This window comes from Pimephales promelas, chromosome 1, assembly GCF_988280905.1.
Source record: "Pimephales promelas chromosome 1, fPimPro1.hap1.1, whole genome shotgun sequence".
NCBI lineage: Eukaryota > Metazoa > Chordata > Actinopteri > Cypriniformes > Leuciscidae > Pimephales > Pimephales promelas.
In genome coordinates this window covers 47,178,637-47,420,744 of record NC_142769.1, presented here as the reverse complement: position 1 = coordinate 47,420,744, position 242,108 = coordinate 47,178,637, and the positions used below count along the sequence as shown (strand labels likewise).

The 242,108-nt window shown below is 38.6% G+C and overlaps 13 protein-coding genes and 1 long non-coding RNA gene across 22 annotated transcripts; 5 read left to right on the top strand and 9 right to left on the bottom strand.

The window, feature by feature from the left end:
- The first annotated feature begins 10,215 nt into the window (after positions 1-10,215).
- On the top strand, positions 10,216-16,890 carry LOC120470163 (uncharacterized). The gene is made up of 3 exons (XM_039659617.2): positions 10,216-10,479; positions 13,196-13,882; positions 16,262-16,890. Exons 1-3 carry the CDS (start codon positions 10,437-10,439, stop codon positions 16,345-16,347), a joined length of 816 nt encoding a protein of 271 aa, XP_039515551.2. The 5' UTR covers positions 10,216-10,436; the 3' UTR covers positions 16,348-16,890.
- Positions 16,891-19,147: 2,257 nt separating this feature from the next.
- Positions 19,148-26,689, bottom strand: LOC120469340 (uncharacterized). Its single transcript, XM_039658273.2, has 8 exons — positions 26,406-26,689; positions 25,948-26,013; positions 24,735-24,806; positions 24,204-24,379; positions 24,063-24,120; positions 23,213-23,384; positions 20,353-20,550; positions 19,148-19,866 (listed from the first exon to the last, which is right to left on the bottom strand). The coding sequence occupies exons 1-8, from the start codon at positions 26,415-26,417 to the stop codon at positions 19,751-19,753; spliced, it is 870 nt and encodes a 289-aa protein (XP_039514207.2). The 5' UTR covers positions 26,418-26,689; the 3' UTR covers positions 19,148-19,750.
- Positions 26,690-30,393: 3,704 nt separating this feature from the next.
- zpax4 (zona pellucida protein AX 4) lies at positions 30,394-35,878 on the top strand. Its single transcript, XM_039659737.2, has 19 exons — positions 30,394-30,500; positions 30,583-30,665; positions 30,742-30,831; positions 30,936-31,063; positions 31,451-31,591; positions 31,662-31,718; positions 31,790-31,957; positions 32,408-32,504; positions 33,203-33,426; positions 33,499-33,634; positions 33,716-33,924; positions 34,172-34,289; positions 34,405-34,610; positions 34,694-34,811; positions 34,972-35,141; positions 35,210-35,307; positions 35,382-35,491; positions 35,574-35,715; positions 35,792-35,878. The coding sequence occupies exons 1-18, from the start codon at positions 30,478-30,480 to the stop codon at positions 35,696-35,698; spliced, it is 2,301 nt and encodes a 766-aa protein (XP_039515671.2). The 5' UTR covers positions 30,394-30,477; the 3' UTR covers positions 35,699-35,715; positions 35,792-35,878.
- Positions 35,879-35,934: 56 nt separating this feature from the next.
- Positions 35,935-54,309, bottom strand: LOC120470244 (uncharacterized). 3 transcript variants are annotated; one of them, XM_039659734.2, is made up of 12 exons: positions 54,033-54,309; positions 46,855-47,681; positions 46,652-46,773; positions 46,371-46,523; positions 45,120-45,343; positions 44,318-44,469; positions 44,133-44,236; positions 43,903-43,963; positions 39,566-39,654; positions 39,349-39,483; positions 36,542-36,642; positions 35,935-36,444 (listed from the first exon to the last, which is right to left on the bottom strand). In XM_039659734.2, the coding sequence occupies exons 2-12, from the start codon at positions 47,618-47,620 to the stop codon at positions 36,012-36,014; spliced, it is 2,340 nt and encodes a 779-aa protein (XP_039515668.2). In that variant the 5' UTR covers positions 47,621-47,681; positions 54,033-54,309; the 3' UTR covers positions 35,935-36,011. The 3 variants fall into 3 exon arrangements, with proteins under 3 accessions (XP_039515668.2, XP_039515670.2, XP_039515669.2); XM_039659736.2 differs by lacking the exon at positions 54,033-54,309 and adding an exon at positions 49,222-49,390; XM_039659735.2 differs by lacking the exon at positions 54,033-54,309 and adding an exon at positions 48,797-49,097.
- On the top strand, positions 45,275-54,109 carry LOC120470246 (uncharacterized). Its single transcript, XR_005620479.2, has 4 exons — positions 45,275-45,364; positions 50,382-50,511; positions 52,943-53,022; positions 54,016-54,109. It is a non-coding gene; the product is annotated as an uncharacterized LOC120470246 (long non-coding RNA).
- Positions 54,310-59,743: 5,434 nt separating the features above from the next.
- On the bottom strand, positions 59,744-149,269 carry LOC120470356 (amino acid transporter heavy chain SLC3A2). The gene is made up of 10 exons (XM_039659897.2): positions 149,179-149,269; positions 148,688-148,810; positions 148,215-148,398; positions 147,856-148,043; positions 63,043-63,216; positions 62,556-62,644; positions 62,232-62,362; positions 61,508-61,802; positions 60,942-61,004; positions 59,744-60,816 (listed from the first exon to the last, which is right to left on the bottom strand). The coding sequence occupies exons 3-10, from the start codon at positions 148,364-148,366 to the stop codon at positions 60,469-60,471; spliced, it is 1,440 nt and encodes a 479-aa protein (XP_039515831.2). The 5' UTR covers positions 148,367-148,398; positions 148,688-148,810; positions 149,179-149,269; the 3' UTR covers positions 59,744-60,468.
- A 1,281-nt stretch (positions 149,270-150,550) lies between these two features.
- Positions 150,551-157,244, bottom strand: slc3a2a (solute carrier family 3 member 2a). 2 transcript variants are annotated; one of them, XM_039659534.2, is made up of 9 exons: positions 157,119-157,244; positions 155,990-156,227; positions 155,699-155,886; positions 154,199-154,372; positions 153,000-153,088; positions 151,870-152,000; positions 151,393-151,687; positions 151,244-151,306; positions 150,551-151,159 (listed from the first exon to the last, which is right to left on the bottom strand). In XM_039659534.2, exons 2-9 carry the CDS (start codon positions 156,178-156,180, stop codon positions 150,812-150,814), a joined length of 1,479 nt encoding a protein of 492 aa, XP_039515468.2. In that variant the 5' UTR covers positions 156,181-156,227; positions 157,119-157,244; the 3' UTR covers positions 150,551-150,811. The 2 variants fall into 2 exon arrangements, with proteins under 2 accessions (XP_039515468.2, XP_039515469.2); XM_039659535.2 differs by having other exon boundaries at positions 155,990-156,224; positions 157,119-157,239.
- Positions 157,245-161,668: 4,424 nt separating this feature from the next.
- Positions 161,669-162,931, bottom strand: LOC120469674 (zgc:103586). Its single transcript, XM_039658803.2, has 5 exons — positions 162,790-162,931; positions 162,369-162,479; positions 162,129-162,240; positions 161,987-162,044; positions 161,669-161,885 (listed from the first exon to the last, which is right to left on the bottom strand). Exons 1-5 carry the CDS (start codon positions 162,794-162,796, stop codon positions 161,772-161,774), a joined length of 402 nt encoding a protein of 133 aa, XP_039514737.1. The 5' UTR covers positions 162,797-162,931; the 3' UTR covers positions 161,669-161,771.
- Positions 162,852-166,412, bottom strand: LOC148998517 (transmembrane protein 272). Its single transcript, XM_039658802.2, has 4 exons — positions 166,161-166,412; positions 166,026-166,076; positions 164,343-164,534; positions 162,852-164,245 (listed from the first exon to the last, which is right to left on the bottom strand). The coding sequence occupies exons 1-4, from the start codon at positions 166,198-166,200 to the stop codon at positions 164,043-164,045; spliced, it is 486 nt and encodes a 161-aa protein (XP_039514736.2). The 5' UTR covers positions 166,201-166,412; the 3' UTR covers positions 162,852-164,042.
- Positions 166,413-166,538: 126 nt separating this feature from the next.
- On the bottom strand, positions 166,539-168,870 carry LOC120469673 (transmembrane protein 272). 2 transcript variants are annotated; one of them, XM_089130708.1, is made up of 6 exons: positions 168,659-168,870; positions 168,496-168,577; positions 168,296-168,346; positions 167,911-168,123; positions 167,060-167,282; positions 166,539-166,596 (listed from the first exon to the last, which is right to left on the bottom strand). In XM_089130708.1, the coding sequence occupies exons 2-6, from the start codon at positions 168,536-168,538 to the stop codon at positions 166,545-166,547; spliced, it is 582 nt and encodes a 193-aa protein (XP_088986834.1). In that variant the 5' UTR covers positions 168,539-168,577; positions 168,659-168,870; the 3' UTR covers positions 166,539-166,544. The 2 variants fall into 2 exon arrangements, with proteins under 2 accessions (XP_088986834.1, XP_088986835.1); XM_089130709.1 differs by lacking the exon at positions 166,539-166,596 and having other exon boundaries at positions 166,608-167,282; positions 168,496-168,823.
- Positions 168,871-169,534: 664 nt separating this feature from the next.
- LOC120469677 (transmembrane protein 272) lies at positions 169,535-175,339 on the bottom strand. Of its 2 annotated transcripts, XM_039658811.2 has the most exons (5): positions 175,072-175,339; positions 174,785-174,853; positions 174,650-174,700; positions 174,355-174,561; positions 169,535-171,310 (listed from the first exon to the last, which is right to left on the bottom strand). In XM_039658811.2, the coding sequence occupies exons 2-5, from the start codon at positions 174,846-174,848 to the stop codon at positions 171,117-171,119; spliced, it is 516 nt and encodes a 171-aa protein (XP_039514745.2). In that variant the 5' UTR covers positions 174,849-174,853; positions 175,072-175,339; the 3' UTR covers positions 169,535-171,116. The 2 variants fall into 2 exon arrangements, with proteins under 2 accessions (XP_039514745.2, XP_088986836.1); XM_089130710.1 differs by lacking the exon at positions 175,072-175,339 and having other exon boundaries at positions 174,785-174,863.
- A 201-nt stretch (positions 175,340-175,540) lies between these two features.
- On the bottom strand, positions 175,541-231,653 carry LOC120469675 (calpain-5). Of its 4 annotated transcripts, XM_089130697.1 has the most exons (16): positions 198,283-198,602; positions 197,774-197,822; positions 197,392-197,675; positions 187,354-187,382; positions 187,217-187,275; positions 185,667-185,798; positions 185,130-185,341; positions 184,097-184,289; positions 183,741-183,934; positions 181,864-181,941; positions 181,067-181,526; positions 179,976-180,098; positions 178,105-178,301; positions 177,846-177,964; positions 176,333-176,469; positions 175,541-176,249 (listed from the first exon to the last, which is right to left on the bottom strand). In XM_089130697.1, exons 4-16 carry the CDS (start codon positions 187,379-187,381, stop codon positions 176,085-176,087), a joined length of 2,097 nt encoding a protein of 698 aa, XP_088986823.1. In that variant the 5' UTR covers position 187,382; positions 197,392-197,675; positions 197,774-197,822; positions 198,283-198,602; the 3' UTR covers positions 175,541-176,084. The 4 variants fall into 4 exon arrangements, with proteins under 4 accessions (XP_088986823.1, XP_039514739.2, XP_039514738.2 ...); XM_039658805.2 differs by having other exon boundaries at positions 187,217-187,382; XM_039658804.2 differs by lacking the exons at positions 197,392-197,675; positions 197,774-197,822; positions 198,283-198,602 and adding exons at positions 204,663-204,806; positions 231,519-231,653 and having other exon boundaries at positions 187,217-187,382.
- cnpy4 (canopy FGF signaling regulator 4) lies at positions 200,675-203,982 on the top strand. The gene is made up of 6 exons (XM_039659519.2): positions 200,675-200,875; positions 201,097-201,223; positions 202,007-202,103; positions 202,211-202,333; positions 202,864-202,981; positions 203,064-203,982. Exons 1-6 carry the CDS (start codon positions 200,791-200,793, stop codon positions 203,156-203,158), a joined length of 645 nt encoding a protein of 214 aa, XP_039515453.1. The 5' UTR covers positions 200,675-200,790; the 3' UTR covers positions 203,159-203,982.
- ntn5 (netrin 5) lies at positions 206,939-232,872 on the top strand. Its single transcript, XM_039659518.2, has 7 exons — positions 206,939-207,071; positions 217,045-218,384; positions 220,671-220,859; positions 222,847-222,996; positions 226,458-226,511; positions 229,634-229,714; positions 231,025-232,872. Exons 2-7 carry the CDS (start codon positions 217,058-217,060, stop codon positions 231,684-231,686), a joined length of 2,463 nt encoding a protein of 820 aa, XP_039515452.2. The 5' UTR covers positions 206,939-207,071; positions 217,045-217,057; the 3' UTR covers positions 231,687-232,872.
- The last annotated feature ends 9,236 nt before the right edge of the window (positions 232,873-242,108 follow it).

Genomic DNA, 242,108 nt, shown 5'->3' with positions numbered 1-242,108 from the left:
TTTCATTCATTATTGCATTAGCTCATTTATAAATGCAAGCCCTGCAATCAATAGGACCACAGATTCCACACCACAAAGTGGCTGTTCAACTCAGGGGTGTAAACTGTATTTTCAGAGTTTGTGCTGCTAAATATAGATTCGTTGGCGCAGGCATTACTGGACAGGGCGGGGATGCTTTCATTTGAACAGTTATATTCAGATTCCGCTCTCAGAAACTGGCCTCGTGCCACTCAAAACAGCTCCAGCGTTGAAGTAATGGGCGCTGCTGACTGAACCGTTGTCTGAGGCTGACTAACGCAGGCGAGGGGCAAAAGCTGTCGTTTTCCATCAGCGACTCATGATCTTCATGAGGATGACGTCTGTGAATGATCCAACCGCATGACCGCGCGCGCTCCTGTCCATTCGACGGGATGACGCGTGGGTTTCTGACGGAAACGGCTAGTATAAATTTATATAGAATTGAGTTGGCAATGCTGAATGGACCGGTGAGGACGAAAACATCTTATACCAGACAATAGCAACATCTTCAGACAAAATGGGTTACGTGTTATATCTTATTAAAGATAGATAACACATCGACACTTTAACGTAGGCTAACAGTTGAAGGTTCACCACAGTATTTAAATTTCTAACGTTTTGATAGATTTTGTTTTTAAATTACACAGTTAGGCTATATAATTGGCCACATGTTTTTTTAAACACAAGTTGCGAGTTGCTTTGTAAGGACTTCTACAATGTTGTCTGATTCGTCAACTCACATGGCGCGTTCAATCCCTCCTGGGAATTTCGTATTTACGAGTTGGGAAGTTCAGCTGGTCATGTAACTTCACCTTTATCACACACACACACACACACATATATATATATATATATACACTGTATATAGGGCCTAGCCTAAATATATTCTAAATGTGGTATAAATATGGTCACTGCTAAAATCCTATTATGGTATTCTGCCATGTTTCTCATGGACATGCCCCCAACTCCTAAAGATCAGGGATCAAAGGAAACCCTGAGCTTCCCACTAGTATTTACGACTTTGTGGTGGCATTCATGTGCGTTCAACTCGTAAATACAATCTTTCCGACATAACTTGAACACATCAACTTTCCTGTGTATAGTTGAAGTCTTTAGTACGGAGCCCCTAAAGAGACATTGTGAAGGCAAATCTTTTGCATTCCCCTGAGAAACTTTGCGCTCATTTGGAAAGAACACAAAAGTTTTGTGAGCAAACGCAAAAGCATTGACTTCGAAATGCATATTTGGGGTGTAACTATAATTAATAAACAAAACGTAAAACTCTTTTCAAGTAATGTTAACCGTCCACAGACCTATAATTTCCTCACAAATCCATACATTTCAGAAAGTTATGGTTAGGATTGAAAACCATGACTGGAAAAGGTTAATTCTCTTTTAGGGCTACACACTGAACATCTCAATTTGAGCGAAATGTCAAGGACAACACTGACGTAAAGAGGACCTGTGAGGGATCAAAAGATGTGTTAACAGAAGGTGTGGCAACATGGACATGAAAGAGCAAAAAAATAACTTTTTAAAACTTTTTTCTTAACGCAACATGGTGCCCCGGCATATAGACTCATTAGTACCAGTACAGCGCCAAGGACCATTATATAATTGACATTAACACTAAGAAAACTCATGCATTCATGGAAAAATAACGGCCCTGACGTCACACAGTAGCCTAAGTCCTTTTATACACACCTCATAAAGAGCACCAGATGGAAGAACAGAGGCCCAGTCACTCTTCACATGGGATGCGAGAACCATGCAGAATGTGATTGATCCAAACAGTGAAAGTAATTGATATTTAACAGTAATTGCAAACAATGTAAATTTACACTAAATGCAAATGTAAACAGTGCACAAATAACAACTGTCTACACCCAGAATAACATCATCTGCAGCCATATACTGTATACTATAATGCATTCTCCTCGTGTTGAGCAGGAAACCGTCTTCCTTTCCTGTTTAGTCTATGACGTGATGACATTCTTTTTCTGCTACTATAGTAGTATCTTTTTGGGGGTGCTTTCATTAGTTTAAATGTGGCATGATTCAACTTATTTAAAAAAATAATAATTAAAGCAAGAAATAATAATGAAATAATATTTTCAGAGTGGCACCCAAGGACCCCTCGAAGAAAAAGTGTAAAAACAGTATATTAAAAAATAATTATCATTCTAAATAAATAGCCTACTTAATTTGAATAAATTAAAAAAGGTTTTAAATATATATTAAATCAAATAACAGTACAGTAGGCCTACTACGAGTATAAAAAACATAGTAACTAACCTCAGAAACGTAATTATTAATTGTTTACAGTATAAACTGTGTCTTTATGAAAACATAGAATGGTCATATATGAATATTATACATATTAGGGCTGTATAATCTAAAACATTCAAAAACTCTGGCCTATAGAGGATATTCATGTACAATTACTACTATACCTAGATACTTTGCGTTTTTGTCAAACAAGCACAATAAACCAAGTTATTTAATAGCTTGATCACTACTGTTTGTTTTTATATAGATCAGATAAAAAAGGGAAATGAGCTCATAATCTAGCTGATGCAACTGAGCCGCAAGAGAATTCAAGAGTAACGAAAGAGGGGGGAATCTGTTATTCAGTGTACAGGACTAACGTCCCTCGTTCCCATATTAGGAGAAGAACAACTGTTTGTCATCGCTGCCGTATCTGAGTGAGGAAATAAACGTTGGCCGTCAGCGTCCAGACGCATTAATCATGTGACTCGTGCTGGTTGCGTCGGGCCGTCCAGCCATTAACCAGACATTAACCGTTTCAGTCAGTGAGTGAGCCATTCAGAAATGTTTGATTTTTCCTCATCTAAACCACATCTGCTATAGGTAAAACCTTATTTTATTGTGGACGCCACACTAAACTGACCTCTATGCAGTATTTTTGAGCAGAAATAGCTGCTCTTCTGGGTGTGTTTGCAGCCAAAACAAACATGTACATTTTCTAGTACATGTGTTATTTACACATCCAGAAGACTATGAGTAGAGGAACTCATGCACAGTGTGCACACACCTTCTCACGCCAACAAGAAAGAACATTGAGGGAATTATTTTGGATAGTGTGAGTGCTGTAGTGCTGTACTATACACATATTAAGAAATTTTCTGAAGAAAAAAAGGCCCATTATTTGCCTGATTGTTTCATATTGAAATTCAAGTTTATTGATCGTACTGTATTTTAACAGAATGACTTTGGGTAGACGACAACAATGTACTAAAAACGGAAATGGTTTTCCTTTGTGTTTTTTAAAAGTTTCGCTACAGTCGACAACTGTCGAAACGATCCCTGTTCACACGGAGCGACGAAAACAACAAAAAACGCTGAATTATTCATGCTCACGCCGGTAGTTGGCGATGTCATTGTAAAGAAACAAAACACGCTTATAGACTGAACACCTGATACACATGCGTATGATGTCACCATTTTCACAAACTCATTTTCAAAAGGCCCCCAAAAAAGCCGTTGTTGTGTAAATGAATGGCCAAAACAATGCGTCAAAATTATTCATTGAATTATATATCAGTCCCTCCAGAAAAACGCGATTATGCGATCGCTGAATTCAATGCAAAAGTCCGCATATTTATACGGGGGCCGCATTTTTTCAAATACGCCGCACTTTCGCCGCATAAATTGCCGATTTCCGTGCAAAATATGCGGGGTTTGCATAATTTCATAATCCTCGCATTTTCGTTGCAAAAAATAAGTCACATGTATCTTAGCAGAAAGCTGAAAAATGTTGCGTTTGCTTCACATAAGAGCAGCCATTTCCCCCTGTTTCCATGGGAACGTTATGAAGTGACGCAATTACGCGACGCCAGACAGACTCACGGAGGCGATTGACATCTCACAAATCGAACTCGTATAACTGTCTGTCGAACGTTCTACTGTCACATCGTTACTTAATAAACAACATAAGATAAAAGTAGTAGCATCAAACAGAAATTACCCGCACACATGGGGTGTTCGAGGCGCACATATAACACTGCAGACAGTTCAACAGGGAGCGCGCAGCTCTTAAAGGGGCCACACCTTATTTACACTCTTACAGTCTGAAATAAAACAAGATGAGAAATTAAATATTCCCAGCACTTTCTATGATGTAGTATGCTTGTTTATCAAAGGAAGTAATAAGAAATGACTCTTATATTAACAGGATGTTGGGGGAATCACTTTTTTCTCTTTTTCATCAAACCGCAATTTTTGCAAGTTCCCTCAATTTTTGCAAATTCCAGCAATTTCATCGCATAAAATTGCATAAATATCCCACATATTCCATCGCATTTTTAAAGAAAACTGGCCGCATAATCAATCAATTTTTGCCCGCAACAATCACAAAAAAAACTCCGCGTTTTCCTGGAAGGACTGAATACTATTATGGTAAATGTTACATTTTTGGAAATTACCACCACAAAATCAGTCATTTTGATCGCAAAAATCACAAAAAAAAATCGTGAAATCCTGGAGGGACTGATATATATTGAAACTACATTTTTAGTTGAAAAAATCGTGTCGTGTAAACGACCCCTAAAATCCCTGAGGTTTATATTAATGGGCGTTGGCAAAAAGATTTGGCATTATGTCGGTCATTTTTTGTCCTTTATCATTCCTTAAACATGTATTTAAGTATGGTAATAAATAAGCACTGTGAAACTCAAGACGTTCATGCAAAACAGGTTAAACCACTTCAACGTAAGCATAGCAAAACATGAAATATCATAAAACCCTTAAGCCCCGTTCACACCAAGACAACTATAATGTTAACGTTTCGGTTACAAACGTAACCTCGGTTTCTAGAGATAACTGGAACAAGAATTATAGGGAGACTGACTTTAAAGTATGTCCAGTAAGACGGGCTTGGTCTAGGGATGACGCCACCAGAAGTAAGACCCCAGAGTTAGGGGATTGGCTAGGCAGACAATATCCGTGCCTGAATAGCTGGAGAATTCAGGTGGTAAAACCTGGCAAAGTTTGATGGCAAGGACCAGCTAAACGTTGCATAGAAGTCAGCAAGTGACACACCGCTAGACCAAACCCAAGATGAGGCCATTCCCCTGATGGATTTGGCCCTTACTCCTATAGGGCACTGCAAACTCAAGGGCAGCCACTATCCATCGATTAAGCCTCTGCTTCGTGACTGGAAGCCCCTTCGAGCAGCCTCTGAAGCCCACAAATAGCTCCTCTGTACACCCTGGGGGCCTGAACCGGGCATGGGTGTGACGCATGCTCATCCTCAGTGGAAGGGAGAGCCGAAAACCCTATAAAGCCTCTTCTCAGTACAAGGACAACTTTAACTTTACTGTCATTAGGCCCAAACTTGAGGCAAGATGCGTCCACTGGCGAACTTGCTTGACCGAAGCCAAAGCTAGCATAAAGTTGGTCTTTAGCAAAAGAGGCAGAAGGTTGGTTGCTGTGAGCAGGGGCCACGAGTTGACTTCGGGACTGTGGACCAGTCCCAGGATTGAGCTGTGTGGGGGTGAGGCAGATTCAGCCTCCTGGCCCCTCTGAGAAACTTGACATCCAAGTCGTTTCTATAGTTATACGCTGATTTCACGCAGCTGCCATTTTGAAAACAAAAGCGAGGCTCTGGTGGGAAGAATCCGGAAGTACAAATAGACAACAATGTCTTGGACTACCAACCTGAAGCTGCTGGCGCGATTTAGACTATTAGATGTTAATATCCAATATAGGATATATACAATATAGTTCGTTCCTGCTTCTGAATATATATATTTAAAAAATGTATTTATAATTGTATAAATTTCACTGTATAAAGTCTAAACTATGAAAGAAATGTATGTACATTTTTAGAATAACAAATTTCTACATTACTCCTATGATTTAAAGCGACACTTCCGGTTTTCTTCCCACTGGAGCCATTTCAAAATGACGGCTGCGTGAAATCAGCGTATATAGTCTTATAACTACCATAGTTGGATGCATCGTTGAATAAAAATCAACTAGTCACAACTGTTTCCCGAAACCGTCCTGTCGCAAAATTGTCATCTAACCACATTGGTTAATGATGTGGCTGAGTCATTAACCAATGTGGCTACACAGTTAGCTGAGTAATTACTTATGCAGGTGGCTGAGTAATAACTTATTTTAATGAATATGTTTGAGATCGAATTAATGCCAGATTTTTTTGCTATAAATTATAGACATGGCTTTTTAGGACTAAATTTCATTTTCTCAGGTATTAAAGGAGTAGTTCACTTTAAAAAAAACTTTTGCTGATAATTTATTCACCCTCATGTCATCCAAGATATCCATGTCATTCTTTCTTCAGTTGAAAAGAAATTAAGGTTTTTGATGTAACCATTCAAGGATTTTTCTCCATATAATGGACTTCAATGGGAACCAAACGGTTCAAGGTCCAAAAGATCATTTCAGTGAAAACTGCAAACTGTTCAAAGGGCTTTAAACGATTAATAAAGTTTAAGTTTTATATGCTCACATGGTCACCTTGCTCTGTTCTGTGATGCACGTTCGTGACTCTCCTATTCGAACTCGTTCATCAAAATGAACAAATCTTTTCCCAAGTCAACTCGTTCATTTCGTTCGTTGAATGAACCAAATGACACGAAAAAAGATTTGTTCATTTGGTAAACAAGGTCGAATAGGAGAGTCACGAACGTGCATCACAGAACAGAGCAAGGCGAACATTTCTTTGGTTCCCATTGAAGTCCATTATATGGAGAAAAATTCTGGAATGTTTTCATCAAAAACCTTAATTTCTTTTCGACTGAAGAAAGAAAGACATGGACATCTTGGATGACATGGGGGTGAGTAAATTATCAGCAAAAGTTTTTTTTAAAGTGAACTACTCCTTTAAGCTTTATTTCCAGATTCAATTGTTCTGGGCTACTAGAGTACGTACACACATGCGTATACAATTCAAAAACAGCGCTTTAAATCGCTTTACAAACTAAAGAGACGTACATTACATTTTTACATATAGTCGAAATACTGTATATAATACTGTACTGAATGTCGGCAAGCTTATTTTGCTCTAATAAGGATTTATAAGTCCACATGTCATGCAACCAAGAAACTACTAACCACAATTCAAGAGTTGTCGTTCCAACCACACAACTTTGCGATGCTGTTTGCGAATGTTTATTGAAACACCGATGTTCAGACCCATTTCGGGAAACGCACCTAAAACATCTGCTAAATAGCTACCTGCTTAGAGAAAAGGCCTAAATCACATCATAGACAATTAAAAATGTCCCCTATAGAGCAGGCACTGTCTGCTGTTTGAGATTTTCTTGTTTTTGTTGGAAAAGCTTTAGTTGAGGTCTGTGAGATAAGATATGGAGGTTTTTAGAAAGAAGTGGGTGGTTGCTCTGATTGCTCAGATGTTGAGTTGAAGAAAGAAAACAGCAAACACTTTTCATGTTTTGCTTTCCTGAAGTTCTCAGGCTCCACAAATAGCAACCCCACCCCTAAAAATAACAACACAACTTGATGGACATTAGATTAAGATCAGAGATATAACCAAAAAGATCACGGATAAGATTTTTATCCAGAAATGGTTGTATTTCTTTTCATACAGCAGTGTTTATATTGCATTTAAATATGATGTACGTATGATGCCCTACTTGTTCATGCCAATTTGCCATTCTACTGGCAAAAACATGAAGTGGTTTACGTCAAAAGGTTTACCCGTGACAATTCTTCAGTCATTCCAGCTTTGGCACTGTGCAATGAACCTGGCACACTGTTTTTCATGTTGGGTTTACATTAAAGACAGTGTGTTTGTACTGAATGTGTTGGACTCATTATGCATTCGGTGTGTGTGTGTGTGTGTGTGTTGTTGGGGGGGTTGTGGCGTCATTGGCAGTTGTATAATAGCACTGCTGTGCTACCAAAGGTACTTTGGTGGGTGTGTCTCTCAAGCCTCCCATTTGCTGATTACACAGGGGCTCAGTGTTTCTTTCGGTGTTCAGACTAAACACATGGCATGAATTAACTCAATTCACATTCACCTACTCTACTGAAAAACCCAGAAAACTATTAAAACACATAAAAATGTTTAAATCTTAGACAATATAAGACATTTGATCTTCTTTATTTGTGGAAAAATCAGAGATTCACTAGCCTATTTAGGAGACAAGATTCCCAATTTCACTAAACCAGGCTGGTGGAAATTCAATAATGTGCATTAGAATAGAAAGAGATAAACAGATGAGAGCTCCAGAGAAATAAAACATAAATTGCAACCAAACAATAAAATTACATAAACACATCACTGACAGAGCAAATCATTACTAGCAGTGCAGTAGAGATGAGTACAAACAAATTACAGCCAATTTGCTAAATGGTGTGTAGCAGTTTGAGCGGGGCTACACAGTGTGAAGGCTTTGGTTGCAATAGGAAAGATGCTGTTAAAGGACGTACTGTATACTAGTCAGATAATTCCAGGAAAAGTTCACCCCGCTCTGAGATTAAGTGTCTTGCTCTGGCACAATCATGGCATATTCAATTCTGCAGATGATGCATCGTCTCTATTTGAGAAGCAACAGCAACCTTGGTATTGATGGCCCATGATCATTAACCTTTCAATTCCTCACCCCACCCCACTAATTAACACCTTCGAAGGTTTTTTTGTTATGCATTGGTCTTAATTTGCTACATTATTTTGAGTCTCATTTGATTTAAATGTCTATACTGTCACATTTTGTGCAGTCTTTGTGGGTCTTAAAAGTGAAACTAGGCGCCGTTTAGACGCCGCTTATGTTTTGGCCGTTCATTTATAAACAACTTTGGAAAGTCAGAGTGCAAGTTTTTGAATATGATACCATTATCGTCTCGGTGTAAACGACAAAAATGCTATTTGTGATGCAATTATGGCTACATGTCTTAAAGGAGTAGTTCATTTTTGAAAAAAACTTTTGGTGATGATTTACTCACCCCCATGTCATCCAAGATGTCCATGTATTTCGTTCTTCAGTCGAAAAGAAATTAAGGTTTTTGATGAAAACATTTCAGGATTTCTCCATATAATGCACTTCAATGGGAACCAAACAGTTCAAGGTCCAAAAGAGAGTTTCAGTGCAAACTGTTCAAAGGGCTTTAAACGATTCCAGACGATGAATAAGGGTCTTATCAAGCGAAACGATCACTCATTTAAAAAAAATAACAAAGTTTAAGTTTTATAAGCACAAATGGTCGTCTTGCTCTGTTCTGTGATGCGCTTTCGTGACTCTCTTATTCAAACTTGTTCAACAAAATGAACAAATCTTTTTTTCGTGTCATTTGGATGATTCAACAAACGAAATGAATGAATTGACTCGGAAAAAGATTCATTAATTTTGATGAACGAGCTCGAACAAGAGAGTCACGAACGCGCATCAGAACAGAGCAAGGCGAGCATTTGAGCTTATAAAACTTAATCTTTCTTATTTTTATTTTTTTTAATGAGCGATCATTTCGCTTGATAAGACCCTTATTCATTGTCTTGAATGGTGTAAAGCCCTTTTGAACCGTTTGAAGTTTGCACTGAAACTCTCATTTGGACCTTGAACCGTTTGGTTCCCATTGAAGTCCATTATATGGAGAAAAATCCTGGAATGTTTTCATCAAAAACCTTAATTTCTTTTCGACTGAAGAAAGAAAGACATGGACATCTTGGATGACATGGAAAAGTTTTTTTTAAAAAGTGAACTACTCCTTTAAATGTAAAAGATAATATTAACACACAGAATGTTTTTTTCATTAATTTATATGATATATAACGTTACACCTCTACCTACACTGTGCAGGTTAACACACACCAGTCAAAACGTGCACTAGTACTAAATTTAATCACACAAACACATACAAGTGTAGTGTTCCCTTATCAGCCTGTGTATTTAGAGCAAGTTCGTCATATTTAGATGTTATCTGTTCGTGAGCATTTACATAAATTTATTTTCTCACTCCACCAAACAAAAATTTAAAAGGTTGTTGTCCCTGGTGAATCTTATTTTTGGGTACATCGCTGACGCTTTCTTCAGGGCTCAACTTTGTCCACACTCCTCCTCCTCCTCATACACTTCTTCCAGCACTCGTTAACTCCCGTCTCCTCGTGGTTGCCATCTCTCCGCGGCGCGGAGGCGTTCCCACGCCGTTCAAATACAGCGCAGCGACGCGCGGCTGATTCACTTGGTTTGTCAGAGCGCGCAGAGTGAGGTAAGCAGAGCCCACGCCAGGAGAACATGCGTTTGCCTCGTTTCACATCCAATCCCGACATTGTAAAAGAGCGCGTTGGTTTCAGTCTATCCTGAAGCGTCCCTACCGCTACATTTTCAATTTTAGTGAAAAACGGTTTACGAAGTGACAAGAACTACGAGGTTTGGACTTCTACATGCCGTTCAGCTGTTTGTGGAGGACGCATGATTCATCTGTACCGGACCAAAAGCGAAGCGTGTATGAAAGGTGAGTCTTTTACGGATTTGTATTTGGAAATGAAGTTTGAACTTTATTTGTTCTGTTTGTTCTGTCATCGTTATAAAGACAACATTAGTTTAAGATGGTCTTTCAGCCTAAACCGATGTCTCATCTATTTTTTGTTTCTTTTGCTTTAGTTGACCATTTTTTATTTGTCTTTATGCAGTAACCTAATAGATATCTGTCAGACTCAATTCAACAATTATAAAATGTTTTTTTTTAATTATAAAAACCACTATAAAAATGTTTTTTTGACCTGATCAGAACTAAGTTAACCAGGCTGGAATAGCCTAAGTGTATTTTTTGCCATAGTTGGTAAGCAATATCATATCAGTATTGGCAGAAATGGCATCCGTTATTTAAAAAAAGAAAAGAAAAAGTGATTCATCCACTATGAAGTAATGCACCGATTTGTAATAATCAACTCTTCAAGGCTTGTGGATGACCACAGTGAATCTCTGACTAAAGTTCAATACAGGCTTTTAAAGCTGTTTTTTTCCCTCCAGCTTGACAACAGCATGTTTAAAAAAGTGTATCTCTATTATTAGCTGCAACTAGAGGATAACAATGACTTTACATATACGTCCAGTTGTATTTGACTATGAACGTCCTTATCAGGCGAGGACATCTGTCCTGACAACAAATTAGGCAGCATCACAGACAAATGTTATATAATTATTCAAATGTAGTGAACAAAAAAAAAAAGCCATTTCAGACATCTTTCACACATCTCATTCTGGGTCAGACTCAGATGTTTATGGTTGGCTGACTGACAGGTCATTTCCTTACAGGTGTGTGTACTGTATGTATCGTGTGTCTAGTTGCCTTTAGATCAAATCAGTCTAGGTTATTTTGTGTTGGCATTCCTTACATGACACGCTACACACCATTGTCTTTGGGAAAATAAATATTTTGAAGGTGGCGGGATGTCGTCTAAAGCTGTTTCCTGTAGAAAGTTTCTCTTCAATAGGCATCAGAGCTAAAAACAGTTGGATGTCTGAATGGTGACCAACATCAGAAGCCTCTGGGGATGCTCAAATAATGGGCCAGGAAAAAGACAGCAGGGGGAAAAAAAGTGCAGCACAATGGTATCGGCCACATGGCCAACACAATGTGGGAATAAAAGTGAGGCTTGTTTTCTGGAGCACAAGACCATGGAAAAAAAAAAACGGCTTCAAGTGTTACATAATTTGTGCAAGGTGGAACTTCAACACCCGTCCATGCATTTTGACTTGACCTAATGAGGCCCTTAAGGGCTTTGTGAAAGTACATGTTTGAAATGGGTGGTGTGCATGTTTCTGCATACTAAGTATATACTTGTGGGATATGCTTGTGCTTGGTCATCTGTTTCTTGGTCAGAAACTTGGGATGCATGATATATATTGGTACCAAATTGATTATCAGCCAGTATTAGAAATTTATTCAATAGTGTGTTTCGGACCGTAATTAGATGTTTAATTATGTGTATGCTCTTTTCCTCTATTTTTACATTTAGATTTCACATGCTGTGAATTAACTCTAAAATTTATCTTTAAAAACACAAATTTAATGACATTTAAATGTAATATTTATTGAACGTTCTGATGCCTAAACTAGGGCTGTCAAACGATTAATCGCATCCAAAATAAAAGTTTGTTTTTACATAATATATGTGGGTGCAATGTGTATAATTATTTTGTATGTATATGATATATATAATATGATATATATACACACACACACACACACACACACATGCTTGTATATATTTAAGAAATATTTTCATGTACATACTGTATATATAGATTATATATAATTATATAATTTTTGTTAAATATACAAGCATGTGTGTGTATTTTATACTCGCACAAAATAATTATACACAGTGCACACACATATATTATGTAAACACAAACTTTTATTTTGATGCGACAGCCCTAGCCTAAACTCCCTTTTAGTTTTTATTATTTATACATTTTAATGTTCGTCACTTTGCCGTATGTTGGTCATCAGCCATAAGGTTCAGCCATAAGGTCAATGTTGGTCATCAGCCATAAGGTTCAGCCATAAGGTCAATGTTGGTCATCAGCCATAAGGTAAAATAATTAGTGTCTTATCAGTTTTGGTCAGGTTGTCCATCCCATCTCATCTAAACATGAACAGAATCATATTAAGCCCCTTCAACATGGTGGGAAGCTGCTAAATTGAAGTGGAAAGTACTTCTCGATATGCCCCCCCCCCCCCCACACACACACACACACAGGTTCATTAACGTCCTCTTTCCAGCAAAGTGTCTCGGATGACTCACAGACGTTCTTCCACTCTTGCTAGACTCGAATGTGGCCTGTTTAATATTTGAAGCTCCTGTGCTGCATGCAGGAGGCCACAATGTACACGTGTGTGTTAATGCTTGACTGAAACCGATCCTATCCTGAGATCATTGGTGTGGGACTGTGGGTTCATTTGTGACCATTTTTCCATGAAAAGCTCACTTGATCGTTGCAGTCTGATTGCAGCATAAGTACATAATGTTCTGGGTCATTTTTATACTTAAACATGTAAATATTGTGGGGCTAAAAACATATATACTAATAAAAAGTAAAACTTAGGCCACACTTGAGTGAGAAGGGCTTTTTTTTTTTAACCCAAAATACAGTTTCAATCATACCTGGATTGTTTGATTTGATAAGTATGACAGTTTCTTTCTCTCCCTCTTCGGTTTCAGATCTCAAGGCTGTACTCTGCGCCACACTGGGAGGCTTACTGGATAAGCAGGAGAAAGATCCCTGTGACTCCAAAAAAGCTCCACTTGTATCATCTCCCACGATGGCTCTGGCCTCTTTCCATCTGATGCAAACTCTAAAGAACTCACCGGCGGCTCTACGCCGGCGATTCCGTCGGGACCGAACGGAGAGCCTCTCTCACGGCGACCCCCTTTTCAAAGTGCACTACCTCGGCACCAAAAAGATCTTCTCCCTGGACTTACAACAGGCGGAGGAAGCCATCGATCGACTGCTAGACGGGGCACCCGGGAAGCTTTCTAAAGACCACGCCCTGGTAGTGCGGCCCCGATACGTTGAAGTTAAAGAACTGAGCACCGGAAGGCAGCTCACTAAGACTTACTTGCAGGACATCGCGTACTGCGCCTCGCACACGGCCAGACCCAATGTGTTTCTGTACATCTGCAGGCAGCCCGGTCAGCAACTGCAATGCAGAGTGTTCTGGTGCAGTCGGGCAGAAAGGGCGAAGGACATGACCGCCTGCCTAGCGAGGTCGTTTCAGCGAGCGCTCAATGACTGGCAGGGCGGATGCGCCACCTTACCGCAGTGTGACGGGATCACTAAAGAGCCGGAGATGCCTGGTACGCCCACTGCACCCAGAGGGTCGACATTGCCAACCAGTTTGGGAAAAGGTGAGTTGAAGAGGGACAAAGTGAAGACTGATGAGTGTAAGATTCCTGTAGCTCACATGTGCCACTGTCCTGCAGAGTTGCATAGACGTATACACTAGACGTCACCTTGGGGTTCTAAGCATGCATCAAAACCGCCGCCATCTTGGAACAGGGGTCTTGTCATAGGAAGTAGCTAGGTAACGCTGCTATCTCTGCCTTTACTTCGAATTAATTGATGGTGGCGAACTTTTGTGCAGCGTATGATGTTCACCGATGAAATCTGAATTAGGAAGAATTTTTTATTTTTTTTAAATAAAAAATAAATAAATTCTGGAATCAATGATAAATACATGTCTGACCGTTAGAACGAACCAAAAAAACAAGAAAAATCGCATTTATGGTGATTTTTATTTCCGTTAGACCTGTCTACATTGACGCTGATGCCTGTTTCAAGATGGCGGCTCTATTGACGCATTTGTTCCAATGAACTTCCATAGCCGAGGTAACGTCTAGTGTATACATCTATGGCCGAGTTGTAGCTCCAAAACTCCTTCCTGGAAGTTTCTTACAATCCTAAAGATCTCGAATTGATGGTTCAAGAGTGTTTAATTTAGCCTGGTAATACCAAACTCTGCTACTTCGCTTTGCTTCGTAGACAGAGTCTGGAATGGCATAATTGAAAAGCGTTTTCTTTCTTGCGTTGGGGGCGCTTGTCTGAAGTTTAAAATCATTGGTTACCCGTAAGCCAATCACATAAGGCAGTCCCTTCTCTCTCCAACTTAAACATCACCTAGATTCAAAATGTTTAACAAACACTCTTGTTCGGGCTTGAGTTTGCAAATGCCGGGAATATCCTCCACAACAGAGTATCTCCATATCCGTGGTCGTTTTCGATTTCCCCAACCTAAAATACGATCTTAAAGGATTAGTTCACTTTTAAACGACACCAGACGATGAATAAGGGTCTTATCTAGCGAATCGATTGGTTATTTAAAAATAAATAAAGTCTAAGTTTTATAAGCATACATTCTCGCCTTGCTCTGTGATGAGCGTTCGTGACTCTCCTGTTCGAACTCATTTATCAAAATTAACTCATCTTTTTTTGTGTCATGACTCGAAGGGTGCTAGATAAGCCCCTTATTTATCGTCTGGTGTCGTTTAAAGCCCTTTGAAGCTGCACTGAAACTCTTTGGTTCCCAATGAAGTCCATTATATGGAGAAAATCCTGGAATGGTTTCATCAAAAACCTTAATTTCTTTTCGACTGAAGAAAGAAAGACGTGGACATCTTGGATGACATGGGGGTGAGTAAATTATCAGCAAAAGTTTTTTTTAAAGTGAACTACTCCTTTAAACTCTCAGCCTGCCCTCTGTTCGTTGATTGGCCGGCTGTTTTCAGGCCGGACGAAAACTGAGAGATGGGTACAAACTGAGTACAGAAGCGAACTGAAATTGAGCGGAAGTACGAAGTTTGACGTAGTCAGGCTATGCTTAATTAAGGTTGGAGCTAAACTCTGCAGGACCGTGGCTCTCCAGGAACCGAGTATGTAGCTCAAACAGCATGGTGCTAGCAATGCCAATGCCATGGGTTCAATTCCCAGGGAATGCGTGAACTGATCAAATGTGTACCTTGAATGCAATGCAAGTTGCTTGGGTTGGAAGCATCTGCCAAATGCATTGATGTTAATGAGTGCAATGAGGAATGCTAGCACTGGAACAGGGGTTCTCTTCTCATCTCTGGCCTTTGAAATCAATTTTCCAGAGTTTTTACTCTAACCCTGATCTAATGGCGCTTTTCCACTGCTGGTACGGCTCGGCTCGCTTCGGTTTTCCACTGCGTGACACGGCACGGCTCAGTTTGCTTTAGCTCGATTGCTTTTCCACTGCAGTTAGTACCGCTTTAAAGTGGGTGGGATTATAGACTGTTGGATAACAGCAGTGGGTGTTACTGGCTATTTAAATCTAGCGTTTTTGTTTCTCGTGTCTGTCTATTGGTCGCAAATACAATGACGCTGGTAGTGACGATTCTGTCTGACCAATCAGTGATCTGCAGTGTTTCACGTCACATTTTAGTACCGGTACGGTATGCTTGGAACCTCAACAGACCAGGTACCAGGTTAAAGCGAGCCATACCGTACCATGCAGTGGAAAAAACGCCAAAGCGTGCCATACCGAACCGAACCGTACCGTACCATGCAGTGCAAAAGTGCCATAACTCGCCTGCCTGTAGCTTGTAGCTTTCTAGAAATCCAGAAGAGCTTGATCCGCTTGTTCAGGTGTGTTTGGAGCAGGACAGTGGATCTCGAGAGCCAGAGTTGAGAACTTATCTAATCCTAATTTCCTCAATGTTCTTTTTGGTTTCCGTTTCAAAGTTGTAACTGTGTTTTGTTTTGTGTTGCAGTCCGTTGGAAGAAGAGGGGGTCGGTGTCCCACAGTCCTCTCCGTGCCATCAGCAGAAGAGGTTCTGCCAGCGACAACTGGCATTGAGTTTAATTTTGTGATGCTTGGGAATTTCCACAATTGAATGTGAGGAAAAGGACAACCACACCTACAACTGGTGGAACTTTTGAGCTTTGATAGAGTTTGCATTGCAACTCAAGCTTGTACCGAGAACAGCTAACACATTTGAGGTTATCAATTTACCAAAGTGATAAACTATAGGTTTCCAGCAGAGATAATTATTTGTGGTTTAGGAAGTTGATGGATTCAGTCATTTTATCTCTGTTTGCTTAAGGACTAAGAGACAACACCAAAGCTGTTCATCTGCACTGAACTGGTATCCAGTTTTAAAGCCGTGTGTGTGTATCACAGAGTTGAGTGTTTCTAGTCAGTCTCCTCCTCTGTGTACATGTCTGGGTAGTTTGTTAATGTGACTGATGAGCAAAGAGACCGTTTTTGTTTGTATTAGAGGTATGACGAGAGGATCCGTGTGGAAAGTGGGTGGATGCATGATGGTAAACAGTAGCACGATCAGAACATCAGCGTTACAGCATTTTAAGTGTTTCTATCCCAAATGCGCATTGGAAGTAATGCTTATGGCAAAGACGGACAACCAGCTTTTTATCCTACGTCACTGTATGCTTGCAAATGCCCTTATTCATATGGCCAAATCTCTACACATGATATGAATTCAATATCATTCATGGTCAGTTATTTTCTGCATTTTTTTCTTTGCATCAGGACTGGTTGTAATTTGGCATTTGAAAGGAGGAGGTACTGAGATTTTTGTTGTCTTATAGCCATGTCATGCTTTGCCGGGTTCTACCTCAGTTTGCCATTTTTATTCATTGCTTGAGAGTCATTCAAGCTTTGAACTTGAAGCGTGGTTTCTAATTCCCAACAGATAATGAAGTGTAGAAGTAATGGTATTACTCTGGAAATGAGAAGTATTCTCTATGCACCTGCATTCCAGCAGTTTTTGAGGCCATAATCCCCCCTTTTACCTATTTTATTTTTTCTGTAACTGCAAGTTTTTACAACATCAGCCCATTTTTGTTAAAAAAGAAAAAAGCCAACTGTCTCCAGGCAACCACTTATGACATCAGAATGCTGACTGATTCAAAGGTATGTTTGCATAGAGCGTCATGTCCTTGAAAAAGCAGCATCGATTCGTCGCACTGCAGTTGCATGTGGTTATAAAGCGCAAGGAAGCATTTTTAAGTGGCCTGGTTGCATAAGTCATTTAAAACAAGGACACTCTGCTTCGCATGACTGGAACAATCAAGTTTTCCTAGTGCAAAGATTGTCTAGCATTTTCCTTCACACTGTTACATATGCATCATATATCACAGTAGTATACAGTCAGTGCCTCATGGTATTAAACATTGTGCCTGATGCGTTAGGGCATTTACGTCAAAGGATTTTATCCTTATGGATTTTATTTAAAGTTGTATTAAACCATATCTGGCGCTACAAAGACTTCAGGTCTGTTGTTGGATCTGTTCTGTCTGCTTTATGAGGTGTTTAATGTTCTATGAATGTTCTTGTACCTTATTTTAAAACTATTTGCGTGTACCTATTTAAATATGAAATGTATTTTATGGAATATTAAACTTTTTATACATGAAACATTTGTGTCTTGTATTCTATTCACTCAATAAACAGACAAAAGACTCTAAAAATAAAGGTTGTTTAATCTTTAACATCCATGAAACCTTTTCATTGCACAGAAGGCTCTTAATAGTGGGAAAAAAGTGTGTAGAATTAAGAATTCTTTTTTTATTTTTATTTTTTTTAGATCTGTTCGCTAAAAGATTCTTCTGACGTCGCTGCGAAAGCCTTTATTTTTAACACTTCCCGCCAAGATTTTTTTAAAAAAAGTTTCCGGGTACCGCCAGCATTTTTGATAATACAGTGTCATTGCTCCCAGAATATTTTGTTGTATTAATATCTGAACATGCAATATATCAAAAAAAAAAAAAAAAAAAAAAGAATTGAGCCTCTGCTTTGAATGTGGAACTATACGTCTAGGTCGGATTCAGAACGTTGATCAAAACACAGATGAAGTAGCTGTAGATCGAGTCCGTCAACATCTCCAAAGCTTCATAGTCCAACAGTCCTGGGTCAACATTTTATTCGGTAACATTTACTTTTGATTACTATGCTGTTTAATGTTGTTGATCATGTTATTTTCAACTGCATCTGCTTACTTATAGAAGGGATAGAGTTAACAGTGAAGACATCAAGAACTTCTAAGGGTACGTTTACACATAAACACTGTACTAAAACCGTATTCTGGACAAATGTGGGCAAAATAGTTTTGATTTTTTTTTTTTTTAAATTAGTTCCCTTGTTCTGAGGGGTACAAGACTTGGCTACTTTACCTAAGTTTGCCTAAGTTTACAATGTTAAGTGGGTGTAAAAAAACTCCTTAATCTTGTATTTGGGTCAAAAATGGGCACCCATAGAAATGAATGGAAAAAATAAAATAAGACACTAGGTGACGGCAAAGTCGGTTCATCTTTAGGTTTTAGCTCTAAGAACGTATTGGAATGATATTTTAATGCAGTTAATAAAAAATTAAACAAAAAAAAAAACATTAAAATAATCATAATTTACATAGAAAAATTGGTACTTTTTGAAGTAAATAGATTCAAAAATACCCCCAAAATAAAAAAAACCCCACCATAAATGGATAGACAAAACTTTATCAAAGACATAACATTTATAATAAATAAAAATTAGGATCACACCTGAGTCCTCTGTGCCCACATTTGTCCACAATTACAGGATTAAGGGCTATAAAGTGAATATGGTTGAGGGCTACAACATGTGTTTTTTTTTTTTGTTTTTTTTTTTGCATACAGACAACGATGTTGTCAAAACGATCCCCGTTCACACATGTAAGGTCAGTAATTGGCAAGGTCACATTATAAAGAAGAAACACAACACACATATTCAGTGACTATAACAGTATTGTTTTCAAAAACTTGCACGCCTGTTTTTTAAAGTTTGCATTTTCCGGCCCCCAAAATGCTGTTGTCATCCAAAAGCATGAAAAGTTTTCCGTTTTTAGAAGAAAACTGTGTCGTGTAAACGCCAGTGTTTTCCTTGACTTTTTCCTTAGGTCATGGGGCGCAAATCTTTTAATGCGAGGGATTAAAATACTTCATATGTCATAACTTTTCAAAGACATATATGTGCTACAAAAAAATGCCATGGCTGACATTAAGGAGCTTAAAGCCATGGGGCTAAAGCTGTCATTATTAAACCTCTTAGTTTACACACAAATTAATAGTTCATAGTATCAAAATAAATAAAGAACAAAACATACTGTATTAGGTTAACTTGTAATCGTTCCAGATTGTGATGATTGGAGTTTTAGGCCAATTGTTAAAATCCTCTGGAGTTAAAAACCCTTCCATGTTGTTGTATTTTGAACCATCAGTTCTCATTCGTCGGATAAGTGACTTGAAGTCCTGTGAAACCGGTCACTGCCTTGAAACTTCCGGAACTCAGAGAGGCTTTGGAAATGAAGTCGTCTCAATGGCACCAACTCTGCCACAACTAAGAAACAGAGGATGATGGTAAAAATAGAAACTAGTCTAAGGCCTGTTTTAAAGCTGTGGCTCTAGCAGTGATTATACAAACATTAGTTATTATATACAACATTCACAGGATGTATTGTACGACTGGAGAAACTGGAAGAACTGGAAGAGAGACAGCAACTCTCTGAGAAAACAAAGGAATTAACATTTTAACTTTCTCTCCCATCCAAGACACATTCACACTCAGTATTGTATTAATTTGCAATCTCAGGCTAAGATCACCTGAAATTACCCAATGGTTTAATGTGAACAATCATCATACAGCACTATACATCATTGGGCAGGCCTTACAATAGTAGCCTATGAATCAAGACTTCCCTGTGTTTTGAGATTTTTTTTATTGTTTTTCTTAGGCCCCTTATCTTGTGAAAACAAGGACAAAAGAAATTCTGATCCTGATTTCCCGGACTCCAATCTTTCAAAGAAATTCAAGCTCCGTGCTCACCCAGATCATAGAACGGTTCCTCTCGGCTTCCCTGAACCACAATCATCTCCAGGAAATTCAGGAGGGCCCCGGTGGCCAGGAAGCGCTCTGGGAGGGACAGGCTTTGGAGGTAGCGTATGTCCAGAGAGAAGGGGTTGTCGGGAGGCGGCATGGTGCACAGTCCCACCAACTCACTCACTACGTCCCATACATGAGTTCCTGCAGGGCAGAGACATGTTTGGTGTGTTTAAGGCTCTTCTAAGTACTAAAAATTGTGTTTTACGTTTTTCGCGTACAGAAGACAATGTTGTTCACAATCTGATGACGGACTTGTTATGCACACACTGTTCGTTCGTTGGCCAGAGAACTGAGCCTGGTTTCTGCCAAGGTTTTTTCCTCCATTGTGTCACTGATAGAGTTTGGGTTTCCTGCCACTGTCGCCTCTGGCTTGCTTAGTCAGGGACACTTAATATTCAACAATAGTATTGATCTGACTGTACTGATGCGAACTGAACTGAGCTGGACAATGACAGCACTGTTTTCCATAGAACTGCTTTTTTAGATGAAATTAACTATTTAATAATTGATGAACGGAACTGATATAACACTGAATTGACTTCAGCTGAACAACTTTTAAGGGCCGTAAACATCGGGACGAATATGTTATTCGCCAGCGTTTTTAGTGTTCACACCCAAGCGATTTTCACTGACGATGAGCCGAGTGAACGTGCAAATTCGTTCCCTGAAATTTGATGGTGCCAATTTGCTCTGCAATCCCACTCCATGACAGTTCTCTTTTATCAAGATTTTTGTAGTCCATATCACGTTTGTCATGTAGTTCTTTATGTTCTAGCACCAACGAGAACAGCAGCTCTACATTCTTCTTGCCTTGCATCTTCCTCGTCTTATTTCTTCCTGGCAGTGTAGACAGCGACGCTACTTGGCGTAGATCTTCTTCTCCGTTATCTATGTGTGCTCGGCAAGACCGTTTTGTCTTTGAGCGCCCCCAAATTGGGTTTTACTGTAACTTCAGAAGCTCCAAACACCTGAGCAAAAGCGCCAATCTCATTGGTCGGATAGTTTTTGACGAAAACTATTTTAGTTTTTTTTTAAAAATGAGGCTTTTATGTGTGGCGTTTTAAGCACTGGTGTGCACACTCACATTGGCGCCCTTTGTTTAGTCACAAGGCGTTAAACGCAGAGATGTATAAAGTACTAGAAACCCGGACTTGAGTAAAAGTACAAATGCTCTATCAAAAAAGTGACTTGAGTAGAAGTTGAAGTGCCCTTTAAGCACCACACTTAAGTAGAAGTACTAAAGTATTCAACATTTTTTGTACTTAAGTATTGCAAGTAGTTTATTTTAAAATTCACTACTTAAGTACTAAAAGTAAAAGTACAAGTATTGTGTCATGTAATTATTAAAGAAAGCAGTCAAAAGTTTGAACTAGCAATCAAATAAGGCGCTTTGGTGGGATACAAATTTGCTTTGGCAGCCGCCAAAAAAATGTCATTGCAGGACAACCCCTGCATTAGTTGTCAATGTGTGTGTCAATGAATACCATTACCCTATACAACTGGCGTGTGATTTAGGCAGCATGAAAGCCAACTTGCAACGAATGATTCGTAAAATTTTTATAATTGTAATGAGTAACTAGCAGAACATTAAAAAAATATCGAAGTAAAAGTATTAAATTCACCGAAAATAGCTAACGAAGTAAAAGAAGCATGAGAACAAAACAATACTGTAGTAGAGTACAGATACAGCATTTTAGTACTTAAGTAGTTCTACTTCGTTACTATACATCTCTGCAACGTTGGCGAATTTCGTCGGTGTGAACAGGCCTTTAGAGCTGCTGTACAGCTTAAATGAATTGTTTTCATAATTGAATAATTTTTCTATTATCGCTGTAAAGCTGCTTTGAAACCATCTATATTGTATAAAGTGTTATGTGAATAAAGGTGACTTGACGTTCACAAGGAACTAAAACTGCTGTAATATTCATGCCAGGCCAGTAGTTGGCGATCTCACTTTGTAAAGAAACACTACACGCCTATAGACTGAAAACTTAATACTCACGCGAGTGTAACTGTTTTCACATATTCGCATTTTTGTGGTTTACATGGAGATGATAATGGTATCGTTTTCAAAAACTTGCACTTTTCGAAACTTATTTTTAAAAAACACTGTTGTAAAGTAAATGAACGGCCGAAACTCAAAACAGGCCAAAACATTTTTTTGTCGAAAATTAAAACTTCGTTATAACCAGGGGCCGTTTACACAACACCGTTTTCAACTAAAAACGTTTTATGCGTTTCAAAGTGCAAGTATTTGAATAATGGCTGAATTATCTAATTAAAATAATCTAATTGCGATTTTGTTTTTTTGTTTCTGTATTATTCAACAAAGACAAACAATAAATCATGCTATAGTAGTGGTTGTAATTTTTCGGCACCACACAATTCGATCCAATTCCGATTCTGGAGGTCATGATCCGATTCCAAAAGAATTCTTGATCTCCTTTTTATTATTATTCATAAATCTTATTAATAAAACGTAAAATATTTTTTATTCAATATTAATACAGCATTTTTAGTTAATGGATCCATGTGAACAGTGACCATTTTAACAACGTTGTCTTCGGTACACGAAAAAAACACAAAGAAAAAAAAAAGTTTCCGTGTTTGGTACATCGTAGTTGAGTAAACGTACAGCTTAGTTATTTGTATGTACAACCACCATAAGCCACTAAAATAAGGCAATAAGTGCATTCATACATAATCTTTAACCTTTTAAAAATTTCTAAACCTTGAGCCAGGAACATAAAGAAATGGTGTATATAATAAAATAGTGAAATTATGGCTAATAAAAATCTTAAACCTTGGGGTGTTGAAACCCAGTCTGTGACTGACTTAAGTTTCATTGGTGTGTCCTTGACTAGCGTATCAGTTCCTCCAACGTTTACTAGGCGCTCGTGATTGGACCTAATCCAGGCGTAAGGTTGCCCATACTTGGCATAGCCGGCTAACAGGAACAGGGTGCAGTTCATTTCCTGCAATGAGAGAAAAACTCTTTTTTTTAGACCCTTGACTACTGCTAAACAATCAGAAATGTTGTCTTGATATCTTGAAGAAAACTCAAAAGTCAATGAGAAAATACAAGGGTGCATATTGTATTTTATCTTTATGTCTTCTCTAATCAATTTCCCAGTGTATTTTAAGATTAGTAATGTTCTTAAAGGGATAGTTCACCCAAAAATGAAAATTCTGTCAGTAATTACTCACCCTCATGTTGTTCCAACCCCGTAAGACTTTCGACTTTCGTATATCTTCAGAACACAAATTAAGATATTTTTGATTATATCTGAGAGCTGGATCACTCTTCCATTTTGTGTGTCATGTTTTTTGCGCACAAAAAGTGTTCTCATCGCTTGATAAACTTAAGGTTGAGCCACTTTAGTCACTCTGACTATTTTAACTATGTCTTTAATAACTTTTCTGGGCCGGCAAGTTTTAATCCCCTAAGAAGCCTATGGAGGAGTGATCCAGCTCTCAGATTTAATCAAAAATATCTTAATTTCTGTCCTGAAAATGAACGAAAGTCTTACAGGGTTGGAACAACATGATGGGGAGTAATTACTGACAGATTTTTCATTTTTGGGTGAACTATCCCTTTAATCTGTGAATTTGACATTGGCCCTTTAAGTCTGTAAATCTGAAACGATACTCACAGGAACAGCGATCTCTTTCTCACTTGGTGAGGCTGGGAGAAGATGAGAATCAGCATCCCTTTAAGGGAATAATGAAAAGAATGGATTTACAGCACTTGGTTTATAATTGGTAGAGTGAGTGGAAGGATATTTCCTCTCCACCTGCTGGGAGTTTGTTGCGGTGTGGCCCCGGGTGTCTGGTGTTCGCGCTGTGGAAGGAGTTCTTCTCCTGCTAAAGGTGAGCTGGCGTAATCACTGTCCAGACTGTAACTGCTACTGCAGGTTGAGCTGGTGAAGGTGGAGGCCACAGACACAGCGAACCCAGGAGAACGCCATCTCTGAGAGCAAAGAAAGACGAAGCCGTCAGATGTAACAATCACTGAAGCTGCAGCAGTTCTTTCCAGAGATATACTAGTATGTGTTTATAGAAGTTTGTTCCTGAGCTAGAACTGATGACTTAAAGGGATAGTTCACCCCAAAAAAATTTAATTCTGTCATTTATTACTCGCCTCATGTTGTTCCAAACCCGTAAGACTTTTGCCTGGTTCAGATTACACGATTTTAGCCCGATTTTGGCATGATTTTAATTTTGTGGAGAACTATCCCTTTAATATCCCCAAACATCTTCAACTTTTAGATAAAAACTCTCTGAGAGAAAATAAAGAGAGATAAATAGATTAACGAAGACCCTACCGAGTCATCGTTGACTACGGTCAACAGAAGTTCCTCTCTCCCTCTTAGCCAGGGCTGAAAATAATGGAAGCCCTACAGACAGACATAAAAGACTGAAAACAGATTTTCATCTACTTCTTCTGAGACTAAATTTAAACAGTATCTCTTCCAAGAGATTTCAAATATTTTCTAACTGATCCAATTTATGATTTCCGTTAAACAGACGATCAAACTATGAAAAGTCCCAATGACTTTCAATAAGGGGGTCAAGACTTTTGCACAATAAGACTTGTACGCTGCATCTGAAATCACATACTTTCGTAGGTACCGCATTTGAATATGAGTTTAGTAATTTATAAAAGTATGCTCAATATAGTGTTATTGTGTGTAGTATGAATGTAATCTGGAGTTACAAAATCTGCCTTTTTGTCATTTTCATGTGACCTACCAGTTGCGTCACTTCACTGCCGTTCATAAATCCGTGGCCTCATGGGACAGTAAAGTGTGAAGAAGTAGTAAGTCATCAGGGGGGATTTTTTTTTACATACTGTTTTTCATATACAACTGATTCGGACATACTACTCTGTTGGCATACTGTTTTTTACTTGCTGTATAGTAGAGAAGTATTCGATTTTGGATGCAGGAAGTAATTAGGGTAGCAAATTATTGGACTACATGCTAAAACATGCTAGCAACATGCTTATTCATGCTAGCAATGTGCTACCATTCGTATAATAGTTATATGCAGTCCTTTGGCATCTACCTGTGGTATTTAGCAGCATGCTAACAACATGTTAAATAATGCTAGCAACATGCTAACAACATGTTAAATCATGCTTGGATGCTTGTAAACATGTTCATTTATGCTAGCCACATGGTAGTGACATGTTAATCATGTTAACAACATGCAAAGACATGTTAATGTGTTAAATCATTCTAGCAACATGCTAATCTAGCTAGCAACATGATACGTTAAATCATGTCAGCAAAAAATGCTGAATTATGTTAACAAACTGTTCAACCATGCTAGCAACGTACTAATTCATGCTAGGAACATGTTAATTCATGTTAGTGACAAACTAATCATGCTAGCAATATGTTGCTAGCAACACATGCAAGAATGTGCTATTTCAAACTTTCAGAAAAGGCTTTGTATGTTGAAAAACTCATATGTTGGCTTGCTTGACAAACTTCACTGATCTATGAAATGATAGTATACTCAGTACCAGCCCACCTGTAAAGAACCCAATATTGCAAGTTCGGACAGAAAGTGCTGGAGTCTCGTCCTGTGTTCTTGTTCCTGCATATGTCATAAAAGCAAACAGTTTATTTAATTAGTTGTTTTTATTGCACACAATGCACACTTATATAACAAATTGCTTTTAATCTTCTAATCTTGAATGAACAGGATTTGACGAGTCCCACATCTAACTAAGGGCTCGTTGCTCCGTTACTAGGCAACTGCAGCCAAGCCTGTCATTTCTTTTACTGTCTATGGTCATTGCCAGCGATGGGTTGAGAAGAAAATAAAACTCCCTTGTATTTAGTAGCCTATGTGTTTACAATATGTTTTCTCCTGAAACATCATTATAATACGACATTTGCAACACCGTTACTGTCAAACTATATCTTACGGAAAAAACGAGAGGTTTGAGCATGCATGCAATCACATTTTATGTATAGGCTACTTACACCAGAACTCATGTTTACATGCACGCCGATGGACAATCAAACCACTTGTAAATGTGATGCATTTACATTGGACAAATTACTGCAAGCACACTGCATGTCACGCCTATTTCCATATCCTCTTCTTTGTCTCCCCCTTTTAGACTACATTGTGTCACTGTCCTTGGAAATAATGCAAGCAATAATCTCTCATCACGTTTTTCATCCACGGGTTCAGGTGTATGGGAATTCAGAATTCAAATCTTATTTCGTATTTCTCGCGCTGATCTTTGTGCAGATGCTCATCCATCCAAGGGATCGTCTGCGTGTTGTGCTCTCAAAGAAAAACGTAAAATATCACATCGTTTAATTTTAAACGTGTTTTGTAACGTTTAAAATGAAATGATTAATTTGATGAATAAAATCAAATCCATCACAAATAGTCAGTGATTTGAAAGATTCGTGGTTACATCATGGTTACACAGAAATACGTTCAGGCAAAATCTGGAATGTATTATCCACGGGATTTAAAGCCAACTGCAGTTTTGAGTTCAGTTATAAGAATAAGGCCAATTAATGTTTGTAAATAGATGGATTAAATTTGCTCTGTGGTATGGCACTGTAATTTAGCCACTGATGTGTTATTATCATATATATATAGGCTAATCTCGGCAGTATTAATAGGCTACTTGATATGTGAAACCGTGGTTTGACTTAAATGGGTTAAAGGAAGGGATACTGTAAATATATTTAAGGGTACATCTTCAGAATACACATTAACTGTTCATCATATAAAGCTCTTCAGACTAAACGCTTAATATGGGTTAGTTTTACGATCTCTTTATGAACCTTTTGTAGCGTCAAAGTGATAGTTGTGTAGCTGTCAATGGAGGATTTCATTAAAAATATCTTAATTTGTGTTCATGAGGGTGAGAAATTAATGACTACATTTGTGTTGAAAATTTTTGGGTGAACTATCCCTTTAAGTTGGGGTTTAGATGGTTGGTCTGGTGGTCTCCAAGCCTGACCAGATCTAACAAATGCCCAAATAAACCGCTCTAAAACCAACAAACCAAGACAGCAGTCTCTCATGCACGGATGAAATTGCCTGTGCTAAATAAGTTAGTGATGGAACGTACATTTTCATGCTGTATTCATTCTGTTTAATCTGTCTATCATAATTTCAGCACATTAATCAATAATAGCCTTGGTTAATATGCTGAAAGGTCACATCTGTTCAATTCTGTGTTGACTTAAATTCAACAGTCGACAGGCAAATGACTCAGTGCACATATCAAGCACAATGATGTCAACTTGCTGCCCACAACAGGAAGTGAAGACAATAGCAGCCGCCCAAAGCTGCCAGAAGAGACCCAGTGGAATGTGTTTTGTCTACAAATATTCTACATTATACATTATGTACTTGTGTTTTGTTGTAAATCAGGGATTTGATTAATTGTTCTACTTTAATACCAAACACTGTACCAATGCATTGCACATCAAGAGTAGGCTATAGCTTAAACTGATTTGCGTCTCGGGTCCCTATAAAGGTTTTTCTAAATAAACAACAAATCAATAATGACTTAACTAATACCAGCAAGTCATTTAAACACATACAAATACAAACCTAAATAACTTGTACCTATATTTAAGGATGATGCCAACCCTGGCATGAATGTTATGTCCCCGTTTCACTTTTAGTCACTTCTTCTCATGACTAATGAAGAAGTACAATATAAGAAATATGACTTGTGATCATTGTTTCTCATTATAGTTTCTGATATTTTTTCTTCCTGTTTCTCATGAGGGGACTTTCCTAAATTACATAGTGTTATAGGGTCATTGACTGATTTCAACTTTGAAACTGACCTCACTTGTTGTCTGACAGAGGGGATGTGCTTTTTCTCTGTCATCAGGTAATATCATTAGGCCTATATAAGGAGATGCTGTGATGTTTTTACTAAAAAGGTGCAATAACCACCCACTGTTTATTTATTAATTAATATAATTCACTACAGGACATCTGACCATCTTTATAAGAGAGAAATACAATATTTATCTTTTCTGGTGCAGTGTTGGATGCTTATATATGTGACCCTGGACCACAAAACATGGGTAGATTGATTAAATTGAGATTTACACATCATGTAAAAGCTGAATAAATAAGCTTTACCTTGATGTATTTTGTTAGGATAGGACAATATTTGGCCGAGATATCTTAACTATTTAAAAATCTGAAATCGGAGGATGCAAAAAAATCAAAACATTGAGAAAATCGCCTTTAAAGTTGTGCATTTACAGTATGTTCACGATTGTGGTGCGTTCACTCACAAAAATTAATACAGTACACTCTAAAAAATGCTGGGTTGTTTTAACCCAATTTTGGGTAAAATATGGACAAACCCAGCCATTGGGTTACATTTTTAATTTACATTTTTTACCCAATGGCTGGGTTTGTCCATATTTTACCCAAAAATGGGTTAAAACAACCCAGCATTTTTTAGAGTGTACGTAATCAGATGACCTTTTCAAGTAATGCATAAGGCTACTTTTGAAATTACTACACAATAGTTACTTTTCAAATAAGTAATGCAAGTTACCTTTCCACATGTATTGACTGACACCTCTTCTGTCGCCATGTTGAGTAAAATCGTGAGTAAGTGCAGAGGCGTTGTGTGTGTGAACTTGATGGTTATTGTAGCTGTAGAGTAAATGTGAGCAGGCATACTCATCTCACTTGCACAAAAACAGAAACAGTATTACTCAAAATCAATAAAACAGTGAAATGCAAACTCAGAATACGACCCAAACCTGCAATAATCAGGTAAATGTTAAAAATACACATTAATGTATGAACCAATGATCAAATTGAGCTGCTCTATCATGATTGGTTCATTTTCATGATGTTTACAGTGACAAATCCTTATGCTTGGATTTGTGAAGCCTTATGAAGTCATTCATTCTCATTGCCATTTTTGTGGTTCATTCTCATTTTCAGGTTTATTTGTCCTTGTTATTGTGAAATGTATTATCTCCCTTTCATTTCTAATAAAAAATGATGGTGTTTCTGTGACTTTGTATATTCAGAGCTAATTAAAACTTACTATAATTAGGTTATATTTCAAGTAATTATGACAACTTGTATAGGAAAAAAACTCCATTTAACTTTATTGGTATCTTGACTTCATGTATTATATGTTTGTTTAGTACCTCATTTTATTATGCTATAACTTTTTGTTTCTATTTCTCTCAGGATCATCAGGTTCTGAGAATTTTGCAGTTGATGACACTCAAATCATATCTTGGCACATGTTTAAATATGCCTTTTCTTCCACCTTGTGGACAGGAACATTATTACACTGGTTCAATAGTTTTTCTTTAGACAGTTTGAGAACGTTTTTTTGTACTGCTGAAAAGGCACTGGCCTGAAACTTTCGAATTAGAATAACTTTGAGTGAAAGACTGAAAGATGTAAATTATTATAATTTATGAAATAATATTTGAGGTTTCATTTAAACACTGGGCGGTACATTTTATGTGTTTATATTTCCCCAATATTTATTTTCCAAAGAATTCTTGAAACATTGATTGATTAGTTCACATAAATAATTCCATAACTTCCCAGTGCACTTACTCATTTTAATCGATACTTTATTGATGGGGCTAGTATGTAGGTTTTATACAGGCCTTTATACATTAAATATCAGCCTGCAAAAAATGTTTCTGAAAATTGTTTATTTTGTACTGTTAAAATTGTTGAGGCAAAGGGGCAGCCTATCCAAGCTATTTCAAACGTTTAAACATTTTTTAGTGATAAAAGATGAGTTACTGACTGCAGAGTGAACATCTCGAAAATTAAACAAAATTGACTCTGGATGATGGGCGGAGCTTTACAGCCGATCAGGAAGTTCTGCAGCCGCTGTCTTGTTCAAATAACTCAACTGCCGTTGAATTAGCCAATCAACACATCTAGTTCCTAACAAGTCAATCAACATAATGTATTTAATCTGGCCAGCAATGTTGTTAATCGTAGCTGTGTTGTTCAGGATAGTGTTGTTGCAGTTTTGTTAGTGGTTTAAGATACCACACTTCAGTTATGGGTGTTGAATTTGTGTCAGGGTAATTGTTTTTTTTAACCCCCTTTTTTTCATTTGTATGGGAATGATTTTAATGGGACTTGGCGTTGTTTTTTCCTCTTTAGAGGGGTTCTTTTCCTCTGTGCTGTATCTTTTGCCCTACGTGACATCAAAAGCCCGTTCCAGCAGTCCCTCAGTCAACCACAAAGTAATGGCCTTCGTCTATCATTAAGGGTTAATGTCTGTTTGCTTGTTTTCTAACTTTTTGTCTTGTTCGCTCCTAGTTCCCATTGAGGTTGATTGCAAGCACCGATCCCTCTTCATCTCGGTAGATGTACCATCCTCTGGTGTTAACCCTCGCTTTGAGGCAGTTGGTGCGTTTGAGTTTTACACCCTTTTAGCATGTGCTTTTGTTATTATAAATGACAAAGCCTCAAGCCTATTATTCTAAATAAGTGTGTTTCTCTTTGTTTTTTAGATGCCACGGGTGTGTATCCTGTTACAGACCTTTATGGGGTTCAGTGTGGTTACACTTACTCTGTCGATCCCCAGTTGGGTCGTGTTGTTCTCAGAGCTTCATACTTCTCCTGTCACACAGACAATAAGGTACGAAACGACAGAGTAAAATTTCAGGATAATGCTCATTTAAGTGATTTGTAGTGATCAAATTAGGATAATCATGTGGTGATGATGGGTTATGGCTGCTGAGAATGTAGCTTTGCCAACAAAGGAATAATAAACTACACTGTAAATTATTCATGATTTATTGTATGTATCTTTTGTCAAATTAACTTTGATAACTAATATTTCAGATGACATAATAGTTTCTTTTTTACTAAATCTCCTTTGTATTAATTCAATATTAAGACAACCAGGTGTTAATTTTTTTTTTTTTTTAATATAACTTTCCAATTTTACTTGACCTCAGAAACGCGCTTGTTGGCCTCAAATTTTGAATGATAAAGTTAAACTTTTTTTTCCCTCCTCCCCCAGAATGATGAGGTCTTCACCTTCATGTTCGGTGTGATCATTACAGATGAGCGTGGTGGTGAATTTTTTTTCAATGTCTCCAAGACTTGCTCTGTTGCTCCTTTTCCTCCAAGAGAGATTACTTGTGAAGAGAACTACATGGAGGTATGAGTGAGACTTTCTTATGATTTGTTTATTTGATTATTTAATCTCTCTCCCCTTCCCCCCCCCCCAGGTGTCTGTGACAACTGATCTTTGCCCTACATCTGGCAGTATTAAATGTTTCTCTGTGGTAAGTGGCTAGCTGTGTATCTTAATGGTTCACTTTGAAACATGGTCTTGGCTACACTGTTTTTCTTCAAGCCACGGAGTTCAGTGGAGCCCTGGCAGGTGATGCTACAGCAAGATGGACGGCAGTCTGAACTCATGTCGCCTGACAATGCTGCTGCTCTGGGCTACTACTTCATGATCACACCTGGCAGACTTGTGTTTCGGACAACCTTTGGACAACCTTATGCTTCTGTCAAAATGGTATGCCACATAACCAAAATGGTTTGTCACTTCCCCCTTAAAGGGATACTCCACTTTTTTGGAAATAGGCGTATTTTACTACTCCCCCAGAGTGAAACAGTTGAGTTTTACCATTTCCGAATGCATTTAGCCGATTTTCTGATATTTAGAAGAATATCAGAAAACCGACAGTTTCTGGTCTTATTGACTTCCATAGTATATATTTTTTTCTACTATCAATGATACCAGAAACTGTCTGGTTACTGTTATTATTCTATATATCAGAAAATCGTCTGAATGGATTCGAAAACGGTAAAACTCAACTGTTAACTCTGGGGGAGTTGTAAAATGGGCCTATTTCCAAAAAAAGTGGAGCATCCCTTTAACCTAGAACAGGTACACATGACCTGATCTCTAGTGTTTGCATAGACAATTAGGACTGCCTTGTGATTCTGTTCAACTTTTTTTCAGGACCGTGGTGTTGCAGTTGAAGTGATCCAAGCCACTGTATTTTTTAAACAGAGCTGGATGGTTGTAATGGTGGAGCTGGTTGCTTCCTGCTCACTGGGTAAGAACCAAATATGTTAAGTTGCTTCCAATTCAATGATTGGATCATTGTTGCCGTGACTGTTTCTAGCATGTTGCGTTTGGGAACCGTTCTTCCAACCCCTATTGGGGATTAGCATTTAATTTCTTAAACTACCATGTAGGAAGATGCGTCAATCCAAGATGACAATGTCAAGATTCAGGCTCAAATTGTGACAGAATGGTTGGGGAGCATGGATCCCTTTTACACCTGAATTGGCTCCTGAGTTCCAACAAGTCTTCGGGATGCTGAAGGAGACTTTAGGGTACTAGACTCTTGCTTTGTCAGTACAAGATCTTGAACAAAAAGAAGTGGAAGTGTTCTTTTTAATTAAGATTGTATTGAGTCCATGCACTCTGTAAAGTCTCCAGCACATCCCAAAGACTTCCAATGAGTTCTAAGGCGCCTATCTTGACATTTTTGTCTCTTGAATCTTGACTTTGTCATTCTAGAAAATGGCCAGGATGCGTCTTTCTACATGGTTAAGATCTTCCAAGCCTAACTGGAGGGTGTAGCTTTTAATAACTATTGCTGAACATCTAACGTGCTAGAAACAACCACTGCAATTTTGGCAACTCTTAAGAACAGTGACTTATTTGGTATTGTGAAAAAGGGACACGTGCTATGCATCTGAACAATGTTGCAAGAGTTTTGTTTTCAGGTTCCATATTTGATTTCAGATAAAGGCTTTTTTGATGGCTACAGACCTCACGGGAGGACCCCTGAAGTAATGACTCCTGTGGCTGCTCCACCCTCTGAGTTGCGAAGCAAGTCAAAAGCTGTGGGAGTTAATGGCGAGCTCCTAGATAAACAGAAGTTGGTAGACCGAGGCTACTCTGGAAGATTCAATGAAGGGGCTGTTGTCAGTAGCGTCCCCTCTGCTTCTGTGGGAGGCACTAGAAAGGTATGGTCTGGAGTTCAATTCCTGTTTGATCCTGGATTAAGCATCTTATGTTAACTCTTAATTTGCCTGCAGAGCTTTGTGCTTGGCAGTAATGCCCCGCTGACCAACCAGCAAAAGTTTGTGGACCAGAATGCTGTGGATCCCAAGTACAATGCATTCCAGCAAATGGCCACTACAGCAATTTCTCATATTCCCTTTTCAATCAACCGTGAGTTAGGTTGGATGTTAAATGGTCATGTCATTGCTGCTCTGTGAGGATTAAGTTCACTACAACTATAGTTTCTTCCAGAAACGACACCTGGGGAACAAGTCTTCCAGGTCTACCTGGGTAATATACCTTCTAATGTTGAGCTGATGTCCCTGGAGCTGAACGGGCAGGAGTTCTCCGTGTCAACGGCCATGCAGATGGGAATTTCCATCACCAGAGTCCGACAAGACAATAGTACTTTTGCATATATCGTTAGAGTACCATTTGATGCCCAATTTGTCAAGAAGCAGGTTAGTTTCTTTCGTTAATCGCATTGTCCATTCTCTAGGTCAGGCTTTTTTTTAAATTTTTTTAAAATTATGGTTTTTCTACTTTAATATAAATGCGTACTCCTAGCTACCTTGACCCTTTTGAGGGTGTCCTAGGCATCAAAGATTGTGGAAAAACACTGCTCTATGCATTTTAAGACTAAGTGGAGCTGATTTTAGACCCATGGGTTTCCCCAAGTCTGGCATTTGAGTCTTTTGTCTCTTGCAGCATATTGCAGAGCACATTTGGGAGTACTCTTTGGAAATTAAGTGGACTTTGGCTATCCTTCCTCAAATGGAGCCCTATTTCTTTTTCTCCTCTCTGAGTGCTTCCGCTCATGATCTCGGTAAGGATCGTAGTATTTAGAGGTTTTGCATTTGTTAGAACTTTTAGACGCTAATCATTTGGCAAAAGTGAAAGGCATTGTCTGCCATTCACTGAGGTGTTCGATTTCTCAACAGTCCCACCCGTCTTTAACGTCAGGTGTGCTAGCAATGGCGTGCGCTTCATGAGAGCCTATCAGGAGTACGACTACTTGTGGGACATTGTCATCGGCAAGTACCCGCTGACCCAACAGCTGGTGTCTGAACGTGGCTACATCATGTCCAATGAAAGCAACACCTTCATTTTGGATGTCCCTCTATTTACAATTGGATACCACTATGAGGTTTGTTACCCGTTAGTAGGGCTTAACTGTTGAAAGCCATTGAGTTTCTTCAAATTACTGAAACTAACATCCCTCTGTTGTAGAATATCACGCTTCAGCAGTTCTACGGCACCTTTGAACTTCTCACCAGAAATGCTAAAACCCTGGAGATTGAACAGTCCTCGGGCAAATGCTGTCTCTTCCAAACCACTGAGCTCTTGGGTAATGCAGCGGTTCCCATTGGCTTCACCCAAATTTATGGCGTTGGCACCGGAAAGCACAATTCACATATGAACTGATTTAGGGACTTTCTAATCTACACAATAGTCTGGTTTACTTTCAATGGAGTGGTTTCCTATCTTCTATTTTTTTTTTTTTAAAGTGTGCTCTGCTGATGGAGTGATGACTGTAGTGAGTGACCTCACTAAAGCGGTACCTTTGGCAGACCCTACCCGAACTACACTATTGGATCCAAGCTGCAGCCCTCGAGAAACTGATGAGCGCAGAGTCCTGTTCTCCTTTGGACTTAACACCTGTGGCACTAGATTTCAGGTGCGTTTAAAAGGTTATCTTCCCCATGTATATGAAAGTTACTTGATTTAACTTTCTTTGATCTCCAGGTTGATCGGCAGTATGTGACTTATGAAAATGAGATCATATTTCATGAGTTGTATTCCACAGACAGCAGGCCAGTAATCACAAGAGATTCTGCATACAGGTAACTAAAGTGGCCTAGCAATTACCTAGTAGTGGCCAACTTCTTAACCACACAGCCATTCTACCCCCCCAAAGGATAACCGTGAGGTGCATTTATCCTGTACGTGGTACTGAAAGCCTCTTTGTGGACCGGCTGTTCAGAGCGGAGGCTCCTGGAATTGGACAAATCAAAGATCCTGTGATGGGCAAGTTGAATGGTTTAACTACCTTAGAGCCATTTGGTCTCCATGTAGGTCTAGAATAATCTTGAATGTCTTCTATTTTCAGTTCCTCCCCAAGTGTTTAAGCCCATGCAACTGAAGAAACAAACTTTTGTGAAGACTTATCAGGCACCCCCTGCAATGAGGCCAGCTGACTATGTGCGTTTGCGGCCCAATAGAGTTCGCCAGTAGACCGTGCTTGTCATTAGGTGAACTATTTAAATTTATTTTTGTGTAATATGCATGTTTATGTATATTTTAAACGCATGTTTAACTTTATTTCAGGGTCTAATGGAGGCTTTTAGTTTTGGAGTGATATGCATTGTCTTCTGATTGTGCAGTTTGTCAAAATAAACACTTTCCGATAAAGCCTTTTGATGTCCTTTTTCACATGATGGTAGTTTCTTAAATGTGAAGATGAGTCTGCCTTGAAACATGTAAGATCATTTAATGAAAGTTCTTATGGCATTGAAAGGGATAAACAACTGTACAGACATAATGTAAATTATTGGTTATCAGTCCATGGTTTACTTGCACTATCCTGTATGCTCAAATGGAGCCCATTTACCACAGAACCTCGGTTATAAAACAGGCCACCTGTTTCTACAGTGTGCAGGGCGCTCCATGTCTGCTGATGTCCAGTGTGGAGGGTTAAGGGGGGTGCTTTGGGCACGATCTGTGGGTTCTGGGTGGGAGCCATGCAACTGGCGCTACTGGTTGGGCATGTGCTCTGAGTCTTTGTGCTTTGAAGAAAAGCCAACTGGGAATGTGTTTGGACCAAATTCTGAATTAAACTTTGGGTCAGGATGTGATTCTGATGGTGTGTCTGATTTAGGATTTGCTGGTTTGGGTGTATCTGTAGTTTTTCTCTCCAGTCCTCTTGCTGCTGTCGATGGATCTTCATGTGAGCATTTCTACTTTTTATCTTGTAGAACATCCTGAAAGAACAATTTGCAAGGTCAAGGCTGGGCACATGGTGTTTGTTCCAATTGCATATATGAGGCCTAAATAGATAGGCAAAAATCATTCACTTACTTTCCACACTGTTTACAGGGAAAGCTTGTGGGAAGTAGCGGGGTATGGACCAGTCTTTCCATACTGCCTTGGTTAACTAGCGTCTTTGGGGCTGGAAGAACCTGTGGAACAGTTTCAGATTATTTTAAAACTTTCTTTTGTGTTTTTGTTTTTTTTGTTTCAAAAGTGGTATTCCGCATGCTTCCCGGTGTGTTTCTTCAAAGTATGTGCAAATCAAAAGCTGTGAACGTTTACAAATACATGTGCATTTAAATGTTGCATTAAAAATGGTCAAATGTAAATCTGAACTGAAGGATAATTTAAAATTATAAAGGAAAAACAAAACTGGGAAGAGTGAGTGAGTGCTCCACAAAAACAAATATTTATCCCATTGAAAATAGTTGCTTGTGTATTTGAACATTTCTTTCTTTAAATCCCATTGCATATTATAATAACAGTTTGACGCGCATGCGCGCGGTGAAGTTTGCCGTAGACTCGCGTGATGCGTCGGGTGCTGCAGAGTCATTTCGCCTTCCAAAAAGGATTCAATCGCATGAATTTCTCACATTTGCAGATGAGGATATAACGGCAAAAGGTAGTTATTCACTGTGGTGAAACATTTCTCAAACGTTAAACGCAACGGTGACACGGTGCCTCACTAAACTGCTTTTGATTTTATTATAAAACATTCTCGAGTTGTGCACAGCTTGTCGTGCTTATGCAGCCTTATGGGTAGTATTCATGTTTATTATTTTTTTTTTTTTTAAGAAGCGTTTTTCGGTTCAGTAAAAGTTAGATGTGAGAAACAGCTTTTCACTAACGTTAAATCTGAATTATTTTGCTTCGAGATTCATTGTTCCGAAGCGCTCGAAACACCGCAGCCTGGCGGTGCCTGCTGGTAAATGCAACGAAAAAAACCAACAACAATCCAAACACGTTGTCACACCTTTTTTTGCAAATGTTTTCATGAAAGTGTATTGAATGTAATATGAAAGTTCTATAAAATTTTTCTTTATTGTGTTATTAGACAGGGCATGGAAAACTAGGTCAATAAAAAGCAATTACCCTGATAGCACACGCACATTACGGACGTCTATTTGATGTTTGTGTTTACATCTGGAACCCAGATAGCACAAGTCTATTTGATGTGATGTTTACATCTGGAAGACGTATTTTTAAGAGTGTTTGCTCATCTGCAATATGTCTATTGGACGTTTCCTGTCAGATTTCAAATAGACGTTTAAAAGATGTCAGTTTAACATGCTTTCTAAATCATTACATCTTAAAGCCACATCTAAAACCCACATCTATGCCATCTATCGTTCAGAAGTCCGTGATAAGAACAAGCGAGGAGCTCCTCACTTAACTTTCAGACATAAAATCAGGAGCTATATTGACGAGTACAACAAAAGTCAAAAAGCCCAGAACCAAATAGCTCTCCCTGCAGCGAAGAGCAGTCAGTCACTCACCCATGTCGAAAGGGAAGAGGAAACTAAAGTGATCATCAATATCGCCAAGAATAGAGAATTGTGGAAACATTTTGTCGAGCTCCATACCAGGGGACCCGACCAATGATGATATCTTAAAAGACATCTTCTAAAAGTCAATTTGACATCTGACAGGAAACGTCCTATAGACATATTGCAGATGAGCAAACACTCTTAAAAATTCATCTTCCAGATCACATCAAATAGACTCATGCTATCTGGGAATACGTGTATAGGATGTTTCCTGTCAGATGTCAAATAGACGTTTAGAAGATGCCTTTAAGATGTAATGATTTCAAATATATGTTAAACTGACATGTTAAAGATGTCCATCACTGTAAAAAAAAATTGGAGTAGGATTTACTTGAAAAATACCTTGCTAAACAATCTCTCTCAGAAAATGCTAGTAAATTTACAAAGATTTGCCAAGTAAAAACCTAAACATATTTATCAGTAGCTTTAATTAGAAATCTTTAAGTTAAATTTACTTGGAATGTGGAATTAAGTAAACTTTACAAAAAATAAGTAATTTTAACTCGTCTTGTAAAAGGTTGATTAATACCGATTTCCTTTGCCTTTGTATTACACTTCACTAAAACAATTATCTTGAATTTTATTAGTCATTTATAGTATGTTCTTTACTTAGATCATTTAAGTAATTTATATATACATCATGTCAGACTTTAAGCCTTATGTGAATGCAAACACCTCAATACTTGGTAGACAATACACAATGGTGGTAACATTTGATGGATCGTTTTTGTGTTTGAATGTGTCGTTTAAGCAAAAAATTTACTCGAAATGTCACAAAATGGCAATTTACTAATACTGAAAACAAAAATCAATGATAAAACAGTGTAAATACAGCTGGAAACCAGTGAAAAATTAACCTCATTAATTATTCAAGGTCCAGTGCATGATGGGAACCCCAGTATCAGAAAAGTTGAGTAATTTTTACTTAATTTTATTGAGTTGATATTACACTTTCATTTATACTCGCTTGAAATAAGTACTGATATGGAATTTACTTAGTTTTTTGAATTCTTGCTTGAACTAACTTTTTCAAGTAAATTACATTGGGTTTTTTCACTAGTATTTACTTCACCAAAAAATCATTTTTTACAGATGCTTTCCAGATGAAGTGATCTTTAACAGACATCTTGCAGATGTACATGTGCTATCTGGGTATAGGCTATATAATTCTCCTTTTTGAATTAATGCTTGCCTTCACACACTATCAGCAGCAAATACAAACTCTCATCTGAGTTTGATATAAGTTATCTGAACTACTGATTTGAAACAAATGATTCTTAAATGTTTCAAAGCTTCACAAAGTCTTACCTGATTGATGACTGCTGCAAGTCTCTCTTCCTCCAAACTTTCTTTTTCTCTCTCCATCTGCTTCCTTTGTTTCTCTGAAAGCCTCTTGGAGTTGTAATAAAATTCAATACACTGTGACACCTGCTTTGTTCTCACCTGAAAGCATGAACATGTTGAATTGCAAATGCTGTGATCCGAAATATTTGTGGCTTAGATTTGCAAATGTTTGATATATTACCATTTTATGCACAAAGGAGAAATCTTTTCCATAAATTGCAAATGCCTTATGGAACAGTCTTTGTTCACTCAAAGTCCAGATATCCATTCCTAGATGCAAAGTGAAATTGGATCAGCCTCATTTTATATTTTGTTGATTAAACGTTTTTGAGAATAAAAGTTAGGGTAGGCAATTTTTTTTATGAATACTTTTTGTTATACTGGTTGAAACTCTCTTCACATCCTGATAGCAATCAATAATAGAAGTGGTCTAAATATTAAAACCTGTGTCTTCTGTGGAAGTCTCAGGAATAAAAGCTGTTTGTCCAATCATTGCATTCGGTCTGAACATCACACGTCATCAGCACGTTTCATGCTGTGCAGAGCTAGACAGACGTCAGTCATCGAGCGCCACAAACAAACGTCAGCCGCCTTTTACAGTTATGCCTGAACCAAAACTACGAGCTTATGCCGCGTTCACACCATGTCTTAACCGTAATGACGAGATGGCAACCCGTAACATTCTCAAACTATTTGGCCCCATTTACACTGCATGGTTCAAGTGATCCAAATCCAATTTTTCCTCTCATGTGGCACAGATCAGATATGTATGGAAGCTTGTATCCGCCAATGAATAAAAAAAGAAAAAAAAAATTGTGACTTTTTATCTCACAATTGCAAGATATGAAGTCAGAATTGCGAGATATAAAGTCGCAATTGCGAGATATAAAGTCAGAATTGCGTGAAATAAAGTCAGAATTCTTAGAAAATATGACAGAAGTGTGACTTTTTATCTCACAATTGCGAGTTTACATCTCACAATTCGGACTTTATAACAGATAATTGCGAGTTCATATGTCAAAATTCTGACATCTTTTATTTCAGAATTGTGAGCTATAAACTCGCAATTGCGAGTTATCAGGCCAATTCTAAGGGGAAAAAAAGACTAACTTTTTTCTTTTTTCCCCTCACACGCAATTTCGACTTTATATCATGCATTTCTGACTTTATAACATCCAATTGCGACTTTCTATCTTGCAATTCTGACTTTATATCTTGCAATTTCGACTTTATATCTCGCAATTTTGACTTTATATCTTGCAATTCTGACTATATCTCGAAATTTTGACTTTATAACACGCAATTGCGACTTTATATCTCGCAATTTTAACTTTATATCTCGCAATTCTGACTTTATATCTCGCAATTTCGACTTTATATCTCGCATTTCTGACTTTATAACATGCAATTGCGACTTTCTATCTTGCAATTCTGACTTTATATCTTGCAATTTCGACTTTATAACACGCAATTGCGACTTAATATCTTGCAATTTTGACTTTATATCTTGCAATTTCGACTTTATAACACGCAATTGCGACTTTATATCTTGCATTTCTGACTTTATATCTCGCATTTCTGACTTTATAACACGCAATTGCGACTTTATATCTTGCAATTTTGACTTTATATCTCGCAATTCTGACTTTATAACACGCAATTGCGACTTTATATCTCGCAATTTCGACTTTATATCTCGCAATTCTGACTTTATAACACGCAATTGCGACTTTATATCTCGCAATTTTGACTTTATATCTCGCAATTCTGACTTTATAACACGCAATTGCGACTTTATATCTCGCAATTTTGACTTTATATCTCGCAATTCTGATTTTATAACACGCAATTGCGACTTTCTATCTTGCAATTCTGACTTTATATCTTGCAATTTCGACTTTATAACATGCAATTGCGACTATATCTCGCAATTTTGACTATATCTCGCAATTCTGACTTTATAACACGCAATTGCGAATTTATATCTCGCAATTTCGACTTTATATCTCGCAATTCTGACTTTATAACACGCAATTGCGACTTTATATCTCGCAATTTCGACTTCATATCTTGCATTTCTGACTTTATAACATGCAATTGCGACTTTCTATCTTGCAATTCTGACTTTATATCTCGCATTTCTGACTTTATAACACGCAATTGCGACTTTATATCTCGCAATTTTGAATTTATATCTCGCAATTCTGACTTTATATCTCGCAATTTCGACTTTATATCTCGCATTTCTGACTTTATAACATGCAATTGCGACTTTCTATCTTGCAATTCTGACTTTATATCTTGCAATTTCGACTTTATAACACGCAATTGCGACTTAATATCTTGCAATTTTGACTTTATATCTTGCAATTTCGACTTTATAACACGCAATTGCGACTTTATATCTTGCATTTCTGACTTTATATCTCGCATTTCTGACTTTATAACACGCAATTGCGACTTTATATCTTGCAATTTTGACTTTATATCTCGCAATTCTGACTTTATAACACGCAATTGCGACTTTATATCTCGCAATTTCGACTTTATATCTCGCAATTCTGACTTTATAACACGCAATTGCGACTTTATATCTCGCAATTTTGACTTTATATCTCGCAATTCTGACTTTATAACACGCAATTGCGACTTTATATCTCGCAATTTTGACTTTATATCTCGCAATTCTGATTTTATAACACGCAATTGCGACTTTCTATCTTGCAATTCTGACTTTATATCTTGCAATTTCGACTTTATAACACGCAATTGCGACTATATCTCGCAATTTTGACTTTATATCTCGCAATTCTGACTTTATAACACGCAATTGCGACTTTATATCTCGCAATTTCGACTTCATATCTTGCATTTCTGACTTTATAACATGCAATTGCGACTTTCTATCTTGCAATTCTGACTTTATATCTCGCATTTCTGACTTTATAACACGCAATTGCGACTTTATATCTCGCAATTTTGAATTTATATCTCGCAATTCTGACTTTATATCTCGCAATTTCGACTTTATATCTCGCATTTCTGACTTTATAACATGCAATTGCGACTTTCTATCTTGCAATTCTGACTTTATATCTCGCAATTTTGACTTTATAACACGCAATTGCGACTTTATATCTCGCAATTTTGACTTTATATCTCGCAATTCTGATTTTATAACAAAATGCAAGATGTAAACTCGCAATTGTGAGAACGAAAGTCAGAATTGCGAGATAAAAAGTCACAATTACCTTATTTTACATTCTGTGGCGGAAACAGGGTTCCATAGGATATGACCGGTGAACGTTTAAGCAGGAAAAAAACGCATGGATTCCAATTTTTTTTTAGATCGGATTCAGGCCTCACTCATACGTGGTAATAAATCGGATATGAATCGGATACGTGCATTCGCGTGTGCCATGTAAGCAGACAAATCGGATATTCCCCAGTAAATGCGAGTCGTACGTCATTAAAAAAGTGATGTCAACTCAAGACATCACCATCTGAGATCACATGACTTATAGGTGCGATGGAGGATGAAGGATACACACAATGGAGCAATGCGAAGGTTTCATCTCTTTTGAGTGTTTGGGGCGAAGAGACGGTGAGGGTAAAAACGCAGGGTTGTTACAGAAATAAATCCGTGTTTGAAGACACGAGATATGGGGATATGTGCTCTCATCTTTGTTTGCTGATTTCTCAAAATATTGTGGAAAGCAAAACACTGGGTAATTTTATTCTCATCTGCATCCATTGCATTTCGTGCTGTTTTACTTCCTTTTCCGGTCAGAACGTCTACATTTGTTAGTTTCAGCAGTGTATCGTGTAAATGCTAAAATCGGATACGGGTCACTTTTAAAAGATGATGTAAGAAGGTTGTCAAAAAAATCAAAAAAAAATTCGGATTTGGGCATCAATTCAAGACCTGCAGTGTAAACCCAGACAGCAAACTGACATTGAAACAACATTGATCTGGCATTGTTTTGCTCATCGAATTAACGTTGAACCAACGTCAGACCATTCTTCAAAGCTAAATGAAAATCGAAAATTGGTTTGCTTTCATAACGTTGAAACAACGTTGATTTCAAGTTGATTTTCCGTTAGTTTTGAAAGAATGACGCGTCTGACGTTGGTTCAACGTTAATTCGATGAGCAAAACAATGTCAGATCAACGTTGTTTCGATGTCATGTTTCCACGTTGATTCAATGTCAGTTTGCTATCTGGGAATGCAGCCTTTGTGCGTTTCTTTGTCAACACTATTAACGACGAAATGAGTCAGGTGGTACAAGTTAAAGCTCTGCAAGTTGTATACGTTCATTATTATTGTAATGTTTTGTGATTTGAGACGAGGTAATTTAACGCCATATCTCTTGTGACGCTTTCTAGACTCTTCTGTGTGCGTTCATGTGTTTTGAACGGAGGCGTGGCTTTGAAGATGCTTTGAAGGGAGGTTGGGATCTCAGGCTTTCAAAATTCTCAGAAATTGCCTACCCTACCTTTAAAAAGTGTGAATTTACCAGAATAGTGATAGCTTCCTGATGGAGGGGAGTCTTTAAACAACAGCATCTCCAGCGCTGCCTGTTAGATAGGATTGGTAGAGAGGAAAAAGAAGGAAATTAAATACCACGCTGAATTAATTTGTGGAAGACAGCTTGTCATCAAGTAGTCATGACCATTTTGGAGAGGTAATCGTGAATAGAGTCTTGTGAATCTATAAACATGAGTTCATAATGAATATTGCACCTACTATTATGTTTCCCTTGCACCGAGACAGGCTATGAAGGGCAAGCTCCAGGTTGGCGCCACCTCCTGGTAGAACACTGGAGGCACTCAGGTCAAGAAGACTCTCAACTGAGGTTTGAAATCACACTCATGAATAATGTTTCAAAAAAACACTTGCTTTATGATCATTTGAATATTTTTTTTTATTACCGTGCTGTAAAAGGGTGTCATTTTCTTCTAGCTCTGCCCAAGGTTTCCATAACAGCTCCTCCCTGACCGCTTCCTCTGGACGTTCATCATGCTCTCTTCCTACGATCAGATCTGGCAGCTCAGCTTGGAAATCAGGGCCTATATTTATGCACCTTGAATGTGATAGAAAGTTGAATGACTTTTTTTATATTTATATAGCGCTTTTCTAGGTACTCAAATCGCTTTACATATGGAAGGGGGAATCTCTTCAACCACCACCAATTAAAACGAGATCAAATCAAGACATCAAAAACTTGACACCAATTTTATAATTATTATTGTTGTCAAATAAGCAATCTAGGGCTGTGAAACGATTAATCGCGATCCAAAATAAAAGTTTGTGTTTACATAATATATGTGTGTGTAGTGTGTATAAAAAATTTGTATATATAAATACACACACATGCATGTATATATTTAAGAAATATTTGCATGTTCATACTTTATATATATTTCTACAAAATTTATATTATAATAAATAAAAATATTTGATATATTAACACATTTTTCTTAAATATATACATGCATATGTGTGTATATATGTACAAAATAATTATACACACTACACACATGTATTATGCAAACACAAACTTTTATTTTGGATGCGATTAATCGCGATTAATCGTTTCACAGCCCTAAAGCAGTCATGTTTTTCTGTTGTTCAGGCATGCTCTTAATAAAACAGCATTTGCTTGAGGGGAAAATCATTCTCATGACATCGACGAACGACTGAGAAGAAACAAACAAACATCTGAATGCTCACCTTTGTGAGTCATCCTCTTTCCTCTCGTCTGTCCACAGCGCTCTGTTTTCCACAGCAAGGGAAGAAAGCAGGTTGCAGAAGAGCCCCGTTCCACTACGTGTCGGGTTCAGCATCGGAGGTGGTGTAAAGTGAGATGCCGTTCCTTCCCAGCTCTCCATAAAGTCTCTACTCAGCTGGATCACACTGTTGAATGGGACTCCAGTATATCCGGAACTGGGAACATTCTACATGGACAAAAGTTGCATGTGAGTTATGCAACGTAAAATGTCGCCATAGAGCCAATCACAGCTTATAACAGTCAAAGGCTTATGGTTTTAACCTAGCACTCGTAACTGTACGTTCAAACAATATGTGAAGGTTTTTATATTTTATATATTTTATGTTTTTATTGTATATACACTACCATTCAAAAGGTTGGGGATCAGAATGGTTTTGATAGAAGTCTCTCGTGCCTGCCAACTGCTTGTCGTTGATCAAAAATCAGTAATATTGTGAAATATTATTACAGAATATGTATTATTACAATCTATATTATTTTAATACATGTTTTTAATACATTTTAAAATGTAATTTTTTCCTGTGATCACTCCAGTCTTCTAAAAAACGCTCTAATATTCTGATTTATTATCAAACAGTTGTGCTACTTAATATCTTTTTATATATTATTTTATATATTTATAGATTCTTTGATGAATAAAAAGTAAAAAAAAGGGAGAATTTATTTAAAACAGAAATCTTTTGTAACATTATAACCTACCATTCAAAACTTTGAGATCGGTAATTATTATTTTATTAATTTTTTTTTTAAAGAAATGAATGCTTTTCTTTAGCATGGATGTGTTATAGTGATAGTAAAGACTTCTATTTGAATTAAATGATGCTCTTTTTAACTTTTTTTCTCAACACTAATATAATAATACATAAACTGAGTATCAAATCAGCATTTTTGAATGATTTCTGAAGGATCATTTGACACTGAATACCGGAGTATGATGCCGAAATTCAGCTTTACATCACAGAAATAAATTATATCTTAAAGTATATTAAAATACAAAAATGATTATTTTAAATTGTAATAATATTTCACAATATTACAGTTTCAGTTTTTTTTTTATCAAATAAAAGCAGGCTTGATGGAGACTTCTTTCAAAAACGTTAAAAATAGTAATGTTTCCAAACTTTTGACCGCTACTGTAGTATATATACTTATAGGCCATAACTAAATGAATTAGTAAATAGTTGGTCTCATGCCTGTGTGCTTGAGGACCCCTGAAGTTTGTCTGAGGACCCAGGACTGAAGTTCTGTCCAAAACTTAATCGTGATCCTTCTCCTGGCTCTGAGCCCTGCACATGGAGACTGGACTGGTGCAGAGAAGGCCCATATGAATGGGATGATTGCCCCATCTGTCAAGATGAGAAAAGTAAAGTGAACGTTGCATGCTAGCAAAACTAGTGACGAGAATGATGTGAAAGCCATTGATCTAAAATGCTTGACCAGGGTAACAATCTGTGTGAAGGTGCAGATGACAGACCTGAGGCCATGTCATGTGATCTTCAGATGTCCCGGGCTCGTGACCTAGATGTTGCTGTACGCACGACTGAGGATGATGATGTTGAGCCAGTGCAGGGTTGAGGGACATTTGCATTGAACAGTCTGTGCAAGCAAAACAACGTTTCATTATGCATTTTAAAATAGATCAAACACACAACAACGTTGCGTTTACATCACCCCTACCTTTCTGCTGGGAGTTCATTTGTTTTAGATGAGGGCTTCCATGCTCCGAATAAACTAGGGAGGAGTTTGAATCTTGTTGGAGGTGCTGCGTTAACTCCAAACTTTCGTTGCCGTCAGCTTGCAGCTGGAGCCATATGGGGTGATTGTACCTGCTGCTGGACGGCGAAGGGAGAGAAGGGAAGAACTGCAGCGACCCATCCGTCTGCGATTGGCTCAAGATCTGTCCGGGTAGGAAGTGTTGAGGTCGTTTGGGAGGAGAGAAGGACTGAGGAGGCAGGGGCGTCGGAGGTGGGCTGAGAACCAAAGGGAAAGAGAGGGAATGGGAAGGAGGAGTCGAGTTGTTGAAGCCGCTCTGCTCTCCTCCACCCTGCATTCGCGGCATGTTACGACTGCAAAAGGCCTCGGAGAAAGAATCCAGTTTTTGTTGCTGGCGCCCAGTTGTTTCGTAACAGTCCACCGCCTCCTGTTGGTGGCAATGAGAACTCCAGTCGGTCTCATACACTCCAGCTTGTGCCTTGATTCTGTTGAGTCCCATAGAGGACACTGGGGACATGCTTCCCCAATAAGCAGGGCTCCCCGATTGATCTATTCCATTCAGAGCGGAGCCGGTGCCGTCCGGTGCTTCACACGGGACTTCAAACGGGCCGAGCCCACTCATTGAGCTTTGCTGGTAAAGGTCGTGGCTTGACCTTTGACCTTCTGTCTGAGGTCGAAACATGGGAGCGAAGGAGAGTGACTCAGGTTCGGGAGACGTGTGGTCAGCCATGTGACGTGTTGTAAATGGCTGAAGCACTCTTGAGTTAGAAGACGCTCATTGCATCTGAAAACTGAAAAGACACACAAAGATCATGAGTAGTCATCGAAACCCTTATGAACGTTAGCGAGACAAAACACACAAACAACCGATTAGGCCTGTGCAACGATTAATCACATCCAAAATAAAAGTTTGTGTTTACATAATATATGTTGAATTAGTTTGTATATATATATATATATATATATACAAATGCATGCATTTAATTATTTTGTGTGTGTATATATATATATATATATATATATATATATGCATGCATTGAATTATTTTGTATATATAAATACATATGCATGCATTGAATTATTTTGTATATATAGATACATATGTATGCATTGAATTTTTTGTATTTATAAATACATATGCATGCATTGAATTATTTTGTATATATAGATACATATGCATGCATTGAATTATTTTGTATATATGGACACATATGCATGCATTTAATTATTTTGTATATATAGATACATGCATGCATTGAATTATTTTGTATATATAGATACATATGCATGCATTGAATTACTTTCTATATATAAGAAATATGCATGCATTGAATTATTACATAAATACATATGCATGGATTGAATTATTATATAAATACATATGCATGCATTGAAATAGTACATATAAATACACATGCATGCATTGAATTATTTTGTATATATAGATACATATGCATGCATGTATATATTTAAGAATTACTTGCATGGAAATACTCTCTCTCTCTCTATATATATATATATAAATACATAATCTATATTATATATAAATATTTTATATATGAAAAACAGATTTTCTTAAACATATACATGCATGTGTGTGTATTTATATATGCAAAATAGTTATACACAGCACACACACACACAAACACATATATATTATGTAAACACAAACTTTTATTTTGGAAGCGATTAATTGCAATTAATCTTTGCACAGCCCAACAACCGATTAATGTTTTCTTTGCATCTCCCTCTGTAACAACTGCTTTTTAGCTGCAAAGAAAAACAACGTCAGAGACACAGATAAACGCGACAATCAAAAGACCACAAACGGCCTTTGTTTGTTCTATGTTTAGCTCTTTTTTGACCTTTTCTCTCATCTCTCTTTTTTTAGCTAGTGCTTACTCACCAATGTTCTTCTCTCTTTATCCATAACCTGTTGCTTTTGTTTGTGCGCTATCTATTCACATCGACCCGTGAACGTGTGAACAAGCAAACGAAATTACAACGCAGCCTCGTGTGACAGCAGCCTCTTTCTGGCTCGTGAGCAAACGCATCATACTTAAACGTGAAAACACTTTCTCACACATATTTCTTTGACAGGTGCCACCGATCAAAAGGTAAGCCTTCGGTTGTCATAGAGTCACCCCCTCCCTTAAAACCCTGAACCGAAAGCCACATCCTGAGGAAGCAGTCACGGATCTCCCTCTATCTCTCTCTCTCTTTCTATATCTCTCTCCCTCTTCTGTCTTGCTCTCCTCCTTAACCTCCTTTCCTTCTCAGTCTATTTTTATCTGTTCTCCTACAGACTAAAGCAATCTGTGGTATACTCACAGTCTCCCTCTCGGTCCGATGAGGGTGTCGTTCATGGTAGACAGTGGCGCAAACAAAAAGTGGAATCCAGCAAAAATGAACTTTTTCTTTAAACAATTAACAAAAGCTTGAGGATGAAAGCGTGCTGTCTGCACTGATGTTGGCAGGTTATGAGACCTTTTGGGCTTATTGTGCTTGCGGCTCAGTGTGTTATCTTGAGATTCGCATCTGTTGTGGTTTGTGACTTCAGTGTAAAGAACGTAAGAGTTGTTTAACTGGCAGGTAAGGCGTGGGTGTTCATGTAAGTGTATACGATATGAGTGAGAGGCAACGCTTCCTGTCGAGAGTGTGTGTGTCGGTCAGAGTAAAAACATGTTTGTGTGTGTTATTCTTTTTTGGTAATTGTATGTTTGAACTTGTGTTGTTGTGTGTTAAGTGTTTAACTTTATTATGCATGCATAAGTGCGTGTGTTTCTCTGTGCATGTGTTTGTGTGGGCGAAGACGTACTGTGTTTACGCCAGTGAGAATCTGTGGTTGCTCAAAATCATGTGACGGGAAGTTGACCATGAAACAGCGACAGAACAGGAAGTGGACAAGGGAAACCTCCGTACACCCCGCCTCCGCTCACTCGCTCGCTCTCTTTCTGCAAGTGTATCCCTGTTATACCCACAATATAAAATTGTTTCCATACCGCATACATTGTCTCCGCACCCCTTTTTCCACCCACACATAGTGTTTCCCTCTCTTTTTTTTCTCTCTCTCTCTCTCTCATCACACTATCTTAAAGGAGTAGTTCACTTTTGTTCTGTGATTCGCGTTCGTGACTCTCCTGTTCGAACTCGTTCATCAAAATGAACAAATCTTTGTTCGAGTCATGACTCGAAGGGTCCTTGATAAGACCCTTATTCATCGTCTGAAATCGTTTAAAGCCCTTTGAAACTCTCATTTGGACCTTGAACCGTTTGGTTCCCATTGAAGTCCATTATATGGAGAAAATCCTGTAATGTTTTCATCAAAAACCTTAATTTCTTTTCAACTGAAGAACGAATGACGTGGACATCATGGATGACATGGGGGTGAGTAAATTATCAGCAAAAGTTTTTTTAAAGTGAACTACTCCTTTAACTGGATATTAGCACTGCAACGTAACCACTGCACCACTTTTTATTTTGATTGACAGGTCAGCACCAGAGCTCCTCCCACTCCGTCTCCGTGAGCCATTACACTTTGAGAGAACGTAAATCTGGACGGCCCCCGCACAGGTTGTAGGTTTGGCAGTTTTGGCTGATGAGGGTGATGTTAATTCAGTGGTGAGTACAGTATGAATGTACCTGCACAAGTCACCTACACAAACCTCACCATTAGCATAATGTGGGTGAAACAATAAAGGTGTAAGACAACACACAGTGAGCAGCTACGGATCCTGAACCAGAGAAATGTAGATTTTTTTACTCTCGCTGCCCTACTTCTCATCCTTTTTCTGGCTTTCTAGACGTTTTTAATATACAAGTACGGAGAGTGTATAGAATTTGGGACTAATTTGCATGCTTAAAATGCCGTGTTTCATCCCTCACATGTCCTCAGATAATGCTGGAGAATGGGGCGCGCGGGTTAAGGGGGACTGAAACAACATAGGATATAATTAAAGGAAACAGGAGTGTGGAGGCTGTTTTCTAGTTTTCTGTCAGATGTGTGAAAGAGTGAACAGAGGAGGGGGAAAGCAGCAGAGCGGTTTGGACTTTTTTTCCTCTCTTTCTCTATCATTCTATTGAACCGTTTATCTTATCTATGAGACAATCTTTATGAGAGATGAATGCGTCGAACAAATGAAAGAAGTGAGAAAGGAATGAGAGGATAACTCCCGTTGAATGTTTCCTGCACTTTAGGTTATGCAAATAAATTTAAGTGCAAATTACGTCCCTCAAACCTTTAGACTCGTCTCCATCATTAGTCTAGTCCGGTCTGAATCAAAGTCATGTATTAGCTCTGTAAAATACTTTTAGCACATTTAACAACGGCAACTTATCACTGAATTTCAGGGCTAATTACAATAGACCACATGTGGCCATGAGAACAATACATCACTACAGTACATGAAAACTGCGTGATCTTTAACTTTTGTGGATATATACTTTGGTATCGTTGGCTGATATGAGACGAATTGCTTGTGCTGTGAGTTTTTTCAAAAGTGTCTGCTAAATATAAATCAATATCAATGTACAATTCAGATTCTGATACTTCTGTCTGGCCGCCCCAGCTCTGAGCCGGTGACCTTTTTTATTGTCGTTTTTTTAATTGTATTGAATTTGATGGTGCCATTTTATAATTGAACGTAATTGTTCAATAATTCGTAATGCTAAAATGTAATTGTAATTGTAAACTTGAAATTAATCAAATTATTAGCACAACTTATCGGTTAGTGAACCCAAAGACTCGAAGTTCGCTGAAAGGCAAAGTCTGCAATTTAGATTTATCATATGTTTATATTTGTATGAAAATATATTTTTTGTCAATATTACATTTTCATGGTTTAGTGCTTAATGTTACACATTATCAAATCGACCCGTAAATTATTTCTATAAGGCGATTCTTGTCTCAAACGCACACGTTTCCCATGCAAAAATAAACTAATTGTAAATGAAAATGTATATTGGATAAGTGGCATTAAAAAAGTCCCATATAAATACAGATGAGCGACAGTTTGAATGTACGCTTTTATGATTACATTAATATATTTTGGTTCTGCTCAAGAGAATAATATAAAAAATGACAATAAAGAGGAAAAAAATCACGAGCCATTGCAGTCTCACTTACTCATTTATCACCAATATCATTAATTATTGTGTTTGTTTGAAATTTTTGTGTATGTTTCTTTCTTATCTGTGCAGAAGACAAAAAGTAGCGGGTTTAATAAAGTCTAACTGGGTTTAATCTAAAAATATATAGTGCAAAATGAAAATCATGAATGCAAATAGTGACAGGCCTCTAATGCAATCCATCCAGTAAAACCTTGGACCAGTATTTGTCTACAATATGTAAAAGAAATAAAAAAAAATAATGTTTGTTTATATTAAACAGGCGCAATCTAGATTAAATATCTTGCCTTTCACAGTCAAATAGTACGACATATCCATAATCAAATAACTGACACGCATGAAGTGTTAAGTGATGTTTCTAAGGACTCCCAGAGCTTACATACTACATCTAAATGAAGACTGTCGTTTTATATAAAGCTACTCATAATCAGTATAGATTATTAGACTAATTTTTAAATATATATATATATTTACATCTGATATCCGAACGTGCTTTACTTAACGGATCAATCAGAGTACATCAAGCCAACTCTACATTTTCTTTTCTTTTTTTTGAATCCGATTATTTTAAAAAGCATCGCTAATTTGTCGTGGATGACCATCGTCATATTTACTTTGACCTTTACCAAATAATGAGTTTTAAAATCACTTCACACCTCACAAAAACCCCATTCAACAGCTGATAAACAAAGACGCAACTCTGCTGTTTAATCAGCACTTTTGCTGCTAATTTTAAAAGCTAAATTTGGCCGCAGTGATCAGTCCACAGGAAATATGCCCTCGCTGGATGACAACAACTCGTGCTTAGACATCACTGAAATGATGGCACAAACCAGAAGCTCTTCTATTAGTAGCAGGATTCCCATTAAGCCTAATCATTTTGTAAATATATTTTTTACTGTGTGAATAATGATTTCTAATTCAGGAATCAGCATCGCTTGGATGAGCCGTCGACAGCAGCAGAGTCATGGAGGCGCTTGCGGGACATTATCCGTCATACGACAAGTGAGTTTAATTTCAGGAGCGCTTTATTTCACAGTCCTGTACATAACATATACTAATTATAGCAATTACAACCCTGAACCTCCCCCTAAACCTGACCTCAACTCATGTAGTTCCCTTAAGTGCACTGTAAGTATACATACTGTAAAATAAGTACTTAATTTCATAAATGACGACGTGGAATTGCTTTTCCACGAAGGGCATTTTACTTTGCAGTAATAGCAAAAATAGCGCTTATTAGACCCCGTTTTGCTAGTATGAAAAAGTATGCAAACGACAGAAGAATCACACAATGATACATTATTAAGTGAGTTATGAACAATTTACATTGTCCACCATCAACAACTAGGTTTGCTGTCTGTGTTAAAAGGAAGAACCTTGCGCAATCTCAGTTGTTCAGGAATATCAGTCCCATAATTCAATTGCACATAAAAGGTGAGCGAAAACAGGAATTAACCTCAAAGCTGTTTGATTGACTGAATATGACGTACAGAATAGAAAGCGTCGCTTTACTATATAGTGTTTGTTAGCTAAAGAGCACAAAAAGAGCTTTTCAAACTAAATTCACAGATCATCAACAAAACCGCGTAACTATTTTGTGATTCGTAAGACACCGAATGTTGCAGAAGCCACTGTAATATGCTCATGGAGCGTTAAAAATGCTGTTAAGTGTTACCAAATGATGCATCTCATGACCTAGAGAGGGTGCAAATAGAATAAATGCAAATAGAGGTGCATTACGGTCAAAAAGAAACCACATTCAGTCCATAGCTGTTTTCCTAAACTAGGCCTCATCCATGTTGGGTGCAAAGCTCAAGCTTATCCCTTTTAAGAACAAGTGAAATACGCGTGCGTCGCTTTACATTCAACATCGAGTGTCCGCGCAGCCGTGGCCTGTGTCTTAAACGTACTTGTAAAAACACTTCTCGCATGCCTACCAGTCAGTCTTAGCACTGGCGGACTCACTTTGCTCTCTGTTGGCTTGTTCATAAACAGAGTAAGATGTCACTTACCTCTCTGAAGTCGAGGCCCGCAGGACAGCTACACGCACGTCTGAAGGCACGAGTGAATGAAGGAGGGATGTACTGTTAAAGGTAAGACAGACACTGAGAGACTCTGCGGAGGCGTTGGTGATGGTTAACTTGTCGGTACGGCAGTCTTCTCTTGGTTCCTCTGATCTTTTCAAGCCTTTGTCATTGTGATCCTGGAAACGAGTGAGAAAAAAACATCATACGCCATCGAGTGAGAGAGAGAGCGAGAGAAAAAAAGTGTATTGCTCCGACTGGCAGCTCTCAGTTTGACACAGCGCCTGTCCTTTCTTTCACTCTCTCTTTCTTATCTATCTTGTTTGTTTGTTATTCACCGCTTCGAAATGCTGTTTGGGAGAAATTGTTTGTCCTATTGTGTTGTGGTGTCCAATGTTTGTCCAATGTCTCGTCCATTGGGTCGATAAAGCATAATAGAATTGATGCAGAAATGCTGGTCGCACTTTATTATACAGTCCTGTTCTGCATGTACATGTACCATAATCCTGACCTTAACCTATGTTATATTATCAATACTTTCTTAGGCAAGTGCTCTCCGAGTGCAACCGAAATGCTTTCCATTTCAACACCACAGCAGTTGTTTGCGGACGAAGCCTGCTAAAAGATACTTTTATTAGTGCACTAAAAACAAACGTGGTTCGAAACCTATATGACTTTCTTTCTGATAAGACCAAGATATTTTGAAGCTTCTTTTGACTGTTTTTTTTCACGCAATGAAAGTTAGTGGGGTCCAAAACAACAGTGAACCCTATGGACTTTAATGTATAAAGAAACAATGTCTTTTTGTGTGCGTGTCACACGAGAAGTCGTACAGTTTGAAACGCACATGAGGAAAGGATGAGTTTTCATTTTAAAGGAGTAGTTCACTTTTAAAAACACTTTTGCTGATAATTTACTCACCCCCATGTCATCCAAGATGTCCATGTCTTTCTTTCTTCAGTCGAAAAGACTGATGGTTTTTGATAAAAACGTTCCAGGATTTAATGGACTTCAATGGGAACCAAACGGTTCAAGGTCCAAAAGACAGTTTCAGTGTAAACTGCAAACTGTTCAAAGGGCTTTAAACGATTCCAGACGATGAATTAGGGTCTTATCAAGCGAAACGATCACTCGTTTAATAAATAAATAAATAACAAAGTTTAAGTTTTATAAGCTCAAATGGTCGCCTTGTTGTGTTATGTGATGTGCGTTCGAACTCGTTCATCAAAATGAACAAATCTTTTCCCGAGTCAACCCGTTCATTTTGTTCGTTGAATGAACCAAATGACACAAACAAAGATTCGTTCATTTTGATAAACGAGTTTGAAGAGGAGAGTCACGAACGTGCATCACAGAACAGAGCAAGGCGAGCATTTCAGCATATAAAACTTAAAACTTTTTTTTTTTAAATGAGCGATCGTTTCGCTTGATAAGACCCTTATTCATCGTATGAAATCATTTAAAGCCCTTTGAACAGTTTGCACTGAAACTGTCTTTTGGACCTTGAACCGTTTGGTCCCCATTAAATCCTGGAATGTTTTCATCAAAAACCTTAATTTCTTTTCGACTGAAGACTGAATGACATGGACATCTTGGATGACATGGGGGTGAGTAAATTATCAGCAAAAGTTTTTTTTAAAAGTGAACTACTCCTTTAAGGCAACATGGCCGTTTTTTACCACGATGTGTTTGTGACACATTTCAGTAGGCCGTTATTAATGATTAGGTGTGAAATTGCCCCGTTTCATCACTATTTCATGCAGAGATTTTGAAGAGTTTGACAAACAACGTATTTTTGATATTGAAAGTCACACTTTTGCTGAGGATGATGATGATGGAGTTGGTGATGCTTGTGAAGATGATGAAGATGGCTTTCAAGATAATTGGGTTTAATGTCTAGTGAATGTGAGTAGGCCGTAGCAGTAAAACCGAGAGTCAGGCATGACTGAGCATTGTTCGGTGAGGAGTTTCACATCAACAGGGCAAGAGGGGGCGTTGTGTCGTTCTTTCTCTCTATCTATATATCTATCTCTTATTGAGAAAGGAGGGAGGAAAAGGAGATAAAGAGATAATAAAGTCTGTACAAAATCCTAATCAGAGGAGAAGACGAGTTTTGTGGTTTAAGCCTAGCAAAATTGTTTCCTGTTTATGAAGGCATATCAAGCGAATACCTTAAGATGAAGAAGATAATTTGACTCCATTTTCTAACTCTCAAAAAACCCGATTCACTGCCGTCAAAAGTTGCCCCGAGTCAAACTGAAACCCCCATCCCCACAGAAAAGACACACACAATCACATATCTACAGACACACACACACATCTGACAAATACATGTAACACACACAGGTTTGTGACCACACTCTGTCATCTCAAGAGTGCGACGCCGTGTTTTACCAGAAACTCGTCGTTGTCTCCGTCGTCTGAAATATCACTGTAACCCCGCTAACATTCATATCGACACTCACATGAACAAACAGCTGATGTTATAATGTCATTTGTGACATAATTAAAGTATCAAAACTATTTTCACAAATATTGCTTTATATAACAAATGCTATTAATATTTCAGTTTAGGGTACACTTTATTTTGATGACACTATCAGCTAACTCTCATTAGCGTATTAGTAGTGTCTGCTTAATATCTGATGACAACTAACATGTCAACTTATTCTACAATACTTAAAACAATACTCTGAGAGATGTAGTTTCGAAGTTCGAAGACCATCGCCCTATTTTAGTCCTGTTTTAAGATTATGTACCAAGTAATTTCCAAACCCAAAACTTCACTTCTGTTATCCACCGTCTTTGTAAACTAATAATAATTTAACCCTAAAACCGTATTCTGGACAAATGTGGGCAAAATTGTTTTTATTTATTTTTAAAAAATACTTCCCTTGATCTGAGCGGTACAAGACTTGGCTACTTTTCCTAAGTTTGCCTCCTGAACTCACACAATTTTTTTTGACACAATTCTACAATGTTAAGTGGGTGAAAAAAACAAATTCTTAATCTTGTATTTGGGTCAAAAATGGGCACCCATAGAAATGAATGGGAAAAATAAAATAAAATAAGACAACAGGTGACCGCAAAGTCACTTCATCTTTAGGTTTTAGCTCTAAGAACTTATTGGAATGATATTTTAATGCAGTTAAAAAAATAAAACATAAAAATAAGTATAAGTTACATAGAAAATATGGTTCTTTTTGAAGGAAATAAATTCAAAAAATACCCCAAAATAAAAACAAACACCATAAATGGATAGACAAAACTTTATTGAAGACAGTGATATAACATTTATAATAAATAAAAATTAGGATCACATCTCAGTCCTCTGTGCCCACATTTGTCCACAATTACAGGATTAAGAGCTATAAAGTGGAGGGATGTTTGTGCAAAGAAGCATTTCATACCTTATATTGTACATTAACTGCAATTACTTTAATATATAGCAAGCTAATATAAAAAAGGCACTTAAATTAGTTTCTGGGTATGTTATGTTTAAATAGTTTTTAAATGTAATATAACCGGAAAGCACATGCTTTCTCAAATCGATTTTGTCAAACATATTTCACCACCACTGTTTTGTAGTTTAAACACATTCGAATGATGTAGAAACGGTGTTGTTTTGTTCAGTCTTTATCTAAACATCTACTAGCCTGACTGTTTTCCCCTTCTGATTTTAGTTTTTACCAATCGCTTTTTAGTTCTCACGATCTATTTATATTCCTTTAAGAACATGTGTGTTGATTTAGTTAACATGAATGTGAATGTGTAATTGAATGTTATATTAGATGAGTAGATTTTGTATTATCATTAACAGGCATTAGAAAATATATTGATAGAAGATATATTGATATATTGACTTTTAAGTTGGTTTATCACTCCAACTTAAGAAAAACTAAATTCATTGTGCTCTACCATTGTAGTTCAATGGCTTAATTTTGAACTTCTCTGTACCACAAAGTTTTTCTTGTCTGTGGGAGGACATGAAAAACGAACAGCCTTCAACACCTCTTATATCAGGGAAAGTTTACAATTAGAGCTAGACAAAGATTTCTTCTGTAAAATCTCTTTCTGTCTCTCTCTCTCTCTCTCACACACACACACACACACACACACACACATTAACGTTAAATTCAAGAGCAGCATAAGGCTTATAGCCAAAGAAAAAACAGCATAGGACCATCAGATATAAAGGTAAGTTAATGAGAACTACATTGAAATTTCAGATTTGACCTATGACCTCACAATAATCAACACTAGATTGTTATAAAAATTAAACAAAATCAGGTAAAATACAAAATGACCAAATCTTGTTGTGTTATAACTGAAAAAAGTGCAAATTTTAGTGCAAATCCTGAGTAAAATATTAGTGTTAATATTGTGTTACTTAATTCTCAACTGAAGAGCTTGATTCATGATCCTGCGTGTCACGTCGACCCCGTTCAGCATTTAGATGCTGGAAGAAATTATCCTTCTTTTTTTTTTACAAGCTAAAGTCTGCAGGAAGTAATAGAGTTTTATATAGTACATATCACGACCGTACATGACACACATACACACACCTGTTAACTTTAGAGTCTTCCTTTTCCTGCCCTGAGAATTAACGACAAATGGCACACAGCCAACACACAAGCGCTCAACAATAATGTATTGTGTTCATGTTATTACACGGAAAGAAATTCAAAGCCGTAGACAAAAAAAAAAAGTCACATTTCTGCATTATAACACACACACATATTTACAAAAAAGACAGACTGTAAATATATCAGATTTGTAATTAAGTTGATTTATTTATTTTAATATGTCTTTAAGTACACTTGACAAACTTTTTATTAGTAGAGAAGAGAAGTCAAATTTAATAGACACACACTGATTAACACTTAAAAGTGTTCAAGCCCATTTCCACCACATAAGAAAAACAACCATGCTTTGGTAAATCATAATTCTACGAGATACAAAAGTCATAATTAAGAGATGAAAAATTTAAATTATGACATTCTAAATCGCAATTTTGACGCAAAAAGTCATAACCATTGATATTAAACAGTCGAGATTATGGCCAAAAGTTCTCTAAAAAATTTACTTAGCATGTCATAATTTCTAGTGTCATAATTTCAACTTTTCTATGAGATAATAATGACATAAATCAGAATTATGTCTTAGTAAGTCATGATTTTTTTTAAGTCATGGCCTGGTTTCACAGACAGGGCTTATATTACGCATGGATTAGGCCTTAGTTTAATTACATTAACATTTAAGTAACTTTTATAAATGTGCCTTGGAAAAAACATTACTGGTGTGAATCTTGGGACAAAACAATGGTACTGATATATTTTTACAGTGGTGGAGGAAGTACTGAATCTCAGTACTTAAGTAAAAGTACAAATAACCAGATAAATATTTACTTTAGTAAAAGTAGAAGTAACACAATGATAAGCATAAGTAAAAAGTACCTGATTTTAAATGTACTTTAAGTATTAAAAGTAAAAGTACTTGCATAACAAATGATTTTCTTAATGACTATTTTCTAATGATTAATAAAACATTTAATTCTAATTCATTCAACCTAATACTCCTTTTAATGATGTTCAATAATGCTGGAAAAAAAATGTCACCATTTCTGAAACAAGCTTGCAATTAGGCAATACAAGCCATGCTTATCCTTACTATATGTTAATAACTATGTTTGGCAGTAAACGTGATTAATTTATGGTGTAATTCTGAACCTCTTGGCTTGCCATAATCCTAACCAAACGTATATTACACACGGTGTGTTTCCTATGCACGTAAAAACAAATTTTCGCGTATTAATTGCACGATAAACACACTGCGTGCGAGACGCATTTAGTTGATGTATCTATGGCAACCAAACGTCACTGGTGAGACAAACGTGCAACGAATGGATGGTCAGATTATGTTTTGGCAGGGGAAAAACTGATCAGAAAATGTAACGAAAAAGTAACAGAAGTTGTAGAAATGTAGTGGAGTAGAAAGTAAAAATAATTGCTGCAAAATGTAACGAAGTAAAAGTAAAAAGTATGCACTATTTATTCTACTTAAGTAAAGTAAAGATACGTGAAATATGTACTTAAGTAAAGTAACAAAGTATTTGTACTTCGTTACATTCCACCACTGTATTTTTAAGATATATCAGTACAATGGCTTTCAGTTAAAACAGCTCAAACATGCATTTTAGTCTGGGTCTAAGCTTAAGCCAGGGGTTTATCCCATAATTATGACTTGGTATGTAATAATTTCGACTTTTTAACTTGTAATTATGACCGTTCGGCTACCAAAGCATGATTTCCCCCAGTTGCAGTAATTGGTTTCATAAACAAAAGGTTATAATTTATAATATACCGGCCTCAGAGGATATAAAACAGTTCTGAGACGAGATGAGGATCTGTGTGTGTGTGTGTTTCTAACCAGCATAAGGATAAGACAACAGAACAGCCTGTTTGGGCCCAAGCTCCAGCTTCTCTACTGACACCTTGCGATCCACGGCTAGATTCTCAGCATCTGTGGTTGCGTGGACCCGAGCTTGAGCCGGCAGGTCACTATCGCTCAGAGTCATGGTGACTGAGTCGTTTCCCCAGTTTAAGGCGACCAGGAAGCGCTCGCTCTGATCCCAAAGGCGGAGAAATGCTAATGAAGTGGCTGAACTGTGGAGACCGACATATTCTCCGTGGAGAAGCGATCGCTCTTTTCTTTTCAGATCACTGAGCGCTTTGAAGAAGCCACGCACTGCGATACGCTCCTCCTGCAGAGTCTGAATGAGTGGAAGATGGAAAGAGCAAAACGCACAGTGTGCTGGTTTTAAATTTGTAATTAGTACAGTGATGAGATCACATCTACTTGTTATGAATAACCATGTAAAGAAGAATGAGAATGTACCTTTGCTGTTGCATTCGTCGCTTCTACTGGGTTTTCCAAGTCCCACATTGTTTGAAGGTTTTCCTGTAAAGGAGGAATCTTAAGTCATCAGCATTATGACAATAACTTTGCTAACTTTAAGCATAGCTTTCTATGCTAAGACTAAGGCCTGAGAATAGCAGAGATATTAAAGACATTCACAGTCTCGCTGAGAACACTACTCAGATTTTTATGGAATCTAAAGTGAATTTTAAAGTTGGCATGAAATTTTCCAAATGCATGTTATTGAAGTAATTGTGAAATATTAATCTTTTTTTTTTTTTTTAGCTCAATTCTTAAGTCACTATATAAAAGAAAATATTGGTCGCTACTTCCATTTCTTCACAACTTTAGAATTTTTTTGGAAAGTTTGTATAGGGCTTAAATATTGGCTAGATTAGACGGATGGATTGATGGATGGATAAATTTCAACTCAATCATTGAAAGAGAGCCAATTCTGATATTTGTGCCCAATCACTGATTCAGTTTCCCATTATAATTATCCATCTATGCCATTTTCAATCATCTCCCTTGCATGCTCCACTCACCCCTGCCTTGAATCCGATCTCGTCTCCAGCGCTGAACACAGGAGTGCCGGGCAGTGTGAACAGCAGTGTGTGAAAGAGCCTGACTGGCACCGGTGGAGATCCCAGAGACCGACTCAGACTCCAGCCCAGACTCGTCTGCAGGTGACCAGAGTACAGCTTCTGTATCGCCTGTGCCTGTCTCACGCCGGACCCAGCCGGAGCAGCCAGTTCAGTCAGGAGCAGGTCAACACCTGAGCGGTTCAGCAGGAGAGAGACGTCCTCCACAGAGAGACCGGTGACTGATCCCATCAGAGCTCTGACAGTGACCAGGAGACAGAGAGAGAGGTTTGAGTAAGGGGAAACTGTCAAAAAAATAGTGACGGTTAGAAAAATAATTGGTGCTTGTAAACAAAAGAGAATAAAGAGGTGGAAAAACTATTTGAGGGAGCAGGTTGCAGTGCTCATTAGCCCATCTGGCCAGCAGGTGTCTCTATTTCATTAAATGAATCAACAGAAATTACAATAGGTGCAGTAATCTATTTCTGAGAAACGCTGTTCAACATTTAAACTAACAATTTTGTGAATATTTGTTAATTCTGTATAAATTGGAAAAAAAAAACAAACAAAAAAAACAACTAAGTGTATTGGACTGATCCATTGAGCAACAAAACACTCTTGTAGCCAAGGCAGTAGGGGGCGTGTCCACTCATGATGGGGGAGGAGAGAGTGAGCCAATCGGACTTACACTTTTTTAGTATTGTCGGTTTGGTTGAATATGTCTTGTATAGATGGCCAGTAGTCAGATATTGCGATGTCTTTCAATTCAGACAGGAAAATGCCATCAAATCCTTTAGTCAGCCAGTATGCACATGCTTTCTAAAAAATTCAAAAACAAATGAAATAGTTAAAAATAAGTTGGTATCATATACTTTTGTATACATGTTGCAGTTCTAATATCTAAAATTTGTCATTTTTCTCATACGAGTTTCTCATCTTTTCATCTACCCGTATTCTCCGTCCACATGAATAGGACTTCCTTCACAATTTCCGCTGTCTTATCAGCACTTACTTTGATTTTCTCAGCAACAGCGGTAACATTGTTGAACCAGACTGAGGGTTTTTCATAGTTGGGTGTTAAATTCAGCACTATGGAGATACCTGCGAAAGAGAGTGAGAAAGAGACAGAGCAGGGGAAAAGAAGGGGCGGGAAAATATAAAGTTCATCTATAAAGTTAACACAGGCTTAATGTTTGAATTGTAGTGTTCATTTTAATTTAATTTGCATTTACAAAATCCCTCATTCGTTGAAAATAGTCAAAATTGCAACATTAGGCTCAGTCAGAACAATCTTTTTACACTTTTACAGATGTCAAGGGCGAACTTGCAACTTGTCATGCAACCAATCGTAAAGTGGCTTCAATGTTTTGATGTCTATCTTAAGGTGTGGATGTTGTCATCGAGGATGATTCAAATGTATAGCCCTTAGCAAACCTTCAGTGGCAGTCAGAATTAAAAAGGTACTCCTGGATGAAAGGTCATTCAGGGTCAAAGGTCACCTCTTTTATGCGCTTGCTTCAGCAGAGATTCCAGTTCATTCTCAGAGCCTACTTCAGATTTAATTGAAGTTAGATTCAGTGTATCCGGCTGGTCTGCTCGCACGGTGTGTATCGGACCCAGAACAAGCCCCTTCACCTTCATCTGGCTCAGATAGTCCAGCTTCTCCTCCACTCCTACAGACAGAATGAGAGCATGAAGAAAAGGAAAGATGAAGAGTAATGCACAGCCTGAACTCTGGGCCTCTTTTATACATTATGACCGCCATGAACGTAAATATGGAAGTAGACATTTGTAATGCCTATAATACTAATGTATAATATGTAGTGTATGTGTATAAGTTATATATACTATAAATTTTATATGTCAATTCAGATATATGAATCAAAATAAAACTGTTTTGGCTACTGCATGTATATATGTGCAGAAGAGCTGTCAAAATTAAAATTTTGAATATTCGTCTGTAGTTAAAAATAAAAATCCACATTAGAATGCAAAAACGGTGCATCCGGATTTTGTCCGGATTTACGGATCATTGCGTTTTAATGTTTTTCTTAGCCTATCCCAGTTGAATCCGTTGCGTGGTTAACTAAAAACATTGCAGAAATAGAGACGCTCAGTTTGGAGAAGATCTTGGTTGACTCAAAAGTAACCAAGCCGTCCCATTTTCTGCGCTCCTTTTCCATTGATTTCAATGTAAATATGCGCTAGACGGACAACTTTGACCGTTGCACTTGTGTCTCGCACAAGCTCAGAAGACATGTAAAGTTGAAAGTAGTTTATGAGATGTGCCCCCCCACCCCACCCCCACCCATTCTACTGCATCTTCATGTTTTTCTATGTGATCAGCTCTTTGTAAACTGTGCATGAACAGGTGCATGATGCTGTTTTGTTCATAACTGTTTTAACCCATTCAGACCCTGTGTCCATTACAATGGAAATCACGTCAGCCCCCTTTTTTTAACTTCTGGAGCATTTCACAATGGACAAAAATGGAGCAAAAAAATGGAGGCTCTAGACCCTTCCAGAGCTGAGATATTGAGATCCCACGTACTGTAGCATTTATGCCATTATAAATATCTCAATATTTCAGCTCTGGAAGGGTCTAGAGCCTCCATTTTTGCGCTCAGGTCAAAGTCTCACAGCCCTCTATCATAATCCAGAGTTTCAAAAAGATTGGAGAAACTTATTTTTTCGCACCAAAAAAAAAAAAAAAACGACAGGGGTAACACTGTCGTTTTTTGGGGGGGGTTGAAATTTTGAGTTTCTCTGATCTTCTTGAAACTCTGGATTCTGATAGAGGGTCATGGGACTTAGACCTGAGTGCAAAAATGGAGGCTCTAAACCCTTCCAGAGCTGAGATATTGAGATCCCATGTAGCATTTATGCCATTATAAATATCTCAATATCTCAGCTCTGGAAGGGTCTAGAGCCTCCATTTTTGCACTCAGGTCTAAGTCTCTTGGCCCTCTATCAGAATCCAGAGTTTCAAGAAGATTGGAGAAACTTATTTTTTCGCACCAAAAAAAAAAAAAAATGACAGGGGTAACACTCGTTTTTTTTTTGGGTCGAAATTTTGAGTTTCTCTGATCTTCTTGAAACTCTGGATTCTGATAGAGGGTCATGGGACTTAGACCTGAGTGCAAAAATGGAGGCTCTAGACCCTTCCAGAGCTGAGATATTGAGATATTTATAATGGCATAAATGCTACATGGGATCTCAATATCTCAGCTCTGGAAGGGGCTAGAGCCTCCATTTTTGCACTCAGGTTTAAGTATCATGGCCCTCTATCAGAATCCAGAGTTTTGAGAAAATTGGAGAAACGTAATTTTTCGCCCGAAAAAAAACAACGTAAGGGGTACCACTGTCGTTTTTTTTTTGGGTCGAAATTTTGAATTTCGATATCTCACCTCTAGAAGGGTCTAGAGCCTCCATTTTTGCACTCAGGTCAAAGTCTCACAGCCCTCTATCATAATCCAGAGTTTTGAGAAGATTGGAGAAACTTAATTTTTCGCCCAAAAACGAAAGGGGTAACACTCGTTTTTTTTTTCGGGTCGAAATTTTGAATTTTGATATCTCAGCTCTGGAAGGGTCTAGATCATCAATTTTTGCACTCAGGTCAAAGTCTCACAGCCCTCTATCATAATCCAGAGTTTTGAGAATATTGGAGAAACTTAATTTTTCGGCCGAAAACGAAAAAAAACGAAAGGGGTAACACTGTCGTTTTTTTTTTTCGGGTCGAAATTTTGAATTTCGATATCTCAGCTCTGGAAGGGTCTAGAGCCTCCATTTTTGCACTCAGGTCAAAGTCTCACAGCCCTCTATCATAATCCAGAGTTTTGAGAATATTGGAGAAAGTTAATTTTTCGGCCGAAAACGAAAAAAAACTAAAGGGGTAACACTGTCGTTTTTTTTTTCGGGTCGAAATTTTGAATTTCGATATCTCAGCTCTGGAAGAGTCTAGATCCTCCATTTTTGCACTCAGGTCAAAGTCTCACGGCCCTCTATCATAATCCAGAGTTTTGAGAAGATTGGAGAAACTTCATTTTTGGCCCGAAAACGGAAAAAAACGAAAGGGGTAACACTGTCGTTTTTTTTTTCGGGTCGAAATTTTGAATTTCGATATCTCAGCTCTGGAAGGGTCTAGATCCTCCATTTTTGCACTCAGGTCAAAGTCTCACAGCCCTCTATCAGAATCCAGAGTTTTGAGAAGATTGGAGAAACTTAATTTTTGGCCCGAAAACGGAAAAAAACGAAAGGGGTAACACTGTCGTTTTTTTTTCGGGTCGAAATTTTGAATTTCGATATCTCAGCTCTGGAAGGGTCTAGAGCCTCCATTTTTGCACTCAGGTCAAAGTCTCACAGCCCTCTATCATAATCCAGAGTTTTGAGAATATTGGAGAAACTTAATTTTTCGCCCGAAAAAGAAAAAAAACGAAAGGGGTAACACTGTCGTTTTTTTTTCGGGTCGAAATTTTGAATTTCGATATCTCAGCTCTGGAAGGGTCTAGAGCCTCCATTTTTGCACTCAGGTCAAAGTCTCACAGCCCTCTATCATAATCCAGAGTTTTGAGAAGATTGGAGAAACGTAATTTTTCGCCCAAAAACGAAAAAAACGAAAGGGATAACACTGTCGGGTTTTTTTTTCGGGTCGAAATTTTGAATTTTCATATCTCAGCTCTGGAAGGGTCTAGATCATCAATTTTTGCACTCAGGTCAAAGTCTCACAGCCCTCTATCATAATCCAGAGTTTTGAGAAGATTGGAGAAACTTAATTTTTCGCCCTAAAACGAAAAAAAACGAAAGGGGTAACACTGTCGTTTTTTTTTCGGGTCGAAATTTTGAATTTCGATATCTCAGCTCTGGAAGGGTCTAGAGCCTCCATTTTTGCACTCAGGTCAAAGTCTCACAGCCCTCTATCAGAATCCAGAGTTTTGAGAAGATTGGAGAAACTTAATTTTTGGCCCGAAAACGGAAAAAAACGAAAGGGGTAACACTGTCGTTTTTTTTTCGGGTCGAAATTTTGAATTTCGATATCTCAGCTCTGGAAGGGTCTAGAGCCTCCATTTTTGCACTCAGGTCAAAGTCTCACAGCCCTCTATCATAATCCAGAGTTTTGAGAATATTGGAGAAACTTAATTTTTCGGCCGAAAACGAAAAAAAACGAAAGGGGTAACACTGTCGTTTTTTTTTCGGGGCGAAATTTTGAATTTCGATATCTCAGCTCTGGAAGGGTCTAGATCCTCCATTTTTGCACTCAGGTCAAAGTCTCACAGCCCTCTATCATAATCCAGAGTTTTGAGAATATTGGAGAAACTTAATTTTTCGGCCGAAAACGAAAAAAAACGAAAGGGGTAACACTGTCGTTTTTTTTTCGGGTCGAAATTTTGAATTTCGATATCTCAGCTCTGGAAGGGTCTGGATCATCAATTTTTGCACTCAGGTCAAAGTCTCACAGCCCTCTATCATAATCCAGAGTTTTGAGAATATTGGAGAAACTTAATTTTTTGCCCGAAAACGAAAAAAAACGAAAGGGGTAACACTGTCGTTTTTTTTTCGGGTCGAAATTTTGAATTTCGATATCTCAGCTCTGGAAGTCTCTAGAGCCTCCATTTTTGCACTCAGGTCAAAGTCTCACAGCCATCTATCATAATCCAGAGTTTTGAGAAGATTGGAGAAACTTAATTTTTCGCCCAAAAACGAAAAAAACGAAAGGGGTAACACTGTCGTTTTTTTTTTTCGGGTCGAAATTTTGAATTTTGATATCTCAGCTCTGGAAGGGTCTAGATCATCAATTTTTGCACTCAGGTCAAAGTCTCACAGCCCTCTATCATAATCCAGAGTTTTGAGAATATTGGAGAAACTTAATTTTTCGCCCGAAAACGAAAAAAAAACGAAAGGGGTAACACTGTCGTTTTTTTTCGGGTCGAAATTTTGAGTTTCGATATCTCAGCTCTGGAAGGGTCTAGATCCTCCATTTTTGCACTCAGGTCAAAGTCTCACAGCCCTCTATCAGAATCCAGAGTTTTGAGAAGATTGGAGAAACTTAATTTTTGGCCCGAAAACGGAAAAAAACGAAAGGGGTAACACTGTCGTTTTTTTTCTGGGTCGAAATTTTGAATTTCGATATCTCAGCTCTGGAAGGGTCTAGATCCTCCATTTTTGCACTCAGGTCAAAGTCTCACAGCCCTCTATCATAATCCAGAGTTTTGAGAAGATTGGAGAAACTTAATTTTTTTGCCCGAAAACGAAAAAAAAACGAAAGGGGTAACACTGTCGTTTTTTTTTCGGGTCGAAATTTTGAATTTCGATATCTCAGCTCTGGAAGGGTCTAAAGCCTCCATTTTTGCACTCAGGTCAAAGTCTCACAGCCCTCTATCATAATCCAGAGTTTTGAGAAGATTGGAGAAACTTAATTTTTTGCCCGAAAACGAAAAAAAACGAAAGGGGTAACACTGTCGTTTTTTTTTCGGGTCGAAATTTTGAATTTCGATATCTCAGCTCTGGAAGGGTCTAGAGCCTCCATTTTTGCACTCAGGTCAAAGTCTCACAGCCCTCTATCATAATCCAGAGTTTTGAGAAGATTGGAGAAACTTAATTTTTCACCCAAAAACGAAAAAAACGAAAGGGGTAACACTGTCGTTTTTTTTTTCGGGTCGAAATTTTGAATTTCGATATCTCAGCTCTGGAAGGGTCTAGATCATCAATTTTTTTCACTCAGGTCAAAGTCTCAAAGCCCTCTATCATAATCCAGAGTTTTGAGAAGATTGGAGAAACTTAATTTTTCGCCCTAAAACGAAAAAAAACGAAAGGGGTAACACTGTCGTTTTTTTTTCGGGGCGAAATTTTGAATTTCGATATCTCAGCTCTGGAAGGGTCTAGAGCCTCCATTTTTGCACTCAGGTCAAAGTCTCACAGCCCTCTATCATAATCCAGAGTTTTGAGAAGATTGGAGAAACTTAATTTTTGGCCCGAAAACGGAAAAAAACGAAAGGGGAATCACTGTCGTTTTTTTTCGGGTCGAAATTTTGAATTTCGATATCTCAGCTCTGGAAGGGTCTAGAGCCTCCATTTTTGCACTCAGGTCAAAGTCTCACAGCCCTCTATCATAATCCAGAGTTTTGAGAATATTGGAGAAACTTAATTTTTCGGCCGAAAACGAAAAAAAACGAAAGGGGTAACACTGTCGTTTTTTTTTCGGGTCGAAATTTTGAATTTCGATATCTCAGCTCTGGAAGGGTCTAGAGCCTCCATTTTTGCACTCAGGTCAAAGTCTCACAGCCCTCTATCATAATCCAGAGTTTTGAGAAGATTGGAGAAAATTAATTTTTCGCCCAAAAACGAAAAAAACGAAAGGGGTAACACTGTCGTTTTTTATTTCGGGTCGAAATTTTGAATTTTGATATCTCAGCTCTGGAAGGGTCTAGATCATCAATTTTTGCACTCAGGTCAAAGTCTCACAGCCCTCTATCATAATCCAGAGTTTTGAGAAGATTGGAGAAACTTAATTTTTCACCCAAAAACGAAAAAAACGAAAGGGGTAACACTGTCGTTTTTTTTTCGGGTTGAAATTTTGAATTTCGATATCTCAGCTCTGGAAGGGTCTAGAGCCTCCATTTTTGCACTCAGGTCAAAGTCTCACAGCCCTCTATCATAATCCAGAGTTTTGAGAAGATTGGAGAAACTTAATTTTTCACCCAAAAACGAAAAAAACGAAAGGGGTAACACTGTCGTTTTTTTTTTCGGGTCGAAATTTTGAATTTCGATATCTCAGCTCTGGAAGAGTCTAGATCCTCCATTTTTGCACTCAGGTCAAAGTCTCACGGCCCTCTATCATAATCCAGAGTTTTGAGAAGATTGGACAAACTTCATTTTTGGCCCGAAAACGGAAAAAAACGAAAGGGGTAACACTGTCGTTTTTTTTTTCGGGTCGAAATTTTGAATTTCGATATCTCAGCTCTGGAAGGGTCTAGATCCTCCATTTTTGCACTCAGGTCAAAGTCTCACAGCCCTCTATCAGAATCCAGAGTTTTGAGAAGATTGGAGAAACTTAATTTTTGGCCCGAAAACAGAAAAAAACGAAAGGGGTAACACTGTCGTTTTTTTTCGGGTCGAAATTTTGAATTTCGATATCTCAGCTCTGGAAGGGTCTAGAGCCTCTATTTTTGCACTCAGGTCAAAGTCTCACAGCCCTCTATCATAATCCAGAGTTTTGAGAATATTGGAGAAACTTAATTTTTCGCCCGAAAACGAAAAAAAACGAAAGGGGTAACACTGTCGTTTTTTTTTTCGGGTCGAAATTTTGAATTTCGATATCTCAGCTCTGGAAGGGTCTAGAGCCTCCATTTTTGCACTCAGGTCAAAGTCTCACAGCCCTCTATCATAATCCAGAGTTTTGAGAAGATTGGAGAAACGTAATTTTTCGCCCAAAAACGAAAAAAACGAAAGGGATAACACTGTCGGGTTTTTTTTTCGGGTCGAAATTTTGAATTTTCATATCTCAGCTCTGGAAGGGTCTAGATCATCAATTTTTGCACTCAGGTCAAAGTCTCACAGCCCTCTATCAGAATCCAGAGTTTTGAGAAGATTGGAGAAACTTAATTTTTCGCCCTAAAACGAAAAAAAACGAAAGGGGTAACACTCGTTTTTTTTTCGGGTCGAAATTTTGAATTTCGATATCTCAGCTCTGGAAGGGTCTAGAGCCTCCATTTTTGCACTCAGGTCAAAGTCTCACAGCCCTCTATCAGAATCCAGAGTTTTGAGAAGATTGGAGAAACTTAATTTTTGGCCCGAAAACGGAAAAAAACGAAAGGGGTAACACTGTCGTTTTTTTTTCGGGTCGAAATTTTGAATTTCGATATCTCAGCTCTGGAAGGGTCTAGAGCCTCCATTTTTGCACTCAGGTCAAAGTCTCACAGCCCTCTATCATAATCCAGAGTTTTGAGAATATTGGAGAAACTTAATTTTTCGGCCGAAAACGAAAAAAAACGAAAGGGGTAACACTGTCGTTTTTTTTTCGGGTCGAAATTTTGAATTTCGATATCTCAGCTCTGGAAGGGTCTAGATCATCCATTTTTGCACTCAGGTCAAAGTCTCACAGCCCTCTATCATAATCCAGAGTTTTGAGAATATTGGAGAAACTTAATTTTTTGCCCGAAAACGAAAAAAAACGAAAGGGGTAACACTGTCGTTTTTTTTTCGGGTCGAAATTTTGAATTTCGATATCTCAGCTCTGGAAGGGTCTAGAGCCTCCATTTTTGCACTCAGGTCAAAGTCTCACAGCCATCTATCATAATTCAGAGTTTTGAGAAGATTGGAGAAACTTAATTTTTCGCCCAAAAACGAAAAAAACGAAAGGGGTAACACTGTCGTTTTTTTTTTCGGGTCGAAATTTTGAATTTTGATATCTCAGCTCTGGAAGGGTCTAGATCATCAATTTTTGCACTCAGGTCAAAGTCTCACAGCCCTCTATCATAATCCAGAGTTTTGAGAATATTGGAGAAACTTAATTTTTCGCCCGAAAACGAAAAAAAAACGAAAGGGGTAACACTGTCGTTTTTTTTCGGGTCGAAATTTTGAGTTTCGATATCTCAGCTCTGGAAGGGTCTAGATCCTCCATTTTTGCACTCAGGTCAAAGTCTCACAGCCCTCTATCAGAATCCAGAGTTTTGAGAAGATTGGAGAAACTTAATTTTTGGCCCGAAAACGGAAAAAAACGAAAGGGGTAACACTGTCTTTTTTTTTCTGGGTCGAAACTTTGAATTTCGATATCTCAGCTCTGGAAGGGTCTAGATCCTCCATTTTTGCACTCAGGTCAAAGTCTCACAGCCCTCTATCATAATCCAGAGTTTTGAGAAGATTGGAGAAACTTAATTTTTTTGCCCGAAAACGAAAAAAAAACGAAAGGGGTAACACTGTCGTTTTTTTTTCGGGTCGAAATTTTGAATTTCGATATCTCAGCTCTGGAAGGGTCTAGAGCCTCCATTTTTGCACTCAGGTCAAAGTCTCACAGCCATCTATCATAATTCAGAGTTTTGAGAAGATTGGAGAAACTTAATTTTTCGCCCAAAAACGAAAAAAACGAAAGGGGTAACACTGTCGTTTTTTTTTTTCGGGTCGAAATTTTGAATTTTGATATCTCAGCTCTGGAAGGGTCTAGATCATCAATTTTTGCACTCAGGTCAAAGTCTCACAGCCCTCTATCATAATCCAGAGTTTTGAGAATATTGGAGAAACTTAATTTTTCGCCCGAAAACGAAAAAAAAACGAAAGGGGTAACACTGTCGTTTTTTTTCGGGTCGAAATTTTGAGTTTCGATATCTCAGCTCTGGAAGGGTCTAGATCCTCCATTTTTGCACTCAGGTCAAAGTCTCACAGCCCTCTATCAGAATCCAGAGTTTTGAGAAGATTGGAGAAACTTAATTTTTGGCCCGAAAACGGAAAAAAACGAAAGGGGTAACACTGTCTTTTTTTTTCTGGGTCGAAACTTTGAATTTCGATATCTCAGCTCTGGAAGGGTCTAGATCCTCCATTTTTGCACTCAGGTCAAAGTCTCACAGCCCTCTATCATAATCCAGAGTTTTGAGAAGATTGGAGAAACTTAATTTTTTTGCCCGAAAACGAAAAAAAAACGAAAGGGGTAACACTGTCGTTTTTTTTTTCGGGTCGAAATTTTGAATTTCGATATCTCAGCTCTGGAAGGGTCTAGAGCCTCCATTTTTGCACTCAGGTCAAAGTCTCACAGCCCTCTATCATAATCCAGAGTTTTGAGAAGATTGGAGAAACTTAATTTTTTGCCCGAAAACTAAAAAAAACGAAAGGGGTAACACTGTCGTTTTTTTTTCGGGTCGAAATTTTGAATTTCGATATCTCAGCTCTGGAAGGGTCTAGAGCCTCCATTTTTGCACTCAGGTCAAAGTCTCACAGCCCTCTATCATAATCCAGAGTTTTGAGAAGATTGGAGAAACTTAATTTTTCGCCCAAAAACGAAAAAAACGAAAGGGGTAACACTGTCGTTTTTTTTTTCGGGTCGAAATTTTGAATTTCGATATCTCAGCTCTGGAAGGGTCTAGATCATCAATTTTTTTCACTCAGGTCAAAGTCTCAAAGCCCTCTATCATAATCCAGAGTTTTGAGAAGATTGGAGAAACTTAATTTTTCGCCCTAAAACGAAAAAAAACGAAAGGGGTAACACTGTCGTTTTTTTTTCGGGGCGAAATTTTGAATTTCGATATCTCAGCTCTGGAAGGGTCTAGAGCCTCCATTTTTGCACTCAGGTCAAAGTCTCACAGCCCTCTATCAGAATCCAGAGTTTTGAGAAGATTGGAGAAACTTAATTTTTGGCCCGAAAACGGAAAAAAACGAAAGGGGAATCACTGTCGTTTTTTTTTCGGGTCGAAATTTTGAATTTCGATATCTCAGCTCTGGAAGGGTCTAGAGCCTCCATTTTTGCACTCAGGTCAAAGTCTCACAGCCCTCTATCATAATCCAGAGTTTTGAGAATATTGGAGAAACTTAATTTTTCGGCCGAAAACGAAAAAAAACGAAAGGGGTAACACTGTCGTTTTTTTTTCGGGTCGAAATTTTGAATTTCGCTATCTCAGCTCTGGAAGGGTCTAGAGCCTCCATTTTTGCACTCAGGTCAAAGTCTCACAGCCCTCTATCATAATCCAGAGTTTTGAGAAGATTGGAGAAAATTAATTTTTCGCCCAAAAACGAAAAAAACGAAAGGGGTAACACTGTCGTTTTTTTTTCGGGTCGAAATTTTGAATTTTGATATCTCAGCTCTGGAAGGGTCTAGATCATCAATTTTTGCACTCAGGTCAAAGTCTCACAGCCCTCTATCATAATCCAGAGTTTTGAGAAGATTGGAGAAACTTAATTTTTCACCCAAAAACGAAAAAAACGAAAGGGGTAACACTGTCGTTTTTTTTTCGGGTCGAAATTTTGAATTTCTATATCTTAGCTCTGGAAGGGTCTAGAGCCTCCATTTTTGCACTCAGGTCAAAGTCTCACAGCCCTCTATCATAATCCAGAGTTTTGAGAAGATTGGAGAAACTTAATTTTTCACCCAAAAACGAAAAAAACGAAAGGGGTAACACTGTCGTTTTTTTTTTTCGGGTCGAAATTTAGAATTTTGATATCTCAGCTCTGGAAGGGTCTAGATCATCAATTTTTGCACTCAGGTCAAAGTCTCACAGCCCTCTATCATAATCCAGAGTTTTGAGAAGATTGGAGAAACTTAATTTTTCGCCCTAAAATGAAAAAAAACGAAAGGGGTAACACTGTCGTTTTTTTTTCGGGTCGAAATTTTGAATTTCGATATCTCAGCTCTGGAAGGGTCTAGAGCCTCCATTTTTGCACTCAGGTCAAAGTCTCACAGCCCTCTATCATAATCCAGAGTTTTGAGAAGATTGGAGAAACTTAATTTTTCGCCCAAAAACGAAAAAAAACGAAAGGGGTAACACTGTCGTTTTTTTTTTCGGGTCGAAATTTTGAATTTTGATATCTCAGCTCTGGAAGGGTCTAGATCATCAATTTTTGCACTCAGGTCAAAGTCTCACGGCCCTCTATCATAATCCAGAGTTTTGAGAAGATTGGAGAAACTTAATTTTTCACCCAAAAACGAAAAAAACGAAAGGGGTAACACTGTCGTTTTTTTTTTCGGGTCGAAATTTTGAATTTCGATATCTCAGCTCTGGAAGGGTCTAGATCATCAATTTTTTTCACTCAGGTCAAAGTCTCAAAGCCCTCTATCATAATCCAGAGTTTTGAGAAGATTGGAGAAACTTAATTTTTCGCCCTAAAACGAAAAAAAACGAAAGGGGTAACACTGTCGTTTTTTTTTCGGGGCGAAATTTTGAATTTCGATATCTCAGCTCTGGAAGGGTCTAGAGCCTCCATTTTTGCACTCAGGTCAAAGTCTCACAGCCCTCTATCATAATCCAGAGTTTTGAGAAGATTGGAGAAACTTAATTTTTGGCCCGAAAACGGAAAAAAACGAAAGGGGAATCACTGTCGTTTTTTTTCGGGTCGAAATTTTGAATTTCGATATCTCAGCTCTGGAAGGGTCTAGAGCCTCCATTTTTGCACTCAGGTCAAAGTCTCACAGCCCTCTATCATAATCCAGAGTTTTGAGAATATTGGAGAAACTTAATTTTTCGGCCGAAAACGAAAAAAAACGAAAGGGGTAACACTGTCGTTTTTTTTTCGGGTCGAAATTTTGAATTTCGATATCTCAGCTCTGGAAGGGTCTAGAGCCTCCATTTTTGCACTCAGGTCAAAGTCTCACAGCCCTCTATCATAATCCAGAGTTTTGAGAAGATTGGAGAAAATTAATTTTTCGCCCAAAAACGAAAAAAACGAAAGGGGTAACACTGTCGTTTTTTATTTCGGGTCGAAATTTTGAATTTTGATATCTCAGCTCTGGAAGGGTCTAGATCATCAATTTTTGCACTCAGGTCAAAGTCTCACAGCCCTCTATCATAATCCAGAGTTTTGAGAAGATTGGAGAAACTTAATTTTTCACCCAAAAACGAAAAAAACGAAAGGGGTAACACTGTCGTTTTTTTTTCGGGTTGAAATTTTGAATTTCGATATCTCAGCTCTGGAAGGGTCTAGAGCCTCCATTTTTGCACTCAGGTCAAAGTCTCACAGCCCTCTATCATAATCCAGAGTTTTGAGAAGATTGGAGAAACTTAATTTTTCACCCAAAAACGAAAAAAACGAAAGGGGTAACACTGTCGTTTTTTTTTTCGGGTCGAAATTTTGAATTTCGATATCTCAGCTCTGGAAGAGTCTAGATCCTCCATTTTTGCACTCAGGTCAAAGTCTCACGGCCCTCTATCATAATCCAGAGTTTTGAGAAGATTGGACAAACTTCATTTTTGGCCCGAAAACGGAAAAAAACGAAAGGGGTAACACTGTCGTTTTTTTTTTCGGGTCGAAATTTTGAATTTCGATATCTCAGCTCTGGAAGGGTCTAGATCCTCCATTTTTGCACTCAGGTCAAAGTCTCACAGCCCTCTATCAGAATCCAGAGTTTTGAGAAGATTGGAGAAACTTAATTTTTGGCCCGAAAACAGAAAAAAACGAAAGGGGTAACACTGTCGTTTTTTTTCGGGTCGAAATTTTGAATTTCGATATCTCAGCTCTGGAAGGGTCTAGAGCCTCTATTTTTGCACTCAGGTCAAAGTCTCACAGCCCTCTATCATAATCCAGAGTTTTGAGAATATTGGAGAAACTTAATTTTTCGCCCGAAAACGAAAAAAAACGAAAGGGGTAACACTGTCGTTTTTTTTTTCGGGTCGAAATTTTGAATTTCGATATCTCAGCTCTGGAAGGGTCTAGAGCCTCCATTTTTGCACTCAGGTCAAAGTCTCACAGCCCTCTATCATAATCCAGAGTTTTGAGAAGATTGGAGAAACGTAATTTTTCGCCCAAAAACGAAAAAAACGAAAGGGATAACACTGTCGGGTTTTTTTTTCGGGTCGAAATTTTGAATTTTCATATCTCAGCTCTGGAAGGGTCTAGATCATCAATTTTTGCACTCAGGTCAAAGTCTCACAGCCCTCTATCAGAATCCAGAGTTTTGAGAAGATTGGAGAAACTTAATTTTTCGCCCTAAAACGAAAAAAAACGAAAGGGGTAACACTCGTTTTTTTTTCGGGTCGAAATTTTGAATTTCGATATCTCAGCTCTGGAAGGGTCTAGAGCCTCCATTTTTGCACTCAGGTCAAAGTCTCACAGCCCTCTATCAGAATCCAGAGTTTTCAGAAGATTGGAGAAACTTAATTTTTGGCCCGAAAACGGAAAAAAACGAAAGGGGTAACACTGTCGTTTTTTTTTCGGGTCGAAATTTTGAATTTCGATATCTCAGCTCTGGAAGGGTCTAGAGCCTCCATTTTTGCACTCAGGTCAAAGTCTCACAGCCCTCTATCATAATCCAGAGTTTTGAGAATATTGGAGAAACTTAATTTTTCGGCCGAAAACGAAAAAAAACGAAAGGGGTAACACTGTCGTTTTTTTTTCGGGTCGAAATTTTGAATTTCGATATCTCAGCTCTGGAAGGGTCTAGATCATCCATTTTTGCACTCAGGTCAAAGTCTCACAGCCCTCTATCATAATCCAGAGTTTTGAGAATATTGGAGAAACTTAATTTTTTGCCCGAAAACGAAAAAAAACGAAAGGGGTAACACTGTCGTTTTTTTTTCGGGTCGAAATTTTGAATTTCGATATCTCAGCTCTGGAAGGGTCTAGAGCCTCCATTTTTGCACTCAGGTCAAAGTCTCACAGCCATCTATCATAATTCAGAGTTTTGAGAAGATTGGAGAAACTTAATTTTTCGCCCAAAAACGAAAAAAACGAAAGGGGTAACACTGTCGTTTTTTTTTTTCGGGTCGAAATTTTGAATTTTGATATCTCAGCTCTGGAAGGGTCTAGATCATCAATTTTTGCACTCAGGTCAAAGTCTCACAGCCCTCTATCATAATCCAGAGTTTTGAGAATATTGGAGAAACTTAATTTTTCGCCCGAAAACGAAAAAAAAACGAAAGGGGTAACACTGTCGTTTTTTTTCGGGTCGAAATTTTGAGTTTCGATATCTCAGCTCTGGAAGGGTCTAGATCCTCCATTTTTGCACTCAGGTCAAAGTCTCACAGCCCTCTATCAGAATCCAGAGTTTTGAGAAGATTGGAGAAACTTAATTTTTGGCCCGAAAACGGAAAAAAACGAAAGGGGTAACACTGTCTTTTTTTTTCTGGGTCGAAACTTTGAATTTCGATATCTCAGCTCTGGAAGGGTCTAGATCCTCCATTTTTGCACTCAGGTCAAAGTCTCACAGCCCTCTATCATAATCCAGAGTTTTGAGAAGATTGGAGAAACTTAATTTTTTTGCCCGAAAACGAAAAAAAAACGAAAGGGGTAACACTGTCGTTTTTTTTTCGGGTCGAAATTTTGAATTTCGATATCTCAGCTCTGGAAGGGTCTAGAGCCTCCATTTTTGCACTCAGGTCAAAGTCTCACAGCCATCTATCATAATTCAGAGTTTTGAGAAGATTGGAGAAACTTAATTTTTCGCCCAAAAACGAAAAAAACGAAAGGGGTAACACTGTCGTTTTTTTTTTTCGGGTCGAAATTTTGAATTTTGATATCTCAGCTCTGGAAGGGTCTAGATCATCAATTTTTGCACTCAGGTCAAAGTCTCACAGCCCTCTATCATAATCCAGAGTTTTGAGAATATTGGAGAAACTTAATTTTTCGCCCGAAAACGAAAAAAAAACGAAAGGGGTAACACTGTCGTTTTTTTTCGGGTCGAAATTTTGAGTTTCGATATCTCAGCTCTGGAAGGGTCTAGATCCTCCATTTTTGCACTCAGGTCAAAGTCTCACAGCCCTCTATCAGAATCCAGAGTTTTGAGAAGATTGGAGAAACTTAATTTTTGGCCCGAAAACGGAAAAAAACGAAAGGGGTAACACTGTCTTTTTTTTTCTGGGTCGAAACTTTGAATTTCGATATCTCAGCTCTGGAAGGGTCTAGATCCTCCATTTTTGCACTCAGGTCAAAGTCTCACAGCCCTCTATCATAATCCAGAGTTTTGAGAAGATTGGAGAAACTTAATTTTTTTGCCCGAAAACGAAAAAAAAACGAAAGGGGTAACACTGTCGTTTTTTTTTTCGGGTCGAAATTTTGAATTTCGATATCTCAGCTCTGGAAGGGTCTAGAGCCTCCATTTTTGCACTCAGGTCAAAGTCTCACAGCCCTCTATCATAATCCAGAGTTTTGAGAAGATTGGAGAAACTTAATTTTTTGCCCGAAAACTAAAAAAAACGAAAGGGGTAACACTGTCGTTTTTTTTTCGGGTCGAAATTTTGAATTTCGATATCTCAGCTCTGGAAGGGTCTAGAGCCTCCATTTTTGCACTCAGGTCAAAGTCTCACAGCCCTCTATCATAATCCAGAGTTTTGAGAAGATTGGAGAAACTTAATTTTTCGCCCAAAAACGAAAAAAACGAAAGGGGTAACACTGTCGTTTTTTTTTTCGGGTCGAAATTTTGAATTTCGATATCTCAGCTCTGGAAGGGTCTAGATCATCAATTTTTTTCACTCAGGTCAAAGTCTCAAAGCCCTCTATCATAATCCAGAGTTTTGAGAAGATTGGAGAAACTTAATTTTTCGCCCTAAAACGAAAAAAAACGAAAGGGGTAACACTGTCGTTTTTTTTTCGGGGCGAAATTTTGAATTTCGATATCTCAGCTCTGGAAGGGTCTAGAGCCTCCATTTTTGCACTCAGGTCAAAGTCTCACAGCCCTCTATCAGAATCCAGAGTTTTGAGAAGATTGGAGAAACTTAATTTTTGGCCCGAAAACGGAAAAAAACGAAAGGGGAATCACTGTCGTTTTTTTTTCGGGTCGAAATTTTGAATTTCGATATCTCAGCTCTGGAAGGGTCTAGAGCCTCCATTTTTGCACTCAGGTCAAAGTCTCACAGCCCTCTATCATAATCCAGAGTTTTGAGAATATTGGAGAAACTTAATTTTTCGGCCGAAAACGAAAAAAAACGAAAGGGGTAACACTGTCGTTTTTTTTTCGGGTCGAAATTTTGAATTTCGCTATCTCAGCTCTGGAAGGGTCTAGAGCCTCCATTTTTGCACTCAGGTCAAAGTCTCACAGCCCTCTATCATAATCCAGAGTTTTGAGAAGATTGGAGAAAATTAATTTTTCGCCCAAAAACGAAAAAAACGAAAGGGGTAACACTGTCGTTTTTTTTTCGGGTCGAAATTTTGAATTTTGATATCTCAGCTCTGGAAGGGTCTAGATCATCAATTTTTGCACTCAGGTCAAAGTCTCACAGCCCTCTATCATAATCCAGAGTTTTGAGAAGATTGGAGAAACTTAATTTTTCACCCAAAAACGAAAAAAACGAAAGGGGTAACACTGTCGTTTTTTTTTCGGGTCGAAATTTTGAATTTCGATATCTCAGCTCTGGAAGGGTCTAGAGCCTCCATTTTTGCACTCAGGTCAAAGTCTCACAGCCCTCTATCATAATCCAGAGTTTTGAGAAGATTGGAGAAACTTAATTTTTCACCCAAAAACGAAAAAAACGAAAGGGGTAACACTGTCGTTTTTTTTTTCGGGTCGAAATTTAGAATTTTGATATCTCAGCTCTGGAAGGGTCTAGATCATCAATTTTTGCACTCAGGTCAAAGTCTCACAGCCCTCTATCATAATCCAGAGTTTTGAGAAGATTGGAGAAACTTAATTTTTCGCCCTAAAATGAAAAAAAACGAAAGGGGTAACACTGTCGTTTTTTTTTCGGGTCGAAATTTTGAATTTCGATATCTCAGCTCTGGAAGGGTCTAGAGCCTCCATTTTTGCACTCAGGTCAAAGTCTCACAGCCCTCTATCATAATCCAGAGTTTTGAGAAGATTGGAGAAACTTAATTTTTCGCCCAAAAACGAAAAAAAACGAAAGGGGTAACACTGTCGTTTTTTTTTTCGGGTCGAAATTTTGAATTTTGATATCTCAGCTCTGGAAGGGTCTAGATCATCAATTTTTGCACTCAGGTCAAAGTCTCACGGCCCTCTATCATAATCCAGAGTTTTGAGAAGATTGGAGAAACTTAATTTTTGGCCCGAAAACGGAAAATAACGAAAGGGGTAACACTGTCGTTTTTTTTTTCGGGTCGAAATTTTGAATTTCAATATCTCAGCTCTGGAAGGGTCTAGAGCCTCCATTTTTGCACTCAGGTCAAAGTCTCACAGCCCTCTATCATAATCCAGAGTTTTGAGAAGATTGGAGAAACTTAATTTTTCGCCCAAAAACGAAAAAAACGAAAGGGGTAACACTGTCCTTTTTTTTTCGGGTCGAAATTTTGAATTTTGATATCTCAGCTCTGGAAGGGTCTAGATCATCAATTTTTTTCACTCAGGTCAAAGTCTCAAAGCCCTCTATCATAATCCAGAGTTTTGAGAAGATTGGAGAAACTTAATTTTTCGCCCTAAAACGAAAAAAAAACGAAAGGGGTAACACTGTCGTTTTTTTTTCGGGGCGAAATTTTGAATTTCGATATCTCAGCTCTGGAAGGGTCTAGATCGTCAATTTTTGCACTCAGGTCAAAGTCTCACAGCCCTCTATCATAATCCAGAGTTTTGAGAAGATTGGAGAAACTTAATTTTTTGCCCGAAAACGAAAAAAAACGAAAGGGGTAACACTGTCGTTTTTTTTTCGGGTCGAAATTTTGAATTTCGATATCTCAGCTCTGGAAGGATCTAGAGCCTCCATTTTTGCACTCAGGTCAAAGTCTCACAGCCCTCTATCATAATCCAGAGTTTTGAGAAGATTGGAGAAACTTAATTTTTCGCCCAAAAACGAAAAAAACGAAAGGGGTAACACTGTCGTGTTTTTTTCGGGTCGAAATTTTGAATTTCGATATCTCAGCTCTGGAAGGGTCTAGATCATCAATTTTTTTCACTCAGGTCAAAGTCTCAAAGCCCTCTATCATAATCCAGAGTTTTGAGAAGATTGGAGAAACTTAATTTTTCGCCCTAAAACGAAAAAAAAACGAAAGGGGTAACACTGTCGTTTTTTTTTCGGGGCGAAATTTTGAATTTCGATATCTCAGCTCTGGAAGGGTCTAGAGCCTCCATTTTTGCACTCAGGTCAAAGTCTCACAGCCCTCTATCAGAATCCAGAGTTTTGAGAAGATTGGAGAAACTTAATTTTTGGCCCGAAAACGGAAAAAAACGAAAGGGGTAACACTGTCGGTTTTTTTTCGGGTCGAAATTTTGAATTTCGATATCTCAGCTCTGGAAGGGTCTAGAGCCTCCATTTTTGCACTCAGGTCAAAGTCTCACAGCCCTCTATCATAATCCAGAGTTTTAAGAATATTGGAGAAACTTAATTTTTCGGCCGAAAACGAAAAAAAACGAAAGGGGTAACACTGTCGTTTTTTTTTCGGGTCGAAATTTTGAATTTCGATATCTCAGCTCTGGAAGGGTCTAGAGCCTCCATTTTTGCACTCAGGTCAAAGTCTCACAGCCCTCTATCATAATCCAGAGTTTTGAGAAGATTGGAGAAAATTAATTTTTCGCCCAAAAACGAAAAAAACGAAAGGGGTAACACTGTCGTTTTTTTTTTCGGGTCGAAATTTTGAATTTTGATATCTCAGCTCTGGAAGGGTCTAGATCATCAATTTTTGCACTCAGGTCAAAGTCTCACGGCCCTCTATCATAATGCAGAGTTTAGAGAAGATTGGAGAAACTTAATTTTTCGCCCTAAAACGAAAAAAAACGAAAGGGGTAACACTGTCGTTTTTTTTTCGGGTCGAAATTTTGAATTTCGATATCTCAGCTCTGGAAGGGTCTAGAGCCTCCATTTTTGCACTCAGGTCAAAGTCTCACAGCCCTCTATCATAATCCAGAGTTTTGAGAAGATTGGAGAAACTTAATTTTTCACCAAAAACGAAAAAAACGAAAGGGGTAACACTGTCGTTTTTTTTTTTTCGGGTCGAAATTTTGAATTTTGATATCTCAGCTCTGGAAGGGTCTAGAGCCTCCATTTTTGCACTCAGGTCAAAGTCTCACAGCCCTCTATCAGAATCCAGAGTTTTGAGAAGATTGGAGAAACTTAATTTTTGGCCCGAAAACGGAAAAAAACGAAAGGGGTAACACTGTCGGTTTTTTTTCGGGTCGAAATTTTGAATTTCGATATCTCAGCTCTGGAAGGGTCTAGAGCCTCCATTTTTGCACTCAGGTCAAAGTCTCACAGCCCTCTATCATAATCCAGAGTTTTAAGAATATTGGAGAAACTTAATTTTTCGGCCGAAAACGAAAAAAAACGAAAGGGGTAACACTGTCGTTTTTTTTCGGGTCGAAATTTTGAATTTCGATATCTCAGCTCTGGAAGGGTCTAGAGCCTCCATTTTTGCACTCAGGTCAAAGTCTCACAGCCCTCTATCATAATCCAGAGTTTTGAGAAGATTGGAGAAAATTAATTTTTCGCCCAAAAACGAAAAAAACGAAAGGGGTAACACTGTCGTTTTTTTTTTTCGGGTCGAAATTTTGAATTTTGATATCTCAGCTCTGGAAGGGTCTAGATCATCAATTTTTGCACTCAGGTCAAAGTCTCACAGCCCTCTATCATAATCCAGAGTTTTGAGAAGATTGGAGAAACTTAATTTTTCACCCAAAAACGAAAAAAACGAAAGGGGTAACACTGTCGTTTTTTTTTTCGGGTCGAAATTTTGAATTTTGATATCTCAGCTCTGGAAGGGTCTAGATCATCAATTTTTGCACTCAGGTCAAAGTCTCACGGCCCTCTATCATAATGCAGAGTTTTTAGAAGATTGGAGAAACTTAATTTTTCGCCCTAAAACGAAAAAAAACGAAAGGGGTAACACTGTCGTTTTTTTTTCGGGTCGAAATTTTGAATTTCGATATCTCAGCTCTGGAAGGGTCTAGAGCCTCCATTTTTGCACTCAGGTCAAAGTCTCACAGCCCTCTATCAGAATCCAGAGTTTTGAGAAGATTGGAGAAACTTAATTTTTGGCCCGAAAACGGAAAAAAACGAAAGGGGTAACACTGTCGTTTTTTTTTTCGGGTCGAAATTTTGAATTTCAATATCTCAGCTCTGGAAGGGTCTAGAGCCTCCATTTTTTGCACTCAGGTCAAAGTCTCACAGCCCTCTATCATAATCCAGAGTTTTGAGAAGATTGGAGAAACTTAATTTTTTGCCCGAAAACGAAAAAAAACGAAAGGGGTAACACTGTCGTTTTTTTTTCGGGTCGAAATTTTGAATTTCAATATCTCAGCTCTGGAAGGGTCTAGAGCCTCCATTTTTGCACTCAGGTCAAAGTCTCACAGCCCTCTATCATAATCCAGAGTTTTGAGAAGATTGGAGAAACTTAATTTTTCGGCCGAAAACGAAAAAAAACGAAAGGGGTAACACTGTCGTTTTTTTTTCGGGTCGAAATTTTGAATTTCGATATCTCAGCTCTGGAAGGGTCTAGAGCCTCCATTTTTGCACTCAGGTCAAAGTCTCACAGCCCTCTATCATAATCCAGAGTTTTGAGAAGATTGGAGAAAATTAATTTTTCGCCCAAAAACGAAAAAAACGAAAGGGGTAACACTGTCGTTTTTTTTTTCGGGTCGAAATTTTGAATTTTGATATCTCAGCTCTGGAAGGGTCTGGATCATCAATTTTTGCACTCAGGTCAAAGTCTCACAGCCCTCTATCATAATCCAGAGTTTTGAGAAGATTGGAGAAACTTAATTTTTCACCCAAAAACGAAAAAAACGAAAGGGGTAACACTGTCGTTTTTTTTTCGGGTCGAAATTTTGAATTTCGATATCTCAGCTCTGGAAGGGTCTAGAGCCTCCATTTTTGCACTCAGGTCAAAGTCTCACAGCCCTCTATCATAATCCAGAGTTTTGAGAAGATTGGAGAAACTTAATTTTTCACCCAAAAACGAAAAAAACGAAAGGGGTAACACTGTCGTTTTTTTTTTCGGGTCGAAATTTTGAATTTTGATATCTCAGCTCTGGAAGGGTCTAGATCATCAATTTTTGCACTCAGGTCAAAGTCTCACAGCCCTCTATCATAATCCAGAGTTTTGAGAAGATTGGAGAAACTTAATTTTTCGCCCTAAAACGAAAAAAAACGAAAGGGGTAACACTGTCGTTTTTTTTTTCGGGTCGAAATTTTGAATTTCGATATCTCAGCTCTGGAAGGGTCTAGAGCCTCCATTTTTGCACTCAGGTCAAAGTCTCACAGCCCTCTATCATAATCCAGAGTTTTGAGAAGATTGGAGAAACTTAATTTTTCACCCAAAAACGAAAAAAACGAAAGGGGTAACACTGTCGTTTTTTTTTCGGGTCGAAATTTTGAATTTCGATATCTCAGCTCTGGAAGGGTCTAGAGCCTCCATTTTTGCACTCAGGTCAAAGTCTCACAGCCCTCTATCATAATCCAGAGTTTTGAGAAGATTGGAGAAACTTAATTTTTCACCAAAAACGAAAAAAACGAAAGGGGTAACACTGTCGTTTTTTTTTTTCGGGTCGAAATTTTGAATTTTGATATCTCAGCTCTGGAAGGGTCTAGATCATCAAATTTTGCACTCAGGTCAAAGTCTCACAGCCCTCTATCATAATCCAGAGTTTTGAGAAGATTGGAGAAACTTAATTTTTCGCCCTAAAACGAAAAAAAACGAAAGGGGTAACACTGTCGTTTTTTTTTCGGGTCGAAATTTTGAATTTCGATATCTCAGCTCTGGAAGGGTCTAGAGCCTCCATTTTTGCACTCAGGTCAAAGTCTCACAGCCCTCTATCATAATCCAGAGTTTTGAGAAGATTGGAGAAACTTAATTTTTCGCCCAAAAACGAAAAAAAAACGAAAGGGGTAACACTGTCGTTTTTTTTTTCGGGTCGAAATTTTGAATTTTGATATCTCAGCTCTGGAAGGGTCTAGATCCTCCATTTTTGCACTCAGGTCCAAGTCTCATGGCCCTCTATCAGAATCCAGAGTTTTGAGAAGATTGGAGAAACTTAATTTTTCGCCCTAAAACGAAAAAAAACGAAAGGGGTAACACTGTCGTTTTTTTTTCGGGTCGAAATTTTGAATTTCGATATCTCAGCTCTGGAAGGGTCTAGATCCTCCATTTTTGCACTCAGGTCAAAGTCTCACAGCCCTCTATCATAATCCAGAGTTTTGAGAAGATTGGAGAAACTTAATTTTTTTGCCCGAAAACGAAAAAAAAACGAAAGGGGTAACACTGTCGTTTTTTTTTCGGGTCGAAATTTTGAATTTCGATATCTCAGCTCTGGAAGGGTCTAGAGCCTCCATTTTTGCACTCAGGTCAAAGTCTCACAGCCCTCTATCATAATCCAGAGTTTTGAGAAGATTGGAGAAACTTAATTTTTTGCCCGAAAACGAAAAAAATCGAAAGGGGTAACACTGTCGTTTTTTTTTCGGGTCGAAATTTTGAATTTCGATATCTCAGCTCTGGAAGGGTCTAGAGCCTCCATTTTTGCACTCAGGTCAAAGTCTCACAGCCCTCTATCATAATCCAGAGTTTTGAGAAGATTGGAGAAACTTAATTTTTCGCCCAAAAACGAAAAAAACGAAAGGGGTAACACTGTCGTTTTTTTTTTCGGGTCGAAATTTTGAATTTCGATATCTCAGCTCTGGAAGGGTCTAGATCATCAATTTTTTTCACTCAGGTCAAAGTCTCAAAGCCCTCTATCATAATCCAGAGTTTTGAGAAGATTGGAGAAACTTAATTTTTCGCCCTAAAACGAAAAAAAACGAAAGGGGTAACACTGTCGTTTTTTTTTCGGGGCGAAATTTTGAATTTCGATATCTCAGCTCTGGAAGGGTCTAGAGCCTCCATTTTTGCACTCAGGTCAAAGTCTCACAGCCCTCTATCAGAATCCAGAGTTTTGAGAAGATTGGAGAAACTTAATTTTTGGCCCGAAAACGGAAAAAAACGAAAGGGGAATCACTGTCGTTTTTTTTTCGGGTCGAAATTTTGAATTTCGATATCTCAGCTCTGGAAGGGTCTAGAGCCTCCATTTTTGCACTCAGGTCAAAGTCTCACAGCCCTCTATCATAATCCAGAGTTTTGAGAATATTGGAGAAACTTAATTTTTCGGCCGAAAACGAAAAAAAACGAAAGGGGTAACACTGTCGTTTTTTTTTCGGGTCGAAATTTTGAATTTCGATATCTCAGCTCTGGAAGGGTCTAGAGCCTCCATTTTTGCACTCAGGTCAAAGTCTCACAGCCCTCTATCATAATCCAGAGTTTTGAGAAGATTGGAGAAAATTAATTTTTCGCCCAAAAACGAAAAAAACGAAAGGGGTAACACTGTCGTTTTTTTTTCGGGTCGAAATTTTGAATTTTGATATCTCAGCTCTGGAAGGGTCTAGATCATCAATTTTTGCACTCAGGTCAAAGTCTCACAGCCCTCTATCATAATCCAGAGTTTTGAGAAGATTGGAGAAACTTAATTTTTCGGCCGAAAACGAAAAAAAACGAAAGGGGTAACACTGTCGTTTTTTTTTCGGGTCGAAATTTTGAATTTCGATATCTCAGCTCTGGAAGGGTCTAGAGCCTCCATTTTTGCACTCAGGTCAAAGTCTCACAGCCCTCTATCATAATCCAGAGTTTTGAGAAGATTGGAGAAAATTAATTTTTCGCCCAAAAACGAAAAAAATGAAAGGGGTAACACTGTCGTTTTTTTTTTCGGGTCGAAATTTTGAATTTTGATATCTCAGCTCTGGAAGGGTCTGGATCATCAATTTTTGCACTCAGGTCAAAGTCTCACAGCCCTCTATCATAATCCAGAGTTTTGAGAAGATTGGAGAAACTTAATTTTTCACCCAAAAACGAAAAAAACGAAAGGGGTAACACTGTCGTTTTTTTTTCGGGTCGAAATTTTGAATTTCGATATCTCAGCTCTGGAAGGGTCTAGAGCCTCCATTTTTGCACTCAGGTCAAAGTCTCACAGCCCTCTATCATAATCCAGAGTTTTGAGAAGATTGGAGAAACTTAATTTTTCACCCAAAAACGAAAAAAACGAAAGGGGTAACACTGTCGTTTTTTTTTTCGGGTCGAAATTTTGAATTTTGATATCTCAGCTCTGGAAGGGTCTAGATCATCAATTTTTGCACTCAGGTCAAAGTCTCACAGCCCTCTATCATAATCCAGAGTTTTAAGAAGATTGGAGAAACTTAATTTTTCGCCCTAAAACGAAAAAAAACGAAAGGGGTAACACTGTCGTTTTTTTTTTCGGGTCGAAATTTTGAATTTCGATATCTCAGCTCTGGAAGGGTCTAGAGCCTCCATTTTTGCACTCAGGTCAAAGTCTCACAGCCCTCTATCATAATCCAGAGTTCTCTTTCATAGGTTCACTCAACGCTGCGGATAGCGCAGTGGGATATTCTCTGAATATGCCGATTGTCTGAAGCCCAATAGAATCACGCCAATCCATTGGCTGATGGCGCTCGCGCAATCTGGCCCCGCCCCGACGCAATTACGTCGCATAATCATATACGCGCGTGCGCCATCTTCCCCTCAGATTTCTCTGCCTTCACGAAGCGATCACATCGCCCTTCGTCTCGGTTTTTCTAAGCCTACTTCGGATTATTCGGATTCTTGCACTTCAGCGACTGCACAAGTGGAACTCTGTTCTCCTTCCAGTGAAGCTGCAATGGAGTATCGACGTTGCTCTCCGCCATGTGCTCGCTTCATCGCAAGCGACGACCCTCACAGTAAGTGCATCAGGTGTTTGGGTTTCTCACATGCGCGCGAGGCCGTTTTGGGTTTTTCTAAATGTAAATTTTGCGATAATTTACTTCTAAAAACTCTCCGCTCTCGGCTTGCGGTTTTTGAGAAGGATTCTAAATTCGTTTCCCCCCGTCGCGCTCCCGAGGCTTCTCGAGGATCCGCGGCCTGGGGTTCGGATGTTGAGCTCGAGGATGTGGAGTTTGAGCAGACGGGCCCCGCTCTTTCTCTCCCTCCATCTCCCGAGCTCGCTCACTCGCCGGTCGAGTTTGCTCATGATTATTTGTGTCCCAGCCCGGGAGCACGCGATTCTGTTTCTTTCGGGCTGGAGGACGTCATCTTTACCGCGGCTTCCGACTCCGAGGATTTCGGGCCTGCTCTCGTCGATGACGTTATCCCGCCTAGCGGCCAGGAAACGCGGCCTACCGCGGCCTACTCTGAGCTCGTGGATGTGCTTTCGCGCGCCACGGAGAAACTCTCGATCGACTGGCCTGACGAGCCTCGCGAATCGCAGTCTTCCAAACTCGACGAGAGGTTTTTCAGTGGCCCTAATTCTAGGCCCCAACGGAGAAAATTGCCATTTTTCAACGATCTGCATCGGGAGATTTCCAGATCCTGGAAGCAGCCTTTTTCTTCGCGTCTCACTAATGCATCAGCTGCTGATTTCACCAACCTCGTGGGTTCTGTGGAACAGGGCTACTCTGCCATTCCGGCTATCGAGGATACTTTGGCCAGCCATCTTGCTCCATCGTCGGCGCCATCTTGGAGGGCACGTCCTCTCCTTCCATCGAAGGCATGTAGAACCTCTTCCTCTCTCATCGGGAAATCCTACATAGCGGCTGGTCAGGCAGGCATGACCCTTCACACCATGGCCATCCTTCAGGCCTACCAGGCCGATATCCTTAAAGAGATGGATGAGGGTAGTGGTGTCACTCCTGAGGCTGTGAAGGAGCTGCGTAAGGCCACGGATTTGGCCTTGAGGGCCACCAAACATACCGCACGTGCGGTGGGCCGCTCTATGGCTGGCGCGGTTGCTGCGGAACGCCACTTATGGCTCAACCTCACTGAAATTCGCGATAGAGATAAGGTTTTCCTCCTCGACGCCCCTATCTCTCAGTCAGGTCTGTTTGGGGAGGCGGTAAATACGGTGGTTGAGAAATTCCGCTCTTCCAAGTCTCAATCTGCCGCTTTTAAGCAGTTCATGCCCAGGAGAGTTAGGGAATCCCCCGCTCCCTCCCCTGCCCGAAGACCTAGAGAACGCTTTTCTCAGGGAGCGGAGTCCTCTTTCAGGAGGAGTGACCCAGCGCGTCCCCCACCTCCCACGGTTTGGGGAGCCAGCGGTCGCCCGTTCCCCCGTCAGCGACCTCATAAACGTGTGCAGCTGAAGCGATCCGACAAGCCGCCCGCTCCAGCTGCCTCGTCCCGCTCCTGACCCGTTGGTCGGGAAAAGGAGAGCTCCTCCACAGGCACGAGGTTGGGACAGACCGCGCAAGCGTTTCTGTCCACCTCCAACCAGCTCTCCTTTTCTTACCCTGTCTCCTTCGCCACCCAGTGTGTTTCGAAGAGCAGGCCATATTTCACCGCTTCTACGCAGCCCGGTGCGAGAGGAAGGAGACACCCTGGGTTTTCTCTCCTCTCCCCCGACACTCTCTTTGACTGCCGGTCACGTCCTCAGAAACGTTCTTCCTTTTTCTCTGGAGCAGGCAGGCCCGGTCACCCAGACCTCAGCGTTAGCACCTCTCATCGCGTGTCAGGACGCCAAGGGCTCTCCTGCACGGCCAACCTTGCAACTCCACGGCCTTCAGCACGACACCCTCACTCAGGTATGTCATTTGCATTGCAACACCCCTCTTCCTCTTTCACATTTCTTTCCAGAATGGGAGCGGTTACAAGGGGTATCGCCGTGGATTCTTCGCACAGTTCGGTTCGGCTACACTCTCCAGTTTTGCCGCAACCCCCCTCGGTTCAACGGGATTTTTCCTACTGTAGTCAACAGCGCCACTCAGGCTTCTGTGCTACAGCGGGAAATTTCTTCCCTCCTTCTCAAAGGAGCTATAGAGGAGGTTCCTGCGGAGGAAACCGAACAAGGCTTCTACAGCCGTTATTTCCTGGTTCCGAAGAAAGGCGGCGGCTTGCGTCCCATTCTAGACCTCCGCAGACTAAATTTCGCCCTCTTCAGAGGGAAATTCAAGATGTTGACGTTGAAAGCCATCATCTCTCAGATTCGACCAGGAGATTGGTTCGTGACAATAGACCTCAAGGATGCCTATTTTCACATCCAGGTCGTGCGGCGTCACAGAAAGTTCCTCAGGTTCGCCTTTGGAGGGAGGGCATTCCAGTACAAGGTCCTTCCCTTTGGCCTTGCCCTGGCACCGAGAACGTTCACGAAATGCGTGGATGCAGCACTGGCCCCCTTGCGGCTCCAGGGCATCCGCATTCTCAATTATCTGGACGACTGGCTCATTCTAGCCCAGTCCAGGGAGTTGGTTACCCACCACAGGGACACTGTTCTCCGCCATATTCAGTCTCTCGGCCTGAGGTTGAACGTGGAGAAGAGTGTTCTTACTCCAGCTCAGCACACAGTCTTCCTGGGTGTGCACATGGATTCCGTTCGTATGCAGGCCCGTTTGGCTCCTGCACGGATTTGCAGTTTGATGACATGTTTGGCCCGTTTTTCGCTTGGCCATCATGTTTCTGTGGGCACTTGCCGCAGGCTTCTGGGCTTAATGGCCGCAGCCTCCCCTGTGCTACCCCTGGGTCTGCTCCACATGAGACCCTTCCTGTGGTGGATGAAGCTCTCAGGCATCCGGCCCACTGGGTCAGCCTTTCGCCTGTTGAGGGTGTCGGGCAGTTGCTCTCGCGCCCTGTCGATTTGGCGGGACCATCTCTTTCTTCAGAAAGGGGTCAGCATGGGTACGGTATTCCGTCGCCAGATGCTTACGACGGATGCCTCTCTAACCGGTTGGGGAGCAGTTTTCGAGGGCAGGCCAGCATGTGGGGTCTGGACGGGCGAGACCCTCGCTTGGCACATAAACTGCTTAGAACTGAGAGCCGTCTTCCTGGCTTTGCGTCATTTCCTCCCTTTTCTAAAGGGTCACCATGTCATTGTCAGGACGGACAACATGGCGGTAGTTTCCCATGTAAACCGGCAAGGAGGTTCTCGATCTCGCACCCTGGACAGGCATGCGCGTCATCTTCTATTATGGTCTCAGAGCAGGTTTCTTTCTCTGAGAGCGGTCCATGTCCCAGGGGTTCTGAACCTCGCAGCGGATTTTCTATCGAGGCAGAAACTCCAGTCGGGGGATTGGATGTTGAACCGTCAGACAGTTTCCCTGATCTGGGAGGTGTTCGGAAAAGCGGAGGTGGACCTCTTTGCCTCGCAGGAGTCATCCCAATGCCCGCTCTGGTTCTCCCTGAATCCTCCAGCTCCGTTGGGGATAGATGCATTCGCCCACCCTTGGCCAATGCAGAAACTCTACGCCTTCCCGCCCATCAAACTGATCCAGGCGGTCCTGGCCAGAGTGAGGGAGAGCGGAGTCCGCCTCCTTCTAGTAGCCCCATTCTGGCCGTCTCAGCCATGGTTTTCGGAGTTAATTCCTCTGCTGGAATCGCCTCCCTGGAAGATTCCAATCAGAGAGGATCTGCTTTCCCAACTTCAGGGCAGGATTTGGCATCCTCGCCCGGACATGTGGAAGCTGTACGTTTGGCCGATCAAGGGTCGTCGACTTTAGGCTTGGATCTCCCGACTGACGTTCAGGAGACCATCGCTAGTGCTAGAGCTCTTTCTACAAGGAGACTGTATTCTTCCAAATGGAAGGTTTTCGCGTCTTGGTGCTTGGCACGTGATAGGAACCCAGTTAACTGCCCTGTCGCTTCAGTGTTGGAGTTCCTGCAAGAGAGATTTTCCTCCGGGGCGGCGGCTACCACCCTCAGGGTCTATGTTGCAGCCATTGCGGCACATAGAGAGTCAGACGAGATTCCTTTGGGCAAATTGAGGTTAGTTTCGGCCTTCATGCGTGGGGTTAGGCGCCTGAAACCAGTTCGCTCCCCTAGAGTTCCCTCTTGGGATCTTTCTGTCGTCTTGGAGGGTTTAAAGGAGGCCCCCTTTGAACCCTTAGAGTCAGCTCCAGATCGGATTCTGACTCTTAAGGTGTCACTTTTGTTGGCTTTGTCTTCTTTAAAGCGGGTAGGGGACTTGCAGGCTCTTTCTGTTAGTGAGTCATGCTTAGACTTTGCTCCCGGGTTAGTCAAAGTTTCCTTGAGACCTAGGCCAGGCTATGTTCCTAAGGTTCTCTCCACAGCGTTCCGCTCTCAGGTTGTTAGCCTTAACGCTTTCCACCCTCCGCCTTTTTCCTCTGAGGAGGATAGGAAGCTTAATCTGCTCTGCCCGGTTCGGTCTTTGAAGTTTTATGTAGACCGCTCCAGCTGTTGGAGGAAATCTAACCAGCTTCTGGTTTGTTTTGGTGCTGGCCGCCGTGGGCTTGCTGCATCGAAACAGAGGATTTCTCATTGGGTCACAGAGGCGATATCGATTGCCTACCAGGCGCGTGGTTTGCCTTCGCCTCTTGGCATTAGAGCGCATTCCACCAGGAGCGTGGCATCCTCTCAAGCTCTTTTCAGGGGAGCTCTATTAGAGGACATTTGTGTTGCGGCCGGATGGTCCTCTCCGCACACTTTTGTACGTTTCTACAATTTGGATCTTGACATGACCCCGGGTTCCCAGATTCTTTCTGTTTGAACCGTTTGTAGTCTTTATCTTTTGATACCAGTCATTGCAGCGCTCTTTGCTTGGCGAGTTTGGTATCCCGTTCCCACTGCGCTATCCGCAGCGTTGAGTGAACCTATGAAAGAGAACGTCTCTGGTTACTTACGTAACCTATGTTCTCTGAATAGGGAACGAGACGCTGCGTTAGCGGCCAAGCTCCTCGCGCTGCTGACAGTCTTCTTTTCGGCAGAGAAATCTGAGGGGAAGATGGCGCACGCGCGTATATGATTATGCGACGTAATTGCGTCGGGGCGGGGCCAGATTGCGCGAGCGCCATCAGCCAATGGATTGGCGTGATTCTATTGGGCTTCAGACAATCGGCATATTCAGAGAATATCCCACTGCGCTATCCGCAGCGTCTCGTTCCCTATTCAGAGAACATAGGTTACGTAAGTAACCAGAGACGTTTTGAGAAGATTGGAGAAACTTAATTTTTCACCCAAAAACGAAAAAAACGAAAGGGGTAACACTGTCGTTTTTTTTTCGGGTCGAAATTTTGAATTTCGATATCTCAGCTCTGGAAGGGTCTAGAGCCTCCATTTTTGCACTCAGGTCAAAGTCTCACAGCCCTCTATCATAATCCAGAGTTTTGAGAAGATTGGAGAAACTTAATTTTTCACCAAAAACGAAAAAAACGAAAGGGGTAACACTGTCGTTTTTTTTTTCGGGTCGAAATTTTGAATTTTGATATCTCAGCTCTGGAAGGGTCTAGATCATCAATTTTTGCACTCAGGTCAAAGTCTCACAGCCCTCTATCATAATCCAGAGTTTTGAGAAGATTGGAGAAACTTAATTTTTCGCCCTAAAACGAAAAAAAACGAAAGGGGTAACACTGTCGTTTTTTTTTCGGGTCGAAATTTTGAATTTCGATATCTCAGCTCTGGAAGGGTCTAGAGCCTCCATTTTTGCACTCAGGTCAAAGTCTCACAGCCCTCTATCATAATCCAGAGTTTTGAGAAGATTGGAGAAACTTAATTTTTCGCCCAAAAACGAAAAAAAAACGAAAGGGGTAACACTGTCGTTTTTTTTTTCGGGTCGAAATTTTGAATTTTGATATCTCAGCTCTGGAAGGGTCTAGATCCTCCATTTTTGCACTCAGGTCCAAGTCTCATGGCCCTCTATCAGAATCCAGAGTTTTGAGAAGATTGGAGAAACTTAATTTTTCGCCCTAAAACGAAAAAAAAACGAAAGGGGTAACACTGTCGTTTTTTTTTCGGGTCGAAATTTTGAATTTCGATATCTCAGCTCTGGAAGGGTCTAGAGCCTCCATTTTTGCACTCAGGTCAAAGTCTCACAGCCCTCTATCATAATCCAGAGTTTTGAGAAGATTGGAGAAACTTAATTTTTTGCCCGAAAACGAAAAAAAACGAAAGGGGTAACACTGTCGTTTTTTTTTCGGGTCGAAATTTTGAATTTCGATATCTCAGCTCTGGAAGGGTCTAGAGCCTCCATTTTTGCACTCAGGTCAAAGTCTCACAGCCCTCTATCATAATCCAGAGTTTTGAGAAGATTGGAGAAACTTAATTTTTCGCCCAAAAACGAAAAAAACGAAAGGGGTAACACTGTCGTTTTTTTTTTCGGGTCGAAACTTTGAATTTCGATATCTCAGCTCTGGAAGGGTCTAGATCATCAATTTTTTTCACTCAGGTCAAAGTCTCAAAGCCCTCTATCATAATCCAGAGTTTTGAGAAGATTGGAGAAACTTAATTTTTCGCCCTAAAACGAAAAAAAACGAAAGGGGTAACACTGTCGTTTTTTTTTCGGGGCGAAATTTTGAATTTCGATATCTCAGCTCTGGAAGGGTCTAGAGCCTCCATTTTTGCACTCAGGTCAAAGTCTCACAGCCCTCTATCAGAATCCAGAGTTTTGAGAAGATTGGAGAAACTTAATTTTTGGCCCGAAAACGGAAAAAAACGAAAGGGGAATCACTGTCGTTTTTTTTTCGGGTCGAAATTTTGAATTTCGATATCTCAGCTCTGGAAGGGTCTAGAGCCTCCATTTTTGCACTCAGGTCAAAGTCTCACAGCCCTCTATCATAATCCAGAGTTTTGAGAATATTGGAGAAACTTAATTTTTCGGCCGAAAACGAAAAAAAACGAAAGGGGTAACACTGTCGTTTTTTTTTCGGGTCGAAATTTTGAATTTCGATATCTCAGCTCTGGAAGGGTCTAGAGCCTCCATTTTTGCACTCAGGTCAAAGTCTCACAGCCCTCTATCATAATCCAGAGTTTTGAGAAGATTGGAGAAAATTAATTTTTCGCCCAAAAACGAAAAAAACGAAAGGGGTAACACTGTCGTTTTTTTTTCGGGTCGAAATTTTGAATTTTGATATCTCAGCTCTGGAAGGGTCTAGATCATCAATTTTTGCACTCAGGTCAAAGTCTCACAGCCCTCTATCATAATCCAGAGTTTTGAGAAGATTGGAGAAACTTAATTTTTCACCCAAAAACGAAAAAAACGAAAGGGGTAACACTGTCGTTTTTTTTTCGGGTCGAAATTTTGAATTTCGATATCTCAGCTCTGGAAGGGTCTAGAGCCTCCATTTTTGCACTCAGGTCAAAGTCTCACAGCCCTCTATCATAATCCAGAGTTTTGAGAAGATTGGAGAAACTTAATTTTTCACCCAAAAACGAAAAAAACGAAAGGGGTAACACTGTCGTTTTTTTTTTCGGGTCGAAATTTTGAATTTTGATATCTCAGCTCTGGAAGGGTCTAGATCATCAATTTTTGCACTCAGGTCAAAGTCTCACAGCCCTCTATCATAATCCAGAGTTTTGAGAAGATTGGAGAAACTTAATTTTTCGCCCTAAAATGAAAAAAAAACGAAAGGGGTAACACTGTCGTTTTTTTTTCGGGTCGAAATTTTGAATTTCGATATCTCAGCTCTGGAAGGGTCTAGAGCCTCCATTTTTGCACTCAGGTCAAAGTCTCACAGCCCTCTATCATAATCCAGAGTTTTGAGAAGATTGGAGAAACTTAATTTTTCGCCCAAAAACGAAAAAAAACGAAAGGGGTAACACTGTCGTTTTTTTTTTCGGGTCGAAATTTTGAATTTTGATATCTCAGCTCTGGAAGGGTCTAGATCATCAATTTTTGCACTCAGGTCAAAGTCTCACGGCCCTCTATCATAATCCAGAGTTTTGAGAAGATTGGAGAAACTTAATTTTTCGCCCTAAAACGAAAAAAAAACGAAAGGGGTAACACTGTCGTTTTTTTTTTCGGGTCGAAATTTTGAATTTCGATATCTCAGCTCTGGAAGGGTCTAGAGCCTCCATTTTTGCACTCAGGTCAAAGTCTCACAGCCCTCTATCAGAATCCAGAGTTTTGAGAAGATTGGAGAAACTTAATTTTTGGCCCGAAAACGGAAAATAACGAAAGGGGTAACACTGTCGTTTTTTTTTTCGGGTCGAAATTTTGAATTTCAATATCTCAGCTCTGGAAGGGTCTAGAGCCTCCATTTTTTGCACTCAGGTCAAAGTCTCGCAGCCCTCTATCATAATCCAGAGTTTTGAGAATATTGGAGAAACTTAATTTTTGGCCCGAAAACGGAAAAAAACGAAAGGGGTAACACTGTCGTTTTTTTTTCGGGTCGAAATTTTGAATTTCGATATCTCAGCTCTGGAAGGGTCTAGAGCCTCCATTTTTGCACTCAGGTCAAAGTCTCACAGCCCTCTATCATAATCCAGAGTTTTAAGAATATTGGAGAAACTTAATTTTTCGGCCGAAAACGAAAAAAAACGAAAGGGGTAACACTGTCGTTTTTTTTTCGGGTCGAAATTTTGAATTTCGATATCTCAGCTCTGGAAGGGTCTAGAGCCTCCATTTTTGCACTCAGGTCAAAGTCTCACAGCCCTCTATCATAATCCAGAGTTTTGAGAAGATTGGAGAAAATTAATTTTTCGCCCAAAAACGAAAAAAACGAAAGGGGTAACACTGTCGTTTTTTTTTTTCGGGTCGAAATTTTGAATTTTGATATCTCAGCTCTGGAAGGGTCTAGATCATCAATTTTTGCACTCAGGTCAAAGTCTCACAGCCCTCTATCATAATCCAGAGTTTTGAGAAGATTGGAGAAACTTAATTTTTCACCCAAAAACGAAAAAAACGAAAGGGGTAACACTGTCGTTTTTTTTTTCGGGTCGAAATTTTGAATTTTGATATCTCAGCTCTGGAAGGGTCTAGATCATCAATTTTTGCACTCAGGTCAAAGTCTCACGGCCCTCTATCATAATGCAGAGTTTTGAGAAGATTGGAGAAACTTAATTTTTCGCCCTAAAACGAAAAAAAACGAAAGGGGTAACACTGTCGTTTTTTTTTCGGGTCGAAATTTTGAATTTCGATATCTCAGCTCTGGAAGGGTCTAGAGCCTCCATTTTTGCACTCAGGTCAAAGTCTCACAGCCCTCTATCAGAATCCAGAGTTTTGAGAAGATTGGAGAAACTTAATTTTTGGCCCGAAAACGGAAAAAAACGAAAGGGGTAACACTGTCGTTTTTTTTTTCGGGTCGAAATTTTGAATTTCAATATCTCAGCTCTGGAAGGGTCTAGAGCCTCCATTTTTTGCACTCAGGTCAAAGTCTCACAGCCCTCTATCATAATCCAGAGTTTTGAGAAGATTGGAGAAACTTAATTTTTCGCCCTTAAAACGAAAAAAAACGAAAGGGGTAACACTGTCGTTTTTTTTCGGGTCGAAATTTTGAATTTCGATATCTCAGCTCTGGAAGGGTCTAGAGCCTCCATTTTTGCACTCAGGTCAAAGTCTCACAGCCCTCTATCATAATCCAGAGTTTTGAGAAGATTGGAGAAACTTAATTTTTCGCCCAAAAACGAAAAAAAACGAAAGGGGTAACACTGTCGTTTTTTTTTTCGGGTCGAAATTTTGAATTTTGATATCTCAGCTCTGGAAGGGTCTAGATCATCAATTTTTGCACTCAGGTCAAAGTCTCACGGCCCTCTATCATAATCCAGAGTTTTGAGAAGATTGGAGAAACTTAATTTTTCGCCCTAAAACGAAAAAAAAACGAAAGGGGTAACACTGTCGTTTTTTTTTCGGGTCGAAATTTTGAATTTCGATATCTCAGCTCTGGAAGGGTCTAGAGCCTCCATTTTTGCACTCAGGTCAAAGTCTCACAGCCCTCTATCAGAATCCAGAGTTTTGAGAAGATTGGAGAAACTTAATTTTTGGCCCGAAAACGGAAAAAAACGAAAGGGGTAACACTGTCGTTTTTTTTTTTCGGGTCGAAATTTTGAATTTCAATATCTCAGCTCTGGAAGGGTCTAGAGCCTCCATTTTTTGCACTCAGGTCAAAGTCTCACAGCCCTCTATCATAATCCAGAGTTTTGAGAAGATTGGAGAAACTTAATTTTTTGCCCGAAAACGAAAAAAAACGAAAGGGGTAACACTGTCGTTTTTTTTTCGGGTCGAAATTTTGAATTTCGATATCTCAGCTCTGGAAGGGTCTAGAGCCTCCATTTTTGCACTCAGGTCAAAGTCTCACAGCCCTCTATCATAATCCAGAGTTTTGAGAAGATTGGAGAAACTTAATTTTTCGGCCGAAAACGAAAAAAAACGAAAGGGGTAACACTGTCGTTTTTTTTTCGGGTCGAAATTTTGAATTTCGATATCTCAGCTCTGGAAGGGTCTAGAGCCTCCATTTTTGCACTCAGGTCAAAGTCTCACATCCCTCTATCATAATCCAGAGTTTTGAGAAGATTGGAGAAAATTAATTTTTCGCCCAAAAACGAAAAAAACGAAAGGGGTAACACTGTCGTTTTTTTTTTCGGGTCGAAATTTTGAATTTTGATATCTCAGCTCTGGAAGGGTCTGGATCATCAATTTTTGCACTCAGGTCAAAGTCTCACAGCCCTCTATCATAATCCAGAGTTTTGAGAAGATTGGAGAAACTTAATTTTTCACCCAAAAACGAAAAAAACGAAAGGGGTAACACTGTCGTTTTTTTTTCGGGTCGAAATTTTGAATTTCGATATCTCAGCTCTGGAAGGGTCTAGAGCCTCCATTTTTGCACTCAGGTCAAAGTCTCACAGCCCTCTATCATAATCCAGAGTTTTGAGAAGATTGGAGAAACTTAATTTTTCACCCAAAAACGAAAAAAACGAAAGGGGTAACACTGTCGTTTTTTTTTTTCGGGTCGAAATTTTGAATTTCGATATCTCAGCTCTGGAAGGGTCTAGAGCCTCCATTTTTGCACTCAGGTCAAAGTCTCACAGCCCTCTATCATAATCCAGAGTTTTGAGAAGATTGGAGAAACTTAATTTTTCGCCCAAAAACGAAAAAAAACGAAAGGGGTAACACTGTCGTTTTTTTTTTCGGGTCGAAATTTTGAATTTTGATATCTCAGCTCTGGAAGGGTCTAGATCATCAATTTTTGCACTCAGGTCAAAGTCTCACGGCCCTCTATCATAATCCAGAGTTTTGAGAAGATTGGAGAAACTTAATTTTTCGCCCTAAAACGAAAAAAAAACGAAAGGGGTAACACTGTCGTTTTTTTTTCGGGTCGAAATTTTGAATTTCGATATCTCAGCTCTGGAAGGGTCTAGAGCCTCCATTTTTGCACTCAGGTCAAAGTCTCACAGCCCTCTATCAGAATCCAGAGTTTTGAGAAGATTGGAGAAACTTAATTTTTGGCCCGAAAACGGAAAAAAACGAAAGGGGTAACACTGTCGTTTTTTTTTTTCGGGTCGAAATTTTGAATTTCAATATCTCAGCTCTGGAAGGGTCTAGAGCCTCCATTTTTGCACTCAGGTCAAAGTCTCACAGCCCTCTATCAGAATCCAGAGTTTTGAGAAGATTGGAGAAACTTAATTTTTGGCCCGAAAACGGAAAATAACGAAAGGGGTAACACTGTCGTTTTTTTTTTCGGGTCGAAATTTTGAATTTCAATATCTCAGCTCTGGAAGGGTCTAGAGCCTCCATTTTTTGCACTCAGGTCAAAGTCTCGCAGCCCTCTATCATAATCCAGAGTTTTGAGAATATTGGAGAAACTTAATTTTTGGCCCGAAAACGGAAAAAAACGAAAGGGGTAACACTGTCGTTTTTTTTTCGGGTCGAAATTTTGAATTTCGATATCTCAGCTCTGGAAGGGTCTAGAGCCTCCATTTTTGCACTCAGGTCAAAGTCTCACAGCCCTCTATCATAATCCAGAGTTTTAAGAATATTGGAGAAACTTAATTTTTCGGCCGAAAACGAAAAAAAACGAAAGGGGTAACACTGTCGTTTTTTTTTCGGGTCGAAATTTTGAATTTCGATATCTCAGCTCTGGAAGGGTCTAGAGCCTCCATTTTTGCACTCAGGTCAAAGTCTCACAGCCCTCTATCATAATCCAGAGTTTTGAGAAGATTGGAGAAAATTAATTTTTCGCCCAAAAACGAAAAAAACGAAAGGGGTAACACTGTCGTTTTTTTTTTCGGGTCGAAATTTTGAATTTTGATATCTCAGCTCTGGAAGGGTCTAGATCATCAATTTTTGCACTCAGGTCAAAGTCTCACAGCCCTCTATCATAATCCAGAGTTTTGAGAAGATTGGAGAAACTTAATTTTTCACCCAAAAACGAAAAAAACGAAAGGGGTAACACTGTCGTTTTTTTTTTTCGGGTCGAAATTTTGAATTTTGATATCTCAGCTCTGGAAGGGTCTAGATCATCAATTTTTGCACTCAGGTCAAAGTCTCACGGCCCTCTATCATAATGCAGAGTTTTGAGAAGATTGGAGAAACTTAATTTTTCGCCCTAAAACGAAAAAAAACGAAAGGGGTAACACTGTCGTTTTTTTTCGGGTCGAAATTTTGAATTTCGATATCTCAGCTCTGGAAGGGTCTAGAGCCTCCATTTTTGCACTCAGGTCAAAGTCTCACAGCCCTCTATCAGAATCCAGAGTTTTGAGAAGATTGGAGAAACTTAATTTTTGGCCCGAAAACGGAAAAAAACGAAAGGGGTAACACTGTCGTTTTTTTTTTCGGGTCGAAATTTTGAATTTCAATATCTCAGCTCTGGAAGGGTCTAGAGCCTCCATTTTTTGCACTCAGGTCAAAGTCTCACAGCCCTCTATCATAATCCAGAGTTTTGAGAAGATTGGAGAAACTTAATTTTTCGCCCTTAAAACGAAAAAAAACGAAAGGGGTAACACTGTCGTTTTTTTTCGGGTCGAAATTTTGAATTTCGATATCTCAGCTCTGGAAGGGTCTAGAGCCTCCATTTTTGCACTCAGGTCAAAGTCTCACAGCCCTCTATCATAATCCAGAGTTTTGAGAAGATTGGAGAAACTTAATTTTTCGCCCAAAAACGAAAAAAAACGAAAGGGGTAACACTGTCGTTTTTTTTTTCGGGTCGAAATTTTGAATTTTGATATCTCAGCTCTGGAAGGGTCTAGATCATCAATTTTTGCACTCAGGTCAAAGTCTCACGGCCCTCTATCATAATCCAGAGTTTTGAGAAGATTGGAGAAACTTAATTTTTCGCCCTAAAACGAAAAAAAAACGAAAGGGGTAACACTGTCGTTTTTTTTTCGGGTCGAAATTTTGAATTTCGATATCTCAGCTCTGGAAGGGTCTAGAGCCTCCATTTTTGCACTCAGGTCAAAGTCTCACAGCCCTCTATCAGAATCCAGAGTTTTGAGAAGATTGGAGAAACTTAATTTTTGGCCCGAAAACGGAAAAAAACGAAAGGGGTAACACTGTCGTTTTTTTTTTCGGGTCGAAATTTTGAATTTCAATATCTCAGCTCTGGAAGGGTCTAGAGCCTCCATTTTTTGCACTCAGGTCAAAGTCTCACAGCCCTCTATCATAATCCAGAGTTTTGAGAAGATTGGAGAAACTTAATTTTTTGCCCGAAAACGAAAAAAAACGAAAGGGGTAACACTGTCGTTTTTTTTTCGGGTCGAAATTTTGAATTTCGATATCTCAGCTCTGGAAGGGTCTAGAGCCTCCATTTTTGCACTCAGGTCAAAGTCTCACAGCCCTCTATCATAATCCAGAGTTTTGAGAAGATTGGAGAAACTTAATTTTTCGGCCGAAAACGAAAAAAAACGAAAGGGGTAACACTGTCGTTTTTTTTTCGGGTCGAAATTTTGAATTTCGATATCTCAGCTCTGGAAGGGTCTAGAGCCTCCATTTTTGCACTCAGGTCAAAGTCTCACATCCCTCTATCATAATCCAGAGTTTTGAGAAGATTGGAGAAAATTAATTTTTCGCCCAAAAACGAAAAAAACGAAAGGGGTAACACTGTCGTTTTTTTTTTCGGGTCGAAATTTTGAATTTTGATATCTCAGCTCTGGAAGGGTCTGGATCATCAATTTTTGCACTCAGGTCAAAGTCTCACAGCCCTCTATCATAATCCAGAGTTTTGAGAAGATTGGAGAAACTTAATTTTTCACCCAAAAACGAAAAAAACGAAAGGGGTAACACTGTCGTTTTTTTTTCGGGTCGAAATTTTGAATTTCGATATCTCAGCTCTGGAAGGGTCTAGAGCCTCCATTTTTGCACTCAGGTCAAAGTCTCACAGCCCTCTATCATAATCCAGAGTTTTGAGAAGATTGGAGAAACTTAATTTTTCACCCAAAAACGAAAAAAACGAAAGGGGTAACACTGTCGTTTTTTTTTTTCGGGTCGAAATTTTGAATTTCGATATCTCAGCTCTGGAAGGGTCTAGAGCCTCCATTTTTGCACTCAGGTCAAAGTCTCACAGCCCTCTATCATAATCCAGAGTTTTGAGAAGATTGGAGAAACTTAATTTTTCGCCCAAAAACGAAAAAAAACGAAAGGGGTAACACTGTCGTTTTTTTTTTCGGGTCGAAATTTTGAATTTTGATATCTCAGCTCTGGAAGGGTCTAGATCATCAATTTTTGCACTCAGGTCAAAGTCTCACGGCCCTCTATCATAATCCAGAGTTTTGAGAAGATTGGAGAAACTTAATTTTTCGCCCTAAAACGAAAAAAAAACGAAAGGGGTAACACTGTCGTTTTTTTTTCGGGTCGAAATTTTGAATTTCGATATCTCAGCTCTGGAAGGGTCTAGAGCCTCCATTTTTGCACTCAGGTCAAAGTCTCACAGCCCTCTATCAGAATCCAGAGTTTTGAGAAGATTGGAGAAACTTAATTTTTGGCCCGAAAACGGAAAAAAACGAAAGGGGTAACACTGTCGTTTTTTTTTTTCGGGTCGAAATTTTGAATTTCAATATCTCAGCTCTGGAAGGGTCTAGAGCCTCCATTTTTTGCACTCAGGTCAAAGTCTCACAGCCCTCTATCATAATCCAGAGTTTTGAGAAGATTGGAGAAACTTAATTTTTTGCCCGAAAACGAAAAAAAACGAAAGGGGTAACACTGTCGTTTTTTTTTCGGGTCGAAATTTTGAATTTCGATATCTCAGCTCTGGAAGGGTCTAGAGCCTCCATTTTTGCACTCAGGTCAAAGTCTCACAGCCCTCTATCATAATCCAGAGTTTTGAGAAGATTGGAGAAACTTAATTTTTCGGCCGAAAACGAAAAAAAACGAAAGGGGTAACACTGTCGTTTTTTTTTCGGGTCGAAATTTTGAATTTCGATATCTCAGCTCTGGAAGGGTCTAGAGCCTCCATTTTTGCACTCAGGTCAAAGTCTCACATCCCTCTATCATAATCCAGAGTTTTGAGAAGATTGGAGAAAATTAATTTTTCGCCCAAAAACGAAAAAAACGAAAGGGGTAACACTGTCGTTTTTTTTTTCGGGTCGAAATTTTGAATTTTGATATCTCAGCTCTGGAAGGGTCTGGATCATCAATTTTTGCACTCAGGTCAAAGTCTCACAGCCCTCTATCATAATCCAGAGTTTTGAGAAGATTGGAGAAACTTAATTTTTCACCCAAAAACGAAAAAAACGAAAGGGGTAACACTGTCGTTTTTTTTTCGGGTCGAAATTTTGAATTTCGATATCTCAGCTCTGGAAGGGTCTAGAGCCTCCATTTTTGCACTCAGGTCAAAGTCTCACAGCCCTCTATCATAATCCAGAGTTTTGAGAAGATTGGAGAAACTTAATTTTTCACCCAAAAACGAAAAAAACGAAAGGGGTAACACTGTCGTTTTTTTTTTCGGGTCGAAATTTTGAATTTTGATATCTCAGCTCTGGAAGGGTCTAGATCATCAATTTTTGCACTCAGGTCAAAGTCTCACAGCCCTCTATCATAATCCAGAGTTTTGAGAAGATTGGAGAAACTTAATTTTTCGCCCTAAAACGAAAAAAAACGAAAGGGGTAACACTGTCGTTTTTTTTTTCGGGTCGAAATTTTGAATTTCGATATCTCAGCTCTGGAAGGGTCTAGAGCCTCCATTTTTGCACTCAGGTCAAAGTCTCACAGCCCTCTATCATAATCCAGAGTTTTGAGAAGATTGGAGAAACTTAATTTTTCACCCAAAAACGAAAAAAACGAAAGGGGTAACACTGTCGTTTTTTTTTCGGGTCGAAATTTTGAATTTCGATATCTCAGCTCTGGAAGGGTCTAGAGCCTCCATTTTTGCACTCAGGTCAAAGTCTCACAGCCCTCTATCATAATCCAGAGTTTTGAGAAGATTGGAGAAACTTAATTTTTCACCAAAAACGAAAAAAACGAAAGGGGTAACACTGTCGTTTTTTTTTTTTCGGGTCGAAATTTTGAATTTTGATATCTCAGCTCTGGAAGGGTCTAGATCATCAATTTTTGCACTCAGGTCAAAGTCTCACAGCCCTCTATCATAATCCAGAGTTTTGAGAAGATTGGAGAAACTTAATTTTTCGCCCTAAAACGAAAAAAAACGAAAGGGGTAACACTGTCGTTTTTTTTTTCGGGTCGAAATTTTGAATTTCGATATCTCAGCTCTGGAAGGGTCTAGAGCCTCCATTTTTGCACTCAGGTCAAAGTCTCACAGCCCTCTATCATAATCCAGAGTTTTGAGAAGATTGGAGAAACTTAATTTTTCGCCCAAAAACGAAAAAAAACGAAAGGGGTAACACTGTCGTTTTTTTTTTCGGGTCGAAATTTTGAATTTTGATACCTCAGCTCTGGAAGGGTCTAGATCATCAATTTTTGCACTCAGGTCAAAGTCTCACGGCCCTCTATCATAATCCAGAGTTTTGAGAAGATTGGAGAAACTTAATTTTTCGCCCTAAAACGAAAAAAAACGAAAGGGGTAACACTGTCGTTTTTTTTTCGGGTCGAAATTTTGAATTTCGATATCTCAGCTCTGGAAGGGTCTAGAGCCTCCATTTTTGCACTCAGGTCAAAGTCTCACAGCCCTCTATCATAATCCAGAGTTTTGAGAAGATTGGAGAAACTTAATTTTTCACCCAAAAACGAAAAAAACGAAAGGGGTAACACTGTCGTTTTTTTTTCGGGTCGAAATTTTGAATTTCGATATCTCAGCTCTGGAAGGGTCTAGAGCCTCCATTTTTTGCACTCAGGTCAAAGTCTCACAGCCCTCTATCATAATCCAGAGTTTTGAGAATATTGGAGAAACTTAATTTTTCGGCCGAAAACGAAAAAAAACGAAAGGGGTAACACTGTCGTTTTTTTTTTGGGTCGAAATTTTGAATTTCGATATCTCAGCTCTGGAAGGGTCTAGAGCCTCCATTTTTGCACTCAGGTCAAAGTCTCACAGCCCTCTATCATAATCCAGAGTTTTGAGAAGATTGGAGAAACTTAATTTTTCACCCAAAAACGAAAAAACGAAAGGGGTAACACTGTCGTTTTTTTTTCAGGTCGAAATTTTGAATTTCGATATCTCAGCTCTGGAAGGGTCTAGAGCCTCCATTTTTGCACTCAGGTCAAAGTCTCACAGCCCTCTATCATAATCCAGAGTTTTGAGAAGATTGGAGAAACTTAATTTTTCGCCCAAAAACGAAAAAAACGAAAGGGGTAACACTGTCCTTTTTTTTTCGGGTCGAAATTTTGAATTTTGATATCTCAGCTCTGGAAGGGTCTAGATCATCAATTTTTGCACTCAGGTCAAAGTCTCACAGCCCTCTATCATAATCCAGAGTTTTGAGAAGATTGGAGAAACTTAATTTTTCACCCAAAAACGAAAAAAACGAAAGGGGTAACACTGTCGTTTTTTTTTCGGGTCGAAATTTTGAATTTCGATATCTCAGCTCTGGAAGGGTCTAGATCATCAATTTTTGCACTCAGGTCAAAGTCTCACAGCCCTCTATCATAATCCAGAGTTTTGAGAATATTGGAGAAACTTAATTTTTTGCCCGAAAACGAAAAAAAACGAAAGGGGTAACACTGTCGTTTTTTTTTCGGGTCGAAATTTTGAATTTCGATATCTCAGCTCTGGAAGGGTCTAGAGCCTCCATTTTTGCACTCAGGTCAAAGTCTCACAGCCCTCTATCATAATCCAGAGTTTTGAGAATATTGGAGAAACTTAATTTTTCGGCCGAAAACGGAAAAAAACGAAAGGGGTAACACTGTAGTTTTTTTTTCGGGTCGAAATTTTGAATTTCGATATCTCAGCTCTGGAAGGGTCTAGATCCTCCATTTTTGCACTCAGGTCAAAGTCTCACAGCCCTCTATCATAATCCAGAGTTTTGAGAAGATTGGAGAAACCTAATTTTTCGCCCAAAAACGAAAGGGGTAACACTGTGGGGTTTTTTTTCGGGTCGAAATTTTGAATTTCGATATCTCAGCTCTGGAAGGGTCTAGAGCCTCCATTTTTGCACTCAGGTCAAAGTCTCACAGCCCTCTATCATAATCCAGAGTTTTGAGAATATTGGAGAAACTTAATTTTTCGGCCGAAAACGAAAAAAAACGAAAGGGGTAACACTGTCGTTTTTTTTTCGGGTCGAAATTTTGAATTTCGATATCTCAGCTCTGGAAGGGTCTAGATCATCAATTTTTGCACTCAGGTCAAAGTCTCACAGCCCTCTATCATAATCCAGAGTTTTGAGAATATTGGAGAAACTTAATTTTTTGCCCGAAAACGAAAAAAAACGAAAGGGGTAACACTGTCGTTTTTTTTTCGGGTCGAAATTTTGAATTTCGATATCTCAGCCCTGGAAGGGTCTAGAGCCTCCATTTTTGCACTCAGGTCAAAGTCTCACAGCCATCTATCATAATCCAGAGTTTTGAGAAGATTGGAGAAACTTAATTTTTCGCCCAAAAACGAAAAAAACGAAAGGGGTAACACTGTCGTTTTTTTTTTTCGGGTCGAAATTTTGAATTTTGATATCTCAGCTCTGGAAGGGTCTAGATCATCAATTTTTGCACTCAGGTCAAAGTCTCACAGCCCTCTATCATAATCCAGAGTTTTGAGAATATTGGAGAAACTTAATTTTTCGCCCGAAAACGAAAAAAAAAACGAAAGGGGTAACACTGTCGTTTTTTTTCGGGTCGAAATTTTGAGTTTCGATATCTCAGCTCTGGAAGGGTCTAGATCCTCCATTTTTGCACTCAGGTCAAAGTCTCACAGCCCTCTATCAGAATCCAGAGTTTTGAGAAGATTAGAGAAACTTAATTTTTGGCCCGAAAACGGAAAAAAACGAAAGGGGTAACACTGTCGTTTTTTTTCTGGGTCGAAATTTTGAATTTCGATATCTCAGCTCTGGAAGGGTCTAGATCCTCCATTTTTGCACTCAGGTCAAAGTCTCACAGCCCTCTATCATAATCCAGAGTTTTGAGAATATTGGAGAAACTTAATTTTTCGCCCAAAAACGAAAGGGGTAACACTGTCGTTTTTTTTCGGGTCGAAATTTTGAATTTCGATATCTCAGCTCTGGAAGGGTCTAGAGCCTCCATTTTTGCACTCAGGTCAAAGTCTCACAGCCCTCTATCATAATCCAGAGTTTTGAGAAGATTGGAGAAACTTAATTTTTCACCCAAAAACGAAAAAAACGAATGGGGTAACACTGTCGTTTTTTTTTTCGGGTCGAAATTTTGAATTTTGATATCTCAGCTCTGGAAGGGTCTAGATCATCAATTTTTGCACTCAGGTCAAAGTCTCACAGCCCTCTATCATAATCCAGAGTTTTGAGAAGATTGGAGAAACTTAATTTTTCGCCCTAAAACGAAAAAAAACGAAAGGGGTAACACTGTCGTTTTTTTTTTCGGGTCGAAATTTTGAATTTCGATATCTCAGCTCTGGAAGGGTCTAGAGCCTCCATTTTTGCACTCAGGTCAAAGTCTCACAGCCCTCTATCATAATCCAGAGTTTTGAGAAGATTGGAGAAACTTAATTTTTCACCCAAAAACGAAAAAAACGAAAGGGGTAACACTGTCGTTTTTTTTTCGGGTCGAAATTTTGAATTTCGATATCTCAGCTCTGGAAGGGTCTAAAGCCTCCATTTTTGCACTCAGGTCAAAGTCTCACAGCCCTCTATCATAATCCAGAGTTTTGAGAAGATTGGAGAAACTTAATTTTTCACCAAAAACGAAAAAAACGAAAGGGGTAACACTGTCGTTTTTTTTTTCGGGTCGAAATTTTGAATTTTGATATCTCAGCTCTGGAAGGGTCTAGATCATCAATTTTTGCACTCAGGTCAAAGTCTCACAGCCCTCTATCATAATCCAGAGTTTTGAGAAGATTGGAGAAACTTAATTTTTCGCCCAAAAACGAAAAAAAACGAAAGGGGTAACACTGTCGTTTTTTTTTTCGGGTCGAAATTTTGAATTTTGATATCTCAGCTCTGGAAGGGTCTAGATCATCAATTTTTGCACTCAGGTCAAAGTCTCACGGCCCTCTATCATAATCCAGAGTTTTGAGAAGATTGGAGAAACTTAATTTTTCGCCCAAAAACGAAAAAAAACGAAAGGGGTAACACTGTCGTTTTTTTTTTCGGGTCGAAATTTTGAATTTTGATATCTCAGCTCTGGAAGGGTCTAGATCATCAATTTTTGCACTCAGGTCAAAGTCTCACGGCCCTCTATCATAATCCAGAGTTTTGAGAAGATTGGAGAAACTTAATTTTTCGCCCTAAAACGAAAAAAAACGAAAGGGGTAACACTGTCGGTTTTTTTTCGGGTCGAAATTTTGAATTTCGATATCTCAGCTCTGGAAGGGTCTAGAGCCTCCATTTTTGCACTCAGGTCAAAGTCTCACAGCCCTCTATCAGAATCCAGAGTTTTGAGAAGATTGGAGAAACTTAATTTTTGGCCCGAAAACGGAAAAAAACGAAAGGGGTAACACTGTCGTTTTTTTTTTCGGGTCGAAATTTTGAATTTCAATATCTCAGCTCTGGAAGGGTCTAGAGCCTCCATTTTTTGCACTCAGGTCAAAGTCTCACAGCCCTCTATCATAATCCAGAGTTTTGAGAATATTGGAGAAACTTAATTTTTCGGCCGAAAACGAAAAAAAACGAAAGGGGTAACACTGTCGTTTTTTTTTTGGGTCGAAATTTTGAATTTCGATATCTCAGCTCTGGAAGGGTCTAGAGCCTCCATTTTTGCACTCAGGTCAAAGTCTCACAGCCCTCTATCATAATCCAGAGTTTTGAGAAGATTGGAGAAACTTAATTTTTCACCCAAAAACGAAAAAACGAAAGGGGTAACACTGTCGTTTTTTTTTCAGGTCGAAATTTTGAATTTCGATATCTCAGCTCTGGAAGGGTCTAGAGCCTCCATTTTTGCACTCAGGTCAAAGTCTCACAGCCCTCTATCATAATCCAGAGTTTTGAGAAGATTGGAGAAACTTAATTTTTCGCCCAAAAACGAAAAAAACGAAAGGGGTAACACTGTCCTTTTTTTTTCGGGTCGAAATTTTGAATTTTGATATCTCAGCTCTGGAAGGGTCTAGATCATCAATTTTTGCACTCAGGTCAAAGTCTCACAGCCCTCTATCATAATCCAGAGTTTTGAGAAGATTGGAGAAACTTAATTTTTCACCCAAAAACGAAAAAAACGAAAGGGGTAACACTGTCGTTTTTTTTTCGGGTCGAAATTTTGAATTTCGATATCTCAGCTCTGGAAGGGTCTAGATCATCAATTTTTGCACTCAGGTCAAAGTCTCACAGCCCTCTATCATAATCCAGAGTTTTGAGAATATTGGAGAAACTTAATTTTTTGCCCGAAAACGAAAAAAAACGAAAGGGGTAACACTGTCGTTTTTTTTTCGGGTCGAAATTTTGAATTTCGATATCTCAGCTCTGGAAGGGTCTAGAGCCTCCATTTTTGCACTCAGGTCAAAGTCTCACAGCCCTCTATCATAATCCAGAGTTTTGAGAATATTGGAGAAACTTAATTTTTCGGCCGAAAACGAAAAAAAACGAAAGGGGTAACACTGTAGTTTTTTTTTCGGGTCGAAATTTTGAATTTCGATATCTCAGCTCTGGAAGGGTCTAGATCCTCCATTTTTGCACTCAGGTCAAAGTCTCACAGCCCTCTATCATAATCCAGAGTTTTGAGAAGATTGGAGAAACTTAATTTTTCGCCCAAAAACGAAAGGGGTAACACTGTGGGTTTTTTTTTCGGGTCGAAATTTTGAATTTCGATATCTCAGCTCTGGAAGGGTCTAGAGCCTCCATTTTTGCACTCAGGTCAAAGTCTCACAGCCCTCTATCATAATCCAGAGTTTTGAGAATATTGGAGAAACTTAATTTTTCGGCCGAAAACGAAAAAAAACGAAAGGGGTAACACTGTCGTTTTTTTTTCGGGTCGAAATTTTGAATTTCGATATCTCAGCTCTGGAAGGGTCTAGATCATCAATTTTTGCACTCAGGTCAAAGTCTCACAGCCCTCTATCATAATCCAGAGTTTTGAGAATATTGGAGAAACTTAATTTTTTGCCCGAAAACGAAAAAAAACGAAAGGGGTAACACTGTCGTTTTTTTTTCGGGTCGAAATTTTGAATTTCGATATCTCAGCTCTGGAAGGGTCTAGATCCTCCATTTTTGCACTCAGGTCAAAGTCTCACAGCCCTCTATCATATTCCAGAGTTTTGAGAATATTGGAGAAACTTAATTTTTCGCCCAAAAACGAAAGGGGTAACACTGTCGTTTTTTTTCGGGTCGAAATTTTGAATTTCGATATCTCAGCTCTGGAAGGGTCTAGAGCCTCCATTTTTGCACTCAGGTCAAAGTCTCACAGCCCTCTATCATAATCCAGAGTTTTGAGAAGATTGGAGAAACTTAATTTTTCACCCAAAAACGAAAGGGGTAACACTGTCGTTTTTTTTTTCGGGTCGAAATTTTGAATTTTGATATCTCAGCTCTGGAAGGGTCTAGATCATCAATTTTTGCACTCAGGTCAAAGTCTCACAGCCCTCTATCATAATCCAGAGTTTTGAGAAGATTGGAGAAACTTAATTTTTCGCCCAAAAACGAAAAAAAACGAAAGGGGTAACACTGTCGTTTTTTTTTTCGGGTCGAAATTTTGAATTTTGATATCTCAGCTCTGGAAGGGTCTAGATCATCAATTTTTGCACTCAGGTCAAAGTCTCACGGCCCTCTATCATAATCCAGAGTTTTGAGAAGATTGGAGAAACTTAATTTTTCGCCCTAAAACGAAAAAAAACGAAAGGGGTAACACTGTCGTTTATTTTTTCGGGTCGAAATTCTGAATTTCAATATCTCAGCTCTGGAAGGGTCTAGAGCCTCCATTTTTTGCACTCAGGTCAAAGTCTCACAGCCCTCTATCATAATCCAGAGTTTTGAGAATATTGGAGAAACTTAATTTTTCGGCCGAAAACGAAAAAAAACGAAAGGGGTAACACTGTCGTTTTTTTTTTGGGGTCGAAATTTTGAATTTCGATATCTCAGCTCTGGAAGGGTCTAGAGCCTCCATTTTTGCACTCAGGTCAAAGTCTCACAGCCCTCTATCATAATCCAGAGTTTTGAGAAGATTGGAGAAACTTAATTTTTCGCCCAAAAACGAAAAAAACGAAAGGGGTAACACTGTCCTTTTTTTTTCGGGTCGAAATTTTGAATTTTGATATCTCAGCTCTGGAAGGGTCTAGATCATCAATTTTTGCACTCAGGTCAAAGTCTCACAGCCCTCTATCATAATCCAGAGTTTTGAGAAGATTGGAGAAACTTAATTTTTCACCCAAAAACGAAAAAAACGAAAGGGGTAACACTGTCGTTTTTTTTTTCGGGTCGAAATTTTGAATTTTGATATCTCAGCTCTGGAAGGGTCTAGATCATCAATTTTGGCACTCAGGTCAAAGTCTCACAGCCCTCTATCATAATCCAGAGTTTTGAGAAGATTGGAGAAACTTAATTTTTCGGCCGAAAACGAAAAAAAACGAAAGGGGTAACACTGTCGGGTTTTTTTCGGGTCGAAATTTTGAATTTCGATATCTCAGCTCTGGAAGGGTCTAGAGCCTACATTTTTGCACTCAGGTCAAAGTCTCACAGCCCTCTATCATAATCCAGAGTTTTGAGAAGATTGGAGAAACTTAATTTTTCGGCCGAAAACGAAAAAAAAAACGAAAGGGGTAACACTGTCGTTTTTTTTTTCGGGTCGAAATTTTGAATTTCGATATCTCAGCTCTGGAAGGGTCTAGATCCTCCATTTTTGCACTCAGGTCAAAGTCTCACAGCCCTCTATCATAATCCAGAGTTTTGAGAATATTGGAGAAACTTAATTTTTCGCCCAAAAACGAAAGGGGTAACACTGTGGGTTTTTTTTCGGGTCGAAATTTTGAATTTCGATATCTCAGCTCTGGAAGGGTCTAGAGCCTCCATTTTTGCACTCAGGTCAAAGTCTCACAGCCCTCTATCATAATCCAGAGTTTTGAGAATATTGGAGAAACTTAATTTTTCGGCCGAAAACGAAAAAAACGAAAGGGGTAACACTGTCGTTTTTTTTTCGGGTCGAAATTTTGAATTTCGATATCTCAGCTCTGGAAGGGTCTAGATCATCAATTTTTGCACTCAGGTCAAAGTCTCACAGCCCTCTATCATAATCCAGAGTTTTGAGAATATTGGAGAAACTTAATTTTTTGCCCGAAAACGAAAAAAAACGAAAGGGGTAACACTGTCGTTTTTTTTTTGGGTCGAAATTTTGAATTTCGATATCTCAGCTCTGGAAGGGTCTAGAGCCTCCATTTTTGCACTCAGGTCAAAGTCTCACAGCCCTCTATCATAATCCAGAGTTTTGAGAATATTGGAGAAACTTAATTTTTCGGCCGAAAACGAAAAAAAACGAAAGGGGTAACCCTGTCGTTTTTTTTTCGGGTCGAAATTTTGAATTTCGATATCTCAGCTCTGGAAGGGTCTAGAGCCTCCATTTTTGCACTCAGGTCAAAGTCTCACAGCCCTCTATCATAATCCAGAGTTTTGAGAATATTGGAGAAACTTAATTTTTCGGCCGAAAACGAAAAAAAACGAAAGGGGTAACACTGTCGTTTTTTTTCGGGTCGAAATTTTGAATTTCGATATCTCAGCTCTGGAAGGGTCTAGATCATCAATTTTTGCACTCAGGTCAAAGTCTCACAGCCCTCTATCATAATCCAGAGTTTTGAGAATATTGGAGAAACTTAATTTTTTGCCCGAAAACGAAAAAAAACGAAAGGGGTAACACTGTCGTTTTTTTTTCGGGTCGAAATTTTGAATTTCGATATCTCAGCTCTGGAAGGGTCTAGAGCCTCCATTTTTGCACTCAGGTCAAAGTCTCACAGCCCTCTATCATAATCCAGAGTTTTGAGAATATTGGAGAAACTTAATTTTTCGGCCGAAAACGAAAAAAAACGAAAGGGGTAACACTGTCGTTTTTTTTTCGGGTCGAAATTTTGAATTTCGATATCTCAGCTCTGGAAGGGTCTAGAGCCTCCATTTTTGCACTCAGGTCAAAGTCTCACAGCCCTCTATCATAATCCAGAGTTTTGAGAAGATTGGAGAAACTTAATTTTTCGCCCAAAAACGAAAGGGGTAACACTGTGGGTTTTTTTTCGGGTCGAAATTTTGAATTTCGATATCTCAGCTCTGGAAGGGTCTAGAGCCTCCATTTTTGCACTCAGGTCAAAGTCTCACAGCCCTCTATCATAATCCAGAGTTTTGAGAATATTGGAGAAACTTAATTTTTCGGCCGAAAACGAAAAAAAACGAAAGGGGTAACACTGTCGTTTTTTTTTTCGGGTCGAAATTTTGAATTTCGATATCTCAGCTCTGGAAGGGTCTAGATCATCAATTTTTGCACTCAGGTCAAAGTCTCACAGCCCTCTATCATAATCCAGAGTTTTGAGAATATTGGAGAAACTTAATTTTTTGCCCGAAAACGAAAAAAAACGAAAGGGGTAACACTGTCGTTTTTTTTTCGGGTCGAAATTTTGAATTTCGATATCTCAGCTCTGGAAGGGTCTAGAGCCTCCATTTTTGCACTCAGGTCAAAGTCTCACAGCCCTCTATCATAATCCAGAGTTTTGAGAATATTGGAGAAACTTAATTTTTCGGCCGAAAACGAAAAAAAACGAAAGGGGTAACACTGTCGTTTTTTTTTCGGGTCGAAATTTTGAATTTCGATATCTCAGCTCTGGAAGGGTCTAGAGCCTCCATTTTTGCACTCAGGTCAAAGTCTCACAGCCCTCTATCATAATCCAGAGTTTTGAGAAGATTGGAGAAACTTAATTTTTCGCCCAAAAACGAAAAAAACGAAAGGGGTAACACTGTCGTTTTTTTTTTCGGGTCGAAATTTTGAATTTTGATATCTCAGCTCTGGAAGGGTCTAGATCATCAATTTTTGCACTCAGGTCAAAGTCTCACAGCCCTCTATCATAATCCAGAGTTTTGAGAAGATTGGAGAAACTTAATTTTTCACCCAAAAACGAAAAAAACGAAAGGGGTAACACTGTCGTTTTTTTTTCGGGTCGAAATTTTGAATTTCGATATCTCAGCTCTGGAAGGGTCTAGAGCCTCCATTTTTGCACTCAGGTCAAAGTCTCACAGCCCTCTATCATAATCCAGAGTTTTGAGAAGATTGGAGAAACTTAATTTTTCACCCAAAAACGAAAAAAACGAAAGGGGTAACACTGTCGTTTTTTTTTTTCGGGTCGAAATTTTGAATTTTGATATCTCAGCTCTGGAAGGGTCTAGATCATCAATTTTTGCACTCAGGTCAAAGTCTCACAGCCCTCTATCATAATCCAGAGTTTTGAGAAGATTGGAGAAACTTAATTTTTCGCCCTAAAACGAAAAAAAAACGAAAGGGGTAACACTGTCGTTTTTTTTTTCGGGTCGAAATTTTGAATTTCGATATCTCAGCTCTGGAAGGGTCTAGAGCCTCCATTTTTGCACTCAGGTCAAAGTCTCACAGCCCTCTATCATAATCCAGAGTTTTGAGAAGATTGGAGAAACTTAATTTTTCGCCCTAAAACGAAAAAAAAACGAAAGGGGTAACACTGTCGTTTTTTTTTTCGGGTCGAAATTTTGAATTTCGATATCTCAGCTCTGGAAGGGTCTAGAGCCTCCATTTTTGCACTCAGGTCAAAGTCTCACAGCCCTCTATCATAATCCAGAGTTTTGAGAATATTGGAGAAACTTAATTTTTCGGCCGAAAACGAAAAAAAACGAAAGGGGTAACACTGTCGTTTTTTTTTTCGGGTCGAAATTTTGAATTTCGATATCTCAGCTCTGGAAGGGTCTAGATCCTCCATTTTTGCACTCAGGTCAAAGTCTCACAGCCCTCTATCATAATCCAGAGTTTTGAGAATATTGGAGAAACTTAATTTTTCGCCCAAAAACGAAAGGGGTAACACTGTGGGTTTTTTTTCGGGTCGAAATTTTGAATTTCGATATCTCAGCTCTGGAAGGGTCTAGAGCCTCCATTTTTGCACTCAGGTCAAAGTCTCACAGCCCTCTATCATAATCCAGAGTTTTGAGAATATTGGAGAAACTTAATTTTTCGGTCAAAAACGAAAAAAAACGAAAGGGGTAACACTGTCGTTTTTTTTTCGGGTCGAAATTTTGAATTTCGATATCTCAGCTCTGGAAGGGTCTAGATCATCAATTTTTGCACTCAGGTCAAAGTCTCACAGCCCTCTATCATAATCCAGAGTTTTGAGAATATTGGAGAAACTTAATTTTTTGCCCGAAAACGAAAAAAAACGAAAGGGGTAACACTGTCGTTTTTTTTTCGGGTCGAAATTTTGAATTTCGATATCTCAGCTCTGGAAGGGTCTAGAGCCTCCATTTTTGCACTCAGGTCAAAGTCTCACAGCCCTCTATCATAATCCAGAGTTTTGAGAAGATTGGAGAAACTTAATTTTTCGCCCAAAAACGAAAAAAACGAAAGGGGTAACACTGTCGGGTTTTTTTTTCGGGTCGAAATTTTGAATTTCGATATCTCAGCTCTGGAAGGGTCTAGATCATCAATTTTTGCACTCAGGTCAAAGTCTCACAGCCCTCTATCATAATCCAGAGTTTTGAGAAGATTGGAGAAACTTAATTTTTGGCCCGAAAACGGAAAAAAACGAAAGGGGTAACACTGTCGTTTTTTTTTCGGGTCGAAATTTTGAATTTCGATATCTTAGCTCTGGAAGGGTCTAGAGCCTCCATTTTTGCACTCAGGTCAAAGTCTCACAGCCCTCTATCATAATCCAGAGTTTTGAGAATATTGGAGAAACGTAATTTTTCGGCCGAAAACGAAAAAAACGAAAGGGGTAACACTGTCGTTTTTTTTTCGGGTCGAAATTTTGAATTTCGATATCTCAGCTCTGGAAGGGTCTAGAGCCTCCATTTTTGCACTCAGGTCAAAGTCTCACAGCCCTCTATCATAATCCAGAGTTTTGAGAAGATTGGAGAAACTTAATTTTTCGGCCGAAAACGGAAAAAACGAAAGGGGTAACACTGTCGTTTTTTTTTTCGGGTAGAAATTTTGAATTTTGATATCTCAGCTCTGGAAGGGTCTAGATCGTCAATTTTTGCACTCAGGTCAAAGTCTCACAGCCCTCTATCATAATCCAGAGTTTTGAGAAGATTTGGAGAAACGTAATTTTTGGCCCGAAAACGAAAAAACGAAAGGGGTAACACTGTCGTTTTTTTTTCAGGTCGAAATTTTGAATTTCGATATCTCAGCTCTGGAAGGGTCTAGATCATCAATTTTTGCACTCAGGTCAAAGTCTCACAGCCCTCTATCATAATCCAGAGTTTTGAGAATATTGGAGAAACTTAATTTTTCGCCCAAAAACGAAAGGGGTTACACTGTGGGTTTTTTTTCGGGTCGAAATTTTGAATTTCGATATCTCAGCTCTGGAAGGGTCTAGAGCCTCCATTTTTGCACTCAGGTCAAAGTCTCACAGCCCTCTATCATAATCCAGAGTTTTGAGAATATTGGAGAAACTTAATTTTTCGGCCGAAAACGAAAAAAAAACGAAAGGGGTAACACTGTCGTTTTTTTTTTCGGGTCGAAATTTTGAATTTCGATATCTCAGCTCTGGAAGGGTCTAGATCATCAATTTTTGCACTCAGGTCAAAGTCTCACAGCCCTCTATCATAATCCAGAGTTTTGAGAATATTGGAGAAACTTAATTTTTTGCCCGAAAACGAAAAAAAACGAAAGGGGTAACACTGTCGTTTTTTTTTTGGGTCGAAATTTTGAATTTCGATATCTCAGCTCTGGAAGGGTCTAGAGCCTCCATTTTTGCACTCAGGTCAAAGTCTCACAGCCCTCTATCATAATCCAGAGTTTTGAGAATATTGGAGAAACTTAATTTTTCGGCCGAAAACGAAAAAAAACGAAAGGGGTAACCCTGTCGTTTTTTTTTCGGGTCGAAATTTTGAATTTCGATATCTCAGCTCTGGAAGGGTCTAGAGCCTCCATTTTTGCACTCAGGTCAAAGTCTCACAGCCCTCTATCATAATCCAGAGTTTTGAGAAGATTGGAGAAACTTAATTTTTCGCCCAAAAACGAAAGGGGTAACACTGTGGTTTTTTTTTCGGGTCGAAATTTTGAATTTCGATATCTCAGCTCTGGAAGGGTCTAGAGCCTCCATTTTTGCACTCAGGTCAAAGTCTCACAGCCCTCTATCATAATCCAGAGTTTTGAGAATATTGGAGAAACTTAATTTTTCGGCCGAAAACGAAAAAAAACGAAAGGGGTAACACTGTCGTTTTTTTTCGGGTCGAAATTTTGAATTTCGATATCTCAGCTCTGGAAGGGTCTAGATCATCAATTTTTGCACTCAGGTCAAAGTCTCACAGCCCTCTATCATAATCCAGAGTTTTGAGAATATTGGAGAAACTTAATTTTTTGCCCGAAAACGAAAAAAAACGAAAGGGGTAACACTGTCGTTTTTTTTTTCGGGTCGAAATTTTGAATTTCGATATCTCAGCTCTGGAAGGGTCTAGAGCCTCCATTTTTGCACTCAGGTCAAAGTCTCACAGCCCTCTATCATAATCCAGAGTTTTGAGAATATTGGAGAAACTTAATTTTTCGGCCGAAAACGAAAAAAAACGAAAGGGGTAACACTGTCGTTTTTTTTTCGGGTCGAAATTTTGAATTTCGATATCTCAGCTCTGGAAGGGTCTAGAGCCTCCATTTTTGCACTCAGGTCAAAGTCTCACAGCCCTCTATCATAATCCAGAGTTTTGAGAAGATTGGAGAAACTTAATTTTTCGCCCAAAAACGAAAAAAACGAAAGGGGTAACACTGTCGTTTTTTTTTTCGGGTCGAAATTTTGAATTTTGATATCTCAGCTCTGGAAGGGTCTAGATCATCAATTTTTGCACTCAGGTCAAAGTCTCACAGCCCTCTATCATAATCCAGAGTTTTGAGAATATTGGAGAAACTTAATTTTTTGCCCGAAAACGAAAAAAAACGAAAGGGGTAACACTGTCGTTTTTTTTTTTGGGTCGAAATTTTGAATTTCGATATCTCAGCTCTGGAAGGGTCTAGAGCCTCCATTTTTGCACTCAGGTCAAAGTCTCACAGCCCTCTATCATAATCCAGAGTTTTGAGAATATTGGAGAAACTTAATTTTTCGGCCGAAAACGAAAAAAAACGAAAGGGGTAACCCTGTCGTTTTTTTTTCGGGTCGAAATTTTGAATTTCGATATCTCAGCTCTGGAAGGGTCTAGAGCCTCCATTTTTGCACTCAGGTCAAAGTCTCACAGCCCTCTATCATAATCCAGAGTTTTGAGAAGATTGGAGAAACTTAATTTTTCGCCCAAAAACGAAAGGGGTAACACTGTGGGTTTTTTTTCGGGTCGAAATTTTGAATTTCGATATCTCAGCTCTGGAAGGGTCTAGAGCCTCCATTTTTGCACTCAGGTCAAAGTCTCACAGCCCTCTATCATAATCCAGAGTTTTGAGAATATTGGAGAAACTTAATTTTTCGGCCGAAAACGAAAAAAAACGAAAGGGGTAACACTGTCGTTTTTTTTTTCGGGTCGAAATTTTGAATTTCGATATCTCAGCTCTGGAAGGGTCTAGATCATCAATTTTTGCACTCAGGTCAAAGTCTCACAGCCCTCTATCATAATCCAGAGTTTTGAGAATATTGGAGAAACTTAATTTTTTGCCCGAAAACGAAAAAAAACGAAAGGGGTAACACTGTCGTTTTTTTTTCGGGTCGAAATTTTGAATTTCGATATCTCAGCTCTGGAAGGGTCTAGAGCCTCCATTTTTGCACTCAGGTCAAAGTCTCACAGCCCTCTATCATAATCCAGAGTTTTGAGAATATTGGAGAAACTTAATTTTTCGGCCGAAAACGAAAAAAAACGAAAGGGGTAACACTGTCGTTTTTTTTTCGGGTCGAAATTTTGAATTTCGATATCTCAGCTCTGGAAGGGTCTAGAGCCTCCATTTTTGCACTCAGGTCAAAGTCTCACAGCCCTCTATCATAATCCAGAGTTTTGAGAAGATTGGAGAAACTTAATTTTTCGCCCAAAAACGAAAAAAACGAAAGGGGTAACACTGTCGTTTTTTTTTTCGGGTCGAAATTTTGAATTTTGATATCTCAGCTCTGGAAGGGTCTAGATCATCAATTTTTGCACTCAGGTCAAAGTCTCACAGCCCTCTATCATAATCCAGAGTTTTGAGAAGATTGGAGAAACTTAATTTTTCACCCAAAAACGAAAAAAACGAAAGGGGTAACACTGTCGTTTTTTTTTCGGGTCGAAATTTTGAATTTCGATATCTCAGCTCTGGAAGGGTCTAGAGCCTTCATTTTTGCACTCAGGTCAAAGTCTCACAGCCCTCTATCATAATCCAGAGTTTTGAGAAGATTGGAGAAACTTAATTTTTCACCCAAAAACGAAAAAAACGAAAGGGGTAACACTGTCGTTTTTTTTTTCGGGTCGAAATTTTGAATTTTGATATCTCAGCTCTGGAAGGGTCTAGATCATCAATTTTTGCACTCAGGTCAAAGTCTCACAGCCCTCTATCATAATCCAGAGTTTTGAGAAGATTGGAGAAACTTAATTTTTCGCCCTAAAACGAAAAAAAAAACGAAAGGGGTAACACTGTCGTTTTTTTTTTCGGGTCGAAATTTTGAATTTCGATATCTCAGCTCTGGAAGGGTCTAGAGCCTCCATTTTTGCACTCAGGTCAAAGTCTCACAGCCCTCTATCATAATCCAGAGTTTTGAGAATATTGGAGAAACTTAATTTTTCGGCCGAAAACGAAAAAAAACGAAAGGGGTAACACTGTCGTTTTTTTTTTCGGGTCGAAATTTTGAATTTCGATATCTCAGCTCTGGAAGGGTCTAGATCCTCCATTTTTGCACTCAGGTCAAAGTCTCACAGCCCTCTATCATAATCCAGAGTTTTGAGAATATTGGAGAAACTTAATTTTTCGCCCAAAAACGAAAGGGGTAACACTGTGGGTTTTTTTTCGGGTCGAAATTTTGAATTTCGATATCTCAGCTCTGGAAGGGTCTAGAGCCTCCATTTTTGCACTCAGGTCAAAGTCTCACAGCCCTCTATCATAATCCAGAGTTTTGAGAATATTGGAGAAACTTAATTTTTCAGGCCGAAAACGAAAAAAAACGAAAGGGGTAACACTGTCGTTTTTTTTTCGGGTCGAAATTTTGAATTTCGATATCTCAGCTCTGGAAGGGTCTAGATCTTCAATTTTTGCACTCAGGTCAAAGTCTCACAGCCCTCTATCATAATCCAGAGTTTTGAGAATATTGGAGAAACTTAATTTTTTGCCCGAAAACGAAAAAAAACGAAAGGGGTAACACTGTCGTTTTTTTTTTGGGTCGAAATTTTGAATTTCGATATCTCAGCTCTGGAAGGGTCTAGAGCCTCCATTTTTGCACTCAGGTCAAAGTCTCACAGCCCTCTATCATAATCCAGAGTTTTGAGAATATTGGAGAAACTTAATTTTTCGGCCGAAAACGAAAAAAAACGAAAGGGGTAACCCTGTCGTTTTTTTTTCGGGTCGAAATTTTGAATTTCGATATCTCAGCTCTGGAAGGGTCTAGAGCCTCCATTTTTGCACTCAGGTCAAAGTCTCACAGCCCTCTATCATAATCCAGAGTTTTGAGAATATTGGAGAAACTTAATTTTTCGGCCGAAAACGAAAAAAAACGAAAGGGGTAACACTGTCGTTTTTTTTCGGGTCGAAATTTTGAATTTCGATATCTCAGCTCTGGAAGGGTCTAGATCATCAATTTTTGCACTCAGGTCAAAGTCTCACAGCCCTCTATCATAATCCAGAGTTTTGAGAATATTGGAGAAACTTAATTTTTTGCCCGAAAACGAAAAAAAACGAAAGGGGTAACACTGTCGTTTTTTTTTCGGGTCGAAATTTTGAATTTCGATATCTCAGCTCTGGAAGGGTCTAGAGCCTCCATTTTTGCACTCAGGTCAAAGTCTCACAGCCCTCTATCATAATCCAGAGTTTTGAGAATATTGGAGAAACTTAATTTTTCGGCCGAAAACGAAAAAAAACGAAAGGGGTAACACTGTCGTTTTTTTTTCGGGTCGAAATTTTGAATTTCGATATCTCAGCTCTGGAAGGGTCTAGAGCCTCCATTTTTGCACTCAGGTCAAAGTCTCACAGCCCTCTATCATAATCCAGAGTTTTGAGAAGATTGGAGAAACTTAATTTTTCGCCCAAAAACGAAAGGGGTAACACTGTGGGTTTTTTTTCGGGTCGAAATTTTGAATTTCGATATCTCAGCTCTGGAAGGGTCTAGAGCCTCCATTTTTGCACTCAGGTCAAAGTCTCACAGCCCTCTATCATAATCCAGAGTTTTGAGAATATTGGAGAAACTTAATTTTTCGGCCGAAAACGAAAAAAAACGAAAGGGGTAACACTGTCGTTTTTTTTTTCGGGTCGAAATTTTGAATTTCGATATCTCAGCTCTGGAAGGGTCTAGATCATCAATTTTTGCACTCAGGTCAAAGTCTCACAGCCCTCTATCATAATCCAGAGTTTTGAGAATATTGGAGAAACTTAATTTTTTGCCCGAAAACGAAAAAAAACGAAAGGGGTAACACTGTCGTTTTTTTTTCGGGTCGAAATTTTGAATTTCGATATCTCAGCTCTGGAAGGGTCTAGAGCCTCCATTTTTGCACTCAGGTCAAAGTCTCACAGCCCTCTATCATAATCCAGAGTTTTGAGAATATTGGAGAAACTTAATTTTTCGGCCGAAAACGAAAAAAAACGAAAGGGGTAACACTGTCGTTTTTTTTTCGGGTCGAAATTTTGAATTTCGATATCTCAGCTCTGGAAGGGTCTAGAGCCTCCATTTTTGCACTCAGGTCAAAGTCTCACAGCCCTCTATCATAATCCAGAGTTTTGAGAAGATTGGAGAAACTTAATTTTTCGCCCAAAAACGAAAAAAACGAAAGGGGTAACACTGTCGTTTTTTTTTTCGGGTCGAAATTTTGAATTTTGATATCTCAGCTCTGGAAGGGTCTAGATCATCAATTTTTGCACTCAGGTCAAAGTCTCACAGCCCTCTATCATAATCCAGAGTTTTGAGAAGATTGGAGAAACTTAATTTTTCACCCAAAAACGAAAAAAACGAAAGGGGTAACACTGTCGTTTTTTTTTCGGGTCGAAATTTTGAATTTCGATATCTCAGCTCTGGAAGGGTCTAGAGCCTCCATTTTTGCACTCAGGTCAAAGTCTCACAGCCCTCTATCATAATCCAGAGTTTTGAGAAGATTGGAGAAACTTAATTTTTCACCCAAAAACGAAAAAAACGAAAGGGGTAACACTGTCGTTTTTTTTTTCGGGTCGAAATTTTGAATTTTGATATCTCAGCTCTGGAAGGGTCTAGATCATCAATTTTTGCACTCAGGTCAAAGTCTCACAGCCCTCTATCATAATCCAGAGTTTTGAGAAGATTGGAGAAACTTAATTTTTCGCCCTAAAACGAAAAAAAAACGAAAGGGGTAACACTGTCGTTTTTTTTTTCGGGTCGAAATTTTGAATTTCGATATCTCAGCTCTGGAAGGGTCTAGAGCCTCCATTTTTGCACTCAGGTCAAAGTCTCACAGCCCTCTATCATAATCCAGAGTTTTGAGAAGATTGGAGAAACTTAATTTTTCGCCCTAAAACGAAAAAAAAACGAAAGGGGTAACACTGTCGTTTTTTTTTTCGGGTCGAAATTTTGAATTTCGATATCTCAGCTCTGGAAGGGTCTAGAGCCTCCATTTTTGCACTCAGGTCAAAGTCTCACAGCCCTCTATCATAATCCAGAGTTTTGAGAATATTGGAGAAACTTAATTTTTCGGCCGAAAACGAAAAAAAACGAAAGGGGTAACACTGTCGTTTTTTTTTCGGGTCGAAATTTTGAATTTCGATATCTCAGCTCTGGAAGGGTCTAGATCCTCCATTTTTGCACTCAGGTCAAAGTCTCACAGCCCTCTATCATAATCCAGAGTTTTGAGAATATTGGAGAAACTTAATTTTTCGCCCAAAAACGAAAGGGGTAACACTGTGGGTTTTTTTTCGGGTCGAAATTTTGAATTTCGATATCTCAGCTCTGGAAGGGTCTAGAGCCTCCATTTTTGCACTCAGGTCAAAGTCTCACAGCCCTCTATCATAATCCAGAGTTTTGAGAATATTGGAGAAACTTAATTTTTCGGTCAAAAACGAAAAAAAACGAAAGGGGTAACACTGTCGTTTTTTTTTCGGGTCGAAATTTTGAATTTCGATATCTCAGCTCTGGAAGGGTCTAGATCATCAATTTTTGCACTCAGGTCAAAGTCTCACAGCCCTCTATCATAATCCAGAGTTTTGAGAATATTGGAGAAACTTAATTTTTTGCCCGAAAACGAAAAAAAACGAAAGGGGTAACACTGTCGTTTTTTTTTCGGGTCGAAATTTTGAATTTCGATATCTCAGCTCTGGAAGGGTCTAGAGCCTCCATTTTTGCACTCAGGTCAAAGTCTCACAGCCCTCTATCATAATCCAGAGTTTTGAGAAGATTGGAGAAACTTAATTTTTCGCCCAAAAACGAAAAAAACGAAAGGGGTAACACTGTCGGGTTTTTTTTTCGGGTCGAAATTTTGAATTTCGATATCTCAGCTCTGGAAGGGTCTAGATCATCAATTTTTGCACTCAGGTCAAAGTCTCACAGCCCTCTATCATAATCCAGAGTTTTGAGAAGATTGGAGAAACTTAATTTTTGGCCCGAAAACGGAAAAAAACGAAAGGGGTAACACTGTCGTTTTTTTTTCGGGTCGAAATTTTGAATTTCGATATCTTAGCTCTGGAAGGGTCTAGAGCCTCCATTTTTGCACTCAGGTCAAAGTCTCACAGCCCTCTATCATAATCCAGAGTTTTGAGAATATTGGAGAAACGTAATTTTTCGGCCGAAAACGAAAAAAACGAAAGGGGTAACACTGTCGTTTTTTTTTCGGGTCGAAATTTTGAATTTCGATATCTCAGCTCTGGAAGGGTCTAGAGCCTCCATTTTTGCACTCAGGTCAAAGTCTCACAGCCCTCTATCATAATCCAGAGTTTTGAGAAGATTGGAGAAACTTAATTTTTCGGCCGAAAACGGAAAAAACGAAAGGGGTAACACTGTCGTTTTTTTTTTCGGGTAGAAATTTTGAATTTTGATATCTCAGCTCTGGAAGGGTCTAGATCGTCAATTTTTGCACTCAGGTCAAAGTCTCACAGCCCTCTATCATAATCCAGAGTTTTGAGAAGATTTGGAGAAACGTAATTTTTGGCCCGAAAACGAAAAAACGAAAGGGGTAACACTGTCGTTTTTTTTTCAGGTCGAAATTTTGAATTTCGATATCTCAGCTCTGGAAGGGTCTAGATCATCAATTTTTGCACTCAGGTCAAAGTCTCACAGCCCTCTATCATAATCCAGAGTTTTGAGAATATTGGAGAAACTTAATTTTTCGCCCAAAAACGAAAGGGGTTACACTGTGGGTTTTTTTTCGGGTCGAAATTTTGAATTTCGATATCTCAGCTCTGGAAGGGTCTAGAGCCTCCATTTTTGCACTCAGGTCAAAGTCTCACAGCCCTCTATCATAATCCAGAGTTTTGAGAATATTGGAGAAACTTAATTTTTCGGCCGAAAACGAAAAAAAACGAAAGGGGTAACACTGTCGTTTTTTTTTCGGGTCGAAATTTTGAATTTCGATATCTCAGCTCTGGAAGGGTCTAGATCATCAATTTTTGCACTCAGGTCAAAGTCTCACAGCCCTCTATCATAATCCAGAGTTTTGAGAATATTGGAGAAACTTAATTTTTCGCCCAAAAACGAAAGGGGTTACACTGTGGGTTTTTTTTCGGGTCGAAATTTTGAATTTCGATATCTCAGCTCTGGAAGGGTCTAGAGCCTCCATTTTTGCACTCAGGTCAAAGTCTCACAGCCCTCTATCATAATCCAGAGTTTTGAGAATATTGGAGAAACTTAATTTTTCGGCCGAAAACGAAAAAAAACGAAAGGGGTAACACTGTCGTTTTTTTTTCGGGTCGAAATTTTGAATTTCGATATCTCAGCTCTGGAAGGGTCTAGATCATCAATTTTTGCACTCAGGTCAAAGTCTCACAGCCCTCTATCATAATCCAGAGTTTTGAGAATATTGGAGAAACTTAATTTTTTGCCCGAAAACGAAAAAAAACGAAAGGGGTAACACTGTCGTTTTTTTTTTGGGTCGAAATTTTGAATTTCGATATCTCAGCTCTGGAAGGGTCTAGAGCCTCCATTTTTGCACTCAGGTCAAAGTCTCACAGCCCTCTATCATAATCCAGAGTTTTGAGAATATTGGAGAAACTTAATTTTTCGGCCGAAAAAGAAAAAAAACGAAAGGGGTAACCCTGTCGTTTTTTTTTCGGGTCGAAATTTTGAATTTCGATATCTCAGCTCTGGAAGGGTCTAGAGCCTCCATTTTTGCACTCAGGTCAAAGTCTCACAGCCCTCTATCATAATCCAGAGTTTTGAGAAGATTGGAGAAACTTAATTTTTCGCCCAAAAACGAAAGGGGTAACACTGTGGTTTTTTTTTCGGGTCGAAATTTTGAATTTCGATATCTCAGCTCTGGAAGGGTCTAGAGCCTCCATTTTTGCACTCAGGTCAAAGTCTCACAGCCCTCTATCATAATCCAGAGTTTTGAGAATATTGGAGAAACTTAATTTTTCGGCCGAAAACGAAAAAAAACGAAAGGGGTAACACTGTCGTTTTTTTTCGGGTCGAAATTTTGAATTTCGATATCTCAGCTCTGGAAGGGTCTAGATCATCAATTTTTGCACTCAGGTCAAAGTCTCACAGCCCTCTATCATAATCCAGAGTTTTGAGAATATTGGAGAAACTTAATTTTTTGCCCGAAAACGAAAAAAAACGAAAGGGGTAACACTGTCGTTTTTTTTTCGGGTCGAAATTTTGAATTTCGATATCTCAGCTCTGGAAGGGTCTAGAGCCTCCATTTTTGCACTCAGGTCAAAGTCTCACAGCCCTCTATCATAATCCAGAGTTTTGAGAATATTGGAGAAACTTAATTTTTCGGCCGAAAACGAAAAAAAACGAAAGGGGTAACACTGTCGTTTTTTTTTCGGGTCGAAATTTTGAATTTCGATATCTCAGCTCTGGAAGGGTCTAGAGCCTCCATTTTTGCACTCAGGTCAAAGTCTCACAGCCCTCTATCATAATCCAGAGTTTTGAGAAGATTGGAGAAACTTAATTTTTCGCCCAAAAACGAAAAAAACGAAAGGGGTAACACTGTCGTTTTTTTTTTCGGGTCGAAATTTTGAATTTTGATATCTCAGCTCTGGAAGGGTCTAGATCATCAATTTTTGCACTCAGGTCAAAGTCTCACAGCCCTCTATCATAATCCAGAGTTTTGAGAATATTGGAGAAACTTAATTTTTTGCCCGAAAACGAAAAAAAACGAAAGGGGTAACACTGTCGTTTTTTTTTTGGGTCGAAATTTTGAATTTCGATATCTCAGCTCTGGAAGGGTCTAGAGCCTCCATTTTTGCACTCAGGTCAAAGTCTCACAGCCCTCTATCATAATCCAGAGTTTTGAGAATATTGGAGAAACTTAATTTTTCGGCCGAAAACGAAAAAAAACGAAAGGGGTAACCCTGTCGTTTTTTTTTCGGGTCGAAATTTTGAATTTCGATATCTCAGCTCTGGAAGGGTCTAGAGCCTCCATTTTTGCACTCAGGTCAAAGTCTCACAGCCCTCTATCATAATCCAGAGTTTTGAGAAGATTGGAGAAACTTAATTTTTCGCCCAAAAACGAAAGGGGTAACACTGTGGGTTTTTTTTCGGGTCGAAATTTTGAATTTCGATATCTCAGCTCTGGAAGGGTCTAGAGCCTCCATTTTTGCACTCAGGTCAAAGTCTCACAGCCCTCTATCATAATCCAGAGTTTTGAGAATATTGGAGAAACTTAATTTTTCGGCCGAAAACGAAAAAAAACGAAAGGGGTAACACTGTCGTTTTTTTTTTCGGGTCGAAATTTTGAATTTCGATATCTCAGCTCTGGAAGGGTCTAGATCATCAATTTTTGCACTCAGGTCAAAGTCTCACAGCCCTCTATCATAATCCAGAGTTTTGAGAATATTGGAGAAACTTAATTTTTTGCCCGAAAACGAAAAAAAACGAAAGGGGTAACACTGTCGTTTTTTTTTCGGGTCGAAATTTTGAATTTCGATATCTCAGCTCTGGAAGGGTCTAGAGCCTCCATTTTTGCACTCAGGTCAAAGTCTCACAGCCCTCTATCATAATCCAGAGTTTTGAGAATATTGGAGAAACTTAATTTTTCGGCCGAAAACGAAAAAAAACGAAAGGGGTAACACTGTCGTTTTTTTTTCGGGTCGAAATTTTGAATTTCGATATCTCAGCTCTGGAAGGGTCTAGAGCCTCCATTTTTGCACTCAGGTCAAAGTCTCACAGCCCTCTATCATAATCCAGAGTTTTGAGAAGATTGGAGAAACTTAATTTTTCGCCCAAAAACGAAAAAAACGAAAGGGGTAACACTGTCGTTTTTTTTTTCGGGTCGAAATTTTGAATTTTGATATCTCAGCTCTGGAAGGGTCTAGATCATCAATTTTTGCACTCAGGTCAAAGTCTCACAGCCCTCTATCATAATCCAGAGTTTTGAGAAGATTGGAGAAACTTAATTTTTCACCCAAAAACGAAAAAAACGAAAGGGGTAACACTGTCGTTTTTTTTTCGGGTCGAAATTTTGAATTTCGATATCTCAGCTCTGGAAGGGTCTAGAGCCTTCATTTTTGCACTCAGGTCAAAGTCTCACAGCCCTCTATCATAATCCAGAGTTTTGAGAAGATTGGAGAAACTTAATTTTTCACCCAAAAACGAAAAAAACGAAAGGGGTAACACTGTCGTTTTTTTTTTTCGGGTCGAAATTTTGAATTTTGATATCTCAGCTCTGGAAGGGTCTAGATCATCAATTTTTGCACTCAGGTCAAAGTCTCACAGCCCTCTATCATAATCCAGAGTTTTGAGAAGATTGGAGAAACTTAATTTTTCGCCCTAAAACGAAAAAAAAAACGAAAGGGGTAACACTGTCGTTTTTTTTTTCGGGTCGAAATTTTGAATTTCGATATCTCAGCTCTGGAAGGGTCTAGAGCCTCCATTTTTGCACTCAGGTCAAAGTCTCACAGCCCTCTATCATAATCCAGAGTTTTGAGAATATTGGAGAAACTTAATTTTTCGGCCGAAAACGAAAAAAAACGAAAGGGGTAACACTGTCGTTTTTTTTTCGGGTCGAAATTTTGAATTTCGATATCTCAGCTCTGGAAGGGTCTAGATCCTCCATTTTTGCACTCAGGTCAAAGTCTCACAGCCCTCTATCATAATCCAGAGTTTTGAGAATATTGGAGAAACTTAATTTTTCGCCCAAAAACGAAAGGGGTAACACTGTGGGTTTTTTTTCGGGTCGAAATTTTGAATTTCGATATCTCAGCTCTGGAAGGGTCTAGAGCCTCCATTTTTGCACTCAGGTCAAAGTCTCACAGCCCTCTATCATAATCCAGAGTTTTGAGAATATTGGAGAAACTTAATTTTTCGGTCAAAAACGAAAAAAAACGAATGGGGTAACACTGTCGTTTTTTTTTCGGGTCGAAATTTTGAATTTCGATATCTCAGCTCTGGAAGGGTCTAGATCATCAATTTTTGCACTCAGGTCAAAGTCTCACAGCCCTCTATCATAATCCAGAGTTTTGAGAATATTGGAGAAACTTAATTTTTTGCCCGAAAACGAAAAAAAACGAAAGGGGTAACACTGTCGTTTTTTTTTCGGGTCGAAATTTTGAATTTCGATATCTCAGCTCTGGAAGGGTCTAGAGCCTCCATTTTTGCACTCAGGTCAAAGTCTCACAGCCCTCTATCATAATCCAGAGTTTTGAGAAGATTGGAGAAACTTAATTTTTCGCCCAAAAACGAAAAAAACGAAAGGGGTAACACTGTCGGGTTTTTTTTTCGGGTCGAAATTTTGAATTTCGATATCTCAGCTCTGGAAGGGTCTAGATCATCAATTTTTGCACTCAGGTCAAAGTCTCACAGCCCTCTATCATAATCCAGAGTTTTGAGAAGATTGGAGAAACTTAATTTTTGGCCCGAAAACGGAAAAAAACGAAAGGGGTAACACTGTCGTTTTTTTTTCGGGTCGAAATTTTGAATTTCGATATCTTAGCTCTGGAAGGGTCTAGAGCCTCCATTTTTGCACTCAGGTCAAAGTCTCACAGCCCTCTATCATAATCCAGAGTTTTGAGAATATTGGAGAAACGTAATTTTTCGGCCGAAAACGAAAAAAACGAAAGGGGTAACACTGTCGTTTTTTTTTCGGGTCGAAATTTTGAATTTCGATATCTCAGCTCTGGAAGGGTCTAGAGCCTCCATTTTTGCACTCAGGTCAAAGTCTCACAGCCCTCTATCATAATCCAGAGTTTTGAGAAGATTGGAGAAACTTAATTTTTCGGCCGAAAACGGAAAAAACGAAAGGGGTAACACTGTCGTTTTTTTTTTCGGGTAGAAATTTTGAATTTTGATATCTCAGCTCTGGAAGGGTCTAGATCGTCAATTTTTGCACTCAGGTCAAAGTCTCACAGCCCTCTATCATAATCCAGAGTTTTGAGAAGATTTGGAGAAACGTAATTTTTGGCCCGAAAACGAAAAAAAACGAAAGGGGTAACACTGTCGTTTTTTTTTCGGGTCGAAATTTTGAATTTCGATATCTCAGCTCTGGAAGGGTCTAGAGCCTCCATTTTTGCACTCAGGTCAAAGTCTCACAGCCCTCTATCATAATCCAGAGTTTTGAGAAGATTGGAGAAACTTAATTTTTCACCCAAAAACGAAAAAAACGAAAGGGGTAACACTGTCGTTTTTTTTTCGGGTCGAAATTTTGAATTTCGATATCTCAGCTCTGGAAGGGTCTAGATCATCAATTTTTGCACTCAGGTCAAAGTCTCACAGCCCTCTATCATAATCCAGAGTTTTGAGAATATTGGAGAAACTTAATTTTTTGCCCGAAAACGAAAAAAAACGAAAGGGGTAACACTGTCGTTTTTTTTTCGGGTCGAAATTTTGAATTTCGATATCTCAGCTCTGGAAGGGTCTAGAGCCTCCATTTTTGCACTCAGGTCAAAGTCTCACAGCCCTCTATCATAATCCAGAGTTTTGAGAATATTGGAGAAACTTAATTTTTCGGCCGAAAACGGAAAAAAACGAAAGGGGTAACACTGTAGTTTTTTTTTCGGGTCGAAATTTTGAATTTCGATATCTCAGCTCTGGAAGGGTCTAGATCCTCCATTTTTGCACTCAGGTCAAAGTCTCACAGCCCTCTATCATAATCCAGAGTTTTGAGAAGATTGGAGAAACCTAATTTTTCGCCCAAAAACGAAAGGGGTAACACTGTGGGGTTTTTTTTCGGGTCGAAATTTTGAATTTCGATATCTCAGCTCTGGAAGGGTCTAGAGCCTCCATTTTTGCACTCAGGTCAAAGTCTCACAGCCCTCTATCATAATCCAGAGTTTTGAGAATATTGGAGAAACTTAATTTTTCGGCCGAAAACGAAAAAAAACGAAAGGGGTAACACTGTCGTTTTTTTTTCGGGTCGAAATTTTGAATTTCGATATCTCAGCTCTGGAAGGGTCTAGATCATCAATTTTTGCACTCAGGTCAAAGTCTCACAGCCCTCTATCATAATCCAGAGTTTTGAGAATATTGGAGAAACTTAATTTTTTGCCCGAAAACGAAAAAAAACGAAAGGGGTAACACTGTCGTTTTTTTTTCGGGTCGAAATTTTGAATTTCGATATCTCAGCCCTGGAAGGGTCTAGAGCCTCCATTTTTGCACTCAGGTCAAAGTCTCACAGCCATCTATCATAATCCAGAGTTTTGAGAAGATTGGAGAAACTTAATTTTTCGCCCAAAAACGAAAAAAACGAAAGGGGTAACACTGTCGTTTTTTTTTTTCGGGTCGAAATTTTGAATTTTGATATCTCAGCTCTGGAAGGGTCTAGATCATCAATTTTTGCACTCAGGTCAAAGTCTCACAGCCCTCTATCATAATCCAGAGTTTTGAGAATATTGGAGAAACTTAATTTTTCGCCCGAAAACGAAAAAAAAAACGAAAGGGGTAACACTGTCGTTTTTTTTCGGGTCGAAATTTTGAGTTTCGATATCTCAGCTCTGGAAGGGTCTAGATCCTCCATTTTTGCACTCAGGTCAAAGTCTCACAGCCCTCTATCAGAATCCAGAGTTTTGAGAAGATTAGAGAAACTTAATTTTTGGCCCGAAAACGGAAAAAAACGAAAGGGGTAACACTGTCGTTTTTTTTCTGGGTCGAAATTTTGAATTTCGATATCTCAGCTCTGGAAGGGTCTAGATCCTCCATTTTTGCACTCAGGTCAAAGTCTCACAGCCCTCTATCATAATCCAGAGTTTTGAGAATATTGGAGAAACTTAATTTTTCGCCCAAAAACGAAAGGGGTAACACTGTCGTTTTTTTTCGGGTCGAAATTTTGAATTTCGATATCTCAGCTCTGGAAGGGTCTAGAGCCTCCATTTTTGCACTCAGGTCAAAGTCTCACAGCCCTCTATCATAATCCAGAGTTTTGAGAAGATTGGAGAAACTTAATTTTTCACCCAAAAACGAAAAAAACGAATGGGGTAACACTGTCGTTTTTTTTTTCGGGTCGAAATTTTGAATTTTGATATCTCAGCTCTGGAAGGGTCTAGATCATCAATTTTTGCACTCAGGTCAAAGTCTCACAGCCCTCTATCATAATCCAGAGTTTTGAGAAGATTGGAGAAACTTAATTTTTCGCCCTAAAACGAAAAAAAACGAAAGGGGTAACACTGTCGTTTTTTTTTTCGGGTCGAAATTTTGAATTTCGATATCTCAGCTCTGGAAGGGTCTAGAGCCTCCATTTTTGCACTCAGGTCAAAGTCTCACAGCCCTCTATCATAATCCAGAGTTTTGAGAAGATTGGAGAAACTTAATTTTTCACCCAAAAACGAAAAAAACGAAAGGGGTAACACTGTCGTTTTTTTTTCGGGTCGAAATTTTGAATTTCGATATCTCAGCTCTGGAAGGGTCTAGAGCCTCCATTTTTGCACTCAGGTCAAAGTCTCACAGCCCTCTATCATAATCCAGAGTTTTGAGAAGATTGGAGAAACTTAATTTTTCACCAAAAACGAAAAAAACGAAAGGGGTAACACTGTCGTTTTTTTTTTTCGGGTCGAAATTTTGAATTTTGATATCTCAGCTCTGGAAGGGTCTAGATCATCAATTTTTGCACTCAGGTCAAAGTCTCACAGCCCTCTATCATAATCCAGAGTTTTGAGAAGATTGGAGAAACTTAATTTTTCGCCCAAAAACGAAAAAAAACGAAAGGGGTAACACTGTCGTTTTTTTTTCGGGTCGAAATTTTGAATTTTGATATCTCAGCTCTGGAAGGGTCTAGATCATCAATTTTTGCACTCAGGTCAAAGTCTCACGGCCCTCTATCATAATCCAGAGTTTTGAGAAGATTGGAGAAACTTAATTTTTCGCCCAAAAACGAAAAAAAACGAAAGGGGTAACACTGTCGTTTTTTTTTTCGGGTCGAAATTTTGAATTTTGATATCTCAGCTCTGGAAGGGTCTAGATCATCAATTTTTGCACTCAGGTCAAAGTCTCACGGCCCTCTATCATAATCCAGAGTTTTGAGAAGATTGGAGAAACTTAATTTTTCGCCCTAAAACGAAAAAAAACGAAAGGGGTAACACTGTCGTTTTTTTTTCGGGTCGAAATTTTGAATTTCGATATCTCAGCTCTGGAAGGGTCTAGAGCCTCCATTTTTGCACTCAGGTCAAAGTCTCACAGCCCTCTATCAGAATCCAGAGTTTTGAGAAGATTGGAGAAACTTAATTTTTGGCCCGAAAACGGAAAAAAACGAAAGGGGTAACACTGTCGTTTTTTTTTTCGGGTCGAAATTTTGAATTTCAATATCTCAGCTCTGGAAGGGTCTAGAGTCTCCATTTTTTGCACTCAGGTCAAAGTCTCACAGCCCTCTATCATAATCCAGAGTTTTGAGAATATTGGAGAAACTTAATTTTTCGGCCGAAAACGAAAAAAAACGAAAGGGGTAACACTGTCGTTTTTTTTTTGGGTCGAAATTTTGAATTTCGATATCTCAGCTCTGGAAGGGTCTAGAGCCTCCATTTTTGCACTCAGGTCAAAGTCTCACAGCCCTCTATCATAATCCAGAGTTTTGAGAAGATTGGAGAAACTTAATTTTTCACCCAAAAACGAAAAAACGAAAGGGGTAACACTGTCGTTTTTTTTTCAGGTCGAAATTTTGAATTTCGATATCTCAGCTCTGGAAGGGTCTAGAGCCTCCATTTTTGCACTCAGGTCAAAGTCTCACAGCCCTCTATCATAATCCAGAGTTTTGAGAAGATTGGAGAAACTTAATTTTTCGCCCAAAAACGAAAAAAACGAAAGGGGTAACACTGTCCTTTTTTTTTCGGGTCGAAATTTTGAATTTTGATATCTCAGCTCTGGAAGGGTCTAGATCATCAATTTTTGCACTCAGGTCAAAGTCTCACAGCCCTCTATCATAATCCAGAGTTTTGAGAAGATTGGAGAAACTTAATTTTTCACCCAAAAACGAAAAAAACGAAAGGGGTAACACTGTCGTTTTTTTTTCGGGTCGAAATTTTGAATTTCGATATCTCAGCTCTGGAAGGGTCTAGATCATCAATTTTTGCACTCAGGTCAAAGTCTCACAGCCCTCTATCATAATCCAGAGTTTTGAGAATATTGGAGAAACTTAATTTTTTGCCCGAAAACGAAAAAAAACGAAAGGGGTAACACTGTCGTTTTTTTTTCGGGTCGAAATTTTGAATTTCGATATCTCAGCTCTGGAAGGGTCTAGAGCCTCCATTTTTGCACTCAGGTCAAAGTCTCACAGCCCTCTATCATAATCCAGAGTTTTGAGAATATTGGAGAAACTTAATTTTTCGGCCGAAAACGAAAAAAAACGAAAGGGGTAACACTGTAGTTTTTTTTTTCGGGTCGAAATTTTGAATTTCGATATCTCAGCTCTGGAAGGGTCTAGATCCTCCATTTTTGCACTCAGGTCAAAGTCTCACAGCCCTCTATCATAATCCAGAGTTTTGAGAATATTGGAGAAACTTAATTTTTCGGCCGAAAACGAAAAAAAACGAAAGGGGTAACACTGTAGTTTTTTTTTCGGGTCGAAATTTTGAATTTCGATATCTCAGCTCTGGAAGGGTCTAGATCCTCCATTTTTGCACTCAGGTCAAAGTCTCACAGCCCTCTATCATAATCCAGAGTTTTGAGAATATTGGAGAAACTTAATTTTTCGGCCGAAAACGAAAAAAAACGAAAGGGGTAACACTGTCGTTTTTTTTTCGGGTCGAAATTTTGAATTTCGATATCTCAGCTCTGGAAGGGTCTAGATCATCAATTTTTGCACTCAGGTCAAAGTCTCACAGCCCTCTATCATAATCCAGAGTTTTGAGAATATTGGAGAAACTTAATTTTTTGCCCGAAAACGAAAAAAAACGAAAGGGGTAACACTGTCGTTTTTTTTTCGGGTCGAAATTTTGAATTTCGATATCTCAGCTCTGGAAGGGTCTAGATCCTCCATTTTTGCACTCAGGTCAAAGTCTCACAGCCCTCTATCATATTCCAGAGTTTTGAGAATATTGGAGAAACTTAATTTTTCGCCCAAAAACGAAAGGGGTAACACTGTCGTTTTTTTTCGGGTCGAAATTTTGAATTTCGATATCTCAGCTCTGGAAGGGTCTAGAGCCTCCATTTTTGCACTCAGGTCAAAGTCTCACAGCCCTCTATCATAATCCAGAGTTTTGAGAAGATTGGAGAAACTTAATTTTTCACCCAAAAACGAAAGGGGTAACACTGTCGTTTTTTTTTTCGGGTCGAAATTTTGAATTTTGATATCTCAGCTCTGGAAGGGTCTAGATCATCAATTTTTGCACTCAGGTCAAAGTCTCACAGCCCTCTATCATAATCCAGAGTTTTGAGAAGATTGGAGAAACTTAATTTTTCGCCCAAAAACGAAAAAAAACGAAAGGGGTAACACTGTCGTTTTTTTTTTCGGGTCGAAATTTTGAATTTTGATATCTCAGCTCTGGAAGGGTCTAGATCATCAATTTTTGCACTCAGGTCAAAGTCTCACGGCCCTCTATCATAATCCAGAGTTTTGAGAAGATTGGAGAAACTTAATTTTTCGCCCTAAAACGAAAAAAACGAAAGGGGTAACACTGTCGTTTATTTTTTCGGGTCGAAATTCTGAATTTCAATATCTCAGCTCTGGAAGGGTCTAGAGCCTCCATTTTTTGCACTCAGGTCAAAGTCTCACAGCCCTCTATCATAATCCAGAGTTTTGAGAATATTGGAGAAACTTAATTTTTCGGCCGAAAACGAAAAAAAACGAAAGGGGTAACACTGTCGTTTTTTTTTTGGGTCGAAATTTTGAATTTCGATATCTCAGCTCTGGAAGGGTCTAGAGCCTCCATTTTTGCACTCAGGTCAAAGTCTCACAGCCCTCTATCATAATCCAGAGTTTTGAGAAGATTGGAGAAACTTAATTTTTCGCCCAAAAACGAAAAAAACGAAAGGGGTAACACTGTCCTTTTTTTTTCGGGTCGAAATTTTGAATTTTGATATCTCAGCTCTGGAAGGGTCTAGATCATCAATTTTGGCACTCAGGTCAAAGTCTCACAGCCCTCTATCATAATCCAGAGTTTTGAGAAGATTGGAGAAACTTAATTTTTCGGCCGAAAACGAAAAAAAACGAAAGGGGTAACACTGTCGGGTTTTTTTCGGGTCGAAATTTTGAATTTCGATATCTCAGCTCTGGAAGGGTCTAGAGCCTACATTTTTGCACTCAGGTCAAAGTCTCACAGCCCTCTATCATAATCCAGAGTTTTGAGAAGATTGGAGAAACTTAATTTTTCGGCCGAAAACGAAAAAAAAACGAAAGGGGTAACACTGTCGTTTTTTTTTCGGGTCGAAATTTTGAATTTCGATATCTCAGCTCTGGAAGGGTCTAGAGCCTCCATTTTTGCACTCAGGTCAAAGTCTCACAGCCCTCTATCATAATCCAGAGTTTTGAGAAGATTGGAGAAACTTAATTTTTCGCCCAAAAACGAAAGGGGTAACACTGTGGTTTTTTTTTCGGGTCGAAATTTTGAATTTCGATATCTCAGCTCTGGAAGGGTCTAGAGCCTCCATTTTTGCACTCAGGTCAAAGTCTCACAGCCCTCTATCATAATCCAGAGTTTTGAGAATATTGGAGAAACTTAATTTTTCGGCCGAAAACGAAAAAAAACGAAAGGGGTAACACTGTCGTTTTTTTTCGGGTCGAAATTTTGAATTTCGATATCTCAGCTCTGGAAGGGTCTAGATCATCAATTTTTGCACTCAGGTCAAAGTCTCACAGCCCTCTATCATAATCCAGAGTTTTGAGAAGATTGGAGAAACTTAATTTTTCGGCCGAAAACGGAAAAAACGAAAGGGGTAACACTGTCGTTTTTTTTTCGGGTCGAAATTTTGAATTTCGATATCTCAGCTCTGGAAGGGTCTAGAGCCTCCATTTTTGCACTCAGGTCAAAGTCTCACAGCCCTCTATCATAATCCAGAGTTTTGAGAATATTGGAGAAACTTAATTTTTCGGCCGAAAACGAAAAAAAAAAACGAAAGGGGTAACACTGTCGTTTTTTTTTCGGGTCGAAATTTTGAATTTCGATATCTCAGCTCTGGAAGGGTCTAGAGCCTCCATTTTTGCACTCAGGTCAAAGTCTCACAGCCCTCTATCATAATCCAGAGTTTTGAGAAGATTGGAGAAACTTAATTTTTCGCCCAAAAACGAAAAAAACGAAAGGGGTAACACTGTCGTTTTTTTTTTCGGGTCGAAATTTTGAATTTTGATATCTCAGCTCTGGAAGGGTCTAGATCATCAATTTTTTTGCACTCAGGTCAAAGTCTCACAGCCCTCTATCATAATCCAGAGTTTTGAGAATATTGGAGAAACTTAATTTTTTGCCCGAAAACGAAAAAAAACGAAAGGGGTAACACTGTCGTTTTTTTTTTCGGGTCGAAATTTTGAATTTCGATATCTCAGCTCTGGAAGGGTCTAGAGCCTCCATTTTTGCACTCAGGTCAAAGTCTCACAGCCCTCTATCATAATCCAGAGTTTTGAGAAGATTGGAGAAACTTAATTTTTCGCCCAAAAACGAAAGGGGTAACACTGTGGGTTTTTTTTCGGGTCGAAATTTTGAATTTCGATATCTCAGCTCTGGAAGGGTCTAGAGCCTCCATTTTTGCACTCAGGTCAAAGTCTCACAGCCCTCTATCATAATCCAGAGTTTTGAGAATATTGGAGAAACTTAATTTTTCGGCCGAAAACGAAAAAAAACGAAAGGGGTAACACTGTCGTTTTTTTTTTCGGGTCGAAATTTTGAATTTCGATATCTCAGCTCTGGAAGGGTCTAGATCATCAATTTTTGCACTCAGGTCAAAGTCTCACAGCCCTCTATCATAATCCAGAGTTTTGAGAATATTGGAGAAACTTAATTTTTTGCCCGAAAACGAAAAAAAACGAAAGGGGTAACACTGTCGTTTTTTTTTCGGGTCGAAATTTTGAATTTCGATATCTCAGCTCTGGAAGGGTCTAGAGCCTCCATTTTTGCACTCAGGTCAAAGTCTCACAGCCCTCTATCATAATCCAGAGTTTTGAGAATATTGGAGAAACTTAATTTTTCGGCCGAAAACGAAAAAAAACGAAAGGGGTAACACTGTCGTTTTTTTTTCGGGTCGAAATTTTGAATTTCGATATCTCAGCTCTGGAATGGTCTAGAGCCTCCATTTTTGCACTCAGGTCAAAGTCTCACAGCCCTCTATCATAATCCAGAGTTTTGAGAAGATTGGAGAAACTTAATTTTTCGCCCAAAAACGAAAAAAACGAAAGGGGTAACACTGTCGTTTTTTTTTTCGGGTCGAAATTTTGAATTTTGATATCTCAGCTCTGGAAGGGTCTAGATCATCAATTTTTGCACTCAGGTCAAAGTCTCACAGCCCTCTATCATAATCCAGAGTTTTGAGAAGATTGGAGAAACTTAATTTTTCACCCAAAAACGAAAAAAACGAAAGGGGTAACACTGTCGTTTTTTTTTCGGGTCGAAATTTTGAATTTCGATATCTCAGCTCTGGAAGGGTCTAGAGCCTCCATTTTTGCACTCAGGTCAAAGTCTCACAGCCCTCTATCATAATCCAGAGTTTTGAGAAGATTGGAGAAACTTAATTTTTCACCCAAAAACGAAAAAAACGAAAGGGGTAACACTGTCGTTTTTTTTTTCGGGTCGAAATTTTGAATTTTGATATCTCAGCTCTGGAAGGGTCTAGATCATCAATTTTTGCACTCAGGTCAAAGTCTCACAGCCCTCTATCATAATCCAGAGTTTTGAGAAGATTGGAGAAACTTAATTTTTCGCCCTAAAACGAAAAAAAAACGAAAGGGGTAACACTGTCGTTTTTTTTTTCGGGTCGAAATTTTGAATTTCGATATCTCAGCTCTGGAAGGGTCTAGAGCCTCCATTTTTGCACTCAGGTCAAAGTCTCACAGCCCTCTATCATAATCCAGAGTTTTGAGAATATTGGAGAAACTTAATTTTTCGGCCGAAAACGAAAAAAAACGAAAGGGGTAACACTGTCGTTTTTTTTTCGGGTCGAAATTTTGAATTTCGATATCTCAGCTCTGGAAGGGTCTAGATCCTCCATTTTTGCACTCAGGTCAAAGTCTCACAGCCCTCTATCATAATCCAGAGTTTTGAGAATATTGGAGAAACTTAATTTTTCGCCCAAAAACGAAAGGGGTAACACTGTGGGTTTTTTTTCGGGTCGAAATTTTGAATTTCGATATCTCAGCTCTGGAAGGGTCTAGAGCCTCCATTTTTGCACTCAGGTCAAAGTCTCACAGCCCTCTATCATAATCCAGAGTTTTGAGAATATTGGAGAAACTTAATTTTTCGGTCAAAAACGAAAAAAAACGAAAGGGGTAACACTGTCGTTTTTTTTTCGGGTCGAAATTTTGAATTTCGATATCTCAGCTCTGGAAGGGTCTAGATCATCAATTTTTGCACTCAGGTCAAAGTCTCACAGCCCTCTATCATAATCCAGAGTTTTGAGAATATTGGAGAAACTTAATTTTTTGCCCGAAAACGAAAAAAAACGAAAGGGGTAACACTGTCGTTTTTTTTTCGGGTCGAAATTTTGAATTTCGATATCTCAGCTCTGGAAGGGTCTAGAGCCTCCATTTTTGCACTCAGGTCAAAGTCTCACAGCCCTCTATCATAATCCAGAGTTTTGAGAAGATTGGAGAAACTTAATTTTTCGCCCAAAAACGAAAAAAACGAAAGGGGTAACACTGTCGGGTTTTTTTTTCGGGTCGAAATTTTGAATTTCGATATCTCAGCTCTGGAAGGGTCTAGATCATCAATTTTTGCACTCAGGTCAAAGTCTCACAGCCCTCTATCATAATCCAGAGTTTTGAGAAGATTGGAGAAACTTAATTTTTGGCCCGAAAACGGAAAAAAACGAAAGGGGTAACACTGTCGTTTTTTTTTCGGGTCGAAATTTTGAATTTCGATATCTTAGCTCTGGAAGGGTCTAGAGCCTCCATTTTTGCACTCAGGTCAAAGTCTCACAGCCCTCTATCATAATCCAGAGTTTTGAGAATATTGGAGAAACGTAATTTTTCGGCCGAAAACGAAAAAAACGAAAGGGGTAACACTGTCGTTTTTTTTTCGGGTCGAAATTTTGAATTTCGATATCTCAGCTCTGGAAGGGTCTAGAGCCTCCATTTTTGCACTCAGGTCAAAGTCTCACAGCCCTCTATCATAATCCAGAGTTTTGAGAAGATTGGAGAAACTTAATTTTTCGGCCGAAAACGGAAAAAACGAAAGGGGTAACACTGTCGTTTTTTTTTTCGGGTAGAAATTTTGAATTTTGATATCTCAGCTCTGGAAGGGTCTAGATCGTCAATTTTTGCACTCAGGTCAAAGTCTCACAGCCCTCTATCATAATCCAGAGTTTTGAGAAGATTTGGAGAAACGTAATTTTTGGCCCGAAAACGAAAAAACGAAAGGGGTAACACTGTCGTTTTTTTTTCAGGTCGAAATTTTGAATTTCGATATCTCAGCTCTGGAAGGGTCTAGATCATCAATTTTTGCACTCAGGTCAAAGTCTCACAGCCCTCTATCATAATCCAGAGTTTTGAGAATATTGGAGAAACTTAATTTTTCGCCCAAAAACGAAAGGGGTAACACTGTGGGTTTTTTTTCGGGTCGAAATTTTGAATTTCGATATCTCAGCTCTGGAAGGGTCTAGAGCCTCCATTTTTGCACTCAGGTCAAAGTCTCACAGCCCTCTATCATAATCCAGAGTTTTGAGAAGATTGGAGAAACTTAATTTTTCACCCAAAAACGAAAAAACGAAAGGGGTAACACTGTCGTTTTTTTTCGGGTCGAAATTTTGAATTTCGATATCTCAGCTCTGGAAGGGTCTAGATCATCAATTTTTGCACTCAGGTCAAAGTCTCACAGCCCTCTATCATAATCCAGAGTTTTGAGAATATTGGAGAAACTTAATTTTTTGCCCGAAAACGAAAAAAAACGAAAGGGGTAACACTGTCGTTTTTTTTTCGGGTCGAAATTTTGAATTTCAATATCTCAGCTCTGGAAGGGTCTAGAGCCTCCATTTTTGCACTCAGGTCAAAGTCTCACAGCCCTCTATCATAATCCAGAGTTTTGAGAATATTGGAGAAACTTAATTTTTCGGCCGAAAACGAAAAAAAACGAAAGGGGTAACACTGTCGTTTTTTTTTCGGGTCGAAATTTTGAATTTCGATATCTCAGCTCTGGAAGGGTCTAGAGCCTCCATTTTTGCACTCAGGTCAAAGTCTCACAGCCCTCTATCATAATCCAGAGTTTTGAGAAGATTGGAGAAACTTAATTTTTCGCCCAAAAACGAAAAAAACGAAAGGGGTAACACTGTCGTTTTTTTTTTCGGGTCGAAATTTTGAATTTTGATATCTCAGCTCTGGAAGGGTCTAGATCATCAATTTTTGCACTCAGGTCAAAGTCTCACAGCCCTCTATCATAATCCAGAGTTTTGAGAATATTGGAGAAACTTAATTTTTTGCCCGAAAACGAAAAAAAACGAAAGGGGTAACACTGTCGTTTTTTTTTTTGGGTCGAAATTTTGAATTTCGATATCTCAGCTCTGGAAGGGTCTAGAGCCTCCATTTTTGCACTCAGGTCAAAGTCTCACAGCCCTCTATCATAATCCAGAGTTTTGAGAATATTGGAGAAACTTAATTTTTCGGCCGAAAACGAAAAAAAACGAAAGGGGTAACCCTGTCGTTTTTTTTTCGGGTCGAAATTTTGAATTTCGATATCTCAGCTCTGGAAGGGTCTAGAGCCTCCATTTTTGCACTCAGGTCAAAGTCTCACAGCCCTCTATCATAATCCAGAGTTTTGAGAAGATTGGAGAAACTTAATTTTTCGCCCAAAAACGAAAGGGGTAACACTGTGGGTTTTTTTTCGGGTCGAAATTTTGAATTTCGATATCTCAGCTCTGGAAGGGTCTAGAGCCTCCATTTTTGCACTCAGGTCAAAGTCTCACAGCCCTCTATCATAATCCAGAGTTTTGAGAATATTGGAGAAACTTAATTTTTCGGCCGAAAACGAAAAAAAACGAAAGGGGTAACACTGTCGTTTTTTTTTTCGGGTCGAAATTTTGAATTTCGATATCTCAGCTCTGGAAGGGTCTAGATCATCAATTTTTGCACTCAGGTCAAAGTCTCACAGCCCTCTATCATAATCCAGAGTTTTGAGAATATTGGAGAAACTTAATTTTTTGCCCGAAAACGAAAAAAAACGAAAGGGGTAACACTGTCGTTTTTTTTTCGGGTCGAAATTTTGAATTTCGATATCTCAGCTCTGGAAGGGTCTAGAGCCTCCATTTTTGCACTCAGGTCAAAGTCTCACAGCCCTCTATCATAATCCAGAGTTTTGAGAATATTGGAGAAACTTAATTTTTCGGCCGAAAACGAAAAAAAACGAAAGGGGTAACACTGTCGTTTTTTTTTCGGGTCGAAATTTTGAATTTCGATATCTCAGCTCTGGAAGGGTCTAGAGCCTCCATTTTTGCACTCAGGTCAAAGTCTCACAGCCCTCTATCATAATCCAGAGTTTTGAGAAGATTGGAGAAACTTAATTTTTCGCCCAAAAACGAAAAAAACGAAAGGGGTAACACTGTCGTTTTTTTTTTCGGGTCGAAATTTTGAATTTTGATATCTCAGCTCTGGAAGGGTCTAGATCATCAATTTTTGCACTCAGGTCAAAGTCTCACAGCCCTCTATCATAATCCAGAGTTTTGAGAAGATTGGAGAAACTTAATTTTTCACCCAAAAACGAAAAAAACGAAAGGGGTAACACTGTCGTTTTTTTTTCGGGTCGAAATTTTGAATTTCGATATCTCAGCTCTGGAAGGGTCTAGAGCCTCCATTTTTGCACTCAGGTCAAAGTCTCACAGCCCTCTATCATAATCCAGAGTTTTGAGAAGATTGGAGAAACTTAATTTTTCACCCAAAAACGAAAAAAACGAAAGGGGTAACACTGTCGTTTTTTTTTTTCGGGTCGAAATTTTGAATTTTGATATCTCAGCTCTGGAAGGGTCTAGATCATCAATTTTTGCACTCAGGTCAAAGTCTCACAGCCCTCTATCATAATCCAGAGTTTTGAGAAGATTGGAGAAACTTAATTTTTCGCCCTAAAACGAAAAAAAAACGAAAGGGGTAACACTGTCGTTTTTTTTTTCGGGTCGAAATTTTGAATTTCGATATCTCAGCTCTGGAAGGGTCTAGAGCCTCCATTTTTGCACTCAGGTCAAAGTCTCACAGCCCTCTATCATAATCCAGAGTTTTGAGAATATTGGAGAAACTTAATTTTTCGGCCGAAAACGAAAAAAAACGAAAGGGGTAACACTGTCGTTTTTTTTTCGGGTCGAAATTTTGAATTTCGATATCTCAGCTCTGGAAGGGTCTAGATCCTCCATTTTTGCACTCAGGTCAAAGTCTCACAGCCCTCTATCATAATCCAGAGTTTTGAGAATATTGGAGAAACTTAATTTTTCGCCCAAAAACGAAAGGGGTAACACTGTGGGTTTTTTTTCGGGTCGAAATTTTGAATTTCGATATCTCAGCTCTGGAAGGGTCTAGAGCCTCCATTTTTGCACTCAGGTCAAAGTCTCACAGCCCTCTATCATAATCCAGAGTTTTGAGAATATTGGAGAAACTTAATTTTTCGGTCAAAAACGAAAAAAAACGAAAGGGGTAACACTGTCGTTTTTTTTTCGGGTCGAAATTTTGAATTTCGATATCTCAGCTCTGGAAGGGTCTAGATCATCAATTTTTGCACTCAGGTCAAAGTCTCACAGCCCTCTATCATAATCCAGAGTTTTGAGAATATTGGAGAAACTTAATTTTTTGCCCGAAAACGAAAAAAAACGAAAGGGGTAACACTGTCGTTTTTTTTTCGGGTCGAAATTTTGAATTTCGATATCTCAGCTCTGGAAGGGTCTAGAGCCTCCATTTTTGCACTCAGGTCAAAGTCTCACAGCCCTCTATCATAATCCAGAGTTTTGAGAAGATTGGAGAAACTTAATTTTTCGCCCAAAAACGAAAAAAACGAAAGGGGTAACACTGTCGGGTTTTTTTTTCGGGTCGAAATTTTGAATTTCGATATCTCAGCTCTGGAAGGGTCTAGATCATCAATTTTTGCACTCAGGTCAAAGTCTCACAGCCCTCTATCATAATCCAGAGTTTTGAGAAGATTGGAGAAACTTAATTTTTGGCCCGAAAACGGAAAAAAACGAAAGGGGTAACACTGTCGTTTTTTTTTCGGGTCGAAATTTTGAATTTCGATATCTTAGCTCTGGAAGGGTCTAGAGCCTCCATTTTTGCACTCAGGTCAAAGTCTCACAGCCCTCTATCATAATCCAGAGTTTTGAGAATATTGGAGAAACGTAATTTTTCGGCCGAAAACGAAAAAAACGAAAGGGGTAACACTGTCGTTTTTTTTTCGGGTCGAAATTTTGAATTTCGATATCTCAGCTCTGGAAGGGTCTAGAGCCTCCATTTTTGCACTCAGGTCAAAGTCTCACAGCCCTCTATCATAATCCAGAGTTTTGAGAAGATTGGAGAAACTTAATTTTTCGGCCGAAAACGGAAAAAACGAAAGGGGTAACACTGTCGTTTTTTTTTTCGGGTAGAAATTTTGAATTTTGATATCTCAGCTCTGGAAGGGTCTAGATCGTCAATTTTTGCACTCAGGTCAAAGTCTCACAGCCCTCTATCATAATCCAGAGTTTTGAGAAGATTTGGAGAAACGTAATTTTTGGCCCGAAAACGAAAAAAAACGAAAGGGGTAACACTGTCGTTTTTTTTTCGGGTCGAAATTTTGAATTTCGATATCTCAGCTCTGGAAGGGTCTAGAGCCTCCATTTTTGCACTCAGGTCAAAGTCTCACAGCCCTCTATCATAATCCAGAGTTTTGAGAAGATTGGAGAAACTTAATTTTTCGGCCGAAAACGGAAAAAACGAAAGGGGTAACACTGTCGTTTTTTTTTTCGGGTAGAAATTTTGAATTTTGATATCTCAGCTCTGGAAGGGTCTAGATCGTCAATTTTTGCACTCAGGTCAAAGTCTCACAGCCCTCTATCATAATCCAGAGTTTTGAGAAGATTTGGAGAAACGTAATTTTTGGCCCGAAAACGAAAAAAAACGAAAGGGGTAACACTGTCGGTTTTTTTTCGGGTCGAAATTTTGAATTTCGATATCTCAGCTCTGGAAGGGTCTAGAGCCTCCATTTTTGCACTCAGGTCAAAGTCTCACAGCCCTCTATCATAATCCAGAGTTTTGAGAATATTGGAGAAACTTAATTTTTCGGCCGAAAACGAAAAAAAACGAAAGGGGTAACGCTGTCGTTTTTTTTTCGGGTCGAAATTTTGAATTTCGATATCTCAGCTCTGGAAGGGTCTAGAGCCTCCATTTTTGCACTCAGGTCAAAGTCTCACAGCCCTCTATCATAATCCAGAGTTTTGAGAAGATTGGAGAAACTTAATTTTTCACCCAAAAACGAAAAAAACGAAAGGGGTAACACTGTCGTTTTTTTTTTTTCGGGTCGAAATTTTGAATTTTGATATCTCAGCTCTAGAAGGGTCTAGATCATCAATTTTTGCACTCAGGTCAAAGTCTCACAGCCCTCTATCATAATCCAGAGTTTTGAGAAGATTGGAGAAACTTAATTTTTTGCCCGAAAACGAAAAAAAACCTAAGGGGTAACACTGTCGTTTTTTTTTTCGGGTCGAAATTTTGAATTTCGATATCTCAGCTCTGGAAGGGTCTAGAGCCTCCATTTTTGCACTCAGGTCAAAGTCTCACAGCCCTCTATCATAATCCAGAGTTTTGAGAAGATTGGAGAAACTTAATTTTTCGCCCAAAAACGAAAGGGGTAACACTGTGGTTTTTTTTTCGGGTCGAAATTTTGAATTTCGATATCTCAGCTCTGGAAGGGTCTAGAGCCTCCATTTTTGCACTCAGGTCAAAGTCTCACAGCCCTCTATCAGAATCCAGAGTTTTGAAAAGATTGGAGAAACTTAATTTTTCGCTCAATAAAAAAAAACGAAAGGGGTACCACTGTCGTTTTTTTTTCGGGCTGAATTTTTGAGTTTCTCTGATCTTCTTGAAACTCTGGATTCTGATAGAGGGCCATGGGACTTAGACCTGAGTGCAAAAATGGAGGCTCTACACCCTTCCAGAGCTGAGATATTGAGATCCCATGTAGCATTTTTGCCATTATAAATATCTCAATATCTCAGCTCTGGAAGGGTCTAGAGCCTCCATTTTTGCACTCAGGTCTAAGTCTCTTGGCCCTCTATCAGAATCCAGAGTTTCAAGAAGATTGGAGAAACTTATTTTTTCGCACCAAAAAAAAAACGACAGGGGTAACACTGTCGGGGGTTTTTTTTTTGGGTCGAAATTTTGAGTTTCTCTCAAAAAAATTTCTATCAGAAGTTTCTGATAGAGGGCCATGGGACTTAGACCTGAGTGCAAAAATGGAGGCTCTAGACCCTTTCAGAGCTGAGATATGGACATCCCATGTAGCATTTATGCCATTATAAAAATAGTGGGTTTGTGGACCGTGGAATTATGGGATGGCGCTTGGTACCACAGACTCAGGGGGCCCCCCTGAGTGCAGTAAAATAGTTTTTTATCATGACAGGAACTTTAATTAAAATGTCTATCAAAAACACTACCCGAATCCCCATTCAATCCCCGCGTCCAATTGCAGCATATTGAATGAACTGCGGAAAAACTTTAAAAAATATAGTGGGTTATTGGACAAATAGTGGGCTCGTGGGACGGGGGTGTAGCCCGGGAGTGGTCCTGGGACATTTGGTAAATATAGTGAATTATTGGACAAATAGTGGGTTCGTGGGACGGGGGCGTGGCCCGGGAGTGGGCGGGGGGTAGTCCCATGACATTTAACAAATATAGTGGGTTATTGGACAAATAGTGGGTTTGTGGGACGGGGGCGTGTCCGGGAACCGGTCAGTGGGGACGTTTCGAGGGTGGCTCCACCGAGGGGGCTTTTGCGGAACTGCCTCGGGGGTCCCGAAACTTCGGGCTCCTCCCGTCAGCCCCCCGGGGGGGGGGGGGGGGGGGGGGGGTCGAGGCGTGTTATAAAGTTATAATGTTCAATTTTTTGTTCTAAAAAATGACTCTAGACCATCAAATTTTATGTTTATTAACTTATTTCATGTTGCTACATTTTTGGGAAGTACACCTGTTTTGACTTGATGTCCATTGGAATGGACAAAAAAAAAATCACAATGAAAGCAATTATATAATTTTTTTTCATTTGTTTTAATTTATAGAAACCTCATGAGCTGGAAAAATGTACTCTTATTTTTTTCAGAAACTTGAAACATAATTCAGGTCTGAGGGGGTTAGTTGAAATTTTCTAAATTATATTGGATTAATATTTTGATCATTGCGCCCTCTTGTGGCCTCAGGAGAAATGTTTTTTTCACCCTAACTGAAATTATGCTTTTTATATTAGAATATAATTTAAATATTAGTAATATTTAAGTATAGCTACAGTTCAAATTTAGTTTTTCAGCCATTTTGACAGCCCTAATGTGTTGTTTGCGTTGCAATTCTATAATATACTGAAAAACAAGGCTGATCCAATAAACAAATAAAATCTAAACATCATAAGATAAAAACAAACAGAAAATATAATTATTTTTTTTATGCTGTGATTTCTCTAAGGATTTATAATTGTTATTCAAATAATACACATAGACGTGGGGGATGAAAAAAGAAGATATTTCCATTCATCTCACCTTTCAGTCCTTTGTCGGAGAAAGCGTTGAAATCAGATATCTGGTACAGAAGACCTTCGTTCCACCAGTTCATCTCAGGAATGGGTTTACAGCGTGGTGCCTGTACTATGATCACTATTGCTCCAGCTAACATGCCGACCCAGCCGAGCCAGAACAGAACCAGCAAAGCCCAACGAGTCCGAACCCACCTGGTGAAAATATGCAAATGTTAGTTAGATAGATAGATAGATAGAGATAGATAGATAGATAGATAGATAGATAGATAGATAGATAGATAGATAGATAGATAGATAGATAGATAGATAGATAGATAGATAGATAGATAGATAGATAGATAGATAGATAGATAGCGTACGTACCCAGCTGTACCAGCGATTTGGATTAACTCGTCTTTGGAGAGGCCATACTTCACTCCAGCGTTCTCCGGGACCGTGACCTTCACACAGCCGTTGTTTTCTCGGGTCATTAGCCGTTTTGCCTGATCCACCTCCTTCAGTTCTACGTCCCTCATTTCTTTTCTCTATGTTAGTTTATGTCAAAATACTGAATATAAACATACAAAGCAAAAACTATTAGTTACTACAAATTCATTACATTTCAGGCAAGAAATGGTTACCATACTGTGAACTGCGTTTATTCACTATAGGCAGCCATAAAAGTTTAATAATGAACAGACCATAAAATTATTTTTAACAATACAAAGCAACATAGAGTGACTGTAAATCAAGTATAGTTATAATAACGGCAGCTGCATAACTTCTGTAGTACATTATAGCTTTGATAACAGAATAAAACTATAATAATCAAATAAATAATACAAAAACAAAAATACCTGAATTGCTCAGTTAGAAATCTGTGTAGAGTTCAGGCGAGTCGTCCTCAGGGTTGTCGGACAGAACACACTGGTTTGGAGGTCAGTTCACTTTTATGAAGACGACTTCACCTGTTCCCGCCCCTAAAAGCCAACAAGTACACACAACACATGAGTGACGATACAGAACCGAATTAACCACAGAAAATACAAGCAACTTAATAAAACTACGTGTTTAAATGAGGGCTTGAGACGAAGAACCATACGAGTCCATTTTTTCAAATTTTGAATAACAACGTTTTTTTTTTTTTTGGACTCTGAATATTATATTAATATATATTATTATATTATTCAGAACCGAATAAATCACAGAAAATACAAGCAACTTAAAAAAAACGTGTTTAAATGTCACGTGTTACTTTTGTATGCACAAACAACGACTTTTTATCTCGTTTTGGTCGGGCAGTGTAAGCAAACCTATTCACACAAACACTTGCTTTTAATGCACTTACCCCCAAGACAGAACCTGACAGAGCTGTTTTTTCTATTACAGGAATATGTAAACGTTCTCAGAGTTCCCTCAGTTTAAGATGAACAATAGCAGCTGAGGGGAAGAGGAAGAGTCTGAGGAGTGCGGTTTGTTTTCTCAGCTCTGTACGGGGTCCTGAGGTTCACAGATGCGCTGCTGGGGCTTGGGTGGACCTTCCTAAGCCTGTCTGATCCTGATCTCCAGAACCCGCTTTTAAACACACACACATATTCACACACACACTCACGCTACAACCAGATGGAGTTGCTCTGTTTTTATCTCAAGCGTGTTTATTGTTTCTGTTAGGCTTTGAGGAGTCGGTGTGTTGTTGTAAAAGACAGAATTGTGCTTCATTCCAATGTAGGTCACTAGTTTTCTTTAAAGTATTGTAATAACTTTTTTGGGGAGATATAAATTGTAGGCCTATGCATGAACATAACAGTTATGGTAAAGTTTAGTTAATTTACCTGGAACATGCTGAAAACAAGAAAACACGTTGTCAAGAAACACAAAGTATATGAAATAGACAAAGTATACTATCAGATGTTTTACTATTATTCTGTAGGCTTATCTTTATCCGTTAAGTATTATAAAAAAAGAAATAATAATAATATTGTTTTGGTTTTTACAAGACATGTAGGGGGGTGACAGGTAAGGGGTTAAAAGATAGATAGTAGATAGATATAAACCATGTTCTATTTTTTTCTGGGATTTTTTGATGAATAAAATGTTTAAGAATAATTTATTTAAAATACAAAGTTCTGTCATGAAACTCTAGATGGCGCAGGTCCTCAGGCCACAGCTGATTGGTCTGAAAAAAAAACTTTTTCTTTTAAATCTTACAATTCAATCATATGAATTGTAGTGTACTTTGGTGTTTAAATATGGAAATATGCATGGAAGATTTTGCTGTTAACTTTGTATATTGTATCTACAAAGTAAAGTCTTGTTTTAATAATCAATATAATTTAAATATCTGGTCAACACATCAAACACAGAATGTTCCCCTAACGTTCCCGAATGGTCCCATGAGGTTATTTTTTTTGGGGAACCAAACAAGAACGTTAAAGGAACGTTCCATGTAGGTTATTTTTAGGTTCCATTTTTATAACGTAAGGAGAACGTTACAGGAACCATAAGGGAAACCAAAACCTAACGTTCCCGGAATGTTCCCAGAACCTAAATTTGTTTGCTGGGAAGATATTTCTATCCATATTTCCTGCTTTATGATTAAAATGAGGAATTATGGTCTGCTACAACAAATAAGTAAATAAATTCAAGACTGAACAACTTTCTTTTGATATACTGTAAGCATTAACCACACCAGTGCAGTAAAGTAGACAGTTTCACACAAAAACAGTAGCCATTTTTTGTTTTTATTATATCAGGGGTTTTAGATCTACATGTCTCTGTATGGAGACCATCCTCTATTCTACAACAACTGTGACAATTGGCTTTTCATTGCTTCAAAATTAGTGCCTCTAAAATCATTCCTATAACATCAATAAAATCTTTTCTACTCGCCTTTCCAAACATGTGCACAGTGCTGACTCTGATCTAAAACATTAAGGACTGTCTGTGTGTGTGTGTGTGTGTGTGTGTGTGTGTGTGTGTTTCTAACCAGCATAAGGATAAGACAACAGAACAGCCTGTTTGGGCCCAAGCTCCAGCTTCTCTACTGACACCTTGCGATCCACGGCTAGATTCTCAGCATCTGTGGTTGCGCGGACCCGAGCTTGAGCCGGCAGGTCACTATTGCTCAGAGTCATGGTGACTGAGTCGTTTCCCCAGTTTAAGGCGACCAGGAAGCGCTCGCTCTGATCCCAAAGGCGGAGAAATGCTAATGAAGTGGCTGAACTGTGGAGACTGACATATTCTCCGTGGAGAAGCGATCGCTCTTTTCCTTTCAGATCACTGAGCGCTTTGAAGAAGCCACGCAATGTGGTGTGCTCTTCCTGTACAGCCTGAGTCAGAGGAACAACAGTGTGTGTTTTTAAAATGTGCATTTGCTACAGCGATATGAACAGAAACGTGAAATAATGCGATACCTTTGCCGTTACATTGGCATCTTCTGCTTTACTTTCCAAGTCCCACATTGCTTGAATCTTCTCCTGTATGGGTTTAATTATGTCAACGTCATGAATAAAGTAAAGGTTTATAGACATCTTGCTTGATTTTTATTGCATGCTCCACTCACCCCTGCCTTGAGTCCGATCTCGTCTCCAGCGCTGAACACAGGAGTGCCGGGCAGTGTGAACAGCAGTGTGTGAAAGAGCCTCATTGGCGCCGCTGGAGATCCCAGAGACCGACTCAGACTCCAGCCCAGACTCGTCTGCAGGTGACCAGAGTACAGCTTCTGTATCGCCTGTGCCTGTCTCACGCCGGACCCAGCCGGAGCAGCCAGTTCAGTCAGGAGCAGGTCAACACCTGAGCGGTTCAGCAGGAGAGAGACGTCCTCCACAGAGAGACCGGTGACTGATCCCATCAGAGCTCTGACAGTGAGCAGGAGACAGAGAGAGAGGTTTGAGTAAGGGGAAACGCAGTACTCTGGAAATTCTGGAAGTTTTCTATTCACTCGCTGTGAGCCGCAGTACCCCATTCTGTCCACCAGGTGTCTCTGTTTAACTAGTTCTATTTCCCCAACAGAGTTCTGACCCCATATTGGTTCACATACGTTTTTTTGGTGCCGTCAGTTTGGTTGAATATGTCTTGAATAGACGGCCAGGCTTCGGTGTTTGCGATGTCGTTCAGATGAGACAAGATGATGCCATCCACCCCCTTACTGAGCCAGTATACGCATGCTTCCTACAATGAAGCCATAGAATGAATGGATCAAATAAATGAGTACTGAATTACACTTTCTTAGTTTCCATTTACACTGCCGTTCAAAAGTTTGGGGTCAGGAGTTTCATCTGCATTTTTGATTTATTTGATCAAAAATACCGTAAAAACAGTAATATTGTGATATAGTATTTCAAATTTAAAAACAAAACAAAACTGCTGTCTGTTTTTATAGATTTTCTTCATGTAATTCCAAATTCCCGTTTACACCTGGTGTTAAAATCATCTCTTTTGTCCACTGTTCAAAGGGCTTTAAACGATTACAGGCGATGAATAAGGGTCTTATCAAGCGAAACGATCGCTCATTTAATAAATAAATAACAAAGTGCTTTGTTCTGATGTGCGTTCGTGACTCTTCTGTTCGAACTCAATCATCAAAATGAACAAATCTTTTCCAGAGTCAACTCGTTCATTTCGTTCGTTGAATGAACCAAATGACACGAAAAAAGATTCGTTCATTTTGATAAACGAGTTTGAACAGGAGAGTCACGAACGCGCATCACAGAACAGAGCAAGGCGACCATTTGCACTTTGTTATTTATTTATTAAATGAGCGATCGTTTCGCTTGATTCATCGTCTGGAATCGTTTAAAGCCCTTTGAGCAGTTTGCACTGAAACTGTCATTTGGACCTTGAACCGTTTGGTTCCCATTGAAGTCCATTATATGGAGAAAAATGCTGGAATGTTTTCATCAAAAACCTTAATTTCTTTTCGACTGAAGAAAGAAAGACATGGACATCTTGGATGACATGGGGGTGAGTAAATTATCAGCAAAAGTTTTTTTTTTTTTAAGTGAACTACTCCTTTAACTTGAATATGATTTAAAGTGACCCCAGACTTTTGAACGGTAGTAAACTGCTATGCTGATATTTTCCTTCCCTGCTTAGTCTCTTTATACATCTCAAAATCTTGTTGGCTTTTCTCTCATCAGTAAATCTCCCCTCTTCCTTATCAGCACTTACTTTGAGTCGCTCAGCAACAGTAGCAGCATTGTTGAACCAGGCTGAAACCCCTTCATAATTGGGTGTCAGATCCAGCACTATGGAGATTCCTGAGAGGGAGAGAGGAAAACAAGGAGAGGGGGGGGGGTTGAGTTAACAAACCAGGAGGCTGTTAAATGACCTTTCCTGAGTTTATCCTTCCTGACAAAACCAAAAGCCTAATGTTTGCATTGTATGATGCCTTTATTTTCAGGAAATACACACAGTGATGTTCCTGCTAAATCCACACAACGGTGTTTGATTTACTGTCAGTGTGAAGACTCTAAAAATGGTACAATATCTATCCATAAACTGCCAGGGGAACATACAGATAGTTTGTGAGGTGATTAAGTTCTGTATATATCTATATATTTTTAATATAAGGAACTAGTTAAAATAATGACGCTAATTGTATGAAAAAAAATTTTATGCCGCATAGGTTAAACTGGCAGTTTCAGACAGCCTTCCCCTAACACAGAGCCGCAGGATCTTAAAGGGATAGTTCACTTTGAAATTAATTTTTGATATGTTTTAGCTTACCTCAAGGGCATCCAAGATGTAGGTGTCTTTGTTTCCGCAGTATTTTCAATTTTGATATTTTTACGTCAAACCGTTCTTGTCTGTCAGTCATATAATGGAGGTCTATGGTCACCACCTCAAAGAGCATGCACAGAGAAGTCCAAATTAAACATGATTTAATGACTCGTAAATGTAAGTACACATTGATGGCCTAAGACACGAAACGAGCGGTTTGTGTGAGAAAACGAACAGTATTTATATAGTTTTTACCTCTTGTTACCACCCGCGTCCTCAGATCACTTGGACGTGGCTGTGATTACAAGAGGTAAAAACGATTTAAATACTGTTCGTTTTCTCACACAAACCGCTCGTTTCGTGTCTTAGGCCATCAATGTGTACTTACATTTACGAGTCATTAAATCATGTTTAATTTGGACTTCTCTGTGCATGCTCTTTGAGGTGGTGACCATAGACCTCCATTATATGAGTGATAGATACGATCTTGGATGCCCTTGAGGTAAGCTAAAACATATCAAAAATTAAATTCAAAGTGAACTATCCCTTTAATGATAAGGTCTTTTCCATTGATTTATTTTGTGATTTCAAAAAAGATCAATATGTGACGACGAGGCTGATATTTTATTTCGAACGAGTGAGGTCACCTTTTCTATGTGCTCGTTCCATCAGAGAAGTCAGCTCGCTTATAGAGCCAATTTCAGGGTTAATGGCAGTCAGTTCCAGTGTGCTTGGCTGGTCTGCTTGCACAGTGTGTATCGGACCCAGAACAAGCCCCTTGACCTTCATCTGGGTCAGATAGTCCAGCTTCTCCTCCACTCCTACAGACAGAATGAGTTAAAAAGAAGAAGAGGAAGTGAATGAGAGATCATCATCATCATCAGATAAGCTGCTTCCTTTAACTCCAGCCACAGAACGGTCTTTCAATTATTAATCTGCTTTGATTGATTAATCACAGTACTGAGCACAGCTGAAGATATCAGGGTTTAAGGTCACTGTACTTGATTATCTTAATTTAGTCTACGGTGCGTGTGACAATTACAAACTCAGCCAAAGTTGTGTTTAGAGAGGGCAGGATCTTGCGCAGATCAGCACATGCTTCCTCACACGAGGGAGTCACAAGACATCAGCATCAGCAAATCTGCTATTTTTTCTACCCCAGTTTCACAGACTATCTTAAAGGAGAAGTTCACTTTTAAAAAAAACTTTTGCTGATAATTTACTCACCCCCATGTCATCCAAGATGTCCATGTCTTTCTTTCGTCAGTCGAAAAGAAATTAAGGTTTTTGATGAAAACATTAAAGGATTTTTCTCCATATAATGGACTTCAGTGGGAACCAAACGGTTCAAGGTCCAAAAGACAGTTTCAGTGCAGCTTCAAAGGGCTTTAAACGATTCCAGACGATGAATAAGAGTCTAAGTTTTATAAGCACACATGCTCGTATTGCTCTGTTCTGTGATGAGTGTTCGTGACTCTCCTGTTCAAACTCGTTCATCAAAATGAACGAATCTTTTTTCGAGTCATGACTCAAGGGGTCAGAGATAAGACACTTATTCATCATCTGGTGTCGTTTAAAACCCTTTGAAGCTGCACTGAAACTCTCATTTGGACCTTGAACCGTTTGGTTCAAGTCCATTATATGGAAAAAATCCTGGAATGTTTTCATCAAAAACCTTAATTTCTTTTCGACTGAAGAAAGAAAGACATGGACATCTTGGATGACATGGGGGTGAGAAAATAATCAGCATTTTTTTTTTAAAGTGAACTACTCCTTTAAGCTAGTCCCCAACCACATGCATGTTTGAGCTGTTTTATTTGCACAACATTCTCTCCAGTAATGTTTCTTCTAAGGCACATTTGTAAAATCTACATAACTAAGGCCTAATCCTGGTTTAATCTAAACCCTGTTTATGAAACCAGACCGTTGTGTTTTATCTTAGCAAAGAGCCAAAATACTGGGAATTTAATGTACTTGATGTCTGATTTGTTTATTAAAAATGATTACAGATCATTATTCAAGTATTATTTATCAAGAGCGTATGAAGTTGAGAGATGATGGCAAGATGTGTTCTCATTTTTTCAATGATTAACACAAATAGTAAACAATTTGCAAATGACTCAAGTATTAAATGGAGACATTCTCACCTTTCAGTCCATTGTCTGAGAAAGCGTTGACGTCAGATATCTGGTACAGAAGACCTTCGTTCCACCAGTTCATCTCAGGAATGGGTTTACAGCGTGGAGCCTGTACTATGATCACTATTGCTCCAGCTAACATGCCGACCCAGCCGAGCCAGAACAGAACCAGCAAAGCCCAACGAGTCCGAACCCACCTGGTGAAAATATGACAATGATAGATAGATAGATAGATAGATAGATAGATAGATAGATAGATAGATAGATAGATAGATAGATAGATAGATAGATAGATCATACCCAGTTGTACCAGCGACTTTCATTAACTCCTCTTTGGAGAGGCCCGTAAATTTGACTTCTGTGTCCTCAGGCACTTTGACCTTTACAGAGCCATTTTTTTCCGTGCCTGTCAGAGTTTCTCCGGTCATCGGCAGTTTTTCCTGATCCATCTCGTTCAGTTCTACATCCTTCATGTCGTCTTCTTTATTCATTTTTGATGGTGATTTCGGAGCGGCCCGTTTAACACTCTGTGGAACTACTTATGAAATCACAGAGAGAAAAAATAAATGACATTATATTTCACATTTATTTAAGAATCTGACCCTTTTGCCTTTATTATTGTTTCATCATTTATAATTGACTCATTAGGGTAAATTATTTTTCACTATCATCAATACTTTCAGGAAAAGTACAGCTTTTTCTCCCAGTCTTCTGTAAAACTTACTAACATCAACCTACAACACAGGCAAAAAGGATATTGTACTGCCTGCCACTGCCAGTAATGAACAATAGTGCCAGCTACACAGAAAATATGTATCCCCTAAGGACACAGATTTTTTTTTTTTTTGGTCTTTGAGTTATTGACTTTACAAAATGTGCATTAAAAATGACCAAAAACTTTTAGATGTACAATGATATATTTTTTATTGAATTTACGTATTTCCTAATCTAAAATGTACCCACAATGGAGTCTTAAAACTCAAAAGCATGTGACCTAACATTTGCTAACGTCTCTTTCACTTCCTTTTTGCCAAAAGTGTCAAGCACATGGCTAATATTTTAATTTTATTGGCTGAAGGGGAGGTCAATGGTTAATACTAACCTGTAATTATTATTATTATTCTTTTGTTAATGTTTAATATTTTTGTTTTCTTTTAAATGCAATTTTCTCTGTGTAAATCATAAGTGACGATACATAGAAAGTAAAAGGAAAATGATTACCCAATATAACTCCTAAAAGACTAACTCAAAACAAACAAACACATAAATGTCTTACTAAAATCAACAACAAAAAAGAAAGATTTTGAAGGCGTTTCAAATTTGTTTGCAGCATTCCATATTAGGCTACTTTACATAATTATGTTTTTATAAAAGTAGTCTATGTTAACACAGAGTAGTCTTAATGAATGAATAAATGAAGGAGACATACCTGCAAAAAGAAGACGCTTCCGTTTCAAGCAGGACTCGCGCCGTTAAACTCTACAGAGCCCAGATCTGATGCTCAATGCCGTTTATATAGTGGCGACTCCACTTGCATCTGCCCATTCGCTATTGAAGGAGGAACTCCAGTAACTTGGAAACAGATAAGACTACAATAGTCGTCTGCGACGACATCAAAACTACACTTTTTAATGTACTTTACTGAATTTGCATAGGCTTACTGCTCGAGAAGTTACAATACAATCACGACGGTAATACAATCATAGATCCTTAAAGAGCCACCTTAAATATTCCCTCCTGACCGAGCGCATCATTGAGCCTGAGTTCACGTGAGTGGACTGGAATTCATCATGAAAAAACATCCCCATGAGAACCACTACATCTCTCTCTGATGAAACAGAAAATAGTTGAGGAGTACAAGCACTAAAAAAAATCATAGTAATCAAAAAGCGCTTACTCACAACATTCTGGCAGTCTTCTTAAAGGAGTAGTTCACTTTTTAAAAAAAACTTTTGCTGATAATTTACTCACCCCCATGTGATCCAAGATGTCCATGTCATTCTTTCTTCAGTCGAAAAGAAATGAAGGTTTTTGATGAAAACATTCCAGGATTTTTTTTCCATATAATGGACTTCAGTGGGAACCAAACGGTTCAAGGTCCAAAAGACAGTTTCAGTGCAAACTGCAAACTGTTCAAAGGGCTTTAAACGACACCAGACGACGAATAAGGGTCTTATCTAGCGAAACGATCGCTCATTTAAAAAAACAAAACAAAGTTTAAGTTTTATAAGCTCAAATTGTCGCCTTGCTCTGTTCTGTGATGCATGTTTGTGATTCTCCTGTTCGAACCGGTTCGAACTCGTTTATCAGTCAATTAGTTCATTTCGTTCGTTGAATGAACCAAATGACAGAAAAAAGATTTGTTCGTTTCAATAAACAAGTTCAAACAGGAGAGTCACGAACGGGCATCACAGAACAGAGCGACCATTTGAGATTATAAAACTTAAACTTAGTTGTTGTTTTTTTAATGAGGGATCGTTTCACTTGATAAGACCCTTATTCATCATCTGGAATCGTTTAAAGCCCTTTGAACAGTTTACAGTTTGCACTGAAACTGTCTTTTGGACCTTGAACCGTTTGGTTGCCAGTAAAGTCCATTATATGGAGAAAAATCCTGGAATGTTTTCACCAAAAACCTTAATTTGTTTTCGACTGAAGAAATAATGACATGGAGGTCTTGGATGACATGGGGGTGAGTAAATTATCAGCAAAAGTTTTTTTTTTTTAAAGCGAACTACTCCTTTAAGACTACCCTGAATAGCCATAAAGTGCAGTGTTTAAACTGTATTTATAGCACAATCATGTCATAAAACATTGGGTTGAGCTTTCTGTAACAAAGATCCTGCACACAAAGGCTGGATAATTTGATCAAGATAATGTCTGTTGATAAGAGATCTATCAAAGCAAGTTTCCCTCAAGTAAAACATTAGAAAGAAAATTGCTTATCCTGATTGCCTTTGATGAGTTGTTTCATATATGAAAATGAAGGCTAAAACACATGTTTCATTTTATGTCTGTTTTTCTTTTCTTTTCCAGAAAAAGTACATGCCTATATGCCTGCTTGCTTTACAATGGAAGGACGGAACAACACAAGTGAGGGATTTTATAATGACACATGGCATACTTTCCACACTTGTTGTTGGCTCGACCAGCATTGTGCAATGTGCAGTCAGTAACTTACTTTATCTCATGACTGTAGTTGTCATGATTCCTTCCAATAGCAATCTCATCACAATGAACATTGTACTTCCAACTCTACTGTGCTTCCCTCTTTATTTTGAACTTTTATGGGGTTGTTCAGCAAATAAATACTCGGAAAAATTCGCTCTCCTGCCAATGTTCACTTTCCCTCTCAGCCTACCAAGAGAACAATGTGCGAGTGTTTTTCCCATGTGACAGAACAGTATGTTGGCCCCTTCTGCCTCACAGTGAGGAGAATTTCAAACAGTCCCTGGGCGGCAGGGTCACAGGGATTACCAATAATTCTCTCTGTGCTGGGACACTGTCTTTTCCAAACTCAGCTTTAAAGCATCCTGTAGTGTTCTAATCTAATCAGCCTGAGATTGTCCATAAATTCCTATAGATTTGTGCTTGCAAAGTTCATAATTACACTGTTCAGAAGTTTGAGGTCAGTTATATTTTTTATGTTTTTGAAAGAAGTCTCTCATGCTTACCAAAACGGCATTTATGTGATCAAAAATACAGTAATATTGTAATATTATTACAATTTAAAAGAAGATATATTTTCAATTTAAATATATTAAAAGCTGAGTTTTCAGGATGATTACTCCAGTCATTTCGGTTCAAATTGTGAGGCCACCAAGCCCCATTCACGTGGGATGAAGTGACATGATCCCATTTATTTTCAATGAGGGCTGGCAACTTCCATTAGAAGCCGATAGAATGTCAAGCAGTGCGAGTCAGGTGACAAAAATGTTACTTTATGCAAATGAGCAGCGACAGGGACCCCTAGAATAGTCCCCACCTTTCGCCCTGCTAGTGATAGCTAGGGTTGGGTATCGAGAATCGAGTATCGATTGGAACCGGGACTAACTTTTAGTTTTTCCCGGAATCGTTCAAAAGTTAAAATTTAGATTCCTAGTTTCGATATTCAGTCTGCCGAGCGGAAGAAGAAACCGCTGAACACCACCAGTGAAGAAGAGTCTACCGGAAGTGTTGGCATAACCGCGCGAGTCGAACATGAGTACCGTACGTCGGCGGTCCAAAGTGTGGCTTCACTTTTCTAAAAATGACAAAATCTCGGCAAAATGCTAAATTTGTGACAAAAGGAGTATTTTTACAGAAGGAGTATTTCCTTCAGAAAGGATTATTTCCTTCAGAAAGGCCGTTGGTTAACAAGGTTAGCTAAACTTTTTTGACCCTGCCTCTTAAAAGAATCGGAATCGAGAATCGTTAGGAACTGGAATCGAAACAAGGAATCGCAATCGGAATCAGAATCATTCAAATTCAAACGATACCCAACCCTAGTGATAGCCCTGCTCTCACAAAACAAAAACAGCAGACAGAGTGGATGAAATTGCAAATTCACTCTCTGACAGTAGGTGGCGCTTATCGAACAATAGCGAAATAGCATTTCCTTAGTTACCGCTGTACTTTAGAGCATAGAATGTAGGTCAACCAACAGACATCCATCTAAGGCGACCATTTGAATTCTCTGTAGTAGAGAGTGACATGGGAGTGTATTTTCAAACCTCGCCCATCCCACTCCCCCCCAAAAAAAAAAAAAAAATCCTGTCCCATCCCAATCCCACGAAAAAACATCCAATCCCATCCCAATCCCGGAAGAATGACTCCGATTCCCTCCCACTCCCGTCCCATGTTGTGTTTTTTAGACCGGAATCTGTCAGTTACAGTAAAACTGTAAAACTGGGTTGTTTGGATGACACGCGCACTCTCTCGCTCGCTTTCCCTCTCTGCCGTGTGCGCGCGCTAGGCGATTTGAAGCACAATCTCTGTCTCGCGTGCACGCTCGCTCAAGATTCCGGGGGAATTTAACTAATTTGCGGCATAACTACTCAATCACGAGTGGCTCAACAGGTAGATATATTGAGCTGGTAAGTCCTGCCCCTTCCGCTAACCCCGCTGGACCTCTAGGTTAAAAAATCTTCAATGCAAGTGAATTAGAGAAAATAATTATTTTCTAATCCCGTTTGAATTTTGCAATGAATGTGAACATAATGTTGTCTGTGAATTTTTAATATAATTTTTCGTGTAAAGAATGCTACAATTTAGCGGGTAGAATTTTCATACGGTTAGACTTTGTGTGAGAGCAGTTTGTGGACTACAACTCTTTCGACGCGTTTGATATACGTCACCCCCACTAGCACACGGATCCCGCTAAACATGCCTTTGGTGCACTTCACCGCCTTCAACACACAGGCATCTCGATCTAATTCCTTAGATTATCGCACCGTGATTTGTGGAGGGAAAATGTGTTATGCGGTGACGTCACATATTCGACGTGTAGTCTTTCTCGTTGTCTATTCCACAACTGCTAGCCAAAGAATCATACAATATACTGACAAACTCGTTACATGAGAAATTATATAAAAAATTCAAAGACAACATATGTTCACATTCATGGCACAATTCAAACGGGATCAGAAAATAATTATTTCTCTCATTCACTTGCATTGACGCTTTTCAGTCTAGACGAGGTCCACTTGGAGTTTTACGGATGGGCGGGACTTACCAGCTCTATAGAAAAACTCATCTTCCAGGCGTTTGACTGACCAGGTTGAAACTTCAACGTGAGAAATCGGGGGTGTGGCATGTGAAACCAATCAACTGCGGGTGTATTACGGACAATTTGCATGAGAGTTGGCAGCTATGTATATCACAGCCACCAACTGGAACTGGTACGGTACTGGTTGTGCAGTGCTCTCTAGTGTTGTGCCTGAAATTACATTCAACAGCAGACTAGGGTTAGCTAATGAAAAAACTGTTCAAGAACAGATAGTACATTCACATTTTAATTATCTACAGTTCCTAAATTCAGATCAAAAAGGAAACAGTTTACAAATCTAAAAAGGCCACATAAATTAATTTTAGGACAGTGCATTCAGGTCTTTTGCAGGTGAGCCGGGGTGAATGCCAAAGGCAAGAGCTCTCTTAGACTGGTCTTCTTATAGGTCCCGTCTGGCTTAGTGAGGTAAACGTCCCATTCAGTACCAAACTAACACAACACATGATTGGAGAGAATGATAAAATAAAATTAAGAGAGAAAGGCCATGATGTTCAAAAGTAATGACTGATAAAATATGAGCACACCCATACCTCCATTAATACCTGTCGACATGCACCACATGGTCCTACAAAACTATCTTTGATATCACTGTTGGTCAGATGGAAAAAAGGAAAATAAAATTTCTGTGTGATTCAAAAGGCTACATTTCAGTATGTGGAATATATGACATACCATGTGACAGCTATGGCTGTAAATCTTCGGTATCCTTCAGCGACCGCTCTCTGGATCGCAGTTCTCTCCGCACACACGGTCAAACCATAGGAGGCATTCTCGACATTACAGCCTAAAACAAATAATAGAGGTCCAGATCACTCGAACAGCATTATATCATAAAGAGCTGAATATATGCAAGTTAAAATGTGGTTGAATCGGTTTGCTTCAAAACAAACATGAACAAGTGCATCTGGTTACCTGTGATAATGGCGCCCCCTGTCGTCAAAATGGCAGCGCCGACTGGAAACCCACTGTACGGACAGTAAGCCATTTCCCTTGCTTGCAAGCATTTAGCCACTAGTTCCGCAACTTAACCAGAACCGTACCCATAACAAAACAACAAAACGGGACAAAACAAAACCGCATGAAAACACATTTATTTACATAAATATAATGTACCTTACCACAAATGCATTAAGTACGAGGGATGCATTGCAAAACAGGTTTCGGGTTACTTACACATGCAAAACATACCAACTCTGTAACGTTCAGTAAATGCAAAGCCGCGTTAAATGGGTGTAACGTTACATATGAAAAGCGCTATTTAAATGCCCAATTCATTCTAAAAATGTGTGTTATTTTACATGCAGGCTATTTTTGGATTAAATGTTTTACCTACCAGCCATAACAACCGTCTCGCTGGACTTGAGTATAATTGACAGCGCGTTTTTTTTGTTTTAAAAAAATATATATATACATATATATATATAAAGAGGTTTTGTGAACAATTGTTGTTGACTTGCCAAGAATAATGATATTTCTGGGACGGGTGCTGTGACAGGACAACTGATGTTGATGATGCACGTGTTGTGGGCGGGGCAGACAACTCTAACAACCTATCAAAGACCTCCTTGCTAACAACCCTCCCATGAATTATTCAATCAGGTAACACTTTATTTCTATGGTCCACTTGACTTTACATTCTGAATTTATTTTTTTGCTCCCCCAACAGACGCGAGTAACTTTGCTACTACATGTACATGTCTATTCTACTTACAGTAGGGTTAATATATATAATTGATGACTTTTATTGTTTTTAATTTGTGTATTTTGATAGTTACATTTTAAGTGTCTATACTTTCATGTAAAAAGAATGTAACGAAGTTAAAATGCTAAAAAAAAAAGAGAGACGGAAGCAGAGCAAGACATGGGTACCATAGATGTATAAAAGTCTGTGCCTTGATTGCTTAAAGGGATAGTTCACCCAAAAACGAAAATTCTGTCATTAATTACTCATCCTCATGTCGTTCCAAAACGATTGTTTTATATGAAACAGATTGAATTAAAGGCTTTTATTAACATATAAACATTCATCAACTCATAAACGGAAGCTAAAGCATGTTCGGTTCACATGCGAGAACCAATGAGATTCATTCTTCTGTTACGCATCACGTCTGAGCTTCAGCAAGAGGTTCAGCTTGTTTATGTTCGCTGATCAATGTTTATACGTGAATAAAAGCCTAAATTAAATCTCTTCATAGATTTATCATAAGCAATCATGTCTCTTCAGAAAAAAGTGTAGCTTACTAAACTGCTCAACTCATATGGATTAGTTTTATGATCTCTTTGTGAACTTTTTTGAAGTGTCAAAGTGTCAGTTGTGGATGTCAATGAAGGGACAGAAATCTCTCTAAATTCATCAAAAAGATCTGTATTTGTGTTCTGAAAATGGACGAAAGTCTTGCAGGTTTGAGGATGAGTAAATGAGAACTGAATAAAAATTTATGGGTGAACTGTCGCTTTAATTTGCAACACTCAAGCAATGTTTAATTATTAAATAAAAACGTATATTAATAAAACAACCACTATAAGAAAATCTTGTAACAAATGATTAAGATATATTAATAACCTATACAGGCCTGCATCTAAATTTTAACATGCCGTTCTATCAGTGCAGACAACATTAGTGTAGTTGTACAAAATGGTGTACAAACAAAAGACAAACAGTATGGACACACAGAGAAAGCATATATTGTTGAACCAAAATGCAAACAGATACAGGGTTCTATGACAGTGGTTTCCAGTCCTGGTGGAGTCATTGTTGGGAGGATATATGGAGTAAATCCAGTAGGTACCTGAAAGAACAACATGCGACCATCATTTACTTTAGTTTCACTATTATTTATATTTAAAATACTTACTGGACTGTCAATAACTATCTCTTTCCCTCACCAGCGATAAACCAGCACACAATGAATACACAGAGCATCAAGCTGAATGCAGCGCAGAAGCGAGCCAGCGGACAGTCATCCAAAGTGTTCCTCAGGTACACGAGCAACAGCGCAAACAGACCAGTCGCCCCGATCACGGCCATATAGAGGGGGAGCTTTGGTTGAACAGGGCACTCGTGAAAATGGATTGTTCCTAGAAACATTAATCCAAACAGCCATATGACAGTGCAATTAAACTTAACATACAATTCTTCATTAAAGGTGCATTGCGCAAGTCTCTGAGTTTTTGCAGAACTATGCCCCCTCTGGCGAGAAGCGAAACTGCAACCAGAGGTGTAACCTCACGGACCACGTGCACACGCACGCTTGCACAAGCTGTTCATAACCATAGGAGCATCAGCCGCACAATTCTTTTGTTACAGTCATAATGTCTTCAGAGGTAATAAAGTTATAAATCTGCAAGTCATTTTAAATATATGAAGGAAAGGCGTTTGCGTAAATTACACACTTATGTGTGAGGGGAAAACGGGGGTAGTAGAAAACTTCGTTTTTTGTTTCCATCTATCTCCATGTTGAACTGTTTTGTGTTTACTGTATCCCTTATGATTGTATTATTATGGAAACACGTTCATGAACAATATAAGCTATTACTTTGTATAGGATCCTGTTTGAGCCCTAGAGCCGACCGGAGATCTCTCCATTTGTTGAAAGCCTTCCCGATGTTGACTCTCGTCTTAGTCCAATGCCTGGCACTAGACCAGTGTTGTAGTCGAGACCACCTCATTCGAGTCCGAGTCGACACCGAGACCAGAGAGAGTCGAGTCCGAGTCAAGACCGAGACCAGTGAGGGTTGATTACCTAATTTACTTTTATTTACTTAGAGAAATCCTTTTTTTTATTTTACTGAATTTACTTAAAAATATGATCAGTTTAGGGTAAAAAGGCCACATAGTAGGTGGTGTTAAAAGTAATTTTATTACAATTTGTCATGCGCAGTTGCGCACTAGAAAATCACCAATCACTGGGCTTGTCAATCAATTTAAAGAAATATTTTATTCACATACATTAATAATCATGAAAAATATTTTGAATTGAACTCGAGTGGACTCGGGAATAATTCCGAGTCCTAAAAAAAAAAATGTTCGAGTACGAGTCAATTCCGAGTCCAAATGGACACGAGTCCATGACGAGACCAAGACCATTAAAATATGGTCTCGAGACCGAGTCTCGAGTACTACAACACTGCACTAGACAATAGTTTTTTTTTTATTTTGTCTTACGTGGAGTTTGTGTTGGGGTCTGGAATGTCTTCTACTTTTGTCGAAAGTTGATTAAAGTTTTGTCGCTCGAGTTGTCTTCGCTGATACGAATGGCAGCAAATACACAAACCTGCCAGACATAGTCAGGTGAGCGTGAACGCACATGACGTCACGCCCAGTCTCAAATTCTGTCCCGAATCCCTCGCAGTGATCAGAGAAGGGCTCATTCAGCCCATCAGGCAATTGTTTAGGCATGTATGGGTTACAAAAACTGGTATTTTTAACATGAAATGTTGCGCAATGCACCTTTAAAATCAAGCATTTACAGCATTCCCGATTGTGATTTTACAATGGATTGTTGAGGAGGTTAAACTAACTTCTTCTTAACAATATATTTTATGTTGTAAATAAAAACTGCTCTTTACCTAATCCAGTAGCTGTTATTAAAATCATCCATGCAATCATGTTAATCATCACTGGAAAACAAACAAATAATTATATTTCTTTAAATAAAAAAATTAGTTATTGAAAAAAACATATAGCTTTCTTGATATTCTTACCAATGAAAGATTTTCTGGCAGCTCTCTCGGTAGTCTCCATCTTTAACGATTTCTTAAACAGCCCATAGAAATGTGAATTATCTCTTATTGATTTTCCTCAGGCTGTCTGACCCCCAGAACGAGCTTCATCATGAAGACTTGATGTGAACGGGACTGAACGAGCTGCTCTGAGTCAACCGGTATGTTTTCACAGTTCTGTGGTCTCCAGACTTGCAAAGTATTTTTGAAACACTTCCTTTGGTGAAATGTTGAGAAACTGTTTTAGCCAACCCAAACTGAAAGATAAAAACCACCTATTTTTGTGCGCGTGTTGACAAAATCTGAGTGTTTTGAGTAAATTATCATATATATTTTATTCAGTAATTCTGTACAGTATCTTCAAGTCTAGGTCTTCATTTTGAAGTAGATGGAAATAAAGTATACATACAGATAATGTCTAAAAAAAAAAAAAAGGTGCTTTTCTGTGCTCTGAACTAGAAAACAGGATATATACAGTAATGCCACAATCATGGGTTTTAGTTTTTGAGAACATATTGATAAAATTGATTTGATTGATTTGAATAAAGCATCTGCCAAATGTAAAAATAGTAGGCCCTAACACTTTACAATAAGGTTCATTATTTACCATTAGTTAACATGAACTAAAAATTAACAATACCTCTAAAGCATTTAATAATCTTAGTTAATATTAATTTCATATAATTTCAATATTAAATTCAAAATTTGTACATGAACTAACATGAACAAACAAAGAACAGCTGAAGTTTTATGAACTAACATTAACAAAGATTAATAAATAAAAGTATTGATCATTGTTAGTTAAAAAAACATTAACTAATGTGAACTAATGAACCTGTTACCACAAAACCATAGGCTAATACTTTCCAAAGAAGTCTTACGCTTGTTGCTGAGAGTTTGAAGCCGATGACTGCGGTCTTTGGCAAGTATTTTGTACACAGATATAAAACACTGAAAACCCAATACAAAGCAACAGGACAGCCAGACAGCCGTAGCAGACTGTGTTCAACCAGAATGCAAAGAGGTACAGAGTTTTGTTGCAGTAGTTCGGTTCATGTGTTGGGTCATAACTGGGACGATGAACAGAGTATATCCAGACACTCCCTGCAATACACAGAGAAAACATTTCTAGTTGAGCTACATATTTCATTTGATATCTGTGAAATTTTAACAGCAATGGCAATTTTCTATTTTCTCCCAATATCTTCTTATTTAAGTTAAATAAGCGAAAAATGTGTGGCCGCTATACTTTATATTCGCCAGATTTTTGTGACAACTCCAGGTCGAACGTCCACATTTTTGTATTCCCCCGAAACACTCACAAGTTGTGTTTGAAATCGCTCCCTATATCCCCATTCACTATTCCCTAAATTAGTCCACTAATATCGTTCACTTGAAGGAGTGAATGCAAACGAGTGACTGAATTCAGACACTGGGAGCGAAGGAAGAGCTGCTGCTTTTGCATAGTTTATGCTTGCTGTTTAATTGAAACCTAACAAACTGGCAGCTTCAGTAGTAATGAAAAGATTTATCTTGAACTCTGTCATCTGTCCCTTTAACTCTGCAGCTCCACATTCCTCAACCTGTCATCACAACAGCTTACAGCTTTAACTTTTATTTCTCCAGAGAAAGTTTGAGCCTTTCACGTACATTTCTCATTTGTTCTTTCTAAAAATAAATATCTGCACCCCTCCTTCTATGATTCCCATTTGCCAAATCCACAACCACTCACCTGCGATGAACCAGCAGAAAACAAACAGGTAGAGGATGAAGCTGACGGAGATGACCAGCAGAGACAATAGCAGCAATTCAAAGGTGTCTTTTGCGAGCAGACCGTAGAACAAGCCTAGGCTCACTATCAGCACAAGCAAAACAAATACACCAAATACTATAAGGTAGACTGGGATGTGAGGCTGGACAGGACAGTCTCTCAGAAAGTAGGCCCCTAAAAAGAAAATTCAAACAAAAAGTGCATCAGTCTTTGGAGAAGAGCAGTGTGTAACGTACAACAAAACATGTGAATGTTTCTGTCAATTACACTAGAATCATACGTCCACATTATTTGTTTACAATGTAAGAGATAACAGTGAATAATGAGGTAAAAATACATGATTTACCTATTCCAATTGCTGCAATTAAAACCCCCAGTACAACAATAGTCAGTATCACTGAAAAATGAAAAGATTACTCAGACAAGAATATGTTTCACAGTTTGCCAAGTACAGTGAAACCAGGACATTTGGAAAACACACACACATGCTTAACATAGATTTTTTTAAAGTAACATTCTTAAAATGATTGTTAATACGATTCTTACCTAAAAGTGATGTCAAAAATGGTGATGGCTTTGAATTTTCCATCCTCAGAATATCATTGTTGATGACTATGCACAATGACTGCTTTAAGTTTAGAAAGAAGTCAAATAAGACATTGCAGAGTACATAGGACTAGTAAGATTTAGTCATCGTTAAAAGTCTCACAGAAAAGCTTCCTCTTGCGTCGGTTAAAACAGCCTACATGTGTAGTAGAGTTCACAAAAAAGTTCTTCTGTTGTCCGTCTTATTGACAGTAATTTCCAATATTTCCTAACTGACCCGCCATGTGCAACCTAGAGCCGCCGTGGTGGCCACCTTTCTGAAGTGCTCATTTAAATGCAAAGGAAATTTTTCATTACTCACCAAAACGATTTCAATCAATGGATTATATGCAGTTTACTATAAAAACAGCACCTCGAGACAATCTTTCCTAAAACCAGCAACGGAAATAACAATACTACAGCGCAAAAGTTTGGGGCTCAGTAATATTTTTTCACATTCTTTTACTAGAAAGAATGCGTTAAATTGATCATAAGTGACAAAGCCTTATGAAACAAATAGGTCTATTAAAAATCGTACTAAACATTTGAACGGAAGTGTTTTTTTCCCCATCGTGACAATTCAATTCTTCTACTTCTCAGGGAAGCGCATCATGTCATCATATGCCACAATATTGTCTTATGATGACTATTACTAAACTTCAACTTAATGTTTAAGCTTACATTTAGTAATGAAGGTTACTCACAGGCCTACTCGTTATCAGTTTTACTTTTAGATGTGAGTTTTAAGTTATGTCACTGTTAATCTCTCAAGTAGCCATTTGGTGGCTTTGGCTGTTAAGACCCAAAAATATGTTCAGATAAAATGGTGTAAATTTAATTACAAAATGCTCTCTTTTTGAATATTAAAAAAAACATAGCCTAACAAAGAAAATAATTAGCTAAACTACGTAGCAAAGGACTAAGGAGGCTGTCATGTCACAGCCTGGACGCCAGAGGTCATTGTCTCCTTGTATATCGAATTGTTGAGTTCACTTGTTATTCATTCCCTGTTCAGTTGACAGTTGATAAAGACAGTTGATTAACTCTTGTTGGTTTGTAATGCAGTTCTGTGCAATTATGTTCATTTTTTCTGATTTGATAATGTCAGGTGTGTGAGTGACTGGATTCTTTTATGAAAATAAAGCTCTGCACATGAGTCATAACTGTTGAACTGAGACTGCAATGCACACATTTTTCACATTTGTTTTCTTTACCACTCTTTATCTCGGATTATTTCCATGCTATTTTTGTAAAATTGAACAGAATAATAAAAAAACACGTTCTGCATGGGTGGCTAAAATATAGTGTTTTATAAAGATGATGTTACTCAGTTGCTAGCTCAAAGAATATTCAAAATAGTTAAGGTATTAAGGTAATTAAATGTTAGATTATTATTATTTAAAATCTCCATACATTTGTAAGCAAGCAAAAAAATAAAAAAACAATTACTTCAAATACAATTAAATATTTGTTACTAAATACATATGTGTAAATGTATATCTTAATACACAAAGTTCAGTTGAGTTTATCCTCCAAACCATCAAGAACACTGTCATCAATATCCATTAAAGGTGCAGTAAGCAATTTCTCTGAAAGTGGCTCAGACCAAGCAGCACAACACCCTTAGCCAATCAGCAGTAGGGGGCGTTTCTACTCATGATGGGGGAGGAGAGAGAGTGAGCCAATTAGCAGTATGGGACGTGTCCACTCATGATGGGGGAGGAGAGAGAGTAGGCCAATCAGCAGTAGGGGGCGTGTCCACTCATGATGGGGGAGGAGAGAGTGAGCCAATTAGCAGTATGGGATGTGTCCACTTGTGATAGGGGAGAGAGAGCCAATCAGCAGTAGGGGGCGTGTCCACTCATGATGGGGGAGGAGAGAGTGAGCCAATTTGCAGAAGGGGTGTTTACACGCATGATGGAGGAGGAGAGAGATCAGAGGGAGATTTGAAGGAAGACTGTAGAAAGAGAGATGCTGAGAGACATTACAAAAGAAAAAAGCTCAGAGGAATATCACTGGAAAAGACGGGTTATGATCAGGCAAGAGCTTTAGGACCCGCGTTAATATTAGAAAAGCTTTCCAGCGCTGGAGAGACCGAAGCGGGAAGACCTGAAAAAGGACGCAGAGGTTGCATCGTTTCTGCTCCATATGTGAGTAACATTGCTTTTGCTGTTTCACAGAAGATTTACTGTTGTTGTAATGTAAACTATAGTAACAGGACAGTTTTGAGTGTCATTGTTTGTATGGATCTAACAAACAACTCTTGCTCGTATTTACTCTTGTGTACTGTATGTTCTTTCTCGTTGTTCATTCGTCATCTTTGCCTAATTTTTCTCAAAGCATAGCATCTGGGTAGGCATAGATTTGGGCCCAAGGCTTACTTGCTACGCCACTGTCGCAAAGCATGATTTTGCTTAGCTTCAGCTATGAGAAAGAGACATCCACTCTTACAATGCGTGTTTATGCATTTTGGGTGCGGGCGAATGAAGGGAGGGGGGTGTTTGTTTGGGGTAATTTCTAATATCAACAGTGTTTCTCAGAAATCGATTACTGTACCTTTAAGATGACCCACAGTGCTTTCGCTAATCTTTTGCTATTGCACAAATGCAAGCACAGATAAGAAAACAGCATCCGAGCAACAGCGCCACAGCTAACAGAATGTATCCCAGAGTGGTGGTCCAGAATGCAAACAAGTAGAGGGTCTTATTACAGTAGAGATCTCCACCCATGGTTTGGTTGTAGTTAGGAGGGTAAATAGAGTAAATCCACACACTGCCTGTTAAAAAAAAGAGAGAGAGAGAGAGAGATATTTCAGAAATATAAATTACTAGAGATTACGACTTGATGACATTGGCTATTTGAGGAAACAGTCTTCACTGATCCTGTTACATTAGAGTATGATTAACTTTAAAGGGGACATATCATGCAAAAGTGACAGTGGTGAGAAAACAGCAGTTAAAGGATTAGTTCACTTTTGAAAAAAATTTGCTGATAATTTACTCACCCCCATGTCATCCAAGATGCCCATGTCTTTCTTTCCTCAGTCGGAAAGAAATTAAGGTTTTTGATGAAAACATTCCAGGATTTTTCTCCATATAATGGACTTCAATGGGAACCGGATGGTTCAAGGTCCAAAAGACAGTTAATAACAGTTTCAGATGCAGCTTCAAATGTCTTTAAACGACACCAGACGATGAATAAGGGTCTTATCATGCGAAACGATCGGATATTTCAAAACTTATTCCAAAAATGTAACTTTTCTAAGGACAAATGCTAGCCTTGCTCTATTCTGTGAGGCGCGTTTGCAACGTCACGTAATACGTAATTACGTTCAAAAGGTCACGGGCGACGTAGCCGGAAGTACAGAGTCAGTGTTTACAAGTTGAACGCATAGGTTGAACGTGCAAACTAGCTCAAACACCGTTTACAAAAAAAGAAATTAAAAGGAAAAACAACGATGTCGGACGATTTTGATTCTGTACTTCCGGCTAAGTCGCCTGTGACCTTTTGAACGTAATTACGTATTACGTGACGTTACAAACGCGCCTCACAGAATGGAGAAAGGCTAGCATTTGTCCTTAGAAAAGTTAAATTTTTGGAATAAGTTTTGAAATAACCGATCGTTTCGCATGATAAGACCCTTATTCATCGTCTGATATAGTTTAAAGACATTTGAAGCTGCATCTGAAACTGTTATTAACTGTCTTTTGGATCTTGAACCATCCGGTTCCCATTGAAGTCCATTATATGGAGAAAAATCCTGGAATGTTTTCATCAAAAACCTAAATTTCTTTTCGACTGACGAAAGAAAAACATGGGCATCTTGGATGACATGGGGGTGAGTAAATTATCAGCAAAAGTTTTTTAAAAAGTGAACTAATCCTTTAAGAAAGCATCTGATCGATGTGGAGACTATAGATCTGGTATTGTGAGACTAGTTTGAATGAATCATTTTTCTTTGAATAACACATTGATATTACTGTCCAGAATGGCTCTTTCTGCATTATCCTGAACATTGTATAAGCATTCATTCGCTTCATGTGTCACTGAAACGGAAGAAAGGCTCTCGCGTAAACATCACATCTTTTTGATTTTCCCGGCAAAAAAACAAACAAACTCCCGAGTCCTTCACATAAAAATCAGTCAACAGGATTTCATAGACAACCTTGAAAGTTGGGGAAGGTTTCAATTTTTAAGTTTTGTTACAAGATAATACAAAAAAACCCCAAACGATTAAGACATTCTTACATAGCCCCTTTAAGTTAATGAATGTCAATTGTTAAAGTCTGTAGCTGTTAAAGTAAAAATTCCAATCTATTAAAAAAACACCACAAATATTGTTTGTTACAAAAGTGCAAACCTATACAAAAATGTTTTTTTCTTTATAAAATTCAATTGCAAACAAAGTTCAAACGGAAATATCGTTTTTTTTTTTTAGTTACACAGCCTATTAACCCCTTAACTGTCACCGCCCCTTTTTGAGAATGGGGGTTAAATGCTCTATTCACACTTAAATGGTTGTAATTCAAGAATGCTTTGGAATATATACCCAAGTTTGGTCTTGTTTTAAAGAAAACACTCAGCAGATTATTGCTGAAGTGAAAACACTTCAAAAAATGAAAGTATGAAAAAGTTATGGAAGTTTTAATTCACAGTAAATCAAATATACTGTACTATATATTTTTTATTTTATATAAAATATATATTTTACAAAATATTTTTTACTCTAAAATTACTATAAAATCAAAGCCATAAATCTAACCAAGTTATGTTCCAAATTTGAAGTTGATATCACAAAAATTGAAGTTCCCATGAGATTTTGTTTAGGCGTAGTACCAAAAATAGCCACCGGGTGCCATTGAATTCCATTGTATTTAGTTGTGTACATTCTGCCTTAACAAATTAATACATTTATGTCCAAATATCAATTTTGTCACAAAATTTGGAACCTCGAGACCCAGACCTTTCTGACAATATGTGTTTTGTCAAGATTAGAAAACAATTTGTTCATAAATTATGAAATATAATGATACCCAAAATGGGAGGAGCCTGATAAAATAAGTACCGTTTCTATGGTAACGCAACGTTCAATTATAAAATGGTTTTCACAGGATGAATTCTGAGTTTATAAGCTTTCAAATGATGACCTAATTTATGATAACTACTAAAATATGTGATATAATAAAAAAAAGCGATAAAAAATATTATTATATTTTAGAGGATAATATATACATATATATTTTAATTTTATACTATACTTTTTATTTTTTATTGAAAAATACTAGAATATATGTTTTATTATGAATTTTTAGCATAAAAACAGAAGTTTCAATGATTAAAAGTGGGTGCATCAACTTTTTGTGACAAAGGTCAGACCTGTTATGATGCAGATTTTTTTAGGTGCACTCTTGTCATAAATTCATTAATTACTCTTACTACATAATTTGAAACACAAAAAAGGGGTAGAATATTTATTTAGAAGTCTTAGACCTTTCCAACAATATATAATTTGTCATAATTAGATTAGGATTTAATAGAAATATATTGAAGTAAAGTTAGGCGTCCCGGTACCGGGACGGTGACAGTTAAATTGTCTGAGATATTTTACAGAACAAAAGTTCATATTCACACCCAAATGTTAGGCAGATCCCACACACAAAAGCACAATGAAAGTGTTTTGCATTCACAGAATTCAAATGAAAATCTGTTTGTTTGTCAAGTTTCTTTGTATTGGATTAACTGAATAATGCACAGAATATTACAGAGACATATGAACACATTAAATGACCTCTTCCTCCCACATACACCAGCCAATCTTACCACTGATCAGCCAGCAGAACAAGAAGAGAGCAACCAGAGCGTTCCACACAGAGCAGATGAGGCTGAGCCAAGTACGATCTCCCTCCTCCGTCTCCCTGGAGCAGGGAAGACAAGACAGCAAGGCCAGAAACATACTAAACACTCCACAAACCAGCACATACACTGGGATATAGTGCTGCTGGGGACAGTCTTTGAGGTAAACGGCACCTGTGGTGATAGGCAACACAACACCACCTTAAATAACTGAAGGTACCAGAAAGGAATAAATACAGTACTCACATTCACTGCAACGCACCTATTGCAATCTGAGCAATGGGAATACCCAGTAAGAGTAGTTTTGAAATCACTGAAATGCAAATCAGTCCAAAATTAGTGTCAGTACACTTTATGTTCACAAGTAACAATTGTTTAGGGAGTAAAACTCTCATACCAAGGGAAGCTGTACTAGTTTTCGGAGGAGATTTCACGTAATTCCACATTTGCTTTGGATCCATGGTTCCTATGAACATCACAACCCAAAATTAGCTGTCTTTGAAAGCAGTTAATAAATCATTATGCCCTAATGACTTTTTTAACAAAATTGACATCAAGTATAGTGTAAATATAATATTGGTTTTAGTTAGTATTGAGTATTGTACAGTAAAATACAGTATTGATCAATTTAATTCCACTACATTAACAATATACGATTTTTTGAGTTTGCTCAAAAATGCTTACCTGAAGTTCTGGTTCTGGAAAGTCTTTACCTGACACACTCCGGGATTAGAAACAGCCTGAAATGATTCTTCATGGGATTTTATACTCTCTGTTTTAGAAGGTTTCAACATTCTTTTCCTTTTTTTTTTTTTTTCTTTCTTTTGCAGCTGTAACATTTCAGGATAAACTGGTTCTTGCTGTGTGAATAAAATGACAAACATGACAAGCATTATGCTGGAATCATTGATGCCTTGCAGGTTGGCCTCTTACCTCAAAGACAGAACCTTCTCAATGAGCAGCAGTTTGTCCATTCAAGGCTCTCTTCTCTTTTCACTCCATATGCTACCATTGGGTGCCATTTTTAAGAAGTATATAAATTCCTACCATGCTGACGATACACAGTTTTATCTACCAGCTAAAACTGACAGTTTTTTACCCTTTGGACGTGCTCTACAACTGTTTTGAGGTGATCCGATAGTGTCTTTTTTTTTTTCTTTTTTTTTTGCAATTAAATGAAAGCAAAACTGAAATTTTGATTTTAGGCCCCTCCAGGTCTTCATCTATTTTTAATTTGGATTATATTGCCGCCAGTGTTCAACCTCACAAGGTCATACATTCATACATACACAAGGCTTCACATTGCCCCCTAGCCGCCTGGAGTGCATACAACATCGAATTTCACACACTTTTGCATCACCATATCCATGCAGGTTTATAACGCTCGTCTAAATGCAGAATACAAGTGATAACGCAACGCCATCAGATCGTTTCCGTGTAAACATAGCCTTAGATCCATTGTAACGATCATCAGTTTTTAAATTAGTTCATTTCACCAGCTTGGTTTAGTTTACATCCAATAGTGTAAGTGCAGTCAAATCAATAATATCGTTCAATAATAAGTGTCCCGCAGATATGATGACTTTAGGACTTCTGTGCTGAAGTTTAGTTGTTGTTTAATTATGAAATGTAGTTGTTTGTCTCGTTCAGTTCATTGATGATATATCATCAGGCATTGCCTTGAGCACACCTGCCAATCACAGGTCTGTTAGGCACTGGCTGGAGGAGGTCTCTACAAAAACACAGCCCTGTGATTGGCCACCCTGCAAGTCAATCACTCTGTTTTGTCCTTGTTCATTTCCTCCTGTCTGAAGTCGTGCTCCACCCAGGAAGGAGTCCAACAGCAAGCCTCTTTTCCACAGCTATGCATAATCCAACACACACAATTACCCTTTGCCTCATAAACAAACTTTATCAATATATATAATGTAGTATAGCATCTGACCTCAATGGAGATTTTTGACTTTGGGTTCCTGCTGTAAAATATGGCTTTGGTGTTGAATTCAGGGCTTCCATCTTTTTGGAAAATTCTAGTCCTGACAGAGTCTTCCTCACACCGGATTACAGCATACACATCAGGAGCTGAAATATATACACTCTTTAGCGGGTTCAATGGGGTTCTATATAGAACCCTAGGGTTCTTGACTGAACTATACAGAATCGAATTATATATAGGTTTTATATAGAACCTTTTCTTCTAAGTAGACTAGAGTATAATTAAATTTGAAACAGTGCTTCTTCAATGCTAGAAATAAAATATGCTTCCTAACAACTTTGTGAAAGCTGAAAAGCCCTTGACCACAAAACCAGTCACATGGGTAAATTTTTTTTGGAAATTGAGATATTTACATAACATGAAAGCTGAATAAATTTCCAGTCAGTTTTCCATTGATGCATGGTTTGTTAGGATAGGACAATATTTGGCAGAGATACAACAATATGAAAATCTGAAATCTGAGGGTGCAAAAAATTTGAAATATTGAGAAAATCGCTTTTAAAGTTGTGCATTCATGTTCGCGATTATGCTGCATTCACTCACAAAAATACATTTACGGAAGGAAATTTACTAAATATCTTCATGGAACGTGATTTTTTCCAAATCATTTTTGGCATAAAAGAAAAATTGATCATTTTTGACCCATATAATGTATTGTTGGCTATTGCCGCAAATATACCCATGCGACCTGTGACTGGTTTTGTTATCCAGGGTCACAAATATGAATTAATTCAAACAGTTTTCTTAAATGGGATTATTTCATTCTAAACGACATGAATCAGCATGAATGTGAGTAAATAATTACAGAATTTTCTATTTGTTAGAATGTTTTACATTCTTGACTATTTCTTTCATTTTCAAAGATGTTTTCAAGTCCAATTTGTTCTTAATTAGTTAAAACTATGGGTGTGTTCACACTTGGCATGCTTGGTTGGATGAAATCAAAACTTGGTGCGATTTCTCTGTTAGCGCGGTTCATTTGAATAACTGTGAGCGCTGACATCCGAAACAAGGTGCCACCAAACAAGCGGACCGAGAACGCTGACAATATGGGTATCCTCGCAGCAGGGATTCGCTGTTTCTCAGCTGGTCAAAATACCATCATATATAGGCTAAGCACATACGAGCGCTTTTAGCCAAGCACACAGCATTGTTTTGGATGTTTGACAAGTTTCTGTTGCAAAATATACGTCATAAAAGCCTTTTTTAATCTTTAGGTTCGGTGTTAAAAATGAAAGTGTGTACGCTAAGTAAACCAGGACTAAATCTATCATTTTCTTTTTTTTTTGGTCCGGACCAAATGTGCCAAGAGAACCGAAGTGTGAACACACCCTAAGACTGCTAGGTCTGCTAACCCATTTTTTATAAACGAATGGACGCAAACAGAAAATGCTCACTAAAATCATAGTCCTGTTTGTTTTGTCAATTGTTTATGAGTTGAGTTTATGTAGAGTTGTTGAACCTGTTTGTTTGGGATGGCAAAGGACGGATGCTTTGAGCAGATGGACTGTAGTTACAGCGCTGGGCTCAGGAATACAACACTGCCAGACTGAAGGAGCAGGTCGCTCTTCCTTCAACTCCCTGAAGACGGTGGACAAAATAAAAGAATAGGTAGAGACAGTGACTGAGAATCCGGCTTAAAACTATTACGCTTATTTACTTATCAGTAGCTCATTTGAATGCAAAACAGCAGATTCACAGAGGGACCCAATCTCCTGTACCTGAGACGCACGTGTGAGTGTGAGAAAAAACGCAGAAGGAAACGACCAGTGGCACCAGGCTGGAAAGTAGTGGGGAGGATGACGTAGCGTCCAGGACCAAGAGTCACACGCAAAGTGACGCTACGAGAGTCCATGTACACAGAGCTAGCAGCCTGCTCACATAAACACTGGACACGACACACACGATTCACCTCCACCTGACGGAAAGAAAAGGAACGTTCTCAGAACATAAGCTAACGTTCTGGCAATGTTCTCTCAAAGTTCATCCAGTGACGTTAATAGAATGTTTGTTCAAAATGGTTTGTTTTTTAAGAATGTTCAGGGAACATTCAAATGTAACCATCCTGTAAAATAGAATGTTTCCTTAGAAAAACATTCAAAAATAACATTTACATAACATCATCGGAACATTAACAAAACATTCTTAAAGGGTACATATCATGCTTTTAAATCATTCATTTTTACTTATAAATCATACATTTGTGGTCTATATAAAGCATAACTGCAATGCATGGGTCTGAATTCCTCATTATTAAAGCTCCACAAGCCCCTTTTCTGATGTGCTTCTGTGAGCAAGTCGTTTCGAAGCGGCCCCTTTAAATAAAAATGAGTTGCGTCTTTCCCCGCCCGCTTTCCAGGTCGCTGAGTTCACGGTCGGTTCAACTCCCCGCGTTCGGCCATTATTGTAGTTTGATAAGAGATATACAGTACGATTACTATAGCTTCAAAGAACATTTTTATTCACACGTTAACAAAATGTCAACAACGGAAGACTTGTCCATCAAGCCTTACATATTCGAGCCAGAGCGAGCGAGTTGATAAAGACGACGACGAACCTGCAGAACAATGTTTTCATATGGATGCAGCGGTATGTCAGTTAACTATGTTGTGTTATTAGTGAAAGTCGACTATTTCTCTTGTTAAAACAATCACACTGACAAGATAAATGACTGCGGTCTGATCTTACCACTAAAAATCTGTATTGATAATAATATGATAACTTACGTTTAAAAAAGCGTCAGAAAACACAGCAACTAATGATAGAAGGAATTTACCCCTCATTCAGAAGAAGTCGATCGGCAACCTCCGCCTTGTGTATACTGAATTGCTTCAGGTCACTACATCCAACAACCAAACATTTTGACTAGCCCTCTCGTAACTTCTGCATCATTGAGCTCGGACTACAAAATCGGAGCGAGAAATAATAATGGCGGATTGCTCGAAGTGTTGGACCGGTAGTCAATGTCCTTATTTGTCAGTTTCGCTGCAAATACTGTGATGTAATTGTTCAAAAAACATAATAGAGAACAGAAAAATCTGAACAGGTTGAAAAATAGGACCGAAACAGAATATAAAGATATAAATGAAGCACCTGAAGAGAATAATTTCATATTTTCTGTACTTATAAACACTCCAAATATACAACAAAATGCATTTAAGGGCTAAAAAAGTGGATTTTGCATGATATGTGCCCTTTAAAATGTATTTTAGTTAGCTGGAGGGATGGAAAGAAGAAGACCAAATGTACATTCATACTAAAGTCTACAGATTTACTGTGATTTAGTTAAAATTACAGTTAGTTACACTCCTCAATTTGTGTTTGTCAGTTTCAGGTTACATTTATGAGTGAATCATTCACTCAACCGTTTTGTTCCAAAAACACTGATTCATTCAGAAACAGATATGTCAACTATTACAAATAAAAATATAATACACACAACCGCATGAATATCAGTTGATATTCGGAACAACACCACTATTGCTCGTGTGATATTGCGTGGACTGATTTATTTGCTTGTACAAAATTAAACAAACCCCAAAATCCACAAAAGTGAAACAGATCTGTTTTTGTAAATCTCTGAGTCACTTACCCTTAGCACCTCAAAGCCGATTGGTAGGTTCTCCCCCCTTCCTTCCCTCCTTTTCATCCTCCTGTCCTCCTGTTGCAGACTTATCAACACCTCTGCCCCGTCTCCAACCAGTTCAAAAAGGAACTAAGAGAGAGATGAATGACAAGCATGTGAATGTGAAATTAGGGAATATCTGATTAAGAGTGCTAGCTCACGGAGGCAAAACAAGAGTGAAAACTGGAGGCGGCCAATACAAACCAGCACAGATTCGGCTACATAATAAGGAGCTTAAATTACTTTTATTATTATTAAATGTCATCTTCTTGTGTTGTTTGGTGCAAGTATGAATGAAAAAATAATATGCTGTATCAGGATTTTTTTATTTCTAGAAAATATTCACATGATTAAAATCGCACTGTAATGTCACTGTTTACATTGTCGTATTCTCGGCGCTGGCTCGGCAGAACTGCGGATCGTACACACAAGTCTTGTACAGGACCATATAGGCATCTAAAGATTTATATGCCCTCAGTTTCTCTTTACGATCGGTTTCTGTATAAGGTAGGTGTAGAAGTCAGGCCACTCACCCGAGGTAATGTAACGTTAATCCTGTCAGATCGTCCATGCATTGAGTGAGCGTGTAGGCGGCTACGGGTCGGCCAATCTGGTTCTGTCCGTTAAAAATAACTTTTGGAAATACCAATCGCGGTCCTGCACACTGAGTGACCTTACACATTAAGATAATATTGGATTTTCTTCAGTCATTGTTAAAAAAACAAGCTAACAATCCTTGCTAACTAGCGTTAGTGAAGCGGCCAGAGGGATCGTTCTGCCTCCACCTAAGCTCCGCCCACAAAAAACCGCCACCATGTTTACCAACTGTAAAAGGGTCTATAGAGCATCTTTGGGATGTGGTGGAACGGGAGCTTCGTGCCCTGGATGTGCATCCCACAAATCTCAATCAACTGCAAGATGCTATCCTATTAATATGGGCCAACATTTCTGTCCAACACAGTATTACTGTAGTATGGTGTTCCCAATAATCCTTTAGGTGAGTGTATATACATATACTTTAATATCATTTTGGTTCAGAAATTCCCAGAGTTATTCACCTGGGGGTTGTGTAGAAACGTGTCTCTGTGATTGATACATCCTCCACATCGACTTCTCCTGTCAAGTTGCCTCTCCCATCTCCTCTCCACCCCTCCTTGTTTATTCACACGCTCTCTTCCTCCCTTCATTTGCTTCGGTTTTACTTCTGCACGCTCTTTCTTTCTCTGTTTTTCTCCTTGGGCTGGTCCCTCCTTCTTTCTTTCACTCAGTCTTTGCTCTTTTTTATCTCGTCTCTGAGCCGGCCTTTGTTTGGACCACTGGAGCCCTGTTGAAGGCTTCTGCCTCTTGATGTTCAGACGACAAGAAGATGAGGAAGGAAGCGGGATCCCGGATCCGTAGGTCCAGGCCCCGTGGCAGCACACCTCCCTCCAGTGGGTCTGTGGCCAGAGGAACGATTTTTCTGCCAACCTACACACCACCATGTCTGTGAAGTAACGACAGAAGTCCTCAAACTCCATCCTGAAGAAAATGAGAAATGTACAATATTGAGTCAAAACATGTTTCACATCAGAATAATGTGTGTAATTTATCTTTTTTTTTTTTGCTAAATACACATACATATTGAAATATTGTAGCTAGGGATGCCGATATACATATCGGTATTGGCTGATATATTTTCATTTTTATTGTTATCGTCATTGGCCCAATAACAAAATTTGGCACATATTTATATTTGATTTAGTTTTATCAGCCAATATATCTCTTATCAGCTTTCAAATATAAAGAATTATCGGTTATCGGTATCAGCCAAAATGTTCATATCGGTACGCCCTAATTGTAGCTTAATTTACATTACCAAAACTCTCCAACATCTCGGACAATAAGTCCCATCTTCTCCCTTTCTCTGCGGCTCAGCTGCTCCCACTGTGGAGACCTGCGAAGGGAAACACAATGAAGATATCACAAGCATTAAATCTCAAATACCTTCATCATAGTTGTAAAATTTTGTCAAAACATTTGGAAAAGTCTTGTACGACAACATACGCTAAAGATTTTCCATTTCATTTGCAGATAGACTGGTCTTTTGCGTTAGATCCTAAACTCTTTTTCTTTCTAGATTCGAATGTTTCTTGCATCCAAAAAATATTTTCCTCGCGAGGCTTAAACTCACAACCTCGGCATTGCTCTGCTTTGTACTGCCTTATAAGTATCGTGTGCTGACCGATTGCACCACTGGAGCGGTTTTCAAAGAATTATGTCACAAAATAAAATTAAAAATACTGTGGAAACAAAGACACCTACATCTTGGATGCCCTTGAGGTAAGCTAAAACATATCAAAAATGTATTTCAAAGTGAACTATCCCTTTAACTAAACAAAGTTATATTGACGCTAAAGGGTGCCATGTGCGTCGGATTTAGACAAAATTTCAAAATATGACTATATGACGCCCTAGGATGAGAACGCGTTGGCATTTCAGGCTCACTCGACGTAAACCAATTGCTTCCTTGGAGGTAAAGCTTCATAGCTTGAATACACAAAGCCAAAATCGAAGCCCTGCTACAATAGTGCCTACCTCACTTAACCTGTTAACTGTAACCCCCCCTTTTTTGAATAGACATGAAAATGCACATGTCGAACTTAAATGGTTGTAATTCAAGAATGCTTTGGAATATAGACATATGATTGGTCTTGTTTTAAAGAAGACATTTGGCAGATTTTTGTAGAAGTGAAATAAATTAAGAAAGTGAAACAGAAAAAAAGTTATAGAAGTTTGAGTTTATGGAAATGTACAATGTAAAAATATTAATTATTCATATTTTACATAAAATATATATTTTCAAAACCTGGGCTACTCTAAAATGGCAGAAAGATCAAAGCCAAAAATCTGAACAAGTTTTGTTTCAAATTTTAGGTTGATATCTCAAAAAATGAGCTTTCAGTAAGATTTTGTTTGAGCGCAGTACCAAACTTTTTCACTAGGGCACAATCAGACTCCATTACTGCCCATATAAGGGCGCCTGCATTTCCATTCGTGTTTTGAGTGATATGAATCATTATTTTCACAATTTTCATACAATTTCTGAAGTAGAAATCCTATTCAGAAGTAGCATGGGAAGTTTGGCAGATTTTGATATGAATTGAACCTCTAAGAAACACATACAGAGAACACGCATGTAAGTCATAGCTAGCTGCCACGTCACAAATGGTGAATTTATTATTTTTTTCTTGATATTTCAAACTTTTCAGACCTTTTTTTCCAAAATAATTGAATGGATTCTATCTTTTGAACTTTTGGCATGAAAACAAACTGAGGTATCTACCATTTTTTCATGATTTTTCATGTTTACTGCTATTTTAAAATAAAGGTCTGAACACACCTTATGAGTATGAAAATATTCTTGTTTTATATTGATAAATTATGGCTCCTCTGTAATATATTTTGGAAATCGGTCACCAAATATGGAAACTAGAGATTGTAAGCTTTCAAATGATATATAGTTTGTCAATATTATTTAAGGTATTTACTAAGATATTATTGTTTTAAAAATATAGTGGCAAACGTCCCACCTGTGGGACGGTGACAGTTAAGTTAACTATTGCTAGCCAATGTTAATTAGACAATCTTTTGAAGACTCTTCTGACTAGAACGCATGGGAAAAGTCAAGAACTCAATTGTGGTGTCTGCTAACCAGTGGCATGATTGTTGATTATTGGGCACACATGAACTCACCCCTGGCTCCAAGCTCCTGTCCAGTCTGCCGTGCCCCAGGGGTTCCTCATCCGAACCATGTACAGACGAGCTGCGTTACTCATGGCATGCAGTGTCTCCGACATACGCAGTTTCCTGACTGCAGTCACGCCGTATGCATGACCCTTTATCAGTCCACAGGGCAGAACTGATTCCACCTGCTCTCCTTCTGCTGGCTTCAACAAAGAGACACACAGTGTGTACAAATGAAAGAGGTAATAAGTGCTGTATGGTTATATCATGTGTCATTGTAGTTATCAGGCCACACAGACCAATTATCATGTGGTATTTGCTTGATTTGAGGGTGTTTAGAATGTTTTTTCCTGATGATTTCTGACCCGAATGGAACAAGTGATGAGTGCTTTGTGGCTGTTTGCGTGGGTTAGCGTCTGAAACAGCATTTTTCTCCGCTCAGCGTGATTGATCAGCTCATCCTGGTTCAGACTCAGCGGTTCAGAGACGCCACCAGTAAAATCAACCAGAGCTTCGGCGGTATTACCTCCCTCTAGAGCCTCATAACACCCATTGAGCCTGGCAAAGACAGACAGAGAGAGATAATGATAATAATTGGATTTTTAAATTAAGGAGCTTGGTCTACTATGTGCATAGACATAATTTCAGTCCTAGTCCAAGACATAATTAAAGGAGTAGTTCACTTTTAAAAAAAAACTTTTGCTGATAATTTACTCACCCCCATGTCATCTAAGATGTCCATGTCGTTCTTTCTTCAGTCGAAAAGAAATTAAGGTTTTTTATTAAAAACATTCCAGGATTTTTCTCCATATAATGGACTTCAGTGGGAACCAAACGGTTCAAGGTCCAATTGACAGCTTCAAAGGTCTTTAAACGACACTAGACGATGAATACGGGTTTTATCTAGCGAAACGATCGTTTGGTTGATTTTCCACGAAAGAAATGAACGAAATGACTCGAAAAAAGATTTGTTCATTTTGATGAACGAGTTCAAACAGGAGAGTCACGAACGCGCATCACAGAACAGAGCAAGGCGAGCAAATGTGCTAATAAATCTTAAACTTTTTTATTTATTTTTTAAATGACCGATCGTTTCGCTAGATAAGACCCTTATTCATCGTCTGGTGTCGTTTAAAGCCCTTTGAAGGTGCACTGAAACTCTCATTTGGATCTTGAACCGTTTGGTTCCCATTGAAGTCCATTATATGGAGAAAAAATGCTGGAATGTTTTCATCAAAAACCTTAATTTCTTTTCGACTGAAGAAAGAAAGACGTGGACATCTTGCATGACATGGTGGTAGGTAAATTATCGGCAAAAGTTTTTTTTTAAAGTGAACTACTCCTTTAATTGAAAGTGCATATATGTTTAGATTCTGCCTTATTTTACAAGTGTCTCACTTGGCATAGGCTTTCTCCAGCAAAGCACTCCAGAATTCCCGCGGCGTTGCAGAACGACAGAAGAGCAGCGTTCCCTCCTCGCTGACTGGTAAGCGGTCATCCACCACGACATCTGTCCACTGGCCCAGTCGCCAGAAACGGAAGTGAAAAATTCCAGCGTACAGATCCGGGCGCTTTGGGTGCCACTCCTGTTCAGCGTGGTCTGGGATCACCTGAATATAAGACAATACAAAACTAAGGAGTGAAATACTGATAAGTAAGCAGCTTATAGTGTATATTTCCGATGTTTAATGTATTTTAAAATTTTCAGTCTTCATTGTCACATGATCCTTTAGAAATCAGCCTAATATGCTGATTTGTTGAAAACAGTTCAAAACAGAATTAATTAGAATTTTACAATATCATACAGTTCTTTACACTTTATAACGATTTAATGCATCCTTGCTAAATAAAAAATAATTTCTCATAGCCCGTACAAAATCGTATAGCCCCCAAACTTTAGTGTGTGAGTGTGTGTGTGTGTAAATATTATCTAACCTTCTTCCAGAGTGAGGATTCAGCTGCCAAACACGATGTGGCTGCCACCATCCAGCAGTTACCCAGACTGCCCTGGTGCAGATCCCTTGTGCTGATCCCATCCACAAATAGTCGAGGGTCTTTACACAGTTCCTGTGTGTGAGAGGTAAAGACCCTCAAACTACTTGTATGCGTTTATGGTCAGATTCATTTTATTAAAGGGATCGTTCACCCCAAAAATTGCCATTAATTACTCATCATATAAAGCGATCGAGTCTCTTCAGAAAATTTGGACGAAATCGCTCAAAATGGATTAGTTCGTTTTATGATCTCTTTATGAACTTTTTAAGCGTCACTGACAGTGGTAGTTGCTTAACTGTCAATGGAGGGACAGAAAGGTCTCAGATTCATCAAAAAGATCTTCATTTGTGTTCTGAAGATGAACAAAAGTCTTAAGGGTTTGGAACGACATGAGGGCGAGTAATTAATGACAGAATTTTCATTTTTGGGTGAACTATTGCTTTAAAGACATGTTTCAGAGTAATATACTGTGTTTTGTTCATTTTTCAAAACTAGATAATGAATAGAAAAAACAATAACATAAGGAGAATATCAATTCACAAAAAACAATGGTTTAATGACATGCACTATTTAGAACCAGAAATGGTTCCATCCCCCGCTTCATATATGGAACTCCAAAATGGTTCTATATAGAACCATTTTTTTTGGTAAAAGGTTCTATTTGCCAAGTATGGAACCCCATATGGTTCTATATAGAACCCAGAGGAACCCTTTTTTAAGAGTGTATAGAACCTTTTAGGGGTTCCAAATACATAGCACTGATAGAACCTTTTAAGGTTCTACATAGAACCTTTTCTTCTAAGAGTGTATAAATTGTTATTTCAATTAACTATTATTTAATTAAATTGTAATGGCTAAAAGAAGATTATGTGCAATAGTAGTCAAGTAGCCATTTAACTACCGTTTTATGAAATTATTCCCTAAATTATATTTTCTGATCAAAACAGCTTTTTAGATTTTACACTTGCAGTTCTAGAATATTGCTTTAATTGTTCTGTTGGTTTATCAGCAGAGCATGTGTAAATGTAAAACAAAATGTTGGTAATCTCCCTCATTTGAAGCCATGCACGCGAGGCAGACACACACATACTCCAAAGAGTCAGGTTACGGACGCCTTGCAGCCGGCAGAAAGGCCTTTAATTAAACACATCTCTAACGCTGCTGACTGTGCAGCCACATTTAGAATCACAAGAGTCACCAGGACAGATCCACTCACTGATACCAGAGCGTCAGAAACTACTGAGCTGCCACCAACCTTATGCACATTACATCAGACTTGCAGCAAACTATTTAAAAACAAAGCAAATAATTGTTTCTTTTTTTTCCCCAACACATTTTTCTGATATAATGATGTGAATCTTTTAGCCCCGACAAAATCTTTGAGGCCATCTACATGATAATATACTTCCAAGAGTTAACAAAATGAACTATTAGCACATATGTGCACAGACATACATTAAAAGCACCAGTCCTCGATCAGCTTCTCTTACCCTGGGTCTCTTCCACGTCAGGCCTGGAGGAGGCGTTCTTTTGTAAAACAGGGACTCGGCTGAAGGAGGAAAGAACGGATCTTGGAACAGAGCTCCTCGTCTCAGACATGATCTCTTCAGCTTATGATAACACTGACCTTGAAACCTGCACACTTTCTCTGGCATACTGCACATGTGGAAAGAAGGGAAGGGGGACAGATACGAGAAAGGAAAACGTAAAGAATTCAAAAGGGGTGGACAAAGGAGGAGAAATATCCAGAGGAGGAGTTGTGGGAATATAAGATGGGGGAAATGGATGCATTAAATATAAATACAACTCAATAAAATAATGTATGTAAAATGACGCATCCAAAATAAAAGTTTGAGTTTACATTTTATATATATATATATGTATATATAAATACTCACATATGCATGTAAAGTATATATTTAAGAAATATTTGCATGTATACACTTTATATATATGTATAAATAATTTATATTATATATAAATATTTTATATATAATACTGATACATTTTCTTTAATATGTACATGCATGTGTGTGTATTTATGTATACTAAATAATAATTACCAGTACACACACATATAATGTAAACACAAACTTTTATTTTGGAAGCGACACTGTAAAAACTAATGCACTTTATCTTTATCAAAAAAATTGTGGCAACAGATTACAAGCAATATTATTAATTAAATTTAACAAATTAGAATTGAGTAATAATTAATCAAATGAATTCCTTAAAATTTAACCATTTAAAATGAGTAAAACTTACAACAACAACCACAAACAAACAAAAAAACGTATAAGTCACCATTATGGTGGTTGGTGTTTGTTTTAGGATTGTTTTAAAATTACGGTTTTCTCCTTCAGTGATTCTGCTTGTTAACATCAGGTGTCTTCAATGTTGGCAATAAAATAAAGAATCGTCAAATATAATACAATAATATAATAATCTTCGACGTCTGTCTGTTATTCACATTTTTTGTTACATTTTTGGGTGTAAACTTTACTCATTTTAAATGACTTTTAAGCCATTTAACTTTTAACTTAACTTTTAAGGAATTCATTTGATTAATTATTACTCAATTCTAATTTGTTAAATTTAATTAATAATATTGCTTGTAATCTGTTACCACAATTTTATTGATTAGATAAAGCGTATTAATTTTTACATTAATTTTATATATATATATATATACTGTACATTTAATTTCCGATAGTTCAAAATTTCAATCTGATTTAGGCAATATCTTATTTCTGTTCCTTTATTTTTATGCTCTGGTATATCAGACAATAATTAAAACAAAATCTTCAGTTATTTAAGTGAGGCTTTTGTCCACATATACAGCAGAATCTCTAAACCACAAATGTTAAGTGTTGTTCTGTAACCTGGAGTTTAGCTTCAGTTTCGGGGATGATTGGGTAACGGTGTATTTGCAGACGGTGTAGTTTCTTTTGGAAATGGAGAAGGGTTAGACATGCCCTGGAGAGGTTAAAGTGTCAGGAGTCCCTTTGTACCCAAAACAGCTAAATAAAATATGTTTAGAGATAGAGTTGTGTTTAGAGAAGTTTGATGAGAAGTTTGGGATCAGGGTTTAAGAGTTATTTGATATCTCTTATTAAAGTCAAGCGTGTTCGTGTGCAAGAGAAAAAGGATATGATTTAGGGGGACATTTTATCTATTGGGGGTCTGGCAAGGGGCACAGGGAGGCCAGGGGCTGCTGGTATATGAGCCACCTGGGTATGAGTGTTTGCGTGTTTTTGTTAGTAGACCTGTAGGTTATGTGTGTGTGTAGTCTGGATCCACGTTTGCGTGCACATACCGGACAGACCAACACTCTTGACTTGAGGGAAACACGCTAAATAATTCGAGTATCTTTAACAAAAAAATAAAAAATAAAATAAAAAGAATCCCAACATACTTTAGAAACTTGCAAACGTATTTAGAACAAGTTTTAAACACATTTTGGTCATTTAAATTTAGGTGCCATGGGCTATGCAAAAAATATATAGCTTAATCATGTGTGAACAGGTTAAAAAAACTTAAAAATCAAACCTTTCCTGACTTCCTAGGTTATCTGTGAAAGCCTGTAGACTGATTTTTATGTGAAGGACTCGGGACGTTTTTGCCGGGAAAATCAAAAGAATGTGACGTTTACGCGAGTGCCTTTCAAACGGCGCCCCATACCTTTCTTCCGTTCAATAGACTCTGTGCACGAGAAAAATGCTAACTTCCGCCTTGAGGGCGGATGTTGGGTACTTCAGTTCCGGTTGCCGTTGTTTACATCCTACATCAGTGGACCGGCTATCTAAAGCTTAGCTATCTAAATATATTTGTCTAAAACTATGTTCGTTTGTTCATTGTCAAGTCAACCAACACAGTTTTCACTCATATTTGGGTGGAGCCAGGCGCTGCTGCATTGTGAAAAGTAAACGATATTTCACATTTTGTCACCGCACCCAAGCAGTCGCTTTACAGAGTGGAGCGTTGCGTATCCATGACAACTAGAAGGAAGTTTTTAGGCTACTAATTATTTATTATATTATACCCTTTAACCAGGAGAAGCCCCTGGGTTTAGAACCTATTTTGCAAGGGAGACCTGTTTAAAAATATGTGTGAACAGCCTAATATGTGTTAAACAGCCTAACTTGATAACGAACGAACCAACGTCGGATACCTTTACTCCCTGTATGACATGTATAGTGGTTGTCAACACTGATCTATATGACATTCTATATAGATAGTGGTTGTCAACCTCATAGCCTCTGAACATCATAAACAAAACAATGGCTAACACAAACTGTTCTGGAAAATGCACTTTCTAACGCATGATTTCGCATTTTATAATGTATAGAGAGATATAACAGTTACCAAATCGCATAGCTTGAGCACGTAGCATGGCAACATTAATGTCCGAGTGATTCCACGTGTACCGCGTACACGCCGTCAAATGTCCGAGCGAAACAAAACAAAATGTAGATCTACATCTGGGGAGCGATATTTATTTTTTCCTAGGATGGTAGGAGTGACGGGTAGGTTTAGGGATGGGGTTGAGGTAGGTCATATGATATATATATATATATATATATATATATATACAGTATTAACATTAAGTCAACGGTATTCATAAACACGCTGAAAAGAGATTGTGCGTGTTGATAGCATGCCAAAAATACGTGATACGTGTCATACATACGCAATTTCATGAGATCAGTCTGAGCATGGATGTTGTTGTGACTTAAAGCCACAATATGTATTTTTTCTGCTTTAAAAATAGCAAAAATAACTGTATCTATGTTATATATTTCTATTAGATGTGTACATTATCCCGACAGTTTCCACCAACTTTCAAATACGGAGAAATTTATAGTTTAATTCGAAGACACGGGACGTTTCTTTATTTCCGTTTCGTCGCCCGTCTATGGCGTCATATAACCTTTGACTCCTCTATTTTCTCTAACTTCCTTGCGGAACCCGGCGAAACCGCCAAACACAAAGGGGAACACTGGACTACCGCCAATAAAGCAAAGAAAATGACGAAGAAAAAAAAGTAGTAGCCTACGTATTTTTATGTGTGTAAATCACGTGCCCGCTCACGAGCGCTCACTCTTAACAGACACACTGTCCCCGGTGCTGCTCGCGCATAAAGTGCTCCCCGTTCATAGTAACCGGGTCGTCTCATTCAAAACAGCCAACTGTTGCTGTTAGCGATCCGCGCACATTGAATACTCATGAGTCAGGCTGCGAATGTACGTGCCCGCTTACTAAATAAACGCCTCACCTCCGGCGCCGCGCACTCACTACATTCCCTTTAGCCTTTAGCACATAGTGGATGAATAACGCAAACCCAGTCAAACGTTTGACTACAGTATCTTATGTGCTTTATAATCCGGTGCGCCCTATATATGAAAAATGTTCTAAAATAGGTCATTCATTGAAGGAGCGTAATATTTATATTCTTCTCTAGTTATGGACCACGATTATGCTTTGCCTGCACGTTCTGCTGCTACAGCCAGCTCAGTAAAGCTCAAACGTACGGGTGAAAAATATGACCCGAGAAGGGTTTGGGACAGGAGAAAAATGACACAGGTAAACATTGGGGTTGCATTTAAAGCTTCTTGACAAGCTAAATCTGCAGAGCTGAGCTGGTTGTCATTGACAGCGACAACAACTACCGTGAGCCCACGCTCTTTCCCGACGTCATCAAAGTACGTCTTTTGTTATTATTTTAAATAACACCCCTGGTGGCCAAAAATCGCATACTGTACGTTTAACGTTCCCTTCAAAATTATGCAAATACTGAGAAATTTAATATTTAAACCCTCTCTTGCTCTGGGGAGCTGGAGAAAAATCATTTGCCAGTCGATGAACATAATCGACTGTAATATTCGGCAAATGTTCAAGACATCTGGAGAAACATACATCCTCTAGTCTACGTCGTCCATCAGGCTACCGGAAACTAGACACCACATATCGGTTTCGCAGCCGGAACTAGCATATGCTAAGGTGCACATAGTCCATGGACTCCATAGGCTACATGAAGCGAATAATTAGTGCAGGTCAGGATAATGCTGAAAGAGCCCATACTGTAATATCAAATGTCTCGTGCAAAAAAATAGATTAACTGTCTCACAAAGCCAGATCTGTTTTCTATTATATAGCCTAGTCTCATAATTCAAACTATCATAGCACTGTAATTTTTATTACCTCATCTGTAGACATGATGCTGGTGAATTGCATAGTCGGTGCAATATCAGATGATTTTCTAAAATGTTCACTTTGTTATTGAGATAAAAGCGCACAGCACATAACGTTAGGCCTACAGTAAGTTATATTCATTTAAACGTCGCTCTCTGCAGCGTCTGGATGTTAACAGTAGCCTATCACAGCAGAGGTATTTCCAACTTCTTTTTTTACTTCTAAGCGAAGAACGAAGAACAACGTTGTGAGTATATTGAGGCCTTACGTGTGTGAGCGAGCAGTTTTGCAGGCTGCAGTTCACTTAACGGCCACTTACCATCGCTAATAACAAGGGATTATGGATTATACAAATAGACCCACCCGTTTATTAGAAAAATGTAAACAATTATTATTGCAATACTTATAGAATTTTTTTTAAACAACAAATAAAAAAAATATGTGTCCCTAATTCTTACCCTGTATGCTTTTATTAACCTGTTAAGCCCTGCCCCCTGATTTGAAAAAAAAAAAAAAAAGGCTAAAAATAGTATCCCCTAAAACAAACAGGTATAACTTTTCAACCGTAAGACCCACATACATGATTCTGGTATCGTTGGATAGATCAGAACCTAAGGGATATAAATACATTGTAAGTAAAAGTCTATCTTTTATTATTGAAGAATAATATCAGATGGAAAACAGCATAAATAAAATATGTATTTCTCACCTAAAGAAACACCACATTTTATAGGGAAAATCCCCTAGGTATAATGCTGTTCAAAGCCTAAAAACTGTAGAAAACAAAAAAATAATATCTCAACATCATCTGCTCAAAGTTTGAGGTCATAAGAGTCTAGTATAGCAGAGTTATACATGATATATTAGAGGCATATCTAGGCGAACTCTCCAAATTTTTGGAGCTCATTTGGGCACAATTTGGCACAATCTGTGCCATTTGAAATTTCTCAGGTACCAAACTGTAAAACTCGTTTGATTTCACTTACATGTCACTATAGCTATTTATTCCATCTAAAAACAAAAGTTTTGGCTTTGTTTTGAAAAATCAACCAGACCTCATTATAGTTTCCCATGCAAAAAAGACATACGAAAGGAATAAAGTTTGACTCCAAATGGAGCAGATTTATTCAAAACAAACTGAAAACAACAAAACTCAGTATAAATAAACTGGTGAAAAAAAAGACACACACAAAAAAAAAAAACACTAGCAATAGCTAGATCTGTTCTCCTAATACCACTAATGGCTGTCATGCCACTCCTGGAAACAGTTTTTCTTTGAGGTAAGGCACAGAGGGACCTGACACTTCCGGCAATAAATGGGGGTTTTTACTCTTTGGATGCCAGCCTCCTGGCATCTCCTGCAGTACCGCCGTGCTTGTGTGGCATCACCCCCATAATACATAGGCATGCAGGTGGGCTGTAGTGGTGGTGGTGGAGGAGGTGGAGCTGCTGAGGCCTCAGCAAAGCTCAACATTTCTGCAGCCAACCTCTCTCTGAAGGTTTTCTGTGTGAGAGGCTTCGTGAGTGTGGGCTCGTTCCTCATCTTGAACAACTCCTTGTGCAGAAGGAAACTGTTCACCACAGCGATGTCAATAAAATGGTAAAAGAAAGTCTTGTACCACTTCATTGTCTTGTGGTGCACAGTGTAATAGCCTATCAAGGCATCAGATACATCAACACCACCCATGTTCTTGTTGTAGTCCACCACAGCGTCTGGAATAGGGATGTACTTGATTTTCCACACACCAGCCTCTTTCACCTTCCTCTTGACAGTGTGTCCACTAAAAGCCTCATGGATAGTGGAGCACATGGTCACCTCCCGGGTATCCATCCACTTCACAAAGAGAAGTTTGCCATCTCTTATCCAGCGCATATCTCCCCGGGCAGCCTTTTTGTGGAGGTCGTTTTGTGTGATGTGTGGAAACCCAATACGATTTTGCCTGATGGTCCCACAACAACCAATGTGTTTCGTGTACAAGTCCAGAAACAGGGCAGGGCTAGTATAAAAATTATCTACGAACAAATTATAGCCCCCACCAAGCAGTGGAAATGGCAAAAGGTCCATGACTGAACTGTAGCTGAGACCATGGCCTGTGGTGTCCACACTCTTGCCGGCATACACAAAAAAATTCCATGTGTACGCAGTTGCTGCATCAGCCAGAACAAAGAGTTTGTAACCCCACTTTGTTGGTTTGTCCTTCATATACTGTTTCATGCTGCTGCGGGCCTTGGACGCGACCATCCTCTCGTCGATGCAAATGTTTTTATTCGGGTGGAAGTTTGCTTGGCAGGCAGTCACCATCTCAGTGTAGAGAGGCTTGATCTTGAAAAGCCTGTCGTACTGATCCGTGCTCCTCTTCCGCTCATTCTCCTCGTCTTCTTCTGGGTTACTCAAATGCAGGGACCACAAGATGGCTTCGAAGCGGTCCCGTGACATCTTTTCACCTGGGAAGTGGAAGTTGTATGGCCACGCCTTCCGCCAGTAGTCAGATCTGAGATGCACCTGAACGAGGCCTGTATAAAGTATGATGGCCATGAAAATGTAAAATTCCGGTGCTGTCAGTGCTTTCCACACAAACTTCATGCCAGCCTGTAGTCGCTTCGCAGCATTGAAATTTGTATTGTCAATTATTGTCCTGACCACAGATGCACTAAAAAAAAGCTGGAACAGTGTGAGGGGAGACCATGATGCTGTTGTATCAAAGGTGGGTCCTGGGGTCCTGGCTGGCATGAATCTGGGTGGGTCAGGTTTGTTGTCCTTCTCCTCTCTGTTGTGCCACGGCTGCTCTCGGTCTCTTGAAGTGGCAGTGGCAGACCTACTCCGACCACGCTTAGGTCTTGCTGACTTCTGTAGTGCTTTCCCCTTTCTTTTTGGACGGCTTTCTTGAGGCACATCAGAATCAGATGAGGTGGGGGATGTGCTTGATGGCTGTGGTTGAGGTGTTGATGGCCTTGCCTGTAACTGTGGTGCAGAAGCTCGTCGGGGGGTGGTGCGGCGTGGCTGGGGCAGAGGTGTTGATGGCCTTGGCTGGGGGGGGTGGGCTGGTGCAGAGGTAACAGAAGATGAAGGCCCCTCATAATCTTCATCATCACTGTGAAACAAAGGAGAAAGAAAAACTATAAAGATATATTCACACTGACACTGTATTTGAACAGAAATGATTCACTGTTACAGAAAACTGTAGTAACATAACCCACTGACTAACTGAAATGCCTAGAAATGTTTATAGAAGTTTAGAGAAATAACCCACAGTAACTGTAAACACTAGTACATTTTGTTTTTACTGGGAAAGTAAACAAACAATCCAGTTTGAGTGTGTGGTAAACATGTTTGGACTTAGAAAGTAAGCAAACAAACAATCCACTTTGAGTGTGTAGTGAACATCTTTGAACAAAGAAAGTAAGCAAAAAAGCCAGTTTGAGTTTGTGTATTCAGACGCTTTGTCCATATTTTTCACAATCTATGATCCATTCATTGTACGGAAGCTAGAAAGCTAACTAGAAAAACGGGCATTTTACACAAATAACAGTGAAACAGCTCCGTACTTTGATACCAACACAATAAATAAATTATAACAAAACGTATTTCACATACCTTTCCGTTGATGGAAGTTTATAATCTGGGTCACTGTCGTCCGAAATGCCCTCTGCAACAAACAGATCTTCATCCTCAGATGAAGAGTCAATGGCACTCACCGCAGCTTCTTCGTCCGCCTGAATCATTGCCAGTGCTTCGGCGGCCGACATCTTCTTCTCCCATTTTCTCTGTGCCATTATTTCTCCGAGAAACGAAAAGGAATGGCTCAATAGACAATATTATAATCCACGAGTGCAATCAGTGAATTCAGGTGTGCGATCAGCTGCGCGCTACTACTATTTATCCGCAGAGGGATCCTTTGTATTGGCTGTGCGCGCTGCGTCATGAAGGCAAACGTCCTACGCGCATCCATATCTCGGCAACCGATTGGTCAATTTGGATGATTGACACCTCTTTCTTATCGTCAGAACCAATAGAATCGATGGCATTTCGCAAAATCCGCGCAAACAACACCACTAGCCAACCAGGAGCCGATACGCGCATTGCGTAAGACTAGCACGTTTCACCCCACTCCTTATGCGCAGTCTGTTTCCAAAGCAGGAATTAGTTGCAGACTGTCCGGAATCATCTCAAAGTGACACAGAGGCATCGGAGTAATCGCAAACACAGTTGATATGGCATTGTACACATTTTTTATCTCAAGACAGCAATCGAAGACACAATTCATAGTGGTAAATGTGTAAATAAAAGTTTTTTTTCTGTTGTTCACTGACTGTTTACTTCGTGAGTTTTTGTCGTACAGTGATGTGAGTTAGACTGTTGGATTCTGTGGAGCCTCCTGAATCATTTGAGAGGTCGTTTGTCTTCATAGATCAACATTAGAGAGATTAGGAGTGCTGTGATTACTGGCATTGGCGTGTTTCAGACAGACAGTGTGTTTTACAATAAAATTACTCAATTGCTTCGTGTTTGATGTGTGTTTTGTTTTGGCGAAAATGGATAGCATCATTTTTTAGCGGAGTTCTGTCTGATTACGGGGATATGCGGCATAGTTAGGTTGCGCTCACACTCTTTGAAGTGAAAGGACATAAAAGGCGCTAAGCCCCGTTGCCCCCGGTACCGGGGGCGGCCGTTATTATTTTGTGGTGGATAAACTTGCAGCATACAGCACTGTTCAGGTTTGAAGCAGATTTGCGCCACAGGCTGTTCTGGTTAGTCAGATGCTGCAATTTTGAAAATCTGTCACAGATCATCAGCTGGACTGAGATCAGGGTTTTGACTGGCCAATTGCAGAAAAACATTCACCTTGTTGTTCTCAGGCAATTTCCATGTAAATTTGAGTCTGCATTTAGGATCTTTCTCCGGCTAAAATTTGCACTCATTCCTGCTATTAAACAAAATGCCTGATATGTGCTTTTTTCTTTTCTTTTTGAGGAGTGGGCAATGTTTTACTTGTAGTAGGCTACACATATGTCTTTGAATTATGACTAAAAAGTAACTCAACCACAAAATTCCTTGGACGCATTTTCACCTCCGATTCACGACCAGAATAATTATGCTTGACAGTGGGGTTGTCAGGAAATGTGGTAGTTATTTTAATGATTCACATATGGAGGCCAATTGTAAGGCAATCGCATCCTTGTTAGGGCAATTGTTTTTCATCTGTGTAGCTCTTGAACTTCTACAACAGGACTGAACCATGTTCAAGCAACTTCTTATTAAATCTTATTAAATCCCATTACCATGTTAAATTAAATCATGTATATCCAATATTAAAATAATAATAAAATAACATGTTATTTTACTCAAATTTAATTCTTATACTGTGAGAACCCATTTTCATTTATGATCCCAGTATATCAAACTGTACAAACAATACAAAATTTCTATTGAAGCCTAAATTCAAACCCACAGACAAATAGATATAGCACTCACCTGTACTTCACCTTATTTTTTTTGCTTTGCCTTTGCGTAATATGTTCCTCGTGGCGATGTATCCAGTAATTAAGCCAGTTTCAGGTAAGGCAGTTATTGGCAGTGTATCTGTGTATGATGATAAGTATAAGATTTCGGTCATCAGCCATTTTGCTGAGTCCATGTGTCTAATATAACAGGAACGGGGGAGCAGGTGTTGGCTTTCTGTTTGACGTCGCTGTGACAACCAGGATTTGTCCAGTAGACCAGGTATGGGTGTCCTCGGGTCTTCTTAGGTAAATACTCTGCCATTAATTTGGATTTTCAATATAATATTAAATTCATCTTTATAACATATAAAGTTGTGTATGTCGAGTGCCTTAATATCTGTGTGTGTGTTTACCTGCACGAGGACAGTCGTTTGTTTATGGATGTAACTCCATCCGTCCAGTCTAGCTCAAAACACAGTGACATAACAATTAGTGACACTGAGACGAGTGCACACACACACACACACGCATCTGGTTTACTATCTTTGTAGAGACTCTCCATAGACATAATGTTTTTTTATACTGTACAAACTGTATTTTCTCTCCCCTACCCCTAAACCTATCACACACAACCTTCTGCATTTTTACATTTTCAATAAAAGTCATTCTGAATGAATCCTCATGGGGACCTCAATTTGTGCCCTTTCCCCCTATTTTTCAGTGTATTTGGTCATGCCCTCTGTCTGACCCACAACTCCCCTCTCTCTCTGCCACCTGTCCCGGTCATCGCTGTCTTCCCGTGTCTCTCTCTCTCACACACACATTAACACATGGGGCTTTTCCTCTTTTACAAGTCCCTTAATTAGGCATGCAGCTCCCCCTGCAAACACGTGCATTCATGCGCATAATCACTCTCGCTCACCATTTGGCCTTCGAGTTCACTGAGTATTTCCAGTTTCTCACGTAGGATCTCAGCTCTCTGTCTGGATTTGTCATCTCTCTCATCATTCTCTCTCCTTCCTTCGCTCCTCAGCCCTCCTCCCTCACGGGACCCACCAGAAGGTTCATCACGCCATATCGGCTGTCAATAAACCTGTGGCACTGACACCTGAATCCCTAAGAGGGACGGATAGACACCCCTTATGTAGGCACACAGACTTTAACTAATTCCCTACCAACAGCTAATCCAACACTCTTAGAAGAAATGGTTCTATTTAGAACCAGAAATGGTTCCATCCCCCGCTTCATATATGGAACGCCAAAATGGTTCTATATAGAACCATTTTTTTGGTAAAAGGTTCTATTGGTCAAGTATAGAACCCCAGGGTTCTATACTGTATAGAACCCAGAGGAACCCTTTTTTAAGAGTGTATAGAACCTTTTAGGGGTTCCAAATACGTAGCACTGATAGAACCTTTTAAGGTTCTATATAGAACTTTTTCTTCTAGGAGTGAATAAAGGCATATTAACACCAATAAAAAGCCAAATTACTAAAAAGGATTTTTTTTTTATCTTCTCCAAATGGATTTTACAGATGACAGAATTGCTTGAAACTCGTTAATGTGATCTACATGTCACTGTTATAAATACACATCAGTTAAACTTTAAACCTGTTCAATTCACTCAAGGACAGGAGGAACAATAGATCACAGACACTGCTTCTGTCTTATTGACAGCCAAAAGGTCATGGGATTAAATCTCTATTATCTGTAGTAATGTCAGTTTGGATCTATAAGCCACTATAGGCATGGGTCGGCCTTTATGTTTTGACATAATGTACTACAACAATGACATTGAGGGAGTGCCTGTTTTCTCTCACGTTTAGTTCATGGTAATTTGATCAGGTAAATGCAGACTAATATTATATAATAATACAGCTTACATTTTTAGGTTACATCGCTCAGCTAAATTTTCAACTGTACACATATCCTTTTCTATCTCTTTCAAAATCGTACCTGTAACCATTGCAATTTATGTTAGACATTTAGAACTTATCAGATCTTAATTTAAGACTTAAACGTAAAAAGTTTGAGGAGGCAGGGGAGACAAAAACTGCATGAGAAAATAATCCATATTACAGAAATAAAAACACAAATCAAACACGAAACAATCATCTCTCTTGAGCATCCTTGGATTACGTGCTTTGTTCAAGGGCACTATACGTTTCCTTCAAGGAGGCAAGGAGTCAGTGCCTCCTCCAAAAAAAAAAAAATATTTTTTTTTTATATATATAATATTTTTTTATATTAATTATTTATATTTTTTATAAAGAAAATAAATAAGATGAGTTACTAATAATTCATAAAAATATAATAATGCAAATATAACATAATGTGATAAGTAACAGTCCCACAGGGACACTTACAGCAGGACGCTGCCTCTCTCTTGCCTGCCCTGAGCCAATTGACTTTTAACAGACCCCCGTAATTTGGTGCGGGGTAATTGAAAATGAATGGGGGAAATCACATGAGAGGAGGCAATGCCTCCATCCCGCTATGATTGGATGTGATTGGTTCGTACGATAAATCCCACCTCTTTTTTTTTCTAACTGTAAAAGGTAAGTAAACAACTGACCCACTTAGATATCACTGCATTGTCACATCAAATCAAACCTGAAAACATAGGCTACCAGTAATGTCTGCAGAGCTTTTTAGTGTGGAATCAGCTTGAGGAAATTCAAGATCGATGATCCGAAAATAAGTTGACTATTAAGAAGAAAAGCTGAACATCAATACACAAATAAAATATATAATTTACATTGTTACTGCCTTTAGTTCATTTGGAATAGGCCTAATTGTAAAGACTGCTTAAAACACTAACTTGATGACGAGATGATTTACTCAGTTTTAATAAATATAGGCTATGTAAAAAAAAAAAAAAATAGCCATAATAGAATTGCATTTTGGTTTCTTTTTTATATAATGTAAAGTAATGTTTATTTGACCAGGAAAATGTGACAACATTAAGTGTAACTGGTACATGATTTTACATTTGATTGATATTGAGGAGAAAAACTGAGGACTTTTCCTCCTTCAGACTGAACGCCACCGTGTATCTTTAGAATTAGCCTAATGAATGAACCTACTGTTGCAGTCTCCACAATCTTCGGAGATGTTTATCTCACGTCTTAAATTTTCTTTTCCACAAAACGATCAATTTAGGCAAACAAAGTAAGTATGGTCAATTTTGATTTCATGGGGACTTTAATACTGGCATAAAACCGCACTTTCTTTCAAGCCCGATCAGCTTTTGATTAGCTATGCCTAAATCGATAACGCGGTTTTCCAGTTTGCCCTCACTAACGTTACCGTCGGCTTTAGCAGTGCGCATGCTCTGTTCCACAAGCCAGAAGACGTGACCATCCTCAAACATGTCGATGTGGCTTTAATTTGAAAGAGTATTGAGTCAAAGTTTGTAAACAGAGGTCACTATGGATATGTTTGCAGTTCTCTTGCTTTGTATGTTCAGCCTCGTTTTGGCAAACCAAGAGGAGCGATTGCCAAATAAATGCGAGGGTAAGAAACAGAAAGTATCTTTTTCCCCGTATGTGTTGTAGAACGATAAAAATAAACTATTATAAAACGATCTTAAAATCTATTAAACTTATTCTACAAAGATCCACTAGTGCAGAGATATAGTATGTGCACTTAGCCTATGTTTACATTTTAAAATAGCACATGAAGAAGTTATTGCATTATTAATATTTTTTAAGGCATCTGTTGTTGTTTTTAAATAGTTTGTAAATTACTGACGGTGGAGTTGCAGGACGCCCTAGAAAAATCCGGCCGCTCGAAGGAAGTTTTAGAGATCGGAGAAGTTTTGGACACTGGAAAGCGCAGGCGCAAAATCAAATACAACACTTCGTAAGTAATGATGATGATGATATGATACTCCGTTCTATGGCAAGCCGTTTTGACATTTAGGCTATTCATTCCCAGGATATGAACAATTCAGTTGATATCATTAGATGTCTACTAGTATCAATGGCATTGAAAAAAATTAAGGTTTTTGATGAAAACATTCCAGGATTTTTTTTTCCATATAATGGACTTTAGTGGGAACCAAACGGTTCAAGGTCCAAAAGACACTTTCAGTACAAACTGCAAACTGTTCAAAGGGCTTTAAACGATTCCAGACGATGAATAAGGGTCTTATCAAGCAAAACGATCGCTCATTAAAAAAAAAAAAAAAAAAAAAAAACTCTCCTGACTCTCCTGTTCAAACTCGTTCATCAAAATGAATCTTTTTTTCGAGTCATTTGGTTCATTCAACAAACAAAACGAACTAATTGACTCAGAAAAAGATTTGTTCATTTTGATGAACTGAATTGCATTATATGGAGAAAAATCCTGGAATGTTTTCATCAAAAACCTTGATTTCTTTTCGACTAAAAAAGAATGACATGGACATCTTGGATGACATGGGGGTGAGTAAATTATCAGCAAAAGTTTTTTTAAAAGTGAACTAGTGACAATTGGGTGGTTGATATCAAGGATTAATATCCTGGCAATGAATAAAAGTCAAAACAATCTGTCCCTATGAGAAAACTGCCAGAGAGAGAGAGACAACCCTGAAGTTAAGGAAAAAATTTAAATCTATTGATGTTCTCCCTCCTATTGCCATTATTACGATTTATTTGTTTCCAGAGAGACACGACTCACTGAGGCCATGGACAACATCTGTGAAAGAATTCTGCAGTATAAAGTCCATGCGGAGAGACCAGGAAGCCTTCGCTATGCCAAAGTATGAAGCTCACCTTAGCACTGTTTCCCCAATCGCATGATATTCTGCCAACCCTCAGTGAAGAGATATTATAAAAGTGTTGCTGACTAATGTGCTGTGTTTGTCAGGGCACAAGTCAAACCATGAACACACTTAAGAACCTGGTGGATAAGGGAGTGAAGGTAGAGCTGGGTATCCCGTATGAACTGTGGGATGAACCATCAGTGGAGGTGGCGGAGTTGAAGAGACAGGTAATACACATTCAGTCATAGTTTTATACTAAGGTACAAATACACTACCTCACTGGATGAGCCTGTCGCCAGTTTCAAACAAGTTTTAAAGGAGACGATCACAAATTAATGTACATATTACAAAGTCAATCGCAAATTTTAAGGTGGGTGGACATTTAGCGGGACAAACCCTCCTAAAATGCACTCTTAGAAGAAATGGTTCTATTTAGAACCAGAAATGGTTCCATCCATTCCAAGCAGGCTTCATATATGGAATTCCAAAATGGTTCTATATAGAACCATTTTTTTGGTAAAAGGTTCTATTGGCCAAGTATGGAATATATAGAACCCAGAGGAACCCTTTTTTTTAAGAGTGTATAGAATCTTTTAGGGGTTCCAAATACATAGCACTGATAGAACCTTTTAAGGTTCTATATAGAGCCTTTTCTGAGTTAGTAATGTTATAATGGTAGTGATGATTGCATATATCTGGATATCCAAATCCAAATTCCTTTTGGACAGTTTTGTTACGTCTTATGTTTATATTACAGTGTGAGACCATGTTAGAAGAGCATGAAGAGGTTGTGGAGAACTGGTACTTTCATCGCCAAGAAGAGAAACTTGAACAATTCTTCTGTGCGACCCATGTCCTCAGAGACTCGGACCAAGGTAGGAAATACCCAATATAATCCTTACACACACACACACACATCAAGCCACTAGTTTCAGGCATTTTGTCCATCTCTTTCAGAGTGCCTGAATGAGGTATGGAAAGGTGACATGGGAATGAAAGGATCTAAAGAAGAGGGTGAGGGAGGACGGACCCACGATGCTGGAGAACTGTGAAAGCAGAGCCATAATGGTTGATGAACGCGGCCAACCTGTATGACGTACTTGCACAAAGCTATATAGGAACCGAGGAAACGTCAAAGAACGCATTTTCTCAAGCATCAGTGCATTTTCCAAATCTGGGGGATGTGAACTGTTGTTTTACCTCTTTGTCCATAGAGACATTTTTATTTTCTTATTGTTATGCATTGTTAAAGAATGTGCCTATTATTGTGTACCGTCTCATGTGTTAAAGCAGATACAACACTAACAGTTTTTAATGATAGACCAGTCTGGGAATTGTATTTGTACTGATCGTTACTGCACAACCATCATGCACAAACCAAACAGATGGTTTTATTTTTGTATTTTGGGATACTTTTATAATATTTTCCTCATGTGAAATCAAATGTACAGTAACCTTTTAAATGCCTTGTTGCTATAAATCATAAGTTTGTGCCTTATTAATTTGCGTGTGTCAGTCTTTCAGTCCAGACCTTCCGCGAAGAAAAACAATCCCATTCGATTATTGACAGTCAGTTGATATCTCACGCAATCGGTCAGCGCCGGTACTTATACAGACATACGTACAAAGCAGAGTGAGTTTTAAAATGTAGGCTATATGTCCTCTAGTCATCAATGAGATCGATGTGGAAATTCTCCACATCCTATATATATGTATATGCTTGTGTCCAATTTGGATTGCAGTTTAAAAACCAAGTAGAACAAAAGTGTTAACATATTTAATAGTGTAAATAATTAAGTAACAGGAGGACGCCTTTTGTGCTTACTGTGCAAATGGCTATTCTTCAAACTTTAATAAATGAAATATATATATATATTGCATGATAGATATAATCCATTCATGTTGTCGATTCCAATTGGCTGAAGCTATGATGTTCTCATGAATTGTCATCTAGTGGTTAAATTCATGGCAGGTAATTTCATGCTTCTAGGTCTGTCGATGAACAGTAAAATTATAACAAAAAATAACGCCCATAGAGTTCAATGCAACAACGACCCTTAACTATTCAGGGGTTTTAACGAAAAATACCACAATGGCGACCAAAAGGAGACTTTTATTGGACACCACAAGAGGGCAGAAGAGCTCCATTCATAAAACATAAACTAACAAACTGTCCATTCATAAAGTGCCAGTCCGTGTGGATAAACCGATAACTGATGATGTCCAAAGCGTTGTGACATCATCATAACTGCATCAGTTTTAGGGCAAAATGTATTCTGCATCAAATTGAATAGCTAACACAGGACATTGTGTCTACACTTTCAGGGGTTCTACTTGTGTGACCCAAGATGTCAGTTTTGTATCAGGGATCTGGTTAATGCTAAACAATTGAGATTTAACAGAAGTCGAGTTTATATAAAAACGGTTTATTAAATTTTTTTTTTGTCAAAAAAACTGACAAAAATATATCCGAATTACATTTACAAAGAAGGCCTCAAGTGTTTATAATGTAGACCTTTCGGGACGGTTTTAGCGGGAAATTGCGTACATACATACCTCGCTCGTTTCTCGTCAGTCGTCATATCCGTAAATAGAGAAGTAGCGCAGTCTTGTAGCGCAAGTCTTGTGTGGGATAGTTTCACAACGAGAAATGTTGACATGTCACGGAGCAGCAACATCTCCCATCTCCTGGGAATCACCCTTTAAAAAAAAACAAAAAAATACAACTAACATCTGCTGGTAAAAAGATAACCCAAAGAGCTTGTAACAAATCCAAAAGCAACAATGGCTTGGCTTTTCAGAAATGTTATGTGGCGATCAGGTGTTTTTTTACTCAACAGGTGAGTCAGTTATTTTACTGAACAGATAAATTGCCATATAGATCAGAAACTGAGTTCAGTAAAATTGTATCTATCGCAGAAGGTCATATTTATCCACAGTATGGCAGAGCCGAAGCACAACCAAAACAATGTTCTTCCACAAAATGCATGCCATTTTGTTTTTAAACCGCTCGAATTACAGTGTATTTAAATCTCTTACACGGTGCACTTTTTCTTAGGCTACTTTTTTTCGCTCTCACTTTCCGAAGAGATTTCAATTTAAAAGGTTTTGTTCAATAAACTTCCTAAATTCTCAAGAGAAAGCAGGGCTGCTAATGACTTCTATGACCAATTGCAGTCATTAACTTTACTACGCATTCTTTTAAACATTATTAATCACACATGTATGACTTACCACCAGTGCAGTTCTTTTGTTCTTGGTCATTAATAGGTCATTATTGTAGAGCACAGATCATTCTTCCTTCTTTCTTTTACAGTACTACCTGCATCACATGATTCAATGTCAGTTTGAACATTTGCTTTTAATGCATGCATTGAATCAGTGTTGCACTCTCTACTATAATATAGTTTTGAGAAGAAACCGTTCTGCACTTTAGAATAATAACCTGGGGATAATGTGCCTGTACCAAAGCAGTCCTGAACTTTGAGTGACTGTGAAGTGTAACAGGACAAAGCATTTTAGATTTCCAAAAAAATATAAATTCAAATAGTCATTTTAACTTGTGAAACATAGGCTACTGCCATTTTGTGTTCAACCACAAAAAAAATGATTGTAAGGTTTCAACATCTATTTAAATTCGTTTTAATTTCTGCCATCATATATCAAACTATATTTTCTGGCACCTTTGCCCCTCAAATGTTGAATGTTATTCTACGTGATAGTCGATCCAAACATTTATGAAATGTGTATCCATGGAATTAATTATGACGTGTTTCATTTGAAATCAAAACAGAAATGATGCCAAGGATTCTGACTTCCTCTCGTCTCTAGGAAAAACAAAGCTCTCGCGAGCAGCTGTTTCGAAATCAAACACAGTCTGCACTGTTTGCATCATCAAATACATGAAACCTAATTAAGGATGAAATGAGTGGAAATGAGACGAGTTTAGACAACAAAAGATGAAGGAGAAAAAACGTGGTGATAAATGACTGAAGCTGGTTTTAATATTTAAAGAGGCTACAGAGCCTCTAATTGCAATCAAAGGCTAATAGCCTACTTTGCTTTTTTTCTTTGAACAATAAATGAAACGCATAACATGATAACACTGACAAATGAAGTGCCATTGTAATATCCATATGTTTTTTTCTGAGCTGTTTCGCAGTCTAGCCACATGCAGTAGCTCTCGCCTCTTTTTGGTGATATTTGCACTTACTCTGGACCTTCTCCAGCATGCTTTCAATCTCACACGGTGTAATAGATCCAGCAGACACGTTTGTGTTGTAGTTCCCCAGTCAAACTGATCCGTGTGGTGAAAGAATGCCAAAAATATGCGATATGCTCAATTGTACCAGTTCATCCCTCAATTAAGTGTTGTTGTACTTGACAAGCATCCAAAAACATCAAACCTCAAAACTGCATGCTCTGTAGCATGGGTACACACACACCATACACCTGGGAAACAGTCCTCCAGGGAAGTCATCAATCAGTTTTATGGGACTGTTCTGGGAGAGTTTCTTTTGTTTCCCTTTCAATTCAGTTGTTCTTTTTTCACTCTCTCCCCTTGCCTCACTATTTCCACATGTGTCAGCTTTAGATCCTCTCCAGAGAGGGAGCGCCTCGTTCCTGCAGGGGTTACCCAAAGTGGTGTTTCAATTGCGCATTGAACTTTGAATTGACGCCCGCAAGGGTGCAAGTTCAAGATCACGGCGCAGAACCAAAATTGCCTTATAGGTGATATTTACTCAGCTGAAGAGTAGGAAAACCAAGAAAGTGTGCATATATAGCCTAAATGCATGGCGTTCCGCGCGCGTGTGTGTGTGTGTGTGTGTGAACGGTTGACGTCAGGGTGATACGTAACCTTGCTGACTGAACGCGCTGCTCTCCGAGAAGATCTGTCCACTTGTCGTGCTCTTATTGATCAGCCAGGACTCGGATACACCGGTAACGCGCATTGACACGCACATGGTAGGTAAACTCAGTTTTGCTCGTGCATGTGCACCTTTTCAGTCTCCGCTTCTGTAGCTAAATTAAAACTGGCTTGTTCGGGACTGCTGACAAGAGATTTAAATTTAGACTAACACACTGAGCTGTTGATTAGTCTTAAGCGGGGATAGTGCTAAAGTTAATTTTGTTCTTTGGGAAAAAGAAAAAAAATGATAAAGCGATTTTTTCGTTGGATTTTTCTAATCAAAATGTATTTTAGATTGCTTAGGGGCATAACATCAAGCAGGGATTTAGTTTTAGGCTATATCACAGTGTTCAGACATATAATTTATTTTACACGTCATTTTATATTATTTGTATCCATTTTCCCCGTCAAATAGGGCTAATAAAAAAAAAAATTTAAAAAAAAGATTTTGCATGTTGCTTAACTTATTCTTTTTCACAAGGCTTATCCGTATTCCATAGGCTATAGCAAATTGTTGTTGTCCTGTAAAAATAGAATAAATGAATAAAAAGGTAACTATATAGCCTAAATAAACAGTTTTACATAGCCTAAATAAAATGCTCCGGTCTACTTTAATATTTAGCATAACAAAGCAACCATTTGTAAATAAATAAACATTTTATTTCTGTATTAGGCCTATAGCTAGTCTATTGGTAAATATTGTTTATCGGGTCTTCATTCTATAGCCTAAACCTTCCAATAACTTTTTTATTTTAAGCGCTAGGCCTATATCATGACTCAAGGCTTACTTTTAAACCGATGTTAAACACAGGCCTATGAATCTACGAGATTGATTGTGATAGTCAGGACTCAGGAACCTGTAGCTGTCAGTTGCGGATGGGTTGGATGATCTGTGAATTGTACAAAATTGCCGGAAGGCTACGCGTAATTTAAGGATAATGAGCCCATTCGTCTACGCACACACCGCTAATCTTGTCAAACAATCCTGAAACAGTATTTAGGTTAGGCTAAGTCAAGGAATATAGCCTATTCTTTCACATTCTCTTGCATGTTAAGAATAATTTTGTTTTTTATTATAACCGTTGTTTAATTATATAAAAAAATATATAGCCTATATATCAGGCTACAGGGTAGATTGGCTGTTGTATTTTCCAGAATCGCGCGCGCATGTTCAAGTAACAAAACGTTAAATTCTGGCATTTTAAAGACGACAGAGCCCCACAAATAATGGTGTTTTATGTCTTATTAAGGTGCATAATTATCAAATGTAACGATGCAAACTAATTTAGAAATGTTATTAATTATTAAATAGCCGCTAATTTCCATATGGGACACAATCAGTTAGATCTTTGACTGCAACGACGTAAAATAAATAATTAATAATAATAACAACAGCTTAAGGCCATGTAGGTGGCCAGCTGCGAAACCGTTAGCTATATTAGAGTAAAAATGCAATTTCCGTTCCCTGTTCTGCGGGCGCATTTCGTGCCTCGTTATTCTGTGACATATGTCGGGTCAGCTGATAAACACGAATGGTTGTAATTATAGATCCATAAAACAGAATTTTTCATTAAATGATCATTATAGGGTTCGCCTTAGTTCACATCCCCTGTGATTTAAATCTCATTGCGCAATTCAAACACAGATATATACAGTATACTGGGAGGATATCTCAATAGGCCATTTTTTTAATTTTTAATAGGATGATCTGAATTTGAATTCAGCATAACTTGACAGGGTGATGCATCTTCAAAAACACAAGGTTAACCTTTATTTTGAACGTTTAATTAAGGATAAATGGGGTGAAACCCCCTTTGCTAATTGTTCCGCCCTAGGTTCATCATGGTATGTTGTGCTTGGCATAACTGAAGAGTGGAATCACGGACGGCGATTTCTTGTGCATCTGTTTTTCAACATTGAGACGAAACCTGCAGGGAGATTTCATGATTTCACTGCCAGGGCACATAGCGTGGGATAGAGAGAGAGAAAGAGAGTGATCGGTCTCTTTTTTTTCTTCTTTCTCTCCCTGTGCCGCTGTAGCCCTACTGCATGTGTTTTCCCATTCAAACATGAGGTATCCTTGCTCGGACCTATTAAGCATATGTTAAAGTTGACATAAGCGCACTATGAATATTCTTATGTAAACTTCAAAGCACAAAAGGTTACATATGGCTTGGCTGCTTGAAAAAGACTTCACAAAGCACTTCTTTTTCCTCGGGGTGTTTTCCCCCCTGTAACCTGCTTTGGTTTGGTTGTGCATCAGGTTCCCATGAGCTGTGTAGGATTATACTTGTGCTGAGTTTGATATTCACCATGGAAAACCGAAAGCTAATCTTATACTTTGTACATCTTTAATTATAAGAGGGTCATTTGAAAATAACCGGAAGCTAGAGGTGTTACTGACAGCTGCTACATTGCTAAACAGGTGTGTGTGTGGCCTGGTAACTACATTATGGGCACAAAATGTCCCCGCAAAGATAGTAATATCCAAAATCCTGGTCCTTGTGGGGGCATTTTTTTGGTCCGCATGAGGAAAACAACTTATATTGTTTATATGTTTGTAAAAAAGGTAGTTAAGGGGATAGAATATATAGTTTAAACAGTATGTCTATGGAAAGTCCCCATAAAACGTGTGTGGCATGAGAGAAAGCAAGCTTGTCTCTCCCTCTTACAACTCTGTCAGGTATTTGGAAGAGCAAGAGAATGTGCATTGTGTTCTTGTTGTTGCTATTCTTCTGGGAAAAACGAACAGACAGACAGTGATTGATTAATTAACGATGGACAGTAATAAATCACACAACTTTAAATCAGTCCATTTCAAGGACATGGATCCCACGCGTATATAGGCTTATCTCTGGGATCGCTTGTCAGTTGTCAAGGATCCAGTACAACCTTGGCTGGCTGTCGTCCACGAGGAAGAACGTTCAAATGTGTTAAGCAGGCCAAATCTTTCTCATCTGTCCGACATCATACCCAAGGGTTAAGATGAATTTAAGAGCAGTCCTGCGTGTGTGGGAACTGACAGGTATCCAGCTCTCCTAAGAATAGATCAGAGTCCTGCCAAATGTATGCAAAATCAAATTTCGGGGAGAAAAAAAGTAGACTTTCATTCTAAATCATTGGCTTTTATTGCAAATATGGCGATTTTATGTATTTGTTTGAGGCTAAATTACAATTCTTGTTTTTGTCCCAACATTATCAGTCATGTATTCTTCTAGCTAACTTAATTCGAACTTGTAAAGAACACCATAGACGTGTTAAAGTAACTGCCTTAAATTTAAGTGCAATCAACTTGGATGCAAGTCATTTCAACTTAAATTACATTAAACTGAATCTGAAGTTAAAACAATGTAAATGTTGTTTTTATATAATTTTATGTAATATAAAATGGTAAAATCTCACCTCAAGATGCAGAGACAACTAAGTAAGCCATTCGCGTTTTCTTGAAAATTATAAACACTGTTTGGATATGAAAATCACTCCATTTGTTTTGACGACAACAGTGACTCGACCAATGGCGTGAGCAGGGGGTGTGGTTATATGTTTAATCGATGGCTGATTGAAAAGCACTTTCAGTGCATAAGAAATTTCTATGTATAATCCTTTTGGATTGTGAAATTGTTATTTCAATGTAGAAATTTCCTAGCCCTTTTCAATCAGACATCCATTAAACATATAGCCTGACCTTACCCCCAACTCACACCATTGGTCAGTCAGTGTTTTCTCAACATTTTGTCCACTTACATTATTAGGCTAAAGGAAAATGTACTTAATCCGTTCATTTTAGGATTAAGTAAATTTCCTTTAGCCTACAAATTTAAGTGGACAAAATGTTGAGAAAACACTCAAAGTATACGGATAAGTTCATTGTAGCCCTCAAACCGTATAATCCTGTAATTGTGGACAAATGTGGGCACAGAGGACTCAGGTGTGATCCTAATTTTTATTTATTATAAATGTTATATCACTGTCTTCGATAAAGTTTTGGCCATCCATTTTTGGTGTTTTCTTTTATTTTGGGGGTATTTTTGAATTTATTTACTTCAAAAAGTAGCATATTTTCTATGTAAATAATCCTTATTTTTATGTTTATTTTTTTTAAAAGTTTTTTAACTACATTAAAATATCATTCCAATAAGTTCTTAGAGCTAAAACCTAAAGATGAAGTGACTTTGCTGTCACCTGGTGTCTTATTTTGGCCTATTTTATTTTATTTTTCCCATTCATTTCTATGGGTGCCCATTTTTGACCCAAATACAAGATTAAGGAGGGTTTTTTTCACCCACTTAACATTGTAGAATTGAGTAAATAAAATTGTGTGTTCAGGAGGCAAACTTAAGAAAAAGTAGCCAAGTCTTGTACCGCTCAGATCAAGGGAAGTATTTTAAAAAAATAAATCAAAACTATTTTGCCCACATTTGTTCAGAATACGGGTTTAGGGTAACTTAAATTTATTGTGAATGTCATTGTTTATTCTTTCTGCTCAAACGTGGTTAAAAGTCCAGTAAATTCAGAGTAAACAATCATTTTTCAGTCCAATTATTTTTGTGCTTGTGAGCAAATTTTACATTAGCTTGATGAAATATATTCTTGGCGAGCAAATTTGTTACCAATCCCCAAATCTAAGGCTCTCAGTCAACACTTGGGCCTCGTCTTGTTGGCACGAGCACAAACGAAGCTGATCCGATCGTTTCTTTTTGACTTTGTGATAACTTATGAAGAAGCGCCCCCGATCGTTTTCAAAGCGAACAGGAAAGGACACTTAGCAGCTCTCACACTACATACGCTGGGTGTGAATTTATGGTAAATTGTGGAAACTGTATCCAGGGTAATACATACAGTACGTGCTGACGTAGTCTGAAGCCTAGAAACTGCACAAGGTTGAATTTGCCCTCTAGAAAGGAGCTCAATAAACACATTGGTTAAGCTTCAATCCATCAAGCTATGTGTAATGAGCTATGTTTAATTAGAGGTGCCACGAAGTCAGGGACATAACACAAATCATGCTGGGAGTGTATCAAACCCTCCCTTCCTTGAGACCCGACAGCCGTGAATATCTCCACACCCTCATCACTTTCCCAACTTACAGTCTTACGCATCGCCCTCAGATACTTCACCGCCTCTCTGAAACCGGAGATTCAATTAATCAGGCCATCAATTAATGCGGAAGGGGTTTTCACAGTGTTCTCAGTTTTCCCCTGGGGCACGTCTCAACATGTGAGGAATGACCCTGGGAATGTGCCACGGTGGACCGTCCCGCAGCTGGACACTCATTAACCTCGATTCTCCAGAGCAAAAAAAACGTATTATCTCATGTAAGTATTAAAACGTACGGAGGCGTATTGCATTCACTTGAAGAAAAAAAATCTACTCTGTTTTTCTGAATTAACGAGTTAATTTTTCATGAGAAAAAAAATTTTGCTCTGTTTTTCTGAATTAATGAGTTAATTTTTCATGAGAAAAAAAAATTTTGCTCTGTTTTTCTGAATTAACGAGTTAATTTTTCATGAGAAAAATTTTTTTTGCTCTGTTTTTCTGAATTAATGAGTTAATTTTTCATGAGAAAATTTTTTTTTGCTCTGTTTTTCTGAATTAACGAGTTAATTTTTCATGAGAAAAAAATTTTGCTCTGTTTTTCTGAATTAATGAGTTAATTTTTAATGGAATTTTTTTTTGCTCTGTTTTTCTGAATTAATGAGTTAATTTTTCATGAGAAAAATTTTTTTTGCTCTGTTTTTCTGAATTAACGAGTTAATTTTTCATGAGAAATTTTTTTTTGCTCTGTGTTTCTGAATTAATGAGTTAATTTTTAATGGAATTTTTTTTTGCTCTGTTTTTCTGAATTAATGAGTTAATTCAGAAAAACAGCAAAACTAAATTTTCTCATGAAAAATTAACTCATTAATTCAGAAAAACAGAGCAAAATTTTTTTCTCATGAAAAATTTAGTTAATTTTTCATGAGAAAAAATTTTTTTTGCTCTGTTTTTCTGAATTAACGAGTTAATTTTTCATGAGAAACATTTTTTTTGCTCTGTTTTTCTGAATTAAATTTTTGCTCTGTTTTTCTGAATTAATGAGTTAATTTTTAATGGAATTTTTTTTTTGCTCTGTTTTTCTGAATTAATGAGTTAATTCAGAAAAACAGCTAAACTAAATTTTCTCATAAAAAATTAACTCATTAATTCAGAAAAACAGAGCAAAAACTTTTTTTCTCATGAAAAATTAACTCATTAATTCAGAAAAACAGAGCAAAAACTTTTTTTCTCATGAAAAATTAACTCATTAATTCAGAAAAACAGAGCAATTTTTTTCTCATGAAAAATTAACTCATTAATTCAGAAAAACAGAGCTAAAACTTTTTTCTCATGAAAAATTAACTCATTAATTCAGAAAAACAGAGCAAAAACTTTTTTTCTCATGAAAAATTAACTCATTAATTCAGAAAAACAGAGCAAAAACTTTTTTTTCTCATGAAAAATTAACTCATTAATTCAGAAAAACAGAGCAAAAACTTTTTTTCTCATGAAAAATTAACTCATTAATTCAGAAAAACAGAGCAAAAACTTTTTTTCTCATGAAAAATTTACTCATTAATTCAGAAAAACAGACCAAAAATTTTTTTTCTCATGAAAAATTAACTCGTTAATTCAGAAAAACAGAGCAAAAAAAAATTTTCTCATGAAAAATTAACTCATTAATTCAGAAAAACAGAGCAAATTTTTTTTCTCATGAAAAATTAACTCGTTAATTCAGAAAAACAGAGTAGATTTTTTTTCTTCAAGTGAATGCAATACGCCTCCGTAAAAACGCATTGAAACCCCAATGAACGATTGATAAGAAAGTGTGTGGTTTTCCCTCTTAGTGCGCGTTCTTTGACCTTCATGTCCCTCAGGGGGTCCTCATATTTCAGTCTATGAGCTAATTGAGCCAGTGGCTCCTCTCAGTGCTCCCCTCTCCTACCGGGACGTTTATGCATCCCTGCTGACTTCGCTGTCAATGTCAAACGCTTGTTAGGACGTCATCAATCATCAGCACTTAGGAATATTTTCAGAACTTTGAAGGCAGGTGAGAATAGCTGAGGGAACAGTGTTCATAAGACACACACTTCCAACAGTTAACAACGGATCATACGAGGCGCAGACCGAATTTTACAGTGCGTTTCATTGGAAGCGAAGGGTGTTAGCTCTCAAATGCAACCCATCTGCCTGCCTGTTTTTAAAGCCACAAGTTGTCAGGGCTGTACATCACTCTGTCTAAGGATAAGTGAGCGCATTGTTTCTCATGTCTGCAGGCGAGAGTTCTGGTGTAGATTCTCGTCAGATAAATAAACAGACTCCATCATCGGGCCAAGACGACAGAGATTCATTACCGAGGGCCAGGCGGGTACAGGCTTACACGCCGTCTTGCCAAAGGAAGTCGAACACGCATTTTTCACATTCGTTCAATAAATCTGCCACTCTATTTTATCTTCTAATCTTAGCACAGATCTCCTCGTTCCTCTGTCCTTCTCACTTTCTCTGCCATCCTCTCGTAATCTTTCTCTCTGTCCCACACATGGAGCGAGAATGAATTTCTTTAGCCGTCTTGCCTCGAGTTAATTATTTGGGATTTATAGTCGGGGTTCAGGATTACAGACTGGGGTGACGATCAAATGTTGAGTCCTGGAATTGATGGGAACCCTAAAGCGGAGTATTAACACTAGGGTGCATGAAGGGGGTCAAACTGTGATTTATGAAATCTGTTTTCAATAAAAAGCATAATCTATGCATTCCTCTTATATGTTGTATGTGGTTTCGACCGCAGTTTACATCATGTGTCCATAAAGACAAACATGCATTTCCTGAGGAACTTTGATCATGGAGTTTTATTTTGTCAAAATTTATCCAAAATAATAATAATACATTCTTTTTTGCCAATATTTCATTCCTACATTTTGGATTGTGATTGTGTCAATTACATTTTTTCGTGTTTCCTAACAATTTCAATCTATTTAAGGACCAATGTACCAGAGGATTTTGTATGTTATCATTATAATTTTCCATCTTTTATCAAAAACATTTTCCTACATGCACTACTCAGCCATAGTTTCAACACACCTGTTTTAAAGTTTCTCTCTATCTAAGGGTTTGTTATTTCCTTAAAAAATTTCCTTAAAAACTGAAAAAATTTTCCTTCACGTTTTTGAAAAGTTTCGCGTACACTCAACAACGTTTCCCATTCTCATCGGTCTGCGAAAACGACAAACTTCTCAAACGAAAGCGCTGTATTCGCATGTCTGGCCAGTAGATGGCAATATTACAATTTGGCGTCAAATAATGCGTCTCCTACCAGCAGAGCTTATTATATTAAACTTATATTAAACTTTTGCCGCATCCGGTCGTCAAAACTCCGAACACATCTTCCTTTTTTAAGAATGACGTTTTCTTAACTCCAAGCAAGTCATCCAGAGTCGCGGCCAAAGCCGATTCGAAAGACCGCTGTTCGCCAGCAGCATCTTCTTTGTTTTCAAGTAGCAGGGAAATCACATCTCTGCCTTCATTACGTTAAGCCCGCCCACCTACTCTATAACTAACACAGTCTCATCCCAAAAAGTCATATAACTGACGTTTTGGGACGTATTTTGACCATACGTCAATATCCGCCTTTTTAGGGCCCCCTTAAACGTCGGTAGATGGCGATCCCGGGCCGTCATACAACTGACGCTTTACCTTTAACGTCAGTTAGGTGACGGGTTAGGTTTAGGTCTGGGGTAGAGTTAGGATCCCATAACCTCATCTACCGACGTTTAAGGGGGCCCTAAAAAGGCGAATATTGACGTATGGTCAAAAGACGTCCCAAAACGTCAGTTATATGACGTCTTGGGATGAGACCGGGTTGCTATAACATGATGTGATTGGCCTGACCAGAGTTGGGTTTTTCCAGCTCGAAAGCCAACGAAGAGTTGCTAGACCACACTGGCCGCAAAATAATTTTTGCTGCCGTTAGGATGCGTTTAGATTTCTAAGCTACTTAGCGCATGCCAGTGGACTGAACATGTAAAACGCATGATGTCAACGCTTTGACTAATTTTGGTTTAAATGGTATCGTTTTCAAAAACTTGCACTTTGAAAGTCCTTTTCGAAAGTTTGTTTTCTGGCCCTGGTGTGTTGTAACTGGGCAGCCAGAATGCATTAAAAGTTTTTCCAGTTTTAGTTGAAAAAAAAAGGCGTGCAAACAGCCCCTCAAAGACCACGATGTGTAGGTCTGCCCAAACTTTTGAATGACATTGGCTAAAAAGGAAGTGGTGTAAAATCAGTCCACGCTTAAAACTTTTCTTTTTGTGAGATGTGCTGGCCCTGTCTGCAAGAAACATGGCCAAATAATCTGGAAAAAGATGCCAGAAATGAAAAGAAAAACCAAGTTATAGTTTTATTGAATTTCATTTGTGAACAAAGGAACAAATTTTGAAGCGAGTTCATTGTACTGAAAATAAAGATCTGAAAATAAAGAAAAACAGGATCAGGTTGCCTTTTCTTTGTAGAAAACCATTGATTCGGAAGTGGTTTTCAGGTCAAAAAATAATACTTTAGTTGCTTCTACCCTGCTTCTTCCCATCTCCACTGTTATTTCCCCATCTGCATTGGGCAGGTTTAGATTAAAAGAGAGGAAAGCCATAAATATGATAAATGAGAGAGCGGTTGAAGCAGCTGCTCCACATGCTCTATGTCATCTCTTGCAATCTCTCTATATCTTTATACACTCGATTGCCTCTGTTCCTTCTTTACAGGGTTGAAAATGTCAAGACGGATATATATTGAAAAGCGCTAAGTTAAGACGCATTGACACAGGCCAGATAAAGGGAGGCCTCATGCTGACAAAAGTCTCTGATTGGCTGGATTATGTGTGTAAAACGGTCGAATAGAAGCTAGAATGAGTGTCGTAAGCTGGGATGTTTTCAAAAATCCATATCGCTTCACTCAAATGTCATGTAAATCCATCCGTGTCCTGACCCCTTATAAATGTCTTCATCTTTCTTTTTACTGTTACAGGCTTGATGACATCATGACCAGATATCACTCCCCTCCTTTCCAGACACTCCTTTTCCTCTTCACCCTCTTCCCTCTCTCCCATCTTTCTCCTCTACTCTCTCAATCTCCTCTCAGCTGGACCTCTCCTCATGACCCCTGCCACCACCTGGACGGGCGTCCGCGCCACTGCCTGTCTGAGTTCATCAACACGGCCTACGGGATGCCCGTGACGATGGAGGACCTCCAGCAAGGACCCAAGACGAACATCAGCGCTTTAACAGACCTTCATAACCCCCACAATCTAACGTGCTGGATGGCCGACGAAGGCTCGGCTGGTGGGGATTGGACTTTGACGGTTCCCCTGGGAAGACGTTTTGAAGTCACTTACATTAGTCTTCAGTTTTGTCAACAGGTGGAGTCGATGGAGGCCTATTCCATCTCCATCTTGAAGTCGATGGACTTCGGCCGGAGCTGGCGCCCTCTACAGTTTTATTCAAGCGATTGCATGGGCGCTTTCGGCCGTCCCGCGCAGTCTATCGCTCTGACGAAGCACCAGGAGACGGAGCCGCTGTGTTCGGATCCCAGACCGTTGCAGAAGCATCGTGGAAATGTCATGCTGGCCTTCTCGACTTTAGACGGACGCCCTTCCTCGCCGGATTTTGACTATAGCCCAGGGCTCCAAGACTGGGTGACTGCAACCGACATAAAGATAGTGTTTCATCAATCGTCGAACGACAAAATGAAAAAAGGGGAAGAGAAACTTAATGAAGTGGGAGGTGCGTTTAGATGGAGAGCAGGTGGAGATAAAGTTCTGAGGTTTGGCGAGAAAAACGCTGGCGTTAAGACAACCGAAATTTGGGGAAATAGTCGAGAAAAACAGACTTCGACGCAAGGAATTAGGAATAAAAGCATCGTCCAAAGTGGTCACAATGTCACACAAAAGGAAGATAGAGTGGGAAGGGGCCGTAAGAAGGACGGTTTCAAGCCATGCCAGGACGGGACGTGTGATTGGTCCCTAAATATCCCGCAGCAGGGCTCCAAAGGGCGAGAGTTGAGGAGAAGGAGAAACAACGGAGGGAGAGGGAAGTCCCGTTCTAAATCGAGAAAAAAAGTCACGCAGCACCTCGTCCCGTCTTCTCTTTACGCCCCACCGAAAACCCCTTTCGCCCTTTCCGACCTGCAGGTGGGAGGCAGGTGCAAGTGCAATGGCCACGCCTCTCGCTGTCGCCGTGACAACCAGGGGCGTGCCGTGTGTCAATGTGAGCATCACACATCTGGGCCGGACTGTGACGTATGTGAGCCATTTTTTTATGATCGCCCATGGCAACGGGCCACACCCAGCCAACCACACCCGTGCGTCCGTGAGTTTAAGCCTGTGTGTGGTCTGTCTGTGCTGAAATGTCCATTTATAAACATATACGATTTAGAATAATTAACTGGTTCCTATGATGTATGGCATATTATTTTTTACACAATAACATCTGAATTAAGATCATTTAAAATTCACTGAAAAAAAAAACTTTAATTTTTTAAATATCCTTAGATTAATTTACATGATTAGCTATACTTCATCAAATTTTATGACATCCAGCAACTTTTATTTTACTTTGGATGATTAGATTGATGACATTCATCTATATTTTACAATGCTGGTGAGTAAATAGACCTCACTCTGATTTCACTCCAGTCGCAATGCATGCTGGGTAATTAGCAGTGCCACATATTAAGGCTGCAATTCTAAATCGCATACTTCCCTACTATATAGCAGGCTAAAAACAGCATGTGACTAGTGTCGTATCGTACGTCCAAATTCACAGGAGAAATGCGCGATTCTGGTTAAACAGAGAATCACAATTTTTTTGTTAGATAAGTAAACAAAATAACATGTCATTTACTAGAGGTTCTGACAAAATGCTAATTGCTGCAGTCAAATGTTTAAAGTGAATGAAAGTGCAGTCTACTTTAAATGTTCAAACTGAATGAAGTATTTTAAAAAAGTTGAGTGAATGATTCAGTGACTCACTCATTAATGTTTCAACTTGATTCATTTTTTGAACGAATCTCTCGAATGAATGATTCAATGACAAATACATTTTTAAACAGTCACTTCTCATACCAGACAAGTGATTTAATCGATACAATCATTATTATTATGATACATAATAATTATTATTATGATACATATGTAGCTATTTGAAGCACCAAGTCACTTTCAAAAGGTGATTTGCTCTGTTTTGATCGCTACCGTAGACATCAGTGTTTATATTCGGACTATACATTTGATCCCGGTACTTGAGTGATAATATGAATATTTGACAACACAGAAATAACAAAATTTTGTGGTTGAAAAGCTGTTTCATACCAGTACTGTACCATAACTGCAGGGTCTGCGGCAGAGCAAACTCAGATTTGAATGTTTCGGAGTGATTTTCTAGCAAAGCCTCTCCTCCATTGACATCCATTCAAAAAAAACGGTCTGGTCTCTTAACGCAGCGTTAGCAGGTGACAAGTGTTACGATTTATATCGCCTAAGGTTGCAGGCTTGCCTTCAAGTGGCTTTGGTAGTACGTCTGAATTACATTCGTACTTTTTTTAGTACTTGCAGTACTTATTCAAAATAAGTACCTATTGATGCGATTTCGGATGCAGCCTATTATAGGACTTGGTGTGCGAGAATCTTTAATAGGAGTATATTTTGTCTTGCTGCACTGGAAGATTTAAAGGGTTAGTTCACCCAAAAATGAAAATTCTGTCGGTATTTACTCACCCTCATGTTGTTCCAACCCCGTAAGACCTTCGTTCATCTTCGGAACACAAATTAAGATATTTAAGATATTAAGATCGCTCCTGCATACAGTCCATAGGCTTCTTGAGGGACTGGCTCTTGCTGTCCTCGAAAAGTCATTAAAGACATCGTTAAAATAGTCCAAGTGACTACAGGGGCTCAATCTTAAGTTTATCAAACGACGAGAACACTTTTGTGCGCAAAAAAACAACAAAAATAACGACTTTATTTCAACTATTCATTTATTTCTCTCTCTGCGCGAGTCAGGTCACTAGTTTAATAGCGTAAGCTTCTGTTATTGTACGTCACACGCATCACACACACATGACCAGCGTCGGCCAATAGTGAGCCTACGTGTGACGTAGCTCTACGCAATCACACTACGTTAACTGACTTACAGGCCCATGGAGAAGGAAGTGAATAGTTGAAATAAAGTCGTTATTTTTGTTGTTTTTTTGCGCACAAAAGTGTTCTCGTCGTTTGATAAACTTAAGATTGAGCCCCTGTAGTCACTTGGACTATTTTAACGATGTCTTTAATGACTTTTCGGGGACAGCAAGAGCCAGTACCTCAAGAAGCCTATGGACTGTATGCAGGAGCGATCTTAATATCTTAAATATCTTAATTTGTGTTCCGAAGATGAACGAAGGTCTTACGGGGTTGGAACAACATGAGGGTGAGTAAATACTGACAGAATTTTCATTTTTGGGTGAACTAACCCTTTAAGTTAAAAAAATAATAATTTGTAAGCATTAAGAAAAAGGAAAGATACGACGATCTAAATGCATATATTGTTGATTTTACAAGCTATTATTCAATCCTCAACCTGCCCTCATCTTTATTCTGTTTCTTTCCCTTCTAGCATGTGAATGTAATGGTCACTCTAGTAAGTGTAGGTTCAGTATGGCCTTGTATCAGCAGTCTGGTCGAGTCAGTGGAGGCATGTGCTTGAAGTGCCGGCATCACACAACGGGACGCCACTGCCAGTTGTGCCAGAACGGATACATGCGTGACCACACCAAACCTCTCAGCCACCGCAAGGCCTGCCAACGTCAGTAACACAATTGATTTGTCTGAGTGTTTTGTGTGAAAATCATGTTTAAGTTGGTATGTCAGTGAGTGAATCAATCTTAAAGGAGTAGTTCACTTAAAAAAAAACAACTTTTGCTGATAATTTACTCACCCCCATGTCATCCAAGATATCCATGTCTTTCTTTCTTCAGTCGAAAAAGAAATTAAGGTTTTTGATGAAAATATTCCAGGATTTTCTCCATATAATGGACTTCAATGGGAACCAAACGGTTCAAGGTCCAAATGAGAGTTTCATTTGGAAACTCTTGAACGAATCTTTTTGAGTCATTTGGTTGATTCAATGAACGAAATTACTCAAAAAAAGATTTGTTCATTTTGACGAACGAGTTCAAACAGGAGAGTCACGAACGTGCATCACAGAACAGAGCAAGGCGACCATTTGTGCTAATAAAACTTAAACTTTGTTATTTAAAGCCCTTTGAAGCTGCACTGAAACTCTCATTTGGACCTTGAACCGTTTGGTTTTGGTTTAACCCATTGAAGTCCATTATATGGAGAAAATCCTGGAATGTTTTCATCAAAAACCTTAATTGCTTTTTAACTGAAGAAAGAGAGACATGGACATCTTGGATGACATGGGCGTGAGTAAATTATCAGCAAAAGTTTTTTTTAAAAGTGAACTACTCCTTTAAGGTCTGAAAAGGAGTACGAGTCTGAAATTCGCGTCCGAAATTTACACACGTTAAAAAATAAATACGACCTCACGTTATGTCAATCACGCTTGCACACTGCCACCGAAACATTTGTCTCCGTCATTAAAAAAAAAAAAAAACGAATCAAGTTCGATTTGCTGCGTTTGAATGGTGTTTTGAAAATTCAGAGCCACCAAATCACGAATACAAAAAAACGCATTTGAAAATTTCGGACTCAGTGTGCAATTGCCTTTACAGTTCCACAAGTGAAAAAAAAAAACATGTTTTCTTTTGGCTTTGCCATCTGTGGGGTCTGAGGTGTGTGAATTGTGAAAGGCAGCATAGTCTGTGTCTATGTTATGGCTACACTATGAGTGAAGGAATTTGCACTGACACTTGCCCTTTGACTGCTCTCATGTCTATGGCACGCTCACCGTGCTTTTTAGTCAATGTCCCAATATACTCTGCATGCTTGTGCATACATATCATACATCAATGTGTACTTGTAATTTAGTGCGCGACTTTGTAAAATGTATACAAACTCTAAATGATGTCCTGGAAATACCATAAAGCCTCTGCTAACACCTAAATATTTGAATTGAGTGGTAGAATTATCTTTAAAAATTTGGGAACTGAAAGATTTAAAACGTGTTAATGTTAAAACAGACCATAGACCATAAGCATATATAAATGTTTGTAGGACGTTCGGAGCTTTGTTTGGATGAAAAGGGGTTGAGCAGAAGCAGAGAAGCAGATCTTTCCTCTCAATGGTCTCCTAGCCATCACAAATATGTTTTATGGGGAAAACGTTGCTCAGGGGTCAATGAAGACACAAAACACAGATGCCTTGTTCTGTGTAGTATTACTCGTCTTTTCCCTTCATATGTTTAGTCAACACTAATACCGTTAGTTTTACGATTATTCTCTTCCTAACACATTTATTCCTGCTCTGCTCTAGTCGTCTTCTCGCTATATTACACTTTCAGTTCTTTTAAAGGGATAGTTCACCCAAAAATGAAACTTCAAACTCAAAAAAGTTGTCAAAACGTGTATAAATACCTTCTGATGAACACAAATGAAGATATTTTGAAGAATATGGGTAACCAAACAGTTGATGAACCCCATTGACTTCCATAGGGAGGAATAGATACTATGGAGGTCAATGGGTGCCAATGACCCATATTCTTCAAAATTTCTTTTTTTGTGTTTAGCAGAAGACAGAAATGTAAACAGGTTTGGAACAACTTGATGACAGGCATTTTTAGGTGAACTATCTCTTTAAAAATCCTTTCCTTTTCTTCTCGTCTCTCTCAGCATGCCAGTGCCATCCCCTGGGTACAGTGGGCCGTTGGTGTAACCAGTCCACGGGACAGTGTTTGTGTAGAGAAGGAGTCACAGGACAGAGGTGTAACCGATGTGCTCCCGGGTACAAGCAAGGCCACTCCCCCCTCCGCCCATGTATCCGTAAGTATCACACCTTGCACTGCTCATTTCGATTGTAGAATAATAACTAAAGTTGCTGGTCATAACGATTGCGGTGTTTTGTAATGATGTATCTTAAAGGAGTAGTTCACTTTAAAAAAAAAAACTTTTGCTGATAATTTACTGACCCCCATGTCATCCAAGACGTCCACGTCTTTCTTTCTTCAGTCGAAAATAAATTAAGGTTTTTGATGAAAACATTCCAGGATTTTCTCCATATAATGGACTTCAATGGGGTCCAAACGGTTTAAGGTCCAAAAGACAGTTTCAAAGGGCTTTAAACGACACCAGACGATAAATAAGGGTCTTTATATAATCTATAATAATGATTCATTCAACGAACGAAATTACTCGAAAAAAGATTCGTTCATTTTGATGAACGAGTTCGAACAGGAGAGTCACGAACGCGCATCACAGAACAGAGCAAGGCGAGCATTTGTGCTTATAAAACTTAAACTTTTTTATTTATTTTTTAAATGAGCGATCGTTGCGCTTGATAAGACCCTTATCCATCGCCTGGTGTCGTTTAAAGACATTTGAAGCTGCACTGAAACTGTCTTTTAGACATTGAACCGTTTGGTTCCCATTGAAGTCCATTATATGGAGAAAAATCCTGGAATGTTTTCATCAAAAACCTTAATTTATTTTCGACTGAAGAATAATTAATAACTTTTTTACAAAAATTAACCATCACAGCCGAAACAAACATTGTTGCTTAGGCCGTGCCACAGGGGCCTATATGTATTGTAAGCTTGTTATCAATATCCTTCATTGGAATAGACATGCACATAAGCTTAACTGCAGGAATCTGTGAGGGGACTGACAAGAACATTAGCGTATTAAATTAATAAAAGACCAATTACAGGAATACTGACTTCTAAACCTCAAAGAAATGCCACAATCAAGACTTCAGAGCAGAAATAAGTGAGAAAACACTTCACATGTGCCGGTCACAGTATAGGAGTATTTCCTTGCCATTAATGCTTGGATAACACACCTATGCTTACATCTCTTAATCAAGTCTAGTGCGGTGGCTGTGAATATTTTAACCTACCAAGGTCCGTTGCCATGATTTTTGAGATGACTGATCGTGAGAGGAAAAAATGACATTTTAGTCGCATAACATAGTGTAGCCCTCAATTGGGTCATGGGGTCTATACGACCCCAATCGTCTTTTACTTAAAATTCAATACAATTTATTTATAATGCACATTTAAAAACAACCTTGGCTGGCCAAAGTGCTTGCATTAAAAAAAGGAAAAATGGAGTAAAAAAAAAGTTACAGAGAATTAAAAACACAAAGAGTCATGATAAAAAGTAGCATGGTTTCCACAAACCTATTACCACACATCTGTTTACCATGTAGCATTTTTACATTTACCAAATTGGCACATTAGAATGATTTCTAAAGGATCATGTGACACTGCATACAGGCAGGGTGGCCAGGTTTCAGTCGGTTTCAGTAGACAAAAAGTTAAGTAGTAAAAATGATCTAGGAGGACCTTAACGCAGTGTGTGCCATCCATCCCTCAAAAGCCCCGTTTCATCCATATTAAATTCAATATGGCATCATGATTTTTTTTAGTTGTTGCTATTTTTCACCCGACTGCTCTTGACCCAATTAACCTGCTTAACTTATTTAAACTCCAAAGTCGGTATCATTGTCACTCTGCAAACTACTGTTTGTTTATGCAGGATTTAGTGGAAGCCGCTCTCTGAAACTCTAACACCTTCCCCTCATTCCTGTGAATAACTAGTTCCATACAAAGTCCTGAAATTTCTCAGGTTGTGTCGCTTGGCTTTCTTCAACATTGCAATCATCTTTCAGGATGTCTGGGTAACGTTATCCTTTACTCTTAGTCTTAGTAAGTGATAATCCAATGTGTATTGCTGCATTTTTATTTCTCGGAGTTCACGTAACGGTGCGAGCTAACATGGTCTTTGCTAACAACACCTGTCGCGCTGCACAACCAAACCCGTTTCCCTCCCAGCATGACAGACGCATAATTCTTCACGGGTTACGGCTCAGTGATAGAAGAGCTTGTTTGTTGTTCTACATGGAAGGTCTCAACATGGATATTTATAACGTGAGCTCCCGTCTTTCAAGCACCAAAGGCGAGCCGCGGCTAAAAACATAACCAGCACCGACGGACCCGGAGCAGGAAACGCAGCCGTCGTTTATCACACGGAAAGTGACCCAGACATTAGATATTATTAGCACTTGAGGATTTGTGGGGGTTTTATTTTGGATAACAGTGACCAGGAAGTCTCACGTTAAACTCTATCTATTTAGTACATTCTGTGTAGCCCTTAATCCTGTAATTGTGGGCAAATGTGGGCACAGAGGACTCAGGTGTGATCCTAATTTTTATTTATTATAAATTTATATCATATTTATATCATATCATATTTTTTTATTTTGGGGGTATTTTTGAATTTATTTACTTCAAAAAGTACCATATTTTCTATGTAAATTATGCTTATTTTTATGTTTCATTTTTTTAAACTATATTAAAATATCATTCCAATAAGTTCTTACAGCTAAAACCTAAAGATGAAGTGACTTTGCTGTCACCTGGTGTCTTATTTTGGCTTATTTTATTTTATTTTTCCCATTCATTTCTATGGGTGCCCATTTTTGACCCAAATACAAGATTAAGGAGGTTTTTTTTACACACACTTAACAGTGTAGAATTGAGTCAAAAAAAAAGTGTGTGTGTTCAGGAGGCAAACTTAGGAAAAGTAGCCAAGTCTTGTACCGCTCAGATCAAATAATAAATCAAAACTATTAGTCCAGAATATGGTTTTAGGTTAAAGCAAATGGATTTGTTCAGGTCTGCTTTCGCAACACAATGCCAGCTCGTACCCCCATTGAAGCGACTAAAACGCTCAAATAAGTGAAGCATCTGAAGCATCACGCGTTTGACGCTTGATATGAGTTATTGCTGAGGGAGTTTGGGGGGTTGGAGGAGGAGGATAAGGTGTCAGTGCCCCAGTTGTGTCAGAGATATGGGCAGAAGTACAGAACTCATGGGTAATATATGGTTGACCCAGCGCTCCAGACCTATCACGGGCCGTATGTATGCGTGTGTGGCAGAGGGCGTCCAGATAGGTGGCCCTATTGACCTTTAAGACCACACACATGCACAAAATTGTCTGGGCTCACTCACTGTGACAAACGTACGCTTGTTTTTTAACACAAGCATTCCACGCGCACTAAAAGACAACAGGGCGAACTGCAGTCACAGCACACACGTCCCCTTTCTCCCTCACACTCTCACAAATGGCAAGTATGCCCTAATGAGCCACCGTAGGGATTAGAGCCGGTCACCCACAGCGGAGGTGTGAAAAAGAGGAAGGACAAAATGAAAGACACACAAATAAACTTGTCACTGCTTGCTGTAATTTAATGAGAGCCTCTTCCCCGTCTGTTGTTCGTTCAGGTATTCAGGAGGTTGCGCCGCCCACCCCAGTTTACCAGCCTCAGTACAGCATTGGTAAGACATTGTTTTTCATTTTACCTGCACCTATATAGGCCTGCATGCAATACATTTTTTTACTTTAAAAGGAATACTCCACTTTTTTTGGAAATAGGCTCATTTTACAACTCCCCCAGAGTTAAACTGTTGACTTTTACCTTTTTTGAATCCATTCAGCCGATCTCCGGTTCTGGCAGTACCACTTTAGCATAGCTTAGCATACATCATTGAAGTGCACAAGACCATTAGCATTTTTACCAAAAAAATTACCAAAGTGTTTCGATATTTTTCCTATTTAAAACTTGACTCTTCTATAGTTACTTCGTGCACTAAGACAGACGGAAAATGTAAAGTTGCGATTTTCTAGGCTGATATGGCTGGGAACTATACTCTCATTCCTGCGTAATAATCAGGAAACTTCACTGTCGTACCATGAGTGCAGCAGGCGCGATGACGACACAAACTTAGACATGGTCACGTTGGAACCCGGGCACTATTTTCAGGCGCTGCGTCATGACCATCATATTATAATGTTGAATCGCTATAATTAATGGCTTAAAGTGATATAAAAAATCTATTTAATAGAAACATTAGTATCATTATTGATATCAGTGATGGCTTTCATTCATAAAAACATTGCCATTAAACCATGGTTGGTATGATCTTTATATTGTTTCTACATTATTTGGAGATTGTGTGATTTAAAAATTCGTACAATATAAAATATATAAAAAACTAAAAATGTAAAGTGCGATTAATCACGATTACAGAAAAATGCGCAATTAATTTGTTTTGTTTTTTTGTTTTTAAATATATTGAGTGTTCATATACGTATGTGCAAACACACAATCATTTTATTTTGAGCTTTCTGGTCAGACGCACTTAATTTATCACAACTGTGAACTGTCATTTTTTAAAGTTTTTTTTTTTTTTAAATTTAAAGTACTTTATTTTCATGATGCATACAATATTGCCAAACAATAACAAATGACAAGGTGCATCAAGTTTACTGCATTATAATAGAGCATATTAATTGTGATTTACTGCCCCCTAGTGGATTAGCATTGTGCTGAAGCAATTCTGTTCACGTTCATGTGCACAAGCTGCATGTAGTTTAGCACTGCTATTCATTCCTTTAGTGTCAGCTACTGTAGCTATCTGGCTCCATTAAAAATTGTAATCATGAGATGCATTAGATCACTCAGAAAAGCAATAGTGTACAGGATGTCTCCTTAACAAGATGCACAATTGGAATCATTCAAGTCCCTATGAGATAAGTAATGCACCAAATTTGAAATATTACAAGTGATAATATAGGTTAAACAGTATATAGAGGTAATACAGTATATAGATCATATATATAGTATACCAATAATGATCATAATCATAATATAAACCCAATAATATAGAATATTTACGCCGCCTGTGTATGAATGAGTGTGTGATTAGGTGAATGTGAAGCAAAATGTTTGTAAAGCGCTCTGGTGGCCATTGGGTCTGTGAAAGCGCCATATAAATGCAGTCCATTTAATAATTAATGGCTTTCCTATTTTATTTTAAATACAAATAAATCTGAATGTATAGAAATAAGTCTAATAGCATCATCTCTTATTCTAAGTGTTAATGCATGTTTTCTATACACAAAGGAAGATCAGAATCACCCCCTTTTTTTTTAATTCAGTGGCGGAAACAAGCCTACATTAAAAAATACCAGGAACTGGCTCTACCGGTCACAATTTTCTGAAACCGCAAAAAGATCTCCTGCTGTTCAAACAAGGGTCTGTCATATGACTCTCAAGTCGACTGAGTGAAGTATTTTCCAGTGCCATTACTGTATATCTGGAAATCTGGCCCGCTGACCAGCAGACAGTAAAACCCCCTCTTTCTGAATAAAACGTGTTTTACCATTGACAGCAACAGAATATTGTAAGGTCTGCCATGATTATGGTAATATATACCTGCCGCAGCTGCTGCTAATATCTAAGAAAGTGCAGTGCTGATTGATTTCACACACATTACTATGATCTACACTGAGTAGACAGGCCAACTCGAGCTCTCAGGAGACTCCAGAGCGGCCTTTTACTCCTGGACCGCTGAGCTATATTAAATTCTTGAATAGAGATATAGAGCAGCATTTCACGTTCCCTTCTTGGAGAGATTGATACTGGTGGTCTAGTTTTGTCCAAAATGTGCCAGTTTTAAAATCATAAGTGAGATTTCACCTTTTCATTGTATGTTTTATGGTCTATTATTGCTTTCACTAATAAAAAAAAAAAACATAGTTTAACCCTCTGGGGTTGTTCGGCCCAAATGGACCCGAAGAATTTAAATTAAAAAAAAATTTAAAATCACAGCTTCCTCGGAATAGTCCGGTGACTTTGGTGACTTTGGTAATTTGGTGACTTTGTTGGTATTTGGTATTTGAACACCCCAAAAAAATGGGGACAGGATGTGAATAGTCTAAGTGGTTGTAAAAGAAATAGTCACACTTGGGGTGTTCGGTCGAAATGGACCCGCATGGAAAATGAATGGGAAATTGGCAAAAATGTGAAAATACTGAGTTTTTTGTGCGTACAATCTACAAATCAGCCACGATCTTGAAAAAAAGCACACAACAGTGAAGGGGTAAATCTATAAAACACCAAGAGTGCAAAACAGACACATCCAGAAACACACACACAAACACACCAAAAATTCAGATTATACATGTGTTTTGCATTTTTAAAATGCTCAGTTTGTCCACCAGATGGCATCCATCTCATTTCAAAAATTGCTTTTATGAGGCCTAGGCTTGACTCTAAAATGAAATACAACTTTAATAAAAATAAAATAAAATATATTTTTTTAAATATTTTTTCTATTATGTTCAATGGGTGTAAATTGTCATAATTATTGCATTAATACTAATTATAATTTTTTTTTATTTTTGAAATTTTCTCAAAACACCAAAAAAGAAAAGAAAAAATATTATAAAAAATGAGTACAAAAAAAAAAAATCATGATTTTTTTTTTTTTTTTTAAATATGAATCCCGCCCTTTGGGTCCATTTGGACCCGAACATGGACGATGACTCTGAAACGAACAACCCCAGAGGGTTAAATAAAAGTGTGTAATTAACTCTCTCTCTTCTCTCACTGCAGGCGAGGAGTGTCTTTCTTACTGTCCACCTTCCCAAGCAAGAGTCAAAATGAATTTAGAGACATACTGTCTCAAGGATTATGGTATGTCCTTAGGGAAGTTTGTTTAAACCTCAGAATACATTAAAGAAATAGTCACTTGATTATATAGTCACTAATATAGCAAACATGCTGAGAGATGTGTAAATCACAACTGAGACGTTTATTCACAACTGAGACGTTTATTTCTATATAAAAAAGTGAAAATGTATAGATTTAGATTTCTTTTGAAAATGACTGAAACGTGAGAAGCTTAAAATCTGAATTCCTATTTTGTGTCTCGTATGCATTAGTGACCGTTCTCACAGAACATGGTTTTCCACTGCACTACTTTAGTTTTTTTACTTAAAGGGATAGTTCACTTTGAAATTAATTTTTGGTTTTTACCTCAAGGGCATCCAAAGCAGGTGTCTTTGTTTCCACTGTAGTTTAAATTTTTATTTTTAGGTCAAAGCGTTCTTGTGTGTCAGTCATATAATGAAAGTCTATGGTCACCACCTCAAAGAGCATGCACAGAGAAGTCCAAATTAAACATGATTTAATGACTCGTAAATGTAAGTACACATTGATGGCCTGAGACACGAAACGAGCGGTTTGTGTGAGAAAACGAACAGTATTTATATTGTTTTTACCTACTGTAATCACAGTCACGTCCAAGTACTCTGAGGCCACGGGCGCTTCGGTCTGTGCAAGCGCCGGAAAGCGCTGGAAGTAAATATAGTTGTGAAAAAAAAAAAAAATCAACGTCGTCTTCCATTGCAATTTCCTGTATATCTAAATTTGTTTAGATCTTCACAGTGAAAGGTAACACTTCCAAAATCTCTGTGTAAACAATGAGTGACGTACACGTGCGAGAGATCACTTCTGGGGCTTTCAGATCACTTGGACGTGGCTGTGGTTACAAGAGGTAAAAACGATATAAATACTGTTCGTTTTCTCACACAAACCGCTCATTTCGTGTCTTAGGCCATCAGTGTGTACTTACATTTACGAGTCATTAAATCATGTTTAATTTGGACTTCTCTGTGCATGCTCTTTGAGGTGGTGACCATAGACCTCCATTATATGACTGACAGACACGATCTAGGATGCCCTTATGGTAAGCTAATACATACCAAAAATTAATTTCAAAGTGAACTATCCCTTTAATCGTGTGCTAGATGAATGTGTGACGGTATTTTGAAGTGTCTTTTGCATGACACGCCTTTCTAAAAACATGTCAATTTTTTAAAAAAGTGCAATTTTGTGGTACAATGTGCAACGAGGGCCCATTCACACAGTTCCTGTAGTCTATTAAAGTCTTTAGTCAAGTTTAGTCATCCTTGTCCCTGTTTTCTGTCATATTTTTGTTGCAGTGCTGAAGGTGCAGGTAAAAGGTAAGGAACGCTCTGGTCCATGGTGGCAGTTTTCCATATTGGTGCAGTCTGTTTTTCGCATGGGCTCTTCGCACGTAAAGCGAGGCGTTCAGGCCCTCTGGGTTCCCGATCGGGATCTGAGCTGCGGCTGCCCTGCGCTTCAGATGGGCCGAAGCTTTCTCCTGATCGGTTCGGAGGAAAGTGGCCGGAGCTGGGTCCCCGAAGAGAGGCGACTAGTCGCAGACCGCACCACGATGGCTTTGCAGTGGAGGGAACACTGGAGCCCGAAATTAAGAGGCTTCCGCGGGCAGGACACCCGAGGAAAGTGCCCACAGGCAAACACCACTGCGCAGAAACACTCTCACCCAAACTCATACGAGGAATACACACCCCCACATCTCGACAAACATACACACACTGCGCAAAAACATCACTTAACCACACAATCCGGAGAATCAGACCTCAGACACGCACGAAAACACACCGTAACACACCTCGAAGAGGACCATAAGGAGGAAACCGTCACGCCGCCCTTCCTTCAGGAAACACAGCATGTGTTGCAGGACACCCAGGATCCTCTCTCAGGTGATTTAAGGACAAGTCAGGACAGCAAACACGGGCGGTACCATCCGACAGCGTGTCCGACGTGGTCACCTGGCTGAAACAGGGAGACATTATGAGCTGGAATATACAAAAAGAAGTTAAGAAATGCCTGGAGTGGGCTTTGGCTCAGACAAATGCATAGTGAGGGATATTTCGGTTGTCTGTTTCTTATACAGCGCCACTCAAACCAATGAATATTCGCACGCTTTTGCTGCGAGCATCTCTGTATTTTTGTATTTTGTCCTACATATTCATTATATTACAGAGCTGTTTGTAAAACATGCAGGTGTTTTTCATGCTCTTCTTCATGTCACATGCTCTGCACCTTCAGTCAGGAAAAGACGAGTCTGATCCAACTATTAAAAGACGGAAAATCGCCGCGTTTTACTCACTTGAGTTGTTTCTTAAATGTCGCTAAAATGTCGGACAGTCATACATGTCAGACTGTAAGAGATACATTGTTTTCAGATCAGCAGCTGACAAATATTACCCAATCTGGTCTCGGTCATTGACGCACGTTAAGTGTGGCTAAAGAGAGTAAAATGTAAAATATGTCAGTGCGGATTATGTGTCCACAGTAAATAAAGTAGGTTTTTTTTGGTACCACTTTGTTCCATACGATGTACTTATAACAGTATTTACAATAACTTAGGCATAAACCCTGAACCTACCCCAAAACCTAACCTTAACCAATGTTGTTACCTTATTTACCCAGTATTTTCTCACGTAAGGACACGTACTGTAAAATAAAGTGCAACCGCTTTTATTTTTCTCTCAATGAATGAATTCAGGCTGTGTACTTAATATGGTGCCTTTTTAAATGGATTGTTCACCCAAAAAATTAAATCCTAGAATTTACTCTCCCTAAAATTGTTCCCAACCTGAATGAGAATGAAGAAATTTTGAAGAAAGTCGGTAACCAAACAAGATAATGGGCCCCATTGACTTCCATAGTATTTTCCACCCACGATGACAATGAAAGTCAATGGGTTTCCAACAAATGTTTGGTTATCCATATTCTTCAAAATATCATCTTTTGTGTTCAGCAGTAGAGAAAGAAACTCATACAGGTTTGGAAACAATTTGAAGCAGAGTAAAATATGGGTGACCTATCCCTTTAAGTCTTATTACTTGTGAATATTTTAAACTACCATACAATATGTAAATGTTAAAAAATATTTATGCATCAAATGTGACTTTTCTGTTTAACTTAACGCTCTACCTCATAATAAATATTGTTAACAAGACCGGTCATGTTTATTCCATTTCCATTGAAATAAATTCAAGAAACAGAAGGGACAAAATCAGTGTTTAAAAAAAAAAAATTAACGTTACTAAGGAAAAAAAAAACCCACATACACACGTTCATGTGACACACAAAACGGAAAGGGGAAAGACAAATGGCGAAAGACCGTAAACGCGCGCAATGATGATGCACCTGCTTTGTTTGCGCAGGAAACACCTGTTCCCAGTCTTCCTCTCTGGCTGACTGACGAGTTAATTTAGTGTAAAATCTCCCACAGCTTGAAGGGCCAAACTGCCTTCTGCCTGCCTTGTTTTGAGAACAATATAGCAGGAAGTCTTTCTCGCTAACTCTCGTGCCCTAATACCCACATGTCCTGTATTTTGTCTAGCAGCCAAGTACGTGTATCAGATAACACTCTTAACACTATCTGAACACACAGTTGTGAGACGTAACGTTAAATACATGGCATACGTGACATTTTATTCACATACAAAATAGTTCCAACTCACCTGTACATTTAACCATGAATTGAATGCAATATTCTGGGTTCAGTACAGGTGCATTAATCGACAGAACATAACAAAATAAGCTTCCCCTTTTTTCTTCTACATAGGGGCTAAATGCATTGTTCAGAAGCCTTTGTTATTAGTGACACTGGTGGCCGTTAAGTGAACTGCAGCCTGCAATTTGTGCTCGTGCTCGCACCGGCTCGCACTCGAAAGTGCACGTTTTCCCGGCAAAAACGTCCCGAGTCCTTTACATAAATCAGTCTACTGGCTTTCAGACACAACGTAGGAAGTCGAGGAAGTTTAAAGGAAGGGTATGAGATTTGCAAGACGGGCGGCAGATTTTGAAACTACACAATTCAAAAGGTCATACCTTCTTTCCTCAAATGCTGGCCCTGACTCGCGCGAGGGTGGTGGGGGAAGGGGTATACGCATTATTCACGACAGCGCCATCTTTGATTTTTTAATGAGAATGAAAGCGAGGCTGTGAGGGATAGACATTTATCTCTTCGATGGGCTGTACTGTTATTTAATGTGCTTTCGTTTTGTTCTGCTCATGAAACACTGGAAAAATATCTTTCCAAGAAATTTTAGTTGACAAAACTCCCAACAATATAAGCTGTGGAAAATTGTAAGTAATAGGAGCTTTATTCAGCTTTTTACAGCGGATGCCATTAGAAACACGGTAAGTCTATCCCTCACAGCCTCACTTTCATACCTGTCATGGCGCTGCTCTGAATAAGGTCTATGGTACGACCGTATGATTGACACACTTACTTCCCAATGATTCCAGGTGGTCTTGGAAATGATTGGCTGGGTCCTGCCCGTTCCACAGATGATTAAATTGCCTAATTTTCAATTCAGTGCTTTTAACTCAGTGGCTGTAAGCGGGTTAGGAATAGGATTTCAAGTGATTTTGAAAAAATGGTCAACTGTTCACACATTGGCAATAAAAAGCAATTAATACATGAAGGTTCTAGCCACTTGAAACTGAAAAAATTAACAATGTGAGTAAAATACTGTTTTGGAAGGATAGCCTATACAGTAGGAGCCGTGTAGTGTTTAAAAATAGCTTAAAAACACAGCTTTTCTGTGTATGCTATATCCCAACAACACAACTTTAACAAATACAAGTTTGAACAGAATGTATGTGGTTTTATACAATTATAGCCTTAAAATTTTGTTATTAAAAAAATCCTGATTACAATTCCTATATGTTTTTCTTGTTTGAGAAGCAGTATGTCATGTCACAATAAGGAAGAAAAGACTATCACAACTTCGGTCTCATGCCAGCTTTAAGGAAAAATGAGGGAGCGTCAATTCTTCGGAGGAAATCAACATTATGCCACTGAACCCGGAATATTCTTTTAGGAAACAAATGCAGGTGGAATTAACGTCAAGCTCTGGATCCGGTGTGTTTACTGGCTGGCAAGGGGGATTTTTTACGAGACATGAAGCCTACGGTACATTACAGAGGCAAAGTTCAACAACCTCAACCGCACTCACTCACGCTTTCTCACTTTCTTCTGTTCTTTCTCACAGTGTGTGAGTAATGATACCCCAGATTGAACCTCACAGTTTAATAAGCCTTCGCGAACATGTTGCTAACACACCCTTGTTCAGATCACGCATAGACGGGCACAGGGAACCAGATACACACACGGCTTCTGTTAACCCGAGAGTGAGGAGGTCAATCCAGTTGATCCCTTGCATGCATGCCTCTCATACGAACACACTGCGTCCATGGCAACAAGATTCCTGCTTGGCGTTAACGCTAATAAAACCGGTGCCATCTGTGGTACATATATACTGGTACCACCCTTAACAGAACACATATAGGCTACATAATAATGTGTAAAGAAAAAAATACATCCAAACAGTGACAAAATGGCAGTCGTAATTACCTTTTGCGTGGGTTTCTAGTGGATCTGCATCTGTGTGTCATCAGGATGTGCTGCTGTTTGGGTTTGCTAAAATTAAAATGAACTTTGACCTTCCAAACCTTAATTAGGCTTGATTGGGCTAACTGGCGGACGGGTTATTTTGTACTAAAAAATAATGAAAACACCTGCCTTGATGAAATGTTACTCTTTCTTTGTGCAAATGAGAAAGCTTGGCTAAATTTCAACTTTTTCTGCAATGGGAAAAAATCAGTTTAAAGTTGATCGTGACATTTTTAATCCATTAATATTGCTAAGTAATTTCACTATATTCTGAAGTTTTGTCCGCTCGTCTGTCCTTAATTGCAACAGAAACTTTTCAGTAAAGTTTTTTGTTTTGGTTTTAGTACACTGTAAAAAATTTATTGTCAAATTAACAGTAACTTACTGGCAACAATTATCCAGTACTTGCTGTATTTCATTTAACAGTAAAATTACCGTAACACTAACTACAGTACTGTTAAGCATACTGCAAATTAAATAACATTATTTTACTGTAATTTCTTACCATATTAAAGTACAGAATTACACTGTTAATTTTTAATAATACTGTATAGTATGAAATGTTATTGTATTTATTTTATAGTGCTACTGTGTAACCTGTAGAAAATCCGTAGAAATATTATTTTAACTGTTAATGGGAAATAGAAAAAAGAACAATTGAAGCTTTAACTGCACAAGGTTTATTGTGTATTTTCAAACACATTAGTACATTTACATAATATACATTTAAATACATTAATACAATTAAATACATTAATAATAAAAATGTAATATAATACAATAAAAATCATGCATGACAATCATGAACAATTATGCATAAATACATGCAAAAATTATCATGAACAGGTAAAATAGAAAAGATTAAAGGGGTGCTATCTGATCAATCTATTAGAAAGATAGTTCATAACAACTCATCCACCCACTCCCTGCTGGGGTAAAACAGCTTAAACTAGTCTAAGATTGTCTATTGGTTTGAGATAGACTGTCTAACTGGTCAGTTGCTGATTTTAAAGGGTTTTTGGCTGCTTTCTATCTAAGGGACCAGATTTGCAGGGCTGGGAGACACATATAAACTTATAAACTATAAAAGCTTTGACGAGTAAACCACCAATCCAGATGAGTATAACAAAATGACAAGTTATCCAGTGTCCTTTAAAAAAAAAAAAAAAAACACAAAACAACCTCATCATGCACATGTGCCATGAAAAACTTGCATTACGGTATCAATAATTATTTATATGCAGACTTATGTTCTAACTTTTGCAATAGGAAGTTTTCTATCCAAGCTTTTATGCAATTAAACCTTAAACTGTACAGTAACGTTTATTTTCACACAACAATTCTAAACAACTTGCAGATAGACAAAATTCACAGATGGATAATAATCTGTTTAAAATGTTCTCAGTGGGTCAGTACTGGACCAAGGTATAGTAGTAGTAGTTAGATAAATAGAATAATTAAATTAGATTAGATTTACAATTCATCGGTCGTCAAGATGGATAGGGGTCTTCTTAACATGCACAGCTCACACCTGTGGAAAAGGAGAACAGACAAGACAGTTAAAATATAGTACGTTTTTGTTGTTGTTTTGGCTAAACAGCAAAAACAGACAAAATGATGTCTAAAGTGTAATTCACTTAATACTAAAATCTTGTTTGTTGGACTGTTGTTTAAAATCAATTCATTTACGATCACGTGAAAACATAGGCTAAATCTTGCTTGTGTGATACTAAGTTACATGACTTAAAAAAAGATTGACAAGGCATCGTTCCCTTCAAATGAGTACATGTCAGTTTACACATAGTAAAAAAAAAAAAAAAATGATATTATAGCCGACAATACTGTAGTATATGCAGTGAATGGTTCCTACCGGAACACCCCCAGGCAGTTTGTGTAGTTGGTATGACCCGGGTTTTTTTTTGTTGTTGTTGATTCTAAGTTCGCTAGTAAAGTGTTCAACACCAGGCTAACTCCCTCGTGTATGTGTCGTTAATGATAACCAAAGATTAACAAAGACCACAACAAATACTGTAAATGTCACACATAGCTTTGTATTTTGGACAAAAATACACCTTGGGCGCTTTCCGCGGTCCAACTTTATCACTGAGGTAACGTTAACGTTATAATGGCAGAACGCCAGGTCAGGATTTACACGAAAATAAGCGTGAAAAAATCAATAAGAGGAATCGGCACTTTAATTTTATAACAATAAATCCGAATCCTAACCTTGGATGTCCGATTTCAGGATACATTTATCGATTAGCAATTCCTAACCCCTGTAAGTCATAAAATAATGAACGTGCAGGCGCTTCTACCGATTTAACGTGGTAAATAACAAAATGATTAGACCATTTTGACCGTATAAGAGGTTACATATGAAATATATGTCAATAAAATCACATTTAATCAAGTAAGGCTATCAACATAAAAGAAATCCGCGTCTGACTTATACATACGTAGAACATTCCGCGGCCACTTCTTTCTAACGTTAACGTAAGTAACTCATATGGTTTGCATAAAAATATGAATTACTAACCAGATGTATGGCGAAAACGTTGCCGACCGACAGCGACGCGATGCACGGCCTGCGTGTTCTTACAGAGGGAAGGGAACTGAAGAGTTCTTCATAAAATGGCAGCTTGTTGTGGTTATTTTTCGCGGTCATTTCGTACTAATGTATTTGAATTTACAGTAATATCCCAAATGGCTACATTGAAGAGTAGCCTATCATATACATATTATATTAAAATGTCTAGAATATATTAAATTGAATATAGAAATCGTGGTCAGCTATTCTAAATAACTTTAAAGTTATTAGCTAGAATCCGTTTGCATACACATTATAAGAATTATTACTTACCAGATGAAGAAGTTGCAGGTCGGCAGAAAAGACAGCAGCACCACTGACACGACAGAGAAACTCTTCCAAAGTCAAATATGCTCTCATGCACACCCCACTGACATAAATTATGTCATAAATTATGACTGTTAATGGTCAACCAGTGCTACATTTTTATTTTAAATGTAAGAATAACATTAGTAGGCTAGCAATTTTACCCGTGGAACTGTGTGTGGTGTTTTTCGCGGTCAATTGCACTGCTGTATTTAGATTAACAGTAACTGATAATTTCCCAGAATGCATTGCAATTCTACAGTAACATACTGTCAGCTGTGTGCACAGTACATAACTGTTGAAAAAACAATTTAATACTGTGAAAACAACTAAATCTACTGTAACTTACTGTACATAGATTATACAGTAAGAAACTGTTGAGAAAAACAGTATAATCCTGTGAAAACAACAGAAATCATTTACAGTGTATCGTTTCCATTTTATGTGCAAAATTGGAAACCCTGCTTTATTCGCAAATGTTTTGTTGGATATTCCAAAACAAAATCATCACTTCTTATTATTTAAAAAATGAACCTGGAAAATGATCTGTAATAAACATGGAAGTTGAACTTTGGCTGTGTCTAAAATCCCCCATATACCCTTAGATAGGGCACTATTTGAGTAGATAGCTATTTGTAGTGGTGTCTGAAACCATACGACGTTAACGAGTGCACTCATTCAATCCCACAATGCACCGCAATAACAACTGTACAACTTCTCCGTCCGGGGCTGAGAGGTTTAAATAAAGGTTTGAGTTAATAATCAGTTTAACCTGATAAAAAAATATTGATTTCATGTTATTTGTGTTATATTTAGTCTACAATAACAATGTGGACTTTTATAACAATCCATTCATAAAAGGTACACTGTACCTTCACACAGTACACTGTAAAAAAATATTGTTGATTTAACTTAAATGAAGTAACCTGGTTGCCTTAAAATTTTAACTTCATTGAACTGGAAAAAGTGAGTTAATACAATAAAGGAGATTGATTTAATCATCAGAAACTCAAAATGCTAAGTTATCTCAACTAAATAAATGATTTAAGTTGATTGACAAAAGAAGCTTACAGTGTACAAATGTGTCATGAATATATACACTCAGAAGAAAAGGTTCTATATAGAATCTTAAAAGGTTCTATCAGTGCTATGTATTTGGAACCCCTAAAAGGTTCTATACACTCTTAAAAAAGGGTTCCTCTGGGTTCTATATAGAACCCTGGGGTTCCATACTTGGCCAATAGAACCTTTTACCAAAAAAAAAAAATGGTTCTATATAGTTCCATATATGAAACGGGGGATGGAACCATTTCTGGTTCTAAATAGAACCATTTTCTTCTAAGAGTGTATATATTTGGGATGAGCACAGATATTGACTCGTATTACTCGTATAATACACGTACTCGACAAAAGTGCTTTATCCGTACCGGATACTCGTTTCAACTCTAATATAGGCTACAGTATATAAATATATATATATATATATATATATATATATATATATATATATATATATATATATATATACAGCTGATTTTATATTTTAGGAAGGTGCTCGCTTGCAAGGGGATTATCATATATAGGGGTCCTTGGCATCAAGATGATTGAAAACCCCTGTGCTAAAGTGATCATATTTCATGTGGCTATTTTGTCTGTTAGCATCTGATGTACATTTCAAACTGCCCTCTAATCTCAGCTTCAGTTCGACCCCCTACAGAAGTACAGCCGTTGCTAATAATGTCCATCTTTCATTGTGCTTTTCCCCATTCAATCCATCATTCACTCCTTTTCATACTAATATCCAGACTGTTTCTGATCATCCCGTCTGCGTTAGCACTTAACCGCAGGAACCTGTTTTATTGGTGGCCGTCTTAGCGTGGGAGCACTGATTTTTTTCGTAACTCATTTGATGCTATACGTTGTAACCGGGTTCATGTCTGGATGGCGTTACGGCACACATCTGACATCGCTGCACTTTTCCTGACTGGAACGCTGGGAACGGGAGCGCTTTTTCCGAGTTTGGATTATGGATCAAAGGGAGGGAGAGAGAATCCCACCCCGGCCAGGTGGGGCATAAGCTGAGGTGAAAAGCAACACCCAGAAACCGCGGGAGAGAGGTTAGGAAGCATGGGTCTCTTTGAAGTGCGGCTGCATGTCATGGTGAACTTGGTCTTGTTGAAGCTGAACCGTAGCGGATTGATTTGCATGGAGGTGGGGAGAGCGGCAGAGTTATTGGTGACCCCCACAAGTGTGTGTGTGTGTTGTGTGAGAATTGGCCATCTGTGGTAGGATATTACAAGTGTCTCACTTCACCTTTCTCCCCCCTATTACCCTCTCGGCCCACCCAGAGTGTCTGTTTCTAAAAGGTCCTAGTCAGTCGAGGCCTTTAACCCTTGTGCTGCATTAGATTTTTAACACCGTTGAGTGCATTAAGGACCAAAAATGGCCACATATTAAACATTGCCTAAAATATTATATATTATTATTATTTTCCACTTTTACCAAGTTAAATCTTTTAACCAGCATCAGTCCTCATCATAGCTACCAAAAATGTATTCAATTTCAGGATTTTAACCCTTTAATTACCAGTTTTGTTTGCGAAACCATCGATTTGTATAAGAGGAAAAAACACAAAAATTCAATTATTTTCAATAAACTAAATGCAAAGAGAAAACTTTAGATTTGGATTATCACAGCCCCACTTTGCAAAAAATCCCACTTAGCGCGTTAGAGACCAAAAATGGCCACCTATTAAACATTGCCTATTGCCTAAAATAAGGTGCATTTCCACCCATAGGGAATAAATATGTAGTGACGTCATCTGGTGGAATACACTATATAATGCAAATATAATGCTTTTGCTTCAAAACGAAAGGATGTTTGTGCAAAAATCATGTTTCATGTATTACTGACAGCCTCAGATTTAAACAACGTTTTAATGGGTTTCAATGGGCCATTTTTGGTCTTTATGGTGCTGAGTGTTACTATTTGATCTACACAGTGTGTGTTATACATATTTTGCAAAATGGGATCACATTTTTAACATGTATCCAAAAAGTCACAATTTTGCCAAATTTCATACCATTTGCATTAAAACAGCCAAAATGGTCAAAGAAATTAAACTGCAAAAGACCAAAAATGTCCCTAATGCAGCATAAGGGTTAAATACATTTAGAAAATACTTTTCTGTCCTGGATCAAAGGACGCTCGGCCCTGTTTACGCCTGGAATTAAGCTGCGTTTTGGTCGATCGGATCACAAGTAGACGAGGGAGACACATACACGTACACCTGGTGTTTTAATCTGTCTCTTTTGTCCACTTTCAATCACTTCTGTCCTGATTTCTTCAAGGGGAGGGTCTATGGGCGGGTAAATGCACAAAAAAAATGATATGTTGGCTTTAATTAACTTTTTTATGTCAACAGGTTCCACATAACCGGGTTATGTTAAACAAACATAATTTGTTCATGTAACTTCAACATAATGGAATTAAGTAATTTTAAGCGATGAACACTGAAGCAGTGTTAAAGTTAATGAGATAATTAAGTGAATAATTCAGGGATGATGGATCATTATTGAAGACACCTGATGGTAACAAGCAGAATCACTGAAGGAGAAAACCGGAAGTAGCAAGTCACCATTATGGTGATCAATGTGTGCTCTTAATCATTTTGACTTGAAATATTTTTTTCTATTAAGGTCTATGTATGTCTCAACTTAACAGTACAAAATGCTTATGCGTTGTCTAAACACAAATCATTTATGTTAAGTAAAAACTTTCGTACATCCAGAGGGTGGCAGTATAGTGCGTGCCGACTGCCATTTTGCCCGAACTTAATTTGATTGTGTTCAATCTGCTTAAATATGTGCAATTTAAGTTTACTTAATACGTTT

What these genes read in the sequence shown, in the direction of transcription:
- LOC120469340 (XM_039658273.2), bottom strand. An exon ending in CTGGGTTTCAACACCCCAAG is followed by an intron (nt 20,551 to 23,212) that starts GTTTAAGATTTT and finishes TCTGCCCTGCAG; the next exon opens with GAACTCATGTATGGGACGTA. An exon ending in GGAACCGTTCTATGATCTGG is followed by an intron (nt 19,867 to 20,352) that starts GTGAGCACGGAG and finishes TCTGTTTCTTAG; the next exon opens with TTGTGGCAGAGTTGGTGCCA.
- LOC148998517 (XM_039658802.2), bottom strand. Translation starts at nt 166,200, where the DNA reads ATGGAGACTACCGAGAGAGCTGCCAGAAAATCTTTCATTG. An exon ending in AATAACAGCTACTGGATTAG is followed by an intron (nt 164,535 to 166,025) that starts GTAAAGAGCAGT and finishes TAATGTTTCTAG; the next exon opens with GAACAATCCATTTTCACGAG. An exon ending in TGTGTGCTGGTTTATCGCTG is followed by an intron (nt 164,246 to 164,342) that starts GTGAGGGAAAGA and finishes TTGTTCTTTCAG; the next exon opens with GTACCTACTGGATTTACTCC.
- LOC120470244 (XM_039659734.2), bottom strand. Translation starts at nt 47,620, where the DNA reads ATGGCTGACCACACGTCTCCCGAACCTGAGTCACTCTCCTTCGCTCCC. An exon ending in ATCACATGACATGGCCTCAG is followed by an intron (nt 46,524 to 46,651) that starts GTCTGTCATCTG and finishes TCATCTTGACAG; the next exon opens with ATGGGGCAATCATCCCATTC. An exon ending in GGTGCAAGGGAAACATAATA is followed by an intron (nt 43,964 to 44,132) that starts GTAGGTGCAATA and finishes CCTATCTAACAG; the next exon opens with GCAGCGCTGGAGATGCTGTT.
- slc3a2a (XM_039659534.2), bottom strand. Translation starts at nt 156,180, where the DNA reads ATGAATAAAGAAGACGACATGAAGGATGTAGAACTGAACGAGATGGAT. An exon ending in CTGTTGCTGAGCGACTCAAA is followed by an intron (nt 152,001 to 152,999) that starts GTAAGTGCTGAT and finishes GCTTCATTGTAG; the next exon opens with GAAGCATGCGTATACTGGCT. An exon ending in AGATCGGACTCAAGGCAGGG is followed by an intron (nt 151,307 to 151,392) that starts GTGAGTGGAGCA and finishes AAACCCATACAG; the next exon opens with GAGAAGATTCAAGCAATGTG.
- cnpy4 (XM_039659519.2), top strand. Translation starts at nt 200,791, where the DNA reads ATGGATATGTTTGCAGTTCTCTTGCTTTGTATGTTCAGCCTCGTTTTG. An exon ending in AAAATCAAATACAACACTTC is followed by an intron (nt 201,224 to 202,006) that starts GTAAGTAATGAT and finishes ATTTGTTTCCAG; the next exon opens with AGAGACACGACTCACTGAGG. An exon ending in GAAGCCTTCGCTATGCCAAA is followed by an intron (nt 202,104 to 202,210) that starts GTATGAAGCTCA and finishes TGTGTTTGTCAG; the next exon opens with GGCACAAGTCAAACCATGAA.
- LOC120470163 (XM_039659617.2), top strand. Translation starts at nt 10,437, where the DNA reads ATGATTCATCTGTACCGGACCAAAAGCGAAGCGTGTATGAAAG. An exon ending in AAGCGAAGCGTGTATGAAAG is followed by an intron (nt 10,480 to 13,195) that starts GTGAGTCTTTTA and finishes CTTCGGTTTCAG; the next exon opens with ATCTCAAGGCTGTACTCTGC. An exon ending in GCCAACCAGTTTGGGAAAAG is followed by an intron (nt 13,883 to 16,261) that starts GTGAGTTGAAGA and finishes TTTGTGTTGCAG; the next exon opens with TCCGTTGGAAGAAGAGGGGG.
- ntn5 (XM_039659518.2), top strand. Translation starts at nt 217,058, where the DNA reads ATGACCAGATATCACTCCCCTCCTTTCCAGACACTCCTTTTCCTCTTC. An exon ending in CCACCGCAAGGCCTGCCAAC is followed by an intron (nt 220,860 to 222,846) that starts GTCAGTAACACA and finishes CGTCTCTCTCAG; the next exon opens with CATGCCAGTGCCATCCCCTG. An exon ending in CCAGCCTCAGTACAGCATTG is followed by an intron (nt 226,512 to 229,633) that starts GTAAGACATTGT and finishes CTCTCACTGCAG; the next exon opens with GCGAGGAGTGTCTTTCTTAC.
- LOC120469677 (XM_089130710.1), bottom strand. Translation starts at nt 174,863, where the DNA reads ATGTTCATAGGAACCATGGATCCAAAGCAAATGTGGAATTACGTGAAA. An exon ending in CATTGCTCAGATTGCAATAG is followed by an intron (nt 174,562 to 174,649) that starts GTGCGTTGCAGT and finishes CTATCACCACAG; the next exon opens with GTGCCGTTTACCTCAAAGAC. An exon ending in GTTCTGCTGGCTGATCAGTG is followed by an intron (nt 171,311 to 174,354) that starts GTAAGATTGGCT and finishes TTTTTTTAACAG; the next exon opens with GCAGTGTGTGGATTTACTCT.
- LOC120470356 (XM_039659897.2), bottom strand. Translation starts at nt 148,366, where the DNA reads ATGAGGGACGTAGAACTGAAGGAGGTGGATCAGGCAAAACGGCTAATG. An exon ending in GAAGCAAGCGCATAAAAGAG is followed by an intron (nt 62,645 to 63,042) that starts GTGACCTTTGAC and finishes TCTCTTTCGCAG; the next exon opens with GTATCTCCATAGTGCTGAAT. An exon ending in CGACGAATGCAACAGCAAAG is followed by an intron (nt 60,817 to 60,941) that starts GTACATTCTCAT and finishes CCACTCATTCAG; the next exon opens with ACTCTGCAGGAGGAGCGTAT.
- LOC120469675 (XM_089130688.1), bottom strand. Translation starts at nt 226,704, where the DNA reads ATGCTAAAGTGGTACTGCCAGAACCGGAGATCGGCTGAATGGATTCAA. An exon ending in AATCCTCACTCTGGAAGAAG is followed by an intron (nt 185,342 to 185,666) that starts GTTAGATAATAT and finishes TCTTATATTCAG; the next exon opens with GTGATCCCAGACCACGCTGA. An exon ending in AGTCAAAAATCTCCATTGAG is followed by an intron (nt 176,250 to 176,332) that starts GTCAGATGCTAT and finishes GATTATGCATAG; the next exon opens with CTGTGGAAAAGAGGCTTGCT.
- LOC120469673 (XM_089130708.1), bottom strand. Translation starts at nt 168,538, where the DNA reads ATGGAAAATTCAAAGCCATCACCATTTTTGACATCACTTTTAG. An exon ending in AATTGCAGCAATTGGAATAG is followed by an intron (nt 168,124 to 168,295) that starts GTAAATCATGTA and finishes TTTTCTTTTTAG; the next exon opens with GGGCCTACTTTCTGAGAGAC. An exon ending in TTTCTGCTGGTTCATCGCAG is followed by an intron (nt 167,283 to 167,910) that starts GTGAGTGGTTGT and finishes TGTGTATTGCAG; the next exon opens with GGAGTGTCTGGATATACTCT.
- LOC120469674 (XM_039658803.2), bottom strand. An exon ending in AGGGGGCGCCATTATCACAG is followed by an intron (nt 162,241 to 162,368) that starts GTAACCAGATGC and finishes TATTTGTTTTAG; the next exon opens with GCTGTAATGTCGAGAATGCC. An exon ending in GTCGACAGGTATTAATGGAG is followed by an intron (nt 161,886 to 161,986) that starts GTATGGGTGTGC and finishes GTGTTGTGTTAG; the next exon opens with TTTGGTACTGAATGGGACGT.
- zpax4 (XM_039659737.2), top strand. Translation starts at nt 30,478, where the DNA reads ATGGGTGTTGAATTTGTGTCAGG. An exon ending in CCCTCGCTTTGAGGCAGTTG is followed by an intron (nt 30,832 to 30,935) that starts GTGCGTTTGAGT and finishes TTTGTTTTTTAG; the next exon opens with ATGCCACGGGTGTGTATCCT. An exon ending in TATTCCCTTTTCAATCAACC is followed by an intron (nt 33,635 to 33,715) that starts GTGAGTTAGGTT and finishes AGTTTCTTCCAG; the next exon opens with AAACGACACCTGGGGAACAA.